This window comes from Stegodyphus dumicola, chromosome X2, assembly GCF_044657685.1.
Source record: "Stegodyphus dumicola isolate Sdum_Otavi_A_Nest chromosome X2, ASM4465768v1".
Taxonomy (NCBI): domain Eukaryota; kingdom Metazoa; phylum Arthropoda; class Arachnida; order Araneae; family Eresidae; genus Stegodyphus; species Stegodyphus dumicola.
In genome coordinates this window covers 8926774-9215131 of record NC_140781.1, presented here as the reverse complement: position 1 = coordinate 9215131, position 288358 = coordinate 8926774, and the positions used below count along the sequence as shown (strand labels likewise).

General features: G+C 33.7%; 2 protein-coding genes and 1 non-coding gene across 7 annotated transcripts; 2 read left to right on the top strand and 1 right to left on the bottom strand.

Annotated features, from left to right (window-relative positions):
• The first annotated feature begins 694 nt into the window (after nucleotides 1-694).
• On the top strand, nucleotides 695-767 carry TRNAK-CUU (transfer RNA lysine (anticodon CUU)). Its single transcript has one exon. It is a non-coding gene; the product is annotated as a tRNA-Lys (tRNA).
• Nucleotides 768-48708: 47941 nt separating this feature from the next.
• Nucleotides 48709-108447, top strand: LOC118193196 (uncharacterized). 5 transcript variants are annotated; one of them, XM_085809481.1, is made up of 10 exons: nucleotides 48716-51132; nucleotides 51210-51398; nucleotides 55412-55495; nucleotides 61596-61766; nucleotides 72807-72928; nucleotides 76566-76700; nucleotides 85962-86073; nucleotides 92848-93019; nucleotides 99372-99580; nucleotides 108220-108447. In XM_085809481.1, the coding sequence occupies exons 1-10, from the start codon at nucleotides 49779-49781 to the stop codon at nucleotides 108324-108326; spliced, it is 2655 nt and encodes an 884-aa protein (XP_085665607.1). In that variant the 5' UTR covers nucleotides 48716-49778; the 3' UTR covers nucleotides 108327-108447. The 5 variants fall into 5 exon arrangements, 4 of the variants coding, with proteins under 4 accessions (XP_085665608.1, XP_035220137.1, XP_085665607.1 ...); XM_035364245.2 differs by having other exon boundaries at nucleotides 48717-51132; nucleotides 51210-51443; XR_004758891.2 differs by lacking the exon at nucleotides 108220-108447 and having other exon boundaries at nucleotides 48710-51132; nucleotides 51210-51443; nucleotides 92862-93019; nucleotides 99372-99509.
• A 13187-nt stretch (nucleotides 108448-121634) lies between these two features.
• Nucleotides 121635-285213, bottom strand: LOC118193197 (A-type potassium channel modulatory protein KCNIP1-like). Its single transcript, XM_035364248.2, has 9 exons — nucleotides 284314-285213; nucleotides 262161-262516; nucleotides 200558-200635; nucleotides 197609-197686; nucleotides 180399-180523; nucleotides 170825-170968; nucleotides 165400-165612; nucleotides 144153-144215; nucleotides 121635-126048 (listed from the first exon to the last, which is right to left on the bottom strand). The coding sequence occupies exons 2-9, from the start codon at nucleotides 262267-262269 to the stop codon at nucleotides 126001-126003; spliced, it is 858 nt and encodes a 285-aa protein (XP_035220139.1). The 5' UTR covers nucleotides 262270-262516; nucleotides 284314-285213; the 3' UTR covers nucleotides 121635-126000.
• Between the last annotated feature and the right edge of the window lie 3145 nt (nucleotides 285214-288358).

Below are 288358 nucleotides of genomic sequence, written 5' to 3'. Positions count from 1 at the left end.
ATATTCATATAAAAGAAAATATTCACATTTGTAGTTCTCTCGAGGTTATTTCCTTTATAAATTTAACGTCATTCAGTCTGAAAATAAGCAAATTAATGACAATCCTGAATCAACCAGGATTCCTTTTTCAGAAACAAAATTGCACTATTGTGACAATTTGCGTATTTGCTATCACTTCTGACGTATCCACGTAGCTCATTCCCTCCAGGTAGGTATGCAGATTTTTCAGACGAGTGTAGAGGCATAAGTATTTGGTTGTACGAAAAGTCATGAGACATTTTTTCTATGTGCTTCAAAGGTCCTTTATTTACGTAAAAATCAATGATCAGTCAATAATAGTATGTTCCCTATTTTGTTTGGTAATATTTTTCTTCTTCAAATGAGCATCGGAATTACTCAGTCACAAAAGAACCTAGCTTTGTCGGCGAAAAGCTGAACAAGAATTTGAGTTACGGCCTCGTTTAAATTGAATTTTACACTACGAAAGACATTTTGAAGATAACGAGACAGGTGGCACAAGATCAGGAGAGCATGATACGCGTGGCTGTACTTTTCATTCAAACTCCAATAACTTTTGCCAGCGATCAAATTTGTGTGGGGTCTTGTTTCCAAGCTTCTACCAAAGAGCCAGTAAATCAGTTCAAATGTAAGCTTTTATCAACTGTATAAGGTATTTCTCCCGCCTTCTTAGCATGCCTTCGTAGTGTAGTGGTCAACACGCTCGGCGCTTATTCGAGAGGCCCGTGGTTCGAATCCCGGCGAAGGCGTTTCTCATTTTTCATCTTTCCTGCTTCGAAATATCCTAATGACTCTACATCTGGAGAGTTTCAAATAATCCATCTTCAGGAAACTTCCGGCGTTCATTAATCGTATAAAGACTGCATTCTATCCCAATATCGTGAGACCACACACAAGTATGATCGCCTGACAAAAATTATTGGAGTTTGGTTAAAAATTGTTGCCATGCTTATCATACTCGCCTGATCTTGTACTCTCACGCTTTCTCTTGTTCTGCTCTCTTCAAAATTTCTTAGTATAACATTCAATTCAGATGAAACTGTAAGTCAACACTCTATTCAGCTTTTCGTTGATACAGCTAAGTTCTTTTGTGAATGAGGAATTACGAATCTCATTAAAATAATGTGAAATTTTATCAAACAAAACGGGCAATATACTATTGACTGATCATTGTTCCTTATTTAAATTAAAGTCTGTTAAGAACAAAGAAAAACTGTATCATGACTTTTCAGACAACCTCAACTGGAAGCTAGAAGTTGTCAGCTGCATGAAATATGATATCATGCTATCTGATGTCATGCTATATCTGATGTCATGCATGATCTGAAGAACGTCAGCCGAGTCTGAACGTAAGGTATATGACGGAGCAAGCTGATGAATGGAGCCTCTACAAAGCAATAGCTGCTGATTATTAATGTTTAATCATAGCCGGAGTAGATGATCTTGGAGAAATGCTATCGAATTCGGTAAACTAAAGGTTAAAAGTTTAGCGCGGTAAAAATGTGCTAAAATTAGATTACAGTTCCTCTTATAGTAATACTGAAGGTGAACCTTAGCATAATCAAATGGGCTGTTATCTGTATTACTAATTCTCAACTGGAAATTCATTATAAATGTAACTTTAATATTATTGAGTTTTTGTCTATATAGAAGCATCACTTTCATCTAGATAACTCTATAAAGGAAACTGGTGGCACCCGATAATTAAAATCCATAGAGCTAGTTGCAGTGATTAGTATAACCAAACACTCTCAAAACTAACAACCAAAATCCCATACTATAAAAATTTCAAAAATATTGAAGAATCTTCCTTTTTCAATAAAAGAACTAACAAATTTATGTTTAAATTAATGGCATTCAAATTTTAATTTGTACTAAGGTAATATGACAAATAAGGAAGACCTATTTATCAGATAGGTGAGTAATTACATTCATGAGATAAATGCCAATGAATAATGTCATGAAAATTTACTTTAACTTGATTTGCTGTAGATAATAATATGTGTAATGATAACAATTACTAAGAACACAAGAATTTCAGGCTACATAGCGTTTGCTCTAGCAAAGCTACCTATAGTCGGGGATTTGTTAGCTATTTAAAATTCGTGTTTCCAGTTTAAAAGGGGAATCAAACTAGACAGTCCTCGAGACTACCACAATATTTATCATATGATATATTTTAGGAAAACTGTACTTCTCTGTAAATTTTGTACGAGTCCCATATAAAAATGTATTAAGATAATAAGTTTTTTCATGATAATTTGTTAAGCAAAATTATCATCGTACAATTATACTGACCTAATATATCATTTGCTCTATGACATTAATTCAAATTTTCGAAAACTATCTAAAGATATTGCTAAACAGATTAAGTTTGAGATTGCATATTTCCAAACGATGACTTCTAGATTAAAAAATATCGATTTAAGAACATTATTCCCAAATTTCATCAAAGAAATAATAAAAACTGAAATTGTTAATCTAAATGAAATTACGTTTTGATACGATCCCTAAATTTTGCCTTTCTTCAGTGGATGGAAAAGAAAGTAAATTTAATTATGTAGTTTGCACAACTTTTCACCACAAATTCGGCATATTATGGACATCTTCCCCATAAACACACATTTCTTCTTCCCTCTGTCTCTCTGTCTCTCTCTATATATATATTTCTAAAAGGTATTTATTAGGTTAAAGAGCGTCTTATTAGTGGCGCGTTTCTTCGTTGATAAACCACAGGAAAACTCAAACTTCATTTACTTCATAAAAGGTATTGAAGACTAAAGTTATGCTGTCTAATAAATCTAAAAGCTTTCATTATTTGATACATTTCTTAAACTGGAACCGTAGACCTTCATTGATAGAGATATTCAGTAGATCAATCTAGATTAAATTCACATTCGACATTCTTGACTTCTCTAACTGAAATTTTAGTTGGAATCTGTCTGGAAATGTAGCTGAAATTTTATGCTGTTTATTTTTAATTCGAACTGAAAATTTAGCAAACTTTCTTTCAGTTAGTTTTAAAACTATTTTCTTTGTGTAGCTTTGGTTCTTTTAGATAGCTAGTTAAAATTTCATTTTAATTTAAAGATGATGCATCCTAGTTACAGGAACACATTGCTGCAGCTTCGGTACTACGGTTACGTTAAACATAAGAAATTTTACCATTATTACCTTTCACCAATCTATATACATTTAGTTGTATATGTAATTAGTAAGAGAAGTAATGTTTTCGGTTCAAAAATTCAGTAGTGAGTTTTCAGTGAATAAACATGAATTACGGTCCCCGCAACACGTTTTCACTATTTTTACAACTATATTTGTCTTTCTCTGTGTCTCTGTGTCTGTACGTGTGTGAGGATTATTTCGTCCACGATAACTCTTATACGAAATTTCCAAAAATTTCTGTTTTTCGTATGTAAGTTTTCTACTTTCATACAAAGAGTTGATTACATTTTGAGAAAACTGGGAAACCAAAAGTGGTATTTTACACGAAGCCCATAATTGGCTTTAGTGAACAAGCGGAAACGATACCTTACCTGAAGCTCACAGAGGTTTTTTTTTTATTAAAAATTATATTAAAATATAATCCAAAGCTTTTCAGTTCAATTTTAGTATACAGACCTTTACATCAACAGCCACAACATATTAGATTTTAGCTGAAAATGATAAACCTGAAGTTATATTTTACTCGAAGCTCAAAATAGATTTTCGTAAAAAAATATGAAACGAGATAATCCAAAACTTCTCACATTTGATATTTAAAACAGATACGCAATTGAGAAAAACATATTACATTTATCAGCATTAAATGAATTCTTGTAATTATGCTAAATACAAATAGAATAAGCTCTTATGAAGACTAGCTCTCGTTATGAAACAAATGTATTAGTCTCAATCCTCAGTTTAGAGTTCGTTTCCTTTTTTTGCCGACTTACTTTTCAAATAAGAGGATGCCACCACCAAATGTTATCGCTGTGTATTATTTTTAAAGAAATTATGTAACAAATATAAATAATGTAGCGAATATAAGAAGAATACCTGGCAACAGTCAACACTCTATCTAGAAGAGAAACACGCTAATGTGACAATCAAAATCGAAAAACCAACCTTGTATTTAGCGTAAGTATAATGAAACACTCAATCGATTTCGAGGGCAGCTAAAGGTCCCTCCTCATCAGGAGAAAGAAATACCTAGAAAGAAGAAAATAACCACGATTGACCGTGGATTTTCTCCCGTGATTATTGATAAAGCTGTTAAAAAATTTTCAGATTCCCAAAGAAGACATTCCACTGTTAGAAATAATATTAATGACCTTGTCGTGCTTCCATTTTATCCTTCTGTTAGCTATAAAATTGCACGGATTCTCCAGAAATTCAACTTTCAAGTCGGTTTCTCCCCTATTAATAAAATTCACCCTTCGATTCTAAAAGATTGCGTTTCTGTCTTGAAGTCTTGGGGAATTTATAGTATATCCTGTCAGTGTGGTTTAAGATATATTGGCCAAACAAAAAGAGCGTTGAAGTTTCGTATCAAGGAACATAATCTTATGTTAGAAAAGGTGAAATTAACAAGTCTTCAATAGCGTATCATAGTTGGACATTTAACCATAATTTTGACTTTGGGTCTGCAAAAATTATCCAAAAGGCTTCTTCCATAGGTGAATTGGATTTTCTTGAGGCTTTTCACATTCACAAAGATTTAGCAGGTTTAGTTAATGATTTGAAGTCCAATCCAGTCCTTCCTAATGCCTTTAAAATTCTACTATCTTAATTCAGTTATTTGCACCGATAGATGGCGTTACCTCCTCGCGTTTGGTACTACCAGAGGGTATAAAAATCCGTTCAGTGGTTGCTTTCCATTATTTGAAGTTCAGATTTTGAGCGTGGAGGTGCATTTGCCCCTCGCTCCCTATTTTAACTTCTCTAATTTTTCTTGTCCTTTATGCTTGATCAGATAGCCTGGCTCAGCAAAAGTAGGCGGTCAGTGCAACTCTGATTAAAAATCCAGTTATAACCACGTGCAGTGCTGATAAGGACCACGTGTTTCTGAGACTCCTTCTCTTTATTTTCTTCTTTCTAGGTATTTCTTTCTCCTGATGAGGAGGGACCTTTAGCTGCCCTCGAAATCGATTGAATGTTTCATTATACTTACGCTAAATACAAGTTTGTTTTTACGATGTTGACTCTATTGGGAATTCTACAGCCATATTGATTTTAAAGATTTTGCGATTTTTATTGCTGAATTTTATGTGTCGTAAGTGGGAAAAGATGATATTTAATAACAAAGCTGAAATGGCAAATAAAAATTTAGTCATTTTATTAAGAAAACCGAACACTTGATACCATAAACGTACTTATGCCATAAGACAGTTGTGTCAGGAGGGCGGTGCTCTTCCAAGTTCTTACCATAAACGTACAAAAGACTGAAAAAGAAATGTAATGTAACACTTAGCATTCTATCGAGAATTCTAAATTTCTGTACCTTTTAAAAATGTTTGATTGTTAATCTGATTGACTTGGGAACCCGAAACACTATACGACCAGAGGATACGCTACGATCAATGCGATATTTTTCAAATCAAAGCATGAGAATGGATGTGTACATGAGCACGTATAATTATCATCAGCCATTATACGGGAGAATAGAGTAATAAAAAATAGGCAGTGTTTATAATTAAAAATGAATCATTAAGCTTATAGTGAATTATATTTTGTTTACAAATAATCAACCGGAAGTGATTTTTTTAGTTAACTTAAACCCCGTTGCAACTCCGCCAATTCCATCTCTTAACAAGGAATTGGAGGGAAGTCAGGTGCTGACCACATCAGACTTTTGTTTTATTTTTATTCTTTATTTATTGACTTTTATTATTGTTTAGCTTTACGTCTTAAACTAAGCACCAATAAAAATTGTATTTTAATTAAACTTATAAATAAAACTTTATTATTTAACAAACCTGGTGTTTCATTCGAAATCATCAAAAACTGACCATCGATGATCTCCGTGAAACAAGTGCATCAAATTTATAAAAGTAAAATATAAAATTTAATTTTTTCCGAGTGACTCTGAATGACACTGGGTTTTAGTCTGGATTTGGTATTTCCCCACTAAAACAATCAAAAATATAGCTTTTATTTCAATAACATGCCCATAAAACATGAGCCTATGTTTAACAGTTCAAAAAAATCTATTATTTTCACTGCAAAATTTAGTTACCGCTTCACTTTTGTGAAATATTTTTTACCGTCTTCCCGTACGTAAGCAATCTAGTGAAGAAATTGCCTAGATATTTCCTAAATATGTACGTCTTTTCTGTATTAAATATCTGCAAAAGTTTCCAGGTGTCATTAATTTATAATGGTATAAATGAAAACGTAGACAATTTCTGCGAAATCTACATATGGTTAAAAGCTAAATTTATTAAGGTGTATAATTTGAGGAATATCTTACAAGTTGAAATCATTATGAAATCTGTCTTAATTCGGTAACTGCCAGTTCTATGACACAAAAAAATAAACGAGACTAAGTGTGTAGCTTGGAAAAAAAGTGAAGTTGGCAACAACTGTTTTGGTGACGTCATCCCACACACCTCCTCTATGCATCATTGACTGAACATGTGCAACTGCATTCTGCCGGAAAAATTACGCCTAATTTAAAAACCGAAAAGCGAATCAACATCAAGTTTCTTGTGAAACTTTAGAAATCAGCCACGAAAACATTTCAAACGTTAACTGAGGCTTATGGAGATGAAACTTTGTCTCGTGCACATGTGTTTGAATGGAATAAGCGATTTTCAGGGGGAAGGGACAAAGCACGCATGTCAAAATCAAAATTCAAGGAAATGTTAATTGTCTTCTTCGACAGTGGATTCCCAGTCGTCAGACTGTTAATCATTACTACACTGAAGTACTAAAAAGACTTCGTGAAAATGTTAGGGAAAAAAGGTCACAGTTGTGGAGTGATGGATGGTTGTTGCACCAGGACAATGCACCAACTTACATGGCCCCTATCTGTCAAGCAGTTTCTCACCAACAAAAACATTACTGTGATGAGGTATCCTCCTTATTCACTTGATTTGGTTCCATGCGACGTTTTTTTATTTCCTAAAGTTAAATCTTGCTTAAAGGGAAGCCATTTTGCCTCAACTGAAGAGGTTCAGGCAAAATCGGAGAATCTCCTGAAGAGCCTTCCAAAAACCTCGTTCCAGAGCTGTTACCAGCAATTGTGTGTGTGTGTCACATCTTGTATACGCTATAAGAAAACAATAAAGTCTACATGGGTAAAGAAGAAAAAAGAGAAGAAAACCCATTCGCTTTTAATGGAAAAGATTGAAGCCACCTAAAAATAAAATATAATGGGGATTAGCAGGAAAAATATTTCAATCTGAGAGCTTCAGTTTGCAGTCTAATATCTCGAACAGAAATTTTTCCGTACAAATTTCAAAACTATTAATCGCTGTTTAACCCATTAAAAATATTAAAATATTCATACAAGTTAAATTAAGTTCATACAGCATAAAAATATTTTTGAAACAGGGAGAAAACAAAGAATTTTGCAGATGAGGAAAATCATATTTATACAGGTGAAACAAGAGTAATTTTACAAGAAACTCACCTTATGTCCTAAAAAAGCATTACTGCCCATAGCTTTCGAAGAAGAAAAAATAAGAAGTGATGTATTTCGTCAATTGTCTAGTAAGACCTACAGGCACCTCAAACGTACAAGGCTGTTTTAAACCTGTGAGACACTAAATTAGTAAGGTGTTCAATGATGTTTTAGGAAATACTTTCAGACTCTTTAATCAAAACATTTTGCAGCTGAAGGCGCGGCAACGGAGACTGTGATCAAGCTACAACGATTCTGGTCTTGTGTACCTCCCACATGTTACATCAGACTCAAACCAGACTAGCCTCCTAGTCACTCATATACTCTGTTGTTTTGCCTTCGAGCATCTGATTCATAAGACGCGCTGCTTGAGATCAAGCACCACCATAAACAAAAAACGCTGACTAATAGGCATGACAAGCGGTCTAGTAATATCGTCTCTGCACTTCGAGGAGTCATGGATTGTTCCAAATGACGTGCAGGTCGATTCGCCAATCTAACCTTATTCCTGTCTAAACAAGCTCTCCGCCTCAAACAAAGATAAAATGTAATTTTTCCTTGACATGCGCTGAATGCATTAGATAGTACATTCTATCCGCATTAGAAGACGTGGATTATGCAACTCTAGGTTGAAACTGGGTCCGTCAGAAACGTAAAATTTTTTTGACTTCGTAGATACTCAGTCATGTAATTTATAAGCACAGTTTCTTCCAGCTCCTCATTGTTGGAAAGCCATTGAAACCTAAATAACTGGGCTAAATGTATATAACTCTCGTGCTTGAAGCGAATTGTTTGTGTTGATGTTCTTCCTTCGGTTGCTTCAGTTTTTGAGAAACAAAGAGCATCATCTGAGGTTATAGCAGGTGAGCTACCTTGGCTCGGACGTTCTGGAATATTTTCTGTCCCTTGGAATCAAATTCAGAAGCATACAATTATCTTAATCTCATTCCAGTGGTGGATATAGCGACATGTTAACTTTGACCTACTTTCAACTTTCCGAAAGCTCGTCCCTCAGTAGTTTATGGCAAATTGTATTAGTATAACATACTATCACTTGTGCTGCGAGAAGCAATACAAGAGTAGTTCTGAAAAATCCAGTTTAATATGATTTTAGCATCGACCTAAATTTTGAACGTCATTTGCTAATTTGAACGCTAATTTGTATTTTGAATTGCTTTCTACAACTGTCTCCGCATAATTCTCATTGCTCTTGTGTGTAAGTCAGTTAATAAACTCAATCTGATAGACAAAATCTTGCCAAGTAGCATTAATATTCAATACATTCATAATAAAGTTGCACCTCTAAGCAATAAGAATAGCAAAGCAATAAGAATCTGTAATATTCATAAATTTGCAGAAAAACTAAGAACCCCTCCAATAATCGTTATTCAGCGTATTATTTTAACTCGAATTCGAATATCCTTGTTCTTAAACGCAGAGTTTAAAGAAATAACTTTGGTTTTAAACTACTATGCTGCTCAAATTTTAACTGCATTCTTTTACTTTAGTTCAAACTTAATCCTTCGCTGATGGTGAAAAGTTGCAATTGAAATGAAATTTAACTTCTGGGAATAAGATTATAAAATCGTTCAAAGACGTTTTCAGTTATTCCAGGGTTTTTATGTTTACAATCGAGCCACATAAATATCCTGTTGGTCTTTTTCGTATCAGCGCAACAGTGCAGAATGAATGGAAGAAATAGCCGCGAGCTTCAATTACATTGCAACGGCTCTGAAAAGGCAATTCTCTTTATAGAATACGGCTTTTATATGTACCCTTAGTTATCATTTATGTTTGTTCTTCTTATATTGCTAAGATAACAAAAAAGAAAAGTACTGTAGAAATTGTCTCTCTTCTGCTTCTCTATCTTGTCTCGAGATGGCTCATACCTAGAAAATGCTATTGCCTCCTCCCACTTCAAAATTACTGTATGGAGATCAATAACCCCTTCAAGAAAATCCTTTGCCATTAGGAATTAATTTCGCGATAGTTATCGAAGACTGTTTGAGTAGTAATATTGGATTTTGTTAACCTTCCTAGCATTATTACTCTTCATTAGTTATTATTATGTTGATTGAGTTTCTCCGAAGCTTTTGTCTCTCTGACTTTTCATACATTACTTTAAACTTGTTGGTAAAGGATTACTTTCTTGCAATTAAAGAATCATCAAAGCAGTTTTCGATAAAACTACGATACTCCCCATTTAAGAACATGACCGTGAATTTATGCTTTAAAATGAAATCAAATACATTTTAATGTGAATTTTAGTTTGAAACACAGTGCTGATGTGATCTCTTTCAATGTTCTTGGCATTTTAAAACTTATGCCTAAAATTACATGCACCGTAAATTTACCTTAGAAAAGAAAGCTTAAGAAAGTATATTAATTTTGCAAAGACTTAGTTCCTTCCTCTGTGCGTGTAAGGGGCAACCCATCCAGCTAGCAAATTTGAAAATTCAGGGCCCGAATCCTAACTTTCTCATGATTATCACACCAAAAAAATTTTAAAATCATCTCTCTATTCTATAACTATCGCTATCTGTATCGAGTTGTCGAAACTAAAATATGGTGGACGATAATTCTTGCCCGCACAGATTTGATCGACTTCTTTTACCTCTCCTCAATCGCTCATTAAGTGGGGGAGAATATAAAGAGTTATCGTATTCACCCATGCCTGATCTCATGGTAAAAATGCTAACATGTCCAGCTCGCAAGTTAGAAGATCCATGTTTTGAATTTCGATAAGGTCAAAATTACCGTCTGAGGCTTTTTGCTTCAAATATTCTAAAAGACTCTAAAACTTTACAACTTAATGGATTTCTGAGACTTTTTCAGTATTGATTTTTGCGCTTTTCGGACATATTTAAATGTAGGAAGTTTATAAAGATATAATACAATAATGCGATTACAAATATACATTTCTGCGATTTGTCCAATGTTGACCTAGTATAGTTGTGAGTTTACGCTATTAAATAATAACCATTAATATAGCCTAATTTCAAGCTGTTATTTCCATTATAGTATTATGATTGAAACACATAAGAAAATAATTATTATTTCAACCAAAACTGCTTACTGCAATTTACTGATAAAAAAGTAAACTACTGTATGGAATAACAGTTGTAACATAACAAATTAACTACATTTTGAAATTAATGATCCTCTCGAAGATAAGCGGTTAAGGACTTACTTTCTAACATAAAATAACTATTTTAAAAAAATTAGAATTCACAAAAATTCAGATTCCTTTCATGAATGTAAACTGGTGTATGCATCCACTGCCCTTATATATTCTAGGAAATGGTATCGCCTAGAAGTAATTTTTTCTATGCACCCCAGCCTCGTGTACTGGACTCCAGAGATAAAGTCGGCCACTGAAAACTTTGACTGCAAATTGGAACTAATGCCTTCACTTACGAAATCAACCCAGTCAGATCTAGATCAACCAATAAGCAAGCTACATCACTGATAAAATTAACTAAACGCTGAAATCTCTCCTGAAAAGCTTTGATGGGACTCTAAATTGTCATCTTTATATGTAGAAATGCGACGGTACTCAATGGAAATAGGCAAAGAATTGTTTCATTGAGTTTTCGATACACGTTTTGTCATAATACCGAGGCTTCAGAATCAAAGAAAAGCATTAGACAGAGTTACTTGGCTAATATCTCCTACTGCAGAAAGCACTTAAAGTCAAATAAAAGTGTTCTCAAACTGTTGAGCATCCCTTTCCTGGCTTTCTGATTATTGTTGCGCTAAAATATGCAAAACAGGAAGAGGAGACTTAATAACATCCAAATATATCCACCAAATTGTGAAAGGCGGATTGCCTTAATATAACGCCTTACCCATGATGTTAATCGCAGAAACAAATGTTCATAAGGTGTATTCATTCTATACATGAATGTTTTGGTCTACATGATTCTGTAGACAAATGTCAATATTTCTTCAGTTGTTCCAGATCCCTGAAGCTATTTTCAGAAAATAGAAATAAATTGCCTAGAAGTATTCAGATATTTGGCTTTTTAGTTTAAGGATATTTTGTTATTAATCTTGCAATTTCTGTTTACTTTAAATTCTTAGAAACAATGCTTTAGGGATCATTATTCCACAGACAGTCAAAGATAAGCTTCGGTTGTCTTATCATAATGAGTTCATGTTATCGTGATAACACATGATGACATGACATCAGTGTATATATATTACGTCATATTTTAATTTGCATATTTAGATAAGATATAGGATAATCTTAAATCAATATTCGAAATGAGCATCACCTATTTCCCTGTTTCTTATAAATGTCTGGATTTAATTCTGCACATTTTAAGAAAGTCTTGATATTGTTACGTATTTGGTATTTAAATAGCTAATGTTAGTTGAATTATAAATTAAATTGTTTTATTCCCCCGTGCAGTGCAGCAAGTGACGAATATTAAAGGAAAGCTAAGCCGGAACAATAAAAATACAAGAGCACGTGCATTTAACATTTAATAAATAAATATCTCTTTTTGATTTCGAGAAAATTCCAGAAAATTCTCGCTCGCGATTTAAAATCTTATAAAAGGAGGAAAACCTCTCAATTCTTGGTTGTTAGTTAGTTTGTTGTTTTTGTAAAAGTTTGTTTAGAAAACTGCTCTTGTTGACTGTAGCGAATTCGCGGATTAGCTTTCTCTAGCTGTTTTGAATGAAGTTCTTTTAAACGTTTGAGTAGTTAAAAGATAACTACTGTGACATATTGTAATACTGCACGAATATCTGAGGAAATTTAAGCATTTTGTTGTGATAATAATAAATTTTATTCATTTTTCATCGGGCTTGTGCATTCAATTCCAAACGAAACCGTACGCACGCAACAATATTGTTTTCATCAATTTCATTTTGAAAACCTGAGTGATTATTTTCAGCTATTCAAATATTTCTTACTTTTAGTGAAACTCAAAGTAATATAACGCAAGTCCAATTTATTAATTTTTTTAATTCTATAACTGTCTGCCATGAAAAAGGCAGGCTCATCTCACTGAAATTAGATTTTATCAGCATTCAAATACTAACGTTCAATTTTATGTACGAATTCGGTGATCTAAACTAAATATTCAAAATTAAGAATGTGGAATTAATTACCTCATAAGCAAAGCCTATAGCATCATAAAGTACTTTGATTTTGTAAATGGCAAATAACAACACGGGCAATACACAAAATGTTTTCTGAACCAACAGCAATATGAATCAAAAATCCTTCTGTTTCGCTCAGATGATGGTAGCGCAAATATGGATAAACTCGCGAATAAAAAATAAGAATTACAAGAAAAGATACAGCATTTAATATGCACATGGTGAGAGAATTTTTTATAGCTGTTTTTTAAATAACTTCCGATTGTAATGGCACACAGAAAAGCTTCTTCAAGTTTCATTTATTATTGTGGACAGTAATGGAACTTTTATCTAAATACAGCAGCGTTTATTACTGGGAAAATATATCATTCATATACTTTTCAATGATATTGATTAGTAAAAATAAAAGCAGCTGTAAGAAAATTCCGTGCGTCGGATGAGCGAAACCAGCTTGAAAGGTGAAATCCGTAATGTTATAAAAGTTACAGAGCCCTAAGAAAAGTCATCATGAAAGGTGTACAAAAATAAATAGATAAAATAAATAACATATATAAAATTAATAAATTAAAGATAAATTCTTAATTAATATATTAAAAAACCCTAGCTCTTCTTGTTTGGACATCGGTCGGAACTACATTTTCAGCTAAAAACTGAAAAGTAAGAACCGAGTTTTAGCTGAATTTCAGCCCTGATTACTTGACAGTAAATAATAATAATAAAAGGATACATTTTGCAGAAAAACCTTTTTATTGTAATTTCGTTTCATGGAAAACAAGTACGTAATGCTTTCGCACTGCGGCTACTAATTTGCTCATACTTTAGCTAATGCTAGACCAAGTCTTTCAAGCTAGTGGTCTCAAACTTTAATTGCACGCCGAAAGCACAATCTAAAAGCAGGTGTGTGTGTATGTATATAGAGAGATAGATAGCTATAAATATATATAGATATAGATATATGAAAATATTTTAAAGTAGTTATATAAAAGCAATTAGAAAACGAAAATAAAACTGAGATACAAATTTGCGCAAAGTGCTGCAAAATTTTGAAAATAACAATTCAAAATCTCAAATATCAAAACGAAAAAGAAAATGCCGCATTAAATATTTGAAGGCCAAACTTATTATCACCGGGAAACAAGTTAAATTAGTAAAACGCAAATTAAAGAAAAGTACCAAACTGAAAATAAAAATTATATTTCAAAAAGAAAAACTGTACAAAATGGGAATTTAGTACAGATTAAAATCCAAAACAATAAATACTTTCATTTTCTACGCAAGTTACCAAACAAACTTACCAACAACTACGTTTCTTGAATGGAAAGACATTAGTTTAGCCTTTTTTAGGTTTCTAGGTCTTCTGCAGCAGGTTTTCTTATTTTTTTATTTTTTTTTTCAGATTTTTCTAAAAATTTTTATGCTTTTGATTTTTGGGTTACTTAGCTTTAGGAAATGTCATTCTACGCAGCGGCAATCAATGGTCCGTCGGTGTCAGGCATGTTTTAGCAAAATTAACTTTTTATCTAAATTTAAAATTTTGCATACTAAAAATTTTTAAGCAGAAATAACAATGACGCCAAGGAAAACTATTCCAAGTTATATTTATTTTCTATCTGAAATATAAAAGTTGGTATAGTTAAGAAATTTCTGTTGAATACCCTTAGTAAGTCGAATGTATTGATAGAAAAATATTAAATTTTCAAATACATATTTATTTCAAATAATTTTAGTGTGTTGAATAAACCTCTAAATAATTTATTTGAACTGAACATAAACAAATTACGAAAACGTTTTTAAGTGGAACGATATTTCAGAATAAATAATGAAAACTTATTCTTTTATTTATAAAATTGTTCTTTCACGCATACAGAAAAAGTGCATATAGCTATATGTAAATAATTATAAACTTCTTTATTTCTCACTAGAACTTTCACTACAGCATCTCATGGCATTTCGAGTTTGATGAAATTTGTAATCTTGGAAAAAAATTACTAGAAACTCTTTTTATCACCTTTGTGGATGTTCCTCGATCAGTCAGGTTCTATTTTTTATGCTTCTTAATTTCCAATTGAGGAAAAAGCTCTTAATGTATAAACGAATCCCTTTCCGAAAAAAGAACATTCTTTATTACAAAACTTTGTAGCAGAGGGTATTTACATTTTGACAAGTGCGAAAAAAGGTTAGTTAAATCTGTATCTTCATATTTTTGAATAAGATTTGTATCACAGTGTAAACTATTTAATTCCATTTGTAGATTTTCTAAGGTGTTATTCACGTTCCTTTTTGATGGCAATGAAAATAATGTAAAATTGGACAAAAACTCATAAAATCTTTAAGCATTTCTTCAGATCATAATAATAATAACAATTAATTTATTGAAAATGTACTCGCGAGTCGCTTAAAATTGCTTCGGTTTCAGAATGCGGTGTGCGGACTGCCAGTATATGACCTGCTACAAGCCATCTGTCTTTAGCACAGTCTTCATTTTTTCAATTATTTTCTTCCCTTTGTCATAAAAATTTTAACTCATACACTTTATTTCTTTTTTTCCATTTGGAAAATGTCATCATATGCCTTTTAGAAGTGATCCTTATTGCTTATAATTTACGAATTAAAAAATTCCCAGCGAGTACAAAAACATAATCTCTAACATGTAATTATATATGGCGATGTTATTTGATCTATCTAAGTTGAGGATACACAAAATATACGTTTTCGAATCATTAACACTTAACGTACAATATGCATCTTTCAGTTTCTTATTTACCCAAATGATTTCACTCGTGGTGCCATCTAGTGATTGCATTGTTAAATGTTCATGACACCGACAATTTTTCAAAAGGCGCTTTCAAAAGGCTTACAAACATTCTAGTTTAATCCTAGTATACGGTACACACGGAATTTGGCTACTCTTGATGACATTACGAGCAGTGACATTATGACATTATTATGCTCAGTAAATTTATGATGAGCAGTAAACAGGTCATTTTGGTGTCGGTGACAATTTTCAAAGTCACGCCAAGGCCGTACCGTATGGTAGGATTTTACTGCGATTCTATATCGTCATACAGGCTTTAATATTTTTATAGAAATTGTTTATAACAATTTTATTACACTGAAATGTCTCTGGTGTTTCATCAGGACCGATCTGGATCACTGGGGTACATAGCTTTCCTTGCTGGGCATCGTAATACGAGAGGTGAAAGGTGTAGTTAAAAAATTCAGTACAAGGTTATAATGTAATAAGAATAAAGATCAAGATTAGTTTATTTTGATTCTGTATTGTAAAGGAAGTGCAATTCACACAGAGCAGTCTCATGCTCCTTTCTAGCATAGTTTCTCTATTTTCCCCTCCAAACATATTGATTACTACCATAAAATCAAAACAAGAACTAACAGTTTTTGAGTGACTGATTTAAATTTCGTTGATTAATGACACATTTTATATATGTGTGTGTGTGTGTGTGTGTGTATTCAAAGAACAGTTAAAAGGTGATTTTAAAATACTAAAGAGCCTAATACCTGTGCTGAAGCTGCAAAGTAAGAAATAAAATTTATTTATGAAAACAAATGAAATTATCTACTAGAAATAGTATGACAAATCGTAAACATTAATGCTATTAAAGTATTTAAATTACGTACTATAGCATACTAATAGACATTAATTAAGGTAAATTAAAGAACTTCGTAAGAACATATAAAATCAAATTAACTGTGAAAGACAAAATTTTTAAAAGAATAAGCAAAATTAATTATAAAAGACTAAATGGTTAAAAGAAACAAAATAATTATTGTCATTGAAAAGAGATTAATTGACTTATCAAGAGGAACAAATCAATCTCCGTTCAGTATTCAATAACCAAATGAAGCGATTATGTAAGTACACAAGCAATTTTATTTGGGGGGGGACGTAACAGATGGGATGAAAAAAACGCAGAAATCTTCAGTACAAATTCATGCTACTCTGGATATTACTATTAAAAATCAGTGTTCTACAACGTTCTCGCAGTGTTCTAGGGTAATTCTTGCATATGTCAGTGGTTGGAATGCACATTGCATATTTCTAGTCTGATTAGTATATAATTTATACATATATATATATATATGTGTGTGTGTGTGTGTGTGTATTCAAAGAACAGTTAAAAGGTGATTTTAAAATACTAAAGAGCCTAATACCTGTGCTGAAGCTGCAAAGTAAGAAATAAAATTTATTTATGAAAACAAATGAAATTATCTACTAGAAATAGCATGACAAATCGTAAACATTAATGCTATTAAAGTATTTAAATTACGTACTATAGCATACTAATAGACATTAATTAAGGTAAATTAAAGAACTTCGTAAGAACATATAAAATCAAATTAACTGTGAAAGACAAAATTTTTAAAAGAATAAGCAAAATTAATTATAAAAGACTAAATGGTTAAAAGAAACAAAATAATTATTGTCACTGAAAAGAGATTAATTGACTTATCAAGAGGAACAAATCAATCTCCGTTCAGTATTCAATAACCAAATGAAGCGATTATGTTTCGTCACTTATTTTTGCAAGGACAAATTGTAAAATTTAACCAGAAAGAGCTTGAGCCGAAACTGATTCAAATTGCAATTGAAGAAAAACAACTATCAAGCACATGGGGATTAGATTCAAGGCATAATCCAAATAAATTCTTAACAAATTATTTAGGTTATGGTGATATAATCCTTGAATAGGTCATTCCCCGACATAACCGCTTAATAAGCCAAAATGTACTCAAACATACACATTGAAGACGTCATAAATGAATTAAATTAAACTTACATGTTTGAGAATTGGAAACAAATGAAATGGCTAGGCTACACTCCGCCAGTTATATTGGAATGCGTCTCGGGTTATCATGATTAGGAGAAGTGAGATGAGTCAAATGCCAGTGTTCTAAGGCGGGAAAAAGTTAAGGCTGGGCTACCAAAGGTTGGTAAGAGAAAATTCTTGCTTAGTAAAATTGGCGAGATATTAATATAGTTATAAAAAATTAGTTTCAAACTTAAAAGAAATAGAAATTAGTTTATTTCTGGCTAAAGATTTGAAATGTATCGAGTACTGGCTAAAACTCGAATGTACAGAAGATCTTCACATGTAACGGGAGGTAGACAAGACTTTAGAAATTCGACCATGTGTGTGTGTGTGTGTGTGTGTGTGTGTGTGTGTCTGTGTGTGCATGTCGCTGCGAGATCCGGTTCACATTGTTCGATCGAGAGGGTGTTTCTCCCCCTCGCCCGTGCCTCTTGCTTCGTAGTAGTAGTGAAGGTGAAAGTTGTACTTCAGACGAAATGAAAGATGAGTTAATTAGTGATGTATATAACGTGATAAAGGCAGCACAAATAATAAAATTCAAAACATGTGCTCCCATGCCTATGTTCCAAGTCCAGCTCGTAAATGAACCGGGAGGATCTACGATATGGAAAATCTATCTTTCTTCAAGGTCTCTGTCGAGCCATATAAATTTAAAGGTGGAACGGCCCAATGCAACAACTACTAGTATATCTATCATTCCTTGGAGGTACTGCTAAGTAGTTCATTAAGAACGTTCAGGATCCTAGGGTTTATAAGAATCAGCTGCCATCTTAATGCCTTTCCCTCATTCGATTGGAATTTATGCTATAAGACTGCGTTTTGAATCAAAATTTCTCAGTGAGTTGCAAAGAGTCTAATTTTGTTTTGTGGAAGGATTATAGATTGAAATGTCCTGAGAGGTAGGTTTCTAATCAATGACTCCATTATTCGGGTTTCGTGTTGCCAACTTCCAACTGGACTTTCCTGACTTCTACGGCACTCTGTAGGTTTGGGTCAGCCGATGTTGTATTTGTAACCTGACAAAAGACTGGAGTAACCAACTGGTATTTCTATTACCAGATGGTTATTCCAGTCTATACCTAGAATCTACATCGGCTGTTTACGCCTTTCTGGGCATGGTCTTCAAGACAGTGCATTTATGTTTCCGTGTTAAGAACCTTTCCGATGGGTGATACTGTTGTCATATTCCTGCAGTCTCTGTATCCATCTGGCTGTTTGGCCTTGAAGATTCTTGAAATTTAAGAGCCAAGTCAAGAAATCATGAAGATTCTTGAAATTTAAGAGCCAAGTCAAGAAATCATGATCTGTGCGAATCAAGAAATTTCTGCTGTAGAAGTGATGGTACACATGTTCTACGGCTTTAATTATGGTTAGCAGCTCTTTTCCTGGTGACACAATAACGACTTCACCGTTTGCTTCGAAAAAGACTCATCCACTTGAAATGCGTCTTCTTCCGTTAGTAAGGGCAGACTCTGGGTGAAATGTGGGCCAAGCCGCCAGGATGAGTCGAAAATGAGAAAAAAGGTGATTGATGGCTTAGATGGTCTTGCTGTCTCCGCAGTGAGGTTGCACTAAAATCACAGCAGGGCTGTACGAGGAAGCAAAGAATGAGAAACGCCTTTCTCCGAGTTGATACCCATTAACAGGCATCTCGTGAGATCCACAGCTTTCTCCGTTCCATTAACGAACAAACATGTTTAAAGGTTTTAAATGATATTCATTCAATTTCTGACGACTTCTTGAGAATATACTCTATATATTTTTCTCTAAACCATGAATTGCATTGAAATGTTATACCTAATATATGTATTTTATTTCGTCTCCTTAACTGCATAGATGTAAATATTATCGATTTAAATTTCATTATTACTATGTTGCAAAACTTGTGATTGACATTGTTGAAATGAAATTTTCTAAGTTACGTTTCATTTCTCAAAACTTGAATTATTAATTAATATTTTACTTTATAATCGACGCTTTTCTGATTTTTTAAAGCTGACTAATTGAGAAAGATAAAACGTTAAAAGTCTAGGAATTTTAAAAGAACAACATTAATATATCAAATTTTGATTACTTCATTCTTTCTTTTATTTTCTTCCTAAATGGCTAATTATATTTTCAGTAAAACATTTTTGACAATATGTTGAATATAAATGAAAATTGATTGTTGTAGTAGTTGACTATATGAATATATATATTTTTTATTGCCACGAGTAACGTAAGTACGAGCCAGTTTCCTTTAGAAAATACTCTACGAAATCGCCCTTCCTCACAGGCAAACTGTCGTATACCTTGCCATATCCAATAGCCAAACCTACACCCCCTTTGATAAATGTAATATAAATAAAGAATTTTCTATATTAATTTTGATTTCTTCAGAAATTTCTTCGTTTCACTGATTGAATGAGAAGTTACGATTTTACTCTGAGTACTCGCTTTCTTTACAGGTTATTTTACTATTTTTACTTCCTTTTTGTAATCGAGAAAAATTTTGGGTATAATATTTCAACGAAAATATCCATTTTAACCACTCCCAAACCCGATTTTTTTGCTTGTCTTGTCGTCTGTACGAACAGAGAGGAAAAAGGACTCTATTTCCAAAACGGGTTGTAAAATAGTTTTAAAATGAATTCAGAAGGTGTATTTTGTGAGGTCTGTACGTATGCTCACATGTATCTCAAGTAACTCAAAAAGGATTAGCCGTAGAACTTTGAAATTGCAATTTTAAATAAATACCTAAGCTAAAGATTGTTTTAACATAAATAAAATAAATATGTAGTTAAATATATATATATAAATATATGAGAAATAATGAGAACATTATTTTTATTACAGTGCATCAAAGAAATAGAAGAAATATTCAAGGCTATTTCAAATAGGCAGTACCAGCATTTTTAGCTAATAAACTTATTTTTATTTTAATGAGCAAAGCTTTTACTCGACAATTAAAAACTGCATTTACATTGTAATAGACTGCAGCAGATTTTACTCTTTTTGTTATGAGATGTAACTCAAAAAATCCTAAAATCCGAAAGATCAGATGAAAGGGATTCGAGATTTGAACACTACATTTTATCATGAAATTATTCTCCCAAATAAACATTGTATATATATATATATTAATTTAGGCATTTTTCTCGCGGGTACAGTTTTTATCATTTATGAAAGGAACTATGACATATTGCACTTAAGGTTATTTATATTTTTTAAAAAAAATGTGTTTCTTTGTTTAAAACTCCCTAAAACTACATTCATATCTATGCTTGCTGATAAGAATAGACTCCGACTGAAAACACTTATGTTGCGGTAAGGTCCAAGAAAAGTCGAATATCTTCTCTCACTGATACATCAGCATCATTGCTTTATGGATGTCGGTTGGGTGTAGTTATTCAGCGATCTTGAATGTAAGAAGTACACGGTTCAAGTTGATTTGAACAGAACTTCTAAATAGGTCTTCACAGATGATGAAAGAGAGAAAAAATGTTCCGAGACGTTTCTGATACAAAATGTTTATCTTAGGAGGAGATGAATAGTAGGAAATATTAGCGTTTTTCAGGATGGTGAAATGGATTATTCCTCTCCGGTTTAGAAAGACACTTGTTCTAGTTTGCTACGACTGGTTCGTCTATTTCCTGGCATCGTCTATTTCCTGGCACAAAATAGCACAGACACTCTTGCTCGCATCCGTATCAAGAATAAAAGGTTTGTTGAGCTAAAGATACGTCAGGATTGTCGCAGATATTAAAGCTTCCTTCACTCTGTAGAATGCATCCTCGCATTCCACACTCCACAGTAACTCCACAAGAATCACGATTCACCTCCACAATTAACACACCACAAGAACTTTTGTTTGCTCTCTGTCAGTTTGTGAAGGGGGGTAGATAGAAGGATATTCATTCGCTAACTCCTTAATGAGCCAAAGCCCCACGAAACATCTCAGCTGATGAACATTTTCGGGTTGTTCCCAATCTTTCACTGCCGACACATTTTTTGTATTAGTATTTTCGGCAGAGATAACGTGTCCAAGGTCTGCACTTTCATGTCTGAACAACTGACATTTGCCATGACTTAACTTTAGGTTGGATTCGTTCAATATCTGAAGCATAAGATCTCTCAGCACGGTCTCCGTGAAGCCGGAGTATTGAATATAATCCAAACGGCATTACCTTGAACTGCTAAAGTCCTTTTGAGGTATTATATGCCGTCTTTTCTCAGTCATCAGGGTGTATCTCTAAGTGCGATTACGCGCTGTTCAAATCAATCTCGAAAACGACTTGTTTCCAAAAAGATTGTTCAGAATGTCGTCAGTTCTAGGAAGAGGGTAGTTTGCTTTCTTCGTTAAGTTGTTCAACCGGAGATAGTGAATGCAGAATCTAGTTAAATCATCTTTATTTCTGACAAGGACGATGGGAGATGACGAAGAGTTTCTGAAGAACACCACTTTCTTGCTTGTTCTTTAGAAGTTTCTTTACCTCTTTCTGTTTAACAGTCGATAGATGTCTTGAATGTTGCTTGACTGGTGAATGGTATCACCGCATAGTTTCAATTTTATACTGTGCCAAACTGTTTCCACCTACATCAAAAGAAGTGCTGGATAAAACACCTTGAATTTCTTGAATGAGGGGTTCTTCAGCATTCCTTTCTTCATTGCCCAGTTGTGCATTTTGGAGAACGTCCAAACTTTAGCTCTCCCCTAGGCACAGCTACTGGAGGATTGTTGGTTCGTTTAACGCAGGTTACTGAAGTACATGTTGAAACCACTTACGTTTTAGTAATGACTTTCGACATATCATTTGGGCACTTGGGTTGGCAACTCATACCGGGAAGAGGATCCTTAACATGTCGATGAGGGCCGAGGGTACTAGTACTCCTTTCTGGCTTCTATAGCGCCTTACTGGAATTATTATGCCTTACCGAAAATTTCTGCTTTCGACTATGGGTCCAGGTAATAAAGATTCTATTGTTGTTGGTAATGTGATGTCATCTTGAGATATTACTTGGTGGACGGATTTAAACCCTTTATCTTTGATTCCGAACAAGGTAATGTCCTCATAGACAGAATGCAGTTCATTATTATTAAAGTCCAAATAAAAGTTTTACTTCCATCGAAAGTCAAATCCTAGTATGCAGTGGTCTGTAGTATTTGTAGCATATGCAGTGTTATTGTAGGCGGCCATTCCGAAATGTGCCCTTAACGTTTAACTTTCATCAATGTCGACTTTATCACCGGCCACAATTTGGATGCTATTGACGAAGTACTGCACGGACAGAATTTTCCTCTTTTCTAATGGATAATTCTAAAAGGCGAGATGGGACAGCCTTTTGATGTCCGTGGAAAGCTCCTAGAATGTTTCCACGGACCTCTCTTCGCGAGATTTAAACTGAAGGCTACTACCCATATGGCACATTTAGTTGCTGTGACATTATAGTGACATCCGAGGATTATATTTGTGAACATGGTACCATATCACAGAAATGTCACATTATGATGTGGATGGGAATGTCACAAGGATGTCACATGGACGTTATTAGGACTACTATTTCTTCTAATTGCTTTTGCTTTGGAGTGCTGAGTAAGAACAGGGAGTTTACCAAAAACTAGGTTCCTAAAAGTGTAGAAGCTACAACACAAGTGAGAAGGGTTTAACTACTCTTTATTCTTTACAGCTGCTCCCGCACTTCGGGATACAAAAACCAGTACTCATAGTCTGAAACGTAAAAAAAATAAGAACTACAAAATAACTAAATTTAAATAAGAGTTAACTCAAATACTTTGCAAAAGAGTAGTAACGCTAAGATTGGCTTTTTAATCTTTACGTATGTAGCACGTAGAATGCGAGAAAACTACAATACGTCTTCAGTATCAAGAAAACTAAATTTCTGGCCTTAAAGGCGGACAGCAACTGACTGAAAAACGTGCGTGCGAAGTCTCTCTCTCTAACTCCTTCTTGGCTAAAAGCCACAACTTAAATACTTAACAGTTTGCAAGCTCAATTTGAATACTAAAACTAACAGCGTTTATTCTGGCCGGAAGTGAAAAACAAGAGGGGACTGTAAATTTTTAAAATAAAATAATCGTTAGTTGAACTTAAAATCCTTACAACGTCACAACAAATATTTAATGTGACCACAAGAAATTACTCAGTCTTCACCCTGACCTTTCTTGTCCTTGCTAGCGTAATTCTTTAATGGAAGGTATTCTTGCGCCCTGACCTTGTCCACCCGATTCTTTGTTAAATCTTTCAATAAACTTTTCTAAATAAATTGTTTTTTACGCTAATAGATTGCAATTTTAGTTATTTCTTTTTTATTAAAAATATTGATAGTTTATAGCGTATTTTTATTGAAGTGATACTTAGAAATCGTAGAACTTTATTCTGCAGTGAATGAATTCACACTCTAAAGCATCTAGTATTATCAAGAGAGGCTGACCAAAGAGATTATGCACACCGTTTGTTTGTCTTAAGGATTTTGGCGACCACTTTTTTAGTTCTGTTTCTTCTGTTAGAGTATATCATCACTGCTAAATTTTCAGGTAAGCTTTGTTTATTCTATATTGATGTGAATGATATCAAAATAATAAAAGCGTAATTTAAATGCTATGAACAAAAAGTCATAATGAACTGACTATCAATTAACTTTTTCTATTGCAAAGAGTGCAGAAGCAAGGACAACATCAAACGTTTATTCTCATTTATATCTCACTACTTAGAAATTTTAATTTAAGGAGCAATGATTTATTTGGTAGATATAATTCACTTTTAGTTGTTTTTAATCTTAAAAGATGATGTGAAAAAGAAATTTTTTATGCATTTATTGTAGAACTTTCGTGCTCTGCTATTTTTCAAAATTAATTTTATAAAATAAAGACTTACTTCCATGCGGAGTACTTAGCGTCGCATTACAAGTGATGCCATACTTCCGTTACCAGGTTCTAGTTGTATACAATAATTTTTTTAATTATTATGATTTCACAAATGGCATATTACTTTACAACGCTGAACTTTACTACGTGTTTCCTTTATGTAAATTTCTGAGAATATTTTTTTCTTCCCATAAATTACGTCACGTTTTTTACATATTATATATTTAAATTGTGTTGTTAAAGTACCCCAACCCACTTTCCTTATTTTGAGATTTGGTTAGAGAAAATATTTCTCAGTTTAGCTTGGATTATTTGAATATGCAAAAAACACAAGGGCTGCCTAGCTAAGAGAAGGGATGCCTTTGTGAAGGGCTTTCTAAGGGAAACTGGCTCGTATTCCCTTTACATATTAAGAAAAACATAAAAACCAATTATGCAAAAGTATTTCTTACTTGAGAGATAAAGAGAATATAATTATCGTATTAATTTTTAAATAAATACATAAATTATTTAAACGATAGCAATATAAAAATAAGGAAATTACATTTCATCGTTACTTGTATATGAAGGAAGTTAAAAATCTCACTTGTGACAGAAGAGTGTAAATTAATATTAAGTCTCCAAAAGTATAAGTTACTTCCTTTTACAAAGAAACTAAATTTCAAACTGTATTTATGAGAATTTAGCCTATTGCAAAAAATTTTATAAATGTGATGAAAATTATCGTAAATCGAAATGTATATTTAAGCCACACCAATAAACTTTATTCGAAATAATTATTTTATTTTAAATTAATGTATTTACCTTCTGCAAACAAGATACTTTATATTGTCATAACAAATTAAAAATATTACATCTAACCGTCTAATTACGTCTAATTTAATTTTCAAACCTAATCAGATCTAGTTTTGCTTTAAATCTGTCACTTGCAGAAATAAATAATGAAAAGATATTAATTTCTGCAATCGTATTTAAAAATCATAGAAAAATTAAGTAAGGAATCTTTCACAAAGGAATTTAAAAATTTCATTGTTATAACTTGGAAATTTGCATATTATAAAACATTGATTCATTGAAGTGAAGTCTTTGCCACCATCCAGGGAAAGAAAAACTGACTTTAAAGGAAAAATATAACTTTATGGAATTCTTTTTATTCTTATTGCTGGGACAGACCTCAGTTCTTTGCCGCATTTAAACAAACAGATAAACTTCTGCAGAAATTTGGTAATAGCAGAAAGCAATTCCTGGACAGTCAATCGAAGAATCTGAAAACTCCGTATAATTGCGCTGCCTTTTACTGTAGGACAAACAAATATTTTTTTAATGTAATAGGAGAAGTTTCATATTTTTTATTTTTTTATTTTAACAAAAGGTGTAAATTTATTACTATAAAATCAAGCAGTGGAATTACTTTTATTTTTATAAATACAGCCAATTTCGATTTGAACTAAAGTAAATAACTGTAATTCAATTTTAATTGCTTAGATTCTAAATTGAAAGGCATAAACGTGTTTCATACTTACTGTGCTAAAAGTAAATTTTAGAAAAAATCATTTTTTTATATTAAAGAAATCTATAGTCAATTTCTTTTCAATTAAAAGTATACTAAAGAAAATGTGTTTTTAATTCCGTCTATTAATAAAATAATAAAATCAGTACTAAAATATGTATTGGTGCCTTATTGACTCTTTACAGTTTGAAATCATTTCTAATTTTAATAAAGAAAAAGAAATGAGAACTTCAAAGAAAGTCAAGTTTAAAGAAAAAGGTACAGCATCAGAGCCCTGCAATCAGATTTTGATATCTGAAACTAATCTAATAACTGTTTCTTCCAAATATTTTTATTGCTTTCCAAATTCTTATTTATGCAGTATTTGTGCCCCATTATTGGCAAGCGCCTGATTTGCCCAAAAACCGCACGGCTCTGTTGTACAGATTCATTTAGATTAAATTAACAACCTTTCTAAAATTACGCATTGTAAAATATAATATCTTCGTATTATTTAAATTAAGTCAAAAACTGAATCATATTTGTGTTAAACGAGAAGAATAGCAAGAATGCATGTATTCCATGTTGCCTCATCTTTACCTCAAAACATATTTTCCGAATCCTCATCTTTGTTCTTGTAAAATCATAATAAAATAATACCAAATGCCCAAGTTGAAAAATGGTTCTGATTTCATTCTATGTTTGCATGGATAGCAAAGAATCTTCATAGACTTTTCTCACGCTTCTATAACGTTCATGCATCTCTAATAGTTTTCTAGATGCTAATCGCTTCATTCTTAATAATAATTTTTAAGTTTATCTCTAATTATTATATATTAATTATTACTGCTATCATTCAAGTCAGTATACAATAAATGTTTACTCGCCGTATGTGTTGATTAAATAAAGGAACTTACGAAGTTTACCACACAAACAGCTGAGTTTAATTCATTTTACAGTATGAACTACTAAAAGTATTTATGCATGAGTATGAAGGTTATACTATAGTGTATATTATCAGAAGCAAGTAATACAGATTTTCCGTAATTCAGCTTTGGTCACAATAATTGTTTTATGAACTGGAATTATTAATTCATGCAAATTTTTTATGCCTATGCATAATAAATTGTGTAAAACTGGATTAAATTTAAACTCTAATTGTTTAGAGAACAGAAAGTGCATTTAGAAAATGCAGAAATATCTAAAATAACTGATTCAAAATAGTCATCTAATGAAACAAATTATACGACATTTTTACTTAATTATTTAAATATATTGAAGATGTGTAGTGAAAGAGTGTTATTTTAAATTTATAGCTTAAAAATCTCATAAAATTGTAATTTTTCAATGGAGAAATAATGGTTAAAGAGAATGCACGGTTTGTGTAGCTAATATAACTAAATATAAATATATATATTTTGTAGTTTAGTTTTCAAACCTACGTTTTCGTTCTACTGATTTTTGCACCCATCACTATTCGTTCAGTATTATAGATTAAGCAACAAATCTCTAATTTGAAAACAAAATATTCAAATAGGTAAATGTCCTATAAATATAGTAGTAAAACGGTTTTCCTTTCATCTAATTATCAAAATAATTTAGCTATTTTTCTGGAAGAAAAGCAAATAAGGAAAAGAAAAACGGATAAGAGAAAAAAGTATTGAAAGCTAAACAATTAAAAAATATTCCAAGCCAAATAGAATTTTTTTAAATATTTCTTTTTAAAAAGAAGGGGAAAGGTATTAAATTAAGAAATGTGGTTATAAATATTGCAAGCCAAAGCGTTTTTTAAATAAACATTTCTATTTTAAAAGACCGGGGGAAAAGATGTTAAATTAAGAAGTAGAGTTAAGATTTTAATGAGCTATAATGACATAATACAGTGATTTTTAATACAGTTTAGAAATTTTGAAAAAGCATGAAGCGTGTTTAAATATTAAATGCTAAAGAATGAAAGCAAAATTATGTAGCTTCTGGAGAGGTAAATACTCAAAAGTAATTGCAATGTAATAAGCCTAGAAAACGACCATAGGATCACGTTTGCATCACATACAAAACGTTCTGCATTTTCTGTACACTATGATATAGATATGTAATAAACATAAATGGATTACAGTTATATAACCTTAACAGGATGAGATACAACCTTAGTACGATGAGAAAATTTCAAATGATTATACTGAATATTTTCAATAATTTCAAAATTTCGAATATTAGGGAAATACTTTTACCTTCAAGAGTATAATTCGTTACTGGATCCCTAAAACATCGTTGTACTTACCTGTTAGAGTACATCTCACTAATCATTCAGAAATTAATGCTATATTGTGAGACATTCTTTTGCATCTTTAATGACATTAAATTCATGCCACTTTATTATGTTACATTCATACATATTTATGGCGTTATACACTGGTGTGCAAACCTTAAGCAACAGGTGTTCTTTTTGGCATAACTCCACGAGAAAACATCTGAAAGAAATGAAATTCAGAGTTAAGAGACAGCATTTTGTATTTAAACGATGACGAAATCATAATTGCTCTAAAAATTAATACAATGCATACAGTATGGAATCAAAGAAAAACAGGCTTTGTTGAACTCATAGTATCGTTACACATGATTGTCTGTACAAGAGGAAGAACATCAAGCTGATGTTCCTTAGTATGGGGTATGCCCTCCCCTTATTGCAATGGTTGCTTCGAACGGTCTCTCCATACTCAGCACCAGATTGTCCAGCAGATCTTGAGGTAAGATTGCCCATTCCTCAATCAGCATCTGTTTCTGTTGCTGAATGTTCCCCGGAGGATATAATCGTGTCACAAGCGTCTCCCCAAAGCATCGCACACATGTTCTATGGGGTTTAAATCAGGGTAGCACGCTGACCAATCCATTCGAGTGATATCTTTAGATTTCAGTAGCTTCTGAACAGCAAGAGTCCGGTGTGGCCGTGCATTGTCATCCATAAAAACGAGTCTGCTCCAATGGCACCTCGGAACAGACGCACATGGGGAAGGATCACCTCCTGACGATAGCGATCTCTGGTTACAGAACTTCTGTCGAAAACGGGGAGCTCTTTCCACCCGTTCAGCATAATGCCTCTCCAGACGAGATCTTCAGAACACCGTAACGGTCTCTTTCCCTAATATTACTGAGATTAAACGTGTCCCGACCTCTCTCCAAATCAATTTGTGTTGAGAATCGCTTGTGGCACTAAAACGATTCCCATCCGTAAGGAGGATACGATTCCATTGATGACATGCCCAGTTTTAGCGCTACTTGCACCACTATAAACGGGGACGCTGATGGTCCACTTTCAAAGGGATGCAGTGTTCAGGGCAGCAGGCGCATAGGCCACCTTTGTAAATGTGTTTGGACACAGTAAACCACGACATTTGTCGCCCGTTGCTGTTCACAGTTGTTGAGCTGTGGCGCTTGCTTACTGGTTTCGGGCTCTTTTCGTCTGCAGGACTATATATCGGTTATTTACTGCAGTTGTTTTCCTGGGATGGCCACCACCAACCTTTCTAAAAGCTGTACCTATGGTTTGGAAGGCTTTCTAAAAGCACGAAACGCCACTTTTGTTGATTCCCTTCAGCTATACTGGTCACACTTCGCTCCTACTCCAGATATAGTAGTAGATCGAAAAGTAGCTCGGAATATTGAGTAGGTATCCTCAATATTCCGAGTTACTTTTCGATCATTCTTCCAAGTGTGAGGTCATCCAGATCATTTCTTCTAGCCATATTTCACGAAAGAACTCCCTGTACTTGCAGCGAATGTCTTTAATTGCATCTCCATCCTTCCTTTTATGGTAATCTCGAATTGAGCGCGCCGACCGTACGCGTTTTGCGTACGCTCATGTAGCCTGTGACGTTTTTTTTCTTGACATTTGCATACGCATGGCCTTTCTACTGAATTTCGTGTTCATTTTACTGAACGCAAGAACCCCTTTTCTACAATTTTATGGCAATCTGATTAAAACTTACATTGTTGCTTAAGTTTTGCACACCAGTGTATTATAGTCGGAGTATGCCGTTACATGAATGTCGCAGTGTGACTTCACAACATCACAGTGTACCTTCACAACAACGTCGCAGCATGACCTCGCATCAACGCTACAATGTGAATTGACAATAATGTCACAACGTGACCTGACCTCAACGTCGCAATGTGAGGTCACATAAACGTCGCAATGTTAGGTCACATAAACGTCGCAATGTGAGGTCACATAAACATCGCAGTGTGACGTCACAAAAGGGGACATTAAGCCATACCTACAACTTCACTGCCACGTTGAGATCGTCACAGTGTGACCCGTTTGCAATGTCAGTGACGTCGCCGTGCTGTTGGGGTATAGTCCTTTAAAACACTTCTAAGCAAGCGCATCTCCAAAGCGCCTGACAGGGCTTTGAAGTCTAACCTCTGGGTTTCGGGCAGAATGCGAAGGATATCCGCTACGTCTACTATTAGAGAAGTGGCGAAATGTCAGGCATTGGTTTCGGAATCCCATCCATTTGTGTTTGCCACTGTAGAGAAATGCGTCTTGTACACGTGACAGGAGGTCTTTCTGTCATACTTATATAGCTTTACAGAGGGTCGAAAAGGCATAGGAAGGGTTTAAAAGACTTCATAATGTTTTCCAGCTGTAGCTACGAATTTAAGGTGTCACGTTACCTGGCAATATCAGAAACTTTGTCTTTGACTTAGTTAATTTATTTTACTTACTTGACTTTTACTTAGTTGTCTTTGACTTAGTCATCCAAGTTAAGGGTGATTATTAACCAAAGTATTGGCGCCCCCGACTGAGTTTATCTGTCTTTGACTTGTTGTTTAGTACCATAAGCACTTTTTTTTTTTTTTAGATTTGGTGTTGGACAGCGGAATGTCTTTCTTTACTTTCTCCTTTTTTATTTTTTCAGCCGTATCTGTTCTGCCTTTCACACCATCGAATTTGTTTTCTATTATGGCAGTAATTTCTGTTTTCATTTCCTTTGACCTTCCTCAATCTTTTCTTGAACTAACTTGACAGCTCCTTCTATCTTTCTTTGCCCGTTTCATCTCTTCTGAAACGTTTACTTGTCCCGCTTTCATATCTTCATTAAATACAGCGAACTGTTTCTCTTAGTTGCTTCTCCATTGCTCTTGTCACCGGTTTTCAATCCCATTTTTGACATCAAAAGTTGTTCCCTGCGTACTGGTTCGTAACGGATTTAATCCGAATAAAACGATGATAAGTTGATGAGATTTATTTTTACAAGAAACGCTTTATAGTTCAAGACAAAGAAAAAAAAAACCTCAAATGCGTAAGCTCGCACAGTGATCTTTCAATAGTCTGAACTCTCAATATTCCGAGCTAAACTCTGAATGAAAGTGATGCTCTATCCGGTCTTACATCGTTTTCCCCCATCCGCCGAGAAATTTCCCGTAGCTTTGGTTTCTTGAAATTACTGGAAAACATACACAATTACAGTTACATAGGGCCGAGTACATTTGGAGTTACATACTGATCGGAACAGTTACAGTTACACAGAAATAGAATCAAAATTGTCGCGAAGTTTGGTGACTTTGGCAATTTCTCACTAAATTTCGCAACAGAAATTCGTCTTCAAAACCTTTGTTAGCCTATTATTAGTAGTAGTAGTAGTTTCTTATTTTCAACTGCTTTCAAAATGTTGTAAGTGTCATGCTTCCCTTCGTCTAGTGTTTTATTTGCAGCGATGTAAACACGCCTGACATAACAGGTTTGAGCTTTTTTTATTTATGATTCCTTGATCCGTTTATTGGATTAGGAATCATAAAAATTTATTTGGATTTAAGGATTAAGGAACTGGTATTCGGTTAAAAGGAATAAAACCTCTACATTTGGATGCAATGCTGTGAGGGTTTCGGTTCTGCGTTCTGAAGCATTATCGAAAATGAGTAGATCTTTACAGCTCAATCTTTGCTGTTCAAACTAATGACTGACTTCTTTAATTAATTAGTAAGAAATGATAAAATTATAAACTTATATATGTATATTTCCAAATGTCTGTGTGTCCTCAACATCCTCAGGTTTAATTTTGTATCCAGTCTGACCCTACGTTCAATCTATTTATGGTAGTTCTCATTTCAGCTGTCAAACTCTCAAACTAAGATTTTAAACAAAGCGTATATGCTTCTTTTGGGTATAGCAATATACATAGAATAAACAGAATACAGACAAACGAAATAAGAATATAGAAATCCATAACGAAATAAGTTCCACAAACTCGTTATAAAGGCATAAAGACAGTCCCTTTTTGTATTCTGCGAATTCCCTATGTGGCGTTCCGACAGATACTTCAACTTCTATTCATGAGATGGCGCCACGTGTAAAATCCAGTTCTTAATCGGAGCAGCAAAGCGACATCTTTACTCACTCAGACTTCTCGTCGGACAAGTGTACGCGACGCTAGCACGAACTGTGTTCCGAGCTCTGTGTTGATCTCTGCAATGTAATTTAAATTGTAATTTAGTATTTAATATATTCTTTTGTTATAGGAGATTGTCTATTCTTATTTTCTTTAATTATATCATGCATTAAGCACACACGACTACCAAAAGTGGTGACCTTTTGACTGAGCACGCTACTGACAATGGATTTTCAGCGACCCTAAGCCACGTGCATCCAAGGCATTCTGAAGAACTGACTAAAAATAACAACGAATATGGACATTAGACGTATGCTACAACGTATCCCTTCAATTATTTCTAGAAGTATTGATATATATTGCTTGTGTTTTTTCAAAGTCGTGCATATCATCGCAAGGAGCTTCAGCAAATCATCAATGTGATCTGTTCCGTTCCGCTGACTTCGCCAGTCGTGCAATAATTCTTCGATCATTCAACTTTTGTGACAAATGTGATACAATAGTGATTTTCGCTAAATGTGCTACATCAGTAATTTTTCTGCAACGTGCTACGGCAAAGTTCTTCCCTCAGTGTTCGAAAGTAGCGAATTTTTTTCCCATGTGCTACAGGAGTGATTTCATTTTTCTTTCGAAAGTGCCTTTCATTGTGAAGTGGTGATATTGTGCGCGCGCAATACAAAATGAACGCATCATTTTTTTTCTCAAATAAGGGTTTCTTTTCAAATGCATTTCGGTAAAATATTATTTGTGTGTGTAATTGCTGACCCTGTCTTATTTGTGTGTGTATCGTTACGTAAATTTTTTCTGCATGGTTAAAATATTTATTGTTATCATGGTAAAATATCAATAGTGTATCTTCATGCTACAATATTTGTACTGTTAAGTGTTTATTATTTAAAGTGAAAATTATCTATCAGTATGCCCGACGATATTCCACCAGAGCCACAAATCACACGCGTTGCGGTGAAGCCACCGCCTTTCTGGAAAAATAATCCTTCATTGTGGTTCGCTCAGATCGAAGCACAATTTTCTATCGCTCGCATTAGTGAGGATTCTACAAAATTCAACCACGTAGTTGCAGCAATTGAGTCTGATATTCTGAATTCAGTGCATGACTTAATTCTCAAACCACCTGATTGTGATAAATACTCCAAACTGAAACAGCGGCTCATTGAAATCTATTCAGAAAGTGAATCTTCAAAAATACGTACTTTACTACAAGGACTTGAACTTGGAGATCAGCGACCTTCATACTTGCTGTCACGAATGCGTGATCTGGCAGGAAGCCATTTTAGTGACGACTTGTTGAAGTCACTATGGCTTTCGCGCCTCCCTAATAACATACAAATAATTCTTGCTGCTTCCAATGAAGATCTAACCCGTTTAGCAGCAATAGCTGACAAAATTAATGAACTTGTTACTCCAGCTTATGTCAGTGCTGCTAATGCTGCACCTTCCAGTTCATCCCTCGAACAAAAAGTGGCTGAATTGACCAAAAAAGTATCTGAACTCTCTACAAGTCTTCATGCTTCACGGAGATACAATCGATCAAATCAGGGCCCACGTAATAAATTTCGTGCCCGAAGCAGGAGTCCATCTCGTCTTAATACTCGAACGCAGTACAAAGAACCCACAAGTGGCATATGTTTTTATCATATGAATTTTGGCGCGCAAGCTCGCAAGTGTGCCCCTCCATGCACTTTTGAACAAGCGGGAAACTAAATGGGCGGTCTTCTGCTGGCCAACAGAATGTCCGCCACATCGACAGAATAGTACTGGCTGATCGTTCAACTCAGTTATGTTTTCTAGTAGATACTGGAGCTGACATATCAGTGCTCCCGAGAACTAAAACAAATGCTCACCAACTTAATAAACTTGTACTGTATGCAGCCAATGGTACCCAAATTGCAACCTACGGCACCAAACTATTGACACTTGATTTAAACTTGCGCCGGACTTTCAACTGGCCTTTTATTATTGCGGGTGTAACTCAAGCAATTATTGGTGTCGACTTCTTGACACATTTCCACCTTCTAGTGGATGTCAAGAATAATAGCTTAATTGATGCTACAACTCAGCTGACATCACAGGGCCAAGCTTCTCACATATCAAACGTACCTACCAACATAAGTGTTTTATCGGGCAGCACACGGTTTCATCGGTTATTAGCAGAATTCCCTGACATTTTAAACCCATCCAAATCAGGGCAGCATACTCATCAGCCAGAAGTGTATCATCACATTGAAACACATGGCCCACCTATATTTTCCAAGCCTCGTCATCTTTCTCCAGAGATGCTAAAAGCTGCTCGCAAAGAATTTGAATTCATGCTAGCACAGGGAACCATTCGCCCATCTAAAAGTCCATGGGCCAGTCCACTTCACATGGTTAAAAAGTCTAATGGTGACTGGCGGCCGTGTGGAGATTATCGTCGACTTAATGCCGTCACAGTCCCTGACAGATATCCAGTCCCACATATCCAAGACTGTACCCATCTTTTTCATGGAACAAACATATTTTCTACCCTCGATCTTGCCAGAGCATATCATCAGATCCCAGTGCATGCTGAAGATGTGCCTAAGACCGCAGTGACTACACCATTTGGTCTCTTTGAGTACTTATATATGCCATTTGGCCTTCGCAATGCTGGCCAAACATTTCAGCGTTTCATACACCAAGTACTGTCTGGTCTCGATTTCTGCATCCCATATTTTGATGATATCCTGGTTGCATCTACAGATGCGGAAGAACATTTTAAACATCTGCGTCAGATTTTCACTCGCCTTAAAGATCATAGATTAAAACTAAATCCATCCAAATGTGTACTTGGTCAACCCTCAGTTTCCTTTCTTGGATGTCTTATCACCCAGAACGGAGTTAAACCTTTACCGGAAAGAGTCAAAGCAATTAACGACCTACCTCAGCCCAAAACCATCTCTGAACTGAAGCGTTTTCCAGCAATGTTAAATTTCTACCGACGCTTTCTGCCAAATGCCGCAAAAACACAAGCCTGCCTACATGAGTTTCTGAAGAATAGCAAAAAAAAAAACGATCAACGAGCTGTCCCTTGGACTGAATCTGCATCTGCAGCATTCGTGCAATGCAAACACGATCTGGCAAATGCAGCCACACTTTCTTATCACTCACCTGGTGATCAGCTCTCTATAATGGTAGATGCATCTGACACGGCCATAGGAGCAGTGCTTCAAGCCCATACCACTAAAGGACTTTCCCCAATGGCATTCTTTTCCAGAAAACTTACTACTGCACAAAGGAAATACAGCACATATGACAGAGAGCTACTTGCTGTGTACTGTGCTGTTAAATACTTCCGGCACAACTTGGAAGGACACGACTTCATCATTTTCACCGATCATCGACCATTAACCTTCGCTTTTAGAAAAAACTCTGACTCATGTTCTCCTCGTCAGCTTCGACATCTGGATTTCATCGCCCAGTTTAGTACAGATATCAGATATGTCTCTGGTACTGATAATTGTGTCGCTGATGCCTTGTCTCGGGTAAACAATATCAACCTCACTACCCCAGATTTCTCTGAAATTGCAAAAGCTCAATTGCATGATGAGGAACTCAAGAACCTAATCTCAAATCCACAAACCTCCCTTCAGTTACAACCGCTGCACATTGATCCAACGCTTAAAATTTACTGTGACATAGAGAACAATAGAATACGTCCCTATATTCCTGTCAATTTTAGACGTGAAGTGTTTAATGCCTTGCACAATTTGGCACATCCTGGAATCCGTGCCACCAAAAAGCTGATCGCAGACAGATTTGTCTGGCCAGCGATGAATCAAGACATCACAGAATGGACTCGTTCATGTATTAGATGTCAACGGTGTAAAGTATCCCGTCACACTCACAGCCCCATTCAACAATTTAACCTTCCAGCAAGACGCTTTGATCATGTGCACTTAGACTTGGTTGGCCCATTGCCTCCTTCAAATGGTTACTCTTACCTCCTCACTTGTATTGATCGGTACACAAGATGGCCTGAAGCCATTCCTATTGAAAATATATCCGCTGAAACTGTAGCTCGAGCATTCATCTCCCAGTGGCTTTCAAGATTTGGCATGCTTACCACCATCACTACTGACCAAGGCCGACAATTTCAATGTCACTTGTTCGCATCCCTCACCTCCCTTCTTGGCATTCGCCACATTCGCACAACACCATACCATCCATCTGGAAATGGGATGGTGGAACGCTTTCACCGATCTCTCAAACAAGGTCTGAAGTGCCACAGTAGCACACACTGGACAGAAGCCTTACCCCTAGTCTTGCTTGGTCTACGCACAGCATTCAAAGAAGACATTGGTAGCACTTGTGCTGAAATGTTATATGGTGCAACCCTCCGTCTGCCAGGTGAATTCTTTCACCCAGAATCTACTCCAGTTATCGACCCTCCAACATTCCTTCAACGTTTACGTGAGACCATGAGCAATATCTCGCCAACCCCAGCATCTTCGCATAACCAGCCAAGCTATTTTGTACATCCTGCGCTTGAGACATCTTCGCACGTATTCGTGCGCAACGATGCAATTAAGCCAACTTTAACACCTTCATATGATGGTCCATTCAAAGTTGTCAAACGAACACCGAAACATTTCACCATCATCTGCAATGGCAAACAATCAGTGATTGGAATCGATCGTCTCAAACCAGCATTTCTAATGCAAGATCCAACAACTTCCCCATCAACATCACTCCCGGAAGAAAGCTTACATCCCGTTAAAGAGCAACCTAAAACTACCAGATCTGGAAGAAAGGTTAAATTTAACCCAAAGTACTTATAACGTACCGATGGTACTTGGGGGGGGGAGTACTGTGGCGTTCTGACAGATACTTCAACTTCTATTCATGAGATGGCGCCACGTGTAAAATCCAGTTCTTAATCGGAGCAGCAAAGCGACATCTTTACTCACTCAGACTTCTCGTCGGACAAGTGTACGCGACGCTAGCACGAACTGTGTTCCGAGCTCTGTGTTGATCTCTGCAATGTAATTTAAATTGTAATTTAGTATTTAATATATTCTTTTGTTATAGGAGATTGTCTATTCTTATTTTCTTTAATTATATCATGCATTAAGCACACACGACCACCAAACCTACTCTTGCGGTCAAAGCCTGTTTGTTTGAGAACACCTGCTTTAGAAGCCATCCGAACATTTGTTATTTTAAATTTAAATTAAATTAGCAGGTTTACAGTGGTAATATTTTCGAGTACTTTTTGTTCATGCTGTTTACAATTCTGAAACTGAATTTGGCTAGCTAAAATGAGCATTTTGGAGGAGTATTAGTCTTAAGAAATGACTGATTACTCAATCTAATTTTGAGGCAAACAGTAAAGACCTTGACAAACCTATTAAAGTCGTAATTAGAGGTTTGCATATAGACTGTCCTATCGATGATATTAAAAGTGAATTAGGCACCTTAGGTTTTTCTTAATGTAAAAAAAAAAGTATCTCAAATGCACCGAGTGAAGTCAAAGGTGCCAATGCCTTTATTTCAAATTCAGCTCGCAAATGTTCCTGGAGTTGAAAAAATCTATGATATTAGTTATTTTCTATTATTTTATGTTGAAATTGTAGAATATAAGGTGAATTAGGGTGTTGTGCAGTGTCACAACTGCCAATACTTTCATCACAATTCTGAAATATGTAAATTGAAGCCGCGCCGTGTTAAATGCGCTGGCCCGCATAAATCCTCCGATTGTATTACTAAAAGAATTTCTAAAGTCACGTGTAATGAAGAAGGCCACACAGCCAATTACAGGGGATGTTCTAAGTTCCCCAAATTGATTAATCAGAATGTAAATATTACTGAAAAATCTGAACTTAAAAATATACGTGTAAAATCTAAAGACTCTGACAAATCGGTTAAATCCTCTCATGCTATTCCTGGAAATTCATATGTAAGTGTTACTAAGACTAGTACTGTTACCAAAAATGTTCCTAATTCTGCACTAGTTGATAAAAATGTTAATAACGGTAATGATTCAGGTTTTGTATCAGTTGTTGAAATCTTTAAATTAATTAGAGAATGCTATAATATCTTCAAAGGTTATTCCCTGTCTAATATAATTAAGAAAACAGCGGCTAAAATGCCGGAAATACAAGCTACTGAACATGCAATAGATAAACTGTTCCTACTTTTCAATCTGTTCGAGGAAATATTTGCCAGCAACAATTAAGTTCTTTATGTGACTGTAACAGTTCCTAATGAGAAGATACTCATATATGCATATGCAAATTAAAATAATAATAATAATAATAATATATACCATAGGATACCATTATTATGTTACCAACCATGCTCCACGAATATTTAAAAGTAATATTCAAATACTCGGCTTTGATGCTCCTCTGTGCCTTTGCCAATATTTATATGCATCTCACCACTTATTTAAATATTTTCTATTGTATATTGTAAATTATTGCTTGCTCATATCACAGTCTTATTTGTATTTGCTTAAATGCATTTCCAACATTCTCTAATTTATATCCTCTCACCTACAGATTTTCGTACTTCCAGTATCTATGTTATATGTTTATGCATTTCCTTTGGAGCACTTTCTGTCGTTAGCTTGAACGGTTTACCAGGTGCTTGATTTAACTGTTTATCGAACTTGGACCGAGCACATTTTGTTCATACTTACCCAGTTTAGTACAAATTCTTACGACTCTATACCTTTTGGATTAAGTTTAGGCCAACTTATTGAACTCAATTCGTGCGTTAAAATTCATTATGATTCACATTATTTGTCTGCTTACTTTTGACATGATTAAGAAAAGCACAATTTCTTGTTTGATCAGGGGTAGGGCCTTCGGCCCGGGCACCCTGGTGTTCTATCACCACTCCCACAGCGGTCCGCGTATTTTTACTTCCTCCCTAGGAAACGCAACCCGCGACTAAATTTGGCGATTTACGAGGTCTTGGCGAAATTATGTGGCTAGCGCATGCGCAGAGATGGATGAACTATCGTGATGCTATCAAAGAATTTGTTCCTTACAAATTCTTTGATGATATGTCGTATTTTGTAGCGTGATACTTGATCGCCGATATTTCGCAATGGCAGGTTGAATGTAATTGTGCAAGTGTCAAACATAATTACTGAAGCAGCAAACATAATTACTGAAGCAGCAAGCATAATTACTGAAGCAGCAAACTTCGTATGAAAAATGGTGGTTCATTTTTCAACAGAGTGTACTTATGGTGCTTTTTTTATGGCTTGACTACGTGTTGAGCTATTGGCAGTTACTAGCACAGCATATTGTTAGCGTGGCTGCATTAAAGATAAATATTAGGTATACACGGGGGGGGAGGTAACGCCTTCAGCTGAGCATGAGCATATATGATATGATAGCAACGTAAGCAGAAGTGCTTTTTCTCGGCTTATGGAACGCTGGAGTTGTACGTTGCCATGTCTCAGCACCTATGTTATTACATCTTTCAGGTAAATTTGTGCAATTTAGTAAACCATGATATTTAATAATGATTATATTTGGTTGAAAGTGAACAACAAAATAATAATATTTATTTCTAATTTAATAATGACTATTCTTAGTTTAGCCTATATAGTTCAGTATTAATAACTCTGTAACTATAACATGTATATAATTACCTATTAAATAATTCTGTTAAGATATGTATTGTTTCGGAACTACTCTGATATGCGCCCTCAAGTGGCCAAATTTTTTTTGGCGAGAAACTTCACGCCGCCATATTACTATCTAAATTCTTTGTCTACATTTTGAACTTTTAGCCTAAAATGTCTCCAAAAACGCAGTTTTCGCACATGCAAAAACTACGTTTTGAACACACAATTTAGCTAAGAATCCGAAACAAAAACAAAAAATTTAGATAGCAAAAACGTAAAGTTTCTAACCAAAAATATTTGACAAGAATCCATGTACACAGCAACATGTTTTAACTTAAAAAAACATCTACGAATTGCACAATGTAGGCAACGAACGAATCTACAAACTACGCACACCTCGCTTTAATAAATTAACATAACAACAATAAATTTCAAAGAATACCATGTACACAGCATCCTGTTTAAACTTAAAAAAAAATTCTACGAATTGCACAATTTAGGCAAGGAAGGAATCTACGATCTACGCACTCCTCGCTTTAATAAAATAACATAACAACAATAAATTTCAAATAATACCAATTATAATTTCAAATAATGTACACAGCGTTCTGTTTCAACTTTAAAAAACATCTACGAATTGTACAGTCTAGACACTAAACAACAAAATAAACTAAAATAAATTTCAAACAATTTAAAAAAACAGCAATAACGATAGAAATTCATACTAAAGAACCAATGAACATAACATTCTACAAAATAAGAACAAGGATAAAATAAAATGCACTTACCATGAATTAATGCGTTTTCGAATAGCAGAAATATAAATTTCATACCGCCTTTAACATGCCGCCACGTAATCACTATCGTATTTACATAACAGCCAGACACACTATCCAGAAAATTTATACTATAGTTCACAAATAAATAAAATCACAAATCCCTACTTCTATCATGCACTGCCATTAAAAATAATCTCCCAGACCCTCTTTCCACACTTCCAAATACCCACTACCCCTCAACAGGATAGCCACAATCATATTTCCTTTTGCCGAACTTCAATTCAACAACTACCATTTTATCTTTCCCTCCCATCTTCTCAGACACAGAGGCGAACCAACGAGCTCCAGCGAAAGATTTTTCAGCGTCAACAGGGTTGCCGCAGAACACGCAATCGCGCCAAAAACCAGCGCAGAACACATATCGCCACATTTGGTGAAATTAGGGCGTATATTAGAGTTGTACCATTGTTTCTTATAAAATATCAAGTGGATGTATAAAAGTTAACAATTTATTCATTTTTAACAGTTTTTATTTAACTCATTTCATCTTCCTTTGCTTCCGTTGTCTAGTTTGTAACATATACAAACACTTACCAAGCGTGATATATTTTCCTTTATATATATGGGGACATATCATGAGTGGCATTATATTCAAAATATGCATTTAAGTTTTAAAGGAAAATTCAATCTGAGAAATATTTTATCATGTAAGAAATGTTAATCAGAAGTAGCATAGTTAGGTAATATATTTTGAAAGATCATTTTAAGTAATTATTACATTTATAAGTGTTAGGTTTATTTTAGATTTTAACATATACTACTTAAGTAATTGATTATTACTATCCCTTTAATAACAGATTTAACTAAATTATAAATATATCTTTTCTTACTTAGACATAAGTAATTATCATTTCTGTAATTTTTTCTTCATTAAGAGACTGTTAGTTTTCACACTTTAAAAATTCTATAATTTATAATTTAATAACTTGCCCTAATAAGACATAAAAAGTACATTTTATAACTCATAATGATAGTGTTCCATTTAAAAACTGTTATTAGAAACATAGGTACTTTTTCTGTTATTTGGGCACTGTAAAAAAGTGTTAAAATATGTGTGTATGTGCGTGATTATGGCAAAGCCTCGAGGGCTATCTCGCCTCTAAGGGGAGGAATGCCTTCGTGGAGGACGTTCTAAGAGAGACTGGCTCGTATAGACGTTACACATGGTGAAAAGCACGAAAACGCCCCTGCAGCCAGCCCGTTCGCGGGATTCGAATCTCGGACCGAGCTACCAGTGTTCAGCGACTTTACCGCACTGCCGCTGGTGAGCCCCTTAAAATATATGATAACTTGCTGAAGATAGCAACAATGTGATGAGCTAAGTCATCTTGGTTTTATGAGTGAACTGAGCCAAATATTCGTGTGTTAATATTTGTTTATTACACTTTCTTATTCTCATTAAATAAATATAATTTACATGCCGTACAGCATGGGTTGTGCATTTTTCCAATACTAACCGTAGTCTTTGTGCATTGGATTGCGATATATAAAGCATTTGGGTACTATTCGGGTTTGAGGGCCGTAAAAAATCGCCAAACTATTGTTGATGACAGTGTGCCCAAAAATAATTTCGGCAACCCTAATCCAAGAAAGGAAGTATAATAGTAAATAACTATCTAAGATTGATGTTTTAATTTAGATGAAAGGTTAATTTCATATAATACTTTTTATTATTATAATTTATATAAAAAAAAGGCTAAACATGACTGAATGGAAGCATAAGATAAAATAACTATCTCAGATCATTATTACAATTTATGTAAAAATTGCTAAACATAAATGAATGAATGCCTGCATTGCTGTTTTGCTACCGAGTTATCGCTAAAGCCTAATTTCATCTCGTTGGTTGTTCAAACATAATTTTCTATAATGAATGATGCCTTTTCTTTGAAAAAATTCTCGGTAAAGTGCAGAATCAGCCACTTATTTGTTTGCCGCTAAAAACAACTGGAATTTTGTCAATTTTCTTTTACTTTTTAAGTGAAAATAGGTCGATGTGTACGTAGATAACGTCAAGGGTGTGCGCAGTACCACTTTTGTGCAATTCTGGGATTTTATTTTGAAGTGAAAATAGGTCAATGTGTATATGGATATCGAGTATATGATATTCTTAGAAACGCGTCAAGCAGTGGGTGATTCTACCACTTTACCCAAAATTCTATTGCAGACTTTTCGTCATGGGCAATTCCCAAACTGCTAAATCTATAGGATATCAAAAAAGGATTTAAAAATTAAACTAGTATCTCAATGTCGTCTTAAGAAATATAGAACTATATAAACTAACACAATCTGAAATCAGCGCTTACGCTAGATTTGGAGCGCTGTTTTAAATGGGCGCGTTTGCTAGATTTGGTGCTTTTGAGCATACATTTTCGCTCCAACTTTTTTACGGTCCTCTAAACGGAATAGAACCAGCATTTGTAATGAAATCTAGAAAATGTTCCTTTTGATGTAATTTCAAAACAGAAGATGTATTTTATTTCCCAGTCCTCTATGAAAGCATGCAGAACCTATTTATCGGGCCCTGTTTGACATTCTCATTCTGAGCATATGCCACAGAAATTTTTAAAAATATGCACAGTATTCCATCGATTTAATTTAATGTCTGCTGGACTTGTTTTTGGCTGTGCTAAGCAGCATTTACTAAACAACAAAATGTTGTTCAGACCATGAACATCCTTGAAAAACGAAACTGTCACTGCAATTTTTTATATCCTGTATAGCATGGCTTTATACTGACTGCTGTTAGAGATATAGTACAAAGTCAAAGATCTAGAATATTCGTAACATCGGCAATTTCAGATTTGGGATTTTGCTGCATATTAAATCTTAAGTTTAAATCCAGTAAGATGTTAATTATAAAATTAAAAGTATAAAATGGTGATTTATGAAATAACAAAGTATGTATGACCTAAAAGGAATTAAAATGTACAAAAAAAAAAAAAAAAAAAAGCTCAATATTTATTTGTTTGCTTTATTAAGCATTTATTTCAATGTAACTTGTTTAATTTTTTATGCAAACACTTTCTCTTTAATTCTGTAGACAGAAATTCTTGTTCAATAGCAAAGTTGCTTGGGATTTATGAAAAAAAAAAAAAAAATGAGGAGGAAGCAGTGAAATTACTACAGAAAAAACGGATTTCTCTTTGCTGAAAATTTTGTAAAAATAATCCTGAAAGGATGTGTTTTACCAATTACGATACATCAAAATAACGTTTCGATCTTAGATCTTGCCCAGAAAAAAGTCTCAGATCTTGCATTTGGTTTGAAGGATCGCATCTAAATTTCCTTAGAGCTGTAAAATTTATGTACCTTTGGTACCATGGACTGACCTCAATTGAGTTTTGTAATATGCAATACAGTTGTTGATTGGAACAATTATATGTGGAAATTTTTTTAACCATTTTATATCTAGGTATGCCTCATGCTTGTTTCTGAAGGTCTGTTAATAAATGTTATTTTATCAAATCGTAGTTGATTTCTCATTTAAACTACAACAGTGCACAATCCTAAATGTTGAGAATTATTTCTTACAAATTTTAATTTTTATGAAAATTGTTACCATGGACTGACTTCAATTGAGTTTTGTAATATGCAATACAGTTGTTGATTGGAACAATTATATGCGGAAATTTTTTTAACCATTTTATATCTAGGTATGCCTCATGCTTGTTTCTGAAGGTCTGTTAATAAATGTTATTTTATCAAATCCTAGTTGATTTCTCATTTAAACTACAACAGTGCACAATCCTAAATGTTGGAAATTATTTCTTACAAATTTTAATTTTTATGAAAATTATTAAAAAATATATAGAAACATTTATCATGCCAGCAAATTGGTTTGGTTTATTGAGATTATGGCAAAGCACACTAGGGCTATCTGCCTAAGGGAAGGGATGCCTTCGTTGAGGACTTTCTAAGGGAAACTGGCTCGTATACACGTTACACATGGGAAAAACCACGAAAACACCCATGCAGCCAGCCCGTTCGCGGGACTCGAACCTCGGAACAAACTACCAGCGTTCAGCGACTTTACCGCTCGGCCGCTGGTGGTCACCAGCAAATTGGAGTTAATGGCAATCGTATGGACATTGAACAGGTATTCTTGATGGACATAAGATTTACAATATAGAAGCATTTACTGCAAGAGAAAAATTATTTCTAATGTGTTAGCTAAGTAATTTGACAATTGTAGCGTTTAAATATTAATTACATTAGCAAAATGACAATTTTATGTGCTACCTCTCTTGCAAGAAATATATCTCATTTTAAAAGCATGAAAATATTTTAAGAATTGTTTTTAATATTTTTTCCCCTCTTATTATACAGCAAGTATTATATACACCATAAGTTTGGCATATTGTTGCTATTTTAGGTTATGTGCTATTAATATGCACTATGCTCTTGCAAGAAATAACTACCTTAAAATTTAAAGTTTGAAAATTATGGCAATTATTTTAATTAATAGTGTCAATCTGATATAATTACAGAACAATTTTCAAATTTTAATTAAAATCAGATTTTTAATGCATAATGAAAGCAATCTTTCAATGAACATTTTTATAAACAAAATGGTATAAATCAAAGAACTATTTACGATTAATTTAAATGGAAAACGATTCTCGGATTAGGGAAAAAAACTGAGTTATCAAAGATCTGATAGTAAGAGATGCAATTTTTTTATGCTGAAAGAAGAACGAGGATCATTTAGTAGTATCTTAACCATTGCTTGAGTGTGTACTGTTCCTATGATTTCTATGCCTGTTTGCTCACAGCACTGGCAATTCAGGTTTATATTGTGTTATGGTTAGCATAAAATATTAAAATTTATACATTCAATAAACAAAAATGTGTCTTCATACATGATCAAAGCATTTTGGAAAAACTATGTTAGATCAGTATACTTTCTTAAAATTAAGGCGTACATTTTTACAGTCATTACATTAAATAAAAATATTAAATAATAATTTCACTTTTTCATTCTAGAAAAATGAAAATCCATGCTTTCTTTTATAACCCTTAGTTCTTTCTGAGAGTAAATTTAAGACCTTTGTAAAAGAGAAGTGGCATAAAGGATTTAGTTATTATAGTCATATAATTCGGGAATAATAAATTTCCAAATATTAAAAATATTTATTAATCCTAAATATTTATTTTTAATGTTTAGGGATTGAGTGGGCTTTCTACTAAAAATACAGAACTTGCCATTGTTCAGATATAATATAATTTTTTCTTTCAAATTATTGAGGTCACATAAGAGATTTTTCAAGAATGAACCAAAAAAAATTTTGAGTACAACATATATTTTTGTTTTGATGCACTGTATTCATATGATAAATCTGTATTTATTTTGAAAAGCTTAGAATAAGAATTAAAGGGGTGCAGGTTGGTGGCATTTAAATTTCTCTTCACTGTGTAGCATTTGCGTATATATCAGAGCTTAAATTCCGCCGGAGCCCGGCTCCGGTATTTCTAAGTTTTCGAAATAAATTATAATTTCAGCCGGAGCCCTAAATAAAAGAGCTCAGGCACTTTTTTTATGCAAGTGAACCACAATTTTAACACAGAAATTTTGTTTTAATAGTAAACATGTCTTAAAAATCTGATTCTAACTTCTGAATGCTTCCTGTCTTTCCATCGTACTCAAGCTTTGCGCAGAGGTTAAGACTTTTGAGGAAAGAAAAGCCCCCAATTATATGTCAAAGGCTTATTCTCCAGGATATGCAATGAATTTATGAGAGCGGGTAAATTTTGTATTCCTCACAGAACTAAAAGTGACAGCCTGATCGTGCACGTTCCATGCTAGTGACTTCCTTCTGCAGAGCTGTAGACTTTCTAAATGATGTAACCAAACGGGGGGACCACTGCTGCCACTTGTACCGAGAAGTCTTATGTTTATTCTCACGTTGTATTCAGGAAAAGTAATCAGGAAAAATTTCTGCTTGACGGTTAGAATTATATCGACAGGGCATCATGATCAGATAGTCTTGAACTCTTCCCTCTTTATCTTCAAAGCTACACTTTTCAGTTAATTTTTTTCCATACTCTCATACTCTTTCTAGAATTCTCACTATTCTCCTTAGTGGAGCTTTAATCGTTTTATCTTTTTTCCTTGGTATGTTGCAAAAAAAAAAAAAAAAAAAAAAAAAAAAGACTGATACTTGTCATCCTTTGGAATATACATTTTATGTATAATCAGGGCTTAAACTCAGACGGAGATTGGCTGAGCTGCTTCTTAGCATCTATTCCGGACAGTGCCTCAAATAAGACGAGGTCCGATACTTTTTTTTCTATTTAACTATTCAAAATTAATTTAATAATTTATTAAATTTCTCTTTATCTTTACATTTTTTTAAATTTAATTAATTAAATTAATTTGATAAAATTAATTAATATTAATTTAAATTTATTAATTATTAGCAATTTTAATTATTTATATATTTTTTCTTTCCTTCCTCACACTCTTCCATAGGGCTCCGGCACTTCTTATTTTAGAAATTAAGCCCTGGTATATAGCATGGAACAATAAGTCCTCAAGAGTTAATGGGAACGGAAGAGGGGTAGATGATCTTTGGATCTATCTCCTGGTCATTGTTTAAAAATGAGATAGAGCTGGGCAAATTCATATCGTCACCTATAATGTGTCCAAGGTTTAAACTAATGACTGACATAACCAAGTGCACTCTTGGTCAATGATTTCGTAGACGTTTCTGATGTTACTATCAGAGGAGTCTGTGATTATGTTTAGAATTTAACTAAATCAAAAGTTACTATGTGTTATTAATTGCCTCAACATTCAATTAATTTATTATTAAATAAGGAATTAGTTAAGTGATTTTTCCTATAATCGTGTCTGAATAATTTTTATATTCTGAAGCTGTCATTTCTATATACATATAGAATCTATAAATTTATTCATTATTCCATAATGTAATGGATGAATTAATATGCTTAACAATTGCAATCTAATGTGCTTTCAGCTGTTGCAAAAATGCCTTCAAAGCTTCTTAACTAGGGTAATTAAAATAATGCCGATATCTTAAGTAATATTCATTGTACGAAATATGAGGTACTGAATATCACGAAAAGTAATAAAACATATTGCCCACTAGGTAGAACAATTCTATGTTCAGATACATGTTTATGAGACTGCCTTTATCGTCACCATTTTGACGGTATTTACTAACAGTGAACTCTATGGATGTATAGCAGAATAAAAATATTATTAATTGTTATTTTATCGGCATGAAAGTAGTTGATGAACACTTCTTTCACCGTATCAGTTGGGCGTAAGCAATTCCACGCTTCAGCAACATCACATCGATATGTTTGCCGAAATGAAACTTTAATCAAAGTGCACAGATTCTTTTTTACATACTCATCATGACATCTTGTATATTTATTATATTTTTTAATTCTGATATGCAAAGCAGCTAAACATTCTTTATTTCTGAAACAATCCTCTTTCTTATTTAGTCTTGCATGTTGACACACATAATCTTTCTTTAATATAAACTTTGTCCTTTCCGATTTGTATTGTTTTGTTTTGGAAGATACAATCCAATGCACGTGGGAAACAGCTTCAAAATTCCAATTCTCCCATCTATCTTCACTATTAAGATCACATCTGATCTCAAAGTCGAAATTCTCTTTTCCTCCGAACTTGGAAGATACTATTTCGTAGGAATGTCTATCAAGTAAAATTTTATAAAATTCATTTTCCACTTCGTTTGACATATTCGCAGCCAAATTTGAAACATAAACCGACAGCGTGATTTCCTTTTGCGCATGCGCACAATTTCGCCAAGACCTGATAAATCGCCAAATTTAGTCGCGGGCTGCGTTTCCTAGGGAGGAAGTAAAAATACGTCAGTAAGGCTCCTGTAGATCTCGTATCCAAGTAAAATTTAACAGAGCATTTTTGGCAACAGACTCGCATGTGTTTGTTTTCGTAATGTAATTCAAAGTGCGTGTGTGGATGTTTATCGCTTTTGAGTTTGACATGTTAAAGATTCAATATTTTAGGAGTATCATCAGTTAAATACCATAAGTCTAGCCATAATCCGTACGAATTAATATGTTTACTTAAAATATGGGTTTTAATTTTTTCAATATATCGTAGCGGCCTAATACTTTTTTAAAATTTCTGACATCGTCAATTGTGCGTTTTTGACTTTTTTATTTACAACTTAAGCAGTTATAATTTTTGTAAGAATAATAATTATTAAGTAGTGCTGTGGATCGTTGACTGGTGATTATATTGCAAGTATCGGATATTAGGCTGCAGATTTCTTCCTGATAAATATTACGTTGTGACATTAGGTTAATATATTATAAAATGCCACAGAGAGTATGAAAGCTTATTTAGTTACTAATTGAATAATTCGTAAACTAAGTAAAGTGTGAATTTAAAAATTGAATGTGCCCGGACGGATTGGGGGGGGGGAAATTATTTTTATAGCTTCTTATTTTCCATTATAGTTATCATATAAATTTATATATGAATTTCCTCTCTGTAGCAAAGAGTTCCATATGTATTAGCTTTGAAGAGAGGTTAAAATATTAAAGTGGATTCATCCGATAAAAATTTTGATTTGATTTACATGCTAAATTTTACTTCATATTTATTATTTTGCTTTCAGATTTTCATTAAAAATGAAGTATCTAGAACTTATATTTTCCCAGTATATGGACAGAGTTTACATATATTTAATTAATTAAAGTTTCATTTAATTGAAATGTAGCTGATGCATAATTTGCATGGACCATGAAGAATCATAAGCAGGTCACTTTTTTAAGGCATTGACTAAGTTTCCTCAATTTATGAAATTATTTCGTGGATAGTTCAAAATATCTTATATTTAAATCTTTCCTGCCATATGATTCTGTCTTAGAAGAATAGTTTTGTTTTAATTAACAAATTCAGAATGAAATTTTAAAATATATTGCTTTTGTTTATTATATATAATACTTAGTAATTGTACGAGTCCCAAACTATATTGCAATGAAATCATCTAATGAAACTGGGAATATAAGAACTTTCCTGGGGAAAAAACAGAAATCATTTGAATTTCATTCAGTTCATGAATTTGAAAGCAAAGATTTAAAAAAAGTAATAAAGCCTTGTGCATCAGCTTCATTATTATCTGGGAGAGGAAAGCTGATGCTGCAGCAGCAAAATTATGAAACTTTCTCATCAGAATTTTCTCGACAATCTTTTAAAATTTATGGAATGGAAGACCAAAAGTTATTTCTTTCTTCATATCAAATATTAGAAAAAATGAATAAACTCATATCTAAAGTTACTAATATTAAAAGTTACAGCTGTTCTCATGAGAATCATCTTGAATGTGCATGTGCTCAGATAAGCTTTAGAAAATTAATTTTATACCGTGATAATCTGAAGCAGCTTCTAGAGGAAAGATGTACATTAATATTAAAAGAAGAATGTGACTTTTGTGTCAAGGAGAGTTTGAATATGATTTGTGATTTTAAGCATATTTATATAAATGAAAAAATGAAAATGACATCTCTTCCTATTCAGTCATTTAACAGATTCATTGACAGTTCAGACTTGAGTATTTCAGTATTAGAATTATTTTTGAAAAAGCTGCAAATGATCTGTGATTTACATTTATCTCTCAGCAGCAGTTATCAAAAGATCATTAATTTTTTCCATGTTAGTTTCAGTATGGATTTGTATCAAATAGTTTTAAAAACCAACAAAATGTTGCAGAAATTGAAATCTGAGATATTTTATTGGGCTCATAAAATACTGGCCATTTATATGCAAAAGCTTTGTTTAGCAGATCCTAATTCAGTTTCACCAAATTTTTTGCAGGACGTTTTAGAAATTTATAAAGTTTTCAATGTAATCATATCAGATAATGAAAAGGTTATGAGACAAAAATATTTGAAGGCAGCCAGTGATCTTTTTTATGATAGTGTAGTGCATTATGAATGTAAAAAGTTGCCATTTAGTATTATGCTACAGTACCTATCTCTATTTGAAGCTAAGGTAGCAGCAGAAAGAATTGTTCAATTTTTAATTGGTATGTGTAAACATTTTAAGCTAGTAAATTTCCAAAAGAAAGACAGTTTTAATCATGAATGGGTCAAAGTAGTGAGTGCTACATCTGATTATTGTAGCGGCTCGGCCAGTGATGTTATTTCAGAAAATGTGCTTGCTGAATCACCAAAACCTGTATCTAATTTTCTAAATGTCCTGTTTTCCTTAATGCAGCGAAACCAGTCTTTCGTTTTAAAATATTTGTATGCTATTATGAATGTAAAGAATATATCATCGCATAAGAGTAGAACGAAACATTTGCATGAAAAAACTTCAAAACTTAGTTCAGGTTTGCAGTTTTTATAATTTCCTAACAAATTATCACTTTGTCGAATTAAATAAGTTACAATATTTTCTGTTTTGCAGTTCGTCAGACTTGGAGCTTGCCACTACAAGTACACGAAGGGGACAGTTACATTCATCTAGAGGAAATATATTGGTCACATTTTTGGAATAATACTGAAAAATTCATCCTGAAACTCCTTTTACAAGTTCCATACCATCAATATGGGGCAGCTGCTGCTGGAGCAATTATTTTATGGCCAGAATCATATCGTAATTACATCATACACATTTTACAAATGAGTATAAAAAATGAAGGTATTATTAAGTTTTTATTACTGAATATCTTTACAATATACAAAAAGCATTCAAGAAAAAATTAACTGAAGGATACTAGGAAAAACCAGAATTTCAGGCAATACGTCCAAAGTGTCTAAAACGGCCTGCCATTTTCTTTTTTTTTTTTTTTTAATTTTTATTTTTTTTTAGAATTTCTGAACTTTCTATCAACCTTTTCTGCTTTGATTAAATAATTATGATATGATAGGATGGAAAAAAGGCTTATATGATGTTTAGACTGTTTATTATTTTTTGAGTTACATATATCTCATCATATTTTGTAAATTCTGTGTTAATTCAACATTTTAGGAAAATCTAAATGATTATAAATATTGTTAGATCAGAAAGATATTAAATAAACTGTATTTAAGTTTCCAGAACAGAAATGAAAAGTTGAACAGTTCCCAGAAATGAAAATCATAAATTTCAGCCCATGGGAACAACGCTTACTTTACTACTAATCCTCCATTTTGTATCACAATGTTTCATTCTTCATCTTCCTTCCCCTCCCTAAAGTGCATAATTATATTAGGAACTACTGTCATATATGGATCAGATCGGTGAAAAATTTCTCGCCAAACATTCTTGGCAAGAAACCCCATGATTTTACTTATATAATTTTTTTTTAGATTTTAAACTTAAAGCAGACTTGCCAACTCTCCCGATTTTCGACCGCTCTCCCGCCAACCCGATTTACAATATATTTCTCCCGACTTTTTCTTATTCTTAAAATTTCTCACGATTTTTATGGAACTTGGCTTAATACTTTGTTATATGAACAAAAAAAGTGATTTTGGACGTCCAAAGCAAATGAATTTTCTCTAGATTATATCTAAAACAAAACCTTGCTAATTAGATAACTTCTGCTTTGTGAGTGAGAGCATATACGTATCCAGAAACGTCCTTCTCCAGTTCTCCAATGGGCATCGCGCTCCACTGCGTGTCATCTGGCATATATTAGCCAATGAGGACAAAACAAGCTGTTATTTGGATGTTCTTTAGTTATTTCGGTTATTTTGTCCTGAGTTGTGTGAGTACACGTGCCTTTGGGAAATAGTTTTAGAAATTATCATCTTTTGTTATGTCTGCGAGAAAGGTGAAATACTCTTTTACGTTTCAAAAATCATACACAGTTAACTTTCCTTCCATTATTTCCTCAAGGAAATGTAATAAATTTGCGATATGTACCGCCTGTCATTGCGATTTTTCGATTTTGCATGGTGGAAGGGCGGATGGTCTCAAACATGTGCGTACACAAAAACACAAGGGCAACATGAGCTGTTTTGGAAAAAAAAAGAAAAATTAAATTTTTCTTTGGAAACAAAAAACCAAAATGTTATTAATGCAGAATGTCTCTTCTCTGCCTTTTTACTGGAGCACAACCTGCCACTGAATGCATTGGATAACGCTGCAGCTTTATTTAGAAAAATGTTTCCTGATAGTGAAATCGCTAAGAAATACTTAAGTGCAAGAACCAAAAGAGGTGCAATTGTTAAAGAAATGGATTTGAAAAATAAATCTTCAGTTATTGATCGCATTAAAACAGCTCTGTTCTGCCTCTCTACGGATGGAAGCAATAATACCGATTCAAAACTGTATCCAATTGTTGTTTCTTTTTTTAATCCAGAGTCTTCAGAAATTGAATGCAGTTTACTTTCTGTCCCCACTTTGGAAGGACATTTGACAGGCTTTAATATAGCACAGCTAATTATTAAAACTTTAAAAGAAAATGCAGTCCCTCTGGATAATTGCTTAGCACTAGGTGCCGATAATGCACCAGTATTGGTAGGCTTGAAGACTGGTGTTGCAGGCATCTTCAGAAAGAAAAATTCAGATTTGCAGATTATGAGGTGCACCTGTCACCTCTTAAATTTAGCAGCTGAAAAAGGAGTAGCTTCTATACCAATAAATGTGGATGAACACATTGTTGATATTTATTATAATCTTGAAAGGAGTTCTAAAAAAGAGGAAAAATTGAAACAGGTCCAACAGCTGCATAATAGCAGTTTACAATTAGAAAACTTAGATGAAGTTATAAAATCAGCTAGGATTGACACCCAGTGGAGTTTAATTGGAAAACTGAAAGATGCTGATGGAATTTTAAAATATAGAGAACTGTCTAGAATTATGTTGGCCATCTTGACAGTTCCCCATAGTAAGGCAGAGTATGAGAGGATTTTCAGTGTTGTGAAAACGAGGACTAAATTTAGATCTAATATTAGTGATGACACATTAGAAAAACTTTTATTAGTGAAAGCAGGCCTATGTGGCAATTGCTATGAATAAAATTATGAAGTTTCTTTCTTAAAGAAAGCAAAATCTGCCACTGTTTATACCATTTGTACAAAAACTGATTAAAGGTTTTTTTTTTTGTTTGTTTGTTTTGTTTTGTTTTCTTAAACGATGCAAGTAATAAAAATGTTTTTTATGTGCAAGGTATTTTTGTGTTGCTTGCATTTAAGAATTAGTTACTATTTAAAGTTAATTCATTATTAAAAACTATATTTTCCTCATTTAAAAAGTCTTTTTAACATTGTGAAAAATCTGATTTTTGAGTGTCATAGGTTGGCAAGTATGTTAAAGCCTAAAATGTCTGAAAAAAATGCACTTTTTGCACATGATTTATGCTAAAAGTCCAAAATAAAAAACAAAAAATTAAGATAAGTTTCTCACCAAAAATGTTTGACGACAAATTTAAACTAAAATAACAACAATAAATTAAAAAATTAAAAAAAATAATAACACAAAATTAAAGCAATGCAACAATTAAAATAAATCTCTACAAAATTAAAACAATAAAAAGGTAAATTCACTTACATTTCAAAGTAGTTCCCAAAAAAACCAAAATATTAACTTCAAACAAGAACTTGTAAGGGCAGACATATCACATATATAATCCAATATACTTTCATTAATAAAACTATGTCAATTGCATAAAGCATGCAAACCAAAATGCCATGACTTAGCTATGTAAGACATCTTTCTACGATTCAATATTGCAAATGTTACATTAAAAATTTTCTCTAAAGTCAACTTACTGCAGGTAAACCAATTTCAAACCTCAAACTTTGTTGAGAACCACGTTCTTTACCCTCAACAATTTTTCTGCAAATCCATCAGAAACACCAATTTTTCTTCTGAATCTTCACATGTCAAGTTCGCCTTCAAGAAGCCTGTATCCCATAAAAATTGCAAAAATACACTTCTGTCAGCATGGAGACAACCATGAACAAATGCTTCATTAAACAACATATCTTCTAGAACTAAATCTAGCTCGAATACACTCTAAAACATGTGGCTGATATATCTCCGAAACTTCCTTCATACACCATTATTCAACATGTAACCAAACAACCACCACCACAAAATACAGCTACATTCCTCACAAAACGTTCCCCATAAAAAAGGTTGCCATAGAAACAAAATCTCAACTAAACCATCCAACACAAATTATATCGCCATATTCAGCGACCACACGTATTCCGGGCCGTATATGACATTTTTACCTTATAAAATTTATTTGACTAATGTAGCCATGATGTGAATAGAAGTATTTATAGATTTTAAGTTACTTCTCTTCAGAGATATATCTGTATTTGCTACTACATAGTCCATGTAACATAGTATTTACTGGAGTATAAATAATAAATTCATTGTTAAATAAAAAGAAATGGCAGTTAAGCACTATACTTCTGTAAAATATAAGCAATGAACTTCAAGAACTACAAATCAATCAACGTACAATAAAAAAAAGTGCTCTTCATTTTGTTCTGTTTGTTGTTTCATGAGGTATTGGAACACAAAAAGGCTCTATTGTAATGTTTATATGTCTCCTTACATAACATATTTTGCAGATCAAACTTGCTGTTGTTAATTTCTTGCTAAAGATTTTTGAAGCTTTACTTTTCTTTCATTTCATTTTATCATATGTTTATTATCTTTTATAGATATCTCTCCTGAAAGCAGAGTTGTTATGAATCAAATATCAAATTACATTTTTGCTTATTCTTTGCAAATTTCCTGGGATAGAGGTATATTTCAGATTTAAGTATTTATTTTAGTTTTTTTATATTAAGAGATTTAAGAAAAAGATTTTTTCCCCCCTCAATATGTATTTTTCAGTTTTTGCTGTTAACATTAATTCATTATTGTGACAGTTTTTTTAACAACTTTTTGGCAATTAATGAATAATAAACACAATTTTAATTTATGTTAATACAGTACAAAGTCCGTAATCCGAACTCGTCAGGACTTTGGCGATTCCAGATTTAGGATTTTCCCGGATTATGGATCATCAATTTAAATCTGGTAAGATGGCATGCAGAAATTATACAATTAAAAATATGAAACCATAATTTATGAAATAAAGAGCAATTATGATGTAAACAGTGTCAAAATTTACAAAAAAAAAAGCTTAATATTTATTTGTTTACTTTATTAAACATTTCTTTCAATGTAAGTTGTTAAAGTTGCTTCATTTTTTTACTAAACATGCATGCATAAACATTAAACGCGCATGCGTAAAGCATACCAAAAAAGTTTGTGGCTTTGAGGTCAGGATAATGGATGTCAGGATTACAGACTTTGTACTGTATATATGTAGTGGTGGGAAAAAATGATATCAAATTATTTATTTTTTTTCTTTCAAACCAAAATGAGTACAAATATTTTCAGATCAGAAAAATATTAAACATATTTTAGTAGCATAAGCAAATTGTTCAGAAGCTGTTGGCAAAAAAAGAAAAATACATTGGAGCACCGTTTATCCGTTTCTAACGTATACGTCTTTAACATTCATATTGGTCCTGATTCAGTACTATTTATTTTAAGAGTAAAATTTTTCTTTCATACAATGTATAACTTATGCAATAACAATGTTATATGCTGTTTTTGCTTGACTTACTGCATTGATTATACATTTCGCAGTCCGACACTTAACGCGTTTTCCCCCAAAATGGAAATAGCAGAAAGAAATAAAACCATGAGATATTACAAACAGGTATAAGAAATAAAAATCACAAGAAGGCATTTCATGAATAGAGGTAATGCTTAGAAGATTTTTTTTTTTTTTTTTTAAAAAAAACAGACTGTTGTGTTAAGTAAACTAGGTGGAGCAGAAGTACCTGATACAAAATGTCACAAAAGCGAAAGGTGCTCTTGTTAAAAGATAAACTTCAAAATTTCAAAGCATTTGATGAGAATATTGGTTATCAAATGCTTTGAAATTGGTTTAACCAATATTTAGAATTATTGGTTTAACCAATATTTAGAATAAAGTTGAATTAGAAAAGAAACTGGATATTCCTGCGGCAGCACTAAAAACAAACGATTTTTTATGACAGAAGAAAAGTTGAAGAAAAAGCAGAAAATTGTGGACATTTAGCTTCAAAGAAATTCCATGTTCAAGATGGAAATTTTTCTCAGGTCGAAGCCATATTGCTAAAATTTTTTATTCAGAGTTGGGCATTCAATATTCCAGTGAATGGCTACATGTTAATTGGGAAGTAAAAAAAAAATAGCACTTTAATTGAATGTGAAGGAAGCGTGCTTCTCAACTAGATGACTGCATTAATTTAAATTGCGGCATGGCATCTCATGTCACATAATAAATGAAGAATCAGAAAGAGTTCCTACTGAGTTGGTTGAGTTCAAGACAATTTTAATGTTGTTGAAACTGCTTTTTTCTTTAAAATTATGCCTGGAAGAGCTCTAGCTTTCAAAGGTGACCAGCATTATGGAGATAAGCAGAATAAAGAATGTCTCAAGGTTTAACTTTCTGCAAATGTTGACGGTATGCGAAAAATGACTCCTTTAGCTATAAGAAAGTCACAAAATCTAATATTCTTAAAAAGGAATTTGCCATTAGAATATAAAACAAATAAGAAAGCATGGATGACTAAGGGCATATTTTCAGAATGGGCCACCCAGACAGTATAGTGGTTAGAGTAGCCTGACTGGAATGCCAAAGGGCCCAGGTTCGAATTTCGGAAAAGGGATGGATGTAAAATTGTCTGTCCCTTCGTAGAAAGGTAATAGTGGCTGCCTTTTAGGTGCCTCCACATTAAAATGGCTACCACTTCTGTCCTTAGTAGTGACCATATGCTAAGTATTGTATTAGTATATTTACAGATTTTCTTAAAAGAATAAATAAAATTTTGAGGAGACAAAACACTGATTGAAAACGTTTTATTGGATGAACATTTACATAGCTGGGATGAATAAGAAAATGAAGAAATAATCCCACCTTCTTTTCAAAATCTAGCTACACCCTCAGAAAGCTCTTTGTGTGTAATAATGTAAGCGAGAAAATATTTCAAGAACTAAATTCAATTCATAGCAGTTAACTTAAGATTCAGTCAGTTGAAAATTAGACTTCTTTATTTAAAAAAAGTTGAGAAAGTTTGCATTAAAATGTTCTTGGAAAAACATTTTTACTTATTCAAGATGATACTTGAAATAAAGGTATGGCTAAAGTGCAGGATCGCCCCCTTATTTGATTGGTGTTTGTTTGGCGCTTTTTACAAGTGTAAGAAGAATTAAATTTTTGTCAATTTTCTTTGACTTTTTAAGTGAAAATAGGTCAATGTGTACATGGATAAAGTCAAAGGAGTGTGCAATGCCGTTTTCGTGCAGTTCTGGGATGTTTTTTAAGTGAAAATAGGTCGATGTATACATGGATACCGAATATGTGCAATTCTTAAAAACGTGCCAAGCAATAGGCGATTCTACACTTTTCCCCAAAGGTATGCCCCCTTTTTTTTAAAATTTTATTTAACTACATATAGAAATTTGCATTGCTATAATTTTAAAAATATTAAATATGTATTAATATCATTTAAAAATATTAATTATAAAAAGTGTTTAAATTATTTAATTGTTTAAATATTATTAAGTATTTATTTAAAATATTAAATATGTTGGAGCATAGTTAAAAAATATTTAAAACACATTGAAAGTACGATACAAAATACAAATATCCGTAGTAGGTTAATAGTATCAAAATTGTTTCAGGTTATATACATATGTTTCACATCATAAATTAAAATTTTGTTTATCCGTCTTTATCATTTATATGTTTGTGAATGGTCCCTTAAAAGATGTATAAACAGTGCTCCACTGTAATAATAATCAAAAGCAGTTTTACCTTCCAACAGTATAATACTAATAAATAAGCTACTGAAAAAATATATGCATGTACTTATTTTATGTGAATGAGATGAGACATTGGTTTTCACCTCACATAGTGAAAAAGGCTGCCTTATGTGTTTGATCCTTATTATAAGCATTGTAATCAATTTTGAACCAATACTTAAATTTAAGGAAAAAAATTGTAATCATTGTAAAATTGCTTAGGAATCTCACAGAGCTGAAGAGAACTTTAATAATAATTGAAAAATTAAACATTAAATAGTTTACGACTTCCCTATTTCTGATAAACCATAATGTTAGATACAACAGTAAATGTACACCATTTTGTCCATTCATCAACTCATTTCTACCTAAATAATCTCTCGAAAATTTAAACACAACCAAACAAGTTTATTCTACCAAAATAATAATGTTTTACAGCTGTTGCCACTCAAGCAAAACTAAAAAGGAAATTAATGTTACACTGGTTGAATGTAGATGAACAATGCTATACTTTACATACTCCCACCTTTTGATAAAAGGATTTTTATCAATACAAATATTGAATTAAACTAAAATTTAACCTAAAAGTCCATTTTGAAGTTCACTTAAAAGTCGATTTTAATGTTCAAAGTCCTTGAACCTAGAAGGTACCTTTATAGCTTGATCACTTCATCATCTAATCTATAGCACTCATTCAAATAGTCATTAAACGTTTTACCATCTGGATCAAAAACTGGTTTAGCTTTAGAAATTACTTTATCAAACAAAGATTTTCTTTCTAACCTTTATCCTTCCTGTGTGAGTTGACTCAGTCATTTCTTTCTTAACCTGTGATTTAGAATAAATTTTGGAATTTGTAATCTCAACACCTGATGTTTCAGAAGCACTTTCTTCGAGTTGTTCTTCACCCATCATTTTTACTTGATCCAATCCAATGGTTCCAATCTTCATTATCGATTTCCTCATCATATGAAAATTTTGGACATTTTTGTTCTTGAATAGCATAATAATCATCATTAAAGAGCTCTTTCGTTTTCTTGTCAAGTTTTTCAGGTTCAAAATCACTTTCAATATCTTCATTAAGTTTCAATTCATTTTGACCAGGCACTTCTTTCAACTTTAAAAATTTGTCTTCAAGTTCTTTTCTCGTTAAATCTTTCAAACGTTTTAGATCTTTTATTTTCTGCTCTTTCTTCCTTTTAATTCTTTCAACGTATTCTTCACGCTTCTTCTATCTTTTATTATCCACATGTCTGAGAGAATCTTCAATCATCCTTGGATATCGTGTCATAAATTTTGAATCCGGCTCTTCAAATCGGAAATTATACTTACGTTCAAGCAATTCTTGCTTCTTCATATCTTTTTCATCATCACTTAGCACTGCAATATCTGTTTCTTCATAAGTCGGAGTCTCATCGTTTTTATATTTACCTTTACATTTACTTATCACTATTTACTATATACTATTTCTTTTTCTTGACCTTTCTAACATTTTAAATAGTCAGCCTCTGCATCGTCTCTTAAACTTGCTATAAAATGATTGTTTACGACCTTATCAATTTCGTTTCTAGATTTCAATTCAAAGGGATCTGTAATGCCAATGGCTTCTAATTCCCAAAGATTTCTGATATCTGGATTGTGAATTAAGAGGGAGGCAACAACAGCAGCAATAGAATTTTCACCTCCAGTTGTTGGTGATTTACCCATCAAAACCCACTTGAGCAGTGTTTCCATGGCAAAAATGTCTGTACTTGATTTCTGTATTTTTCTTGTATAAATATTTCCTCCAAAGTCTGAGCCTATCAAAAGATCAATCTGTGGGTTTATACAATCAACATCTGTGATATGAATTCCCTTTCCAGCTAATTCTGATATCCAAGGTCCTTTCTGTAGACTAGGTATAGATCCACAAATTATAGGCTGATCTAACACAGGAATCTCGCAGCTATAACCAGTATGCAGATTCTCAACATTTATTTTATAACATTTATGATTCATATCAGATGTTCTTCCTCCAAACACAGCATGTGTTAATTTTTTATGAGCTTCTGATCTTATTCTTAAGGATTCTACTGTTGATTTTAAAATATAGGAGTAGTCAGATCCAGTATCGATCAATGCTCAAAGATGAAGTTTCTTTCCTTTATGTTGAATGGCAGCCACTAAAGTTTGAAGCAAAACTCTTCCTGAAGTCCCTGTTGAAGAAAGAGTGCTAATTTCACAATTTTCTTGATTGCACTTGACAGGAACTTTTGATTCCTGCTTAAATTCTGTAGTAATATTGTAAAATAAGTAAAATAAGTAATATTGTATTCTGGAATTTCTTATTATGATAATTTATTTTATTAATTTATTTATTTTTAATCTTGTTTTTCTAAATTCTCAGTGTGTCTATAGCAATGAATATCGCTTAACATTGGTCGGTGTTTAGTTTATTAATCTGTTTGCCAGTTTTGCTGTTTTGTTCCTTATGCATTGCTATTTATTTCTTCCTACATTTAAGCTTACTAATAAACACAGATGTAAAAAAAAATTAGAATATTTTAGTTGTCAAAAATATTCCAGTGTACTCAGGAGTTTTTTCATTCATGGCAGCCCACAAGTTTGGCATTTATTTTAAAATTGAGTTAGCTTAAAATCATATAACTGTAGTGAATAGAATTTATGTATCTATCAAGTCGAAACTAATTATTTTATTAATATGTGTGTGCAAATAGTAGATTATATTATTTTGTTTATGAAAAATTTATTTTACAATATAAGTTAGTGATGTATTTTTTCTGCAGTTTGGGAGAATTTTAAGGAAATTAAATACTTTTGCTGTGAAAGTTAAAAATAGTTTTATTAAATTAAAAAAAAAAAAAACTGTAATTGTTCAGTTACTTTTTGAACCATGTAGTAAATTAAGAACTTAAAAATTACTTTTTGAATTTAGAAATCTGAAGAGTTTTAAGTCCGAAATATTAAGTAAACTAGTAAAAGCAATATTTTTATTTTTAGATTTTTGTTTATCACTTTCTGCTGTGCAGGTTGATAACTGTGTGCCTGTGCCAACAGTGCAGAATGAGATCAGAACTCACACTGGAAATTTGTTTTCTGATTGTTTAACACAAGTTACTAGAATTTTGAATAATGATGTTCATGATATGGAACTACTTATTTATTTGAAATGTAAGTGAAACTATATTATTTTTATATAAATTTTGCTTTAGATTTTCGGAAATTCAAGTTTGGAACATTGAAATTTATATTAAATAAATGTAAAGTTAAAAATTATATATATATTATGCTAATATTATATATAATAGTAATTATATCTATCTATCTATATAGTATATGAAATTATTTATACACATTTATTTATGTATTATTTATTCGTAAAATTATTTTAAAAATTAACTGAAAATTCTATGTTAAAGAAGTGGAGTAAATTTGAAATTGAAGTTTTTTAAAAGTCAGTGCAATTTAATAGTAGAATGTGATTAAAGAAGAGCAGGTTATGATTAGAAGTAAATTATAAAAATAGATGATACCTGGTAATTTCTGATTTTTTCAAACATTGTATTTTATATGATAGACAACAGAAATGTTTTTAACTTATTTAATAGTAATTAGACTGAAATTCTTGGAGATAACTGCAAGATATAAGCGTTATTGAAAAGAGTGTCCAAATGCATATGGCATTAAATTTATGAAGCACTCATAATGGATTTGTCCTTAAATATTTTTATGATAAGAAAGATATGTGCATAAAATGGTGATAATTGAGGTACTGATTTATTTATTAAATAAGGTCTTATGAACATTGCACATTGAGTACTCAGAAAATACAGTTAAAAAACTCTTCTTGTTTTATTGAATCACCAAGATAGCATGAAATAAAAATAAATAAAAAGTTAATAGAATGGTAGAATTAGACATAGTATGTGTTATTAAAACTTTAGGGAGGAAATGAAGTATGTGACTATGCAATTCAATTCGCTTATACATATAAGATTAAAATGAAGATGTGAGCATTGTTGACTTGAAAATCAAAAGAAATTTTTAAGCAGTTTAGTAAATTGATGTATTACTATTGATGTATTTACTTTGCTATTATTTGTAGTTATTCGATACTGAATTGTGAGCAAAAATAAAGTTCTGTTACATTTTTAAATCATGTAGCCCCATAAGGGCAACAGAAAATTAATAAAAAAATTGTAATTTATTAGCCAGACATAATATAGTATTGTTGGTAAGAATTAACACTGCAGTCCTATGAAAGTAGTTAAAATCTTTTCTGACTGCAATGTGCCAAACTGTTTTCCCTAAAATGATTAAGTACCAACTTGATACTTCTAGTAAAGAAAACATACTTTTGTCATTAGCTCATTTCAGGTACAGAAAAACTGTTCTAAATGTAAGATAAACAGCTCTTAGGTTAGTTATTTCAGTAAACATCGAATAATATAGAAATCGCTCACTTTTCTAACACCTTATAGTTGTACTTGAATTGTGTTTGAAAACAAAAGTACGGTACAACTCTAATATACGCCCTAATTTCACCAAATGTGGCGATATGTGTTCTGCGCTGGTTTTTGGTGCGATTGCGTGTTCTATGGCAACCCTGTTGACGTTGAAAAATCTTTCGCTAGAGCTCGTTGCTTTGCCTCTGTGTCTGAGAAGATGGGAGGGAAAGATAAAATGGTAGTTGTTGAATTGAAGTTCGGCAAAAGGAAATATGATTGTGGCTATCCTGTTGAGGGGTAGTGGGTATTTGGAAGTGTGGAAACAGGGTCTGGGAGATTATTTTTAATGGCAGTGCATGATAGAAGTAGGGATTTGTGATTTTATTTATTTGTGAACCATAGTATAAATTTTCTGGATAGTGTATCTGGCTGTCATGTAAATACGATAGTGATTACGTGGTGGCATGTTAAAGGCGGTATGAAATTTATATTTCTGCTATTCGAAAACGCATTAATTCATGGTAAGTGCATTTTATTTTATCCTTGTTCTTATTTTGTAGAATGTTATGTTCATTGGTTCTTTAGTATGAATTTCTGTCGTTATTGTTGTTTTTTTAAATTGTTTGAAATTTAGTTTAGTTTATTTTGTTGTTTAGTGTCTAGACTGTACAATTCGTAGATGTTTTTTAAAGTTGAAACAGAAAGCTGTGTACATGGTATTATTTGAAATTTATTGTTGTTATGTTATTTTATTAAAGCGAGGAGTGCGTAGATCGTAGATTCCTTCCTTGCCTAAATTGTGCAATTCGTAGAATTTTTTTTAAAGTTTAAACGGGATGCTGTGTACATGGCATTCTTTGAAATATATTGTTGTTATGTTAATTTATTAAAGCGAGGTGTGCATAGTTTGTAGATTTGTTCGTTGCCTACATTGTGCAATTCGTAGATGTTTTTTTAAGTTAAAACATGTCGCCGTGTACATGGATTCTTGTCAAATATTTTTGGTTAGAAACTTTACATTTTTGCTATCTAAATTTTTTGTTTTTAACTAAATTCTGTGTTCAAAACGTAGTTTTTGCATGTGCGAAAACCGCATTTTTGGAGACATTTTAGTCTAAAAGTTCAAAATGTAGACAAAAAATTTAGATAGTAATATGGCAGCGTGAAGTTTCTCGCCAAAAATATTTGGCGAGAAATTTGGCGACTTGAGGGCGCATATCAGAGTAGTTCCAAAAGTACTTTTATAAGAGATAAGAAAAATGTTTTTAATTTAATAGTGGCCAATGTTAGCACATATGTCTTTCTGTAGAAAATTTCTTTGGCATGTGTTGTCATGCAACAGAAAAGATCGTATGTTTCCTTACATTATAAATGTGCAGTTATCTTTTTAACACAAGTTTCAGTTATTTTATCAGTGCATATTTTTTATGTTGTCCTACAAAATCTAAATTTTGAAACATGTTTGACAAAAGTATATCAAATTGTTAACGTGAAAGTTTGGGACCTGAAGTTAACAATGAATGCAGTTTACAAGTTCATCTGTTTTGATGAACTGTAAAATAGCAAAATAACAAGCATCAACAAGCACATTTCATGGCATTGTATCCTGTCTTTCAGAATTTGTATGAAGGACGCAAAAAGATGATCATTTTAAAAATGCTCTGGAGGACATTAAAAATGTTCTTTTGTTTGCTTAAATTGCATTGTGAACATTAGTCATGAAAGTTAGAGTAAAATAGAAGTAATCTCAAAAAGAGACCTTATAAATCATGTTTGGAAGTAGTTTGTGCCTATAACAAAAAATTAGGTACTTACATATTAACACCTTGGTGCTGTTTGGCGACTTTTTACAGATGAAAAGTTACTTACTGAATGCGAGTTGGTGATTTTCGTGCCCTTTTTTGAGGAAGACACATATGAAAAAAGATACAGAATTGAACATATGGAAAGAAAACATATTTTAGCAGTTTAAAACACAAATTTAAATTTTTAAATAAGGATTATGTGATACATTAAAAAATAAAACAAATTTTTCTTAAAATCTTTCTGTAATTTTGTTTGCACTGCACTTCTCCCAAAGTACACAGCGATCTGTTTTTGCTTTAAAAAAATCACAGAATTGCGGTGACTCCACTTTGTGCAATCCTCGGCAGCAGCAGCTATCGAGGAAATGCATGTCCTTATTGTTCTCTTCACAAGATTTTCAATAAAATTCTGTGTCCCTGTGAAAATTTTATAGCACCTTCCATTGCTGGCAGATTCCACAAACTCTTATTTTATAGCGAAGGCAAAAAATATATTTTGTTTATAAAAACTCTTGGACAATGGAACACAACACAAGAGAATGTACATGTAAATGGCAGCATTGCTCGATTGGAAAATGGTTGCTGGAAGAATGGTAATGCATATTGTTGCCAGATTGTGGCACATTCTCAAAATTTGGCACCTTCTACTAAGGTGGTTGCATTAATACTTAAATACTAATAATTATTCTCATTTGGCAAAATATCATTCGTACTTAGCTTACAGAAACTTTCTAAAGAAGTTTATACCACTCTTAAAAGTAATTGGCTGAAAGAAGTGGATTTCAATTTTAGCTAAATTTATAGCAGAAGGATATTTTGCATTCATGTAGAGGAAACTGAGACTTCCATGTAAAGCTTACATGACACCTGCAATGTATATGTTTCTGACTGTAATGTGTATTAAATGCTTTTTTATTTTGTAAGTATAGTAGATTTTTTTGGGGGATGGAGTGTATTTCATATAAATACATTCTTTCTTAGTTAAGATTTTGTAAAAGTGATTTAAGAATTAATATATCATACACATATCTAAAATTTATTAGATCCTTGTGTCTAAATTCCAAAAGCCTTTCATAGTCTTCCTGTTTTAACTGTTTCAAAAAGCTTCCCATTGTAAACACCAAACTAATTCAGAAGTTAACCTTCCAGCGGGCGCGCCTTCTGCACCAACAAGAAAGGTCGCGCGTATTTCTTAGATACGCTATTATAAAAAATAAATTTTCCAGAGCAAAAATATTAAAATTAGCTTGTAAATAGTTAAATGTTAATAAGTACAATTGAGTTAAACAATATTAAATTAAGGAAAATAAAATAAGTATAAAGAAAAAAAAACAATATAAAATGGACTAAAGACTTAAAAAACTAACTTGAAAGTAAAACAAAATTAAACTGCCAATATTTCAATTGAACTTTTATATTTTTAATCAGTAAGTGAAAAAACACATTAAATATTACATAACAAATCAATTTCATAGTCACTTCATTGCATCGGTGCAGTCTGAACAAATATGTTTACAGTGCTCTAGACAAATGAATTTTAAACAAATCTCACAGATGAACCTCGTAATTCCAGGATGCTTGTCATTTTGGCAGGGTTTACATCTTTTTTTCCCTGAAGTCATTTCTTCAACAACAGCTAATTTTGCTTTTCGTTTCAACAATTTAAATTTCAGCTCACTTTGAAGAGAGTTAGGGATTCTTCTTTCAACGTTTTCCTTCACAAGAGCATTTGCTAGCTTTCGCAGATATTATCTTCTAAGTAATTTTTCACTATTATTCGTTGAATGAATTATGTAGCTGTTGATTGCTGCTATATTCAGCATAGAGAAGAAAACTACAAGAGTCCACACCTCCTTTGGTACGATTGTAAAATGTGATAATCTCAGGCTTTATTTGGTCTTGGGTATTTTCATCTATTGCTACATCATCATGAAGATTTGAAATCAATATGACGCTTCTATAACATTTGGGTACATAGGAGAGAAGTGTCATATTTTTTTCTAAATCCAAAAAGACTCGTATTGAGTTCCCGAGTTTTCGCCAGCTTGAACTGATCCGGAATTTGAGGTTTATTGTTTTTCAAAGTACCTACAAATGACAATTTTTTTCATCTATTTCTCGTACTAACTCAAAACTTGAAAACCAGTTGTCTGTGGTTACATTTCTTCCAGTTGTTATCAATAGGTTCTGTCAACCTTTTTACAATATCTTGTGGTTTGTTGCTTATGTAAAAAGACAATCTGGCTGCGCTCCAGCATAAATGTCCATATTGTATGTGTAAAACATACAAGCGTCTACCATGGCATAAATTTTTATGCCATATTTGTTTGGTTTTTTTGGGAATGTATTGAATGACACCACATCTTCCTCAAAATCCTTCTAATTTCTCATCGGTTGTGACATTCTCTCCAAGTAGTTAGAATAACACTTCTGGCAATTAGAGACAAACTTTTCAAAAACGTTTCTTATTGGAGCCAAGCGGTCGACTTCTCTTCGTTCTGCTCTTGTGTTTATGTCATCAAACCGTAAAGCTCTTAGTAAAAACAAAACTCTCTTCAAGTTCATTACTACTTTAAATTCCTCCATTCTCCACAGTTCCTCAAGATTCCAGAACTCTGTTACCATGATAAATACCAGCTAAGAAAAGTAAGCCCAAAAAAGCTTATTTCTGCCCATTTGTTTCTCTGCTGTCCCTTGTATGAGAATAATTAGACTTCACAGAAGAAATAAACTTATTCGTATCTTCAGTGATGATTTCTATCAGACTATCAGTAAAGAGGCATTTCCATATATCCAAAATATCTGTTAGATATTTAGCTTCACCGATGACTCCAGAAACATGAACACATATGTTACGAGGTGCTCGTTTAGTTTTCTTTTTATGCCATGTCCAAGAATCGATGACTTTTCTGTTTTATGAACTATATACGTTTCGGAAGAATTACCATCATTATTTCCCTCTTCAGAATTGCCCTCTGCACTTATCTCCGATTCTGAATCACCTTTTTCTGAAATTTGCTCTTCTTCATCTGTAATGCTTTCATCTAAAATAATGTCCTCATCGTCATCACTGTCACATAAAAGCATATTTCTTATAATCTCAAGATCCTTCAGATCATTCATGTCGAGTATTTTACTTTTATTCGCCATAACTGAAAAGAAAAGAACAAAAATATCATACATGGTTGCGCATATGTGACGCATACAGTGCTTCTATTTTATCATTAAAAGTAATTATGCACACAAATTATACAAAATTATAAGATTTAGATGCAAAAGAATAAAGATTTTCTATAATAAAAAAGGAAATTAGATATAGCAAAAACTTACTTCAACAGTCGCACGTATTTCTGGAATACAAATAGTAAATCTGCAGACTCGCATTAACCCCTCGAAATCCAGCAGACGACTGAAAGAAGGGCGAACGAAGAGGAGAGAATAGGCAAGAACACGCGGTCATAGCGCCTTCTGGTCTACGAAAAAAATGCGAAATTAAAATCTAGTGTATGTCACACATACTTGCGCCCGTGGAAGGTTAAACAACAAAAATCAGCGTTATATTTTCAAAATTTTCACAGGTCTAGTTTCGATGGTTTTACCAAACCACCATCCTCAGCTGCAAAACTGCAAATGAACGAGATAGGATATAATGATTAGATAAAATAAGAAAGCCTGGACAAGAATAAGCAAGTGGCACCATCCGTTGAGGAAACCAGAACTAAAATGTAATTTCTTTAAAGGCCGAAGGCAAAGTTGGGTTGGAATTAGGATTGTTAACTAGAAAAGAAAGATGTTTTTGAATGTAAAATGCCTCTAATCTAGTTCTCCAATGGAAGATGTTTTTTGAATAATTTTGGCAGCAGAGAAATAGTGATTTTTGGACCAACAATGTTGGGCAACAGAAGATTTCTGTGTTTCCTTTTTTTCTAACATATGCCTCACGTTTCTTGACGCGAAATTTTAAGGCTCTCTTAGTTTGGCCAAGGTAAATTAAACCACACTGGCAAGGAATTCTATAAATATCCCAGGAATTCATATCCGGAATGGGGTCCTTGAGTATGGAACTCGGAATTTTATTGATGGGAGAATAAACGACCCGAAAGTTAAATTTCTGCAAAATATGTGCAACTGTATAGCTAATTGATGGAAAGAAGGGAATGACAACAGAAGTTTTATAATCTCCTAAAACAAGAGTATGCCTTTTAGTGTGTTGAGATGAGAATTTTTTAACTGCTTCGTTAATAATGTTGGATGAAATGCTGCTGTCAGTAGCTATTGCTTTTAAATAATTTAGTTCATCAAGGGATAGTTTGGAGGAGCAAACGTGAAGAGCATGGAAAACATAGGAATAAAATGAAGCTAACTTTTGTTTAATCGGATGACATGATTTAAAGTGTGGTGGAAGGCAAACCGATGAAGGTTTACGGTAAACCGTAATACAGAAGTTGGATGTGTTATGTGTAACCATAATGTCGAGAAATGGAAAAGAATTGCAAGTCTCAAGTTTAAAAGTGAACTGAATAGCAGGAATGCTGCTATAGAAAAAAGGAAACACAGAAGTCTTCTGTTGCTCAACCTTGTTGGTCCGAAAATCACACTTTATTTTATTATAATTTTTCTGCTGCCAAAATTATTCAAAAAACATCTTCCATTGGAGAACTGGATTTTCTAAAGGCATTTCACATTCAAAAATATCTTTTTGTTCTAGTTAACGATCCTAATTCCAATCCAACTTTGCTTTCGGCCTTTAGAGAAATTATGTTTTAGTTCTGGTTTCCTCAACAGATGGCGCCACTTGCTTATTCATGTCCAGGCTTTCTTATCTTATCTAGTCATTATATTCTATCTCGTTCATTTGCGGTTTTGCAGCTGAGGATGGTGGTTCGTTAAAATCATCGAAACTAGTTCTATGAAAATTTTGAAAATATAATGCTGATTTTTGTTGTTTTACTTCTGAATTAGTATTAGTTTGGCATGTTATTGTGTCTTAACCAAACTAATAGTTAATATTTCTATTGTTAGTTTGCCAGAACAACAAAAGAGAATTCTGGAATATAAATTTAACCTCTGGAAACCTCAAAACTTTCCATCTGAATGTAGCTCCTTTTGAAAAAGCTTTCAAATTCCATAAAGTTTCAGATGCACAGAACAAAATGATTAGGTATCTTATTGCTCATAATGTGAAATTTAACAGTTAACCTTTGAACCCTAATCTAAACGAGAGAGAAAAAGCTGAGTTGTGTGAAATTCATTCTAACTCAGGTGTCATTTCAAAGGCCAACAGTGGTGGGTCAGGGAGAAAAATATTTACACTGATCTTGTTGCTAAACTCTTAAACTAAGGCCCATATAATTTGAACCCTAAAGATTCTCCAGACATCTCAAAAATGAAAACTGCAATTAAATCTTCATTAATTCATCTGACTTGCTTGGGAAAAAAAATTACTTATCCTAGCTGTTGAGAATTGTGTCAGATTATATGCTCAAACAAAAATTCAGAAAGGTGGTATATCATTCTGTTCTATTCTATCAAATTTAGGCTCTGTATCCTACCCTTTAGCTAAATATCTAATTTCTAGATTTTTGGCATTATTAGTTCGTAACACTTACACCATAAAAATTTCAATAGAGTTTATAAATAAATTAAGAAATATTTCTCCTAGAAATTTCTTTAAAATGTCTAGAAACCAGGCTTTGAGAATTTCATTACTTATGTATCAAAATTAATGCGTTAATTTCCCTTATTCAGTTCGGTCTGAAATAAATTCATTTTGTTTTTCAAGACAAGTATTACAATCAGACTGAGGGACTAGCCATGGGAGACCCTCTTAGTCCTATGCTTGCTGTTATCTATGTTCATTATTATGAATCCAAATTATTTGAAATTATAAACTTCCATATGTGGCTCTGCTACATTCGCAAAATCTTTACTTTGTTTGATGATAATAAAGATGATTTAAATAAAGTTCTTCCAATAATGAATTCCATTTATCCTACTATTTAGTTTACCTTTGAACTTCACGCATCGAATTTCCTTCCATTCTGCATCATCTTGGTTACATGCAACATATTCAACTTCAGTACTACTGTATACTGTAAACCTGCATATGTTGCCTTCCACCACACTTCACGTAATTTGACTAAATAGAAGTGACCTTCATTGTATTCCTTTGTTTTCTAAGCATTTTTGAGTATAATCTTCCAAATCAGCACTTGATAAAGAACTAAACTACTTAAAAGCAGATGCTATGGATAAAGGCTTTTCACCTAGCATTATTATCCAAGCAGTTAAACAATTCCCATATCAACACATCGAAAAGCACACTCTCATTTTAAGAGATTATAAGAACTCTGTTATCGTGCCTTTTATTCTATCTATTAGCTAGAAAATTGCATATATTTTATAAAAATTCAACTTTCACGCCATTTTCTTTTGTATCATTAAAATTCCCATTCTCATACTTAAAGCTCCCATTATGGATATGAACTCCTAGTATGTATGCAGGATTCCTTGCCAATGTGGTTTGGTTTTCATTTATCAAACTAAGAGAGCCTTAAAATCTCATGCTAATGAACATAAGGGATGTGTTAAGAAGAAAGAAATGTATAAATGCTATGTTGCCCAGCACTTTGGTCAGAAAATGACATTTTCCATTTTTCAGCTGCTAAAATTATTCATAAAATACCTTCTGTTGGCAAATTAGATTTTCTAGCAAAATTTCACATTTGCAGAAATCTTTCAGTTCTAATTAACGATCCCAATTCTATTGATGCCCTCAGCTTTTAGAAATATTATTTCATAATTACTTCTCATTTTTTACCAATAGATGGTGCCAGTAGTTTTAACTTCCTGCTTCTCATTGTTACCACCTGCACACAGGTATCCCTAATCATTTACTCTTCTACAGCTGAAGAAAACAGTTTATTATTTAAACCTTTGAAACTCGTTCTGCAGATTTATGAATATTACACTGATTCTTTTTGCATTAACACCTCCATTAATGAAGAAGTATATTCATTCTGGAACTCTTCAGATGCTTGCCATTACCCATCATGAAATCAAATATCACCAGGATGCATTAAAAGCAATAAAAGAATCTCACGTCAAATATTATTAGCTTTTGTAATTAAATTTTTAGTGAGTAAGAAATTTTATATCTTTCTTAATTTTTTGTAACTTAAGTTTGAAATGTATACAAAAATCCACAGAGATCCGGTGTATTATTTATTTTCACTCAAATACTCATTTGGATATAATATTGTAATATTCTGTAATAAAGAGAATGCTCCTAGTTATGAAGAAAATCAAGGTGTTGAAAAATGCCTCTGTTCATTACTTCACGTTTCTGGCTTTTCTTGTGAGGAATAGAAGAGTTAAAACTGTTCTGAATAGTAAATGTAAAATTTCCTGTTTTGTGTAATGCAACCTATTTTGCATAGTAAGATGCTTTAAGTTTTATCAAGTAAGTTTTTAACACAAAGTGCTCATTGTATGTTTAACAAGGCTATTTCTATTATTATAAAGAAACAGAAAAGATTCTGATATATATATATATAATAAGATAAAGGCAGAAGTGTTTGATTCTAAATAGCATTTTTGTTTAATATTCTTGAATTGATTGAAATGCTTTAGGACCAATTTTGAGCCTGGTGTAAAAATAATGTATGTATTCTTTTATTCCCAAAGAAATATTATTTGTGTACTACATTGCTTTACTGTTTTCGTCTGAAAAATAATTGCTAATGGCATTGAAATCTTATTCCTCTGTGAGACATCATCATGAATTGAGATTCAAGAAAAAGATAGTAAAAGCACTAATTGATTTCTTATTCTTGCTTAAAATGTGTTCTTTTACCAGTGCTAAATCACACTGAAGTCTGAGCTAGAAGTTTCTAACTAACTCTATGAGTTTTTATTTTTTCCCTGATATTTTCCTTTTCTCTAAATATTGATTTCAGGTATTCTTCAAATTCAAGCAACTTTAGATTGTTTTAATTTATGGCTGACTGTGAGAACCAGAGCTTTAGTGTCATCATGGAATTTGTCAATGTATATGCTCATCAGTTTTTCTGATTGTCGAGTAAGATATTCATTTGTTTCCTGTTGATTGTAAAATTTAAGTGGCAGATGCATATGTATCCCTTTCTGTTTAAATGTCCTTAAGTACATTATATTGTTTTGATTAATAGCATTAGATTGTTATGTATTCTCTAAGAAATGCAATCTAAACATGGTCCATGCTTTAATATTTATTTCATATAAATAAAATTTCACTGGAATTTATTTTATGTAGTTTGATGGAGTCTTGGTGAGAAAAAAAGTGCAGTCGCTGAATTTCAGCCTTGTTGAGAAATGGGTAACATTAGACACAGGAATTCATTCAGTGTCTCTACAATATATATTTTATTTAATATATATATATGTGTGTGTGATGTATAAGCTTTTGTCCAGAATAAATAAATTGGTGAAGAATCATAGATGTAGTCGTAGCTCAAATTATCAGACAATAAGTTTAAAAAAACAGAATCCATTTATTATTATTCAGGAGAAATAGTAGTTACAAAAATCATATCTCCGGAGTAAATAAAAAGTACTAATAACTTTTTGTATGGAGTTTACTGCATCATTACATTAAAGAAAAAGACCCCGATATTCTTTTGCGAGCCCTTTTGTAGCCTCTGGAAAGGCGGAGCTTCAAAGAAATGACGTCAGCCATTCCAATTCGCTTTAAATATCTCCAGAACATTCTATAACTGTACGTGTAGAAAAGGCTGGAAAAACAACTTGACTATGGGGCTGTGGATTTAATTCCACGTACTTTCAAATAAGAGACTGTCGCCATTAAAAATAAAAAGAACATGCAGTTAGACTTTTAAGTGTATTTTTGACTATGGAATTTAATTATTACATATATATATATATATGGAGGTAGTTGAATATAAATTTGTATTCTTTATTTCATACTGTTTTGTTAGAAGTTTATTTAAATTAAGCAACATATGGGAACATGGCTGAAATTTATTTTAAGCAGACACTTTTGATGGCCACAATTCAGCAATAATTACCAATAATGCATCAAACACATTATCAATGCCAATATGATGCCTGGACAGGAACCCTGATAGTAGAACTCCAGGTTATGGTGATTCCATGCTCCTGTGCTTTTTGTGTTGCTGTTTCACTGATTCCTGCAACTGTCTCACTTTTTATGTATGAATGCTTGCCACAGGACCCAGAAAATTGTAGTTATCATTCATAACTATGTAGAAGAAATGAGCTTCCTCAGAGTCTTCTGTTTTATAACTGTTACAGCAGGCTGTGTGAATCTTAAATCCCCGATCAGATGTTGTTGAATGTTGTCCAAGAGGGTTTCTGTGTTTCTGTTTGCAACTTGAACCAAGAAGCGCTCATTGTTGTCATGGCAAATGCTGCTTAAAATTTGCTTTTGTGCCAGCACTTTTCCTGCATTATTCTTTAATCTTACGAAGAGAGATTCACCACTCTCGATGATTTTATCAGGTCTTTTTATATTATTGACTGAATGTCTTATTAGAAATTTGTAGACAATTTCATGTGCTTAGCTGAAACTCTATTGAAGTTGCTATAATGCAAAGTACAAAAAATCATATAAAATACTTATGTTTATCTGTTTGATATGTTTGTCTTGTTTTCTTTAAAATTGTTATATAAGATTTTGAAATGTAAAATGAGATGGTATACAAACTTACATTTATGGAAGTCTTTAATTTACTGAGAGGCAGACCTGTTGGTTTGTAGTTTTTGTCATTTTAGGATTAAAGTCTAATACGGATGCTTTTCACCTTATGAACAAGTTATATTTCAAACAACTTTTCATACCATGAATTTGTTCATATATGGATACTAAATTCTCTACACATGTCTCCTAATGGTGTTTGTGAGATTATAGTTTGATAGACTATCAAATAAACAATTAGAAATGCTAAAACAAATAAATAAACACATTTTAAAATTTAAGTACAATACATTATAAATAAGAAATTATAAAGAAATATGCTACTCTGTGTTTACCCTAAACCCTCTGAAAAGCATTCACAGGTCAATGTGCTATGTTGTCAAAATAAGCAGCCCATGACATCAGCTGTCCTGGTATGCATGCATTCAGCAAATAAACTGATTTCTGCTCTCAGATTTAATGGCTACTTTTCTGATTAGTGTTTTTTTTGTCGCATTTGAGAACATGTTCTTTTCATGTAAAGAATGGTAATGGGGTGTGGAGATTGGTGGCTGATGAAAAAGAAAGCATTGCGTTTCATCAGAAATGTGGTGTTTTGCCTAACAGTAGAGAATGTAAAATTTTCCAGAAGTTGTATTTCATAAGCAATGGCCTCTGTGTACCAATGTTACAATTTGTGCAATTTGATGTTTTTAAAGCAAACATGGAAAAACTACAACATGTGCAATGAGAAAACAGTCCAATTGCCTGATTTTTATCAGGAAAAAGAGATTGCTGCATAAGCAGGGAAATGATAGTTTATGCATTGCCAAGTTGTGCACGTTGCCAAATTTTTGGAATTCTCTGATATATTTTTAAGATAAAATTTGAGATGTTTTTACATTTTTAATTCTGTTAATTATTTGCTGTTGTATGTAGTTCGTAGTATTTCATGATTTTTGAAAATGGCTGTTGTCTTTCACAACTTAGTTTGGTGAAAATTAGTCACCAAGAGTTGGCAACTTTTCAGGAGAGGAAGTGGGTAATCAGAAAGTGCCAGGATTACTTTTATATGCACCTTGGGTTGTCATCCTTGAGGCATATTATGTATGGGGGGAGGATGTGGCTAGTAGATCTTTACATGGATGTGGGTAAGTCAATGTCAGACTTGTCCCCTAAATGACTAAAAGTTTAGTCATTTAGACTAAACAAGTAAAAGAAAGACTCAATAAGTAAAGGAAACAAGACCTAAAGACTCAACAAGTAAAGGAAACGTTAATTCTGAAGAGGCCATATGAAAGATGGAAGGAGTTGGTATGTTAGGTGGGGCAGCAACACCAATTTCTAAGTGTCTTTCTGAAGAAAAATAACAAGTGGCTAAACTTGTCTGAACAGGTTTTCTTTTTCTGTTATTGTAATTACGACAACAACACTGTATGCCAATATGCACAGCAAACTTTACTGTAGCAAACCTCTCAGGTTGTGGGTCTTCATTTTCGAAAACAAAGTGAGACCCCAAACTTTTTTGACTCAGAACAAATTTGGACATTGATTGAGGATAGAAAGTTATTTTACTTTTATTAAGGCATAATTGTACTTTTATGTTAAATTTCATTCATTTATGTATTCTTTTTATGCAAAACTGGTGCTTCAAGCCTTCAATTTTGCTCTCCATTCTCTATGGTCTAATGCAAACTTTTCTACTCAAGCTCTCCAGTTTTGTACCTCCCATCAAACATAATTTTTTTCCATCCCATTTGATGTATGTGTCAGTGTGACTGTTGAATAAATTAAAATTCTTGTTGTGTTTTATTTTTGCATTCATGTGTGTAGAATTATATTTTATTTTAATCACAGTACTTGTTTTTCAAATTTAGTTAATTTGCATATGTGTGGGATTTTATAGTATCTGTATGAACTGTAAACTGTAATGATGTAACTATATTTCTAATTTACTGCATTAATTGTCAGAATTTCATACTCTGTTTATCCAAGTTTTTAAATGAACTTTCTGTAATTGTAGCATGCGGCTAAATTATTGAAAAGTAGGGAGATACCAGGTGCTTCAACAGATAAGCATTCAGTGACGTCAAAAATTATCCCTTCTACCAAACACAAGTTAGAAAGCTCTGTTTTAAAGCAAGTTAAAGATCTAGAGGTAAGATTTTTTTAAATATTCTGAATTTCAGAGTTTGCTCTTTGCCTTTTATATATATTTAGAAATACAATAATGGAACATAATATTACTAATTTAATAGACATTTATTCAACTAAAGATCCTGCTTAGGTCTTGCTAGCAAGGTCCTCTCAAATTGGTTAGGAAGCAATTAGAATTGATTCTATGCAAAGTCAGTTAAAATGAGTTGTTATAACCTTGCAGTCCAGGCAGAAATTACATGTAAAGTTTAGATCGCCAAAGGCAGACTACCTGACTACTGATCCTAACTGGTTAGCCATTCGGCTAGACCAGATCCATGAGTCCAAGAGCCAACAATATTTCCCATGCAAAGGTAGCTGTTTTCATTAGATCCTCTTTTACAAGTCCCAAACAGGTGAGATGTCCAGGAGTGAAATGATCAGTATTACATTTCTTACAGACAGGTTAGATCATATTTCTCCAATCAGATTTAAAGTGTTTCAGATGTCCACTTAGTAGCCTTATCAAAGCAATAGCGCCTCCTGGCTGCCTGCCAAAGTACCAATCATGAACCGGAGGAGAAATGCCAGGAAGAGGCAACTGTAGATCTAACTCACGAGCAGATCTCCAAAAAGGTCAGGCTGCCAGTGATCAGTCATTGATGTACCTTCCTTAGCCAGGGCATCAGTCATTTCATTACCACTGTTAACCAATATGTGAAGGGAATCCATTTCAGATACATGTCATGACGAGAAGAGAGTTTTTGCAATAAGACCAAAATAAAGAGTGAAGACTTATAACCAATATGAGGCCAGTTTTGTATATGCTGGATAGAAATGTGACTGTCAGTCAAAATCCAGATATCTTTAGGGTTTCTAGTCTTAAAGCTATTAACCCGTTCGGAATGGCAGCCCGCGGAAGATAGCGCTCCCTCAGGATTGGAGCTGTTACACATGTGCTGTGCTTACAGACTGGGACATTTTCTCCTGCTAAGACCAGTACGCAATTTCGGAAAGTACGCATTACATAATAATCGATAAAATGTACGCTTTACATGGAAACATAATTTCAATCATAATAAAAAATTTAATTAAAGTAATTGATAATTAACAAACTGTTTTTTTTCAATCTTTGATTAGAAACCCGATTATTAAGATGTATAAACTTCTGACTACCATAACAATATAGTTTATTAAGGTATTTTAACAGTTTAGCTTTGTGTCTCAAATTCAACATTTGTATATCACATTCAGTGAGGGCTATTTTAGCCGGGCAGCTGTTGCATAAGGTAGCAAATTAGATGGGTTGCACTCAAGTGAACATGCTCACGTTTAGCCAAATTTGTTGGAAAAGCACAAGAGTAAATCTCCGAACTGCATTCCAAAATGGGTCTTATCAGTGACATATATGTAGATTTGAGATTAGATAAATCTGCCTCCCACTCAGTACTAGACATATACTTAAGAATGCTATTGATCAAAGGGCCTTTTCCTGCCCTTCAGAACCAGGTTTTCCGTGTGTTTTATCACAACAACTCTGGATCAAGCTTGTAGCCCAAATATTTAGGATGTTTAATATATGGTAAAGACTGATCCATCATAACAATATGCAGATAATTATAGAGTTTTTATAGTGGTTGGAAAAAAATTCCACTTTAGTAAAGGTGGAATTGATATTATTTTCAGCCACTTTAGTATCTAGCCCAGAGTTCCATAATATTAGATCATCACAAATAGTCCACTTTAGCATCTCTGGGTAATAACTGCCTCAGTCTCTGCCAAATATAATGAGAATAATAGAGGATTCATCATTGAGCCTTGAGGTAGACCCTGGCTTAGTCTGTAATCTCTAGAATAGGACTCATTAAAGTTGACTAAAAAAGATCTACCCCTAAGAAAATCTTCAAACCATGCAAGTGCCTTCCCATCAAATTGTAAAGTATCAAGTTGCTTTACGATCAGCTTATGCATCCAGACCCGATCAAAAGCTTCTGTCAGGTCTAAAAACATTGCCACCATGTTGTTAGTGGGCTTCAATTATGTAAGCCTCTTGACTCTGTCTAAAGTATAGTATTTGATCAATAGCAGTGTCCCCTCCTAAAACCACATTGTTCTCTCAGCAATAAATTATAAGAATCCAGGTAAAATGTCAGTCTGTGTAAAATCATTTTTTCCATTAGCTTATAAGGAAAGCTAGTCAATGCAATAGGTCTAAAACTATTTGACAATCTGGTGCGGTTATTAGGTTTTATAATTGATACAACAAGAGCGCATTTCCAATCTTTAGGAAATGTACCTAGCTTTCAGGATTTATTAAAAATTTCCAAGAGAGACTCTTTACCTCTAGGGCTAAGTGAAAATGCTCTCTTATGTATGTTACTTCGGCAACCATGAACAATGTGCCTGATCCTATTCTTCAACATTTTTTATCTTCTCTCATAAAAGTTAAGATTACTTATTTTTTGGTAGTGGTGACCCAAAAGGCAGTTACAAACCTCATACTAGAGTTGTTTATTACTGATTTTCTTTACAAGCTTCCATAATTTTGTATTAGAAGTTCAATCATTAGTATTAGTGCACAGATTGCTGCAGCTTGTTTTGTTAAACAGTGCATAGGTTCATTTTATTTCTGCATTAATTTTTGAGAGTTCGATTTAAATCAAAAGGTTACTTGTATCCCTTAGATTATAAATTAGATGTATCCTTTTCTCCAAGGGAGATTTCGTGAGTGGAGAGGCTTGCATGAAAAATGGAGCCAATCTTGAAAATTACCTCTTGAGATAGCTTGTTTTGCAGCCTGAATCACAGTTTCCTTTTTTAACAGCCATCTTGTATCAAGATCTTTATGAGATTACTTTGTAATACATTTTGATCAATAACGTTTCAAAAGAGCTCCCAGTTGCCCTTCTTAAAATTCCATAAATTCTTATTATTATTCATTATCATAAAATTCATATAATTCCTTCATAAAGTTTTGCATTTATTAATTTGCATTTTTGTCTGGAAGTGATTATCTGTAATCTGAGGACATAAAATGGGAATTTGAAATTTTGGAAAACTCCAAAATAAAACTTTATTGTTTAATGTCATTCATTTTAACTTTTTTAAGTGCCTTTTAACAAAGTTTTATGCTGTAATTTTTTTATCATTATGTATCTTTAGATGAGCAGATTCACATATGTTTCTTCAAAAGTATTTAGTGCTCAAAGTTAAAAGACTTTCTGTGATTGTAACATTAGTCATTTGCCGTATGGACAAATTTACATGCGTTGATTCTGTAAATTAAATAACTGAACGCTTGGAATTCTACATGTATATAGGAAGATAAACGCGTCTTTAACAATGCCATACTGCAAATTGTATCCATTATGTGGACATGCTATGTAATTGGAATAAACAGAACTTTTGATGAAGTTGTGACTTATTTTAAACCTGCAGTCTCATAGTTTAAAGCAAACATACTGGCTTTTCAGATGTAAAGAGGTAAGATATTTAAATTTTATACTTTTATAAGACTTTCCAAGGGAAATCATGTTATACATTACAGAAATCACCAGAAAGCCAAAGCTGCATTTTAGTAGCTGCTAGTTGTTATGATTGTAGCATTAAGCCATGTTGCATTTTTTTTATTAGAAAATGCTTCATTAAGGTGTATAGTTGAAGGCAAGTAGCCCATGCTTTCTCTAAAGCATTCTGTCTGCTATTATTTCTGTAGTTGCATTGTTTCTAAAGTAAATACTTATTTCTTTTTAGCCATTGCTTGTTTCTGATCCTGGTGTTTAAAAATCCTTTACGAATTTGTTAATGATTAAATTCTTTTTCACGTTATTTTAATCATGTTTGAAACAGAAGTTTTAACAGTTCGTATTTGTCTTCATATTCATTTTTTAGGCTTTTGTAATAATACTTACTAAAATTTTGTTAGAAAAAAAAACCATCCAAAATCTACAAAAAGTTTTCTTTGCCTTTTAAGTATTTTGTTTTGGTCTACCAAATCTGCTATCTTCCTAAATTCATAAAATATGATTTTATTAATAATGTGCAACATCAAAAGATATTCACACTTTACTAATCATATGCAGATAATACCAACAATTTTAATATTTATTTAATTTACATTATTTTACGAGCAGCAATAACTCAAAACTTATCAGAAATGTTGATGTTCTTTCTCTTTTTGTTTTCTGCAGTGTTGCATTTCTAAAAATTCAAAATTTCTTCATTTGCATCTCCCAAAATTATAGCGTACTTAACTAAAACAAATTAAAAAAATCTATAACTGTTTTTGTTATGTATTATGCTTTGCTTTGAAGTTATAATAGAATATATTTTAGTTACATCAATGTAGAATGTTGCTTCATAGCTTGTACATTTTCCCAGATGTTTGTGTAATATTTGATTTGATAGTCCCATTTTGAATAAAAACAACACATTGTTTAAAACCTCTGATTAATAAAAAGGTAATTTATCCCATAGTTTTTATGCTACAGTTTTAATTATTGAATTGTATGTCTAGCATGATATATGAATTTCTCTAGACACATTCCTTTTCAACCATGTGCAGTAATCTTTATAGGGCGTAACTATTTGCTGTACTGTCAGTTCCTGTATATTTGAAATTTTCAGTGTCCACTCTTTATTGTATGCAATGGGGAAATGGACAGATTTTTATGTATGAGGATGAACTTTTATTTTGAGCAATTTAGTTATGGAAAAAAAAGTTCCTTTTGGTACTTTTTATGTAGCAACTATATGAAATTATGATATTTTTACTGAAGTATATTGTGATCAAAATTTGACTGGGTATTTTTCCATTTTTTGGTTGCACAAATCAAAGTATGTGAATTTGATGATATTTATGTTGAAGTAAGTAGTTGAAATTTTCCGTAAGTCTATTTATTACATATAATTAAATCTACTTAAGTATACTTAAATATATAATTACATCAAGAAAGGATATTATCTGAAAGTTGAGCATATGTGACTTTTTGCTGTGTATTCTCTTATGAGTATCAACCATTAGATTCTGTTACTTCTGAACGTCAGAAATTTCTTGCTGGAAGTGCTCAGCATATTTGTTGCTACCTTGAGACAAGAAAAAAGGAATACCAATCAAAAGTGCAAAAGTTGAAATTTACTTGCCTGTTTGAATCTTAGCTCACTTGCATCTCTTTCCTTAGCAAACTTCTTCATGAAGCCTAACCTTGCATGTCGCAGAGAAAAATGCATTTTTTAGAATTTGTGATTTAGAAGATAAGGATTGAGCTTCTTATGTACAATAATGTTTTTTTTTATCATAATATAATAAAAGATTTTCATGATCTATATGCCTTTTGATACATTACAAAGCTTATAGCACTAATAATTTCTTACTTTTGGCAGTAGCTGAATGGAAATGACAAAATGTGGTATTTCACAGTGGCATAGTATAGAAACTTTCAAGCATTTACTGTTCAGCAAATGAAATTGTTTATCTGTGGTGGTTTTTTTTTTAATTTGTTTTTTGTTTTGTTTTTGTTTTTGTTTTTTCATTCTGAGTCATTGAAACGGGGAATTTTATACCTTTCTTTAGCAAATGAACAACAATGAAGCCTGCAACAAATGAAGTACTATGCCATCAATAGCTAAATCATTCTCACCAGAAAGTTGTAGATGGCATGTTATTTAAGGCTGCTGTATATACTGAGGCATCATTCTATTGAAATGCAATACAATGCAATTGGAAAGGCTTCTGATTTAAGCAGTTTTAGTAAAGGTCAGATTGTGATGGCCTGAAAACTAGCTGGTGTTGTTTGTGTCTGAAAAGTAGAAGAATGATCAAATCAGCAGTAGTCACTGAGGCATTAGCCATTCTCACTTGATGGATAAATACAGAATTTTAAGATTTTCTCTTTTAATGAAAGCAAATAGGCAACTGATAATAGTTCAGCTGGCAGATGAATACAGTGGAGAATGATAGCTGAATGCATTTTGTGTAAGATGTACCCAATTACACATTTCAGCAGATTCTGTTAAATAATAAACTCAAAAACATGTCATATGTCATGTCTCTAAGTTAACGTATCTTCCTAATTCCACTAGCCAAGCAGCGTATACGATTGCGCCAGGCCTATAAACATCAGGATTAAACTGAGCAGCAATAGAAAAGAATTGCCTGGTCATATGAATAACAATTTGTTGTATATCACATTGATCGCCATGCCAGGGTATGCAGTCTTCCAAGTGAACTTTTGAATGATTCATGTACTGTATGATGTAAATGAGCGGTTTATGAGAGGTATGTTTTGGGGAACATTCTGATGAATGCCCTTGCAGCAGGTGGTTGGTTTAGAACATACCATGATAGGTGTGAATTATGTGAGCATTGTTGCTGACTCTCTCCACCTTTTCATGGCTTCTGTCTTCCCCACCATAGGGTAGACTTTTCCTGTGGGACAACATTTTTTATTGCGAGGCCAGATTTGCTACTGTGGTTTAAGAGATATACTATTGTGTTTCACATAACTTACTGAATATTAATCCCATCGAGCATGTCAGGAATGCCATCAAGTGCTAGTTCAGAGCTCATCATCCACCCCCTTATATAATCTGCAGAAGTTATATGGTCTTTGCAGATCTGGTACAGTCATCCTCTGCACACTAAGAATTTGTATAATCCATACCATGATGAGTATCAGCTGTTTTCCTCTCACAAGTGGAGCAGTGTGGTATTAGAGCAGTGAATATATAATGCTTTGATTGATTAATGTACATAATGAGAGGTCTGAGGTTTTTATTATATTGGAATATCTTGAGTAGATAACTTGGATTATCCTACACTCCATCTAGTCATCATTGTTCAATATCTGTCACTCAAGCTATCACCTCTGCAATATAAAATGTGAATCAATTTCTTTTTTATTGTGTTCTTAGTAACATTTTGAAAATTTAATTGATTTTTTATAGCCAGATCCCAATAGTTTATTTGTTTTTTTTGTGTGGGTGTAAATGAATAATCTTCATGAATGTTTCATCTGTGTACTTATTTTTTCATGTTTTTTGGAATGCCTGTTTCTGATGATGAAACAGTCAAGTTCCTCAACATTCTTAATGCATTTTGATCTAGACTGACATCAGAAAAACTGCAAATACCATTTTTAGAAATTTTCTTGAACATTGTCATTCCTCAATACAATAGATAATTGTATTTTATTTGTTACATGGGATTTCATCAAGCAAAACCTCAAAAAAGATGTCTTCTGCTTTTTATGTGATTTGTATTAGCAAGCACACTAATGTCAGTAAGACCAACATGTATTGCAGGTGACTGACCTATAATTAGATCATAAGTAATTAAAATTACACTACCTCTGTGTACATGAATTTTTTTGATGGAAAGTACTGAAACCGTCTCATTGTATGATATTTTTAAAAAAAAGCAAAGTTATTTTAAGAAAATATGTCTCCCGCTCAACAGGTTTTAATAATATTGGCCATTCAAATAAGGTATGAAACTGAATATTGTACAAGGCAGCATTGTGATAGTAATATTAAGCACACATCACTAGCCCTCCAAAAAAACTTGAATAGATATGGACATGAAAGCAGAAACCTGGTTTTTCTCATTGAAGTCTATTATTAAGCATATTTTCATCAAACCTTAAGTATTTGAATCTTCGCTTGGCATAGTGAAGAAGGCTGCTTGTGCTCTGATCAGTTGTTTGTTAAAAAATAAACTGTTCATCCTCTGAAACTGTCCCCCCTTTTTTAAGCTGAAATATTAGCCAAGAAATTTGTTTATTACTGAGTTAAAGATTACAGGACTTTGCATTTATCTGTTCTTTGCAGATGACTTAGCCATCCAGGACTATATGCAGATCATAAATTGCACCGGAGGCCACTGAAGCCCAGCTTTGATATTTCTAAATTCTTTAGATAAATCCTAATTCTAGCTGGGCCTAAATGAATAGACTCTGTCAAATCATTTGAAATTGAACTGAGTATCAACTGAAAATTCTTTTGATCTCATAAAATTTTGCTTCAGTTAGGAGTAAATTTTAAAAATCAATTCTAACTTCTGAATGCATGTCTGTTTTTTTTTTTATTTTTAGGAAATAAACCTTTGTATAGAGGTTAGAATTTGTATGTGGGGCAGGAAAAGCTTATTTTCCAGGAACTATAATAAATTTAAGAGAGTTGGTTTGAGGACAGTTAATTTTGTTTTATTCCTGAAACTGCTTGGTCATGATGTCATATTTTTTTTAATTTGGTATCAGCAATTTGTTTCTTGTGATTTACAATGGAACAAGGAAGGGGAGTGTTGTTTATTTCTAGAAGCTGTAAATGGGCTTCAATTTGTGATAGTATTAACACAGTGAAATATTAAGATAAATGGCTCAAACATGTTTAATACTAGTGACTTCCTATGGTAAAGAGCACCTCCGGACTTTTCAAACTAATGTGATTAAATAAAGGGTCTCTTTTCTAGAACATTGTGTTTGTTCTCAGCTTACAAGTTAACACTTGGATTTGTGAGAATTTCTTTTCTCTTGTCACATTCTGCTTCAGTTAAAATTGTGTCAGGAGGAAATCATGGCCAAATGTATTGGATTCTTCTCTGTTTGTTTTCATGCCCACATTTCTCAAAATTTCCTTTCATACTCTCATACTGTTTTTACTATTTTATTCTCATTTGAGATGCTTTAACTTTTGTGCATTGTTTCACTGGTATGTTAGAAAAAATAAAAATCTTTGTTGCTGTTATCCCTTGAAATAGTACATTAGGCTGTATATTGAAGGCTGAAATTCAGCTAGAGCCTGGCTTCTCTATTTTTTAGTTCTTGTCTGAAATTTTAATTCCAACTAAGTCCCCAGTAAAATAGGCCCTGTTATTTTATTACTCGTATTTAACTAGTCATCATTAATTTAGCCTGTAAAAATTTTATTTATCTCATTATCTTTTATTGAAGTTAAATTTCTGTTATTTCATTTACCGTTTTCTTTGTTTTCATCTTTCCTGACATCCTTCCATAGAGCTAATTTTAGAAATTAAGTCCTGATTATACACTTTGCAACCAAAACAAAACTCATTCACTTAAGAGAGAGAGATGAAAATCTGACATCTAATTTGCTGCAAATTTAGCAAAAGGAACTCACGACGTTAATATGGTTTCTAGCCGTTGTGTCTTATTGCAATGGTTAATGATAATGGGTAACTGAAAATTTATATTAATTTTATTGAAGTGTTTTTAACCACTATATATTCATGTTAAACTACTTTTCTCTCTCTCTCTATATATATAAGGGATGTGTATCTGAAGCTCCAAATTTGCTTTACAAGATTTATTACAGAACGACATCAAGAATTCTGCTGTCTGTCTTGAAAACAGCCTGTGGCTGTCAAATAAAAAGAAAAAGTGAGTTAGATAAGTGGGTAACTTTTATGTATATTTCGTTGCATTACTTCTGGAAGTAAAGATTAAACTATACTTTATTAATTTTATCCTATTAAGACTCCTTTAGTCTTCAACTTGTAAGCACTTTTTATGCTTTTAAGTAATTTTTATTTCATTAAAGTAATTTTTATTTTATTTTATTTAGTAAAATATAATACAGTAATAGATCAGTAGATGAATATTGTGATTGGAAGAATAGTTTAAATAAACCGAGATCTGGGTTTTTGAACTTCAGATTTTAGTCACCCACTGGATGACATTCGACGATTCCTTGCCAACTTGGTAACAGTTTGGAAATTTCTTGAAAACACATTTTCGAGACTGGGATGTATTTGTCAGAACGTTTTAAGTTTTGCCATTGATCTGCTTTGGCTGTGGTATAAATAGGTCGTTACAAGGAGATAGGAATTAGGGTAAATGTATTATTAGTTTTCTACCTTGTGCATTTACCCTAATACCTTAGGGCATCCAGTCAGTTATTAATGAGACTTTAAAGAATTACTATATAAAAGTCCTTTTTATCAGCGTTTGAATTTTTATTATGTTACCTTACATAATCTCACAACAAAATGCTGAGATTTATAAATATATTTTATGTTCCTATAGCACGGATGTTAAATTTCTTATGCACTTACAGTTTTCCTGAAGTATATCCTATGTGTAATGTCTATATGTGAGCCAGTTTCCCTTAGAAAATCCTCCACAAAGGCATCCCTTCCCATAGGTAGATAGCCCTTGTGTGCTTTGCCATAATCATCTAAAACCCTGACTCAGCTATATGATTTGGAAATGAAAATTGTATTTTGCAACCCATATTGTCATTCACCTTTTGTGGATGAGAAATGAGTTTTGCTTGTGTAACTGTGAGGAGAGTGCAGCAAGTTAATATAATTGATAAAATTTATGCAGAAATAATAAAAACATGTATTAGTTACATAGCATAATACTTTGCAAAAAATGTACAGAATGAATTTACTTTTAATCCTATTATAATTTTTCTTTGACCAATATTTTTTAACTGAAAGTTTAGATTAGTTAGCAGTCTCCTATTCTGAATGGTGGTTTCAATATTACAGGAGGAATATATGAAAAAGCTGTGTGAAAAATATTGGTTTACTTGATAATTAGGTTAGCATAAGCCCTTGAATTCGTATTACATTGCTGTTTATTTCTTTAATTCTCTCACCGTATTTTTGTGCAGTTTATTTTCCTTCCAAAAGTGATGAAGAACAAATTGTTTCTCTCATACTTCAGTGTGTTCAACCTCTTCGTCGTCCGTAACGCGTTTAGCGCGTTCAAGTAAAACTTCTGCAGGGTGGCCGTAACGCGCTTCAAGCGTTCTTCTACATTTTAAAACTTTTAAATGTTTAAAATGCTTTCTAAATGTTTACTTGTTTGAGTTTTTTGTTTGTTTGTTTGTTCTAATACTTCGTAGAGGGCAGTGCTAATCAGCCATTCTATTTCTAATTGAATTCCTCCCTCCCAAGTTTTATGAATATTCGCACCATTTTACATAATATCATTATATAATTTACATAATAACATCGAGAAATATTCAATGTCTACTCAGCAGAAAAAGTGAAAAAATGAGGTTGTGAATTGGAAAGAAAAGAAGGATATACATTTGATGAGTACAGTCCATAATAACTCTGTGATTGATGTTGAAACACAGAAAAGAACTGCAAAAAAACCAATCATTGTAAAGATTATGACAACAAAATGGGAGAAGTGGACTGCCTGGATCAGATATTATCAAATTAATCCTGCTGTTAGAAATAACCAAAGATATTATTACTTTTCCATTATGCTTTATTTTCTTATAATTTTACTTAATATTCATTTACGTTCATCCAATACGAAAGTTATATGGAAGTTATATATGTACAAAGAAAACAACATTACATGCTGCGAAAAACAAAGGGCCGCTGGGGATAAATTTTCGCGGACAGGAGAGGACAGCGAAAGAGTTAAGGGGTACTTTGGTATTATAACGGCCACCTTGGTATAAGTCGCCAAACTGTGGTAACCATGTGCATAACATTTACTTAGGTAACCATATCAATAACTAAGTTTGAATAAGCACCATTGCCATTTTCGTTTTGCTATTGCTGTTTTTTGGCTGTATTATAAGTTCTAAAGATAAATTGTATTTTAAAAAATTGTGATATTTTTCATGTTCATCTGAATTCTGAAATATGCGGTTGGGGTATTTTCCTTCAAATGGAGAAATTCTGTGAAATATTTTGCCATAAACGTGGGAATGTTCGGACTCGTATTTGACGTATTTTGGCAAACAACCTTTTTGGAAATGCAATGTGCAGAAGCTATTCGAAGTGGTGATTGGTTCGTGAATAGTCATCTGCCATTTACTACAGTAGTCAAATTTATATACTGCTGGAGTAAAAAAATGAGTGTTAAATTTTGCTTGAAAGAGCTGGAAATAGCCAGTAAGAGTGTTGCAGCCTGAAATAATTATTTTCAGGAGATACCATTTGCAAGTATTTTTATAATTTTTTTTCTGGACTAAATATTAAGCTAAAATTAAAATATGTACCTAGTAACATGTATGATAAGAAATAAATAACTCTTTCGATATGAAATTACCATTCTTTTTCTTCTTCAAAAAATCACCAAATTGCGCCAGGGTGGTTGTGATAATGCCAAATTACCATGCTGTATTACCACTTCACTGCCAAATGAAACAACTCACGTCGATCCTCACAGGTAGAAACTATGATTGATAGAGAAGAGGAAGAATTAAATTGAACTTTTCTAGTTCTCTCCTACTTATATTTTCTTTTTTCTTTTCCATTTTTCTCCTTTTCTTTTAGATTTCAGTTCTCCTTTTCTTTTAGGTTTCAGTTTTTTAATATTTCATTGTGTCTTTTAATATTGAATCATTTTGAACAGAAGTCAGATGTATGCCTTTGTTGCTTGCTTTGTTTCTATATCTTTTCACCTTACATTTCTGATTTTAAAGAGATTTCTTCAGAGAAAACAGTGCATATTAGATTGTCTTACTAGGCTAAATATTCCTATTATTGGAATAGAAAAGGAATTAAATTTGAAGTAGGAAAAATTTAATAGAGGAAGCTAAAATTAGTAATGTTTATGATATACTATGATGACATCAGCGAGTAGGTCACCTCAACTATCAAAGATTGATAAAATGAAGAACTCATCAGTGATTTGATTAGAAAATTAAGATTTTCTCCGAAAACAATTGTGAATCATGCACAATAGGAAAAATACCATGAACTTCTTATAAAAGTGTTAAATTTAAGCAATCAAGGTAGTTTAGAATTCTGGTATTTAGATTTAGTTGTACCAATTGAGAAGTCAATAGACTGAAGCTGTTATTTTCTAACAATGGTAGATGATTACAATAGCTTCATGTTTGTATTTACAATTTAGAAAAAGAGTGAAATTAAAGAATCTTTAATAAAGCTTATTACTCAAGAAGAAAAACAATTAAAAAGAATTAAAAAGAAAGAAATTAAAAAGAATTTGTGATGATAATGGCAATGAATTGTTAGCTAAAAGTATGAAAGAATTTTTGGAAAAAATGTGAATTTATCATCAACTTACAACATGACATGCTCCAGAGAGTAATGGAAAAGCTGAATGTTTTAATAATTTTATAATCGAAATTGCTAGAACTGTGTTCATTGATATAGAAATACTGATGCAGTTTTGGAGTGAATGTGTTAAGTGTAGCTGTACATGTGAACAATGGGAGGTGTATGCAAGACTAACATTATTTACGGTAAAGATCTGGATTTGAAGTATATGTTCATAAGACAAGAAAAACGTAGAAAGTTGGATTTAAAAGCTCAAACAGCAATTATGGTAGATTATAACATGAGGAGAAAAGCATACAAAATTTATATTTCTGAACTGAATAAAATTCAGGGAATGGGAGACATAAAATTTAATAAACAGAAATTCAAGTCAGCTGTACTGAAAAGAAAAGATTTAAAATTCAATAAAAAATCAAATAGAAGAATTTATCCAGAAACAAAGTAATGACAATGAAAACACTTCAGGAATAACTGACAAAGATCATAGAAAAGATGATATAACAGTTCAAGACTCTGAGGAAATTTTACTGTCAAACCCATATCATGAACAAATTTACTAGAAATGCCAATGAAATGTAACTGAAGGACCTGGAAATGATAATCATTAATATCCTGTGCAGAAGAGACAACTGTGTGTGTGATTTGCTGATAAGAAAGTTGTTAAAAGCCATTGGAAATTGACTGAAAAGGAGGAAAAGTGTAATTGAGAAACAATTAATAAAACAAGGTCAGATTTAACCAAAGAAAAGGAATTGACTATGAAGATAGTTTAGCCCAGTAATGAGACTTGCAACCTTTAGATCACTGTTTTTGATTGCAGTTACAAAAACTACAGAATAAGATTTTTTGATGTAGAAACTGCATGTTTAAATGGACACTTAGATAAGCTAATTTACATGTAACAACTATCTAGATTTATCCCAGCAAAGTACATCTTGTGAACAAAAGTATAAATGTATAACTACATCTGAGAAGATGCTGGTATGAAGTATGTAAAGTTCTTAAGAAACAGAATTTAACAAGATTAAAATCAGAATCATGCATTTATATATATAAAGATAAGCTCAACTATCTTGTCTTAGCAGTATATGTGGATGACTTAATTCTTATTGAAAATTCAAATTCTAAAATAGATAACTTCATCTCTCAATGTTTTAAGTCATCTGCCTTACAGATCACTAAAACAGGCAAATATATTCAGGACTTGACATCAGACAAGAATCTGGAAAATTTATTGTCCGTCCAGAAAACTGTCTGATTAAAATGTTAAAAAACTTTAAAATGAAAAACTGTAAACCTGTCACAATTCCAGAAATATTAAGTAAAAATCTTGATGTGGCATCTTCTCCACCAGTATGAAAATCAAAATATCAAGAAGCATTAGATTCATTGATGCTCTTAGCAACAGGCACAGGGCCAGACATATCTTTTGCTATTAGAAATTTGTCAAGATATAAAAAAAGATCCCGGAGAAAAGCATAGTAAAGCAGTGAAGAGACTATTTAAATGCATTAAAGGAACACATAATGTATGTTTAATATATATTTCAGACAATGATAAATTAAATGCTACTTCAAGGTGTACCACTAAAGATGGAAAATCATTTGGAGGTTATTGGAAATGTAACAAAAAATAGTTTCTCTGCCTGGCAATGGAAGCTGAACTTTTGGCATTCTATAAATGTGCATGTGAAAATAAATAGTGCATCTGTTTACTTGAAGAATTGGGAGAAGATGATCTAATTAACACATCAACAGAAAATAAAACTAACTGTCAAGCATTAATAGGTTAATAAAAAACCGAAAACAAAGTTGTAGCTACAAAATGTTGTAGTTTTGTTAACCAAAAATATTTCTTTGTAAAAGATGCATGTGAAGTGTGTCAAATCATTCTTCAGTGTGAGTGTTCTGTAAATCAAGAAGCAAACTTCTTAACAAAATATCTATCATGTGTGAAACTGAAATATGAACTTTTAAAGTATAACATAACTGAGCAATTAAAATTAAGTCTTTTAACACAAATAAGGGGGAATCGATAGTATTTGTTTATAAAAATATAATTTTAAATCTTAATATTTTTGCAGCATTAATGGTTTTCTTGATTGTAAAAGACTGAGTTAATATATCTGGCATCAGTAGAGAATGTTAGGGTATGGAGAATGTGGTAGTTCTTTCTGTGGTAAATCTTTAATATTTTTTTAACGCATTAGTTTTTAATGTTTCTTTTTGAAGTATATGTTACTGAGAAAATATAACATTTAGAAATCATCAACATGAAGTAAGCAGTTTGTCACTGTAAAGGCAGTTTTCCTGAAGACATGATGTATGGTTGTAATAGTTGTAAAAACAGAACCTGACAGATTTTAAGGAGATTGCTTTGTCAAGAAATTTGTGAAAGGAATAAATAAATTAGGCTGACAAATTTAAAAGAATATTTTTACTTTAGAGGCATGAATAAAAAATAATTCAGTGTAAATTATAATAGTGAAAATTTAAAAAAAAGGGAAATTATTTTATGTCCCAGGAGTAAAAATTTTTTGTATATTCAAAATTGAAGGATGTGCAGGACAAAAAACTGCAATATTTTTAACTTAGAAAAAGCATCATGGTGAATAATCACATAGGAGGGGCACTAGTCATTCTGTATAATTATAACAGTAGTAAAAATGAAAGCAAGATAATTGATTTTTGTGTGTCAAAAGGAATATCTTTGTGTAATATAAAATTATCATGCTGTGAGCTGTAAAACTATGGCTTGAGATATCTTTGTTCTTGTTATTGCATTTATGATTTGCCTGTTGATTATTGCATCTTCTTGATGAAGTACTTAATTTCATTTGCAATAAAAATGTGTTTTGCACTTATTCATAGTTCATATCAATAATTTTTGCATAATACATATCACTGTAATTGTAGACTTTTCTTCATGATATATAAACTGTTCATAATCTTTTCATTTCATGTATTACTTTTGTCATATTTTAAATTGTTAACGTATGTATTACTTAAAAAGAATAACTGAAAGTCATTTGAAAAATTGCCAGTTTTCCTCTTTTTCTAAGCATCTTATATTCCTTTTGCATTTTTAATCTTCACTTATTATATATTTAAAAATATTATCTACAATAAGTTATATTAACTTCAATATTATTTAGTTTCTCCCTTCCAGTCAAAGATGTATGGGCCTGTTTCAGTAGAAGAAATGTTGTTTCCATTGACTGAAAGTTTAAACCACATTGCTGATGTATCTCCAATAATCATAGCATCAACATCTGCTATCGCAGAAGCATTTCTGCATTTTCTTTATAAATGTAAAAGAAGTTTAAGGTATTAACATGTTTGCTAGCTGATCTTTATAATGTAAACATTTGATTACAGACATACAAGGTGTCCAGCAAAAAAGTCCCTGATTTCAAAATTAAAATTTTGAAAACAAAGTTTGATAGAGGAATGCAATAAGCAATATAGTTATTGTAAAAGCTGTAAAATTCAAAATAATAGTTACGAAAGGTGCCAATGGATGGCACTGTATGTCTTGTATCAACATTCATAAATACACTTATCCTATGCAAGTACTCTTCACAATTGCATTGCAATCTTTTTGAAATGTCCACTGCTTGCAGTGCAGAGGAAGTCCACTGAAGTTTCGAAAGTCTACTGCTTGCAGTAAAAACTATGAAATTTGCTATCACCTCCCGTAATGTCTCAACAGAAATAGATTCAGATGCCTTACAGGTTGACGATTCAAGCTCGTACATTGTGGTGGAGTGATTCCGGTAAACAGTGTTTTCTAGTGTGCCCCACAAAAAGTAGTCACAAGAAGAATATGTAGGCCAATCATGCCTGCACCAGTAAATTTGAAATAATCTAAGCAATGACTGTTCTTAAAGCATTCATCAAGAAAGTGAAATACCTGTTTGGATTCGATGTGATCGAGCTCCATCTGGCATAAACCGATCGGGGCCGAGTCAGTCCTCCAGTGTGCTGTGATGAGAAATTGTTCCAGAATTGCAATATAATGTTCACTAGTGATTGTTTCTCGCATAAAAAAAGGGTCGATAATGCCTCTGCTGCTTACTGCAGCCCAAACAATAACTTTGGAAGATTACAGTGGTTTTGCTTCACATAGATGGGAATTTTTGGAACCTCAAATTCGCCAGTTTTGTTCATTTATATGAATGTCTTCAGGTGGAAATTTACTTCATATGTGAACCAGATGCAGCCAACATCAAAATCCTTCATTAAGCATCATTGTGAGAATTTGGTTCTCAAATTCAACTGTTTGTCGCACAGCTTGTGTGGGCATGGCTTGGTGACTTTAGATTTTGAATGAAAACGTGTCTAGCCTGTTTCTCAGTATTTTCTGCATGCTGGAATGCCTCAAATCACTTTGCTGCAATTCTTTGGATGGATTTCCATGGAGTTTGCTGAATAATTCCAGGAATATTGGTGACATTTTCAGGAGTAACTGCAGTGTGCCTCTGACCAACATTCATAACAAAACTTCAGTCATTCTACCTGTGCATTGGAATTTAGCGAAGATCTTGCAAATGGTTGTCATTCAGCTCCTTTGGGAATGTTAAATCATGTTTGAAAACTATGACTTGTTGCCATAGGACTGTGTTCTAACCTGTGGTACTCCAGTACTTGAAACATGCATTGTTCAATGGAATGCATGGGCTCAACCTCTTCCTTTGATATGCTAACCTCCTTTCACATTTCAGTGGTGGAACTGATTGCTCTAATGTCTTTCAGAGTGCTGTTTATATGCACTATGTATTGCAACTACAGTGCTATGTGCTGGCAGCTTTTGTAACTAATATTTCAATATCTCTATATAACATTCTTACAGCTTTCACAGTTAACATACCACATGTTATATTCTTCTATCGATCTTTGTTTCCAAGTTTTTTAATTTTGGAATCGGGAACTCCATTGCTGAACACCATGCATATACTCTGCTTTTAATTTATATGAAACTGGTTAATGTACCAAAGAACCATAGTGTCTATTGTGACTGCTTACCTAACATGACATTCAATTTGCATGTGCGACCAGTGACCTGTTATTTGGTACAGTATGTCCACTTTCTGATTTTTCATGAATGATATATGTTACTAGTAAATCTTTTTAATTCAATTAAGTTGCATAGTTGAGCTGTTATAGATTAAATTTATGATTCGAGCGTACTATGTATATTTATATTGGAGAGTTACTGCGATGATTTGGAGCCCAACATAAAAACCGCTGTTTCTGTTTTACCAACCATTCTAAAAAAATCTAAACAATGCATCATTATATACCATCAGTATGTATTTTATCTAGCTAACAGAGGGCATTTCTGAAAACTAACAGCATTGATTTGAGATGATAACCGTAGTGATGTTTAGGTTGGTAGACTTTTTTTTTTTTTTAAAACTAGATCAAGGTTTTCCAGCAAAATGAATGGTGAGATGTTACATTTCCTTCCTTTTATTTTTCTGTAGTGCTACTGCCTGATAACACTTCTTCAGGTAAAGAACATACGTGCCTGTGAGTCCGCATGATGTGATACAAAATGCTTTCATTACACCAAGTTAGCTTCTTCCATGTGTTTAGTTTCCAGTTTCTTTTTGTGTACTGTTTGGTGTTTCTAGTTGTATGTGAACTTGAAGTGAGTATGGAGTGACATATTATTTTAGAACCCATTTTCTCAGCAGGTTTGGATGTGCTGTATACTGTGGTATGGATTCTGTTAGTGAATAATGGAGCTAAATATTCCTTTTATTGTAATAATGAAGCTAAATATTTCTTTTATTGTAATAATGGAGCTAAATATTTCTTTTATTGTAATAATGGAGCTAAATATTTCTTTTATTGGATTGCTAAATATTCCTATTATTGGACCGCATTGCTAAATATTCCTTTTATTTGATAGATACTTGCTTATTCTAGATTCTGTTGGCTTCTAGACCTTGTAAGAAGTTTAGTGAATTGTTTTTCATCATTGCTAAATATCTAATGATAGCTTATGAATTTTCAAGGTTTATTTCCTCATCAAGATTTTAAGCTCTTCGTTGGCCTTCATGATTCGATATTTGTGAAAAATCATTAAGAGCTTTATGATCTGAAGAATGAGAATTGCACAAATTAACTGATACCATTTGCAAGTTTATTTATGCCTTTTCATAAATTTGCCTGGGGTTATCACCATTTGGTTATGCCTACTTGTGTCGGCATGAGAAAGAGTGTAATATTCTGGTTCTTTAATGTAAATATGTGGTAAATATTTCTTATGACTTTATTAAAAGATTTTAATATCATTAGAAAGCGTTAGTTTGCACTAATATGAAAACTCTATAAAGTGGAAATGGGATGCCTTTGAAGAAGAATCTATTTCATCTAGTCATATAGAATAGTTTTGTTGATATATTCATAAATAATATATATATTTTAAATAGCAAGTACTTATAGAGATGTTTGAACAAAAGGTTTATTGAGAATGGTAATGTGACCAAAATGTTTGCTTTCACTTAATTTAAGTTCAAGATTTTATATTACAGTTTTCTCAATAGTTCTACAAAGTATTTTGTTATAAAATAAGAAAAAATCTGTAAAATTTATTCACAGTGTCACATCAAAACCATACAAACTCTGCAGGAAAAGGCACTTAAGTGCATAGAAAGAGTGCATAGAAAAAATGACACAAGAACTATACTCCATGAAGCATACTTTTTGTAAAAAAAAAATTAAAAATGGCATCATGTATTAGGAACTTATTAGAAGACTAGCTTATTAGGAACATAACTGCTAACAGATGAAAATAAAATAAACATATATTTTTTTACTCATTCATTATGCTTGAAAAAATGGTAAATTTTCATAATTAAACAATGAATATTGTGTTTTTGTTGCACAACAGCCATTTTTCTGCTGATAAAAATGCTGCTTCTGGTAGGTACCAAATAACATAATTTCTGTGTACATTTGTGTAATAATATTTTCCTGAGTGTTGGAACTTTTGCTTTATCTGTGAGCAGTTTGACAGTAATGCATTTAGAACTACAAGAAAATGTGCTGCGGAAAGAGATTTAGTTGCCTATCTTCACATTGCATTCATTTTCAAGCCACCATGCTGCTAGATTGTGTTCAGTCTGTATGCACACAAGCATGATTTGTTGTTACTTATTCTCACTTGTCTGACTGTAACATCAGCCCAAGCCTACAAAATACCTTGTGGCAAGAAGTGCTAGTTTACACCTGTTTTTGGCAGCAGTGTTGAGCACTTTACAGGTGACTGCGATTTTGCTCAGTTCTGTCACAAATTTTGACGGAAAGCACCCCAGGGGGACGGATCTAAGGGACTCCCACCACTCTCCCCTTCTCAAGCCATGGAATAGGACTTTCAGCTCGGAGCATATTTAGAGTGCTGCCATGTCGCACCAACATTATATATTTATACACATCTATGGTTTCTCCGGGATTCGAACCTGGGCCCTATGATACAGCAATCAGCAGTACTAACCACCATGCCAGTTGAGTGGCAAGCATGATTCAATATGTGCTGTGGTTGAGCATCTTTTAGTGTAAGCCTTAAATACCAGTGTTCCTGTTTCCAATAAAGCTTATTTTCTGCATGCCAGAAGTGAAAATCATACATCATGTTGATGCAAGTATAGTTTGGCTACATGTCTTGCAATCCACAGAACAGATCTCCACTTTAAAATAAAAATGTATAATTCCTCATAACAAATTTTATTTTTGTTAGAATTGAGTTTTAAATGATATAAATTGAAGAATCTGGGAGAGAGGATTGTAAAATTGTAAGGCTGTATCAGAATATTTATTTAATGGGTTAGCTCTAGTTGAATTAGCATATGATATTTAGGGGTATCCAGGAATAAAGCATCAAAAGATAATCAAAAATTCGTCTTTTTTTCTGAAGTTATTTAATTATGTTGAATTTCTCTGTTTGCCTATCTGCAACATGAGAAAAAAAACAGTGTTTGTTTAATGGCATTACAGTTTTTAAGAAGACAGTTTTATTTTTGTTGTTAGGATATTTAAAATGTGGAATTTAGCATGAAAAATCATATTAAGTATGTGATGGAACAGTTCAAAAAAAAAATAAGAAGGGTGATGTTAACAATTGCATGTAAATCTTGAGGTAAGGTCCCCCAAGTTAAATATGTGGCTGCAGTCTACATGTGTTATTAATTAGTTCTTTGTAATATGTATGTTCATAAACATAAAAATTATTAAGAATATGCATATACATTTATGCAATATCATTGTTTATTATTTTATTTATTATTGTTTATTATTTTATTTATATTGTTTATTATTATATTCATTTATGTAATATGATTGTTTATTATATATTTTATTACATTGCAATATGATTATTTATTTCATTTTCTTAAACTGTGGGTCGGGACGCCCGATAGGGGTGGCGGGACCTGCAGCAGGGTGTCACCAAAAATTTTAGCAGTTTTGATATTTCTTTAAAGTATTGTAATAATTTTACAATTACCAAATATTTTTACACAATGTATCTGAAAATAGATAAAGATAAAACAATACCAGACAAAGAGAAAACGAAAATGTTTTGATGCATTCTTTGTATAATATAAACGTTCATTTTACGTGCTTTGCATGTGATGCTGTCATTTCATCTGTTACTTATTTAAAATTTTCACATTGTTCTATGCCTTAAAATTGCCTTAAAATTAGAAATTAGTGTCCTAAAACTGCAATAGTAAATTACAGTGCAAGTGAAAAAATTGAGTGTTTCACTCATGCGGGTGTCAGATTTGTGCAATGTTTATGGAATCCCACAAAATTTTCATAAATATTATGGGTTCCAGGGGTCATGAAAAAAATTCGAGTGTTAAAAAGGGGTTGCAGCTGAAAAAAGTTTTAAGAAACCCTGATTTATTTTATGCAATATGATTGTTTATTTTATATGTTTATTATTTTCTCCAAATTTACATTTCACAGAAAGGAGGCAAAGTAATTTGCCTCACTTTCTGTGAAATGTAAATTTGGAGCTTTTTGGTAGTGATACTTGGTAGGTTATTAACTAAAAAAACTGTTTTTAAAAATATGAAATATTATATTAGACCAAATACATTTTTCCAAAATGATTCAAAGAATTTTTAAGAGTTTTAAACACTATTTCAGTTTTTTAGTTAATAACCTACCAAGTATCACTACCAAAAAGCTCCAAATTTACATTTCACAGAAAGTTCTCCTTTTAAGTTTAAATTTATGGTGTAGCTAAAAAATAGTTTGGAATTTGGAATATGCTTTTGTTAAAAGATTGTTATAAACCACAGCTAATATGTACCTCACAGTTAACATTTATGAGGTATTTCTATGTGAAATAAATTACAGAAGCTCTGACTACTTTGACTGTAATATTAAACATTTTCTTTAAATTTACTTTTTTTGAAATGTTACATGTATATTTTAAGCAGAAAAGAAAATAATGCATATTAACATTCTAAGCCGTTAAACTTCAGTTTTAATTCAGTTAAAAATAGTAAGGAGCTTTCTCATTTAGTCACATCAATTTTTTTAAAAGAGCAGAAGATTCATCTCTGTTAATTTTGGGCATTATTTTTATTCTTTGGATATATTATTTTAAAAGTATGTTATAATATGTGATATTTCAAATCAAGATAATCTTTTGTTATAGTGCTGCAAGGAATGTTAGCTTTATAAGTGCAGAAGCATTGAAATTTCTATTGTGGGTGAAGAATCTTCCTGAACCTGAGAAAGGAAACATTGCAAAATTGGAGTCAGTGCAGAAATTATGTTCTGTGGTGGAACTAATACAGTCACTTGCATCTGCTTCAAGGAGCTGTTTAAAACGGAATAATCAGGTGCTCCCATCACCATCCTTGGGTATATTTCATTTAGTATTATAATTTGCTTTCATAGAAAATTTATAAATCAGCAGGTTATATGTAAAAGTCTTTGCAAATATCAGAAATTGTTCTCTGCAGTGATATGTTGATTTATTGATCCTGTCTTATTTTAAATCTCTAGGTATTCAAAGAAAAAAAAATCATTCTTTGTATTTTCAGTATTAAATCACCCCCACCATCCCAAAGCATTTTCTTTGAAACCATTGCTATTTCAGACTTCTGATTCCTTTGTTAAAGTAATAAATAAGTAATTTGAACTGTGTCTCTTTTTCTACTGGAAGCACTGAGTTATCATCTGTTACTTGGGCTCTTTACCATTCATAATTTCCAGACTGTTCTGTGGTGAAGATGATTCTATGATTGCTTCACATCCTAAAAGCTAACACATCCAAAGTCCATGCTCCATGTGGAGAATTTTCCGTGACTTTAACTTCCAATGCTTTAAACAGTCAAGGATTTCTCATCTGTTTTCTGGAAATTAAGCTCTTAGATTTTTAAAATGCCATTTCTTAGAAGTAGACACCTCACTTGCAACATGCATGACTTTAACAGGGGTCAGATAGTATGTGGCTGATAAGAAAACTTCGTCAGGTAACAGTGATAAAGCAGAATTACAGGAAGATTATAAGAAAGTGGTGGCAAAAAAACTCAGAAGTTGTTACTATATTGTGAACCTTATTAGAATGCTGTATAAGCAATGATCCTGAATTATTGTTTTATAGAAAATTGTTCAGTCCTCAAAAGTTGTAAACAGGCACCACATTTTATTGGCAAGTTATTTTTACTAAGCTATGTAAGAATTACATATTTGATTATGTATTTGATCAAACAACTTTGTTCAAACCATCATATAGTTTGTATTTTAGTTTAAAAACGTAAAATTAAATACTGATAATATCCCATATGTTTATTAATGTGTGTTCCACATAGTTAATTTTGCATCCATTTTTACTCTAAAATTCATCAAAAATTAAAACCTTGTCATCTCAGATATTTTCCTTATCCCATAAGAGTTTTAAATATTTAAGTTGGTCAGTATATTTATATTTTCATATAAGTATTTGGTTGTAACAAAAGATTTCCACCAAAAAGCGTTCTAAATAAAGTTAGAAAAAAAAAGCATATCAGCAGTGCTATTAGTGCACTTGGTAATCACCGCCCAAACCGATTTTCTGCCAACATTCTTTTGTTTTTCAAAGCCTTTGGACCAGGAACTTAGTGGCCGTGAGTCCAAAACATATCAAATCCATTTCGGACGTCCTGTGCAGAATTGAAGATAGCATGAGTGTGATCTAGCTGCAGGTGTGAAAAAAAGGCAGATGTCGAAGGAGCGATGTTGGGGCTATATGGTGGGTGTGGCAAAAAATCCCATTCGAGTCTATGCAGAATCCAGCTGGTGAATGCAGACACATGTGGTCTTGCATTACCTTGATGGAACATTACCTTTTTGTGCTGGAACTCAGCTCGACATTTTTCCTGGATAGCAGTGTCAGCACGGACTAGCATCTCAGCATATAATTTACTGTTGAAGCTTTTACCTTTTCCCAAATATATTTGAAGATAATAACACATTAATCCCACCAGATACAAAGCATGATCTTTTTGTTAGTCAAATTGCATTTTGTAGTGCTGTTGATGGGCTCATTGGGAGCAGACCAACCCCCTTTTCAGCCTGTGTTGTTGAAGTAAATCCAATTTTTAGCACAAGTGGTGATCCAGTACAGAATTTTGTCCTTGTATTGATATTCAAGCAGATTAGTGCAGGCCCAAACATGTCTGTCCTTATTTGCTTGAGTTCGCTCTTGCGACACCCAGTGATCAAAGTTGTACATCAAGTTTATGCGATGCACAGTGTGACTAATGGGCGTAGCATTAACGTTCTATTTCCTTAGCAGGCTCTCGAGTGGTTACATAGTGATCTTCTTCCACAAGTTCTTACAGGAGGACCTCATTAACATCAATAGACCACCCAGAGCACTGCTTCTTCAATATCTTGAAACAGTCCTTGTTTTTGAACTTTTAGTACCAAACTTTCACAGTGTTACATGATACAACATTAGTACCTAAAGCTGTAGACATGATTTGGTGACATCCTGTAGCTGACTTTTTGTGACAGAACTGGAAGTAAAGGATTTTTTAACCTGGTAGTGTGACAGCTCCTTTTCAGACACTTTGTACTTGATGGTAAATGATATTGTTTTACAAATCTCGTAACACAGTGTTCTTAAACAAGTCTCTTGCTTTCAAATGTCAAAATTTGTTTAACAAAATATAATTAAACATGCCAACATGAACTGTTTGTGCAGACGATATTTGCAGTGGTGGGAAACCTTGATTAAAGCCCAATATGACGGGCTACATATTTATTCTCTTGATCATTAATAACAGTTTGCCTTGATTAAAGCCCAGTATGACGGGCTACATATTTATTCTCATGATCATTAATAACAGTTTGCACTTTGCACACAGTTTTATCCATAGGTATTTATCAGAAGTCTACTCAGGCTGATATGCATACATATTTTTCTTCTTGTAATCTTATTTACTGTAAGCCATCTGTGGTTTGTATATGTCAAGAAAAATATGTGCATGTTGCTTTTATGTCTTAAGGTTACATTAAACTGATTATCAATTTTCTGTATTTCTTTTCTTACCTCAGTTTCTGAGACATATTTCATTCAAATTTGTTTGTTTTGCTCACTTCTGTCATCATACCTCCTGACGGTCACAATAATAATTATTAAGTCATTGTTCCCATTCACGAGTGTTAAACTGCTGACCTTTTACTTAGTAGCTGAGTACTTTAGCAAGTATATGAAAAACCAATCTCTTCTGGCAAGTGAGACTGATTCAAGATTTTAATTTTCTTACATGATGAAGCAGCTGTTTTAATGAAAATCTTATCATTTCACTTAATAAAATTTAAAAGTTGCTTATCTATAAAAAGAAAGAAACTGTCAAAAAATTATGTCACAAAGCAGATTAAAAGGCCTAAAATTTTGATGTATTTAAAAAGTGAATCTTTCTTTACATTTTTGTACTGCTGGAGGAATATGCTGAAATTTAAAACTCCAATCATTTTATGCAGTAATTGGAACAATAAAATATTGGTAAAAGGCAATTTATTATTAAAGGTAAAATTTTAAAAAATTCAGTAATAACTGCAGTGTGTCTCCATATTGTGTAATTTTGTGACATAAAATATGTTATTAAAATGCCATATTGTACATGATATATATTTTAGATCCATATGTGTATATATGTATATATTTGGAGTACAAAGTCCAAGAACAGACTTGTAGAGACTTCAGCGAAAAAATAATAGTATTAAATAGTTTTTAATGAAACAATAAAGCATTTTATGACATTAAGGGAATCAAAATTTACAAAAATAAAACTCAGTTTTTATTTATTTGCTTTATTAAAAGTTTCTATCAATGTTTAAGTTGCTTCATTTTTTGTGCCAATACTTTCTTTTTAATTCCATCGGTAAACATAATTTCTTATTCAGTTACAAAGTTACATTCCTCAAGTCTTCACCATGTCAAAAATGTCCACTAAAATGTTGTTAAACTTTTTTTTCTTCTCAATAACCTTTCTTTATCATTGGCTACATGTTTGGGGCATTGTAATCGCTATAAAAGACTTCTTTTATATCATGTTCATTTACTACCACTTCTCCACATTTCTTCAGGCATTCCATTAGCTAGAAAATGTCACTGTTTGTGATAATGACATGTTCCATTCACTTTCATCTTGCATCTATCGTGAGCTGAGTTATTAGTTTAGTTATTTATTGTACTTATTCCTGTTTCTCACATATGCTGAATGCTTATCTGATTCCATAATAAGTAAAGTCTTTTTCAGAGCTGATGCTAGACATTTTGTGGCCTGTCTCTGCTTGCCTTAAATTCTGCTGCCAAGTGCCTCCTTATGTTCTAAAAATTTTGCCAGCCCAAAATTTTGCATTCCATTGCTTTCCCTTAGTTCTAAAGATTTTTGCATTTGTTGCTTGGTGCTTCTAAAAATTTTGCCTTCCTTAAACCCTGCTGCCTGGTGCCATCTCACCAGCTCTAGCTTCATTCCTGGGCTTATTTGAATAAAACATCAATCATTCTCGATTCAAACATCACTAAATTTAATCTTTCACCCTATGAGTATCGTTTATAAGACATATGTTTTGCATATGAAAAGTAATTACTTTTAAATTTTCCCAACATAAAAAGTTACAAGGTTCTTTGCTATTTAGTTAGTACTCTTTAATATAAAAACAGTGCTTGGACATAGCTGCATGTTATTTCTCAAGCTGCCGTATTTATAGTCATAAGTTAGGAAAGGAAAAATTAATAAATAATGATTTGGCATCAGGAATACAAATTATTCTGTAGGTGTAAAATCAAGAATGTTTCTATGTGGAATCTTTCAGTTTGAGATGTATGCCAAGCAAAAAGGTGGCTACATAGCCAAATTATTAATCAAACAGATTTATGCTATTGAATGAGTTTTTCTTCGGTGAGGAGGTATTTTATTTAATGGCGAAGTGAAATTAAAATCCGGGACCCTTTTTTTCTATTATTATGAGAAATTGTCAAATGTGCATGCATAGAGGACACAAAAAAATTCTAAAAAGAAAGGCTTCTGGTGGTCTGTCTGGAGGTTCAGATTTTAAATCATTTGGGATGCTAGGCGAACTTTGTACTGTATAAAAGTAGTAGTTTATTATTCTAATGCATATGGTATCTTGACAGGTACTTGGTAGAAGAATTATTGATGTAAGCTAGTCTTAGACATCCTATTAATGGCGCAATTCAGAAAATATCACATCAAATGCCTGAAATTTGCTTGGAAATTAACACTTTTACCTTTTTTTAGAGAACTGGGTTGCCATTTGGATACCAGTCAATAAACAGCATAGTTCTTTGTGGCTCTTATTTTGAAATAAATATATTGTCTCCTGTTTTAAACTAATTTTTATTAACCCCTTAACTGCCACGGGCATATATATATGCCTTGCTCAGCTGATGCATTAACTGCCATGGGCGTATATATACGCCCTTCCAAAATACTATCGTTTGCTTTGTGCTGCCACCCGTAAAATTATTCGCAAAGCAAAGGAATGCAACACCACAATGACCTTGACAAAGTATGCGAAGGAGGATACTATTTCAAAGAGGGGGGAATTGGAGTGGGGGTTGTTTCCCGTGAAAGTAATGATTGCACGGTATTGGCTTGGGTTGTTTGAGTAAAACGTAATTTTTTTCCCCTTTTCTTTCTTTTTTCTTTTTTTTTCTGTGTCCTCCATTATCGTTTATTTTTTGTAATAGGTTCCAGGGTAAAGAAAGATATAACGGATGTTTCAAACCCATTTTATCTTTTTTGAATTATTTTTTGATGAACTGCTCGGGCTTCATATTGTTACTGAAACTAACCGTTTTGTAGACGAGTATATGAACTAACACCTTGCAAACGAAAAATCAAGAACAAAGTCGTGGCATTCAACCAGTTCAGAAGAAATATGTGGTTTTTTAGGCATACTGATTTCACAAGATATAACACTGAAACCTGATATTACACTTTATGGTCTAAAATTAATTGATTGAAACTCCATTTTAGGAATCTTTTTTTATTATAAAAACGTAATTTTTATTATACTTACATCTTTTTATTATACTTTTACTCAAAACATTAAATTTTGTGCATTCATTTTTTTTTCATTTATTCTTTATTTTGTGAAAGTAAACAGATTTTAGAAAGTAAAGCTTACACTTATTTTCCTCCTAATACATCGCATAACTACATGTGTCTGTGTGAAAAACCGTGGCACTGGGAAATGAATCTTGTACGTTTTCCGCGGCAGTTTAGGGCTAAATTATTCTTCTTCTAAACAGGTGATGACTTCAAAAACATTTTTATTATTAAAAAAGTGCTTTTTTTAAATGATAGTAATAATAGTTATGCATGCACGTTTAATGTTTATGTTATGCATGCACGTTTAATGTTTAATGTTATGCATGCACGTTTAATGTTTACGTATGCATGTTTAACACAAAAAACAAAGCAAATTAAACAACTTACATTGAAAGAAATGTTTAATAAAGTAAACAAATAACTATTAAGCTTTTTTTTGTAAATTTTGATACCCTTTAGATCATACTTGCTCCTTATTTCATAAATTACAGTTTCATATTTTTAATTGTATAATTTCTGCATGCCATCTTACCAGATTTAAATTGATGATCTATAATCCGGAAAACCCTTAATCCGGAATTGCCGAAGTCCCGACGAGTCCGGATTAGGGCATTATGCTTTTGTATACTATCGATTACTTTTCCTTATTATCACTTTTAAATGCTGTGTATATATATATACATAGAGAGAGAGAGAGAGTGATGGGTATGAAAAACAAATTAGAATATAAGTCATTGACTAATGTAGAGAGGTTATTCTAGTCATAAAAAGCATCAAGAAAATAAAATTCGTGAACTAAATAAATTGTTTGGATGATTTTGATAGATGCAAAATTGAATTTGTGGTTAACAGCTCAACAATCGTTGACTGTGATGGGCTAATCAGGCATATAACAGTTGCAATTATAACCTTTAGGTGGTGATGCTCTTGCCCATTGATGATTAAATATGAAACAAGTGCAGAATGCTTTCAATAACCGGAGCAGAGGATCATAGCTGTTAATGGAAATTGGCAGCCAGAAATGAGCACTAAATTCTGCATTGGTGCATAAGTGACAATAAGCAGCATTAAATGATAGAACTGAGCGGTAGAAGATATATCCTTTTTAAAGGCTGAATGTAAGATTCATGCTGCAAAGATTGAATTTCTATAAAACATGCACAGTTTTGTAAATGACACTGAGAAAGAAAGGAATAATAACTAAGTGATTTCTTAGAGCAGAAGCATATTTTTCCCTTCTTAAAAACTGAAAAATTTATTTAACTGTTTCATCAATAATCTGAAACACCATTTTCCTTCTAAAAATCATCCAAAAAAATTACTTAGTTTGTGAATTAAGATTCCCATCATGCTTTCCATGTCCATAATAATTTCTCTGCATAAAAGTTATGACTGAAATTCTAACTTGTTTTCCTCACTCATCGATAAGCAAATTATTTCTTCTTTTCATTTATATCATGCCCTTTTTGTCTTCATTAAATAGGGTTCTGAGGTTAACTACCAATAATTTCTAAAAATTTCTTCAGTGAGATTGTGTAGTTTCAGCTGAAGAAGACAATTGTTTCGAACTGCTGGAAGTGCTTCTGATAAAATCAAATCTATGTCAGTCAGTGTTGTTCTTACATTCAGTATTTATTCCTATCTCTGATTCTACCAAAGGCAAGTAAAAAAAAACATAAAAATTTAAGAACCTGCTAAGAAAATTTTTAAAAATGTAACCAATATTTATTAGAAACAGGACTTAACACATTTTTCAATTTAAAATAGTAAAATAACAGCAATTAACTGATTAATAAAATTTTACCAAAAATTTTTGCATACCTTATTAATGAATTAAATAATTTAGAAAAAATAATATTTAATTTTGCTTGGATGATTAACTTCTTGAATTTGACTTTTGTGGAAACATATCTTCCCTTTGATTATGGCCTACACTTCATGCTGAATGCTATAAATTTAGAGTACTTATATAATTTCCAGTATGTAAGTTTGGTGAAACAAATTTTACAAATTAGTAATATTCGCGCATGCAGTGAGTAAAGCTGCTGAATGAAATCTAGCAGACTTACAGAAAAGAAATTCAGAAAAGCATACTGATCTGATCTCTAAATACATAACAGCTTGATCATTTATTATTTGTATCCTATTTTGGGGGGAATGGGGACAGAGAGCATAATCTTGTATCTTTGTAGCTTTTTCAAGAGATTTGAATTTTTGAGAAATATATTTCTCAAAATATATATTTTATTGTCATTTCTTTCCAGTCCCAAAGTGTTTGAATTAATGTTTTAAAAAAGTCTTTTTTTTTTTTTAATCCTGAACACTTTCTTTATTTTTAAATGTTTTTGGAGGAAACTTATATCACTGACTGCCATAGTGAGAAATATTGATATTAAAATAATCAGAAAACTGAATCTTTCTGTTCTCTTTTAACGGGCGATAAAAATGTTTCCTTTCATTCTTTAAGTCGACAATGATAGCCTCTCAGATTTGTCACTTTTCTGGATGTTTTCTAAAATTTTGATGATGTACTTTGTGTTATGACCCCACCTTTCTTGGTAATGTTGGTTATTAAGCAATGACTAAATAATTGAACTGCTTCCAAAATAAGGAGAAAGGTACCAGATACTTTATTCAGGTTTAATTATGATAAAAACTGTGATTGTCTTCTTTACTGGCTGAAATCAAATTTGTATTTATTGAGTAATATGCTACATTTTTTTATGCAACATATTTGACGTAATTTATGTTGCAAAAATTATTATAGCATATATGATACTCATTGTCATTTGTTCACGCTGTTAGGAAACTGTAAGTACTTTAAATTAGAAGCTTCTGCTTGCTTTTTCTTTTTCAGAGAATATATGTATGTTTCTTAGAGAGGGGAAAACTCTTTCTTTCTTTCTTTATTTTATTTATTTATTTTAGGAATATACCCTGAAAGAAATACAGAGTTCACTGAGCAAGAGAAACGTGACTGGCATTCGTTAAGAATGAAATATTCATTTTTATCATGTTTTAAAATTTCTTTGTGATATATTTATTAATGTATTCTATAGCATATTATTAATATATATTTATAATATATTTACAAATTCCCTGTAAGTTCTGCTATGTAAATTGATAAAGTTTTAAAATAAAAATTGCATTTCTGAACTTGTTTTTATATTTCTTCTTTAACTGATGAATTTTCTATTTATTAGAAATGTATGTATGAAATCTTTGTCTGCATTAATAAGAACTGTTTTTTGGCATTATGCTTTTGTATACTATCGATTACTTTTCCTTATTATCACTTTTAAATGCTGCTGTTTATTTGCTTGCTTAGGTTTTCAGTGAAATAATTCCTTATTTTCTAATCCTGTGTAACCACATCATATGCAGTTCAGATGCCACAATCACAAAATCCACTTTTTAAAATTGGCTTTGTTATTTATTTTCTGTGCATGCACACATGCATTGTTCTTTCTGAAGTGGTCATAGAGGAATCAAAACTGGATTCTTTTCTGTCACCATTTCCATGTGATTTTATGATTCATGATACGAGATCATATTAGCTGAAAAAAATGAAGACAATTAAAAAACTGTTATGGTAAGTAATGTGATTTATTATCTTGGGAGGTAAAACATTATATTTTAATCATGGAGGTAGGAAGTTAGATGAAGTGGCCCTAAACCAGTTTCCCCATACCCTGCTTTGAAGCACTGGTGATCCCTTCTTTGGTGACCAAAACATTGGGTAATTTACCATTGAGTTCAATGGGTTTTGACACGATCGAATGTAAATATTTTGTAATTATGTTGTAAATATGCATATAAATGTATATATTTTCTTTTTCTACAATACTTCAGAGTCTTAAGTATATGAAAAGAAAACAGTTTTAAACAACATTTCATACTGAATGGAATTAAATGCTATACTTTTCACAGAATATTTTGCTCAGAATTGTTTAATTTGAAATATTTTCACAAGTTTTCGTTTGTTACATTAGAAAAAAAATTAAGGTAATTCAATTTGATTCGGTTAAGGATTACAAAAATTAAGATCAAAGTTTATTGTATTATTAAAATGATGCATTATTTTTTTCCTATTTATAGAGCTTTTTCCTAAAATACTTTCTCATATATGACATGATTTTTTTAGCTTCTGAGGCATCTTTTAAATCGAAAACTCTAAGTCGATTTATAATTAATGCTCTACTCGGTCCATTTCAAATTAGAGCACCTTTTCATTTAATAGCGAAATACTTTAAGTAGTACTTAACTTTCTTTGAATATTTCTGAAAGAGAATGAAATAAGGATTATTTTTTAAATATTATTTAAAACTTGTAACTGAATTATTATAAAATGTAAGGAGAATAATTCTTTTAATTATGCTTATCAGATTTTTTTACCCTTAATTTCAACAATACATATTCTAAAACTCTTCTTTATTACTTTTTTAAGTACACATCTCATAGAAATAACTTTACAATACCTCTTAGCAGATTGCTTTCCAGTACGAACAATTCTTGCTTAACTAGTTTTATGAAGTATTTGTCAACAGGATGTTAATTTATGTTTACAGTTCAATGTTAAGATTATTATATATTTAGATAATATTTATAATCATTATAAATTTAGATACATTTATTAATTAGATTTTTTTCACAGTAACTTTCACAGTTGTTTATGAATGAATAAATCCTTCATTTCAAATACATTTATAAATAATTTAATAAATATTTATGTATTTTGTTAAATGCTTATTTATGCATGTGTTTTTTGCAAGAAGCACATGCATAAATACCATTTTTCAGTTCCGGCATGTGGAAATCTTTAATTTCTGTGCATTCACTATGTTTTTCGAGTAAAGTAATTTACACTAATTTAAAAAAAGTACATGTTACAATGATATGTGGATGTAAAAAAAAAATATTTTATTTAAAACATTTTGACGTTTGAAACATAAAATAAAAGTAGCGAATACTCTATCAAGGGTATCGAAAGATATATACAATTTTAAAGGTATGGTGAGGTATTTTTCATTCTTTAAGCATAACGTTTTTGCTAAAATCTATATTTTTGTAGTTCAACAGCTTAGAATTTTATAAAACTAATTCATAATCAAAATTGCTGTTGTTAGTTATCAAAAAATAACCAAGATGTGATTTAGGCATAAATGTCACTAAACTATACAAATTGCTATTATCCATCACACAGGAATTTTTCTTTTATGCAGAAGTGTCCCATTTTTGGATTTGTATGGAACTGTCGTGGGTCGAAATACTATCAGAGCGCTGTCAAGCGAGCTTCTGAATGTAAACAAAAAACACCCCATCTGGTGACCGAAACTTCGGAGCAATGCTTTACTTCTAATGCCAGATTGGCCACTCCTTCCTTTCTTACCACCATGATTTTAATGTAGGGGAATTAGGAAAATGGTGAAAAACTTACATCTGAAAGTAACTTTTCTTTAATCTTGTCATTATTTAATATTTTAATCACTTAAACTAACAGTGCATCAATAGGCATATGATAGAATGAAGAATAAGGTTATAGGAGTTTTTTAAGTGTGCTATGTTGTGTGGCATTTTTAAGACCGATATATAAAATATACCATCACCCATACTGAGAGTACCACGCCAATAGATGGCATCACCAGGCTTATCTTCTAGTCTCTGAGATGGCAGAATTTATTTATATTATAATTATTTATGATTTACTAATTTGTTTATGATTCAGTATCATATTCATGGAAGATGGGGAGTTTACTGACCCTGTGGTCTCATTCGTCTCAGTCTAGCTAAAATTTTAATTTCACCACTTCACTCTTTGCCCAGATAGACTCTTCAGTTTCAAAATTGTTGTCTAGCTTCTAAATGCCACACAATTGTAATGTGGCATGTTAGCCCCAAAAGACACCCATCACTTCATGTTTTCCAAAATCCTAGAATGTAGTGAAAATGATAAGAGGTGATTGACAATTAATTTGTCATGTGGGGGTCACAGGATCTCCAAAAAGATACTGTCATAAGATCACCTAAAAGGAAAGCTCGCTTACAAACACGGGAAACAGAAATGCACTTAAGTCCGTCTCTATGACATAGGGTTATCGTCTTTGTTAATTTCCTATGAGAAAGTGGGGAACAGAAGAGAAATTTTTCCCGTGGTTTAGGATACAAGTACATGGTTTTTGAAATAAGTCTTCACAGCTGGTGAAAGGAGGCAAAATATTTCTAAGGCAAATATTAGATGAAAATGTTTATATTTAGAAGGAAACAAAAAGGCAGGCAAATATTTTAGTTTTTATCGATATAAGGGATTTGAGGTGTATCAAATAATAAAAGCATTTAACAGGTTTTCTTCCTCAACAAAATGATATATTACAACCTATATTTACAAAAAAATTTAAAAAGGAACCCTTACGGGGCACGATAATCAAAAGTGTGTGGGGGTGATTTTTGCTATCATAGCATGAAGCATGCTCTTTTTATACATTATCTAAAGCATGAAATATAATAGCCTTAAAAATGCAACATAATTTTTCAGCTTAGTTATAGTGTTTCAATTTTTATTTTTTACCAGAGTTACATCTTTTTGTAACCTTATACTAGCTGAGTTACAGCATGATACAGTGTACATATGCAGTATTATATTTGCTAAATTTTTTCATAAAATAATAATATAGAATTCAAATCACTTTCAAAAGCTTTTTACCCATATTTTACATAAGTTTTTTCATCTGGGTGGCATCATCAAAATGAAAAAATAATCAATTTTATTTTTAAAATTTTAAAAGTTTTTTTACTCCAGACTTATATAAGTATATTCAAGCACCCATCTCTATAGATGCACATCAAAAGTATGCAAAAATAGATGAACAATCAAAAGTATGCAAAAATAGATGAACAATCAAAAGTATGCAAAAATAGATGAACAATCAAAAGTTAGCAATTGGCAGCTACTTGGGAAAAAATATCTAAGAGGGACACTGGTATAAAACATATACTGGCACTCAAAATTCAGGATTTCACTTTAGATTTTTTTAAAGTCTCAAATTTATTATTTTGTGTGGTGAAACATTATATTTTAATGTGAGGGGGGGAATTAGGAATATGGTGAAAACTAACATCTTAAAATAATTTTTCTTTTATCTTGACATCATTTAATATTTTAATCACTTAATCTAACAGTGCATCAGTAGGCATATGATAGAATGAAGAGTAAGATTATGGAAGACTATCACTGTGCTATGTTATGTGGCATTTCTATATTATAAGAAGTTAAAGTGCATGCCCCTTGATTGGTTACTATTTTTCAAACAAGCCATAACTTGTGAGCATGAAAGAAAGCCCAATTAGTTCCTCAGTTGTTGGAACAAAAATCCAGAATCATTTGATTTTCTAAACTTATCCTTCTCAAAGAATACAATACCAGCATACTATATTTAAAAGGGTTCTGTCTTCTTAGGAAGATGGAATGAGAGTGGCAGAGCAATTGTGTGATGTGAGGAATGGATTCTTCCAAATATTAGCTATGGCACATGACATTCTTTTCTCTAAATGTTCTTTATGGAGAAAAAAAAAAAAAAAAAACTTGGTTATATTTGGGAAAAGTTCTGCGTGTCTGAACTTTAATCTGAATTTGTATGGCTTTGGCAATTGCTGATATATACTATGGCACTGGCAACTAAGTTCTTTGAGCTTTCCTGTGAAATCTGAGTGTCTAAGTCCATCAGTGAATTAAAAAACCTGTGTTTGATGTTGATTCATATTTGAGTAAATTGTGAAATTGTAGATATTGGGCAGTCGCTTAAACAAATAATTATTATCCTCAAAAGAGCTATGACTGTCATTTTTAATATGTTAAACACAGTCTGTGCAAGCTTTATTGACCAAAAACAATAATATATAAATGCCACAATCTCATTCATATGCTTGCAATTCTGGATTAGTTTATTTCAAGATTAGTTTTTATATTTCAAAATTTGTCACATTTAATTTTGCCTGTATATACAGGATGTCACGAAATGTCATATCCAAACGGTTGTCATATCCATATGAAGTTTGTGATTGCCAGTGGTTAACTTTTTGATAAATTTACGTGCCAGTTGCAAACTTTATGACAGAATTTTAAAATTTCATGAAATCTCCAAAAACAGCAATGCACCGCACAAAATAGGATTGAATGTTTTTTAGACATTTCCTCAGTTTTTCAGTAAAACTGCAATCTGCTGGTATCTAAAGATTTCATGTATCTCAGATTTAAAAAAAGGGCTTTGCAACATTAAAAAAAAGTTATCAAATTAAACTGTTAACTTTTGATGGGGGGATTTAAATTGTGAAAGGCAATTTTTCTGCCGGGATGAGCCATGCTGTAAGAATTCTTTTGTTTTGGTATGTTATATTTTAGGTCAAGAAGATATACCCACAAAGCTTTACCTTCCAAAACATTGCAATTTTTTCATTGAAGTTTATTGCAGTCAAACTCTTTATGCTTTATTTATGTTACATTATATATGTTTATTTAAATGCAAACTTCTGCCAGTATTCTAAATATATCTCTTTTTGCATGCTGTAAGTATCTTTGTTTTAACTTCTAACTAAACCGACAGTTAAATTTCAACAATTAACAAGATACTGGTGTGCACTTTTAATTGTACTATCTTTATTTAGAGGTCTGGATCTTGTTTTATGATTTACATGTATTTATTTAAAATTAACAGATTTTGCATGAGAGGATATTAAAATGAATAATTTGATTTTGGAGATTTTAAAAGACTATAAAAATCCAAGGAAAATAATGTTTGACAAAGTAATAAAGGAGATTCTTGCTGCATCAACTGAGCATTTTCTGTTTTGCTTTGAAAATGAGTCTGATAACATGGTTAAAAGTGAATTCCCAGATGTTTCTTCAAACAGTGAACCTAGAATAAACCAACACCTCTCTTGTATGTTGCAGGATCGTAAGTGATAAAATTTTGTTGTCGTGTAAGGTTAAAAAGAAAGAAAGCTTGCAATAGGTCTAAAACAAATTAAGTAAGAAATTTGTAGCATTTTTACTAATGGAAAAGTATATCCAAAAGTCTGGTATTAGTAGGAAGTCTAAAAGAATCAGAGTTCTCTTTTTCTCTGGAAAACTAGCTCATATGCATCTTACCCATGGGGAAAACTATAAAATTTCATAATACCGCCAATCTGTTGACCATGATTTGAACCTACATTGAATGACTTATTTGTCCGAAAACGCTTTTTGATCGCAGAACAATATTCCGATTTTTTTACTTTACAATAAAAATATTTTTTCTTGTGACACTGCTGTGCTATTTAATTACTAGTGAACCTAACATACTCTGTGTATCAGTGACTAGAAAAACTTCTAAATGAGTTGCTTGGGTTAGTTTTGTGAAGTTGTTTGTTACACTTTGTTATTTTTGTTACCTTTCTTTTATTTTAACTGCAAGCAGCAGTTTTTATGTTGTTAGTGAGATCGGTAGTAAATTTAGTCTACAGACTACTCTAATTAATTATTGTTTTTTATTAATGTTTCATGACCCACTCTTGCAGCTATACAAGAGGGCATGTAAAGTATCTGTAAGATAGATCCATTTCTTGTTGTGTTTGTGTATAATAAAAAATCCTCTACTTATGAGAGAGTGAATTACCTGAATGACGTATATTTATACTGATTTGTCGATTTCAAAATTTGCAAAATCAAAATAAAAGATATACAGTCAAAAGTCTTTAATCCGGACTCGTCGGGACTTCGGCGATTCCGTATTACCGATTTTTCCGAATTATAGGTCATCAGTTTAAATCTGGTAAGATGGCATGCAGAAATTATAAAATTAAAAATATGAAACATAATTTATGAAATAAAGAACGATTATGATCTAATGGGTATCAAAATTTACAAAAAATAAAGCTTAATATTTATTTGTTTATTTTATTAAATATTTCTTTAAACGCGCATGCGTAAAGCATACATTACGCATAGTCGAAATTAGAAAATTGCAACCAGAAAACTGTTTGATGTGTATTCATGATATTTATAATGAATTTGATTTAAATCATATCAAAGACGGAGTACATCGAGATGAAATACTACATTTAGTAATGAATTATAAGCGGAGTAAAATAAAAACATCTGCCCTGAAGATAAGGATAGTGACAGATCAACTTCCAGTTCATTGCCCGCCGCGTCATTCCCCTTCCCCGCAGAACAGCGTGAAATTGATAAACAGATTTCGGAATGGTTAGAGAAACAAAGGATATGCCTTTATCCATTTTTTGCAGCAATTCCACTTTTTGTTGATGGACATCGAAACATGTTTTCGCTTTGTAGATCCTTTGGCAGCTCCAGCATCGGAAATTCTATTTGACATAATCAAAAGTTCAAGCTTACTTTTATAAAATTGCTCTAACAGTCTGCAAAAAATAATATGCCGGATCCAATTCGAAGATAAAGGAACAACGCAATCTGCAACATTAACTGAAATAAATCATTTTAGCTTAGCTTATACCGTCCGTTATACATTAAACGCACATGCGTAAACGTATTATGCGCATGCGTGTATACGTTTTGCATGGCGTATGCCCATAATCCTAAATGATCTATAATCCGGACCTCATGCGTTTGATATCCGGATTATTTAACGACTTTTGACTGTATTTGCAAAAATATAAAAGTAAAAATTAGTAAACTATGAGATAAGGTATATTTAAAGTAAAATTATTAAAAGCTTGTTATTTCTTAAATATCTAAACGCACCAGCGGCAACCTACTGTAACATATTTATGTTTATTACAAGAGTTAGAATCATGTTGTATAGCTAAAATTTAGTATTAAAGTATAGCAACCATGTTAATTCATACGCATTGTATTATTTGACAGCCAGGGGCGTAGCTAGTGTTTCCAGTGCCCGGGGACAACTGAAGAATTTCCGCCCCTTTCTGTGTGCCATGAATGGAAAGCATTTCATTAAAAATTTCGTAGCATCAATTTGGCGCCCCTTGGATGCTGCGCCCGGGGACAGATGTCCCCCCTTGTCCCACCTTAGCTATGCCACTGCTGACAGCTGAAGCTTATAAATCTGAATCTAATAGACCAGACTTTTGTGAACAAAATAATACATATTCAGCCTGTAATTTTTCGTAATTAGGTGAAATTTTCATACATCAAGATTTTGAGGCTCTAGGAAGTTTAAAATGCTTTCTCTCTCTTTCCAATGTTGTCATTCAAAAAATATTTCTCAAAATTCACAGTTTATATAAATGCGAACCCTAGTTTTCATGCATTAGCGTTATCACTGGAATGAAACTTAACAATCTGATTTGTACATATTTTAAACATCTGTTCTGCAGTTGAAAATAAGTACATTTAAGATGTAATTATGAATTTTTTTATCTATTGGCTAAGACGTAAACACAGGCTGTTTTGTCCTAGTTTGATTACTAACGGCAGAGCAGTGAATGTATGGATGTTTTCCTTCTTTGTAATGTAAGTATGATACAGACTGTGAAAGGTGATCATACACAAAGGCACATAGCTGTCTAAGCATATAATCATGCACTGTTTTGCTGTAATTAATGGAATTGACCAAGTTCACATAATTAGAATGCTTGTATTTTGTCTGTTAATCTGTTTTAAAAAAGAAATTAAGACTATATATAATTTCAAACAGCTAGATATGATAGAGGCTTCTTAATCATGGCAATCATTAAAAAGTGATAGTGTAAATTATGAATATTTCATATAGTAATTAATCTGAAATGGAGATACTGAATTTCTTTAGTAGTGCAAATGAATGCCTTAATTGTATGATCATGATCGCTAAAGATTATGTTTAATTTAAAAAAAAGAAAAATTTATAGTTTAAGCAATCTTATTTATAATTTCTATTCTTTTACATATTTGATTTCATTGAACAATATTTTTGAGGAATGTTTTACATACATTCACAAGAAAAAGATTATTTTACTACTATACAATACACATTTATGCAAAATTTAAAGAAAGTGTTTATTGAAAACTATTCATTTTATTAACTGTGATTTTATAGTAGTAAGGTATTCTAATCATAGCTTCTTATTTTTGTTTAGTTTGCCATTTTTATTATTAGTACCATTTCTGTAATTAATACTGTGCACTAACTTTTATATAGATTCTGCTTCTGCACACATCGCTACTTAAAATTCAGTTAAATATGTATGAAAGTATGCATTATTATAGAAACAGTTTAGTTTTTCTTTTAAATGTGCATTTGAGTACAGAATTGCAAACAGTGATTCATTAATTTTTGACTTGCTCAACAATTTTTTGAAACATTTCGCTGATATGTTTACGAATCTAGTCACTTTGTTCTCAAAGACAATACTTTGGCAGCATACTGAAAATGGTATCCAAAAAATTATACTTTTAAAAGCACTCGCCCATTGTAATGCATATTTATATTTTGTGCAGTGTACAGTATAATTTTTTTAATATTAAACTTTAGAACTTTAAGGCTTATTTATAAAATCAATATGATCAAATAAACTAGACGAATTTTAATGGCGAATTATCTTTATTATACAGCAATAACCTTACATTACATAAACTGTGAAGATAAATTTGTAACATCTTCATTACAGATTGAAACTATTAAGTATTTGTGGTCCCAAAAAAGACAACATTTTGTATTTCTGTAAATTTTAGGAATAAAGTAGTATATTGTATACATCATTAACTAAATTAAGCATTTTACTTAGAAAGCGTATCCTCGGGATTTCAATGAAAGTGTAACTTATTACAGTTAAAAAAGTGTTTTGTAACATAATTTCTTAACATTTGTTTTAACACAGTATTTCTTTTTAATGAATAAAGCAGCAGCTAATAATAATTTATAGATTCAATAGAATATAATATATATAAGTAAATCATTGTTGAAATAAATATTCAATCATTAAAATCTGCACAGTAAATATTCTTCCATATTTAGTTAAAAAAAAATCATCCCTTCTCTTGTTTAAACGTTTCTGCATGGTCTGTTATATGAGTACACATAATAAATCCTTATTATAAACTGATGTAGATAAATGATGAATGATAATGAAAAAGAGATATTGAAGTAAACAATTTATATATTGATTTATAAAGTATGTGTAGCATTGACTAGAAGGGACAAGACAAGGCTTTGTCTGAGAAATTTTATTAATTCTTGCAAGCAGATAAATGGATATTTTACAATACTTTTAAAAATTTATGGTAGTGTTTTTAACATTTTAAGTCAATTAATATTAACAATTAAAATTCAAATAAATCAACAGTAAATATATTTGAGCATGTAATTGAAACTTTCGAAGCCGAAAATGATATAAATTTTAAGTGAAACATACATTCTTATTTGCAAAATTTGCAAACAAAAGAAACATGTGTATACTTTCCTAGAAAGCAAGTTTTCCCATGCATTATCTGATACAACCTCTCAGAGTATTAAATAACCAAAAATTCATATTATGTTCCAGCATTAGTTAAAATGCAAATATAGCACAACAGTTCTTAAATTTTCATTTATAGGAGTAATTATGATGATACGAATAATACACAATTAATGAATTTTTTACATAAAACAATTTATTCTTTTTGTAATGTAAAGCGACTGTTTCAGTAAGACGAAGCAATAAACATTTAGTTTTCTAAATCAGTAATTTTCTACCTCATCTACTTTCCTATTTTTTTACTTTTTTTCCGGTTCTTAACAAAAAATATATTTAAAAAAAAAAAAAAAAGAAAAGAAATTATAGTAATTTCATGAAAAAAACAATTGCCTGGGAAATGAAGGTGTTCAAACTATTTTAGATAGATAATTTGACATTAAATTTTTTAAAAAATTAAGTATCTTAAGACTTCAGACCATCCAACTAGTTACATTATATAAAAAGATAGATTAATAAATTAAATGAAGTATAAATCAACAGTAAATATAAGCTGTCAGGTTAGCTGTTAGAAATTCTAAAGCTCTGATGAGATCTTTTATTCATTCCCTAATTAAAAGGCTAGATATTTAATTTAACACTTCAGTTCCCTTTTTTATGAATTATATGTTCTTAGAGAATTTAGACGTCTCAATAGTTTATTTAAGTTATGTGTATAATTAACAAATTGTTATGCTTTTGAATGCTTCAGTATTAACACTGTGAGGAAGTTGTCATACTTTTAAACTCATGGGTGCTAGAAAGAGTTTCTTGTGTGCATCATGAGTTTATTCACATTTTAAATAACGAATAATCCCTTAAAACTATAGTTAAAAGTTTGGGCTGTTAGTGGAAAATATATTGGTAATGATTAATTGAAAATTTCAAATTCAGTTTTAGACTTGAGATTAGTTTCTGGTATACATATAGAATCTAAATGATTTAGACAAGAAGTGAGCACTTAGATATAATAGAGCATACATGTGAAGTCTGCTTGGAAAAGGTTTATAAAAAACAAAGCATTACAGGTTCGTAACCAGTAACACAGAAACTATTACACTGTTTCGAACAGTACTTAGTAGTATTTGTTGCTTAAAATTTGCATAGTACAAGGTATAAAACTTTAAAAAGTATGAAATCTTGTGCAGTTTTAACGCAGTTTTATAAAATAAATCTGTCATGAAAGAAAATAAATTGGCCTGATAAAATTATTTACTATTATTCAATCAACAGCCATTTTAATTTTCAAATTATATAGATCCCGGTCGAAATGTTTTCATAATCTCCGAAATATTACCTAGTTTTCTTTTTTGATTACTGTAATCCTTTTTTCCTAAAGCAACATTATATAAAAATGCGCCGCAGCTGCCTTTCAAAAGTTGCGGTAAATAGGCTAACTCCGTTTCTAGGCACCCATGAAGAAAATAACAGCGTGTAAAAAACGTCACCAAATCAAAATATGAAAAAAATGAGAGTTTCTAATGTATTTGCTGTAAAATGAATTGTTTTAGAGAGTAAAGAAAATAAAATTCGTGAAAGAAATCGGGGTTTGTAAATTGCAGTAATGAATGCTTTTGAGTTACATGTTATTTCTGTTATCTAAGATATTATTTTGCGATAGTTGACAAATGAAACAGGCATTTTTCTTATGAAATTATTCATACCACTGAATAAGAAAAGAGATGTTAAAAGCGGGCAAAAAAATAGTTGTTGAAAACTAAAGCTTAGTTTCAGGTTAGCTGTTAGACTACTTTGTAGCGGTTTTCTTTATCTACTCTACAAAGTGTACGAATTTCTCTGAATTAATTAAATGATGTTCTAAGCGATGTGAAAAACCACGCAGATTAATGTTTAATTTTTCAGCTAGTTTTAAATATGCAATTTGACTTCATTATCATAGCACTATGGGTGAAGGCAAGTTTACTGGCGCCTCCTACATCACATAAGAGTAATGTAAGTAAATTAATTTCTAAACGCGAAACGTGATCGAAAGCTTTACGATTTACAACTGTTGTGCATTCTGTTAGCAAAGACTTTCAGAGCTTCTGATGACTTTGGTAAACATTTCTAATTTTAAACTTTGCAATGCCGTTTTTAAAGCTAATGTGGAAACTAAGCTTTTTAATTACAACCCTTCTATTTCGATGGCTTCAGCTTTAGTATAGGTCATAAAAAGAGGGTTTTAAGGCTAACATGCATGTCAGAGATTATTATTTTCGTACAAAACGCTGCTGTTGCGCTTTTTCTATACTGTGTTTCTACGACTGACAGACTTACGCTCGGTTAGAAATAGCGAGTTAGAGCGAGAAAATGTCTAATAAAATTGCACTATTCCAATGAGAAGAGAAAGCTGTTGAAAACCGTAAAGCTGGAATGGAAGAATTGAACAATTTGCTACATTTTCTAGAGCAGGGTTGAAATATCTCAACAGTATCTAAGTCTTAGTATGCAATAACAACAACAATAATAATGCGTAATAACATAGGGTGATCAGATACGCGCTAGTGGCTCTAGACTTTAAATCCATTTTCCTTATCTCAGTAAACAAATTTTTTTATTAGATACATAGAAAGCTATTGATAGACTTCTTTATAACTTTAGCATCACAATATTTAGTTTAATTGAAACATCATATTTTTAATTTATTCACAGTAACTTTACAACAGTTGAAACTGCATCTAGTCAGGTATATTTAACATTGCCTTATAAATTTCAAAGATATGTAATGAAAGTGAAGTTTGCTAAGAAGAATTTTTTTTTCAGTTATTTAATCTTGCATTTGATTGCATTTTCTTGTTTTAGGTATGTAGGTTTTTCTAAATGAAGTTCTATAACTTCACTTTTATCTGAAATTAACTATGAAAAAAAAATTAAATGGTACTTTAGATAACATAAAATGAACCGGATTTTATAAATTCTTTTTTTTTTTTTTTTTTTTGTCACATATCACATCATTTTCTGTTTCCTAATTCACGTAATGTTTAGTTTAAATTCATATGCAAAAGCAGTAAGTAATATTTTGAATGTCCTCTGCTAAACTTTTGTTTTAAATACTTTGTGGTCTAAATAAAGCACCGTTTTAAATGTATCAACTTTCCTCTTCCCACCCCCCAATAAGTAAGAGAAGTGCAACGAAATGTACGTCGTTTAGGAAAACAAAAAGGACGGGAAATAATTTGTCATATACATTAGCAGGTGGGTCGAAACATAACCTTTGTAGGTTTGTTTCGTTTCGTATTTTGAAAAAAAAAAAAAAAAAAAAAACTACATGGAAAAGGAAAATTTTATTTATATTTAAAATGTAAAATTCTATATAGTTTACTCTGTTTACAGCATTTTTCAATAAACTAGCATTTCGTTTCTTCATTACAAATAATGGATAATTAGATAACTATTCTTGATTTCCTTTACAGTTTTAAAAACATTTGAGATGTATGGTGCATTACGGTTCAACCACAAAAGGAAGTCCTGTCTTTTAGAAAGAGTGATTTTTGTGTGTGTATGAAATGTCATTGCTAAAGGGCCTAAAAAGATCATAATAAACTCTTCCATAATTTCGTTCAAATATTTGGAATGTCAAAATGTGTTTGTTGGTATTCTTTACTTTCTCAAAACAGAATGACAAACATTAATTAAAGGAATTTTTTTAATTGCTCTCTTTCTCTGATTCGCAATTTTTATTGGAGATAGAGTAGAATGCTGAATTCTAGTAAAGAATTCCATTTTTAGACTAACGATTCGTTATTTTTGTAACTGGGCAATGATGGAAAGTTTAGGAATAAATTTAAAATTCATGAAATAGCTATTAAGAAAGTAGTCATTTGCTTAAACATATAAATGCAGTCTGTCCCCCATAAGAAAAAATACTCCTGAAGATTTTTTTTTTCCTATTTTGTTTCAAGCTTATGAGCATCTTTTATATTAAAGCGTTTTTTACACACTTATTCATTTAAAATTAATAATAAATAATTCCTTCCTTCACAGCCTTTCTGTCAGTAAAAGTTTAGAGCCATAAATCTGGTCACCCTACAATAACAAACATTTTGTTATACGCTTTTAATAACAATAGAAGATCTATGAAGGTGAGTTAACCCTTCAAAAACTGGTGAGAAAGTTTTTCTCTGATCACTAATTTGTGCAGCAAGGAAAGTTACCTAAATCTGAGCCATGTCTCTTCAAACTAACTAAAACTCCTAAAATAAAATCAATGTCCTATAAAGTACAGTTTTGTGAATAATTGCAGGTATGTGCGATGTATAAGTTATGTTAAAGAAAACATATTTCTTGTCCGCTCGCTGGACTCCTCGAGTCTTGCCATTCTTTTGTTTTTTGTTGTTTTTTATTTTTGAATAAATCAAATCCTTGACGTTGCATTACATCATATTGCGAAACATTGACTAGATGGTTCTCTAGATGCCAACTGTCTGTGATCGAACTTGATTTTCTGGTTCAATTCTTGAATGCCTAGCTGCATAGCCTTTACCTCTGAAGTCAGGATGCAAGTACATGAAATAAGGGTTCAGAGATGTTGAAATTTACAAGCTTCTTGTTTATAATAGAAGGTTTATGCTTGAAAAGCAAAAGGAAAGGTTTACTGAAACAGCATTCTTGCCTTACATTAAAATACAATCATTATTATAAAACATCAATTCAGTAGTAAAATAACACTTGGGGAAATAGATAAAAATCTTATGGAAAGAGGCTTTAATGGAAGACAAATGATATTGGAGATAAAGGAAGGAATAAGGGCAAATATTGATCCAATGGAAGCAATTTAAAGTTGTGTTTTCACTTTTATGAATAGATTATTCCATCGTTCCCATTATAATTTTTCTTTTAAAATTATTTGTGCGTTTTCGTGCTTTTATATAATAATAATAAAGTGAGCAAGGTTAATCATTCCAAGGAATAACATTTGAAATGAGAATTATTTTTTCTAATTTCTGGTTTTAACGACTTCCTGAATAATATTGATTGATGCCAACAATTAAACGTATTTTTTAACATATTTAAAGGTCGATGTTCCTTCTTGACGTGTTAACGCCAAAGTTAAATGTACAACCATTGAAACTTTTCTAACACCTTATATTCATTTGAAACAAATAAAAATATTCTTGCAATTTCTTATATGTAACGAAAGGCATTAGGAAGACAAGCAAAGCATATAACAGAAACTGTAAACTAACGCACATCAAGCTAACTGTGTAAATACAATATTTTTTGAGAATGTCAATCAATAATTTTTAAATTTTTTTCTTTATTAATATACCTATCAAAGACATTTAAAGTACACTGAAGATATTAAACACGAAACTTCTGATTGATTTTTCATTCAGCAAATAAATTAGGTATAGTGCCAAACTAAAGTAATATTCCGATCCGCGAAACAGCATCTGTTTCACGATGTGGAAATCGATGTCCAGGTTGCCTTGATTTTGTGGGCTAAATTAATTATTCTTATATGCCATTTTGTATTGGTACGAAAGTTTTTAGAGGGTTAGAATTTAACATAAATTATCCCCAAGATATTGTTTTAAAAGTTAAATCCTTATTAATTGCTCTGTTTTAATATTTTGAATTTTTTTCTATCAAAAGTTTTTTTTTTCCCCTTAGATATAAAATTTGCTCAGAAGAATAAAATGTGATTTCGATTATTATATATACAATTCGCTGATCTCGAAAGTGCTCAATTTCTGCATAGAATTGCAAATTAGTGCATATTGTTTTATGACCATTCCTATCTAAAACACGTTCAATTAAAAATCACTTAATGAAAACCAGATGATTTTTTTTCCGAATGACTTAGTTTAATGTTATTTATTTATATTTTGAACTATGCTATAAATTCATGGATTAGCATACAAAATAACGCAAAATTAATAAGCGCATATACCATACTAAAATGGGTAATTATATTTTAATTGGTAACAACATTAATTTAGTTTGAATTTGCAAACTTAATTCAGTGTTACTGTTCCGTGCTGCTGACTTGAGAGATCGATAATATAAAAAATAAGCTCTCATTAATTGAAATTATGCCAGTGTACTGTAAAGTGTAGTCATTTCTGATAACTTGAAAACTAACAATTCTTAATTATATAAAAAAATAAGCAGGACTTACACAAATTCTGTAGTTTTACTACTTTGCATTTCTGCTACTTTGCTCAAATTGTTTATTAAGACCGTGTTAGTAATACCTCTTACAGTGATTATACGCATTTTATGGTTTCTTCTGTAAGACATCTGCATAGCAATTTCGTTAGAGAGAAAATATTCTTCTTCTTCCACAAAATTACCTGCCTTAATCCTTTCTCATTTTCCCTCCGGCTCTGTTATCAAGGCATCAAGGACTGATTTCAAGCATAAAACGCTTCGGTACCCATGTATAAATGAATATTAATATTCAATGCTTGAAGACGAAATTGTATTGAACTGTAATTTCTTAAAATGCAAAACGAAACGTCCAGAATAAAATAAATCTCCTTATATCTCTTGTGTGCTTAATTGTAAGGCACCTAAAGTGTAAAGCGAAATCTGCTTAACAATTTGTTTTCCTCGAACGAAAGCATATCGCTTGTAACTTTTATAGACAATGCAGTTTATCATTTGTTGCAAAGGTGAAAAGCAAAATCACATGATGTTATTAATGGAATATCAAAAGGCAATGAAAATAATAATGCAATGCACCAATACACATAATTAGGCACATGCGTTCATATATTCCTCTTTGACTCATATTTTTTCCGTCAAAACACCTTGCGGTTTCGTATGAGGATTTGAGGATGTGAATTGTCAAAATAATTTAAATCTTAATGTGTGTAGTTTGAGGAGAATTTGAGGAGCAAAATATTAATTTATTTTACTCAATCTCGAGTATTTATAGCCATTCTGCCCCTTTTTTAAATCAACCAACCATTTCAGAGCAATGTTTTGAAGTGTGTACCAGAGTTTTTTTCTTTTGGCACTTCTTGAATGTTCAGGACATTCAGCTTCTGATATCGAAAAATCTTCAAATATATTAACATCTTTCTGTAGGGCCTGGCTAGTCTGAAACAGGGCAAGTCTTCCCTGAGGTTTAAATAAATTAGCTTCTCAGCAACTAATGCTGTGGAATTTTCAGAAAAATATGCTCGTGGAGAAAGAACGCAGTTTGATGTCACATTTTGATCCCAATGATTCACATCTGTTAGCTGAGAGAGAGCTGTGGAACACCCCGTTCTTCTCAGGTAATGGCAGTACACTGTAAATGGCAACATCTCGAGCTTAATAGGATCACAATATTGTGTTAAACACCTGCATGTTTCTTGTGATGTTCTCATCCTGCAAAAAAAGAAGAAACATATTATTATTATTCTAGCATTATTTTCATGTTATTTACATTTGATGGCCACCCATATTTAATATTTTGTCATGCACACAATATGCTTTCTTTTCTAGACTTCCTGTATATTTATCCATGTGCATGGATTTGACAACACTAAGGTCCACAAATATGTTTCAAGAATCTCCTAAATTGTAGAAATGCTTTACATTTTTGTATGTAGATCGACAAATGAGACTTATCTGTGGACGGTTTATATATCAATATGTATATTTCTGGCTATTGTTCTAGTTCGGAGACAACATATGCTTAGTGAATGTAAAGCAATTTTTTCAATATTAAACGAAGAAAATATCTGTTTTTTCTCCCTTATTTGCTATGCCAAGTATAACAGGTGTCATCAAGTTATTTCGTGTCACTGCAACGTATTTAAAGCAAACGGTAGTTTCCGCTTTGATGCATTGCAGAAAAGCTAAAGATTACACTATCTTTCACGAAGGCAATCTGCCTAAGGGGAGGAATGCCATCGTGGGGGACTTTCTAAAGGAAACTGGCTGATCTTTACGTTACGCACGGGGAAAACCACGAAAACAATAATGCAGCCAACGCGTTCATCTGGGTTCGAACCCAGGACGAAATACGAGCATTCAGCAATCTCAATCACTTGACCTTCAGTGGGGTATCAGGGGTTTAACCATCTGCTGCAATAGTACAAAGTGATAGAAATAATTTAAAACTCAAATTTTAGAAAATTCTGAGATATTTTCAATTTTTAATGGTTATTTGAAGAAAATACTGCATTCTGTAACTATGAATATAATTTTAACTAGTGGGTTGTGAATGTGCATGACAAAAGTGTTATAAGAGATAAGAGTTATGTTTCCACATGGATACTCGTAACCCTATCAGTTATTTGAAATATGTCTACAATAAACATTTTGTGCTTATTTTTGATATTTTATCACGAATTTTTATTTTTAAATAATAATAAATAAATAAAAATGTCTAAAATGGCGATGAAAAAAATGGATCTTACTTTTAATCTATGATATTTTGATTATTAGCTCAGAGATAAAGATCATATGTGACTTTTAAATGAAGGTTGTTGGAAATGGTCAATACGTGCAAAAACAATTAAAAAAGTTTGATGCTATTCATGACCTTTAAAAGAAGCATTATTTCTGTAATCGTACATCAAAGTAAAACCAAGAAGAATACTACTTTCTTTTAATTTTCTAGAACACAGTTAATTAGTTTAAAAGAAGAATTAGCGGTGGCCAAGTGGCTTAAACCATATGAACAAGAGTAGCTTATACTGGATTTTTTAATCCTAATTTCAACGACTGAATGAGCAGTTGCTACGAGGTTCGTGTACTTTCTCATGTGTATCATAAGTATGAGCCAATTTCTTTAAAAAGGTCCTCTACAAAGGCTCACTACTAGGGAGTAGATAGCCTTCGAGCGTCTTATCATAGTTAAATATTTCCTAAAAGACATTTTTCTTAAATTTAATGTTGAGACTTTTTAATGATGTCATTCGGACATGAACCATGGAATACTAAGCGCTATTTCTTGACATTTTATTATTATGTGACCAGATAATTCTTTTAATTCGCGTATTTTAATTATGCGTATTTTAAGTCCAAACAACATTTCATATGGTCTCTAAGACTTGATTTTTATACTTGCATACATCTTTTTATATATGCATGTTACCATTAATGTATGAAAATAAAAAGCATTCTATAGAATGCCTAGTCAATATATAGAATGCATGGCATTTGAGAGCAAAGTAGGTAATATCCGATTTATTTTAATATTAAGTATACTTTTTCTTAGTTCTGTATATCAAACCTAGGAATTATAGAGAATGGCTATTTAGGCAAAATGGTATTAAAATAAAGTCATGAAACGGCTTTTATTGAAAATATCTAATGTAGAACATGATAACACTAAAGCCTTCTTTAAAACGATAAATCAACTTACTTTTGTTTTCTGCTAACATAACATCATAGTGATTCAGGAGCGGATAATACCGTGTTTTTTTTTTTTACTTGGTAGTCATCTTGATCTTCTCCTCACTAACATCTAATAAGTAGTTTAGGTTAAGTTAGGCTTTGCTTGGCTTATTTGACTGTGGCAAAGCACACGCGGACTATCTGCGTAACGGAAAGTAGTCTTCGTGGAGAACTTTCTAAAGGAAACCTCGTATACACATTACACATGAGGAAATCCACGCAAAAGTCCATGCAGCTAGCCCGTTCTCCTGTGATTGAGCCCAGTTCCAACTACTAGTATTCAGTGACTTTACCGCTCGGCCTCTAGTGGGCCCCGTTTTAAGTTCGGAAAACACTTGTATTGGAAGCATCGGCTGGAACTTTATCGTAGAATCGTCACTGCATGTCAGCTTGCCATAATTATTTCTGGGAGACTACACCTTGCTTTTCCATTTTCATACAATATGGGTTAAAGGTTTTCCTAAGCAAATCGAAAATAGTGTATTTGATAGTTCCGAGAAAAGACTGAAATTCAAAAGACGAATTCTCAGTCAAGGCGAGTGTTGAAAGTCACGTGCCTCCCTACGAGAAACATCATTAGAGGGATTATTTTATGCTTTGCTGGTTTGTCTTTCGGCGTTACATACTATGTCTAGGAAATGTGGGAAATATTAACCATTACGTACTTTGACGTCCAATTTTCGGCATTCTATGTAGTGTTTAGTCACTCTATATAACATTTGCTTTCATACACTGCAGGTAAAATATACATACACGTATAAACTACACTGGGCTATAGTAATCCCACAGTGAGAATTATTTTATGTTTAATAAGATGCTGGATACGGTGCATAAATATACTGTATAGACGTAAATGCACTCAATCAGCTAATATTTAATTATGCAATACTTTTCATATTATCATTTCCTGAGCTCCTCTTAGGATAGACTCAGCAGTGAGCTGAAAAGAAGCAGAAAAATGTATAGCTGCGCCTTACAAGGCAGTCCGTAAAAAAAGGCCAAAGGTTGGTATAAAGTGCAGTGGTCAGACCTAACGTACCACAGCACTCGATCAGTTTAAGATCAAAAGAATTTGAAAATTGCTGTGTTCTTACAACCATTTTTAATACGGCATGTCAACAATGGAATGTTTTTTGTAATGAAATGTAATGCTGTGGCTCACATGGTCTCCAAGAGCATCGCGATATACAACTCTAATCACACATTGATCTAGATATACTTATATTTAAGAAGAGAGTATATTCACAACATTAAAAAAATGCATTGCTTAATTTTTCATTCATTACCCTTATTTCTGTTGAAAGCTCTTCTCACTTGAATTTAATCATAATTTTAGGAAAAAAATTCTTTATGCGTATTTATTTGTTTTGAAGACACACCTCTGTATTCGGCCAAAAGTAGATTCTTTGTTAAAATTTCATTCTTTTTCATGGAAAGAATTCGATAGAATATATTTGGATTTATCACTCACGGAAACTCTGTCTTGGATAAAGCCTCCTTACTTATTTCACGATGGGTGTAGCCCACCAGTGGCCAAGCGGTGTTGGTGTGTTGAGTTATGGCAAAGCACACGAGGGCTATCTGCCTAAGGGGAGAGATGCCTTCGTGGAGGACTTTCTAAGGGAAACTGGCTCGTATACACGTTACACATGGGAAAAACCACGAAAACACCCATGCAGCCAGCCCGTTCGCGGGATTCGAACCTCGGACCGAACTGCCAGTGTTCAGCGACTTTACCGCTCGGCCGCTGGTGGGCTTGTGGCCAAGCGGTAAAGCGGAACCCACATATCTAGAACTCCAACTATCCGAATTATTTAATGTACATTTTAGGGAAAGTAATGATTAATTTATTCGTTGCTTATTTATGTGTTTTAACTTTTTGTTGATTTGAGTATTTTGAAAAAAATAATATAGTGGAGTACATGCTTTCTAAAAAGCCTTTAATTTACTTGTAGATAAGCGCACAGAACCAGTAGATTTGTTTTGCGGTGTTTGAAAATTTTGTAGCTTATGAATGCTGGTTGAAAACAATTACTATATAATAGGCACCAGAGCAGTCCGTTGTATTTTTAATAGTTGAAACAATTTTCAGTATTGTGCCATCCAAACATTCTTTTTTTCAGGTTCGTTTTAATATTAAATTTGTTATACGTTAACAGTATTTTACCACAGGCAACTCATTGACCGCATCTTTGGCATGGCTTGATAAAAATTCCATTAATCATTGCTTAGCCATAACAAATGTCCTTTGTTTAGTTTATAACGGCAAAGCACACGGGGGGCTATCTGCTTAAAAGATGTCGAGGGATTTTTAAGAATTGGATAGCATCCATGTTGCGCACATATGAAAAAACCAAAACTTTCATGAAGACAGCTCATTTGCAGAGATTCAGAATCGCCGGTGATCCACTTGGACAACCATCCACTTGGACACATAAAAAGTGCTAATTTTCTAAAAGCAAATACAGTGACATTATTTTTTAGCGTTATTAAAATCAAATACCACTGTATTTGATTCCCCCGTGCAGGGAATTCTTTTGATATCTTAGAATATGCAATGTAACTGTATGAGGAATTTTCTTCCTCTTTACTGCATGCCTCCATAGCATAATTGAAAAGCGCAAACGGAAGGACCTGGAGTTCGAATCTCGGCGAGGGTATCGCTGACGTTTCGTGTATTATCGGCGAAGGCATCGCCGACTTTTGCTATCTTACTTCGAAATAAACCTAATGATTCTATAATCTGACTTTATATTTGCTTTTTTGGTTAAGTAAATAAAAAATAATTTCATAGTTCAATTTTATCGAAAGAAGCAAGTTTTTTATTTTGTTTTATGAAAATAACAATATTTAATTTTTAAAGAACTTTGTTGTATTAAAATACAGTAAAATTAAAAATAAAATTTCCTTGCTTGCATAAATGTAACTAGTAAATTATATTTGAGTCCGAGAAGAAGAAAAATTCGATTATCTGAAACTTTTAATGACTGGATGAACTGTTTTATCAGTCAATTCTGATATCTATTTTGCTGTAACCGTATTTAGCGAAAGCTTTTTAATTGGTAAGACCAAGCTATGTCTGTCTGTTGCTGGTTCTAGGTCTATAGCGAAATTTATTAATCGGAGCAATTGAATAAAATAAAGATAAAATTATATTACTGATTTTGCTAACAAATAATTTGAGGTATGATCTGAAAGGTTTATGAAGAGCTATAAATTGTTATTTTTCTTTCTTTTCAGTCTTTCTAAGGAAAGTTCTTTTTCTTGATACACTTACATACTATAAATGTGCTGTCACAGGTTTCGGCAGCTTGGCAAATTATAACATGCATACTCACAGTGAATGAAATTAACGCGTCAAGCAAGGAGGCACTGGACACAAGTGAAATTTAATAAATATAAAGCTACACATAAGTGATACTCATCGTGTCAAAAACAGAGCAAGGCAATAAGTGAAGAATGGGTATCAGTGATTCCTCTTCAATAAGGCGTAGCACCACCGCATGCTGCGATGGAAGTTGCAACATTGTTCCACCCCAGTTGCCCTGTGGCAGTTGGACCCCGCATGTTGTATGATGTTTTCTAAATCTTGAACATTATGGCAAAGCAGCAGCTCACGTTTCATCTGTTTTCAGACTTGGTCGGTAGGAGAAGGTTTATTGAGCAAAGATGCCACGGAAGTGTCAGCATATTACGTAAGCAGTCCTGGAAAACCTCTGCGAATTCTACCGAATGTTAACCTGCTGGAATAAAACTCCAGGACTCCTGGCAAAGAGTAGGAGCACCATGTAGCTGTATTATTTCACGCCATACTACTAGGTTGTCAAAGTGCCATGAAACCATTTCTAAAAAGGCAGGCTATTGTAGAAGATATCTATTCAAATTACTGCGCCTGCTGCTGGTGACCTGTGCCAGTGGACCGCCCTAACCAAGGGATTTCCATACCCGTATACAGTGGCGAAACGAAGCATGACGCATCGCTGAACGGATGGCCATTTCATGACCCTCAACTTTGCTCTGGTTTGATACCACTAGAAACAGAGTCTCCGTTCTTTCGATGTTAAAGGCAATAGAGTCTTAGTTGTTTATTTAGGACGCTCCTTCGTGTCATAAGACGCTCCTTCGTGTCGTGCGCAGCTCCTTCGTGTCATAAAACGAGCGAAGACTCGTCTTATAACACGAAGGAGCTGCGCCAGAGTCCTAGTTGTGTAAAAATAAATCAAAGTCCTTCAGACCCCTATTAAACTGAGAAGTGAGTTATCGCTCCGTCTGAAATTTTATGACAAAAGTCCGGCGAAGGGTTAAATAACTTTTTATTAATTATTTAACTGAACAGAAAGAATGTACACGCGCCTTTATCAACCGATGCTTTTCGCGCTTACATAAAGTGAATGAGATATTGCTATTTTAATCTTCATGCTCGTGATTGCAGCATTAATACAGGGTGTGCGATCATCAAATTTAAATAATTTCGTACCAGAACGCATTCTTGCCATTCCAAAGTTTGGCAGTGGTGGCACGGTTTATTCAATGTGCTTTAGTTTTATTGACTATGTCTGTAAGTGTCTAAGAAATTTAGACTCCTATTTTCTCGCTTATTTTTTGAAAGGTGTGCTATAAGCTATTTCAGACACATTGCACATTGTTTATAATTTGAACGCATTGTTGTTTGCTGTTGTTTAATCGCTTATATGTCAGGCAAAACACGTCAAGGTTATTTGAAGAAAATAATGTTTTCATCAAAGTTTGTCTAAGAAAAACTATGTTATGCAGGAGAAACACCACGAAAACTCATTGTCCCTCTCGCCTACAAGGGAATGTAACGTTCACGAAGTACTAATACCGAGTTGCCTCATCAATTTATCCATATGAAGAGCACTAATTTCCCTTAAAACTGAATTGAATTTCGGAGAAAAGGCGAGCCTCAAGTGATGAATACCAATTATAGATAAGTTTATGCAAAAACTCATTAATGGTAAATTAATCATTAGTTATAACAATAAATAAGGCGGCAGATTATTATTTTGGGGAAAGATGTATTTCCCTCTAGAAATGTCACTCCAGCGTTTCCGTATTTTTTGCTTTTTTTAGGGAGGTCTTTTCTAGAAACAAGATGGAAAACAATAACATAATCAGTTAGGCTCATTTCCAATCCGAATTTTGTACTTATATGTTCCACTCTGAGAAACTAGGATTCGAGTTCATCGCCGATCCCTCTATAACATTATCTGTATGTGTATGTTTTCAGGCATACCGGATTAGATGACTGTGCATGACTAATCGTATCTTAATGTTAAGGAATAAAGTTACCCAGAATTTAAAAATGCATGATGTGGCCCATACAGCTTTACCGTTTGTGGTATGTGTTCTTGAATTAACGAACATGAAGTGTAAGTACTGGGAAATGTCTACAGACGTATCCACATAAGTATCTCTAACAATCTAGATCAGTGGTCTTCAAACTTTGACGACTCACTGAAGCCTTGGAATTATAAGGTTATTTCGGGGAACCCATTCTTATACTTAGAAAAATGTATTAAAAATAATATTTAAAGTAGATAAATATGTTATAGGTACGTTATGTAAAGACAATTAAAGAAAATTATTATATTTTTTTATTAAAAAATTTTAACACAAAATTAGTGTAACTTATTCATTTATAGAATAAATTCATTAATAGAATAAATTCATAATTCCAGGTATCACCTACCCTTGCATTATATTTAGTGACAGGTGCGTGCTTGCATTTTTAAACAAATTGTGGGAGTGTAGCTCTATTTATGTTATCTGCAGTCTCATTTCATAATCTGCAATTTAATTGTTTCTATATTTTGTTTTTGTTGTCACAAACATTGAAAACCATTTTTTACTAAAATATGCTGTTCCGAATGGCATTAAAATGTTTATAGCTGTGTGAGAATTTTCTGGATGAACCTGCAACCAAAAATGTATTAGCTGCTCTTGCTTAAATTTAGATACTAATGTCAAATCTGTTGACATATCGATAAATCCTTCCCTTTCGTTCAATGGCAAGCCCTTTGATTTATCGCTGTACTCAAACGATTATTTATTCAATCGCACTTAGTTTTTTCCACCTAGGTTTTTCCATATAGTTTTCTTCAATAGATACTGGTGCTTCAGTATATAATTTTTAACATTGTCATCTAAACTAAATTCATTTTCAAGGAGAAAACTATTCAGTTTTGCAAAGCAATGTTCGTCATCTTGTTTGATGTATGATGACCACATATTAAGTTTTAAAATCAATGCATTATATGTTTCTTTAATTCTTACACTGGTTATCATAAATTAAGGAAAAATCAAAATAATAGCGATAACTAACTCAAAAATAAGCCAAACCGTGTAAAATTTGAATATGTTGCCAAGTAAGAGTAGCTGAGTAAAACTGCAATATACAAATTAGTGGCGCTGCACTCGGAATACGTCATATGCGAGGGTAATAAAAGTCCATGTTTGAGAGCAAGCCCACATATTTCACTGTCATAGTGGCATCAGAAGTCTGAGATAGCCAATTCGTAACAATGACTTCCAGGCATCATTTGCCTGCAGAACTACGATCGAGAGCCATTGGGAGACTAGAGGCAAGTCAAACAGAAGTGACCAGATTTCCAAATGTGAGTCCTTCTGTGGTTCATAGACTTTGGAGGCGATTTCAAACCACAGATTTGGCCTCTAGGAGGTTCAGCCAAGGACGGCCAACTACTACGACGAGCGCTGATGACCGATATTTGACATTATGTGCACGCAGGAATAAAACCGCTACTCCGACTTTTCTTAGATCCTTCCTTGCTGCAGCCACCGGAAGGTTGGTGTCAACGTCAACTGTGCGTAGAAGGCTTCACGAAGGTGGTCTGTATGCGAGACGACCAGCCATTTACGTGCCGCTCACGTCACGCCATAGGAGGAACAGTTTGCAGTCGGCGCGACAACATGTCCACTGGATGCTTAACTAGTGGAGGGCTGTTATCTTTACGGATGAGTGCAGGTTTAGTCTAGAAAGCGATAGTAGGCGTTATTTGATATGGAGAGAACCTGGAACCCGTTATCATTCGTTAAACATCCGTTAAAGAGATGCATACGGAAGAGGTAGTGCCTGTGTTTGGGGTGGCATCTCTTTGGGTGGACGCACAGACCTCCATGTCTTTCCAACGGAAACCGTGAATGCTCCGGTTTATAGAGAGGACATCTTTGATGCTTATGTGCGCCCATGTGCCGGAGCAATAGGTGATGCTTTCCTGCCACAGAATGATAACTCAAGACCACACAGGGCTTGCATCGTAGATGATTAGCTTCAACAGGAAACAATTATGCACATGGAGTGGCCAGCTCGATCCCCGGACTTGAATCCTATCGAGCACGTTTGGGATGCTTTAAAGAGACGTCTAGTTGCTCTCAATCCACCCCCTCAGACCCTTGCCGCGCTTGCAACTGCTTTGCAAGAACAATGGCTCTCGCTTCCTATGGAATTGATAGACCGCATAATTGAAAGCATCACGCAACACTGTATGTGCTGTATTGCTTCTAGAGGCGACCATATTCCCTATTGAAGGTACTTTTCCTATAGCAAACTGACACCTTCGATTTGTTCATTTTATACATGTGCTAATTTCTATACTACCATAATTGTCTGGTAATTTATTTTTATGCTATTTTATACCTTACTATGTGTTGTATATTGTGAGTACGTTTCATAAAATTCTACATGTAACTTTTTCAGTAATTGTGATTTTTCCTTAATTTATGATAATCAGTGTATAATATCTGCATTCAGTTCATGGGATAGATCGTCGGCAGCCTACTCAGGAAGCTTCTGATTAATTTTCAGAGATAATTAAGAGCATGTGATAATTAGTGTGAGAGCTTTATAATTTTCATTTCGAGTTTTTATTTTGCCTCTTGGAACCCCGGGGTTTGACACGCGGAACCCCAGGGTTCTGCAGAAGACAGTTGGAAGACCACTGGTATAGATGAACAGAATAAATTAGAAAATTTGTCAAACTTTTCGCCTTAACTAACAGAATGGATCTTGATATTGTTTGAGTAACCTAAATAAACTTAATATTTTTATCTGTTGGAAAGGCTTTATCTATTTGTCACTTAACTACTCGTTTAGATTGCAACATTTTATTCAATATTTGTTTTTAATTTTCTTCCCTAATTTGTACTATGCTTATTTATTTAATTTATGTTCACTATTTTTTCCTTATTCATTTCCATTTCTGGTTGATATAGTGAGGTGAGTATGGGTTCGTAATGCATCGAAAGCACACAGAATCGATGAAAGCTTGGGGAAATTTATTTTTCCAAAAAGACTTGACAGTTCTGGAATTTTTCACACAAAAGTACTCGTATTGCTCTTCTCAGTATGACACAGCAAAATCAGTACTTACCACTTCAAGCTACTAAGAACGTTGAACACAAGACAGTACAAACAGCCTGAAATGCGTAAGCTCGTATAGTGATCTCTCAACACTCTCAGCTAAACTGAAAATTTGGCATTCCTTGATGCGTTGTTATTTATTCTGATGTCCAGCAGGACTTTATCCCGCTCTTACCAGAGCCTCACGGAATCCATGAAAGGCCTCATACTTGAAAGTCCATTATTTGTGCGTTATCTTTGAGGGTGGAAACTAAAAGGAAAACTTAAAATTCATGCTGTCTTCGGTCTTACAGAGTTTTCTACTGTCAGCCAAACGATTTCCAGTACTTTCGATTTCTCAAATTGCTGGAAGGTATATACAGTTATAGTTACATAAAGCCGGACACAGTTAGATGCATAGAGATCGGAATAGTTACAATTACTCACGGATATGACGAATATGTCGCCAAATGGTCGCCAAATATAACGGCTTTTGGTGATTCTCTATCCAAATCTGGCAGCAGAAATTAGTCACCAAAACCATCGCTGACTTTGCATTTAGCGAGATAGTCATTTACTATAATGTTAAATAGACTGACTCCTGTAAACCTGTTTTTCCGGTGATCCTTCGTTTCTTAATGCCTTTCATGTTATATTACACAAAAGGTACTAAAATTTAAATATAATTTCACTAAATATATTTACATGTATACACAATTCGGAACACTGCCCATCCGAAGGACTGCACGTCACGGGCATCACAGTTCCTGGATAGGAAATCATACTTAAACAAAGTAAAATAAATAACTGGATAATAAATGCAATACTAAAATAACAATTTCAATAAGTAATATATAATTAATTAAAATATTAAAGGAATAAATAAATAATTTACAAATTTTTATACCCATACTACCATGGTCTTAGTACATTATTCACATATACACTATGGGACTCTGTACTATGGCTATAGAAAGGGGATAGCCTATCATAATGAACGACGTTAGTCTTAGAATTTGTGACTTATGGATCCGAACTACATCATCGTTCAGCCTGTGTAGACTGTGTAATAACAGTCCCAGGGTGACGGTAGTTGAGGAGAAAATCCTTTCCGTCGATTCGAATTCGATGACCACACCTTGCCACTTACGTTGAATCGATATCCAGTGGCTCTTGTAATATATCGGGTCTTTATCTCCTCCGTCGCCAAGTTGACACGCCTTCTTGCTGAACTGTGTATCACTTTAAACCGTGCCTGGAGATCCTGAATCTACAGACGAAGGTCACGACCTAAGAGCATCTGGGGTGGGACATAGCCGGTAGTCTTGTGGACAGCAGTGGAATAGACCAGCAAGAACACAGGTAATTTTAGGTGTCGTCCTGTTGGTTTCTGGAAACCAACACTGAGAGGTTATTATGTATGGTTTGATTAAACCTTTCTGCCATACCGTCTGACTGGTGATGTAAGGCTGTCATTTGGGTTTTACCTATGCAGAGCAGTTTACAGAGTTCTTTAATTACACCCGAGATAAAATTCCCTCTTTAATCGCAATGTAGTTAAAGAAGCACTTTTAAAGTACCTCTTCAAAAAAGTGCCTCTTCAAACTTTAAAGGCCATTCAGGCCACTTTTAAAGTAATCAGTGAGAACAAGGATGTATTTGTTGCCATCAGCAGATCGTGATACAGGTTCCAGGATGTTCAAGATGATGCGTTCAAAAGACTGTCCTACACTGTAACATTGCAGCTTCCTCCGACTGTGTTTCTTCGGTCCTTCTCGGTTTGCGCAGGCTTCACAAGTTTGGCATTACATTTGCACGTCAGCTCTTGTTTGCTAATCTCGAACTCTGTGCAAAATATTATTCTGAAGTAGCCTCTTGTCGGGCTGCTATGTAATCCTTTAAGGACGTCCAGGATCCGGTATCGTGGATGTATCAGGTCTCATCCTAATGCCTTTCCTTCATCCGACTAGAACTTCGGGTGCAGAACAAGACGCGGTTTCGAATATGGAGTGAGGCTCAGAAAGCTCAATTTTGTTTTGTCTATGATTATAGATCGAAATTTTCTGCCTGGTAGTATTCCTATTTGAAGACTCCATTAAGTCAGTTTGGGGTTTAATGAGCGGTCTTTCAAGTTCTCTTTTCTGACTTCTTTACTCAATGGGTGTAAGTAAGACGATTTTGAAGGTGTAACTTGACATGCGACCAGATAAATCAGCTCGTATTTAGCTTCAACCCTGAAACAACATCGGAAGCATTCTGGCGACAGTCATCTAAACAGGGCACCGAAGTTTCCTTGCGATGATCTTTTCCAATGACAGATAGTGATGTCATATTCCTACAATTTCAGTACCCATCTGGCTATATGGCTTTCGAGATGCTTGAAATTTAAGAGGCAGGTTAATGGTGCATAATTTGCGCGCAGGAACGTTTTGCAGTAGAGATAATGTGGGAAATGTTTTACGGTTTTAACAATAACGGCCATATCTTCGCTGGTGACACAGTCATTCCTCTTCGGCTTAGACAGACACTTGCTTCAGGTGCTACTACACTTTCTTGATCGTTTATTTCCTGGGATATACCAAAACTCTCATTGTTCGCATTCCGTGTCAAGAATATATCGTTTGCTGGGCTGAGAATACGTAAGGATTAACGCCCATGTTAAAGCTGCCTTTAATTTTTAAATGTATCTTCGCATTAGTTTGTCCACCAGAAATTTTGCTTGCTTTGTGTCAATTTGTGAAGGGGTCTTGCGATTGAAGAATATACACTAACAACTCTCCTGCAGTAGGTGCAAAGTTCCAAGAAGCATCTCAGCTCTTGGACATTTTCTGGGCGTCTCGAATCTTCCACTGTCGATACGTTTTAGGCATCCGTACACACGCTTTCGCCAGAGATGACATGTCCAAGGTAAATCACTTAATTTCTGAACAATTTATTTTATATATATATATTGGGAGGACTTAACTTTAGATTGGCTTCCTTCAACTTCTGTAAGCATTTCCTAATATTTTCTAAATTTTTCTTCAAAACTTTTGCGCTAATAATGATTCGTGGGAAAGACCTCTCAGTACGGTCTCCATGAGGCGTTCTAGTTGCTCCATGATGCTGGAATGATGGCGCATTATATAATCCGAAGAGCATCACCTTGAAATTCGTAACTCCTTACGCTGTAGTAAATACCGTCTTTTCTCGGTCTCTTCCTGTCACGTCAAAAACCACTTACTTCTAGAAAATGTTTCGAGAATGTCGTCGAATCTGGGAAAGAGATAGTTGTGCTTCTTCGTGATGTCGTTAAAATGGCGATAATCAGCGCAAATTTTTATCATCTTTCTTTCTGAATAAGATGTTTGGGAACGATTCAAGGACTTACTAAAGGTTCGATAACGTCGCTTTTTTGCATATACTTTAGAAGTTTTCGTACCTCTTCCTCTTTAGCAATCGGTAGTCGTCTTGAATATTGCTTGAATAGTGAATGCAATCAATTGCATGCTGTGCGAAACTACACTGCTCGACATTGAAAATGCAATATCAAGAAGGAGTGGTCAGAAATTTATGCAAATTTTAGAGTAGACGCACGTCACTGAGTTATGCGAATGATGTGAAATGCGTAGCTCTCTGACGCACGTGAAGTAAGATATAAGGGAAGGAACGTGCAGAATGGGCAATATTCGTGTTGTTATTTCTGCCAGACGAATTATCGAAGAAAGTTGGTTTTTGTCCCGGTGGATACGTGTAATAGAAGGGAATGCCAGGCCGCCGTCAACGAAGGCTTTTAAAGCAGATAGACACTTTTACGAGGGGTATGGTGATCGGACTGAGAAGGGCGGGTTGGTCCTTACGTCAAATCGCAGCTGATACCCACATGGATGCGAGCACGGTACATCGGCTATGGCGAACATGGTTGGAACAAGGAAATGTGGGAAGAAGGATGGGTGCAGATGCAGCCAGAGTGACATCAGCACGCGTGGATCGACGCATCCGCCGACAAGCTGTGGCGGTCCCGCAAGTCATTTGTACCGCGGTTCTGCAGCATGTGCAAGATAGCCTAGATGTTCCCGTGTCGACCAGAACCATTTCCCGTCAATTGGTTGAACGTGGCTTGCACTCACAGCGTCCGTTAAAAAGACTGCCATTGACTCCACAGCATAGACGCCAACGTTTAGAATGGTGCCGGACTGGAGCGATGTGGATGACAGAATGGCGGATGAGTTTAATTTTCAGTCGTTGATCCGGATCTTTTTGGATGATGTTAACATTGGCTCCTATATCGATGGTCATATTGCAAGGAACTCCATTAATATATACCATGATAAAAAGTCCATTAGTGGTGCCTCCTTATTGCAGAAATCTGAAGTGCATTAAAATGGGGCTTTTCAATATCTGGCAAATCCGCTTGGCGAGATTGTCACTAATTTGTTTCATGAATCTTTGCTGGGAAGCGGTCTCAGCTTTCATAACTTAAGGTATTCTGCAACCCCTTCGTAAGTGTCCTTCAGCACTGCAATTCCAAAACTTTATAGTCGGTTTCTTGTTACTTTTATTCCGCATTAAAGCACTGACTTACCTGGTTAAATGATCTAGACGAGCAGTCCTTTGATACACTTTTTCTTGGATTTGAGCAGCTCTGATTGAGTGTCGGTCTCTGCGAGTTGCTTGCTGGACTGCCTCGAATTTTATGGCATACACTAAAGCGTTTTTTAAAACCATGACATCCGCCCTTCTCAGGGCTTTTTGCATCTCAGTATCCCAGATGTCGCCGATGACGTACTGCAGGGACAGTATGTCCTTTGCTGAACGATATTTGCTGTGTCTGCTCTCACAGAAGCAGCGGGAAGACAACTCTTAGCCTCAGAATCCCACCCATTTCAGTCCGTCATTATACAAAATTGAGTCTTGTACACTTCCCAGGAGGCCTTTCTACCATATGTGGATAACTTCAGAGAGGGTCATGAAGACATACGTAGGAATTTAAAGCCATCACAATTGTTCCTAGGTTTCACTATGGACATCTTCAAGTTGTCAGCTTTCTTGGCGAAATCGTCATCGATTTGTCGTCCGACAGCAGAAACTCTTTCGGCAACAGAAACTCTTTCTTCGGTTTTGCTTTCAACCACGACTATTCTGCCTCCCATAGCCTCAAATTTATTTTCTATTATTAGCAGTAACTTTGTTTTTATTTCCTCTTGATCTTTTCACTTTTTTCTTTATTGAAACTGACCGTCTTGATTGGCCCTTTCCATTTCTTCTTGCACCGCTTCCATCGCTTTTAAACGAATTTTACTGCCATTTTTTTCTTGGAATGCAGCAAAAGTTGTCTCCAGCTACCTCAGTTGCTTCCTCATCACTTTTGTCACCAGCATTTATTCCCGCTTCTGAGACAAAAATTGTTCTGGTCGTAACGGATTTAATTAAATCAGAACCGATGTTTCTGAAGTAATCTTGAATAATTAGAAATAAATTTTTAGGGCACTTAAAGGAACGCAGCGCTTGTAAAACTGCTGGCCACCATAAAGAATCAAAAGCTGATTTTAAGTCGAGACATATTATTGCAGAATGAAGTTGGTTGATTTTATTGTTTCTGACTTGTTCAAGAGCTGAATTAATTGCATGGCTTGTTGAAAGTAGGCTTCGAAATCCAAACTGGTTATTGCTTATTAAGTTTTTGCTGTAAACATGAAATTTTAGACCACCAATAAGACATCTTTCCAAAACGTTTCCCAGGGCTGGGAGAAGATTTATCGGACGATAAGATTTAGGTTCATCGGAGCTTTTATTCTTCTTATTGAAGAGTATTATATTACCAATTTTCAGGCAATCAGGAAAGGTAGAGAGTTCTATACATCGATTGCAAAAACTACAGATTATGTCAGGATGGGCTTGATTGATTAATTTTATAATGTGGTTATCGATGCCATCTGGGCCTGGTGCCTTTTTTAAAGCTAGGTTTTTAATTATTTGCTTTATTTCTTGTTTTGAGAACGGAATATCGTTTTCTGTGGAATGTCATCGCAGTTACGGATTCTGGTTTGAGTAGGCGAATCTTCAGCTGGATCATCTTTTAGAAAGACAGAGTCAAGAATCTCATTTAGGGTTGAGAGAGTGGCATCCTGAATTTCAGCAGAACTTGAAAGCAAATTTGAGGGAAGTTGGATTTGTGACGGTTTAAATATTTTACTACTGGCGATCTTGTATAAGGTGCCATAAATTTCTTTATTGTTTGAACAATATTTGTGCCAACTTTTATTATTCAAACAATAAAGAAATTTATGGCACCTTATACAAGATCGCCAGTAGTAAAGTATTTATGAAAGCTTGATCAAACTCGTTTTCCCAAAGCACTTTCTGGATTTTTTCACTCAAAATTAATTGTACAGCTCTTGTTAGTATGCAATGCAAGGAGCTTCAAATGCGTCAACTCCCATGATGATCTCTCGGTACTCTGAGCTAAACTGAAAACTGATGCCATCTCCGGTCTTATGTGGTTTTCCTCCGTTCGTCGAGAAATTTCCAGTACCTTCGATTTATCGAAACTGAGGGAAGGCATATACAGTAACAGGTACGCAGAGACGGATACAGTTAGGGTTACGTAAGGTTCGGACCAAAATGTTGCCAAATAGTCTCCAAGTTTCGTCAAATTTACGACAGAAATTAGTCGCCAAAACCGTCGCCAGCTAGGTTTTTACTTCAATTTTAAATGAACCTTATTTATAACCCTGTAACCTTATTTTCGGAGATGCCTCGTATTATGAATCCTTCTATGTTACATTATAAAAGAAATATTACAACTTACTGAATATGTTTACACGTATACAAAATTCGTAACACCATTTATTTATATCTTTAAAGCTATAAGGTATTTCTCCCACCTTCTTGGCATGCCTTCGTGGTGTGGTGGTCTGCACGCTCAGCGCGTAACTGAGAAGTCCACGGTTGGATTCCCGGCGAAGGCGTTGCTAATATTTCGTCTCTCAGGCCTCCCAAAAAATTCCTAATAGCTCTACCGTGGCGCCTGAACTAAAAGGGTGTTAAATCGTGATTCTCCTCACCCACGATTTGGTGATTGGGTCCCCTAAAAACCCCAATCGCTCTTTAAAAGGGGTAGTATATAAGGTATTTCTCTCGCCTTCTTGGCATGCTTTCGAGGTGTGGTGGTCTGCACGCTCAGCGTGTAATTGAGAGGTCCGTGGTTCGATTCTTGGTGAAGGCGTTGCATATTTTTCATCTTTCCTGCCTCCAGAATACCTAATAGCTCTACAAAGTATTATTTTTAGCTTATTTAAATATTATATGCATCAATTTCTGTGCAATGTAAATGTAGTATATGTAATACTTCAGTCTTATAAATGCATTCTATTGCGTAGAAAATCTTGCAAATAATTTTTTTATGCTTCCGTCATTAGTTTGTTTTACGCTGGAAGCAAAATAATGTTTAGGTTTGCATTAAAAGATGTCGAAAGGTTTTGTTACTAAAGTACGAAGAAAGTTTATATGTAGTATTGTTTACAAAAATTCTTGTAAGTTCTTGTTGCAAACCAAGTGATAGGTATGTGGTTGAGCTACAAGGTGCTCTTAAAGATGTTGAATGTAAGCAGTGGATTATATATTTTACTTAAAAAATTTGCGAAGTTTTCAGTCAAACTATTAAAATAACATTTATTCCTTACTAGCTACATTTAGCTCAAAACTCGTAATTATAAATACTTACTCTTTGACATGAATCTAGAAACTCTTCAATAGTAACAACCCCATCTTTGTTAAGGTCTAGTTTCTACAAAATAAAGAACATGACTGATAAATCACAGGTAAAAGTATTAAACATTATATGCACGTAAATTAAGATTCGTAACATCGTTTTTAGGTCCTGTCGGATTTAGGGTGATTCTTTTGGTACTAGACTCAAGAAAATGCTCATATTCATCAAGTTATGAAACGTACATGTATGAAATTTGTGTCAATGAGCGCGAGACAATGGGAGAGGAGAGAGAAAGTACGGCTGTCATCAGGACGACTCGCCACTGTCGCTATCTCACGCGCATGTGTCCACACCGAGTGGCGTGAAAAGAGACCGCATGAAGTGTCGGGTTCGGTTGTTTCTTTACTGTGGCGGTAATTTCAGCAACTCTTGCAGTATCGGCATGCTTCTCACAGTGCAAGGTACGTAGTCTTATATGCTGTTCAAAATTTAATAAATAGTTTCTTGAGTATAGTACTAAAAAATCACATGATATATCTATAACAATAATCGAGAGATAATAATTAAATAAAAAAAATAAGCCATGAAAGGGTTTAGCAGTCTGACAGGAAACACACGCATAAAAATTGAAACAAAAACAAGATATTATAAGAAGGCAAACATTATAAGAAAATTTCTGCAGTAGGAAAACAGAAAAATTATTGGGTAATAAAAAGTAACGTGCTAAATAAATTTCGAACCGAAGAGTGTTGCTAAAAAGACTTTCTATATCGTAAATAATCCCCCCGGGGGTCGACGTAGAGAACTCTGCGAAGCTACTGGCTAGGATCTGTACCTAGGCAGTCTCGGCCACGGGGGTATAAAATTTATGAACTTGGTGGTTCTGAAGGCTCTGGGAAAGGTCACTTATTGGCCGGCCCCGGAGTCTGGCACGTCCTAGCGCGGCGTGGTACTAGTAGCCCGGAGGTCTCCCCCGGGTTCGCTGGGTAATGCCCCGCTGCGACGGGCTCGCCCAAGCGACTGGTAGGAGCATTAGACGACCGGTGCTGCCTGGTGTCATATCCAGGTGGTGCGCTGCTTCCTTGGAGGGTAATAGTGGAGGTTGAACCTACACGACGTGCCCAAAGGAGAAGTAGACCTGTAGTGGGATTTAGTTCCCGGAGCAGGGAAGCCCAAACTTACTTACTTACTTATCTATATCGAGAATAAAAAAAAGCTGCAAACCTCTTTATAATATTTAAAATGTTTATTTTTCTTTTTGCTTCAATTTCTGTTTTAGGGCCGCATCGGAGTAGATTATGTCTTGATGATTAATTAAATGAAGACAGTTAGAAAAAATGTTACTTTGTTGCAATTTTAAAGAACTTTAATTGATAATGTTGAATAAATTTATCTTAATTGGCACTTTAGTTTAATTATTTATTTTGGCTTAGTTCAAGAATTCCTTATCTAGATATACACACATGTCCATAAAATAAGGATAATTCGGAGTCACACGGAAATCGAACTCTAAAATAAATATATCACCTGTAAAATCACTACACACATCTTCAAGAATCATATGCAAATTTCAGGAAGTAACCAGATGACACCAATGGTACGTCACAATGACGAGAGTGTAAGAGAGTGATATATAAGGAATCGGAGTAGATTATGTCTTGATGATTAATTAAATGAAGACAGTTAAAAAAATGTTACTTTGTTGCAATTTTAAAGGAATACAGGCAAAGAAGTAAAATTGTTCGCAAGCGCTTTATAAGCATTTCAGTGTAATAACCGAATAATTATGACACAAAGGACGCATTTGGATGATTTTTTACGTGGTAGAATTATCGGCCGTCTGGAATGTGGGCGTACCCAACTGGAAGTATCAGACGAACTTCGAATTGCCTAGAGTGTCATCTCCAGGCTTTGGCACGATTCCAAGATGATGGTAATGTGAGTAGACGTTACAGCACAGGTCGTCCCAGAGTTACAACGCCGAATGAGGACCGGTATTTGACAGTTACTGCCAAAAGAAACAGGCGGAGCACAGCCTCAGACCTGTCTCGTCAGCTCTCTTCAGCCACTGGTACGACAATTTCAAGGCAGACCGTGTACAGACGCTTAGGGCAGATTGATCTATATGCTCGTAGACCTGTCAGATGCGTTCCACTTACTGCAACTCACTGTCGCCTGCGGTTAGCCTGGAGTAGAGAGCATGCATTGTGGACACCGCAACAGTGGGCTTGTGTGATGTTTTCCGACGAGTCCAGGTTTAGCTTGCAGTCTGATTCTCGTCGGACTTTCATATGGAGAGCTCCAGGTACCCGTTACCACCAAGAAAACATCATTGAACGACACCGTTACGGTGGTGCAGGAGTGCTCGTTTGGGGTGGGATTATTTTGGGTTCTAGAACTGACCTGCATGTTCAAATTGGAACCATGACAAGCCAAATCTATCGGGACGTCATTCTGGAACAACATGTACGTTTGTTTCGGGGCGCCATGGGTGCACAATTTGTGTTTATGGATGACAACGCCCGTCCTCACCGTGCAAACATCGTAAGCGAATGCCTTCAATCGGAGGATATCACCCGTATGGACTGGTCAGCATTCTCACCGGACTTGAATCCAGAGAGGACGTGTGGGACATGCTTGGCCGACGAGTTGCAGCCCGCCAACCTCCTCCTACATGTCTACCGGAACTTCGGAGAGCATTGCTTTTTGAGTGGTGTAATATCCCCCAAGATCAGATCGATAATTTGATACTCAGCATGCCTAGGCGTTGTACGGACTGTATTGCATCGTCTGGGAGACACACAATGTATTAACAATCGTACCAACCATGTAATATTGGTTTTTTGTAAATAGTTTTTTTTTTTTGTAATTTGCTCCAGGGAGAAAAAGTCGCTAATTTTTTTAATAATATCAAATATATAGCATCTTTTTTTGCTCTTTACCTTTTGTTTAATAAATAAGCTTTACAAATGTGATCAATTTACAAGTCAAATTTGTTTTGCTTCTAACTCTTCCTTTGCCTGATTTTGCATTATCCTTAATTTATGGACATTAGTGTAATTCAGAAGCGTAGCTATGGTGAAAAGTCTTCGGCTGCTCCTAGAAAAAGACCGAGAAATTTTCACCAATTTTATATGATTTTTATTCCTGTTAGACTGTTAATCCATTTTTTTCATGATCTATTTTTGATTTAATTATTATGTCTTTCGCAGCATACTGCGCAAGATTAATAATTTATTACCTTAATTTAAAATTTCTAAACTTATATATGTATATATAATTGAAGAAAGGAGATATATATATATACAGCATCAAAAATTCTTACAGTCACCACGCTTTGCTGATTACATTCTTGTATTATTTTTTAAATTAAGAAAGTTATTAGGTATTCTTTTAAACTGAAAATTTAGATAAAATCTTCTTTATTATATGTTAAACTAACAAGCACTGACCTAAATAAAGCGGAAATAACAATATAGATGTTAATTTAAGAGTAACAATAGCACGGGAGATCGTTAGTTTTGCAAGAAGCAGAAACGGTGGAGTGTAAGATACGAGTATATGGCTAACAGTAGAAGATATTAATGTAAACAAAATTGTAAAGTAAATGAAAATTAAAGAATGGAGTTACAAAACTTAATACAATGTTTCTTTTCTTAGGTAATTTAACACTAGTTACCAAATAACTAAAAAATGGTTAGCAGTTGCGTTATTAATAATAAGCAACGTGAGGTTCGAAATCAAAACAGGAATCAAAAGAAGCCTTGAAAATAAAATTTCATTCAAAATATTCTTTTTTAAACTATCACAAAAATACTTTCTTCACATGCACCTTTTATCGTGAGATTCAAAGGAGGTTCTTCATTCATTAAATCGCAGTAAACGACGTTAGTAAAGGCGAAATGTACTCTTATCAAATGCATAAATCTGAAATGAACGAAAAGACTTATAAAAAATAAATACGTAGAGTTGAAATGAAAACATACAAAAGATGAATACACAGAACTATCTTTCGCATTCCACATAATCAGACTGTAAGTTAATTATGAAAAAAGCGAAGGTAATCTGTTAAAGGAGTGGAGGGAGAATGTCATCTTAGAGAGCTTGCTTTCTAGGAAAGGTTGGATCGCTTCCTTAAATAATTGCATTTCTATTAAAAAAAAATAATAAATGATGCACTTACTCTTCTTTGTTACTGCGCGCAGTTCCAAGTATTGCTCAATCAAAGTGCACGAAAGAGCAAATAACGGATACTGTATACTATATGTAGGCACTTACAAAAGTGTGCAATATGAACATGCAGTGAATGCAGAAGCTATAGTTGGGAAAATTATGTCTATCTACAATAAAATGACTGAGATCTATCATATGAGATTGACTGCAGTGCCTCTAGAAACAAATTTGGGAAAGAGTTGTAAGGTATTTCTCCTGCCTTCTTAGCATGTCTTCGTATTCAAGAGGTCCGAAGTTCGAGTCCCAGCGAGGGCATTGCTAATTTTTCATGTCTCCTGCTTCGAAATAGCTAATGTCTCTACAGAGTATGTCATAGAAGCATCAGAGATAATGAAAAAAAGCCAGCAGTAAACTTGTACAGCATCGCCGATTTAGTAAGAAGTAATTCCCTGTACATGCACCAGCAACTTGTATATAATCCCTGAAGATCAGATCCTCCGCTATCCTCTCGCCAGTGAAAAATATGGCATTAATCCTGTATGACTTTACAAGGAGTATACAAATTTATTAATAAAACTAATGCATGACAGAAAGGTAAATTTCATTGTAGTAAGAAATTCATATTCCGCTGGTTCCGTCCTCTCCAGACACGAACACAGTAGTCATCTGCTTCAAGAATGAAGCTGGATTCAACGTTGAGCTCTATACGATATCAGTCTGATGGCAGTCATGATGATCGGCTGCGACCCCACTCCAGACGACTCCGCCGATGTTAAAGGGTCAAAGGCAAACGTCTTAAAAGCCTCTGTGAGCGTAACCTGGCCTCAGACAAGCGCCGTGAGATGGTGGACCGTATAAAGGTATAGACGTTGCTGTAGTGCGTTGACTAGTCGACAATGATACTGTTGGGGCGGTTCGGACCTGGCGAACACTCATCCTATCTTGCCTCGCATTTGTGCTCCTTGGCCTTCCAGAGAGTTCATTTCGTCGGCAATTTCCTTGTAGCAACCACTGTTGCCACCATCTTTGCACAGCAGTGTCTGTATGCTGTAGGTGGCGGCCTATTGCTCGGTATGACCACCCAGCTTCACGCAATCCTACAATGCGACCACGTTCGAAGTCGATTAGTTGTCTGTAAGGTCTTCGATATCGTCGTAATGGCATCTTTAGTAGCTCCTTTACTTAATTACAATGGCAGCAACCAAGAAAGATAAATTTTCCGCCTCTTTTACTCATTTTCTACTTTGCGAATTGCGCGCTATGATCGCAATTCCTGTTTGTTTGCCTTGAAACTTTGATTATTTGCATGTTCGATAAAGATGTTTTTGCATACCAAATTTCGTCACGATCGCAAAAGTCCTTCTTGGTGCTTCGATTTTTTTGCAAAAGAGTGTACATCGATCGTGTGCTTGATGTTAACGAGATTTTGGTGAAAAGCACGACCATTCCATGATATGAGATTGGCCATTATGAGTGGTGTTTGTTCTTCCTAGTCTGCGTTTTGGTGTGCGTGAAGTCAGATCTTTGGGAATTTCAAACCCTTGCCCTACTTCCCTGTTATATGAATCAACAGAGTCTGAAATCATGTCATCAAATGAACTATTACTAACACTTCTGTTTCTGTTAGCTGTTATTTTAGCGAGATTTTATCATTTGTTTTGGACTATTCTTTCTATTTTCTGTATTAACTGAGTAGGTTTGTCATTCTTGGGATTACTTATATTCTGCTGGCTTTTAGATGGTAGTATTTGTGGGCTAACTGGTGTTTGAGTTTTCAATAAACCGAGTTGATTTAGTGGCACTATAGAAAAACATGCCTGTTCGTGGATGAGTTGTAAGGATCTTAAGTTTTACTAACGTTTATTTTATTTTAAATCTTTACTATCACTTCTTATTTTCTACTTCCGGCCAGAATTATAAGCGTTAAGGATTTTATGCAAAGTTTGTCTGGCGAACGCCAAGTATTTAAGTGTGGCCTTTTTGCCAAGCAAAAGAGAGGAAGCAGTGAGTTCGAAGCAGGCCGCTTATCTTAGAAGTTACGCAGTTGCTATTTGCCTTCCAGGCCAGAGGTTTTAATCCTCTTGATAAATTAAACGTATTGTAGTGTTCACAGTCGCTGTGCTACATACGCTTCCTGTTATTATAAGGCCAATCTTCCACGTGTATTATTCTAAAGTTAAATTAGAGTTTAGTTTTATTTTGATATCTTTTACGTTAGACCCCGAGTGGAGGGTCATTGTATTCCGAAGTACGGAAGTCATTGTATATAAAGAAAAATAAAGGGTTTTGTATACCCTTCGTCTGTATACTGTCTACTTACTACAATTAGTGAACATAGCTTTAGTAAGCTCTCTGTTCCTAGTCAGGTCCTTGTATGTTCCCGAAAAAGGTTAGAAGAAACATTGAACCTGATAGTGGCGCCCAACGTAGAAGAATAACCATGGCCGAGTTTCAAGAAGAACCTGTGCTGCCTGCAGAAACGGCTCAGAATCCAGAAATGCCAGCTGCCGCCCTGGAAGGATTTGGGTACATCGTCCAGACCATGCGCGCTTCGATGAAACCAGAAGCAACATTTAATGGAAACTCACCGGTAACCAGTTTTTTCGAAAAATTGGATGACCACTTCATGTTCTACCCCGTGCACGAATTTCAAAAAGTTACCTTAGCTACCAGCGCTTTGAGGGGTCAAGCGCTTAACTGGTTCAAAAGTATCGGCAGAAGTCTCTTGGGTCAAGCAGGAAGTCCCACCTATACTTACGAAAATTTCAAGACTGCCCTACTAAAAGCCTTCCCTGTTGTAAGGGATCGTGCGAAATTAGAAACGGAACTTTTTAGCATATATTAACAAAGAATCGAAAACCTCTCGGGTTTTATTTTAAGAAAAATTCACGTTTTCAACTCTTGTATGGAAACCGTCCGGATCCTGAAATAATTCAAGTGATTTTGCCGAGGTTACTACCCCAAGTGCAAGACTTTATTGAATTAAGAAATCCGACTATACTGGAAAAGTTATTTGAGCTAGCAATCCAGTTTGAAAGTAGAAGAACGGCGGACGTCGAAAGAAGACGCCAATATCAACAGCGAAACCAATTTGGTACGCCAAGACTACAGCAAACTCAAGCATACGGCTACGGAGAAAAAGCGAATCAGTGGGCAAGGAAACACGAGCATTCAAAAACAGCCGGCGAACGTCGACAGTTCAATAGCAACCCAGGAAAAAAGTCTCAAGGCCAGGGGAAAAAGAAGGAAAGCACGGAAAGGAAAAATAATTTAAACTAAAACGGATTTCTGCTGACGAGAGGGTGCGGAAATCCGAAGGCCGCGAAAACCCCTCTTCCTACAAGTTAAATACAGTAATGGTGAAAAATTTGACTCTTCCGAAGATTGAAGTCTTGGTAAATAATATCCCGGCCACCGCACTCCTGGATACCGGCGCGCAGTGTTCCTGTGTGGCAGAAGTCTTTTTTAGAAAGTATTTTCGCAAATACCGCATATATAATGCGGATAATACGACAGTATTAGCGGCCCAAGGAAAAGAATGTAAGTGCGTAGGTAAAGTACCTTTATATATCCGTATCAAGGACGAACAAGTAAAGGTGATGTTTTTTATAGTAAAGAATTTGCAAGCACATTTAATCCTAGGAATAGACTTTCTTTCAGACGCACAAGCTACACTGGATTTTAATGAAGCGTCCCTTAGGCTGACAGAGAAACCAGTGCGTGTAGAAAAGGTTGAACCGCCAAGGTTAAATCTTGACCACCTGCCTAATGACGAGCAAGATAGAATCCGACAAGTGGTAAGTGAATTTGCTTCCTTATTTAGTGATATTCCAGGATTTACTCAGGTTACTAACCATAGTATTGACACCAGAGATGCATTGCCGGTTCGTAAAAAACCATACCGGTATGATAAGAATAAGGAAAAAATTATAGAATGTCATATTACCGATATGCTACGTAAAAAGATCATAACGCCCATCTCAAGTAGTTATGCTAGCCCGGTGGTTTTATGTAAGAAAAATAATGATTATCCTTTGGAGCATCCAAAAAGGTGGAGATTCGCTATTGATTACCGTAAATTAAATTCCATAACGAAATAACCGGTATATCCGTTACCGATCATAGAAGAAATTTTAAGGAACATAAAATCAACCAAATTTATGACGACTTTAGACTTAACGAATGGTTATTTTCAAATAGGGGTCAGGCCTGAGGACGTGCCTAAGACTGCTTTTATAACCAAGTCTGGCACTTATGCATTTTTGCGTATGCCGTTTGGCCTTTCTGGGGCCCCAGCAACATTTCAGCGATGCATGGACATTGTGTTAAGACCTGTTCTTGGAAAGTCCACATTTATCTATTTAGATGATATCATTATTACTAGTGATAATCTCGACCAACATATACAGGATTTAAGACAGGTGTTTTCTTTATTAAATGAGGCCGGTCTAAAAGTTAATGTCGAAAAGTGCAAATCTGCAGCCCCTGAATTAAAATATTTAGGTTACAAAATATCGCAAAAAGGGATCGAGACAGATGAATCAAAAATAATCGCTGTACAAAAGTATCCGACTCCAAACACGGCAAAGAAGCTCTCTTCTTTTCTAGGACTTTGTTCATATTATAGGTCCTTTATAAAAGATTTTGCGCTTATCGCTGAGCCATTGTTAAAATTAAAAAGGAAAAAGGCAAGATTCTCGTGGACGGCCGAAGCCAATAGTGCTTTCGAAAAATTAAAACAAGCATTAACGCAAGCCCCTGTGTTGAAATTTCCTGAAAAGGATGAAAATTTAGAAATTTCAGCGGATGCTTCGGATTATGCGGTAGGCGCGGTACTTTCGCAAAATCAGCAGCCCGTAGCATTTTTTAGCCGAACTTTAAATCAAACACAAAGAAACTATTCCGCGACCGAGAGAGAGGCACTTGCAGTTCTCTTAGCAGTGCAAAAGTTCCGAGTCTATTTTGGAAAGGCGCCGATAACAGTATATTCTGATCATGCGGCGGTAACTAGATTGTACTCAGGGAAAAATTTATCCCCAAGGTTAATAAGATGGGCACTCAAGCTGCAAGAATATAATCTGGTAATCAAGCATACCCCCGGAAAGGAAAATATCGTAGCAGATGCCCTATCACGAATTAAATTAGACGAACAGGGTAATACCGTAAAAGTTGCAATGCTTACAGCGTGTACAATAAATTCCCGAGAAACTGTAATAACCGAACTGGGTAAGGATCCTGAGTTTGCAAGTATTTATGAGTATTTGAAGGATCCTGAAAATTTTAGCCACCAAGATATTGTGGCGATAAGAAATAGGGCGGCCCATTACGAACTAATAGATGGTCTATTATTTTATACAAAAACTACGAATTCCAACAACGAATTTCGACCTGTTTTCCCAGCTAGTCTTAGATTAAATATCCTGCAAGAGCTCCATGACAGCCCTTTAGCTTCTCATGCTGGTATTCGAAAAACTATCCAACGCGTACGCGAGGCAGTCTACTTTCCTGAACTGCAAAAGTTAACAAGGGCGTATGTCCAGTCCTGCCCAACATGTCAAGCCGTTAATTATATTAATTTCCGCCCGGCCGGGTTTCTAAATAGTATTAAATCCGAATTTCCAAATGAAATAATTGCCATCGATTTATTGGGCCCTTTCCCAAAAAGTCAGTTAAATAAAAGTCGCTATCTCCTTGTTATGGTTGATCATTTTAGTAAATGGACCGAAATTGTTCCCTTAAAACGAGCCTCCGCGAAATTAGTTACCGATTCTATTTTAAATAAATATATTTTAAAATACGGGGCGCCCCTAAAAGTTATATCGGATAATGGTCCTCAATTTGTAAGTAATATATTTGAAGACATGTGCCAAAAACTGGGCATACGTCATTTAAAAATGGTCCCGTATCGGCCGCAATCAAATATAGCGGAACGGGTCAACAGAAATATAGTGAAAATTATCCGTAGTTATGTTAAAAATTTTCATAAAAGCTGGGATAACTATGTCAATGAATTTGCTTTCGCCCTTAGGACCGCAAAACATGATACAACGGGAAAAACTCCTGCTGAGTTATTTCTAGGAAGAAAGATTATAACACCGTTAGATAAACTATTTTATGTGCAACAAAGAACCCCAGAATTTAAAATGGGTGATATAGAAAAACTAATAAAAGAAGCAAAAAAGAATGCGGAAGTAGCACAAAGAAAACAGAAATTATATTATGACTTGAAACGACGGGGAGTAACTTATAAAGTAGGGGATGAAGTTTTAAAAATTAAGCATTCACTTTCTTCAGCACCAGAAGATAAAACTGCCAAATTTTTTCCACGATTTGAAGGACCATATGTTATAGAAAAAATAACTCACGCTGTTGTAGTGTTAAAGGCCAGAAATGGTGAAACCTGTTCCGCAAATATTGATCAAATTAAGCCCTACTTCGATCGTAATAAAATGCAAATCTTTTCAGATCTTTTGCAGGATCCGGCACGGCAGACACCGCAGGTACAAGTTCCAGAGGTGGGAAAACGACAAGTACAAGGGCAAGCCAATGAGAGACAGAAGCAAGTGAAAAGAAAATTGCCCCGCGGGAAAATTGAAGGTAAAAAGAAAAAGAAGTCGTTCCACCGTCCAGAACACAGAGTTCACGAACACCCCCAGAATGAAGAAGGGAGAAGGACGACGTATGTGAAGAGGACCAGGAGAAAGGACGGCAACTATAAAAGTCGCCGAACTGCGGAAGGGCCATCAGCGGCGGAGGAAAAAGTACAAGAAAAATTTGAACGGCCAACAACGAGGTCCAAGCAGGATCACGACAGAAGTTTCCCGGTTCCGCCAAGACCAGCTGCCTTTAAACGGCCAAGACCACAAGCAGAGGAGAAAAGGAAGGTGTTCAAGGGTGGCCGTACTGGTGAAAAACGGAAGCTTCCAGAGGAAAGCACTGAAGGGCGAGCCCGTACAAGAAGGAGGATAAACCAGGCTAATATCTGCAGTATCTTTAAAGACTGGGCCCAGAAAAGGATGTCCGAATATTACAAAGATAAGTAAAATTTTATGTTACTTTGCAAACTTAAGTTAATCTTTCATTCTTACTGCAAGTGGCAGATTTCAAGAAGTTTTACCTCATGCGAGGTCTACCTTTATCGCCAAAAGGGCGAGAAATGAGTTGTGACCGATTTTCGTATTATGTTTTTAAATTACTCGTACGTAAAACTAAGGTTGATGCATAATAGCGTTGTGTAAAGACTTAAATATTGTAAAAAGTTATTGTATAAATTTTATTTAAAACATTCTAGCAAGAAAGAAGTTTTAGTCTGAAAGACTTTTTGAAATGTAGTATTATTTCAATGTAGAAAGAATTGGCACTTGCTTTGAAAAGAATAGAAGTTAACAATGTACTACTAATGTATGTTTTCAAATGTGTAAAATTAACGGCATGTTGATATGTTCTTATATACATGTGAACTGTTATTTTAAATGTTAAGAAATACCGTGATATGGTAAAAGTGAAAGTAATGTTAAAAATTTTTTATTCGTGTGACTGTAAAGATTAAATCATGGCGAATATGTGGTAAAGGTTGAATGATGTAGTTAGGCTCTCTGACGCTACACTTTAGAGTTAGCCACTTTTAGAATAGTACCTCAGGGTTTAGAGTTGAAAGTAGGGTGTGTTAAGAGGTCTCGTTATGTTGAATTTTAACACGTTAGTGTTTTGATTGTAGGAGGAAGTGTGGCACACGTAGACAGAAACACATTCGTGTTTGGTGTTCTTTTACAACACATGTCAGAGAGCACGGGGAGAGATAATTAAAATAGTCATGAATGAAATAAGAAGGTTAAGAGAAGTATATTCTATATGTTATTTGCAATGTCATTGTGTAACATTTCATTAAACTAGTTTTCCTTCCAGATCTCTGGAAGGAACCAGAATTGAATAAAGCTCCTGTTTAGATGCAGTACAGATGAAAAAAAAAAGATTGTTGTAGATCCTGGGAGCTGCTATTGTAACAAATTTCTTTCTTTTAAATTTTCTAGTTTCTAACGAAGTTATGATTGTAAAAGGTTGGCCTCGCGTTATATTCTAGAGCTAAAAGTTTTCAACAAGGTCATTTTAGACCTCAGTTTCAAACTAATTAACTCTGGCGGGAAGTATGTAAGGATCTTAAGTTTTACTAACGTTTATTTTATTTTAAATCTTTACTATCACTTCTTATTTTCTACTTCCGGCCAGAATTATAAGCGTTAAGGATTTTATGCAAAGTTTGTCTGGCGAACGCCAAGTATTTAAGTGTGGCCTTTTTGCCAAGCAAAAGAGAGGAAGCAGTGAGTTCGAAGCAGGCCGCTTACCTTAGAAGTTACGCAGTTGCTATTTGCCTTCCAGGCCAGAGGTTTTAATCCTCTTGATAAATTAAACGTATTGTAGTGTTCACAGTCGCTGTGCTACATACGCTTCCTGTTATTATAAGGCCAATCTTCCACGTGTATTATTCTAAAGTTAAATTAGAGTTTAGTTTTATTTTGATATCTTTTACGTTAGACCCCGAGTGGAGGGTCATTGTATTCCGAAGTACGGAAGTTATTGTATATAAAGAAAAATAAAGGGTTTTGTATACCCTTCGTCTGTATCCTGTCTACTTACTACAATTAGTGAACATAGCTTTAGTAAGCTCTCTGTTCCTAGTCAGGTCCTTGTATGATCCCGAAAAAGGTTAGAAGAAACATTGAACCTGATAGAGTGCCTTCAATTATTCTTCTGGATTCTGCATAAGATGTATTTCTCGTAATTTTCACAGCGTGAACTTCCCTTTCTGATTTCCATTTGAGACCTAAGAGTGAGAAAGCTGCATGTTCACCCTTGAAATTTATTCATAGTGGAGCAGCGGTTCAAGTGTCACTATTGTGGGCGAGCAGCGTGCACATGCAAGTTTGCTACAGCAAGAGATCTTAGAATGATCAAAACGCTGACACTGGAAACATCTCTTCGGTTTGGAATATATGGTATTATGGGACAACTGGGGTATCCAGCCTTGACATTCATAGGCAGCTCAGGCAACTTGAAGGTCAGTATCAGGTGTTTCATGTTAATCAACTTATCTTCCTTACACATCTTGAATCCGCTTAGTAGCACAGACATTTTAATCGGTTAGCTCGGAAACGAACTCTTCTTCAGAAACAAACACAATGTCAACTTCCGAGATTTAGTCTGTAAGAAAGTTTAATGTTTTATGCGCAGACACAGTTACATCAGTTTGCCCGAGCTTTGTTAACCGAAGGAAGGAAGCAGACTGGATTGCCGAAGTTGTATCGATAAGCAAGTCTAGAGAATGGAGACGCTTTATGTTTCTTGGCTCACCAAAGGAAGAATGAATATACTTATTAATTATGAATGGAGATGCCTTTTGCATTTCAGTAGAAGGGCTTGAAACTACAAGGAAACGTAGGCAGATATTGGATTTATTAGAATTTGCATGGGTACGTATTTTTTTGATAGTAAATTCTTTAGGAGGTTTTTGGGAGTGTTCGGTATGACATGACTAGCTTCTTGTCTTTTAATAATGTAAATATTGGAAGTCGCTATATTTATATGAAAAAAGGATTCATGTCGGATAGCCCAACACCACCAAGGAGCCCAACAAGGGAACACAGGTTCCTGTGTTAGGGTCATGGACTTTATAAGAGATAGACTAACCCAGTGGACGGGGCGCGCGTCACCGACATGTCGGCAAGAGAGAGTAGGGACGATCTGGTTTACTTTCACACTGAAACCTATGGCGTTTGTACCACATAACTCTTTTTAATTATTAAACGTGATATGTTGTATAGTGATGAGATTATGAAAGCCGCAGTTTTTTCCAAATGGGATTTCATATATCTCTTTAAAGCACTTTTTACTGCATTTCGCGCATTTTTTTCACGCGTGATTCTTGTACAAACATCTTTACTTTGGTAAAACGGTAAAAACTCTAAGCACAAATTTATGAACTTAATTTTGCGTACAAATAACGTAAAATTAAATAAGATTGATAGTACGTGATGCTTTGAAATAAATAAGGTAAAATTAAATAAAATCTGATATATATATATATATATATATATATTAATTTAATGAACAGTTTCAGGCAGTGATTTTCAAAACTATAATAGCATTACAAAACAATCATTTATTTGATTATATCATCATTAACTTATTAACATTAAAGTGGAATATTTATTTTAGTAATTTATAAAATTCGGAGCATAAAATTTTCTTAGTGTAATGAAGGGGAAAAACAAAAGTAAAATAAAATCTAGAAGCACTCAGATTTTATACTACACCCAAAAGGAACCTTTTTTTTTAATGTTTTGTGTGTTACCTATATTTATTGAATATCATGTTCTTCGCCCTTAAACCACATACATTTGAAAACAGCATATCTTTAGAATTTCCGCACTGGATATAAAACTGCTATTTTCCGTACAGTGCTCGCTGTGAACTCGTTGAGTTTGTTAATCAAAAATTCGTTAAAGTTTTGCAAAATATGAAATAGATTAAAACAAATTCGAAATTCGGCCGTCCAGATGCCCATGTTCGGGTGGAGAATTATATTATTCAAACTTTGATGGCTCTAGATACTGTCGTTTTTGTCACAATGCGAGAAACATACATGTATTCATGCAGATTCTTCATTATTTAATTTCTTTAAATATAATACAGGGCGATAGTATTTGGTAACAACAATTTGCAAGGAGACACGGACATTTATAGTAAAACAGCGCAAAATGCCGCTTCGAAACTAACAGCCTTTCTAGGCTACCGCCCCTTTGGGCTAATAAATTAAATGAACAGTTAGTAAAAAAAATCTTATGCAGAATTAAAAATAAATTAAAAAAATAATCACTATAAAATTCAAGCAAAATTAATTATTACGGTTAAATACAATTTTAATATTGGAATTCAATGTATAAAAGTTTTTAAGGAGTCAAAAGTGTATCACTATGATGTATTATAAAATATAATTGAAATAAAATTCCTTTATAGAAATTGTGTTATATTACTCATCTATAATTTTAAAAAAGCAGCACAATTTAGAATTTTAAACAAAACTTTCAAAAATTCGTTTTAAAATATTTTAATATTTTTTACTTATTTACACCAATAAAAAGCATAAAAATTGCAAGAGAAAATTGCTCGTTTGAAATTTTCTATTAGTTCAGATTTAAAATATTATTTTCTAAAAGAAGTAGTTACAAATTTCCTTACAGAATAGGAAAAGCTAAAAAAATATCCAGCCCTGAAAGCATGCAATAGTTTTATAATTATTTGGAACGTTAATTATGCTTGATAAATATGCTCAATTTTTAAAAATCAATCTCAATTTCAAAAATATAAATATGTAGAAATTCTAATTTGTGAAATGAGGCGCTAAAACTAGCTTTTTCATGACAATTATACACGCTGCAGAAGGCAACCACTGTTAAATTTCTGCAAGTCGTCCCAACTCCTTCGGATGTGATCAAGGTGACAGCCGGGAACGCCTCAGACGAGGGAGAAAACCCATTTGGGTTAGTCTATTTCTTATAAGGTCCATGGTTAGGGCTAGCCGAACCTATACGCAAACTGATGCCCCACAGTTGGCTTTCCTGAAAGCGGGTACTCCCAAGACCTTGTCTCCAAGCCGCCGATACTGAAGTCGGGAGACTAGCCGATTGACACCCGTCAGGACAAGAATGTGTCCCCCGTTTAGTTGAAGCAAAGGCCACAGTAGCGTGTTGGGGACAGTACCTCGCCCCTAAAGTACCAGAACTCTCCTTTCCAACGAAACGGGTCTGTACGCATAGCAAACACATCAGCAGTTTTCTTGCATTTCGAAAACTAAGAACAAGAGATGTATCAGCTTCTCATGACAAGTCCCAACCTCCGAAGAGGAAAACGAAAAGAAAGAAAAGGAAAACTTATAGCTAAGAAGAGGCGAAACAGAAAAGAGGATGATCACTGAGGCTCCAGGATCGTGATACCCATCTCACCAAGATGATGATCCCCTGAAGAGCTAGGATACCTCGGGATTGCCTTACCGCACTCACAAATAGGGAGACCCTGGGGGTAATTTTTATACCATAAAATTTTAATCATTTTCATAAAATACTAATTTTTTAAAATCTAATATAATAATAAAAACAGGATAACAAGAAAAGCATCAAGCAGCGTCTGAGCGAGAATAGAGGTAGAATCAAACTGCGCAGTTATCCAATATGGGAGCTTATTAAGAAAATACTTCGGTTTAAGTTCCGAATCAGTTACGTCATTAGTGTCATTAAGTCATATGTATGGACTAATCTAGAAAAGACGCAGTCCCGAAAGATTTATTTCTATTTTTATAATATAGAGGGGAATTACCCAAATTAAAAAGAGGAGTTAAGGACTATTGCTAATTTTAAATATAATTTATAGTTACATTGTATAATAAAGCATTTTTAAGTACATGAAAGAGAAAAAACAAAATTTATAGCTTTATAAATAACGTAAAAATCTAATAATTATATTTACTTAATATAAAGTTATTATGTAACTAATTTATGCAAAATTTTATGTATGATAGGTAATAAAATAACGCAAAATTAAGATATGTTACAAGTAAAAATTTTAATAATTTGTATGTTAACAGAAGTCCATTAATTACATAATCAATAAAATACTTTTTTTAATTAGAAAAATCAGAAATTAGCTAAGCTGCATTCGAACTCACAGTCCGCAGTGTCCACGGAAAATTTAGATACTTTGGTAAACGAGCCAAGCCCTCGAGCTAGCTGGACTTAGTCCAAGCATTGAAAACTCCTTAGCAATAGAAAATCGGAAATATAATCAAGTACAAACTGACGATAAATTAAACTTTTCTTGCTTGCCAGACTTCTCGGAACATAAGAATGCAATGATTCCCATAAATAAGAAGAATATTGTAGCAGATTTAGTTAATGCTAACAAATGAGGTAAAAAATACATCACTCTAATAACTTACAATAGCAATTCACTTGTATCGAGGTGAAAATATTTTCTATTTATAAAGAAATCAATCCGAAGTTATCTTCTTGATGAAATATCACATCACAAATTAAGTTTGTTAGAATAATAACAAAAACTCCAAGTGGTTCGCGCCTATTTTCAGTTAAACGCTGAGAATACCGCTATTGCTTTTCGAGCACGTGATCTCTACACGCAATTTTGGCTGTCTCCAAATATTTCTCCGCCGATAATGTATCCCGCCATGATTAATGTTCACGATTCCGAATCTGAAGCGCCAGAGATATGTTTCCTTGCGTAGATGGACTGGCGTAGGCGCCCCAGGAAGTGCAGAGATACTGTTGTTGCTGTGACTTATCTCACTTGTCTAACAGTAGCATCAGAAGAAGTCCACTAAATTCATCTTGGCAAGAGCCTTGAGCACCATACAGGTGGCAGTAAGACTTTGCTCAGTTCCGCCCCCAGTTTTGATGAAGAGCACCTCGGTAGGATGGATCCGAGGGTGTCCCCACCCCTCTTATCCTACCGCAGCCTCTCGAGAGGACCTTATGCTTGCTGCGTATTAAAAGTGTCTCCATGCCACAGAGATAGCATACATTTACAAACATCCATGCTTTCTCTGGGATTCGAATGCGTTCCCTCCGATACGGCAGTCAGCGTCGTTAACCACACTCCCGGTTGGACGGCTGCAGAGAAACTGTTTGGAAATACATCTCCTCGTGTAGACGGGACTTAAGAAATACCTCTTCAAAATTTCTAACGTATTTTTTTTAACCCTGCTGAATGCCTTCTTTTTGTTTAAACATCGGAATATACTCTAGTAGCCTTACTTTAAACTTTGAAGGAAATTTATTTAGATTTCATACAAATCAGATTTTTCATTACGCGAAAATCGTAAATCTGGACCCACAGCATGGTCTCATATCACCGTTGCTTGTGCTTAAATAGTGATGAATGGTCTCCAGAAACAAAAACGCTTGTGGCGCTGATTTTTTGTTTCTGGAGCAATCTGAAAACTTTGGCATATGGAGTCAGAATTCACTACAACTTCCAACTTAAAAATACACACTAGAGACAGTTATTAACACACTTCCATGAGTATATCCATAAATTGCCACAGAAGTGAAGAATTATTCTTCAACTGCACATTCAGCTTAACGGTAACTATTTTTAATTATAGCTTAACGGTAGCTAACGGTAGCTACCGTTCAGCTTAACGGTAGCTATTTTTAACTATATTCCGTATTTGTAAGATTTTCGTTTTAACTGATATAGACTTAAGGGACACTCTGCATAATTACACACACATATATATATATATACACACACGCTTGCACAGAACGGCACATAACGCTGCATGATAATTTTGTGAGGCGACACTTAAAATTGAAGCCTGCGTGTGATATGTGCACAAATAAAATACAGTCAATCACATGGTGCCTTCAGGGCTGTAGCAGATATGTACCTTTTGATGGTCATCAACGAACTAAGTTCGCATTCCAGTTACGCACAACAGTGGCCGAAAATGAACACAGCTCGCAATACGAATTTACGACTCACAGATATCGAGCGTATTTGAGAAGAAGAATTGCTTAAATTGCTTAATCTCGCACCCGCCGAAAGTTTAAGCATCTTAAACGCATTCCTCCTGAATGCGTACTTTTAAGTAATATATATATTCCGAGACTTTTGCCCATTCATTCCTAATGATATCGAAAAAGGAAAGGAATTAGGGCAGGTCGTTAAGGGATGAAATCACTTAAAGAAATTTGTTTATGAATCACAATCTTGAAGAAAATGATACCCAATTCCTAAAACACTGAAGTCTTAATATAGTAGCAACTCGGTTTGGGGGTTTCCTAAACGCAGATTTCAATGATGAAAAAGGGTATTGATGTAACAAGCGATCTGCCACTTTTGCCATAATATCTACTGTAGTGCAGACAGCACTAATACTCAAACAACTAAATCATACTAGGCTAGAGATCCTACGCAACATGCGGAGTACCACACCGCAAATGCTTGCATGTTGTCTAGCAGATGCATGGTGGAGGCCTGTCTAATAAAAGTGATAATTATCTTTTGGCCAAGCTGCGCACAATTAATAGTGTACATGACTCATGAAAACGGCCATAGCTTTTGTTTTGGAACACTCGAAACAATTTAAATTAAATGGAATTAAAAATTCAATAGGTTAGTAAATTAACTCAATGGAATCATTTTTATTTATGTGTTGTTAATTATTACCCCAAAGGGGCAATTTTCCCAGAAGGGCAATTAATTTCGTTTTGGCATTTTGCGTTGATTCAGTATAAACGGCGAATCACTTTTTAAATTGTTGCCACCAAATATTAGAACACTGTATTAGATTTAAAGAAATTAAATAATGAAGAATCTGCGTAAATGTATATACAGGGTGGTTTATAATTAAAGTTACACTTTGAAATGGTCATAAAAAGAAAACTACTGGACCAAATGCTATCAAACTTGGTAATCGTATAAAGGAGGTCATAGGAATTTATTTTCCGAGGGAAAAAAGTAAAAAAACTTTCCACCAGGGCAAAAATGGCGCTGTATGCAATAGTGTTAAACGAAATAAGACATGAAGACATCTGTTTAAAATGTGTTTAATCGCTTCTGGAGTGTTACAAAGCCTGTGTTATGTGTTACAGGAAGACAATATTTGAAACAATCTGAAAAGTGAAACGGACATTTAAAGTTTTCGACGCAAAATACAAAATCGAAATTAATATCCCTTCTGGGCTAACGTCCTTCGGGCTAAAAAAAATATGGAGGAATCTTTGGAATACCTTTAAAATGTGTGAAGTTTGATATGAATTTATTTAGTATTTATGATAAATAATACAGTTTCTAAACTACACGTATACGAAAATTATATGTTTACAAGAATTTTAACCGACAAAGTCAAAAATTAGAAACATTTCCATTTATTCTTTGTAAGACTATTATTTCGCTTTTTCTGCTTACTTTTCCTGAAACTTGTTCTGCTGTAAGTCTTTCCTATCTACTTTTATTAGTTATCTAAGCTCCATATTAACTCCCGAAAAGTTTTATGATGTTTACGTGACTAAGGCCAATCCAAGCCAAATGCCTGCGCATTTATGGCTTATATCATCATCATTTATGGCATCGAATACGCAACATTGGGTAAGATTATGTAATACCAAGATTCTGACTTTGCTCGCTGTAATTACGAGCAGTAATTCATATATATTTATACATATGTACACAAAAATAAAAAAAAAGCGCGAATGCAGTCTAGGATTGGATTTCATGCCTTTTGTTTTTCATTTTGATCTGAAAGTATCTTTGCAGCACATAAGCTGTCTACTATGTCTGTTGCTGAAGTATATATGTAATACTCGTTACCATAAAAAATGAACTTCGTTGGTTTGAACGCAACCTTGCAGCACAATTAAAATTACTGCAAAACAGAGATTAAATTGTTGACTGAAGATTTTCATGAGTAATGTGCATTCATATCTGACGATGCTCGCGCCTACAACCAACTCATCAAGTTTTAGCCATTTAGCCAACTAATATAATCAAAATATTGACCTATGCTAGATATCCCAATGGCTTTGTTCTAGTCTCTAGACATATGTGCAGTTCTCTCATGCTTATTTAAAGTACATACTGTAACACTTATGGGCTCCAGTAAAATGTAACACTTATCATAAAAAGCAAAGATGCAATAATAAATATGGTACTGTAAAATGCCTCCAGTTATCATAAACATAACTACTCTATGCTTTTCCTTTGGAGGCTCCTCCATTGTAATGCAGGCCTCCATTTAAACCAATGTAATTCTGATTCTTCTGCATCTTTAAATACAGACCTGACAGATCATCCTGTCTTAATAAAAACTCGAACTCCATTGAACCAAACGTTTTGGTCGCACACAAAGCTGGCTCACTTTCAGTTGACCTTACAAATTTACACAATGCATATTTTTTGGCTTTGAAAAAATGGGAAGTTTTCACTTCATGCTTGAAGGCGTTCAAATATATTAAATACTACTACAATATAGGAATTTAAATACTACTACAATACAGAAGTTTTCAGAAAATCTCACCTGAAAGACCCTATCAACATGATCTCTTGTTGTGTGGTCTTCAATCATAGGTTCCACTGCTTTACCCATAAGTTCATAAATTGATTGTACGATTCTAGACATTTCATCTTTCGTGATGTAGCCGTCACCGTTTATATCATATAAGCTGAACGCCCAACGGAGTTTCTCTTGTAAAGATCCTCTTGCTAGAACAGAAAGGCCAATTACAAAATCCTAGAATAAAAAATAAAGAAAAGTAAAATTAGGTGAGAAATAATAAGCACTTAACAATATAAAAGTTTTTCTGTTGTGTTAACAGAATGATTCTACAGTATTCTAATATTTGCCGTTATATGAGTAACAACAACCTTTGGGCATTCCCTTCTCCGTGAAACTGATCACAATGCAGATCCCCCCACTCCATAGAACCAGGTGCGGAGGTTCAACCTCCGCTCTGACCCTCAGAGAGAGAGGCGCACCGCTCAGGAGAAATCTCCCAGACGGCACTGGTCGTTAATTTGCTACCTACCAGTCGCTAGGGCTGCCCGTCGCAGTGGGACATTACCCAGCAAATCCGAGGATGTTACCCCCCGGGCTACTAGTGCCACGCCGCGCTGGGACGTGCCAGACCCCGAGGCCGGCCTATAAGTGACCTATCCCAGGGCCATCAGAACTACCAAGTTCATAAATTTTATACCCCCGTGGCCGAGACTGCCTAGGTACAGATCCTAGCCAAATAGCTTCCCAGAGTTCTCTACGTCGACCCCCGGGGGGATTATATGAGTAAGAAGAAGAAGAAGATTAAGGCATTTCCCGTATCGAGAACTCAATCTCATTCCGGGTCCACTCCCCCTTTGGGCACGTCGTAGTGGTTCAACCTCCACTATTACCCTCCAGGAGAGCAGCGCACCACCTGGGGACGCACCCCAGGCAGCACCGGTCGTCTAATGCTCCTACCAGTCGCTTGGGCGAGCCCGTCGCAGCGGGACATTACCCAGCGACCCCGGGGGAGAACCCCAGGTTACTAGTACCACGCCGCGCTAGGACGTGCCAGACTCCGGGGCCGGCCAATAAGTGACCTTTCCCAGAGCCTTCAGAACCACCAAGTTCATAAATTTTGTACCCCCGTGGCCGAGACTGCCTAGGTACAGATCCTAGCCAAATAGCTTCCCAGAGTTCTCTACGTCGACCCCCTGGGGGATTATATGAGTAAGAGGGGCAAAACTGTTAATACGCGAAATATGCATCTAACAATTTCAGATTTCATAGGTGTAGCGATAGTAAAATTTCGCACATGTCAAATTCATAAAAGATGAGAATAATCGAAAATTCTAGGGATTAGTTAATATGACCTTCAGATAATATTATGTTTTCCTGTGGGCTAGTTATTATTGACTAGTAAAGAAATAAAATTGTTTTAAGTACATACTTGTCATGAAACTGGTGACATATTTTATGATAAGAACAAGGAATACATATTATTTCAGATCTGCTTCATTTCAGTACAACTCCCGCCAGATGCTTTCTTCTACAAATATATATGCGCCAACAAATTAATACTTCCAGCGAGAAAACATATTTTCGTTTTCACCTCATTTCGAATGTTGTATAAAAGGTTTCTAAATAAAGAATAAGAAATATATGTCTGCCTTTAGTTAGTTATAGTTTCAATAAACAGAGAAATAAATAGAAGGATACACTTTGAAAACTTTCTGTTGATAATGCTTTAAAAACAAGAACATTATTATAAAAGATAAGATTTAGTTTGGTTTATTTAGTTATGCAAATCATTCGAGGGCTATCTGCCTAAGGGGAGGGATATCTTGGTGAAGTACTTTCTAATACAAGCTGGCTCGTATCTACGTTACACATGAGGAAAACCACGAAGACGCCTATGCAGCTAGCTCGTTTGCTGGAATTCGAACCCCAGACAGAACTACCACTGCTCAGCGACTTTATCGCTCTGCCACTGGTGGGCCTTATAACAGATTAAAAACATCACATATAATTTAACGATAGCCAATAAGCAGTTTTGGTGCATAAATCTTTCTGCAGAAAACTGTTTACCACGTGTTGTCTTAAAACGGAAAAGTTTCAAATGTTCATTACATTCTAATAAACAAAGTAAAAGAAGTTTCATGTATTCAAGCTTTAAATCAGCGGGGATATTCGAAAACAAATTTATTGACTTAGATTACTTTTAAGTACCTTCCACAGGAACTAATGATTTTTTTTCCCATATTGAAAGACTGAAAAGGAATTGCTCGGTTTTGGCAATCATTGATTTCGGTTGGTTTGGCTGGTATATTTGACTATGTCAAAGTACTTGAGGGTTATCTCTAAGGAAAGCTGGCTCATATCGATGTTACACATGGAAGAAAACCACGAAAACGCCCATGCAGCCAGCTCGTTCACCGGGATTCAAACACCATAGCGAACCACCAGTGTTCAGTGCCTGATTCCGTGCTGAGCAAAGCAACACTCGCTATTAAATCCGCAGTTGGCTATATGAAAATATTATTTATGCATTGCTCTGCGGATGAGTATGTCACTAAGTGAAATTTCGGATCTTTTGTGTTACAGGAGAACAAGCGCCAAACAATTTTCTCCAGAAAGTTACATGCGTGAAAGTTTATTATCGGCTACTATTAAATTAAATGTGCTGTCTTAAAATAACGATGTTTTCAAAGCAGGCAGTCAACAGAAAGCTTAAAGTGCGTTATTCTCTTTCACTTTGTGTTTATTAAAATACTTATTTTAAAAGATAGATATTATAAGCAGGAATATTTACAACGTTCCAAATAGGAAGTAGATTACTAGTTCTCCCATACTGCTTTTATATAAGCAAAGTACAGTGCGTAACCTTAAAATTCATAGAACGCATTTAGTGTTTGATATCGATAATATACATTACACATTTAGAATTTTGTATCCTTAAAGATACCAACATTTTCCTCTGTGGGTGACAAAGTGCGTTCCATACGGTTGGAGCCATGTCATTAAAATAATGATTTTATGACTCATGTAATTGGTTCTCACCAGATAGCTCGTGAAGGGTCTTAGCTATGACGTAAGGAGTTTGCTGTGTTATTGATCTTCAACGCGTTAAGACATCGTAATCCAAATTTTCGCTTTTCTTCACGTACATCTATCACTATCTGAAACAGTTCTTATAGAAATGTATGTCGGAAAAGGGCCATGACCCATTTAGTTATATATTAGTTTAGTTTTAAGTTGATGCTTTCTCTTTCTTTGTCTACAGAGCACAAAATTCATAGTCTTTCTTAGAAGATTGTATCTCACTTCATTTGCGGCCCACCAGCCATCCAGCTGTAAAGTCCCTGAACGTTGGTAGTTCGGTCCAAGGTTAGAAAACGGCGAACAGTCTGGTTGCATGGACGTTTTCGTGATTTTCCAACCTGTAACATGGATACTTGCCAACTTTCCTTAGAAAGTCCTCCACGAAGATGTCCCTGCCCTTAGGCAGATAGCCCTCGGGTGCTTGCTGTAATTACCAAACCACAACACTTTTCATTTGCTAAACATCTTTTGAAAGCATGTTTATTTTATAGGAAATTTGAGACTTGGATGAGGGTTGTTGCCTTGATACTTTAGGCTGATTATTAACTAGTTATTCGGTTTGATGCTGATTATTTAGACAGTAGATTCATTTCATTGTATTGCCTGCATGAGCTTCGGCACTTTTAATGCAGATATTTAATTGATGGTTATTTCAGAAGGTAGTGAACAGTTCTTTCACTATTGGGCATTTATATTTCTTGTTCAGACGAAGGTGAAGAGCCGAGACGCAGTCTGAAAATTTTTTAAGTGTTAAAAACTGATTGTTGATTGCTTGCGTTATAGCACTTTTAGCGACTATTATGGATTGTAATACACTATTCTATGGAAACTGGGATATTTCCCATGTGATTTTATTAAGTTGATAGAGCACATATATCACCGACGCTGAATCCACTTTGCCATCTATTTTTGAGCCATCGTGAATGCACCTGTATGCTTACAGATTGCCCTGGTGCTTTCAAACTGATCGTTAAATTTATACCGGTAGCGGGATGCCTCATGATAAGAAAATCCGGAATTTTTTTACATGATAAGAAGATAAAATGTAATAATATTATATATTTGCCGAAATCTTCCACCCACAGTGTTGGTACTACTTTCATAAAATTCTCAACCTTATTTTAAATAAATCTGGAAATGCAGAGTGATCATGAAAACCTTCCCCGATTATACGACACCCTAGCGGCCTGTCAACTCAACCAGTCGAAATGAAATTTCAGATATCGTTATTTGAAGGTATGAGCTCGAGATTGTGATAATTTAAAACAATAGAACGCCCACGGTTAGGGTTAGAGTGAAAACGTTTCGAGAGCCAACACCGACTTTTTTTCCGGCGCAAATTGATCAGCGCATTAAAAAGCTATACACGTGTGACAAAAATTGCCGGCAAAAAACATTTGCAAAAACGAGATCATCATTTCTCACCAGATAGCGGATATTATGGATGGATGAGACGCATTTTCACATAATTGGGAGCATAAAGTCAAAGAACTACATTCATTGTGCTGACAAAAATTCTGACGATGTGGCACTAGCCCCTCTACACGAAGCTGGATGGAAGCCATAATGGTGCTTTTCCTCTCATAGCTATATATGTGTTTTGTAAGAGCCTGAACAGCAGTTTGGAGATACAGTCATCTCCCATAACTTTGCAGTTTCGCAACCACCACGACCCGCTGATCTCGCTCAGATGGATTTCTGGTTCTGGAGCTATTTAGAAATCTAAGGTGTACACATCAAATCCACGAGATTCATCAGAATTGAAAGATGCCATAAAACTTGAAGTTATGCAGATTCCTCCTGCAATGTTACATTCGTCATTGTTATCAACAATATCCCACATGCAATGCCTTATCTTCTGCAGATGTGGGCACATTGAAAATTTGTAATTCCAATAAAAGTTTTTTCCCTTCCTTCTCTTGTGTCGTCAGTTGTCCTTTACAGTTCTCTTCTTTGGAAATATTTTACGCTGACAATTTTCATCACACATTGCGCCATTTGTAGTTTTACAGTGTTCTGATCAATATACGCAGGAAAAAAAGTGGATATTGCCTTTGACCGTGAGAGCTCTAGAGGTTTAAATCATTACAATCTCGAGGATACCTTCAAATAATCAAACAATTCAAATAATAACATCTGAAATTTCATTTCGATTGGTTGAGCGGATAGGCCTCAAGGGTTTCATATATCGGAGAAGTTTTTTATGACCTTTCTGTATATGGAAAATTAGAAGTATACGTGTAACGTCAATATTTAAGCAAATAAAGCCTTTAGCCCTCCCTTTTTAACATTCTGTAGATTGAAACTTGTTTTACTTAATTAAATTCTCAAACTCATTAGAGCCCGAAAAGTGAAACGTACTTACAGTGAAAGTTATCGCTCCTGTGTTGTCATGGTCGAAAGAGTTGAACACATAGTGGGCATATTGTGCAGTTTCAGCTCCTTTCGGAAAGTATTGAGCATATATGCCTTTAAAGGTCTCCTCCCTGACCATGCCATTAGGACACTCCTAATGAGACAAAAAGGAAAACACAAGCAGATAAAAGGATTATTTTTAGATCAAACATTTTGGAATCTACTTATTTTAATATATAAATTTTTCTCTCAATTATAGTTAATATTAGTTTGTAATAAATTCATAATAAAATTAGGAGTCTTAATTATTTTCAGTGCAGTCATTTCCTTCTAGAGCAAAAATGTTTTATTTTAAAATTCTTAATTAAACATGTCAAAGTTATTTGGAGAAAAGATGCTTTCCTAAAACTGCAACTCGATAAGCGACTTGCATTCATTTCTTAAAGAATTTGCATAGATCTAGCGTAGTAGTTCATTCTTACACGTGCTTTTTGTTCATCGCTATGGAATTTTTATAAGGCTAGAGACGTTGTTATTTTTGTCTTACTCTTTTATGGTTTTGGTTTTTTTAGTTTATTAGATTACGGCAAAGCACTCGAGGGCTATCTGCCTTAAGGGAGGGATGCCTTCGTGGAGGACTTTTTAAGGGAAACTGGCTCGTATACATGTTACACATGGGGAAAACCACGAAAACACCCATACAGCCAGCCCGTTCGCGGGATTCGAACCTCGGATTACCAGTGTTCAGCGACGTTACCGCTCGGCCGCTGGTGGGCTGTCTTCTTTAATACATACTTTTAATTATGCCAATCATCTTTACAAAGCACTATTTTATGCTAAAGAGAATAATTTGCTTTTTAAAATAAGGCTATAATCATTAATATTTCAGAATAATTAAGACTAACTTCATAAAGAGAAAACTATCTAAGATTCGAGTAACTGGAAACAACATCACCTCTATTTAATTACAGATGAAGACATAAAAAAGGTAGTCTAATATCTTTTCACAGTACTTTCAGCTCGAAGGTCTCTAGAGGTCAAAGGATGCTCTAACTCATGACTGTAATCTTGAGAAGGCTTAAAGTGGTGTTTAAAGGTTATATTTCATTTTCTAAAAGTTAACAACTTTTAGTTTATGTGCTGGTAGAGATTCGTATCACTCACCAGCTGGGGTGCTAACATTCTCCACGACTGCACGCTTAAAGAATGCGGCAATTCTTCAAATTATCAATTTATTACATTATAAGGTATTTCTCCCACCTTCTTGGCATGCCTTCGTGGTGTGGTGGTCTGCACGCTGGGCGCGTATTCCAGAGATCCGTGGTTCAATTCTCGGCGAAGGCATTGCATATTTTTCATGACTCCTGTTTCTAAAAAAATACCTAATGTCTCTACAGCATTAGAGATGTTCGTCTGCGTCAAAACGATGAAAATGTATTGCTGATTCCATACAGATTATACAGGCTATGGAACAATTAAAATGGAACAACTAAAAACACTTAAAGAAAACATAAAACATTAGACTTTAACATTAGACTAACATAAACTTTATGCTTGTATGTTAAGGATACTGTTATCAGTGCAACTCAAAACTTCCATAAGCTCAAAAGTTACATTGTTAAGTGTGTTGGCTACAATAACAAATGACAGCAATTTAGAACAATGTAATGGCTAGTGGAGGTGGAGTAACAATCGGTATGCTCTAACAAACAACGGCAAAAATTCGTTTATTCTGTTACTATTGCTAAGGTAGCTAAAAGGTCACAAAGAATACATTAAAGTAATAACTTGTTTAAGTTTTCCTTCATTTCACGTATTAGGTTTTGCTACTAGCGATTTTAAGATTGAAGACATTGGAAGTCCCGTCAGCTATTTTAAATAGCCCTACACTATTCACAGGAAAAAACGTTTAACTCTATCATATAGTTCTGAGAAAATATAATTATTTACTTTTACAACATAAATTCAATAATGATGAAATTTTCTGCATACGGTAAGAATGTTTTAGAGGAAAAAATAAATGTATTCTTTTATTTAACATATTATGCAGTTTCGTTTCTGATTACTAATATGTCATCAGGTGAAGGCTTTTGATCACGCGTTATATGCCGGTCGTCGGGCAAGAAACGATAATGCTGAAATGAGATGTTATGAATATTCATTTTCAAACTGTGGAATAGCAGAAGTTGAATTTCAAGACTTATTTATTGAAAAATTTTAAATATCTGCTAATGGATTAAGATTATAAGAAAATGGTTTTCGTGCTATTTGGCAATGACAGAAAATTAGTTTGGGTTTTTAATAACAACAAAGCACTCGAGGGCTATCTGCCTAAGGGAAGGCATGTCTTCGTGGAGGGCTCTGTAGGGAAAACTGGCAGGTATGCATGTTACACATGGGAAAAACCGCAAGTGCAACCAGACCGTTCGCCGGGACTCGAACCCTGGAGTAAATTAGTAGTATTCAGGGACAACTACTCGGCTGCTGTTTGACTTACTCTTTGGAGAGGATTTTCAAAATTAATGTTATGCATGTTTTTAAATTATATGCTATGTACGTCTAGTCTTAAATCAAGCAGGGAACTTCAGTATAGATCATTTATGTTGACTTTATTAAGAAACTGAGGATTTCCAATTCTTTCTTTTTTTGTGTAAAATAATTTATTCTCTTTTTAAAACAAATATTAATGTTTCAGGCTCACTTGTAATGCTATTACTGAAACTAGTACTCTAGAAGATATTTTATCTGTTTTAAAAAAATTATTTCGTTCCGTTCTTTAAAAAAAAAAAAAAAATGGGATTGCATTTTAAAAACAGTAAACAGATATATACGCCGTATATATATGCACCTTTCTTTTTTCTTCTGAATATACGTTTACGTTTCACTATTTACATAAAAATAATAATTACCATATTTAATGTCTCCGACAAATGACCTCTTATGGAGCGGTGGCCCACATTAGAGAACATATGGTTTAAGAAGTACAGAAACAAACGAAGTGAATATCATGGTATGTGATATAACATGCAAAGAGTGTTCCTGTCACCTTGATTTATTTATGCGTACATTATTCAATCCATTACCACTCTTTCGCTGAGTTATCCTTTCACGAAAATGAACTCAACTTTAGCAAATGAATAACTTATTGTAAATCCATCTAAAGTTTACGAATTTAAATAAAGCAGTAAATAACTAAATAAAGCAATAAATAAGCAGTCGCAGGATAACAGACCAAAATTAAAGAAAGACCAAAATTAGTGGGTATACAAAAAGGAACTCCAAAATTCAAATCTATGTGAACAAAGCAACGCTATTAACTTTCACTTAACAATCTCTCCCTGCAATTAAGCTTTAGTCAAACATTAACTTCTTTAAGATTAATCTAACTTAACTTCCGGGCATATAATACAGAATTTATTTAATTCTTCTCAAGTAGTACGTCGAGTACAAGATAAAAGGAACGGGACAAAAGATTAAATAAAAACTCTTTATTAAAATAAACAAACTTGCCAACATTTCCTATAAGAGTAGTGTGATTAAAATAATCTATTTTTTTAAGTAACAAAAAGAAGCAATTCATTCCACAATGGAAAAAAAAGGAACTTGATATTCCATTAATTATACAGTTTTTTGGTTCAAATCGAAAGCTTTATATGTTCTTAAAATCATGAAAGTTATTCATCAGAGTATATATTTTCTGCCCATCAGAACTACAAGACTGAAATAAGAGAGCTGGTTTCTGAGTGGGATTCCATTTTTCATGTAGATAACTTGAAACCTTAAATCTGTGATTCATGTTGAAAAAAAAATGGAGTTGTAGAGATATTAGGTATTTTTAGAAGCAAGCAAGATGAAAAATGAGCAAACGCCTTCGCCGAGAATCGAACAACGGACCTCTGGAATACCGGCCCAGCATGCTGACCACCACGCTCCGAAGGCATGCTAGGAAGGCGGGAGAAATACGTTATAGAGTGTAGAAACTCAGTTAAAAGCGACGGAACTACTCTTAGGTCGCCATATGCGGCGATAAATTTCTCGCCAAACAGTTTTGGGGAGAAACTTCACGCCGCCATATTACTTCCTAAATTTTTTGTCTACATTTCGAACTTTTAGCCTAAAATGTCTGCAAAAACCACGTTTTGAACACACAATTTAAGCTAAAAATCCGAAACAGAAAAAAAATTTAAAAAAAAAAAAAAAAATTAGATAGCAAAAACGTGAAGTTTCTAACCAAAAATATTCGATATAAGAATCCATGTACATTGTGATATGTTTTAACTTGAAAAAAAATCATAGAATTACGCAATCTATGCAGCGAAGGAATCTACGAACTACGCATACCTAGCTTAAATAAATTAACAAAAAACAATAAATTTCAAAGAATACCATACACACAGCTTTCTGTTTAAACTTTAAAAAAAATCTACGAATTGCACAATCTAGGCAGCGAAGGAATCTACGAACTACGCACACCTCGCTTTAATAAATGAACTACACAACAATAAATTTCAAGAATATCGTGTATACAGCATTCTGTTGAAACTTTAAAAAACATCTACGAATTGCACAATCTAGGCATTGCGCACTAATCAACAAAATAAACTAAAATAACTAAAATAAATTTCAAACAATTAAAAAAACAACAATAACGACAGAAATTCATACTATAAAAACAATGAACGTAACATTCTACTAAATAAGAACAAGAATAAAACAAAATGCACTTACCATAAATAAATGCTCCTTCGAACAACAGAAATACCAATTTCAAACATCACCAAAACAATTTCACCCCAAATTTGTTAAAAGCATCTTCTCCCTTTTCAGAACAACGATGAAAAAGTATATAAACCACCAAATAAAACTCCAAATCGCATTTCCGATTATAAGTCGGCAACGTCGCTTTAACACGCCGCCACGTAATCTCTATCGTATTTATATGACAGCCAGACTCACTATCCACAAAATCGATACTATATTTCACCAATAAATGTTCAAAAACCTTCTTCTAAATACTTGTAAAATTTCCAGCCACCCGAAAAAAATAGTTGTACCAGGCACGCGACTAAAATTTTGCCAACACGTTATAAATCACTTAATTACTACACGAACCAATTAGCATATCCAAGTTTCCACGTAAAAAGGGTTGCCACAGAAACCAACATCACCCGCAGAACAGAACGCGCAATCTTGCCAAAAACCAGCGCACAACACATATCGCCGCATTTGGCAACCTTAGGGCGCATATAAGAGTAGAGCCTATTTTACCTCACCTGTAGCGGATCCTGGCTTTTTTTCAAACTGACTTCCGATACTGACTAGAAGATGTCTTAAATAAAAATAATGAATTATATAAAAAGCTTTTTTTCAATATATATAGGTTAACTGACAGGAATTTGAGCTCTTTTAATATGCACATTATTGTGATACAGTTACCACTCAAAACACGAATAATGTAACAGTGCATTTTATTATTTAAATACTCATAAATGCTTCCAAACTCAGGATCCTTACCCAGTTCGGTTATTACAGTTTCTCGGGAATTTATTGTACATGCTGTGAGCATTGCCACCTTTACAGTATTACTTCTTCATCTATTTTAATTCTGGATAGGGCATCTGCTACGATATTTTCCTTTCCGGGGGTATGCTTAATTACCAGATTATATTCTTGTAGCTTGAGTGCCCATCTTATTAACCTTGGGAATAAGTTTTTCCCTGAGTACAATCTAGTTACCGCCGCATGATCAGAGTACACTGTTATTGGCGCCTTTCCAAAATAGACTCGGAACTTTTGCACTGCTAACAGAACTGCAAGTACCTCTCTCTCGGTCGCGGAATAGTTTCTTTGTGTTTGATTTAAAGTTCGGCTAAAAAATGCCACGGGCTGCTGATTTTGTGAAAGTACCGCTCCTACCGCATAATCCGAAGCATCCGCTGAAATTTCTAAATTCTCATCCTTTTCAGGAAATTTCAACACAGGGGCTTGCGTTAATGCTTGCTTTAATTTTTCGAACGCACTATTGGCTTCGGCCGTCCACGAGAATCTTGCCTTTTTCCTTTTTAATTTTAACAATGGTTCAGCAATAGCTGCAAAATCTTTTATAAAGGACCTATAATATGAACAAAGTCCTAGAAAAGAAGAGAGCTTCTTCGCCGTGTTTGGAGTCGGATACTTTTGTACAGCAATTATTTTTGATTCGTCTGTCTCGATTCCTTTCTGAGATATTTTGTAACCTAAATATTTTAATTCAGGGGCAGCAAATTTGCACTTTTCGACATTAACTTTTAGACCGGCCTCATTTAATAAAGAAAACACCTGTCTTAAATCCTGTACATGTTGGTCGAGATTATCACTAGTAATAATGATATCGTCTAAATAGATAAATGTGGACTTTCTAAGAACAGGCCTTAACACAATGTCCATACATCGCTGAAATGTTGCCGGTGCCCCTGAAAGGCCAAACGGCATACGCAGAAATGCATAAGTGCCAGACTTGGTTATAAAAGCAGTCTTAGGCACGTCCTCAGGCCTAACCCCTATTTGAAAATAACCAGTCGTTAAGTCTAAAGTCGTCATATATTTGGTGGATGTTACGTTCCTTAGAATTTCTTCAATAATAGGTAACGGATATACCGGATATTTAGTTATGGAGTTTAATTTACGGTAGTCAATTGCGAATCTCCACCTTTTTGATGTGTCAAAGGATAGTCATTATTTTTCTTACATAAAACCACCGGGCTAGCATAACTACTTGAGATGGGCGTTATGATCTTTTTACGTAGCATATCGGTGATATGCCATTCTATAATTTTTTCCTTATTCTTATCATACCGGTATGCTTTGTGGCGAACTGGCATTGAATCTCCGGTGTCAATACTATGGTTAGTAACCTGAGTAAATCCTGGAATATCACTAAATAACGAAGCAAATTCACTTACCACTTGTCGGATTCTTCGTTGCTCTTCATTAGGCAGGTGGTCAAAGTTTAACATCGGCGGTTCAGCCTTTTCTTCTCGAACTGGTTTCATTGTCAGCTTAAGGGACGCTTCATTAAAATCCAGCGTTGCTTGTGCCTCTGAAAGAAAATCTATTCCTAAGATAATATGTGCTTGCAGATTCTTTACTATGAAAAACATAACCTTTACTTGTTCGTCCTTGATACGGATGTATAGTGGTAATTTACCTATGCACTTACATCTTTCTCCTTGCGCCGCTAACACTGTCGTATTATCCGAATTATATATGCGGTATTTCCGAAAATACTTCCTAAAAAAATCTTCTGCCACACAGGAACACTGCGCGCCTGTATCCAGGAGTGCGGTGGCTGGGATATTATTCACCAACACTTCAATCTTCGGAAGAGTCAAATTTTTCACCATTACTGTATTTAACTTGAAGGAAGAGGGGTTTTCTTGGCCTTCGGATTTCCGCACCCTCCCGTCAGCAGAAATCCGTTTTAGTTTAAATCCATGCTTTCCTTCTTTTTCCACTGGCCTTGAGACTTTTTTTCTGGATTGCCATTGAACTGTCGACGTTCGCCGGCTGTTTTTGAATGCTCGGGTTTCCTTGCCCACTGATTCGCTTTGCTTCCGTGTGCTTGACTTTGCTGTGGTCTTGGCGCACCAAATTGGTTTCGTTGTTGATATTGGCGTCTTCTTTCAATGTCCGCCGTTCTTCTACTTTCAAACTGGATTGCTAGCTCAAATAACTTTTCCAGTGTAGTCGGATTTCTTAATTCAATAAAGTCTTGCATTAAATGTTGCTTCTGGTTTCATCGAAGCGCGCATGGTCTGGACGATGTACCCAAATCCTTCCAGGGCGGCAGCTGGCATTTCTGGATTCTGAGCCGCTTCTGCAGGCAGCATAGGTTCTTCTTGAAACTCGGCCATGGTTATTCTTCTTCGTTGGGCGCCACTATCAGATTCAATGTTCCGTCTTACTTTCTTTGGGAACATGCAAGGACCTGACTCGGAACAGGGAGCTTACTAAAGCTATGTTCAATAAATGTGGGAAGTAGACAGGATACACAGGAAGGGTATACAAAACCCTTTATTTTTCACTCTTTACAATTATTTCCGTACTTCGGAATACAGAGACCAACTACTTGTGGTCTGAACGTAAGAATATAAAAATATAACTAAACTCTAACTTAAATTTGGAATAATAAACGTGGAAGATTGGCCTTATATTAACAGGAAGCCGTATGTAGTACAGAGAACTGTTAACACTACAATACGTTTAAAATTATCACGAAGATTAAACCTCTGGCCTGGAAGGCAACCAGCAACCGAGTAAAACTTCTAAGGTAAGCGGCCTGCTTCGACTAACTGCTTCCTCTCTCTCGCTTGGCAAAAAGCCACAACTTAAGTACTTGGCGTTCGCCAGACAAATTTTGCATAAATAAGTTAACGCTTTTAATTCTGGCCGGAAGTAGAAAATAAGAAGTGATAGTAAAGATTTAAAATAAAATAAACGTTAGTAAAACTTAAGATCCTTACAACATTATGAGCGATAAGATGCCTAATCATTTCTTTCTGTGAATCTGAAACTTTACTGAACTTGAAAGCTTTTTCGATAGGAGCCAAAATCTTTGGAATCGAGGGTTTACATGTTTGTGAGAAGTTAAAATTATGTTTTAGAATTCTCTCTAGTTCTTCTGAAAGACTAACATTAGACTAACATTAGACTTCTTAGTATTCCTAAGTTCAAGCCCAAATGGAGGCTTTATTGTAAACTCCAAGAAGGAATCGTCTGTTAATTTTATTTTGAATAATAAAGAATTTGAGTCTTGAGTTCTGCTCTTTCTGCTCTCTCTCTTCACTGAACTAAGCGATTATTCGCTTATCAGTTCTTAAGGTTCCTCATTTTCAGCTTTAACGTAAAGGCAGGAATCTTACAAGATATATGGGAAACTTCCCTTCGCCATCATATTTTCGGAAAGAAATTAAAAGGATTATACTATTCTTCTTCTTCAAACCAACTTTAATTAAATATATCCTAACTCAGTATGGACGTTTTTAGATACATGCGAAGAAATTAACAATTAAAAAAACGCCCCGGATATCTTCTTTTCACCTAGTACACTATAGAATGGCATAGTTTAACAATTTAATTGTATTTTGGAACCGTGAACCTTATAGCATTTTATAAGCACGGATTATTAAAGCGTAAACTATAAACCAAAATAAAGCGTACAGAAATATGGAAAAATAAAATGCTTTTAAGAAATCTGCATTAATTTGAGAATCAGCTGTAAAGTTTCTGACTGTTAGATTCTGCAAAGGTATATTTAATAATTTAAAGCTGTAAAAGTCATAAGTTTCCACAAAAATTACTAAAAAGGGTACTATTTGGAAGAAAATTAGCTGTTAAGTAGAAATAGCTCAATTAAGCAGACTCTCATGAAGAGACGACTAATAGTGTGCTGTGTATTCCTATATGACATTTCAAACACTTTTCGCGTACAAAATTCAGTTACATGAAAAAAAAAAAAAAAAAGAGGAATTGTTTCGATTTCTTTCAGCAGTTACCGCAGTTATATAAATTAAACATGCATTAAGTAAACACTTGAAAATATTTACCTGTTTAAAACCTCTGTACATGAGCTGTAGTTCCCTTTTATTGAATTTTGTCAGCTGGCATAAAGTATCAATGGCTTCCGGTTTGTAATGGGAATGATCGGCGTCCAGATCATCTAGTTGACTATCTACAGTAAAACAAACAAATGTATAAATTTTATGTAAAAAATACTTAGCTTAAAAAGGTTATTTTGAATTATTTTAGCATCCCGTAAAGAGTTATATATTTTATATATTAAATTTTCAGTATTTTCGATGAATGGTGTTACCAAAATAATCAGTAAGCGTATGTTGAGGTTCTGAACAGTTTTCTAAAGCCTTTATTTCACGCTGTAATTTTGAACAGTCAATTATTTTGAAGAATTGATGTATTACTGCATTTAAAATCCTGGTGTGCCTTTAAGATACTATTCTGTATTCAAGGGAATTGAAAAACGTAATCGCGCTGACTGAACGAGACAGATTCCATTATTTCCTTAAAAGTTATATGCTGGTGTCTCAGTTTCTTCAGACAAAGCGTGTTCTGTTGTCGGCCATGTTGTTTCTCTGATATCTAAAGCTTGCTATTTTACGGGAGTGCCTATGAATTGTCAGTTTCTCAATGTCGGTGGTTATGCTAGGAGCCAGATTGCGTAATCATTTCTGTGCAGCTGCGGCTGATTATTAATTTTTAATTTTATATTTCTGTTTTGATTTACATTCAAAAGTATTGACTTAGTTTATAAGGTATTTCTTCCGACTTCTTGGGATGCTTTCGTGGTGGGGTGGTCTGCACGCTGGGCGCGTATTCCAGAGATTCGTGGTTCGATTCCCGGCAAAGGCGATTGCTCACTTTTCATCCAAAAGTACCTAATGTCTCTACAAGTTTTGTAAGCACCAGGAGCGCCGACGGTAAATTCTTTCTTAAGTTGAATAAAAGGGTCTCTTCAAACTTTGTACGTATTGCTTTTGATACAGTATGAACTTAGCGAATAGTCGCTTCAATTCAACTAAAAATCTAGCCAACAAAGTAACTTAAATTTAGCTATAATTTTATAAGTTTATTCGAACTAAATTCAGTCGAGGCATTTGTATAAGCGAATCCACATTTAAGAACTGCACATCCACTTTTATCCATTTTGAACTCACCTGCAATTTTGATTCTAAATCATTTTATCTAGTTGAAATTTTATATTGCAATTACAGGATTTAGTTCCACTACCAGTTCAATTCATTTTACTTTCTGCTTTTAGGTATTTAACCGTTTCTTGAAAATGCGAATACTGTTTCCTGGTATGCTTATATACATTTGATTTATGTAGATTATTTTTAAGGCTTATTCTTAACAATAGTATTATTGCTTCTGTTATCATGTGAGACTGGAAATATAGCAGCGTTAATATGATAGCCTTTCTAGTCATATTAAGGAGAGGGTTTTTGCCATTGAAGTTGGGCTCAATCAAGATATAAATCCAGATACTGCGGGAAAGAAAATATGTGCAAAATGGTTCTCTTCTTATCCATATGGAATTATCATTGAAGATGGAAAAAAGAAAACGATGCGCAGTAAGTAGTCTTAAAAAGAATTTGACTCTTCCAATGCAAATAAAAATAATTTTGATTAGAACAAATAAGTGGCTTCTCAATATCCTGGAAAAAAGACTTATTTAGCTTTTTGTGAAGTTTCCATTCCCATCCGCCAAGAAAGTAAAAGTAGTACAAATCAGTAGAAAAAGCGAGTACTAAATTAAAAGAATAGATTGACAAACATTTGTTTCCAAGCGCAAAACATGAAGTTTGAAAACACTAATTGACTCTTATATATGTTGCTTATAATTCAAGAATTCAAATGTAGAATGTAATTTAATTTTTCAGCATTTATTATTTGAAATAACACATAATAATCATGTGGCAACTTAAAGGCATTTTCGCAATTTCCGCACTTCTGCCAAAAAGCAAAGAAGCAAGCTAACCACCGAAAATGGAAATGTGACCTACGAAAATAAATATAGTCATTTTTAATCTTAATGACACATAGAAGCTATATACAGTACAATTCAAATTATCCGAACTCTGACTATCCGAATCGCTGATTACCCGAATCGCTTTCAGAACTTTTCATAATCAGAAGAAGGAGAAGGAATAGGTGTGTATGGTGTATTTATTTATGGCAAAGCACACTAGGGCTATCTGCCTAAGGGGAGGGATGCCTTCGTGGAGGACTTTCTAAGGGAAACTGGCTCGTATACACGTTACACATGGGGAAAACCCCGAAAACGCCCATGCAGCCAGCCCGTTCGCGAATTCGAACCTCGGACCGAACTACCAGTGTTCAGCTGCTTTACCGCTCGGCCGCTGGTGAGCCCGAGAAGGAATAGGAAAAAGAAGCTCAAGGAAAGGAAAGGAAATAAACAGGAAAAGATGAGGATGATATGTCACTTAAGAAATTAAGAAACATTCTTTTGAAAATTCCTGGATGTTCATAAGTTAATGGAGAGTATACAGCAGAATGGATGATGTGTGATTCGTCAGACCCTGGGTTTCAAATTCTAAATGATGATGGGCTAATTAAAAATGTGAGAGAAGAATGTGCAGAGGAAGAAGATGACCTTAATTTCAAAGTTGAAGCAGATACGGAACCGTCTGCTAGTGAAAAGTTTGCCGGCCTTGAAACTGCGTTGAAGCGGATGGAGCGTCAGCCCGAGTGTAACCGCATGCAACTTCTCATTGTCAAATGGATGCGCGACTTGGCTACCCGAAAACGGTCAAACAGCTTACTTTGACCAAGCTGTTCAGCAAGCAATGACTTTCAGTACTTGTAAATACTGTACAGTACGTTATATAACATGTAAGTAAAAGTGTTGCTTTTTCGTTTTAATTAGTTAAAATCTTTCTTTAAAAATAGTTTTTTTCTCCCATTGTCAACATACAGTACATACAGTAATTAATTAAAGTGTACGTAGATCCTTTCTTCGGAAAAAATCCAATTATTCGAATTTTTGCTTATCCGAATGGAGTCAGGGCCCACCAGCGGCCGAGCGGTAAAATCGCTGAACACTGGTAGTTCGGTCCGAGGTTCGAATCCCGCGAACGGGCTGGCTGCATGGGCGTTTTCGTGGTTTTCCCCATGTGTAACGTGTATACGAGCCAGTTTCCCTTAAAAATGTCCTCCACGGAGGCATCCCTCGTCTTAGGCAGATAGACCTAGTGTACTTTGCCGTATTCTCAATACACCACACACACCGAATTGAGTCAATGTACTGTACAAACCATAATTTCTCATTCTATCAGGTATAGAATTTATATTAAAAAACTATAAATGCAAGTCCTATGCATGGGTTTTGGAATAAATCATAGAACGATATATCGCTCATTCGCATACTTTAGAAAATATGGAAAAAGGGAAAAAAATCAGAAAATTTTGAAAACTATATTAAAAGAAGACGAGAGGGAAAGAGTAAAATTTTATACATATATTTATAGTGATATTCCAGGATTTACTCAGGTTACTAACCATAGTATTGACACCGGAGATTCAATGCCAGTTCGCCTACAAAGCATACCGGTATGATAAGAATAAGGAAAAAATTATAGAATGGCATATCACCGATATGCTACGTAAAAAGATCATAACGCCCATCTCAAGTAGTTATGCTAGCCCGGTGGTTTTATGTAAGAAAAATAATGACTATCCTTTGACACATCCAAAAAGGTGGAGATTCGCAGTTGACTACCGTAAATTAAACTCCATAACTAAATATCCTGTATATCCGTTACCTATTATTGAAGAAATTCTAAGGAACATAACATCCACCAAATATATGACGACTTTAGACTTAACGACTGGTTATTTTCAAATAGGGGTTAGGCCTGAGGACGTGCCTAAGACTGCTTTTATAACCAAGTCTGGCACTTATGCATTTCTGCGTATGCCGTTTGGCCTTTCAGGGGCACCGGCAACATTTCAGCGATGTATGGACATTGTGTTAAGGCCTGTTCTTAGAAAGTCCACATTTATCTATTTAGACGATATCATTATTACTAGTGATAATCTCGACCAACATGTACAGGATTTAAGACAGGTGTTTTCTTTATTAAATGAGGCCGGTCTAAAAGTTAATGTCGAAAAGTGCAAATCTGCAGCCCCTGAATTAAAATATTTAGGTTACAAAATATCTCAGAAAGGAATTGAGACAGACGAATCAAAAATAATCGCTGTACAAAAGTATCCGACTCCAAACACGGCGAAGAAGCTCTCTTCTTTTCTAGGACTTTGTTCATATTATAGGTCCTTTATAAAACATTTTGCAGCTATTACTGAACCATTGTTAAAATTGAAAAGGAAAAAGGCAAGATTCTCGTGGACGGCCGAAGCTAATAGTGCTTTCGAAAAATTAAAACAAGCATTAACGCAAGCCCCTGTGTTGAAATTTCCTGAAAAGGATGAGAATTTAGAAATTTCAGCGGATGCTTCGGATTATGCGGTAGGAGCGGTATTTTCGCAAAATCAGCAGCCTGTTGCATTTCTTAGCCGAACTTTAAATCAAACACAAAGAAACTATTCCGCGACCGAGAGAGAGGTACTTGCAGTTCTCTTAGCAGTGCAAAAGTTCCGAGTCTATTTTGGAAAGGCGCCAATAACAGTGTACTCTGATCATGCGGCGGTAACTACATTGTACTCAGGGAAAAACCTATCCCCAAGGTTAATAAGATGGGTACTCAAGCTACAAGAATATAATCTGGTAATCAAGCATACCCCCGGAAAGGAAAATATCGTAGCAGATGCCCTATCCAGAAGTAAAATAGATGAAGAAGGTAATACCGTAAAGGTGGCAATGCTCACAGCATGTACAATAACTTCCCGAGAAACTGTAATAACCGAACTGGGTAAGGATCCTGAGTTTGGAAGCATTTATGAGTATTTCAAGGATCCTGAAAATTTTAGCCTCCAAGATATTGTGGCGATAAGAAATAGGGCGGCCCATTACGAACTAATAGATGGTCTATTATTCTATACAAAAACCACGAATTCCAACAAGGCATTTCGACCTGTTATCCCAGCTAGTCTTAGATTAAATATCCTGCAGGAGCTCCATGACAGCCCTTTAGCTTCTCATGCTGGTATTCGAAAAACTATCCAACGCGTACGCGAGGCAGTCTATTTTCCTGAACTGCAAAAGTTAACAAGGGCGTATGTCCAGTCCTGCCCAACATGTCAAGCAGTTAATTATATTAATTTCCGCCCGGCCGGGTTTCTAAATAGTATTAAATCCGAATTTCCAAATGAAAAAATTGGCATCGATTTATTGGGCCCAACCCAAAAAGTCGGTTAAATAAAAGTCGCTATCTCCTTGTTATGGTTGATCATTTTAGTAAGTGGACCGAAATTGTTCCCTTAAAACGAGCCTCCGCGAAATTAGTTACTGATTCTATTTTAAATAAATATATATTAAAATACGGGGCGCCCCTAAAAGTTATATCGGATAATGGTCCTCAATTTGTAAGTAATGTATTTGAAGACATGTGCCAAAAACTGGGCATACGTCATTTAAAAATGGTCCCGTATCGGCCGCAATCAAATATAGCGGAACGGGTCAATAGAAATATAGTGAAAATTATCCGTAGTTATGTTAAAAATTTTCATAAAAGCTGGGATAACTATGTCAATGAATTTGCTTTCGCCCTTAGGACCGCAAAACATGATACAACGGGCAAAACTCCTGCTGAGTTATTTTTAGGCAGAAAGATTATAACGCCGTTAGATAAATTATTTTATGTGCAACAAAGAGCCCCAGAATTTAAAATGGGTGATATAGAAAAACTAATTAAAGAAGCAAAAAAGAATACGGAAGTAGCACAGAGAAAACAAAACCTGTATTACGACTTGAAACGACGGGGAGTAACTTATAAAGTAGGGGATAAAGTATTAAAAATTAAGCATTCACTTTCTTCAGCACCAGAAGATAAAACTGCCAAATTTTTTCCACGATTTGAAGGACCATATGTCATAGAAAAAATAACTCACGCTGTAGTAGTGTTAAAAGCCAGGAATGGGAAAACCTGCTCCGCAAACATTGATCAAATCAAACCCTACTATGATCGTAATAAAATGCCAATTTTCAAAGATCTTTTGCAGGATCCGGCACGGCAGACACGGCAGGCACAAGCTCCAGAGGTGGAACAACGACAAGTACAAGGGCAAGCCATTAAGAGGCAGGAGCAAGTGAAAAGAAAGTTTCCCCGCAGGAAAATTGAAGGTAACAAGAAAAAGAAGCCGTTCCACCGTCCAGAAAAGAGAGCTCACGAACACCCCCACAATGAAGAAGGGAGAAGGACGACGTATGCAAAGAGAGCCAGGAGAAATGACGGCAACTATAACTCGGCTCTAAAACGGAAGATCTACTCATCCGACAGGACTCTCCGCAGCAAATGTCGCCGAACTGCGGAAGGGCCACCAGCGGCGGAGGAAAAGTTACAAGGAAAATTTGAACGGCCAGCAACGAGGTCCAAGCAGGAACACGAGAGAAGTTTCCCGGTTCCGCCAAGACCAGCTGTCATCAAACGGCCAAGACCACAGGCAGAGGCGAAAAAGAAGGTATTCAAGGGTGACCGAACTGGAAAAAAAAGAAAGCTTCTAGAGGAAGGCACTGAAGGGCGAGCCCGCACACGAAGGAGGATAAATCAAACAACAATCTTCGCTACTTTCCAGGACTGGGCTCAGAAAAGTATGTCCGAATATCACAAAGATAAGTAAAATTTTATGTTACTTTGCAAACTTAAGTTAATCTTTCATTCTTACTGCAAGTGGCAGATTTCAAGAAGTTTTACCTCATGCGAGGTCTACCTTTATCGCCAAAAGGGCGAGAATTGAGTTGTTACCGATTTTGGTATTATGTTTTTCAATTACTCGCGCGTAAAACTAAAGTTGATGTATAATAGCGATGTGTAAAGACTTAAATATTGTAAAAGTTATTGTATAAATTTTATTTAAAACTTTCTGGCAAGAAGGAAGTTTTAGTCTGAAAGACTTTTTGAAATGTAGTGTTTCAATGTAGAAAGAATTGGCACTTGCTTTGAAAAGAATAGAAGTTAGCAATGTACTACTAATGTATGTTTTCAAATGCATAAAATTAACGGCATGTTAATATGTTCTTATATACAATGTGAACTGTTATTTTAAATGTTAAGAAATACCGTGATATGGTAAAACTGAAAGTAATGTTAAATTTTTTTTTTATTCGTGTGACTGTAAAAAGACTAAATTATGATGAATATGTGTTAAAGGTTGAATGAATGTAGTTAGGCTCTCTGACGCTACACTTCAGACTTAGCCACTTTCAGAATAGTACTTCAGGGTTTAGAGTTGAAGTTAGGGTGTGTTACGAGGTCTTGGTGTGTTGAATTTTTAACACGTTAGTGCTTTGATTGTAGGAGGAAGTGTTGAACACATAGACATAAACACATTCGTGTTTGGTGTTCTTTTACAACACATGTCAGAGAGCACGGGGAGAGATAATTAAAATAGTCATGAATGAAATAAGAATGTTAAGAGAAATATAATTATACATGTTACTTGCCATTTCATTGTGTAACATTTCATTAAACTAGTTTTCCTTCCAGATCTCTGGAAGGAACCAGATTTGAATAAAAGCTCCTGTTTAGATGCAGTACAGATGAAAAAATTGCGTGTCCTGGGAGCTGCTATTGTAAAAACAAATTTCTTTCTTTTAAATTTCTAGTTTCTAGGGAAAAATGTTTGTAAAAGATTGGCCTCGCGTTAGATTCTAGAGCTAAAAGTTTTCAACATGGTCGTTTTAGACCTCAGTTTCAAACTAATTAACTCTGGCGGGAAGTATGCAAGGATCTTAAGTTTTAATAACGTTTATTTTATTTTAAATCTTTACTATCACTTCTTATTTTCTACTTCCGGCCAGAATTATAAGCGTTAACGTATTTATGCAAAGTTTGTCTGGCGAACGCCAAGTACTTAAGTTGTGGCTTTTTGCCAAGCGAGAGAGAGGAAGCAGTTAGTCGAAGCAGGCCGCTTACCTTAGAAGTTTTACTCAGTTGCTGGTTGCCTTCCAGGCTAGAGGTTTAACCCTCTTGATAACTTTAAACGTATTGTAGTGTTCACAGTTCTCTGTACTACATTCGGTTTCCTGTTAATATAAGGCCAATTTTCCACGTTTATTATTTTAAAGTTAAATTAGAGTTTAGTTTTATTTTTATATTTTTATGTTTAGACCACAAGTAGTGGGTCTTTGTATTCCGAAGTGCGGAAGTTATTGTAAATAGAGAAAAATAAAGGGTTTTGTATACTCTTCTTGTGTATCCTGTCTACTTCCCACAGTTATTGAACATAGCTTTAGTAAGCTCTCTGTTCCGAGTCAGGTCCTTGCATGTTCCCGAAGAAAGTAAGACGGAACATTGAACCTGATAACACATTCGGTATTTTATCAACCGCCTTCGGCGGGAATCGAACCACGGACCTCTGGAATACCGGCCCAGCGTGTAGAACCACTGCACCACGAAGGCACGCTAGAAAGACGGGAGAAATACCTTACAAAATAGTTGAGTAAAGCTAGGAATATCGGAGAGATGAATACTTGTACATATTTAATAGCGTTACCAATGTCGGTTTAAGCAGTCGTCGGGTTTGTAGAATTACTTTGTTTTCAGACCATCTACTCTGCATATGGACCTCATATGAATATAAAAACGCAGTTGTTTTTTTACAAAATCACCTTTTCCTTTTTTCTAACTCAAACAATGAAAATTTATTGCCAGCGGAAAGAAAACAATACATTGAAAAAGAAACAATGTGCACTCTGAATGCACATACTTATTATAACTAATTCAGTAGTCAAGAAGACAAACACAAGAGAGCCTCACTTTAGTGGATATACTTTTTGGCCTGCTTCATAATACTAAGATGAGAAATTCTTTCATCTCCATTTCTATCTGCAAAAACCAAACGCTAACAGAGTGTACATGGTGATACCGTTTTTATCTCTCATCTCTTTTCACGACAGAGAGCTTTTTTTAAATCAGCATCTAAATTTTATTTTAAAATGATTTTCTTTAAAAATAGTTATGTTCTATATTGAACATGAAAACGCAAAAGCCCGATGTCCAACAATTACTGCCCTTAGTACGTGTTATATGTACTATAAAGATAAACCGTCACTGAGAGTAGCTAGACTTTTGCATTAGGTATATGACAGTATTTAAAACGAAATCTTTAGTAGAACACGTTTATCAATATACATTCCGTTGTTCTTTGCAAACACCATGAATTAACATATGTTGCTTATCTGCAGTGGTAAAAACGTTTCCTGTTTCTCTGTCTTGTATATTACAGCAGTATGCTTTTAAGAGCTAGATATAATAGATTTGGAAAGATCTTGCTGTAAATTAGTAGTACTGTGCTCAAAATACCTCGCAAAAATACAAAACGGTGAAGAAATATAGCACTAATTAAAAATTCTGAAACTTAGATTTAGATTAACAAGCCACAGGAAATTAAATTCCTTTGATACTGTGAGGTTTATTAGTACTTCTAACTATGCATTTTTTAATCTCACAATTTTCTTAGTGAATATATAAGTTCTTAAGCAATCTTTGTATTTTCACTCCAATCACCTCTTGTGCACAATATTTCATAACACTGATGGGAGACCAAATAAAAGCAAACTTATTCGCTGCGGCGCACCTTTTATTGCCTGGAATATCAATCTCAGGCCTCTTGCGGCATAGCCAGAAACACATTCCTAGAAAAATACCAAATGTGCATTATATGTATAGTATCTCAATTACGAAATCTCAGACTATTTTTTATTTCTTAAAAGAAGCTCTTTGACTCTTGGAGAAGTCATTTGGTTATTTTGAAGCATGAGATGTAAAAAATGTGCAATCCTCTCGCCGGAACTCGAACATAGACTTCTCGAATAATCGTTGAGTGTGCTATCATTACACCATGAAGGCATGCTGAAAGGAGCAAGAAAATGCATTATAGCTCTATTCCCTTATCGTCTTGATAAGGTACTTGATAAGGATTATTCTTGATAAGGATTAGTTTTCTTTATGAGCGAATTAAATGAAACATTTTTCTTTAGGATTCAAATCCGCAGTATTCTTCTAATATTAAACTACATTTTTACATACAGTTAAGCATTGCAAGTGAAGTGTAGTGGGGATATATTTCATCCACTCAACTAATTTTAACTAACACTAAACCAGAAGACTCAGTCAAGAATGAAATAACATTAATTGAATTACCAGATTTTTGACTTTATAGATTTGCATGTGGGTGTATGAGGAAGAAATTATATTTATGAAGTTTTCGTATACTACCACCTTCTTAAAAATTAGGAAACTTTATTGGTATGAATTGCTTTTCGATTGATTGCTATGAAATTTGGAAAACTTTATTGATGGGATTTTTTTCAAAAAACTAGCTTTAAGAATTTCATTTGAAAAATTCTAAAAAAATGTTCCGGCTAAAAAGATATAACTTATTAAAAACTTCAATAAAATAATAGTTGTTATAGAAAAAACTAAAGTACACATCTGCAAATTTGTGCATATATGTCTTAGATATGTCCCATTTTATATTGGTAATTAGACTCGGGTTCGGAACAATGTGTGACGTGAAAACGAACCAGTTTTCCTTAGAAAGTCTTCCACGAAGTCATTCCGCTTTACAGATAAATAGCTCTCAAGAGCTTCTTCATATCTAATAATCTAATCTTTTATTTAAAGACTGATTACAGTAGCTCTCTCTATTTATATCACGGATAAAATACTAACACTCAGAAAACTTACCAATTGAGTTGATATGTAAGAAACTGAACAAGTATTGTCAAAATTTTTAAATTGCATGCCAACTGGCATTTTATTTTAAATTCTGCGAAAGTTCCCAACATAACGTTTTCTTACAATTGTTATTATATTTGCGTATGCTCAAGCCCATTTATATCCATTAATCTGTAAACTAGCCACATAGTGCCTTTTTCTCCACCTAATGCTTAAAGACGAAGCATGTCACATGTTACTCGCTGAAGAGAAAAGTTTGTTTAAAAGGAGCTTAGATTCATTGCTTTTCTTTCCTCTTCAACCAAGCTATCTTGACAGCTCAACTGAATTCTGATGAATGATATTTTAAAAACGTACATTTCAAACTACTTTCAGGAAACAGCTCAGTTTATTTTGTCTTTACATCTAAAAGAGAAATGTCTTTACAGATTTGTTGCAGTTTTAAACTGAAACTTTACTCGGAGACTGCGTAAAACAGATAATGGTATCAAAGAAAAAGCATTTTTTGCATTACACAAATGCTTCAAATAGAAAAATATGCTTTCAAAGAATTATTGTTTTCACTTATGAAATTCATGTATTGTTTTATACTCAAGCAAAATTCTTAAAAGTTGACAAATTAATTATTTTCCTCCGATTCCTCTAATAAGAGTACATTTCTAATCAGTGATCATCAAAAGCATAATTTTGGCTAAATGCATTTCGTACATTTTGTCTGCACGACACCCATTCAGTAGAATTTTATTCTTAATTAACTTGTTGGTTGTGCCTTTTATTAGAACATGAGGTTTTACGCTACCTAGCCAGTTTTGTTTATTTCTTTCCTTTGATTCTCTCGCTTCCAGTTCACTCTTTTAGAAGTTATAAATCAGGCTTAATGTGCTTAAAAAAAATGGAAAAAGTTCAAACTTGGGAAAGTTAGCTTTCACACCCACTTACTCTCTCGGCAAAAGTTTGAATTTTATGTATTTGATATTGTATTCAATTTGTTTAATGCTGAATATTTCGAAAATTGTATCTAATTTCATATCAGTAAGGATGTGATCTGTTAGTTATACAAAACTCTGTTTAGCTTAGTGAAACTAAATAGCGTGTTGTTGATATTTACTTTCAGAAAGAGTGCGGAGTTTGATTTGCAATTTATATTGGGTTAAGTAATCTCCGAATGAGTAAAAATTAAATTAAAATTTTAACTTTATTTTAATCTCGTCTTGTTATTTCTGTTACCACCTTTGGACAAAGATAAAAACTGCAGAAATACAGCATGTTCCAGCCATTTGACCGTAGGCGTTGTGTTAAGTGCCGTTGCATTAGCTTGAGTTCTACCAGTAATTTTCAGCTGGCTGAAAACATCAGATATAATGCCTTTATGCGCTTCGCCCGGCTGGGGTAATATTAAAACAAATAACTGAGGTTTTGTGCATATTTAATGCGTTATTTCATTAGAGCTTCCTTTGGCTTTCTGATCATATAAAAGTATCGTATTAACATATATTTTTTATTTGCTTGCTCTCATTTCAATATTTCCTCATTTATTATGCAGTAGAAAGACAAGATACTTATTAGAATAATGTATTCTGCTAAATAGAGCGTACCTGTAACCCTTTCCGGCACGCTACCTTTTAAAGTCGGAGTTTTGATTTAAAAAAAAGGTAGGCAGTCTAATTAGGCCTAGAGGAGTACACAAGAAAAATTTTGTCAAGATAGCACTTATCGTTTTAATTCTGTGGGTGTGCCCAAAGTGGCACACTGGTTGAATAGAGCTTCGAAAAGAGTGCTGAAACGAGCATTGTTGTCAATGAACTGACCGATGAGATGCGGAGAAACAAAGAATACAGACTCTCAGTTGTCCTAGATTATCGGTGAGCCCGGTCTGGCACACCTAGGGTTCGCCGTTTGATTTTAGGCAAGATTTCAAGGTAAAAATTTAAAACTAATATAGAATAAAGAAATTAGTATGCAGCCAAAAAAATAACATATAAATTTCTTTTCAAACAATTCCTTTTATACCCTAAAAAAATCTGGAAGATTTCTTTGAAAAATGAGGGTCTTAAAAAACTAAACATGCTAATTCAGAAGTCAAACAACAAAAATCAGCGTTATACTTACAAAATTTTCACAGGACTAGTTTCGATGGTTTTACCGAACCACCAGCCTCAGCTGCAAAACCGCAAATGAACAAGGTAGGAAATAATGATTAGATAAGATAAGAAAGTCTGGACAAGAATTATTTTTGTCCTAATCTAGGCCTGGATCATTTAACTGTGAAAAGCTCACTAATGACATCTGCCTCTTGCACTATTTTTAAGGAAACTGTCTCTGAGTCACATGGAGTAAAACTCCAACCCCCCCCCCTCCCAAGCAGCCAGTCTCTTCTCTGGGGTTCGAACTACCAATGCTCAGCTGTTGTAACCACTTATTCCTTGATTTACCTAAATAAAAATAAATATTTTACTTGCGAATCATTCTGAGAAAAACATGAGTGGAGGTTGCTTTGCCATGTAACTGCTGCATGAGTATTATGATTGTCATAGAAATGCATAGTATGCATGATAATGACTGTCCTAGAAAATACTTAATACGAACTCAAAAAATTGTAGATAATATGTAACCCAAATGGGCTTATGCATTTTCTTTATCAGACACTCATTCTGAAAATATGTAATAATTCCCTTGAAAATAAAAACTGTAGTCAAATAAAAGTGTATCTTGCTATCTGTAGATTTACGTTGAAAACATCGCTAACGGAAATGTGAAAATTGTTTGATGGCCAAATACATTTTTATGGTGGAAAAGGATGTAACAACTAAAACCTGAGATGTAAAAACGCCATTGTCCAAATTATCGGTGTGAAAATAAAGTAGGCGTCCTACGGCATGCCTGCTTTAAAGTAAAGAAATAATTTCATCACTTCTGTGAAAATAATGGCAAAATATCCCCATGAGATCTACTTCACACTTTCATGCACACTTTAGTATCACATAATTTATCTATACGTGCTAGCTGACTTCACTATTCTGCCCTCCAATTTCAATATCGTTAGGACCATCGAAGTCGGTAATCCGCAAAGATGCGTTAGTAGTTGGATACGAGAAAGCTTCGGCTACCATATTCGAAGAAAAACGCTCGACGAATACAGTTATCTCAAAGACGTTTTGTTATATTTAGCTTGCAGTGAAATATGAAAGAACGGTACAGGTAGCAATATGGGAAAGAGCTTGAAATTTACCACTGGTAAGCAGATACCGTCCTCCCCGCATACTAACCTTCAGAAAAATCAAACTATGTGACGCCCACGAGCGACAGCACCAAAAAACGATAGACAGTAGCGCCGAAAAAATATATCCGGGATACAAACGCAACTCTGTTTTATTATATTTAGTCAACTCTTGAAAGCAATTTTCCTAAACGTTTTGTTATAGTACTAATTTACATATATAATTATTTTAAATAATTAACTGGCAAATTTAAATTAATCCGTAATTACAGGAAGACAATGCAATGAGTATATAATAAGAAAATGTATACTTTAAAAGTTTTGGCAATGCACATTTTGGTAATATTTTAAAGCTTTACGTATGCGATTTTATGCGATGTACCTCTCCTGTTGGCCATTACATTCATGATAGCCAGCGAAAGTTCGGTGAATCACCATTACATGTCTGGACCGTTTGCAGATTTCCATGAATGGAAATGCCATAAGTATACTACTCATTCTTAACACTTTAGCTCTTGGAAAAGAGAATTTCAGCACTACAACCGATACTGTATGATCCGCCATTTTGGCATTCTTTAACTATGAAATGGCATAAGGCCACTTCAGAGTAAAAAAGAATCTCACTACGTGCAAAATTCTGAATACATAAATTCTTCTTACGATTTGAATGGTGCGTTTTTAGGCTAACTAAAATTTGCTTTGCGACTTGTATGTAGTGCATCGGTTACATTTATGGCGTGCTAGTTTTAATTTAATTGATATTCCACGGAGCTGTTAGGATACATCAATCTTCTTTAATGCGTTAATTAGCATGCTTTCAGAATTTAGTCTTTTGATACCAATGCAATGTTATGTGAAAGTTTGATTTTGTCTTATAGGTACATTCAAAATATTCCCGTTATTTTCCCAAATTATTCCTTAATTTCCCTTCTAGCTCAATAACGTTTTACATCTTTGCTAATGTTAAAGCCATGTTTTCTCTTAACATATATATGATAAAATTTATTTCATTCATGCTCTGGCATATCATATCTATTGAAAAACATCCGAAGACTTAATGTTCTGGAACATAACCGAAAAATTATCAAAATCTTGTCGTCAGAAAATTTATAAAATTGAATGCATTTACACCTGTTACAAATACATTGGCGAATGCTGCATTATGGAAACAACAAAGTTAATAATCTGAGTTGATGTAATAATTTATCCTAAGATAAATTTTAAGTACCTAGATGAACGTACTATCTGCATTTCATGTAAGCCTGTACATGTAATTTTTTCACATTTTAAAATACTTAAATTTATATGAATATTCAAGTATTAAACATTATAACATTCTAAGTACAATATTCTGTCATTTTAATTGCAAATTAAGAGGAATGTCTAAAACGTTAGGTGAACAAAATCATTAAATAATCGAAACAAAATATCACTCAGGGGCGTAAAGTAGATGATGAACAGGCATTTCGCGTTGAGCTAAGAATTGGAGCACACAGATCGGACATACGCAGATGCGTTATCATATAGCAAAACCTATTATTCTGACCAGGGCAACACTGGTCGAAAACAACAAATGCGACACAGCAACTGTGTCAAAACTTCCTCGTAAAATGCGGCTTTCAGGATTTGTCCCGCAAGAACGAATTTCTCAGGAAAATTGTCATTGTTATCGAAGAAGGCAATCAAAATATCATAAGTTTTGATTTTAGCAGGCAACTTCTTTGGATAGAGAGAAAGATGGAGAACTAACTATATTCAATCGATAGCTCCATGGATTTTGGATTGAACGGATAGTACCAGGTCTCATCCCTTGATGGTAGACAGATGGGTAGTAGAAAAGAGGAATTTGGGTCACACATAGTAATATAATCTCCAGAAGTTTCCATTCGTTTTGCTTCATGATCAGCCCGTTCTTCAACTTGTAAAGCGAATACCAGGAATAGATCTCCCGCTTACCTAAATGATTGTGGATGATGGTGCTTTATGTGTGCTTACTAGCGTACACGTTCTCTTGCGTCAACTGTAGAATCAATTGCCAGCATCTGGTTCCAGCATCCGTCGCACTGTCTCTACCATACTTAAGATTCTGCTTCTTGACAACCAACTCAAGCACATCTCTCCTAAGTCCTTTCATTCTCGCCACGAAATCTTTCGTACCAGTCATAAACACATTCTCTACTGCCGTTCCACCCTAATTTTTAAAATGCTTGGTATTTACTCTTTGCTCCTGCGCATTATCCCTTTATTTCTCACACTGACTACGTTCGACTGCCCTCAGCGGGTATACCCTCACAGCCACGTGGCGCTCCTCGACAAGTCTCTGCATAATGTGCGGGTACCTGACCTATGTTTCTATTAAGGTTGTGAAGTTTATCCTAAGTTGCCAACAGTTATTTTTAGTTAAAGCCACTATCCTATCTCTCCTAATTTCAGCTTACAATTTCCTGCTAGAACGTGGTTTCAGAATCGCGGTTAAATGCAAATGGGAGAAAGTATCGCGGTTAAATGCAAAAGGAGAAAATATTTAACTTTGAAGTTCTACTGACTTCGTTAGAGAGCCAGAGATTCTGACCAGCGCGCGTTCCCCTTTTGGCTATACTCTCTCTAAAGGTATTTCTACGCTCTTCCGTACTTTAGGCCCTTAATAGCTTCGCCGTTTATTTAGCGTTAAGGGGCCAACACTTGTAGAATATTGATTGCTTCGACTATATCCTTTTAGTTAAGTTTTATTTCTTAGTATTCCTGAGTTCAAGCCCAAGAGGAGGCTTTGCTATAAACTCCAAGAAGAAGTCAACTGTTAAATTTATTTTGAATAATAAAGGGTAATTAACCCTTCGTACGTTTAGGTTTCTATCTTTCTGAACTAAGCTATTATTCGCTTACCAGTTTTTATAAGGTTCCACACATTTAGCTGTAAATTCTTAGGTTGGAACATTATAAGGTATAAGATCATTCACCAAACTTTCTAGACACTATACATACATTGTACTGCAAAAATATAATTACTCTTTTTTATATACCAAAGTATGAAGACTTCAATAATTTGCTTTTATTTTTCTCTAATATATAGCTTAATGTACTGGAACTTTTCTTTTCCATTTAGACCAAGATGTATAACTGAAAATTACATTTAGAAATAAACATCATAAAAATTTGCACTTATGCATTTGCATTTTTTCAGTACTTCAGTGAAGATACTTACCAATGGAAGAAAAGAGGGAACCGAAGCTGCTCCTTCTTCTCTTCTTTGGATGTCGAACTTTTTTAAAAACGTGACTGACTGGGGGAAAAAAAGGAAATCATGTAAAATGTTTTACGTTACTTTCAAAATCACTAAAAGTTAAAATTCAAAATAATAATAATAGTAATAATCTAAAGAGAAGTAATTTAAAATATAACTTGAGATTAAAACCATCCAGCCATTTACATTAAAAGAAACTGTTACGTATAATCTTCCTTTATTTAGTCAGAGTAAAAGTGAAACTTAGGCTGTACACTTTGATCAATTGCAATTACGATAACGATTGATAATATTAGTGACACAACAATGAGAATCATATGGTTACGAGGAAAGCAATCGTCAGCGTGACACTAGGTGAGAGAAAAACATAGAACGAACGTACGGCAAAATTTTTAATCAGCGGGTGGAGAAGGCTCGTAGCAATGCACGGCAGTCTATAGTAGTAAATTATTTCAAATAATTTGGAGCTAATACTTATTTTATTATCAATGCTTACCCGTTATAACTCTCTTTTTATTCGTACACTTCTTTGTTAATTTTCTAATGAATTGATTACAGCAATTACAAAGTAGGTCTAAGTTATATTCAAAACCTACCTACTAATTTCGTTCAAATACTTTTTTGTAATTCTTAAAATCAGGTTATTATCCGTAGCATAATGATTTAAACTGTAATAATTTAAAACCAATTGCTTTAAACATATATGCCTATATGAATTTTCATTTGTGTCATGAAGTTGAATGAAATGTGAATTTTAAGCTATGTTAGCTCATTAAACCTTAAACTATAGCACTCATTACAAGGTCTTTACATTAAATTCTAATTACTTTAAATTCTAAGAATTAAGTTCATATAAAATTGAAGACTGTTTAATAATTCTCTAATTATCAGTGTGAGATAAAATGCACCGCTGACGGCCAGGCCAGTAATTATTCAAAACACAGAAAGCGTTATTAATACCTCTAAAATATTTTAATAAGTATCGTCCATTTACTAGCGTAGATATCATTTATTGTTAAAGTATATCTCGAAGTCAAATTAATAGAATGTTAGAAGCTTCCATTTAACTTTTGAATTTACTAAAATCGTATCTGATAAATAGCAAATTAAAAAATTTATAAAATTATGACTTTACCACTATAACCCTCCAGAACAGATTTAAATTATTTTCAAACAAGTAATCTGATTGAGTGATGTTTCGAATATCTCTTAAATTCCGCGGAGGTTTATAAAATATTTATTCTTTTATACGGAGATTTATATCAGAAGAAATTTTTCTAGCTGTACATAATCAAACCAACTACTGAACTGAGTATTGATGAATTTACTTACGATTCACTTGTCTCTAAAGAATATAAATTTTTTATACAAACTTATGGAAAACTTTATACACTTTTGTATAAAATATTCTTAACATGTTTAGAAAAAAATATTTCTATATGTCTAAAGTTTCATATTTTCATGGTAACAAAAGCATTCATTTTAGCAACATAATTTTTTTTAGTTCAGATTCGGCTTATCTAAAAACAAGAAATTACCTAACTTATGATTTTGATCGGATTTGGTCTCACTGAAACATGATCTGAAATTTCGTAAACATCGTGGAATTTCGTGACCACGAAATTAAAATTTTTCTCTCTTTGCATTTCTATTTTATCAGGTAACAAAACCCGGATTCTACTATTTCGTAGCGACTATATTGAAAACCTTAAACAGTAAGTTTTCTTTTTAAAAGATTTAACGTCAAAGAATTTCTGTTAATAATAGTCAACCATATTCAATATCATTTACACATTAAACGTTAGGCTAAAATGTTGCACTATTAACTAGCTTCATTTCAGCATACGCTTTACTTTGAAGCCTCTTACAAATTATATATATAAAAAATTGATAACGTTACGGGTTTTTCTTACAGTTTATTTAACATCAAAGAGATTTTTTTATTACTTAAATTGTATTTAGCAATTAGAAAAAAGAACAGCATCAAATTATTGCAGCTTTATTTGATAAGAAGCGGATCACATATACAAGACGTTTAAACTTCCACGTTTTAAGATGCTTAAACTAATATGTCAGGTAAAACAGCGGGTTTTTATTGATTAATACAAAACCACATGGAAGAGAAAAAGACTTTTAAAACCTTAGAAATAAGCCGTTGAGAAATGAATTCAGGAAGTAACAATTCGTCATAACATATAAAGTTTAAAAAATTTTAAAAAAATAATAAATTAAAGAAAAATTTCAAAGCTTTCAGATTTTACATTACGCCCAAAGAGGCCTTTTTTTTTTTAACGTTTTGCGTGTTACCTTTATTTATTAAATATCATGTTCTTCGCACTTAAACCATAAAATTCAACTCAACAGAAATATCACAAAATATTTAAAACATCATATCTTTAGAATTTCCGATACACAGTCTCGCGCGCTGAAGATAAAAATGTTTTTTTTTCCGTACAGTGTTGCCATTTCGCGCTTTGAAATCATTGAGGTTATTAGTCAAAAACTCATAAATGCTTTACAAAATATGATATTTTTCAAATTTGGAAATAAATCACATTCCAAATTTCGGCTTGCAGACGCCCATATTCGGGTGGAGGCGTATATTATTCAACATTTGATGGCTCTAAAATTTTGATGGCTCTCACGAGAGCTTGTCTTATCACAATGCGAGAAACATACATACATTTATACAGATTCTTCATTATTTAATTTTTTTAAACATAATACAGTGCTCTAACATTTGGTGGCAACAATTTAAAAAGTGATTCGCCGTTTATAGTGAACCAACGCAAAATGCCAAACCGAAATTAATAGACCTTCTGTGCCAACTCCCATTTGGCTTAAAAAAAGTGCATTCTTAATAATGTGCATAGCATTTTGATAATATAAATTAAAAAAAAAAAAACTCACTTTTATTTGCCCAGTAGCGTATGTTTTTTACCTCCGGCACTTCTTGTTCTTCCGGTTTAGTACCATTCAAGGCCGTATCTGTATGGAGAGAAAACAAATTTAGCCTTTAATTTCCAACAAAAAGACTATAAACATTTACAAGTGCAAGGAATTACACTTCAAAATACATATATGAAATACTAGCACATAGTCAAGGTACTGCATGCAAGAATTAAAGGTCACGTTATAAGGTATTTCTCCCGTCTTCTTAGCATGCCTTCGTAGTGTAGTGGTCAGCACGCTCGACGCGAATTCGGTTCGAGTCCCGGCGAGGGCATTGTTCTTTTTTCATCTCTCCTGCTAAAAAAAAATCCTAATGTCTCTACAACGTTTCTTTGTAAGATTTATTTCTATCGTGGAAAGGAATGTTAAAGAATCCATATCTGTATGTAGAAAACTATTTCGAAAAATACATTAGAATAATTTATGGCGATACTTATTTATTTAGATTTTATATAGAAATTTTGCTTTGCTAACTACATTCCTACATGCAATTAAATACTTGTTCTATCTGTTATAACTAATAGTGCCACTCTATCCTCGGGGAATATGCCCGAACATCGCGATTACATGAAACTGCAGTTAACACTTAATAAATGCGATGTTCGTGGGTGCCTGAATAGGCATAATGTTTAATTGGAATTGAATGAATAAATATGCTGTAAGGTATATATTAGTATTTTCGGTATTCTTTTTCTTTTGTCGGTATAAAAGGAGCGATTCTGGTGTTTCAGTCTTATCCTCAAGAGACGATAAAGCAATGAAAGATCTTCTGTGCACGCTTTCTACAACATGTTCAAGGTATCATTACATTATATTGTTATATTAAAACGCTAAAGTAAAGTACATTTAAAAGCACTACAGTAAGTGATGAAACATAGATTTGAATCGCTTTGGGCTTATTGCATAGGATGCTGTTGAAACCAAAAATGGGTATGTGTAAGCTGCTATGTTACTTATAATACGGGTCTGATCACATTTGAGCCATTCCTTCAGTAGTTTTCAAAACATTTTAAGCTGCAGTAAACTGAGGAAACTGAAATTGCAGCAGATATGAGGAGAAAGATGTACGCTGTTGAACATCTAGTTTTAGATGAGCGAACAAACCCAATTAAAACCAGAGATTAAACTACAAAACTTAGAGACAGTAAATTTGCCTTTTTACTGCCTTAAATAGATGAGTTAAGCTACATATTAAATTTACATAAAGAGTTAACTCATTTTTTTAAACATAATCCAACTTTTCCTGAAATTACATGCTTATATCCCCCTGTCGTATATCGAGGATAAGTATCAAATTGTATCAAAATATTAACTTCTGCAAAAATTATACTAGCAGGTTTGCAGTTAGTTATGCTTAAAGTTTAGCCCTAGTTTTAAAATTTGCGTTGAAAATAATTTCATTCGAATGAAATTGTGCTTTATGCTACTCTTGTAGTTTTTTAACACTTCGTCAATGGTGAGTGCTGTGGAATTTTAATCTAGTAATTAATATTCCTCATTTTAATTGAAATCCTTCTGATATTTTAAGAGAAAGGTATTCTTTTACTTTAATACAAACATTTTTAAAAAAAAAGACGACGTGAAATAATTATTTAGAGTTTTTCCAAAGAAGAAATACATTTAAAATTTCGGCCGTTTACGAATAAAATTAGATTTATACTATCATTTGAAATATAAAAGACAGATATTTTGAGTTTAATTCTGGATGAGTATGAACAGAAAGAATTACCATGAAACACACTGTGCTAAATATGAACAGGCATAAAAATTAAATGAAACATTTTTCGTTTGTCTATTAGGAAGTTTCCGCAGATATTAATTATCAGCAGAAATTTTATTCATGTCTATATTGTGAATTAAGAAAATTTTCAATTAAATTTATATTAGCGTTTTTGTAAAGATTATTTGTAAAGTGTATTTCCTCTATTTTAATTATCGCAATAATTAATAAAAATTTATGAAAATTGGAATATTCATATGTGGAGAACTGAATTCCGTATTTTGAATAATAAAAGGAAAAGTTCATGTCCGATTTTGTTTTCCCTTTGCAGTAAGGGGTTATTACAGAAGAAATATGGAGCTTTAATAATTTGTTTATAAAAAAAGAAAGAAAAATACAGTGAAATGTATTGAAAGAGTATATACAGGGCTTAATTTTTAAAATTTGCAGTGCCGAAGCCTGTGGAAGGCTGTCAAGAAAGATGAATAAATAAATAAAATAAAAAAATAATAGTTGAAACTGAACCAAATTTAAAGGGACAAATAAAAAACTACTTAATAATTCGAGTGTGTGTGTGATTATGGCAAAGCCCCGAGGGCTATCTGCCTAAGAGGAGGGATGCCTTCGTGGAGGACGTTCTAAGGGAAACTGGCTCGTATACACGTTACACATAGGGAAAACCACGAAAACGCCCATGCAGCCAGCCCGTTCACAGGATTAGAACCTCCGACCGAACTACCAGTGTTCAGCGATTTTACCGCTCGGCCGCTGGTGGGCACTTAACAATTCGAATTAGTGGCAAATAGTTATATAATTAAATAGTATACCAGTACTCATTTTATTTGTGACTTCGGCTGGGAATTCAGTTTCATTTAAAAGCCAAGAAGTAGCGGAGGTAGGGTCCAGCTGAATTTGAGCACTAAATTATAATTTTTCTTCCCCCCCCCCTGTAGTCGCATTCGCGTTACATATGGGTAAAACCCCGAAAACAAGCACGCAGACAGCCGTTACCCTGAATTTGAATCGAGTTATCAGTGTTTAGAGACTTTAGTGTTAAGCCGCCGGTGAACTTTATTAAGCTAAGATTTATCTAATTTTTCGTCAGCCAGTTTCAATTGTATCCCAGCCTAATGCCCTCTCCCTTAAATTTACACTTTATTTTGGCGTATTTCTCTTATAAATTTCTAAAAATATTCTCATATCTCTGAACAACCAAAAGATCATTAATTGCCAATGCACTCAGCATATTTCATAGTAATTTAAAAGTTACATAGTTGAAGTCTTTTAACTGAATTTGCCTTAAAAAAACTCTTGAAAAGGAAAGTAGTATGATTGTTTACAAATGGCATAAAATTAAATTTTCATGTTTCTTATTTAATAGAATAAAGGAGGGCACTGAATAAATATTTGGAGAAATAGTTCTAAATTATGTGTAAAGTATATTTGAATGGAATAATATAGTAACCGAAGTTAATTACATAATAGTCCAAAATAAGTCAACTTCTTCTCAAAATCACGTAATTTACAAGTGACAGTACTGATTAAGCAATCATTGCCCTAGATAATTTCGAAATCATTCAGAAAAGCTGCACTGAAAAATTATTTTATTTTAGTATGAAAGTATAATTAATTTTGAATGAAAAACTTGCCAAAATCTGAGACTAAAATTTTCCATTTGGTTGTTAACCTTCAAGATGATATATTAAGTATATTAAATTCTTAAATTGTTTCTAAAATTTAAGAAGATAAAAGTTAATCATACATAAAAGGCAATTTTATAAATATACATATTCTTCATTTTGTTATTTTTAATCAAAGTCTTAAAAACCAATGCTTCTTGAATATTTATTTTTGTGCTAATTTTGAAAATATGTATGCAGGAGTACTTTTCGTTATATATATACAGGGGTTGGACAAAAATATGGAAACACCTTTAAAAAAACATGTTTCTTTGCTTAATATGGTGTAGGAAACCCGTTGGCATCCTAAAACAGCTTGCAGTCTTCTCGGAATGGATAAATACAGTTCCTGTATGTTTGCCAAGGGAATATTATACCATTCTTCCTGCAAAACGGTAGCAACTTCAGATAACGATGTTGGCGGTGGATAAAGAGAACGCACTTTCCGTTCCAATGTAGACCACAAAGGTTCGATAATATTCAGGTCTGGTGACTGTGGTGGCCAGGGGAGATGGGACAACTCATCCTCTTGCTCCGAAAACCACTCCTGGACAATGTGAGCTGTGTGAACAGGGGCTTTGTCGTCTTGGAAGACACCATTATCATCGGGGAACAAAGTTTGTACCATGGGATGAACTTGATCGGCCAAAATGTTCACATGAGTCTTGGCAGTCATGTGCCCTGACACAGTTATCATGGGGCTAGCAGAGAACTACGATATGGCTGCCCAAACCATAACAGAACCCCCGCCATGTTTCACTCTTGGCAACAACAGTCTGTATTATAGGCTTGAGATGGCGTTCTCCAGACGTAAAATCGGCCAGAAGTGCGAAACAATGTGAAAGAAGACTCGTCAGACCATATTACTCGCTTCCACTGCTCTATAGTCCAGGCTTTTATGACTTAAACACAACCTTTTCCTGTTACGGGCATTAGCATCCCTGATGAGTGGCTTCTCAGTTGCAGCACGGCCAGCAATTCCCTGTTTATGAAGCTCCCTTCTAATTGTTTTGGTACTCACAGGGTTCGGTAACACAACATTCATTTCAGCAGTAACTTTTGCAACTGTGGTCTTCTTATTTTTCGTCACAATTGCCCTTAATGATCGTCTGTAACGATCACTCAGGACACACTTTCGTCCGTGCTGTGATTTAGCAGATGATGTTTTTCCGCTTTTCAAATATGCGGAATAAATCTTCGATACAGTACCTCTTGAAACACTAAACACCTCGTCTACCTTGCTTACGGAAGCACCTAACATACGTGCTCCAACAGTTTGCCCACGTTCGAAGTCTGTTAACTCTGACGTAATGCAATGAAAACCTCACATAACAGTACTCCGACAACAACTGAACTGTTTAGCACATTTACGAAGTTGTACAGGTGGCGTCAGTAGTCAAAAACGCCAGCGCCACCTACATATTTCATTAAAATCAATCTTTCTTTTCAAACATGCATTTCACAAGGTGTTTCCATATTTTTGTCCATCCACTGTATTTCACTAATGCGCTTTTCTAAAAATCGAAGTTTTATGGCAATCCTATATCAAACCAGTTGACAGGTACCGATTTTCCCACTTCATTTGCTCATTTTGCTCATTGTATCGCATTCATATGCTTTTGCCTCTGTCCCAAGTAATGTTTTTATGTTACATTATTTAAAATTTGTTATTATTGCATCGTAATTAGACCAAATAATATTCATATAGTGTACTTTCGCTGTTCTGTGATAACGCTGAATTAATTATTTAAGTCTTGAAAAACCTATTTCTTAAGTTTTGCCTTTTCTTGGCCATCTGATGAATTCCGGTTTTTCAAAATCTTTACAGTATTCCATTCATTTAATATATACACTACTGATTCTCCCAATATTTCAAATATTTTGGTAATATAAACATATTACTAAATTAATTAGGGCTGAATAACCTTTCAGTTATTTTTAAATGGTCAAATGAGAGGACTCGCATTTCTTGTAATTTAAAACGACATATGATTAACCTTAAAGATAAAAACCTGTCGAACTCTGAGAAGGGCTGGAAGCCAAGCCTTATGCTTCAAACTCTAAGCCAAGCTGTGGGAGAAAAATCATAAAAGGAAAATTAGAAATGCTACTAACATACAGAGGATAAAAAAAGGTATTGTTTTGTAGAATGTAGCGTGTTTAATACACTAATACAAACATAATGCAGACGAAGCAAAATTTACGTGATTTGTTTCGCAATATTCATCCCATTACTGTAGTCACGAACTGAGCCTGGAATAACTCGAAACATACTCAAGTGTACTTTTCCGCTAATATACATTAAATTAAACCTGATATGATTTTACACCCGGCATTCTATTTAAATGACAAAATAATAATAAAAAAGGATATGTCACGGAGAAATAAGAATTTAAGTTTACAAATCAAAATGGAAAATATGTAAAGCTCTTATTTATATCCACAGCCATCAACAGGAAGCAGTTAAGGCTAAAAATGTCTCCCGGATGAAGCAGGCACTTAAAATTTAAGATAAACAGAGTTGACTTAATGTTTATAATTCTGCGGAGCAGCTGGAAGTTTGCAAGATTGCCTTCAGAAGCAAAGAGAAGATTTTGGTCTGACCAATTAACTTTTCCAGCTTATCTCTAGTATCCTCGTCATAGATGCAGCAAGCAATGTTTGCTTTTCTGTGGCTTGCCAGGGAATATTGCAATTGTTCTCAGCACTGCTCTATGCTCAGAACAATTCATCTACTTCTAATTTCTAACCGTCTCTTTTCATTAACTTCAAAATAACATCCCTGTTTTGCCGGTATTCCAGAGGTCCGTGGTTCGATTCCCGGGGAAGGCGATTGCTAATTTTTCAATCTCTCTTGCTTCCAATTAACCTAATGTCTCTACAGTGGTGCCCGAACAAAAGGGTGTTGGATGAGGATTCTCCTCACCCAGGATTTGACGATTGGGTCCCCTAAAAAACCCAGTCGCCCTTTAAGAGGGGAAATATATAAGGTATTTCTCCCGCCTTCTTAAAGTGCCTTCGTGTTGTAGTGGTTCTGCACGCTGTGTCGGTATTCCAGAGGTCCGTAGTTCGATTCCCGGCGAAGGCGATTGCTAATTTTTCAATCTCTGTTGCTTCCAATTAACCTAATGTCTCTACAGGTTAATTTTTGCATCATGCTATAAAATGAAAGTACAAGAACCATTTCTAAGACGACCATCCATGGTTCCAGATAATTTTGGTCTTCATATAAATAGTCATCTTAGAGAGATGACGTCCAGTCTCGATATTATTTAATTTTGGTTGTCGAAAAACAAAATACTGGAATTATGATAAAAGTTTTTGAAAACTATGAAGAAAGTTTTCTTTCTTTTTGGCTGATATTTTATTAAGACCTTATGTTTTCAGCAATAAAACAGTTCTCAAGTCTTGCCTTGGGTGTATACAGAGAAAAAATGCAATCGAAATTTTTTCTGCCCCCTTAAGTAAACGTTTCGTCTTCTGCCGAACTTTTCCCCGTCCGTTACTGTTTATCTTCCAAGCATTTCTCTACTGTAAGCAAATACAGATAGATTAAGTTTTTCGTTCCAACGTAGTTTTTTAACTAAGAAGAATAATAGGACAACAGCATAACGCTTAATACATTGTAGCGATTCATCACGCCCCGCTTTGACCACGAATGGGAAAATTCTTCAAAAATATTCCAGTGCAAGATTACAGCCCTCTTCTCAGAAACAGAACTATTTACATGTGCGCAATCGTATGAACGGGCTACATCAGTGGCAGAGTGCACAAGACCTTTTTATGTTGGTAATTCATCCTGGGTTCGATACCAGGCGAACATGCTGAATGCGTGGCTGGTTTTCGTGGTTTCCCCATGTAGGTATAACGTGAATGGGATCCAGTTTCCCTTAGAACATCTTTCACGAAGGCATCCCTTCCCTTTGGCAGATAGTCCTTGGGAGCTTTGACTTATTCGAATGAGCAAGCAATCATGTAAACCCATTGTCAATCACAGCACAACACTTTTTGTAATCAGTTGGTAATATTTATTATTTTGCTTTTCATAGTAGTATCAAAAGCAGAAAAAAGGTAAAACTCGTCAAGCCAGACGTAATAATAATTCATGACATTTGTTTCCGCCTTCGATTTACACTAACCATTACACGAAATTTATATTAAAGAAGTTCAGAAATAATAATGAAAAATGTGAAATTCGTAGGCTTATACAACACGAAAAGTTTCAATCTCTAGCAATCATCCCTGCATAGTATACATTTACAAGTACTTAAATCCTTCATTATAGCTTCCGTAATGATTTAGAAACATTGCTGAATTCGCTATTTGAAAATTAGTGCAGCAATACGATTCAGAATTTTATATCAAAAGCACCCTGAAAGGCGAATGATAAAAGTTTGCAGAATGCAAGAGACGGAAAACAATTTTCAAATATGTTCCGAATTTTAATCATTTTGGTGTTGATAAAATACTAATGGAAAAAAAATTAAGCATCGATTGGATGCAAGGGAGGGAATTTGTCCCTTGTTAAATTGTCATTTCGTGTTAAAACATTAGTTTACTAAAGCCTATTTGCATTCCTATTGGTAATGTCACAGCCGCTAAAATAACAGTAATTTTATTGATAATTTTCGATATATATCTATATAAAATTCACATATCGGATAAAAGCTTTGTATGTATATATATATATACATATATTTATATGTATATATATATTTATATACAAAGTCAAAAAGTAAGGTTAAATATATGCATAAAGTAAGCATAATACTATATATACAAAGTACACATAAGTACACAAAGTAAAAATCAAATTAAAACCTTATTCATTTGTGCTCTGATACTACCAACTGAAAAACTAAAATTCAGTGGCGTAACAGCCGTAACAGGCCAATGCCTGCAGCGCCCCGAAATCTGCTTTCCTGACCGTGGGCCCCGGGGTGCATAAGCATATGCCCTGAACAAGTGGTCAGCTTGGTTCCCAGGACCACCCAGTGTTTAGTCCCCAATCGAACTTGGTACTGATTTTATGGACCCAAAGGATGGAAGTCAAGGGATGAAAGGCTAAGTCGACCTTGCCCAGCCCGGGGATCGAATTCCGGACCTGTGGTGCTGCTGCGCGATGCGCTAGCCACTGCACCACCGGGCCTTTATGATGCTACCAACAGTGGTGGTAATAATGCAAAATAAATTAAAACATTTAAAATCCACTCACTATTCAGTTCAGAACAAACCGTCTGCAAATATGCAATAATAAATTTGTAATACCGGTTTTTTATTGTTGCATACGGTTTCTTTCGAACTGAACATGGGATGGATTTTAAATGTTTAATTTAATTTAAATTGCATTATATATATAGGGTGGTTCAAAACTATATGTCAAAAATGTAAAGGCAAGTAGACAGGAACTAAATAAGCAGATTTCGTATAAGAATGTACATGCGATAATGCCGCGTTGAGCCGGTAGACAGCGCTGATGAGTGCGGCGTATAAAAACGCTGCGCTAGTTGAATTCTTCTTTTCCCGCAGGGATTTCGAGCAGCATGCATCGTTACACCAATAAGGAGTTGCTAACATGCATTTCATGTATGGGGCTGCACGAGGAAATGGATTAGCTGCTCAAAGGATATGCAGCGAGCGATTCCCGGATAGAAATCAGCCAGATCGTAGAACATTCGGGAGTTAAGCACGAGTGGATCGTTTTATACGTCCAGGAGTGATACAGGCATTGGAAGATATCGAAGAATTCCTGCAGTAGAAGAAAGAATACTAAACACAGTACGGGATAATCCTTCGTCAAGCTCAAGAGCTGTAGGGCCTACAGGGGTGATTCATGCATCTGTTTTGAGGATTTTACATGACAATGAAACGTATTGGTATCATTTACAGAGAGTGCAAGCAATGACCCCTGACGATTATCTTCCACGTCTCACCTTTGCCCCTTGTTACTTACAGCACACAAGGCAATTAAACGTTCTCTGCAGATGCTTTATTCACTGCTGAACCTACATTTACGCGGTGGGGTATATTTAGCATCCATAATCCTCATCTATGGCCTAATAATAACACACATGGCACAGTAACACACGCCTACCTAGAAAGGTTTTCCATGAATGTTTGAGAAGGCACAATAGCTTAGTTGGAACGTACATTATACCTAGTTGTTTAATTGGGAAGACGTACAGCATCTTCCTACAGGAGATCTTACCTGAAATTTTGGTCAATGTTCCTCCAGCTGTTCGCAGACGAATGTGTTTCCAGCACGATGAAGCCCCAGCTCACTTCAGCCGGAACGTCAAGAATCACCTGGATGTTGTCTACTCTTCGGCCTGCATTGGATAGGATGGTGTGGACCAGTTTCCTGGCCACCGCGTTTTCCTCATTTTAAACCTGCTTGAATATCTTCTTTTAGGGTCATATTAAAAGCCTCGTGTACAAGAGTCCCGTCACCTCTGTAAAAATTGTGTTGACTTCTTGTCTGTTGCTGCTGGGCATGTGCTCGACATGCCTGACGTCCTTTTTAATCTACGCTGATCCTTGCTCCGCCGCTGTGAATCTCGTATCGCTATTGGTGGCCGCTCTTTCGAGCACCTATTATAAACTGTTAATATTTCTTTTTCTTTTCTCTTTACTTGTCTTTTCAGTTTCCTGTGATCGATACTGCTTTACATGATAGTGCTTTAATGCGGCAATACCGCACACACATTCCTATAAGAAATGTGCTTATCCAGATCCCCTCTACATGCACTTATATTTTTGACATATAGTTTTGAACCACCCTATATATATATATATATTAGATTAATAGGTATACATTGCCGTCATATTATATATATATATATATATATATATATATATATATAATATGACGGCAATGTATACCTACTTCCCAGCAGTGTACCCTGGTAAAGTAAAAATGCGGCTAAGCGGTCTACAAAGACTATAATTTTCTTGGACAAATTAAAAATGAAAATTCTAGACTGTTTAAAAAACGCTTCTTAGTGAATGAAATGTCTGTTTCTTCAAGTAAAAGAATAGCTAATGCATTTGTGAAGCATTACTCTAACAGACACTACAAATCTGATTTCTGTAGAAAGCAGACAAACTAGTTAATGCAAATATTAGATTTTTCAATAATTGTTCTTCACAATTGCGAAATTCCCTTCCCTTATTTAATACTGCAATCACCATGGATGAACTCTCCGTGGCATTAAGCCATTTAAAATCGAATAAATCTCTAAGTGAAGATTCAATTGATGTTGAATTTCTTATGAATTTAGACATTAAAGCAACTCCTATTATTCTGAAATTTTTCAATACTGTGTGGGATACTGCCTGTATCACCTCACCATGGTATAAATCGATTATAATCCCGATACCCAAAAAATAGGAAAGATTGTACACTGACATAAAGAGATATAGATTAATAGTACACTGACATAAAGAGATATAGATTAATTTCATTCTCAAGTATTATATGCAAAACTACGGAGAGGGTGATTCAAAAAAGTCTAAATTGGTAAGTCGAGAATTTTCAATTTTTAATTAATGAACAGGCTGGTTTCAGGCAATACAGATCAACTGGCTAACACGTTACACTACTTAGCCAAACAGCAAAGAATACACTAGATAAGAAAACAAACTTTTCTGCAGTTTTCGTTAACCTGAAATCTGCTTATGGCCTAGCTTTGTAGGAATACTTTACTCTTAAAGCTTTCCAACACTGGAGTTCACCCAAACATATTTCGTTGGTTCAAGATTTTTCTTAGCTAGCGAATTTATAGAGTTCGTTATGAAGATTGTTTTTCGCGATATAAAAGTTTTAAAGTTTGGCTTCTCACCGGAAACTGTTGCCAGTTGTCTTCTGTGTGCATACACATAAATATTTTCGTAACTGAAATTGAGAAAACTGGTGTTAAACGCTTACTGTAAGCTGGACGATTTGGTCTTCTGGACTGAGAATCCCAAACGTCACACAAAGAAACAATCAGAGTTAATTCTAAATCAGGCCCTAAATATTTTAGAAGACTAGTGCTGTACTCAAAACATGGAAGTTAATTTAGGGAAGACTTGTATAAAAGTTTTTCCACTTACTCACCAGTTTTCGAAATTAGACCTTTTATATCAGAGTTCACCGGTAGAGAGAACCAATAGCTTTCAGTATTTGGGTGCCGTTTTCGACCAAAAATTAACTTGGAAGGAGCATGTTGAAATGATTTTTGAACGCGCTACCTCTGAAGAATCTCTAAAGAGGATAAACTTTGAAGAGAATTGCTGGATCTAATTGGGGTTGTTCTAGAACCACTCTCGATTTAAAATACAGTTCATATATTCCACCTCTTATTACTTACTGTTGCGAGCCCCTCGTGACAGCGTCTAATCGAGTGATCGATTTACTCGAAAGATTTCACAAGTAAGTTCCAAGCTCTCACACTTATCAATGGTGCAATCAAAACAACCCCAGTTGATGCACTTTTACTAGCTATGCACCGTATCTGCATCAAATCCATTGTGGAAGAGAGATCGCTAATCCTATGGGAAACAACTTTAAGGTGACCAGATTGCTTTTTCCTGTGGACATGACGGAGAGAAAACTTCAAACTCAGAATGTGTTTCTTCAGGCAGTCTTTTCCATCAGAGACCACCTAAGATCAGCTAGGTCTTAGGTGGAAAGCTAAAATTATTGTAAAACTACAATGTACTGACAGTATTAATTCAGGCGCTGGCGTCTTTTGCAAGCTTTTTTCATTTTATAATCCTGTTGGAAGGAGTAGGACGGCTTTTAGTGCTGAGATCATGGCCATACGCTTAACCTTTTCCGAACTCCAATGTCAACTTGAACATTTCTCAAAGGTTGCCATAATCTCTGATTCCAAAGCTGCTCTTCTAGCCATTTCTTCTTTTGAATCACCAATGTCTGATGATATTTTAAAATGTCAGCAGTTTCTAAACAACTTAGCTCAGGAGAACAAAGAAGTTGCCATACAATGGATACCATCACATTGTGACCTTCATGGAAATGATAAGGCAGAATATTTGGCAAAGAAAGGGGCCAGTATTCTCCAAATAACTGACAATCACATCTATGTTTACACTGCCAAAAGAGTAATAAAAAATTACTTCAGAGAAGCCTTTTGGAAAAATGCTATCGAAAGGGACAGTCAAAAAGTATGGTTTAACAGATCTGTTGAATCTCCTTTATGGCTTAGAAAGAAATCTGTTGCTTTCTTTTTGTCTTGTTACTGACCATGATTGCCTTTTAAAATATCTGCATCGAATGACCATTATTTTAAACCTGCTTTGTAAATTGTGCCACTTTTATGAGGAAATGGATGCCTCACATTCGAGTCGTTGACCTGCACTTAATGCTGGATCACTGTGGGAGAGATATGACACTGAGGTGAGACACAAAATAGATTTAAAGATTATTCTTTGGACTCTTTTTTTTTTAGCTTTCTTTCATCTTTGCTTGTTCTGCCTACAGTTGTCTTTGTAATCTGCCATTAGAAAGAAACAATATCATATATATATATATGTATATATATCTAGATTAGATATAGATATCAAAAACTAGCAAACTAGCAACTCTGTCGTATGTATCAAGGTGCTACTCGAATCCGCTATTCTTTTTCATGGCGTCAGTCACAAACTATAGAAATAGAAGAAAAGTAAAACTACGTTATTTAAAGCCAATCTATGAAATGTCTCTTATTTTAGAAGTTATATGGCAGCTTAAATTCAGACATCAAGACTTAGCCATGATGAAGCTATTATTTACGGTCATAAATATTAAAATTTCGTTTTTATGGTCTTGCATAACTAGTTGTAATAATAGTTTTATAAATATCCCTGACTGTGATTTTTTAAAGAATGTTTAGAAGCAGTATGTATTATGTCGTGTTTTATAGACTAATTATACCTAGTCACTGGATGTCAAGGCTTTAACTGGCAGATTATAAAGAGCAGAAATCTTATTATTTGAAAGCAGCAGGAATAAAGATTATCATTAAATTAACCTAATTGCATTATTCTAATTGATAAAATTAACGTGCGCAGAAATGTTAAATTATTTCCCCCCTTCATTATTAATACAATAATGTAATAGAAATGCTTCGAATGCAAACAGAGAATCAAAACTACCAACGCATTTTGTTTACTTTATTGGATAAATCTGGATGATGTCACGCGAAAAGATAATTACGCAGTGTCATGAATAACAATGCAGTGAGTTTGAACAGAAATGTCAAATATTTTATCTAAACGCCAAGTTGCACCTAAAAGCATTCTCACGTCTCGGAAAATGAATGAGCTATTTTAATTGAGATAATTGAAATGCATTTGTGCTATTTTAATTGAGAACCATTACGCCATTAAATTAAAAATCCAATTTGATTGCATTTCATTTTCCCAATCGGTTACACATTAATAAACAGCTAAGTTAAATTCATCTGATGGCGGCAATACAGGTGACAGGGGAGAGTGGATCTGGATACCCGAGCCGCTTACTAAGTAATTTATCAATTTTACTGCATAAATTGATTTTCACTCAAAATTGAATTAGTGAAAATGCTTAATCAGAATGAGTTCTTTGGTGCTCTGCATTGGTTCTTGATCCCTTCAATTCACGGAAATATTTGGCCTAACTTAAATTGCCATTTTGGAATCGCCTTATTACTTGAGTAAAGGACGAAACACCTTCATATTTATTTCTTAATTATTGTTCATTGAACGGGAGTTGGTTTGTTCCCCTTGAAAAGTCAACTAATTTCCGATCAATGACAATGATTACTTGCTTTTAATTTAATTTCTTTTACAACTGAAATTTTGTTATTCATGATTTAATTCAAGTCCCCGTTAAACATTTTTAACAATTTACATTCAAGATACTTTAACACAATTTTTCGGAATTAAACTTACTAACTATGGATTCACTCTTTTTAGATAATTCTACTAAAATTAATCTTAGGAGATAATATAATCAATATTTCTTTAGTAAATAAATTATTATATATATATATATATTCAAAATAAAGTAATTAAAAGTAAATTAAAAAGCCTATGACTTGTGCTAAAGCTGCAAAGTAATAAACTAATAATTCATAATAATTTATAATAAGAAAACTTTCCGTATACCATCTCCAAGGAACAAAAATTTAATTAAAACCATGAATGAAAAAAAAGTTTTTTTAGCAGAATTTAAATTTTTATTTTAAGTAGTAATTTCAACTTCTTGTTTAAAAATCTGTTAAGAAAGATTTTAAATCGCTAAGATACGAAAAACAAAAGTAAATTCTAAATATAGAAAAAGTAGTTATTGCAATTGAGCCCAGATTAATCGAGTTATCAAGGGGATAAACCAATCTACCATCAATTAACAACAACTAAATTAAGAGAGTGTTTCATCTTACTTCCAAGTAAGCATCAAATTATTTGCTAGATTCAAACCATAAGCTAAAATTAATACTCAATCCAAATAAAAACTTTAGTCAATTTAAGCCAAGAATCTTGTTGAATAAAATAGCAAATAATCTTAAAATTTCTATTAATATGCAAAGAAACTAGGATTTTTGGAAGTCGGAGAGAGGAAAAATTAGCAATCGCCTTCGCCGAGAATCGAACCACGGACCTCTGAAATACCGTCTCAGTGCTGACCACTACACCACTAAAGGACGATAGGAAAATGGGAGAAATACCTTATAATTATAAACAAGATGCTTACTTTAGAAGACATATCCCTTACACTCTCATTTCAATTACAGAAATAGAAGTAAACATATTATAACATAAAAAGTTAATTCAAAATCACAGGAAGATAAAAAATGATACAACCTCAAAATTGAAATTTAAAACATGTAGTTAATTACAAATTTTAAAGATCAAACTAGCAAGTTAAAATTAACAAACTTGCCTTCAAAATTTTTACGTCCAAGTAAAAGCGTTGTAATTTGCAGTTTTCTATTTAAGAAAGTTTGGCCTAAATTGGCGAGAAAATTGGAATTCCTTTTCACTTGGAGATAATACATACAGAGTAGACTGTTACTAAAATACTAAAATAGCACTAAAGGCTACTATTAGTTAGAATATAAATTCAAAATAAAGTAAATATGTTTACTTCTATTTTTGAAATTGAAATTAGTGTTTAGGCGATATGTTTTCTAAACTAAGCATCTCGTTCAGATTAATTGTGTTCTTAATAGAAACTTTAATTTTAAGATTATTTACTATTTTATTCAACAAGATTCTTGGCTTAAACTGACTAAAATTTTTATTTGGATTGAATATTAATTTTGGCTTATGGTTTGAATCTAGCAAATAATTTGATGCTTACTTGGAAGTAAAATGAAACACTCTCTTAATTTAGTTGTTGTTAATTGATGGTAGATTGGTTTATCCGTTTGATAAGTCGATTAATCTGCGGTCAATGACAATAACTACTTTTTCTATATTTAGAATTTACTTTTGTTTTTGGTATTTTTGCGATTTAAGATTTTCTTATCAGATTTTTAAACAAGAAGTTGAAATTACTATTTAAAATACTAATTTAAATTCTGACTAACAAAAATTTGTCTTTCATTCATGGTTTTAATTGTTCTTTGGAGATGGTATACGGAAAGTTTTCATTATAAACTATTATGAGTTATATATATATATATATATATATGCACCAAACTAATATTTTACTAATATATATATATATATTATATATATATACATATATACATATATATATATGTATACAGAGGAGATTAATAAAACATTAGTTTGTTTTTTATTTTGTTAAGTATCATGTTCTGTATTTTTAAAAAAAAATTTTCTTTTCCCATTTTAATTTTCATTTAACAATTCCGTTTTTAAAAGTTTCATTAATTTGCGTTTTTTCTGTTTGGTAACTTTTACCCGGAGAGGAAAGGTTAGACCTTCATATCTCAGGAACAGAATTTGATTCATTTTTCATTCCGACCTTTACTTTTTGATATATATATATATATACATTGCTCATTTTTCATCTCTCCTGCTTTAAAAAATACTTAATGTCTCTATAGTTGCGCTCGAACTAAAAAGGTGGTAAATGATGATTCTTCACCACCAGGATTTGGCGACTGGGTCTTCTAAACCCCAATCGCCCTTTAAAAGGGGGAGTACATAAGGTATTTTTCCCGTCTTCTTGGCATGCCTTCGTGGTGTAGTGGTCAGCACGTTCGGCACGTATTCGAGAGGTCCGTGGCTCGAGTCCCGGCGAGGGCATTGCTCATTTTGCATCTCTCTTGCTTTCAAAACGTACCTAATGTCTCTACAAGCTGAGATAATTTTCATGCATTCCCCGCGTTTAAATGAACAGAAAAACTATAAATGAGAGTCTTCTGAAGTTTACTATGATTTTATTAACATATTATGAATTCTTCCGTACTGTGCCCTATTTTACGCAGTCTGAGGGAATACAACAATTTGTAAGAATGCACTTAGTACACAAAAATTCAAATAGGTACTGAGAATAAGCATCGGCTTTGGTAAGACAGTGCTAGTATGCGTCTGCATCTGTAGAGGGGAAGAGTTTGGTCCCCAGTCAAAGCGAAGCTCTAAATTTTTTTTGTTAATGATGTATAATTTTCGTAAACTTCTGAAATTTGACAAATATATACTTCTAAGCTTTAGATTACTACCCAAGTTGTTACGCAAATGAAAACCTTGAATCGCGAATCAGTGCTACATTTCCTAATAATTGCTACTCAGATTTTTTCAAAAGCATGTAAAGCGAACTCGATGATATCTGACCTGCAGGTCGTAATATTTAAAAACTAAAACTAATTTTTAAAAATGTATTTTCATTTAGCAGATCATTTCCAAAATAATTTATTAATAAGAATATATTTAAAAAAAGTGTTAATTTTGTTATCAGTTTGATTCATAAATTTCAGTTTTCTTGTTATTTGCATTACTCATACGGCATAGTGTATTTTGCAAAATTTCGCAGTTCTTGAGATCTGAATGTGCATAACACTGAAATAAGGAGATTATTTCATTGATCAGCTTTTCATGTAATGTTTTTCCGTCGTACAAATATCAGAATTTGAAAATTACCGTACGTTCTATATTTTGACAAGCCCACAAGCAGCCGAGCGGTCAAGTCGTTGAACACTAGTAGTTCGGTTCGGGGTTTGAATCCCGGCGAACGGGCTGGCTGCATGGGCGCTTTCGTGGTTTTTCCCATGAGTAACGTATATACGAGCCAGTTTCTCTTAGAGAGTCCTCCACGAAGGCAGATGGCCCTCGAGTGCTTTGCCATAGTCAAATAAAACCAAACCAATATTTTGACGCTTGACTTCATTCAGATGCTTTTTGATACTAAATATTTTAACTAATTACATATTTGAAATAATAATTGTTATAATTACAGGAATCTAGCCTTAATTTCCAGCAAATTACACTAATCTTGCTATTGTTGCTTGATGTGAAAGTTTCTACTGAAAGAATCACCTATTCCTCTGGGAATATTTTACCTTAAAACCGATTACGCGTACTGCATGTGATTAATACTATTACATTTTCAAATGTTTTCTAAAGATTCTTCTTGTATTACTAAAAATTCTAATGTTTGGAAGCAACTTTTATCCATTATTCTTCAACGTTTTAATTAAGTCTAATATTACTCTAAATGTTTACATTTTTTAATTACATTATACTCACAGATAAAATGTGCGCCATTTTATTTACGGTATTATTTTACGGTATACAAATAAGTCGTTCATAATTTTGTAAAACTTGTTACGTAGAAAAAAAATTAAATTTATCTTTTACATTTAACAACAGGAGCCAAAGTGGCTAATTTCATACCTTTGTTGATGTGTATGAAGTCAGGAGAAAAATTTGCAACCTAAATGAAAAATTCATTACTATTATGTTTACTATTGACTGAACGTGCTACACAAAATTTAGAGTGCTGATGGTGAGTGAGAGGTTCAATAAGAACAGAAGACTGCGAAAAGAGTAAAAAATAGTTAAATGTAAAAGATAAATTTAATTTTTTTTCTACGTAACAAATGGTGCCGTGACCTCGCGACTGGTAGACCACTATATGTAAATGTGTATTTTGAATTATGTATTGAATTTTTATTTTGCGTATGCTTATATTGTGTTTTGAGTAGAGCTGAATTTTTATGTTTGTGTTCACCTAGCTCTCTGACACACTTTAGAGTTAATTTAAAGTACTGTGCAGTAATGGAATTTTTCTGAATTGCTTGTGTTAACTGCAATTTTTTTAATTATTTGATTTGGTTAGTTCCATTTTTAGTGAATTATTTTTAATGTCAGAACAATTGTTTGTTTTAATTTAACAGTGAAGTTTTTTTAAGTTCGTAAATGGTGTTAATGGATTAGGGAATTAGTACAACAGAAACATAATTTTTTTCTATTTAACAAACTTAATGAAGCAGATATTTAAAAACAACGAAAATCTTCCGGGTATTTTTTTTTTAACTTTGCAATCACAAAAATAATCTCTCTCGGGTTTTCCTAGATCCAGACTTTTCTTCAAGAGTACAACATTTGTGTAAAAACCTTGTGAAACAATAGCACACACAATGAAAATTTCATTAAAACGGTTCGTTTATTTATTTCGGCAAAAAAGGGTATCTCTCCCAAAGAGAAATGCATTCATTGAAAGCATTCTTTGGCTTGAAGTAGGCTTGAGTTTTCCGTACACATCGGAAAAACCATGAAAAATTAACCAGCCCATTCCTAGGAAAACGAACCCGTGACGAACTATCAAAATCTCTGAACTCTTGATGGCCTATTCGAAAGTGATGTTTTTACCACACTCCAGAACGTATTCTCACAGTGCTTATTTTATATATAACATTTAACTTTATTATTTGTATAAAATACAAATAGCGACTGAAATCATAGTTTTATTTTAAGGGGACATATGACATAAAAATTTTCAATTTTGGGCAAAAAAATAAAGTAGCCTGCGTCAATTCCAAAAATATATAATTTATCCATATTTAGAAATTTTAAGATCGAAATATTTCATTAAAAATGTAAACAAGCACTAGCAAGCCCACCAGTTGAGAAGGGACAGATGTCTGACGTGGCAACAATAAAGCCGTATCAGCTGGTAAAATGTATGTTCATAAACATTCTTTGTTAGAACCTGTTATTAGCTGAGAAGAAGTCTTTAGAAGTCTCCCCGACAAAAAACTGCTATCAAATTGCATTCTAAGAAGAAGTCAAAATCCACCGCTCAACCAGTATAGTGATTTACGACGCTGACTGCCATGCCGCAGGGCCCGGGTTCGAATCTCGGAGAAGGCATTGATTGTAAATGTATAGCGGCATGGAAGCACCCGAAATATGCGGCTAGCCGAAAGTCCTCTCGAGAAGTCGGTGGTAGGGGTAGAAGGGTGAGATACCCTCTGACCCTCCCTCCGGAGTGCTCTCCATCAAAACTGGGGGCGGAACTGATCTAAATCGCACTGTGATCTGTAAAGTGCTCAAAGCTGTTGCAAACGGCAGGTGTTCCTTGCGCTGTTATACGTCAGACAAGGGAACAACAACAACTGAACACCCGAATGAAAGTTTTAATAATTTAATCTAGACACGCATACCAAAAACTGCTTTTGTGAGTGTCATCACATTAAAATTAGGTTTATTAGATGCGGTAATATGTTTTAATGATGGTGTACGAAGCCGCAATAAATAATGGACTTATTGGGAATACAACCAGGGTTTTGTACGGTAAAGGTTTTTTGAAAATAGACTGCGATAGAATTCGTGAGGCCCATCTCGCTTACCAAAAGCTTTCTAAAATGGCTAGAAAGAAACATAAGTTAATAAAACAACTAGACGTAGAAATGCCAGTTCAAGATGATTATGCTGCAGGAAAATGTTAAAATGATTTTTTTTTATAAATTATTAGCATTTAAATTGTTTTTCAGTTTTTTTCTCAAAACGTGTTTTTTTTTTAACTTTCGGCACACTTTTCTTGAAAACTATTCAGCCTAGAAGGTTTAAGTTTTTCACAGGTGTGTGTATCTTAACTATTTCTTTGAAATTACGCAGTATATAAATTTTATGATCATTAGTTTTGGATATATTAAAAATTTAATACCATTTTTTCCTATGATTTTAAAAACATTTTACTAATTTATTTTTAATATTTTTTATTTTTAAGTAAAATGTAAAATACTGCTTATTATTCTTAAATGATATGTTTTTAACCTTAATGCAAAATTTGAAGGATTTTGATGCAGTATTTTTTAAGAAAAGTGTACGAAACTAGCACACTGTCACAAAAGATTCGTCAATGGTAAGAGAAATTAAACAACTGGTTTTTAAAACCATTAAGCTTTAAATTTATATTTTATGTGTTTTATATAATCTACAAGCTGTCTATTTTAAATGAAAAAAAGAATTTGAAGATACGTTTATTTTGAGAAAAGTTATACCGTAATAATCTTTATCTCGAAATAGTTGCATTTCGCCAGTCGATATGTCATATGTCCCCTTAAAATATAGAAAACATACATATCTATTAATTGGTTAGTATGCAATTACAGAAAAATTTTAATTGGATGGTTATGTTACAGAGACCAGTAGAGTTTAGAAGCGAGAAGTCTGAAAAACCTGCTGCAAAATTAATTAGTCAATCGAAATTAGTCAAGTTCGTACACATGATTTCCGAGAATTGACAAATGTTAACTACTGCATCACAACAGCGCATAAACAGACTGCCCTTAATTCCGTATATTCCCCCCTTTTTAAGAAGACTTAAAAGAGTTTCTTTTAAGTATTTAAAATATTTGGCTTAGAGATTTTTAAAACCCAGAAGAAATATAAGAATTTTATGAAATGTTGAAACTTTTTAATATCATAAACTTTGTACATTTTTCAAATTACCAAATCTTAATACATTTTCACTAGATAAAACCATAGATATGTTTTCGAAATACAAGTTTTATTGTCTTTAATCTCGCATCGTTTTTTGAAGCAAAGTAAAAATTATCTTTGACATGATAGGTTGAAATATAATATAAGAAAAATACACAAAAGCTAAGCTTTGAAAAAACATCATTTTTTTATACATAAAGTAAAATTCGTTAAAAAAAACATTTTATTTATAATTTTAAATGCTAAGCGATTATAGAAGAAAAACATTAAACCAATAAATATAAGAAGCTGCTTCAAAACGATTAAATTTTTTTTAAAATAAAAAAATAAAATTCAAGTCAAAAATAAATGAAGAAATGGCTTTTGCAAAATAAAAGATGTTATTTTCTCTGTCATTTATTTGAAAAAACGTTTGATATAAGTTTTTAATTGCATATTCGGGTTTTCAAAATTGATACAATGGATATAAGGAGTAAAACGTCGTAATTAAATATTAATAGAAAAAAGGTTTTCGTTCAAAATTTAATACAATAAGCAGTGAAAGGCTGAGAAGATATAGAATTTAGTCAATATTAACTGCTTATCCTTTTAATTAATAATTAACCAAAAATTAAAAGAGAATTTTTTTCCTTGATCAGCTTATTAGCGATTTAATTTGATAAACAACGACAAAAGAAAGGTTACAGGAAAATTAATTTTTATAGGATGAATGAACAGTGCATTATTTTAACTATGATAAAAAGACTTTCATAAACTTTCAAAATCAACTTATTTAAGGAGACATATATTTATCATACAACTAAACCAATCTCAATCTAATTAAAATTTGTAATAGTATGTTATGAATTCAGTTGTTAAATTCCTGTATGATAGACTTCCTCCAAGTAGTTCAATAGTACATAATTTATAAAGGATAACATAAAAATTTCTCCTTTTTTTTACTAAATTTTCAAACGCTCTTGTCAGATTTCTAAAGGGAAAAAAAGTATATGCCTCAAACTCCTTCCTATGCAAAGTGGGGTCTTTCATTAATTACGTTAATAAAATAATTAATTATAAAACTTACCAATTTGATCTATGAAGAACATTTAGAAACCAATTATTACTGGTATTTATAAATACCTAAATTACTTGATGGAAACAATAACCAAAACAGCAAATATCCTATTGAAAACATAATTCTCAGAATAGTCAAAACGTTACTAAAAGATATATAATTTTTAAATGATTTATTCTGTTATGCTGAGAAGCAATCACTAGCAGATTGAAAGTTAAACTAATTATCTTATTCCCCAAAGCTTTTTAATAACAGATCTGCCGATAAACTGCGTTCTAGAACAAGTCTGAGAGAAACTAGAATAATTTGAACTAAAATCTAAACTGAGATTTGCAGATAAATACAAATAAATGTAGTAATAAGAAGAACTTTGTATAAATAATGTTTACTACGAGTAAAATGAAGACAAAATAGCCACTATGCTTAATTTGTTTCCAGATGCATTATCTGCAAACGTGAAAGCATGGTAACTAGAATAATTATTCTAAATTAGTCATATAATCATTCATTCTAGCGATTTCACCAGCCTAAAGAGATTTTCTTTTGCTCACGCAAACCTTAATTTCTTGCAGCAAACAACAAATGTTAAAGAGGAAACGCATCTGCCACGACTGTAATATATGGCTTCGATATTACTAAAAGCATTAACATGCATTTATCTGCTACTAATTATATAACTGTTCTAAATTACGGTGTATAAAAAAGAAATATAAAAAAACCTTCTGAGACTAGTACGTTACTTTGTCTATCGCTATATATACAGTAAACGTTAATAACAATGTATCATATTTAACAAGTGAAACGCAGCTATGAATATTATTTTAGATGATAGTTATTGTTTGATTGAACTTCAATAAGCTAAGTACACTGTCATTTTTCTGTCACTGTAATAATTTTTATGAAGCTACAAAAAATTCACTTTACAAGGGTCTTAATGTGAAATCATCCTACATTACTTTATATGAAATATTTCAGACAAAGTGTTTATAAAAGATAACCATCCATTTTGATTAAAATTGTTATGTACAAAATTTCTGAATTTGAAAAGCACTATTTTTACTCTTTTACGCACAGAATGTATTATACATTCAAATATACAGGATCAATGTTTAGTCTAAGAGTGTTTAATTTTAACAGTTCTAGATCAGATAGTTTAATACTTCTAGATATGAATCACATTCCTGACGTATTTTGAATATATTATCCAGTAAATGATACAAAAAAAGTCGTTATTAAAAAATTCTGAAATTTTATTAGTAGATTTCTCGAACACAAGTTTAGATGCGAGTGACATTTCAGCTCATATAAACTACTAATACGAAATATTAACTGTCTTAAATACAGGGTGCCCGGAAAAGGAATCCCTGATTTCAGAATAAAAAGTCTCGAAAACAAAGATCGGTAGACGAATACAATAAGCGGAATATTTATTGTGAAAGCTGCAAGATTGTTGCACACAAGTTTCCAAATAATAATTACAAAAAGCAGCAAACAGATGGCGCTGTAATCGCAATACGTGGTGCGTATAAATAGCCCTCTAAAGCGCTCATACGATTAGGGCATAGTCCCCTCTCTCTGTGCTAAGTGTTGCTGATATATCCACTATTTTATCATTCCTTGTATCTCACTCTGAAAAGGTTGGATTCTCGTTGAACCTTCCGTCCTGAGATCTGTAAAAAGGCATTGTGTGGGATATAAGCGTACACAACTTGTGTTTTCCTTTGCAATCAGAGTTTGTTTTGCACCTAGAAGGTTTTCACACCGATCCTCATGGACCAAAGTGTTGTAAAAAAAACTTGTGCAATTTTGCTGATCCCTTACTTCTGACTCGAATTTTGGATTGGACAATTATGTCTACAGTCAAGCAAATTCTTGAGCCATTCAAAGATAGAAACTTCAGCCCAGCATTCTGAACGTACTGGAGACGACCTGCTGGACTACAACTTCCTAAGGGTAGGCTATATACGGCCCTGCTTAGTGCAGAAACTGATAAACGACCTCATCAACAAGAGATGAACCTAAGAGGATTCCTGATATGAGCAATAAATGGAATGGATTACCCCAACTACTAGCGTTAAGCGGCCTGTTAGCCCTGACATTGCTATGACCGAGGTTGAAAATTGTTTCAAATGACTTGCAGGCATCTCGGAAGACGACATGCATAACTGTACACACAGTACTAAACATGTCGGTAATGTGAAATTACAACGAAAACTAAAAGCAAGGTGCGCAAAAAAGTTTGTTAGCTGTACCCGATACAGGTAAACTTACACTCAAACGTACCTGAGGTCGCTGCCAGTAGCCACACTAATGTGACGCCATCTGTTGAGGACGCCAAAAAGCCAGCTACCGTGAGTACGTCTTCGATGGAAAACGAGGCTCGGCCAATCGGATGTATAGATGAGATCATGTGCCCTGTTGGACGGTGACGCTCATGATTCGCAGGCTGGAGCAAACCGGGGCTTAGAAGAAAATGACTAGTTCATAGCGCTATTATCCTTGAAACAGGAAATGAGTCGTGATGACATAGTCATGTTGACACTGACTGCAAAGATGTAATTCGCAGCAAAGAAATAAACATTTTAATTAAGACACAATAACACGCCGAATAAATACTAATTCAGAAGTTAAACAACAAAAATCAGCCTTATATTTTCAAAATTTTCACAGGACCAGTTTCGATGGTTTTACCGAACCACCACCCTCAGCTGCAAAACCGCAAATGAACAAGCTAGGAAATAATGATTAGATAAGATAAGAAAGCCTGGACAAGAATAAGCAAGTAACGTCATCTGTTGATGAAACCAGAACTAAAACATAATTTCTTTAAAGGCCGAAGGCAAAGGATTGGAATTAGGATCGCTAACTAGAACAGAAAGATTTTTTTGAATGTGAAATGCCTTTAGAAAATCCAGTTCTCCAATGGAAGATGTTTTTTGAATAATTTTGGCAGCAGAAAAATTGAAAGTGTGATTTTCGGACCAACAATGTTGAGCAACAGAAGACTTCTGTGTTTCCTTTTTTCTAACATATCGCTCATATTCCTTGACGAGAAATTTTAAGGCTCTCTTAGTTTGGCCAATGTAAATTAAACCACACTGGCAAGGAATCCTATAAATACCCCAGGAATTCATATCCGGAATGGGGTCCTTGAGTATGGAACTCGGAATTTTATTGATGTGAGAATATACAACTGCGCAGTCATCTGTAGGAATTGGCATACTCTTTAAATATGAAATTTACGTCATGTTATGAAGCAGTTCTTGCAAGTAATTTGGTAACACTAATTTCTCCCTCCTTCCAGCATACCTTCGTGGTGTAAGGGTTAGCACACTCGGAGCGTATCGAGAGGTCCATATTCGAGTCCTGAAGAGGGCATTGCTCATTTTTCACATATTTCCTACTTCAAAATTCCTAATGACTCTACACACTGAAACGAACTTAGTTGCAAAGATAGGGTATAAATTAAATTTTAAGCTGTGTAGCCTACGAACATTGAAAAACAGAATATAAGTTTAGCATTAAAGATACAACTAGTGCAGCTTTAGAATTGTACAACCAGCATAATTCATCTTTTGTAAATGGTGAGATGACAGCGACTTTTATAAAAGTTATCGAAAAGTGGTGGGACATAATGAATGTTAAGCATCCCTCCCCCAAAAAAAAAGAATATTTTTAGCTAACTCAAACTACTGTGTGTTGAAATCAGTATCAGATGAACATTTTAATTTTTTGGAGAACATTATATTGTGACTGGAAAATACATGATATCTGTAAGTAAGCCTCTTCTATCAATTGGAACACAATATGTGTTGATAGATAAATTTCGGTATGACTGTTTGGAATCTCAATTTGGTTTGTATTGTCAGGTGTCAGGTAGTACATTTCGTGTGACTACGCAGGATATTTTAGACAGCGAACGAAAGCTTCGAGTGAAAAGTATACTGATACTACATTCAGACATATTGGGAAATGTCCCAATTAAAATGCTTTCTTGATGAAATATCTCGTGCAGCAAATTTAGTGACAAAATTAGTGATCTCTCTGTGTATAACAACAGATTTAAATGTATCAATGAATGAATAGCAAATTTCCATATATATAGCTGATTACTGTGTACATTCTTTAAAACTTCAGTTTATTATCGGAAAAGGAAATTTATTATGTTTCGATAACTTATTGACTGAAAGCGCAGATTATAACAATCTTCTATTGTCCCAAGCGGCAGAAACTAAAGGTAAGTGCAAATATTTAGATATAGTTAAATAGAAGTTGTTTAAAATACCATCCACATTACTTTTGTTGTCATTTTACATTATATTTGTTACTACAATCCATAGTCATTGCATTTTGAGAGTACTTATATAAAAAAAATATGAAACATATTTTCAAAAAACGTCAAGAGTCAGAATTAGTCATTATTTCACTTTTTAAAATATACACTGCTGGCCACCGTAAATGCAAGACGCTGAAGGAAGCCTGCAAATAACATGAAATTTACAACATGCATTAGCGGAGGTGAGATATGCAAATGATTAGAATTTCAGCGCAGGCGCACATCACGCGCGCATGTGGCGCCACTTCAAAGCGCTACTTAAGGCTTGCAGTTTTCGATGATTTCAAGTTCGACAATTGTTCTTTCCTTGTGGTTTTTTCAAAAAAAAAAAAAAACGATCATTTACGCATCGTAGTAAACAGCGATCATCGTTTGATCAAGTATCCGAGTTCGACAGAAGAAGGATGGTGTGAATTATCTTTCAGGGAAATCGGTAGTCGTGTTGTACGAAACCAAACAACTGTAATGCAGATGTGACGGTTGAATGCAGGAGGGTACGACGGACCGACGTGTTCGATCGCATCCACCTCAGTGCATCACTTCACGTGATCACAGGAACATTGTGCGAATGGCAGTGACGGATCACTCAGTCACATCCCGAACCATAGCACAGCACATTCAGTCTGACACGCATCATCCAGTGTCTGCGCGTACCATTCGACGCCGTTTACAGCAGAGTGGTCTGTCAGCAAGACGTCCATTGCTTCGTCTACCCTTGACGCAGAACCACAGATGTCACCGCCACCAATGGTGCGATGAAAGAAGGATGTGGACGGCAGAATGGAATGAAATTGTCTTTACTGACGAGTCACGCTTCTGTCTGCAACACCACAATGGTCGGATTCGAGTCTGGAGACACCGTGGTGAGAAGATGCTGAACAGCTGCGTTATGCACCGCCACACTGGTCCTTCACCGGGTATTATGGTATGGGGCGGTATTGGATATCACTCTCGCACTCCTCTAATACACATTGCCGGTACTTTAAACAGCCAGCGCTACATCTCCGAGGTGTTGGAACCAGTTGTCCTTCCTTACCTTCAGGGCTTGCCCACAGCCATATTTCAACAGGATAATGCGCGATCACACGTGACACGCATTGTCCAAGGGTTCATCGTCGATCGCCAAATTGAATTGCTTCCCTGGCTGGCTCGCTCTCCGGATCTTTCTCCGATAGAAAACATGTGGTCCATGGTTGCTGAACGATTGACCCAGATTACATCCCAAGCTGCCACACCAGATCAACTTTGGCAACGTGTGGAAGCTGCTTGGTCTGCTGTACCCCAAGAACACATCCAAAGTCTCTTTGAATCAATACCGAGGCGTGTGGCAGAGGTGGTCTCCAACAATGGCGGCTACTCTGGCTACTGATTCTGGAAGGAACCACACTTCACAGAAGTCTATAAATTTAATCATTTGATACTTGGGCAACATGTTATCTACTAAATAAATTTTGTTGTGATATTGCTTGTCTTTCTTGGTGTTGCAATTTGGATGGCCAGCAGTGTACATACTTAATAATACCTACCTGGAAATGAAATCTGCCAGTCTTGCGTTCTTAAATATTGTCATCAAAATGCTAAATACATTTGCAAATATTTGTTTAAACAACTATACGAAAGTTTTAGCAGGTAGTACGTTTTCTGCTTCAAGTGAACGAAAATTGAATAATTAAAAAAAGCACTAAGTATTTTTATTATGTTTGTAAAATGCATTTTTATTATTTTCTTATAGTATTTGTAACTCTAAACGCTGCATAGTTTGTGGCATTTGAAAGCCAGTGTGGTTTGTGTTCATAAGTATTGGTTTGTGATCATAAGATAAATATGAGTGCTTGAATTTAGGCTTTTAAGTATTAAAATATATTCTGTTTTCATGGCTTAATTTTTTTGTCTATTTGCGATAACAGGGAATTTATGACAAATGTAAAAAAAGAGTGTTTCATTGTATGTTTGTTATCGAAGAGTAGTTGTTAAATCCACTATTGTGTATATTATTCAAAGATTTTCTGTGCAGTATGGAAAAAAAGGTTACTTATTTTAGAAAATGTGTTGTTTGAATGAAATGCTCATGATTATTTCAGAGAGTAGAATATGTTAAGATATGATAGAAAGAAGAGATGTTAAGGAACCACTATAAATATGAATTGTTTGGATATATGTTTTTTTTTTTTTTTTTTTTTTTTTTTTTTTTTTTTTTTTTTACATTGGTTTCCAAAAGTTAAGAAAAATAAAAAATAGCAATAACTCGTTCAAAAATAAGCCAATTCGTGTACAATTTAAATATGTTGTCAAGTAAGAGTTGCTGAATAAAACTACATTATGCAGGCTAGTGGTGCTGCAGTCGGAATACGTCATCTGCGAGGAGTATATAATTGCAGGTTTGAGAGCAAGGCTGAAATTTCGCTACAGTATGATAAGAAATCTGGTACAGACAATTCGTAACAATGTCCTCTAGGCATCATTTGTCCGAAGAACTTCAATGAAGAGCTAATGGGATATTACAGACAAGACTGAATCAGGCAGAAAGGGCCAGATGGCTAAATGAGAGTCTTTCAGTGGTTCACAGACTTGTCAACAATTTCTAACCACGAATTCGGCACCAGATGGTTCAGCCAAGTACGCCAACCGCGATGATAAGCACCTATGACCAATATTTGCTGTTATGCGCACTAAGGAGTGGAACTACAACTTCGACTTCACTCAGATCCTTCCTTGCCGCAGCCACAGAAGGTTAGTGTCATCGTGAACCATGCGTAGGAGGCTTCGCGAAGTAGGTCTGTGCGTGAGAGTGACAAACCATTTGCATGCCTTTCACGTTACGTCATAGAAGATAACGTTTAATGTGGGTATATCAACATGTTCATTGGATGGCTGATGAATGGAGGACTGTTCTCTTTATGAATGATTCCAGGTTTACTCTCCAAAGCGACGGCAGACCATTATTTGATTTGGAATGAACCTGGAACTCATTACCATCCATCATTCATCCGTGAAAGAGATATATACGGAGGAGGCACCGTCTGTGTTTGGGGTGGTATCCCTTTGGATGGACGCTGAGACTTCTTTGTCTTTCCACCTGGAACCATGAATGTTCAGGCGTAAAGAGAGGACATCCTTAATGCTTATGTGCCACCTTCTGCCAGGGCAATAGGTGATGACTTCCTGCTACAGGACGGCAACGCTAGACCACACAGGGTTCGCATCTTGGATGATTATCTTCAACAGCAAACAATTCTGCGCGTGAAGCAACCAGCTGGATCAGTGGACTTGAAAGCTAACGAGCATGTTTGGGTTGCTCTCAATCCTCTTGTTCAGACCCTTGCTACGCTTGCAACTGCTTTGTAAGAGAAATAGCTCTCACCTCTTGCGAAACTGCTAGAATACATAATTGACAGCATCACGCATCGCTGTACGTGCTGCATTGCTTTAAACCAAGCTAACGCATCCGATTTATTCATTTTATATGTATGCTAATTTCTATAACGAAATAATTGTTTTGTGATTTCTTTTTATGTTATTTTGTAACCTTACTATGTGTTGTATATTGTGGGTCAGGTTCATGAAATTCTACATGCAACTTTTTGAGTAATCTTTATTTTTGTGGTTTTTCCTGAAGTCATGATAAGCAGTATATTTAAGCATAGTTTTATTTACACAATATATTAAGAAAATGATTTTATGACATGCTGTTTAACGAAGAACAGGTATTAATTTATATAAAAAGTTACTGCGTACACTGTAGAGACATTAAGTTAATTGAAAAAGCCGGATAGATGAAAAATGAGCAACCGCCTTCTCCGAAAATCGAACCACGGACCTCTGGAATACCGGCCCAGCGTGCAGACCACTACACCACGAAGGCACACTAGGAAAGCAGGAGAAATACGTTATAACATTATTCAAAGCTCCTCCGTGTAATATGCAAAGAAAGGTTACTGATTTTAAAAAATGTATGAAATGAGCACGGTAATCTGTCATTGTCCTAAAATGTAGAAACTAAACTTACTTATATACATTTACGCATGATCGAAAGAAATGGTGTTAAGGAAATATATTAGCATTACTATTAAATTTTGTGATCTATAATTATATCATTTTTATCGGTTCTTTCAATTACATTTATGTAAAAAGTTAATTAAAATATCTATACAAAGCCTAAAAAGGGAAAATAATGATTATAAAGCCTCTTTTCTGTCTGCTATTTTAATTAACTATGCATTATGGTAGGGTTATATTTCCAATGAAAATTTTAAAATATCCAAATTCTAGATGACTCTCTGAGCATCGGATGGAAAGCGCCTCCATGTTTTTAAGTATCATGGTTCTCTTACGGATGAGTTCAGGGAATCTAGAACCAACTGGAACCTGTTCGGAATACAAGACACGGCATCCTATAGGGCAGTATCATGCTGGCTCATCCAAAAATGCGCTATTTTCTTTGAAAGGAACTCTTTTCCAACAAGAAATGGAAGGTGACAATATAAAGAAAAAGAAAAAGTAGTAAAAACGTCCTACAGTTGTGACTTCTCTTCAAATTTCTGATATTATTAAGGAAGATATAAAAATACTAAAGCTATTGAGAAATAAAATCGAAAAATTGAAAGGAAAAAAGAAAAAGAAGAAAAAATAGCAGATCAGAAGACAGCCAAAAAAGTTTCGTTTTAAGTTTTTTATCTCTCTTTCATTCGAAGCTTCTATTTCTGAAGAATAAAACGATTTTTTTTTCCATTTGGTGATGGAATTAATGAGATATAGAAATCTATTCTGAAAGGGTCTGAAGCTCAGGAAAGACTATTTGTACTTAAATGATTCCTAAGATGGAAGAGAAATGTACAAAAATATAGCATATAATGAAAGAAGGAAAAAAAGTTTGAAGTGTGTTAAAAGACTGAATTCAGAAAAAATTTAATCATTTTAGTACAATGAAAAACGATTCTTTTACCATAGCTATTTCAGATATCAATTCAGTGGTGCTGCATTTACAAGTCAGAATAAAAGACTATCTAAAGTACACTTTTTGCAAAAAATATGCCTTAAAAGAAAAATTATGAATAAAACAAGATTAAAAAAATCACTGCATGAAAACGTTTACATGATCTATTTTGTTATATAACCAGTTAATTTTATAATACGTTTCATATTTCAACACTTATAATAAAGACAACATGTACGGCAAAATACAACTTTTACCTTTTTAGATCTTATATACTTGAATGATCCTTTTCTAGTGAAACCACTATAGATATGTCTCAAATTTAATATACGCACTACTGCAATATAAATACATTAAAAATTTAAATTTTTATATGAATTTGAGCATTTTTGTTTCCAAGCTGATTTGATGGTGTTTGATAAATGAGATTTTAAACGTTCATGAAAATATTTTTAATTTAGAATTCTTTAAAATGGTGATGATAATTTATTGAAGGTCTAATTATTTTGAGAAAATAATTAGACTGCCCAGTACTGGTACGCGTTTCTTAAATCTGAAGTTTTTTTCATATTGTAATTTTTTTAAAGAAATATATGGTTCATTTTTTAACTGTTGATGAAATACATATTCACTTTGCCCCTACTGATAGCTCCACGACTAGGCAAGTAGTTAAGATTCCTGAATACTGGTAGTTCGACACGGGTTCGGGTGGACTGCATGGGTCCCTTTCCATGTTTAAAGTGAATGGAAGCCAGTTTTCCTTAGAATGTTCTCCACTAATGATACCTCTCTTTAGATAAATATCTTTCGTGTGCTTTGCCATATTCAAACAACCTAACTTTGCCCCTATAAATACAGTCATCCAATAATATAATTAATTTTCTGAAACCAACTTCCTTATTATCAAGAAACGCTTTCACTCGCAGTGAGAATTTAAAACTTTTAAAAACGTGTCATATTATTTTACTGCTTTCTAAGTTTACATATATGTATATTCTAGATGTATATTCATAAAAAAAGTGTTATTCATTTTGTCTCATACATTTCATCCACTATTTTCTTCCTGGAAGTACTTTTTCTAGACATTCTCATATATACTGCAAAATATAAGTTCCGAAATATTAAGTCAAGCCTATTTTTGAAATATTATGATGTAAATAGACTTAAATATTTGTAACTTTTATACTATGAAAATTCGAGCTCATTTTACTACCGTACCTACTATTCTGAATTTAAATTTTTTCTGGCAATTCAGCATCAGCAAATCAGTGAATTGAGAGATGCATACGATCTGTTGTAAATTAACTGCATTTGCTACTTCTTAGATAGCTAAATTACGAAAATATAATATCAAGAAGCAACGATAAACGCTAGCACTTGTTGCTTTTGCATTAGCATTTATTTTGCAATTATACTAGTACACATGATAAAATGTACTAGTGCATGCGACAATTACTAATAGATGTATTCTTACTACCGCATTATACTCGTACAGGGGAAAAAAAAAAAGAAAACCTGCATTTTGTGTGGAGTATCATTGCAACATTTTGCATTCCTTCTGAAGAACGACGGAAAAACACTTTTAACAAATGCTATTTGCTTATTTTTATTATTTATCATTTATTTATTTTTTGGCCCCATTTAAATATGTATGCGCCTTTGTGCTTAGTTTCTTTCAAATAAGGACAACAGTGTAAAATTGCATACATCAAATTTATTCCAATGTCAGAAAAAAAGTTTTAAGCAAGAATCTGTTAATCGGTATCAATGAGATAATAATCGAACATACGATTTATGGATTGTCGAGTGATTAAGACTATTGAATACTACTATTTCGACGCGGTACAAACCAAGGCGATCTTGATGGGAGAAGGCCGAAGCTAACATTTGGTGACATAACAGCCAAGGGCGGTCAGCGAAAATGATCTTGAGTCAGCGCGCTTTCTTCTTCCCGTGTAGTATATGAGAAACAAATATATTCTTCTCTTCCTATAAGCAATAGCTAAAAAAATTCCTAAAGAATTTATTACTAATCTTTTATATTTAGACGACGGGATTGCATCTTAAGGTAGTTTCTCAAATAATATTAATTTTTGCTTGCTAATCAATAGCATGCTTTACAATACTATATTTTTGGTTACACACCATTATATGCAGTTTAATAGCATTAAACACTGCAAACATAAATAGTTTTAAGCTAATTAAAATAAATATTATATCAAAATTTTAACCACAGTGTGACTAGCATTCAAAACTAAATATTTTCACTTATTTCCAAGCAATACAAGAAACTATGTTTTTGCTGTCTCATATAAAAAAATCGTACTCAGAAATTCGAGAGCTGCAAATATTGATATTTCACGTTAAGTTAAACGACTGACATTGAAGAGAGAGTTATGCATCTCTTAGATGCAAGATTTATCAATATTTACATTTAACACTTTGCGGCACAGTGTGTCCGGTATGGACACACCTAAAAATTTCCTTCTGTACGCACAGAAAAATTGAATGAAAAAGGATTTATAGGTTACTATAGGTTACTCTGAATCTTCTTGATTTATAGTAGATGGCAGCTCAACACAAACCAATCCATATATTTTAGCCATGTTTAGTTTTTTAAGACCCTCATTTTTCAAAGAAATTTTCCAGATTCTTTTTTAGGGTATAAAAGGAATTGTTTGAAAAGAAATTTATGTATTATTTTTTTGGCTGTATGCTAATCTCCTTATTCTATATTATTTTTAAAGTTTTACCTTGAAATCTTGCCTAAAATCAAACGGCGAACCCTAGGTGTGCCCAGACCGGGCTCACCGATAATCTAGAACAACTGAGAGTCTGTATTCTTTGTTTCTCCGCATCTCATCGGTCAGTTTATTGACAACAATTCTCGTTTCAGCACTCTTTTCGAAGCTCTATTCAATCAGTGTCTAATCTATTCAATCAGTATCTAATCAACCACTTTGGGCACACCCACAGAATTAAAACGATAAGTGCTATCTTCACAAAATTTTACTTGTGTACTCCTCTAGGCCTAATTAGACTGCCTACCCTTTTTTTCCTTTTTTTTTTTTTTTTTTTTTTGTCAAAACTCTAACTTTAAAAGGTAGCGTGCCGGAAAGGGTTAATTGTTAATATCATAATTTTAAGATAAAAATATGTTACTTTTAAATTAATCTGGGAACATAATGATGTAAATGCATTCCGTTTCTTCATTATTTGATTTACACATAGATTTTGACATATTGATTCTTTTTGCATTTTTTAAGCATAGACACATATAGAAAGATGTTCAATGTAAAAATTTACGTAGTTAAGAAATACTCATTTTCCTAACCAAACATTTGTTTCATAAATTTAAATACTCACCGAAATTTCTTCAACACGCTATTCCAGATTACTAATATTAAATTAATGTATTAATAAGGATTGATTTTTCAATTTCTGGGGTTTTGCTTGTTTTTTAAAACGATCATTATCATCAAAAATTTTAATAATTGGTTAATTGAACTAAGGGAAACCCTGCTGTACTACAACAGTCTTTTCATCAAAATGTTTAACTTCTGTAAAAACATTTTGCCTTTCTAAAGAGGTTGAATATAATACTTTTTTTAAAGTGCTTCAGCTATTTGTATAGAATGGTGCTGCTCTATGGTACATAATTTTTTTCAAATGGGATAGACTTGCATAATACGGCTTATTATCTGTATCATTAAAAGATGGTTTGATTGGCTTCAGTTTGGTTCAACCTATTATTCCTTATACATTTCAGTAAATAAACTCAATCAAATAGTAAAAAAAAATTTCCCAAATAAAATTCATTTTCAGTTGTAAAACCATATGACTATATGATAACATTCACCATATGACCATTGCATAGCATTTATGGTTAACATAGTTGTCGGAAATTATGGAAACAACCTCGAAGCCAAAATCATGAAAAAATTTGAACACCTCTAAAGTCTGAATTTTTAAATCGTTTGGCTTGAGATTATGGACAGGAAACAGTGCAACAACTTCTTTATTTGAAGATAAGATTGAAGAAATCATAATGGTTTGAATTGTAGAAGCTTTTTGAGGGACATCTGTGCAAGACAAACCTGCAATTTTACCGTTTAGTAAGTTTAATACAAATCTCATCAAGTAAAAGTTTCCCAACCTTTTCATGATTTTGTAGTTATGAAGATTTATGAGATAAATACTTTGCATTTAACCTTGTTGTCGGGGATTAATTGCAAAGTATTTTATCTCTTAAGTACTCAGCATTTAATGTTACTTTTTTTAAGCACGAAGGATGCCGTAAAATCAAGGACGAGGTTTCTCGTATTCGAGAATAACACTTAGAACTGTTATAAAATAATGTGCAAGTTCATGTCATCATTTCAGCTGTGTAGGTTGGGCGTTTAGCTTTCAATAATGAAATCTTTTCCTTAAAAAATTTAATCGCTATATCATAGTTCTGATGTATTTTCAGAACACTTCTGAAGAGTTTCCGTTACCAAATCAAGCAGTGGTTTTCCCCATGTGTAACATGTATACGAGCCAGTTTCCCTTAGAAAGTCATCCACGAAGGCATCCCTCCTCTTAGGCAGATAGCCCTAGTGTGCTTTGCCATAATTAAATACACCACACACCACCAAATCAAGCATATCTTCGACTATTTATGAGGTTTTTCTTTTAACTGTACAATTGATTTGAAAGATTTTTCAGATTTTAACCATTTATTACATAGTATATCTTTTCCCAAAAGCCATTAAAACATATTTGTTATATTTAAACCTTCACGAAGAACTGAAACAGTTGAATCATGCTCGACTTTAAATTACACAGTTACTGCTGGGCAGTATTCCATCTCAATACGCAAAAAAAGTATGTAATCAGATGCTTTCATTATTGCATTTGTATTTAACAATTTATTGCTGTAAAGTTTCAATACTTCTGAAAGGGGGAAATGTTGTCTGCAGCACACAGTTTTTTTTTAATTAATTTCATACCGTTCCTTTATTTCATTAGTCCTGTCCTCTGGTGTCTTTCGCTTTTGTGGTAAAGGACAAGATAAATATTTAGGTTGACCTTAAAATATAGTCGGATATGCATCTTTTGATAAAACTGGCCCTTTTCTTTGAAGTGTTAATACTGTCTCATTAGGTTGTGTTGCTTTATTGTCTATTATGATGAAACGTTCATCAAAATGCACACACAAGCACATGATCCTGGTACAAAGTCTTTCCTATTAATTTTACTAATCCATGTTTTACACAGATGTTCATCTTTGGGGGCATTTAAAAGCTGTAATACACTGTTCATTTGGCTAAGTATTTTGACTGGCATCCCGGAACGCTACATTTTCGCGGCATCTGTAAAAGTTCAATTAACACTATATTATACACCTTAATTAAATAATAACTAAAAGAAAAGGAATTATAGTGAATTATTTAATGTTATATAACTAATACGCTGTAGACTATAATTATTATTACACCCCTTTTTAAGCTTAGTGAATGTACAAAATATATGTACAAGCTCAAGCTCAATATTTTTTAACTTTCAATAACTTTATTATTATTATTATTATTATTATTGCCCAGTTTAGAAGAAGAAATTATTCTAATAAAAAATTACGGGATTCGTGTTTGATACATAGTTTGAAAATGGAAAAAATACGAGAAAAATTTACTGTATTGTTATAATATTTAACATGAGTGTTATGATATATGTAATAAATATGATTAGAATATGAATAAAAATGGAGGGGGGAATCTCTTCATCATAAAAATGTTTGTTTTGTATCACGGACTAACTTTTAAGAAGTACAGATCAAACAGAATTAATTCAAGGAAAACATTAAAGTGAGCTAGTAAATAAACTTAACTTTCGATACAACTTATTTGTTTTTTGCTAAAAATTAAATTTACTATAGGTAAGGAATAGTGAATGTTACATAACTTCTAGCTTAATCGTACGCTCTGTTTACGCTCATAGCGTTTAAAGATGGCTTTAGTACGATTGCCCTCGCTCGTGACGTTACATCAGGGGAGAACTCCTTTGGATTCGGCCTTCTCGCATCAAGATGGCCTTGGGCGAACGGACTGCCAACATGATTAGTTTCCATGGGTTTTTTCTCCGCTTGTGTAAAGTGATTACAAGCCTATTTTTCGTAGAGAATCTTCCATGAAGGCACGGCAGATACCCTTTGTGTACATTGCCATATTCAACTAACCCAACCTAACTTATCCTCCTTACACGACTGATTCAAAAGTTTAAGATAAACGTCTTATCCATTTCTCATATTTCTAGAATTACATTATAAACATGTACTTGATTGGAAACAAAAAACTTTTAAGTTTCCATTGAATTAAAATAGTTTGATGTCACTTAATGAAAAGTTCGCTTTATCGTTTTTATTTTCATCATATAATTTACTTTTATGTATATCGTTTGACAGACATTTATATAATTATTAAAAATTCCTTGTGTAATTCTAAAAGCCGGGATCGCTGTACTTTGAAAATGACCTTTCATAAATTCATTTTAAGGTGCTTCAGTTAAAAAAGAGATCATGAAATCAATAAAAATTCATAAGCGTTTTACGAGGTTGAGTTAATTAAGGGAAAGCAACTCGAGGATTATCTCTTTGATGTGGAGGATGCCTAGGTGGAAGACTTTTCAAAGGCAACATATTCATATCTGTGTTACTCGTTGAGAATGCCACGAAAGCATCCATGCAACTAGCTCATTCGTCGGGTTTCGAGCTCGGGTCGAACTACTAATTTTCAACAACTTTATACCGCTTCGCCGTTAATGGGCAAAATGTTTGGCTAATTTAATCAGAAAATGCAACAGAATGCAAAGTGCATATCATAATTAAAAGACCATAACTCAACAGAAAATGCTTTCTAAGCTCAAAATTAATAAATCTTCTAAACCAGCGATTCTCAACCAGTGGTACGCAAGAGAAAATAGGTGGTACGCAAAGAAACAAAGTATTTTAACTATTAAATTCAAAAATTAAATACCCCAACATTCTGTTTAAGTTTGTTCTATAACACTCGTAAATTTATGCGATCTGAGCTTTGCTTAATGCCAATAGCTGCTCGTAGATTTTAGCAAAATAATCTATTTTTATTTTCATAAATATTCTTTTAGCCATAGACATAACGAAATTTGTCATAAATGAGTTTAGAAAGAGTAATATAAATTAATGTTGTATTTAATAGGAAATAAAAATAAGTTCCTGGAAGAAGATAATAGTATCATTTAGTAGTTTTAATAGTATCAATAGTAGTTTTGAAAGAAGCTATGAAGCTTGTTAATTTTATTAAAAGCCGAGGCAACTAACTCATATCTGTGTTACTCGTGGAGAATACAACGAAAGCATCCATGCAACTAGCCCATTCGTCGCGTTTCATTCGTAAATAGGCGGTAGATAAGTGGATCAAAGTATAAAATCGAGCCTACGACATAGTTTAAAGAATAATTTTGAGCAAACTATAGGTACACTTTTTTAACCCGCCTTGTACTTTTCCTCCCCCCGCCAAAAAAAAAGGCGCTTGGTTGTAGTTGAACTTTAATTTTAAGTAAGGTCACTCCAGTGACCTTACTTAGAATACTCCCGTTTATTGTTTTATTGAACAGCCTTTCAATCAGTTATTTAAGTTAAAAATAAAATTTGGCTCGATCAGCAGACACGTCGAATAGGCGCCATTACTTTGGCTCGCTTTCAAGCTATCCAGTCATCAAAATAAAATGGACGTCCGACCTTCACTGGAGCGGTGATTGATCCTTATAAGTAATGAACGAAAAATGTTATTATTATGAAGTCGATGAAATTCGTCATCAAATTTCTAACAAAACCAAAAACCTTTTATGATAAAAAATTTTATGATAAAATTTTAAAAGCTGATAGAACGACTCAGAAAATTTTAAAGATTAATGGCAGAATCATTTCTTTAATTTTTTTTCTGCGTTAAAATTATTACAAGACCTGCTGGATGGGGCTACACATTATTGAGCGATTCCAAAATACTTTTTTTTTCGAATGTCTTGTCATCTTTATAAATCATTTCAAAGGAATTTATACAATTTCCTAAAAAGGAAAGAATAACTTAATGAATGATTTATTTCATATTGAATTAATGAAATGGATCAAAATAAATTCTAATTTACTTTAAATAATATTAGCCAAATGAAATGAAATATATAAAAAATATAGGGAAAAGCAGTATTTTACATTTCAATTAAAGCACTGCATTGGATAGTTGCACTGGCTTTGATTGATTCTTAAAACATGATTTAAAATAACTTTATTGGAGTATAACCAGTAGCATCTGAATTACGTAATGTTTACATTGTATATTATAAGCTGCCTTTAAACTGTGCTCTACCTTTAAACCATGCTAAACTTTTAAATCGTGATAAACTCATTACATAAATTCTTCTATGTCTTTTGTCTGATGTTAAATCACTCTAACTAAACATGCAGATAAACATAAAGCCATAAATTACCCTTGTCTGATCATAAGGTAAAAATATTACTCCTTTTAATTTTATTAGCTTTCTTCTACGTGAAATTTACTATTTTTATCGATAACTTACATTACACTAAGGTTATTTATTACATACTTGAATTAGATTATTTGGATTATGGCAAAGCATGCGAGGGCTATCTGCTTAAGAGCAGAAATGTCTTCGTGGAAACCTTTTTAAAGTAATTATGCATACTGAGGTATCCACATTGAGGAGTCACGTAAATTCCACATGCAGCTAGCCATTTTGCTCGGTTTCGAACCCGGAAAGAATTCTCAGTGTTCAGCAGCTTTATCACTCAGCCGTTGGTTGGAGTTGAATTGGAATGTTTGTTTTCAGCAATATGCACTTTTTAGATGCAAAAGATACGCATAACGCCAAGTATTCGTGACACGAATTTGTGAAGCTAAAGTATTATGAACTTCCTTTGAGAAACGCGCGTTTGAACTGCAATGAACTGAAACGCGGATTTTTCATTGCAAGGCAACCCTAAAGCAGATAGATTAAATATACTTATTGATACAAAGAGTTATTATGTATAAAATATTTATACTGAAGTATGTTAAAAGTATTTAACATATAATAAAATTAATTTACGTATTTAAATAATTTTAAACATTTAAACATTTTTTCCCTCTTTGAGTGTCTGTATTTAAAAAAAAAAAAAAGAAAGAAAGAAAGAAAGAAAGAAAGAAAGAAAAAACGCTGAATGATTACCACCACTACGTTACGAGAAATTAAAAGAATTTCTCCCGTTTGCTGTTGTGGTGTAATGATCAACATAACTAACCGAGATTCGATACTCTGCTGCAATTTGTGAAAACATAATTTTTTTTAAGATTTCATGCTTCTAAATTTCTTTTGCCTTTTCAGAGGTGCTAAACTCACTTTTAGAACGAATCTTGGAAGTACAATTAACATTTCAAATAAAAGTGACATTTTTAAAATTCCTGTTTTTCTGAAATGTTCTGAAAGCATTTTCTTTGAACCATGCATTGCATTGAATAGTTTTCAAAATATAAGAGCATTTCATTCTTTTAACAATACTTTTTCCACTGTTTTCTACGGTATACCCAGCATTTCAGGTTGCGTTTCTAGAAACCACACTTTTTATCACTTGAAACGCGCAACAATCTACTAATGAAACGAAATGCGATTTCATACATCGGTCATAGCGCTCCACCTGAAAAAAGGAAGGTCAGATCGATGTTCCCCACTGTAAACACCCAAACAGCACATGACGTATCAAAGACACTGCAGACTGGTCCGAGAAGTTGCAATGGGGTCGTGGTAACTTTTACGACGTCTTTACAATACGGGCAAGACGCAAAATATTTGCCGTCGCATCTTAGCAATTTATCGATGGCGATGAACGTCGCGATATGACCGCTTTTAGGCGTGATCGTTCAAAACCTTTCTTCATAGTTTATCAGCATTATTTTAAGAATGAGCAGACACTAAATCTCCTCTTTCAAGAATTTGAAGTCTTTGAATAAGATTCATTTTGTATTTTTCATTACTTTACTTTGTCTAAATATATTAGTCTAAGGTAAATGCATATAATAAAGTATGAATTTCATATAAATACTTTTGAAATATTAAATTTAATTAATGCTGAGTAAATTATTGTTTAAAATTTGTTAAAAATACTGGTACAGTTCTGTTATCAGGAACGGATTCAGAAACTTCGATATGCATGTGTTCATGTATGCATATATATACACTGTCTGACACTAAAAATGCAGCACCAAGAAGGAATGGCCAGAAAGTGATGAAACTCGGCAAACAGAGAGAGACAACAACGACCAATCAGTGATCTTTATTTCGAAATTATATGCATAATACAGATCGAGAACAGCGTCAGCTCAGTAGGTTGGGGGACCACCTTGGACGGAGGTACACGAAGCAACCAACACATCTAGGTACAGAGTCAATGAGACTACGGATGGTGTCCTGAGGAATGGATTTCCATTTCCTGTCAAGCACTTGCCACGGTTCATCTTCTAAACTCGGCAACAGCACGGTCTGCAAAAGGCGTCCAATCACATCCCATATGTGCTCGATTGGTGAGATATCAGGAGACAACGATGGCCAGGGAAGCATCTGTACACCTTGCAGAGCACGTTGGCTGATGCGAACTGTGTGTGGTCGGGCGTTATTTTGCTTATAAAGCGCACTGGACACTCAGTGAAGGTAGGGGAGTGTCACCGGCCACAGCGCATCATCCACGGGTCGTTGGACCGTCATAGTGCCCTGAATACGAACTACAGGTGACCTGGAATCGTACGTAATTGCGCCCCAAACCGTGATGCCGCATTATGTTCTACAATTGCGGTGGGGCGTTCCACAATTGCTGCGGGATTGTACTTTTCTCCACATTGACGCCACACTCGTACGCGGCGACTATCACTGAAGAAGCAGAAACGTGGCTCATCTGAGAACACGACCCTGTGTCATTCCGTCGTCCACATCACTCGAGCCCGGCACCACTGCAGACGTTGTCGTCTATAAATGTGGGGTCAATGGCAGTCTTCTTAACGGACGCCACGAGTGCAGGCTACTAGCCACTAATCGACGGCAAATGATTATGGTCGATATGGGAACATCCAGGGTGTCTTGAACATGGTGCAGAATAGAGGTAGAAGTGGCTTGCGGGTACGCCACTGTTTGTCGGCGAATGCGTCGATCCACGCGTGCTGAAGTCGCTCTGGCTGCACCGGCACACCTCAAACTTGCTACATTCCCTTGTTACAACCATCGTTACCACAGCCGGTGCATTGTGGACTCGTCCAGGTATGTGTCAGCTGAGATTTGCCATATGGACCAACCTGCTCTTCTCACTTCGATCACCATGCCCCTCGTAAAATCGTCTGCCTGCTGAAACTGCCACCGTTGATGACGGCTTGGCATTATTTACAATTGCAAGCGTCCTCTGACACAAGAACAAGTTCCCTATGATGATTTCCCTAGCAGAAATAACGGCACGAAACTTGAACATTCTGCAGGTTCCTTCACTTATATCTTCTTCAACCTGCGCTGGAGAGCTGCGCATTTCACACTATTCACATAACTCGGTGATGTGCGTCCACCCTGAAATTTGCATAATTTTCCAACCACTCGTTCTTGGTGTTGCATTTTCAATGTCGGGCAGTGTATGTACTTACGAATGTATGTGTGTGCATACAGATGTGCATACATACATACACTTCTGAATATAGTTCCGGTAACAGAACAGTACAAAAATAATTAATAATTAAAATTTAATTTCTATAAATATTAGAGGAAAATATTTAAAAATCAAAATAATCTATAAAGTAAGTTATTAATTTACTCATTTTAGATATTTTAGCAGTATATGTCTCATACTATAGGACACACGACAAATACTTCATAATGCTGATTATAAAAAACCAAATTATGTCGAAATTATCGTGCTTCCTATAATATGGGACATATGCTTGTCATTATAAACATTTTAAGATACTCTCGAGATTTGATACTAAATTTCAGTTCATTTCTATATAAAAACAATAAAAAATTACCAAAAGAAATAATTATAAAACTATTATAATTTTAAGCTTTTTTACACCCCAAATATCAAAAAATACCAAGTTATACTAAAAAGTACAAAAAAAATTAAAATATTTATAAAAACAGAACAATTTTTAAACATGTTTTATACCTAAAGTATATTACACTAAAAGTTAATAAATATAGTATGACACTAAAAATTAATAAATATAATATGATTTCAATTGTGACTCTAAAATTAATAAATATAGTATGATTTCTATCATGATCCCGTGTTTCATAGGGTCAAAAATTTTAATATAAAAAATTCCAAAAATAATATATATTTTGTAAAGAATGTTTAGATCGTTTTTTCAAGCTAATTTTTCCTATAAACTTTGATATTCTATTTTTTGGGGTAATATCTTCGTGAATGAATAAAGAGATTTTATGATAATTATATTATATGCACTGAACTGAAAGTGCTTTTATTTAAATTTATCACTTAAGATGATTATGTGCATGTACTGTGAGACCACATAAATAAGTCCAAATAAATGATTATGTTAATCGTTACGGTTGCTAAATTTGGGCCTCTGAAAAGACTTGAGTGAGAAGCGAACATATTCGAGATTTTGCTAAGGTCAGTATATTGTATGATTTAATGAGTAACAGAATTTTCGACTCTTTTTTCTTTGTTAACGTATTATCTTCAAATATGCTCTTAAACATACAGCATATTTTTTTTTATTCCTTAAATTGAGCAAATGGAAGTGGAAGATATTGATGTTAAAATGTATCATCTTTTAACAAGACCGTGCATAGTCTCACTTTGTAATGCATGTGCAGGATGAATAAATTCGTTGATTTCTAAGATGGTGAGCTTGTAAAAATGGGCTTGTTCCCTTGGCCTCAACAATCCCTGCACTTACCCCACTATATTTCGTCTCATAAGGCGTAGTTGAAAATCAGATTTACAGTGAAAGAATTGACAATCGTGACCAACTCAAGTACAAGCTACACAAAGATATGGGCAATAAAAGGACAGTATTTATTCATACATTTCATAAAAATTAGTTAAAGTTTATCATAAACAAAAGGTAATGAAAAGTTGCAGTTTGTTTTGTATAAAATTTCATAATATAAATAAAGTTGTTATCTTGATTCTTATTAATAGCATATGGCATACAATTAATACTGCATAAATGTATTTTTACATACATGTGCACATTAAATTACATACACGTGCACATTAAGTACATGCATATATATATTAAAATTACACAACATGTATACATTAAAATGGTATTTTATGCATCTTTCATTGCATGAAAAGAATATATAAAGAAATGTTTTTGTTTGGTTTTACTGAAATAAATTAAATATATTTACTATCTGATTGAAACTATGCTGCTTTTAAAAATAGAAGTATTTTTTGTCATTAATTTTTTTTTCACATTGATATCTGTAAGACGAATTTTGATTATTGGATATAAACTCAGTTTTTTGACTTGTATATTGTTAAGCTTCAAAGAAAATTTAATAGATATCAATGTGTTAAAATCGTATTATTATGTGTTTGTCCGAAAGCTAGATTTTTGTATTTTGAAATATTGTCCTAAATAAAAGAGAGTTCGTTGCAGTGAAATTGATAGCTGTCTTAAGAAATGCAAAAATTATATCAAGGTCTGATTTTAAATATTTTTAAGTGATTCAATTAAAACTTTGTGCTTCAAATACTTTCTTCGATATGTGTTTTGTGAAATTACACATACAGTATAACTCATGCTGTTTTATAAGTTTAGAAAATGTCATAATATTTAAAATACAATAAGAAAAATCTATTAAAGTCCTGTAAATATTCAAGCTATTGTAAATTACTAACATCCTCAAAAATAAACTGCATCTATTGTAAACACTGAAAAATCTCATACTTCTCATTTTGAGTTGCTATATATTAACTCATGCACTTTGCATCTTACTTTATCATCTGATATTTTAGTTTTTGTTGCATGCTTAATTCTTTCAAAGTAGTTTCAAGTTGCCAACTGATAACGGAATCAGGCACAATTTATATTGTCAACTAGTCGTTCTAAATTTTAAATTCTTGAAAACAGTGCATATTAATGCCAGTTTTTAACTATATATGATAAATATGAATTCCAGTTTCGCTGCTTATAAATAAAATCTAAAAGATTTATTGGAAAACATATTCAAAGCATGTTGCTGAAGATTTTGCAAATCAGTTTATAAGAAAAAACTACATCAATAAAGCATATTAATTATTTTCCTGAATTCTAAAAATTGCAGACTTAATTTTACACGCTTTTTATATTAACTGATACGATTTATCATAATTAAAGATAATTTCTATTTGTAAACTATGAAGGGAAGACTTCTGATTTAGAAATTTTCTTGTGGAGTTGGGATTTAGTAAATGGTTTACAGAAAATTTGAAATATTGGACTACTCTGAAGTTTTAACAATTTTTAATGTCGCATAGCAGCGACATTAAATGCTATGTCTTCGCACTGAAATTCAATAGAGATTATTATTAGTATAGTATCTGAACATAAGTTACAAAAATTATTAAAACTAATTGTGGAATTCAATTATTTTTGCTTATCAAAGGAATATTTTTGTGCTATTAATCGTACATCTTGAAAATGATAAAAATTGACAATTTATGTAAAGTTTCCATAGAAGCAGATAATTCAAATAATGAAAACTGTAGAAAATTCATATTGCGAGAAAGCATATGAGAAAAGGACAGTAAATATGAATAATAGTTAAAATGTAGTGTAAAATGAAATGAAAAATATTTAACACAACATGTACAAGAAAAGCAATGTATCTTCAGCAGAAATTTTGATTTATCAAGTAAATATTTTTATATAAATCTGTAGAAAAACTTTAAAGTATACTAATTAACTTACTTCAAAGTAAAGTTAACATATATATTAATTTACAGAATTTTTATTTCATAACACATTGTTAAAAAAAAGGGAACCCGTGCGAAATCAATTTTCTGTACTTAAGTTTTTTGTATACAGAAATAATTAAAATCAAGCAATAAACAGCTATTCATAATGATGTTTTATATTATTACGTCAATTATATTGTATACTGAAAGATCTGAGCATGTTTGAATCTTTTATTTAAGTTTATTATTTTACAAACCATTTATCTAAATAAAAGTTTTTGAAAATATATAGTTTTATATTAAACATGCACTTTATTAAGATGTTCCGAAAAACAGGTAATTAGTTACATGTCATAATTTAGAAAAACAGCGAATAAAAAATAATATATTAATAAATACCAGTGGTCCAATAAAACGGATTGTATTTACAAAAAGGCGCTATAACGAGCATTTGCAACAATCCCAAAAACGTAAACTACAGAACTAATAAAGTATTAGTTTTGTAATTACAAGTAATTTTGTCCCTCATTTCCGCTTGTCTTCGTGGTGTAACTGGGAGCACGCTTGATGTATATTCCAGAGGTCGGGGGTTCGAATCCCGGAGTAAGCGTTACTTATTTCTTCAGTTTCCGACATCGAAAAATTATAAAACACACTCTACAACAGATCCAAAGAATTTTGAAATTAATTTCGTAGAAGATTATAGCGATAATTTTTAGAATACAAGAGCAAGCTAATTTTTAAAACAGAAGAATTATCAGAAAGTACTAGAGATAATAATTCTAATGAAGGAGTAACTGTGTCAGGTTCTAATTATGTTCCAAATCGAAGTACAGAAACTTTATCTATAAAATTGCCTAAATTAATTGTAAACAAATTTTACGGTAATCCTTCGAATTGGTTAGAATTTATAGGTCAGTTCGAAATCACGATCGATAAAAATCGGAACTTATCAAAAATAGAAATATTAATTTACATAAGAGCTTTCTTAGTGGCTTGTCCGCCACAGCTGTTTTCGCTCTTACTGAAAATAATTATGAACCTGCTGCTGAACTGCTGCTTTGAAGATTTAAAAAACGAACATCTTAATTAATTCGCCTTTAGGACTACTCTTAAATATTTCTCCTGTTAGAAATCCTAATGATGTAACTGGACTAAGGAGAGATAAGAAATCTTGAGGCATTAAAAATAGACATTGATCCCTAAGAAATATTTTAAAGGCTTTAATTTTGGAACTGCTTTTAAATGAATTCGTTCTTGGTTATAGCCGAAAACTTAAAGAGGATATGGGGATTTAAAAGATTTATAGACTTCTGAGAAACAAAATACTCAGTAGGGAACTCACGGCTTCTATCAGTTATAATTCAAAAGATAAGTTCTCGCTATTAGAAAAGTCTCGTCTAAATGCTTTTCAAACAAGTCTACATGCCTTTCAAACCGAAACTTTCCCCTCTCGGAAACAAGATGTCGACAAATGTTTTGGTTTATTGATTATACCAAAGCATTCGAGGGCTATGTGCTCAGTGGAAGATTTTCTCTCCTAAAAGACTTTCTAAGGGAAACTGGCTCGGATACATGTTATAGGTAGGGAAAATCATGAAAGCGCCCATGGAGCCAGCCTGTTCGCCAAGATTCAAGCCCCGAACTGAACTACCAATGTTTAACGACTTTATCACTCGGCCGCTCATGGGCCGTTGACAGTTGAATTATTAGGAGGTCAGTGGATTCTCCATAACTCTTCTGAGGCGAGGAAAGTCATAAATAGGCGGATTGTGAAATTTTTAATTTGGAAAAGAAGAAAAAGCTTTAGAAAAATGAAGGCAGATGTCTTTTTGTGTTTGGACAGAAAGCATAGAATTAAAGACTGTAAACAAAATGTAAGGTGCAGTTTTTGTAATAATACACATTCGGAAGAGATTTGTCATTCATTTTATCAGAAAAAAAAAGATAATGATATAATTGTAAGGAAAATCTCGGTTTCGAATGTTATTTCCGCAGTTCGTCACATTATGAAATAAAATTGATCTAATAAAATTTTATTACAAAGTGCTTCTGCTTCTTTTTGGAATAATGGAGAATGTGAGAATTCGTTTTGACAATGGCTCATTGAGAACGTTCATAACTAAAGATGTATTTAGTAAAATGAATCTTCCGATTATTAGAAAAAAATCCCTTTCTGCTTATTCATTTGGAGATACAACTGTCCTAGAAAATACATTTAATGTCGTTAAAATAAAAATAGAAAGTATCCGAAATTCCAATCTTATTATAGGTGTTGAACTACTAGAAACAGAAAGTATCTCTAATACTATTTTCTCCTCTCCAGATTTAAATTTTACTAATGAAACACAGTTTTGAAAAATTTACAGTTAGATGACTGTTATAAACAAAATGGTAAAATTGATATTCACATAGATTTCTACTATTCGATGATTACCGGTAAAATTAAAAGAATTTCAAAAAATAATAGAATTATTACTTGGGTGGTGTTTGGAGGACAGAATAAACAATGATTTTAGTGAATTATTAACTGCGAAAGTAATAGTAAATGGAAATTGGCATCCGACCAATTACAAAATTTCTGGAAATTAAAAATCGTAGGTTCAGAAAGTAATACTCAAAGTGACAGAACTGTTGATTTAGAAGAAATTATGAAATGTTTCGAATATGATATCAAGTAGTATAAGAAGGGTAGACACCAAGTAAGATTGCCTTGAAAACCAGTCAAAGGATTTAATGAAAGAAAATAGGTATATTGCACATGATAGATTTAAAGATTTAAGAAGGTAGCAAATGAAAACTGACAACTCTTGTTTGTTCAATATAAAGAAGTTTTAAAAGATTACGTGTTAAAACATATTATTGAACCAGTTCAAGAAGACAATCAAAATGATAAGACCCTATTTACCTCATTCGGGCAGCCATCAGAAATGATACAGCAACAAATAGATTGAAAATAGTTTATGATACTTCAACTCATAATTCAAATACTTTCTTTAAACGATTATTTATATAGTTGTCTGAACTTATATCCTGATATTTTTAATTTACTGATAAAATTTAGGAAAAATTTGCTAGCCTTTACGGTTGACATTGCACAAGCCTTATTGCAGATAGGTTTGGTTTATTTGATTTAATTTTCTGGAATACAGATAATTAAAATTTCGTATTTTGGAACTCAGTATTTAACAAATTTCATAGCTTTGTCCAATTAACTCAAAATGCTTTCTGTTACAAATCGTAGGTCGCATTTCTTATCCTGTCGGATTCTACGGTCCTTTCAATATTTGATTAAGAAAATATGGTCTGCTAAAATCGATTGGGATGATGAACTATCATCTGATCTTAGTTGTAAATTCAAAGCCTGAAGATTTGAAGTGCTGAATTACCTCAGGATTCCGCGTTACTATTTAGAGGAAATATTAGATTCAGATGTGAAACAAATAGAACTTTTTATCCGCGAGGGGTGAGAGACTGATAAGAGAAGTTACGTAGTGACCCCGGTAAATTGGTTGAGGGAGACTGGTGGAGGCAAAAACGAGGACTTAAGGACTTGCAAGCGAGAAGCATTGCCAAAATTTTCTACGCGAAGTCAAATGGGTTAGTGGAAATGTGGATTGAAACGAGGAAGTCAATGTTGCATCACGCGATAAATACGGAAGGACGAAACTGGGATAAGCAGTTACCATATTTATTATGGTTTATAGGTAGGTACCGAATTCAGTTACCAGAGTCTCACCATTTTTGTTAATGTATTTTGTAATGTTGTTAATGTATGGCCGTGTACCAGTTGGACTGCTGGCGATAATTAAATCAAGTTGGGTAGATGAGACGGTGTTGTCAAAAAAGACTTGGGGAATCCGTTATGAAATATTTAATTTCACTTAGAAATAGGTACAGGAAGCGGGGAAATTCGTTAAAGAAAATTCGAAACTAAGCATCTGAAATATATACATCACCATAATTTGAGGTCTAGGGAAAAGGAATTTGAGATAGGAAATGAGGTAGTAGTATAAATACCGACATCAAGAAATAAACTTTGCTCGAAATGGATAGAGCAGGAAGAAATAGTTGAGAAAAACAAATATTCGTATTTGGGGAAAACGCCACATGAATCGGTTAGACATTTTCGTCAAAATAAGTTGAGAAAATACATACAACCCATAAATGCAGTAGGAATAATTTATGAAGCTGACGTAATTCGGAGAGGTGAAGCATGCGCCTATCCAACGAAATCCGAAAGTAGAAAATTTGTCACATAGGATCGATATTTCAGATGAATGGAAACATTTAGATAGGGCACAGAAAGATCAGTTGAGCATATTGATTAAATCCTTCCATGTAGTATTTGACGGGAAAATTAAATGTGCGAAAGTACGATTCACAGCCTCAGGATAAAACCAGGAGTTAAAAGAAAGCAACCTCATGTTTATAAGGTACCTGAGGCGTTAAACCACAGGTGGGAAAACAAATTGTTGATTTGTTAGAAAGGGGTTTAATTGAACCTTCAACAGCGGAGATAGCTTACCCTATTATGTGCGTAGCGAAAACGAATGGAAGCGTACGTTTATATTGTGATTATAGAGTTTCGCTGAAAGTCAAATAATCCTATTTCCTATGCCAAATGCAAAAGATCTTCGGTATAAGGCAGCGACAGCACGTTATTTGTCTACGCTAGATATTCTTAAGGAGTATTAGGAAATTAGACATTTTACGAGTTCTGTTTCTCCGAAGGATCAAGATCAAGGGAAAGTGATGTCGTTCGGTTTGTGAGGTGCTGCCGCAACCTTCCAAAGAGCTATGAACCAGGTTCTTAGACCACATAGTGATTATGCTGAAAGTTCCGTTGATGACATAATTGTTTATTCGTCAACGTGGGAATAGCATCTTAAACATTTAAAACGTGCACTGAGTACTTTGCAGATATTAAACTTTACGGCTAATTTGGACAAATGCTCTTTTGCCAAGTCGGAAGTAAAGTATTTAGGTCATATAGTAGGCTCGGTCAGACACGGCCTGGATCCGAAGAAATTACAGGTCATTAAAAATTTGAAGTCATCTAGAACCAAAAAGGTGTTAGGATCAGTGTTAGGAATGTACAGTTACTGTAGGGAATATGTTCTAGATTATGCAAAAATAGCTAGGCCGTTAACTGACCTTACGAGAAAGTCTACACATAATGATATACCTTGAAGGGGGACTGCAGCCGAGAAGGCATTCCAAGAATTAAAGGATGTGCGGCATCATCCTTATATACGCCGGATATACGGAGACCTTTTGAAATTAATACAAACGCCTCACTAATAGTTAATGGAGAGTACTGAAAGGAGATGAGTATAGGAAAGCCAGACCTATAACGTTCGCTAGCCAAAAATTAACTAGTGCTCAGTCCAAATGGAGTACTATAGAAAGAGAAGTGCATGCTATTATTTGGGCTTCAAACAAATTCGAAACATGAACCTATGGCAACAAAATTTTGTTGCATATCGACCACAACCCTTTAAAGTACTTGACCGAAGGGCTACACCGTAATGCTAGATTACAAAGATGGGCATTAGCACTACCTAGATTTGAAGTGACTGTAATGCATAAACCGGGAGCTAAAAACTTGGATGCAGAAGCCTTGTCTAGGATCCCTCACGAATGTATAAGTGACCTATAAAAAGAAATAAATAAAAAAAAGGAGAAACAAATGTTTGGTATCGTAATGTATTTTTTTATTTGCTATCGTAACACTAGAAAAGATAATGTTCAAGGCTAATATGTCAAAGAGTTATATCGATATTATAACGTTTTATTTTTTTATTATTATGGTGATTACTCTAGAAAAGGGAAACACCCATTACTGATATGTTATTATATTGTTTTATTGTGTTATTATTGTAGCTCTAAGATGGCTTCAAATTTTTCGACTAAGTTGAAAACATTTACAAACCAGAGGGGATGTGTGAAGTTCCCTCAGTTTGCGAAACACTTTTCGAGAACTTTTATCAGCGAGGCGTGACAGACTGATTAGGGAAGTGACGTAGCGACCTCGAAAAACCGGTCGAGGGAGATTGGCGGAGGGCAAAACTAGAACATGGGACTTGCGAGCGGATCGGCAAGTATGCTATGTGTGAGATATAACTTGTAGAGACAGAAGGCGGGAGAAATACCTTATATACTCCCCCTTTTAAAGGGCAATTGGGGTTTTTCAGGGAACCCAATCACCAAATCCTGGGTGAGGAGACTCATCATCCAACACTCTTTTAGTTCGGGCGCCACTGAAGAGACATTGGGTATTTTTTGGAAGCAGGCAAGATGAAAAATATGTTCTCTGGGAATCGAACCGAAGACCTCTTAATTACGCGCTCAACGTGCAGACCACGAAGGCTCGCTAAGAGGGTGGGAGAAATACCTTATAAACTAAACATGTTTTTTTGCTCGCATTACATATATATATATATATATATATTGATGTATAATAGTGGTATTGTCTTCTTTTTATGTGTGTGTTTTGTGTTCTGAGGTGTAATAAATGTATGGATATAATTACGACGGTGTGAAGAATATTTTCCTACTATGGTGAGTTTTCTATAAAAAAACGAACCAGCCTCGTGCCCAGAATGGCGCGAGGTCACAGCTCTATAGCTTTTCTGATACTAATCTGTAAGCTTACGGATGCGTAGGATTTCCGACAACAGTTTTGAAGAATGGAACTTTTCAAATAGTTTTTGTTGCCTCCAAGAGTAGAGTTGCTTCTCTGAAATTACTTACTTTTTCTAGATTGAAGCTCGTGGACGCAATTTTGTCCGCCAGGTTGAGCGATAAAATCACAAAATGTTTAAAATACCAAAGTAATCCCTTTTATTGGGCTGATTCGCAAGTAATTTATTTCTGGATCAGATTTAAAGCTTTTGTCAAAAATAGAGTTTATGAAATTCAGAAACTTACTGAAAGCAGTAATTGGCATCAGACAATCCCCCAGACCTCATATTATGAGAAGAAATTGAAACTTTTGGTGGCATGAATCACCCTGGCTTTTACGGTCTTCAAAATTTGGCCTTCTGGTAAAGTAGACACTACTGAAGCAGGAAATTTCGGAAATATAGAAAGAAGTTCTCTAGTACCCAACAATATAAATGTATCGTACAAAAAAGGACGAATTATTTGGTATTTCCATGTAAGGAAATATTAAAAATAATAGCTTGTAATAAACACCTTTGAAAATTAGGAAACTTACAAATTTAACAGATATCTCCTCAGCTGAAAAACTTAAAGAAGCAGAAGAATTTTGGATCCAAAGAATTCAAAACATAGTCTATAGCTCAGAGATTTCTGCATTTGAGAGTGATAAAAACGTACCTAAGAAACCATCCATGTTTTCCTTTTCCACTTTTCTAAATGATAAAGGAATCTTACCGGGTGAAGGAAGATTACAATTTTCTGATTTCACCAACAAAGAGAAACATCCTATGCTGTTACCACGAAATTCGAAATTTACAGAACTGATTGTTAAAAGATAACATGATAAGCTGATGCATTGTGGAGTTACAGCCACTTTAGCCAGACTTGGAAAGGAATACTGGATATGATATCAAAGGACTGACAGGTTGTGAAAAAAATTCTTATAAATTATTGCATTTGTAGAAAATGTACAGCTAAACGTGTTCAAAAGATTACCGCATAGACTCCACAGAATAGTTGAAACTCCACCATTTCTTGTGTCTGAAATCGACTTTGTTGGTCCAATTTTGGTTAGATCAACAACCGGAAATGATAAATCGTATATAGCTCTTTTCACCGGTGATGTAACCAGAGCCACTCATTAGAGCTGGTCTCCAATATGTCAACAGAGAATTTTGTAAAGGCTTTTGGATGATTCGTGTGGACATTGTTACACAATTTATTTAGACAATGACAAAATTCTTTCACCCAGTAAACAGACAATTTGAGTATTTTTCAAAAATAGTGAAGGCTTCCAAATTCCAAGATTTTATTGACTGCAAATAATAATAATAATAATAATAATAATAATAATAATAAGCTGGAAATTTATCGCAAAACATGTCGCATGGTGGGGAAACTTTTACGAACTTTCAGAGAAGTTTGTGAAAGTCTGTTTGAGAAAGATACTTGCAAAGGCCATACTAAATTTTGAAGAGTTTTCTGTTTTGATAGAAGTTGATTACGTAGTAAATCAAAGACCCTTAACTTGAAAGTCCTGAAAGAACCACAGACTCTCACACCGGCACACTTTCTCAACTTTGGACGAAAAAAACATAATTATCCACTTTATTTTATCGAGATGATTGACAAGAATTCGATTATAAGTAATTTGATGAAAAGACAAGTGTGCAAAAGCAGACAATCTGGAACATCTCTGAAAAAAATGGAAGAAAAGGATATCTACTCGACTTAACGAATCAGCATTCGGACACTCCCAAGCCCTAGTAAAGAATTAAAAGTTGAAGATGTCATTTTTTGGAAGGGTCTACAAAGTCCAAACTCTTATAGGAGCTTCGTACAGAAGTAGAGTTTTATACAGCAAGAGATCAAGATGTTCGTCCGTGTTTAATTAAAACGTGTAAAGGGCAATTCAAGAAATCATTAAAACTCTTATATTCATTAGAAGTTGTGAACTTGGAACTGTCAAACTAAATTTTGAACCATGGACTTTGTTACAGCATTTATTAATTTACATTATTGATTATTTACAGCATTGATTATTTAGTAATTTCTTTGCTTAATTGATTAATTTGTCTTATTTTTTATTTTAGTAGATATTCACGAAGAATATTTGTTTTAAATTTGTAACAGTAAGTAATTGTAAGTATTTTCATTTATTTACGTTTAATTGTTATTCTCCTTTATTATGTAAACTCTATTAGTTCAGGTGAAGAGTGGAGAGAAATGGGATTTCATATATCGATCGTAGTGCCCCCCCCCAGAAAAAAAGGAAGATCAGATAGATGCTAGACATTAGCCGGGACATTATCCGTATTAAGTCATATCCATTGATTTATACATATCGTATATGCTGATGTATTTTCTTATTAATTATATGCAGTACATAAATAAATATTTTAGCTTAACCAAATTTTGAATTAAGTATTGAGTAGGAACACTGTTTACATGTAGAATTTGGAACAATAATTTTGCGACGTGGAATAGAACAATATTGCTTTGTGCTTGAACCATCCTTTGTTTCAACTAATGAAAGAATGAAAAAACGCTAACAAATGAAGTAGGTTTTACAATTTATCAATTTCTCCAGTTTTTAAGAAATATAAAAGCAGATCTGGATGTATGATTGGTAGCTTTATCATGATGTAGTTGTTTCGAAGAGCTCTGTGGATTAGTAGGCGAATTTCTTCTTTAAATATTTCAGGTAATGTAAAGCTTGGTAATAAAAAGACTCAATTTTAAACTTTTCCCCCAGCTAATGACAAACAACTACGGTCACAAATCTTTTACTAAAGCTTCCTTTGACTTCAAAAAAAGGATCTATAGCTCTTTAGTTTTATGGCAACCAATCAATCTTTATTTCTTGGAGATATTTTTAATAAATTTGGGTATCATCCTACAAAAAGACATTTAAATAAATTAAGGCTCTATCAACAATTACAATATATATATATATGTTTCTGGCTAAGTGAATAAAATATTCAATAAAATATTCTACAGCTCTTTTTATTCAGCTAAGTGCATAAGCAAAAGGCGATGAGCATTATGCTGTTAGCATTTTTGCAAGCTCGCATTCGTTTTATTTTTTATTGTTGACACAGACGTCTAAAATGGTTACGATTATTCTTTGATTCTTTGAACAGGTTACTGTTCTTTGGGAGCCAGAGATTTCATACTGAAGATAGTTGTAAAAGTATAGACCTTCTTCAGATCCTTTTTGTCATTAGCATTACAAATGTCGAAGTTTTTATTCATTGCTTGAAACTTAACCGAATAAATATAAATAAATTTCGGAGTCTCTTTTTATTCATAAATTAAATTTTTTGGTATGTAAATATTATATAAAATAATCGAACATCAATATTCATTACTTGCAAGTTTTTTTACCATTTTTATATAATCATGGAAGAGGTTTTTATTCAAGCAAATGAAAGAACATATCCAGTGGCAGAATATAGTAACATACTGATGTTAGATTATTCAAATACCAACTTTCAATAGAATTTCCCATGATTTCCTGAGAATAACACAGCTAAATTTCATTTCGAGACATGAGTAGATTAGATTAGATTAGAATAGATTATCGCAATATGGCAAGGCACACGAGAACTGCCTGTATAAAGGAAGGGAGGTTCTTAGAAGGGAACTTTTTAAGCTAATCAGGCTCGTATTCATGTTACACGGGGGAAAATCCACGAAAACCAATCAAGCAGCCAGCCCGTTTACCTGGGATCGAGCCGACGTCAACTGCCAGGACTGTGATCTCAAACTCTCAGCCATTGTCCCCGATCCCACTAGGTCAGCGGTCGGCAAACTGCGGCTCTTTTGACGTAAAGTTGCGGCTCTCCAGTTCTATACAGAAAAGTTAATAATTCATTATCAAAACCCTTAAAAAATAAGAAAATATACTTTTAAGTACCTAATTTTTCAATAGCTTCTATTTTTCATAATCGTTAATTACGCTTAACATGACCGTGATGAGATAAATTTGAACCATTGTTACTGTACTGTTAATTTGAACTATTATTCATTTTTCCAGCTCTGCCGTCAGCATGGCAGCTGGTAAAATAAGAGAACTGAAGAAGAAAACCGAGAAATCAATCAGGATTGGGCGGAGTCGTTTGCATTCATATGCAATACAGATGGCCTTCCGAGTTGTCTCATTTACCACCAAAACCTCGCACAAAATAAGTCGAATTTGGGGAGACACTTCACTACAAAATATACCCAGTTTGCTGGTAAATATCCAACCGGGAACGCACGAAAAAAGCTCTTGAAGAGCTCCAAAAAATAAAAAAAGCAGTCATTTTTCATTCTAAGTAACTGGGCACAATCTTTCAATAATGTAAATCTGCCAAGCTCTGCAGCATCATTAGAAATTGCAAAAAGAGTAAAACCATTCACGTCAAATACGTCAAAGATTGTTTTATACGTGCATCTAAATAACTGTTTCGTGATATTAAAATCAAAGCAAAAATCATAAAAAATCAAAGATTTGCGGTTATCTGCAAAAACAGTACAAGATAGAACTGCTAAGATGCTTTCAAATGTACCACATATGCAAGTGAAAGGCATTCAGCTGGCTTCTGCCTTATCACTTTCTATAGATGAGTCTTGTGACATAAAAGACACGACACAGGTTACCCTTTTGGTAGGGTATATGTCCTCCCAAGGTCCAAAAGAAAAACTGTAGGATTGCTAACGATAGCCAGAAGTATGACAGGAATACATAGAGCCAGAAGTATGACAGGAATACATAGAGGGGTCATGTCAATTCTTCATAAAAAATTAAACCATGAAATTCTAACGTTTCACTGTGTAATTCACCAAGAAGCGCTTTGTACGCAAACATTTTCGGCCGAAATAGTTGAGGTCATGAACTTAATAAATAAGATTATTAATAGCATTTTGCAAAAGCACTCTACCATCACCAGTTTAAAGATTTCCTCGATAGATAGGCCCACCAGCGGCCGAGCGGTAAAGTCGCTGAACACTGGTAGTTCGGTCCGAGGTTCGAATCCCGCGAACGGGCTGGCTGCATGGACGTTTTCGTGGTTTTCCCCGTGTGTAACGTGTATACGAGCCAGTTTCCCTTAAAAAGTCCTCCACGAAAGGCATCCCTCCCCTTAGGTAGATAGCCCTCGTGTGCTTTGCCATAATTAAATACACCAACACACCTCGATAGATAACCAATTTTCTGACCTGATTTTGCACAATAAAGTGTGATGGCTTTCCAGAAGTAACGTTTTACTTTGTGTTTGAGTGAAATAAAAATATTCCTCAATGAAAAAAAGCATTTACCGTCCCAAATTCGAAGAAGACAAACGGCTGCAAAAATTCTACTTAATGTAGATACCACAATGAAATTAAATGAACTAAATCTAAAACTGCAAGGAAAGGGCAATCCAGCCTACGCCTTGCTTGAAGTAGTAGTTTGTTTTGAAAACAAATTACTTATTTTTGTTGAAGACATGGAGAGCGGTAAATTTTAAAAATCTGAGGTATATCGCAATGAGGCTAATGTAATTATTGACACGAATTACTTCTACATAGCTTTGAAAAATATGAAGGATGGATTCGCTGAGAGGTTCGAGCAATTCAAAACAAACACAAGTACTCTTGCGTTCTTAGTAAATCCTCTCAACGCAAATACAAATGATATCAACAATGAGACATTTGGAATTGATGCTGGATCGCTTCAAATGCAACTGCTGTATTAGAAAACCAAAGACTTGTGGAGTAGCAAGTTCACAGAGCTCAAGAGTAAATTGGAAGAGTTTGAGGTCCAGAAAAGCATGCACATCGAGCAGCACAAGTGGACAGCTCTAAAAGAAATTCCGCGAATTGAAGCCCTCATATTCAGAGCATGGAATAGTCTTTCAAACATAACGGGTCGACATATTCGTGCGAGCAAGCGTTCTCTTGTATGAATATAATAAAAAGTAACTTTGAAGTCAACTAACAAATAAAAATCTAGAATCGTGCTTGAAACTTAAAACAACAAGTTATAAGCCAGATTTAATCAAACATCCAAAAGGCATACAAAACCAATGCTCCCATTGATGCAACTGTCTATATTTGTATATAATATATATATATACAAAAATGCGGAATATATATACATATATGTATAAATACGGAATAATATATATATATATATATATATATATATGCTATTCCATATTCAAAGCTGTTAAGTCAAAAATCAAATATATATAAGCTAAACTATAATACTGAAACGAAACGTTTTAGTGGCTCTTTAAAAACTGGGAAATTTTGGAAATTGTAACTTTTGGCTCTTCCGTTTCAAAAGGTTGCCGACCCCTGCACTAAGTAATGAGAAAATGGCCAGAATCTCAACTACTAAACGAGACGTATTCGCTCTGTCTGCAAGGTGGTGAACGAACAATTACTTTGCCGAAGGCTTGAATCTTTTTGGATATCCATTCGTTGATCATATGTGCTTTGAAATCATTAAATACTAAAAGTTTACTTCAACTACGAATAAAACTCAGAACTCTTCATCTATAGAAAAGTATGCTGTACTGCACCATTTGTAACAGTTTAAGCAACTGTCTGACGTTACATTGACCGGTTGAGCACTGAAAATGCAGCGTTCCGTTACGAAATCTTAGAACAAAACAATTTTTCATTGATTACAAATATTCACTTCTTTACATATGTTTTCTAAAAAGATTCAGTGGACAAATAGATATACAGGCTGTTTCAAAACTTATCGCTCATATTTCGTGCGGAGGTAGGGAAGACGTTAGGAAATCAATTTCACATAGGAAAGTATGTCCGCAAATGTATGTCGTACCATGCGTACATGAACAAATGGACCAGTGAAGTTAACACAAGGAAACAGTACCGTTAAGTGGTAACGATGTGACCTTCATTCCAACAAGGTTAAGTAAAGAGTCGCAGTAGGTGTTCAAATTTGCGACCATTTACACGAACACAGGATTGACAGCCCCGTTGCATTGACCTCAGAGCATTTTCAAAAACGCCTGGCATATCACGGACAGTTAGTTCCTGCGGCGGCCACTATTCGTTCAACAACGTCCATTTCATTTTCGACGGGAGTCTCGTACACATGTTCTTTCATGCTTCCCCCCACAGAAAGAAATCCATGGCCGATAAATCAGGTGACCTGGGTGGCCAAGCGGTCGGTCCACCTCTGCCGAACCATGGAGCTTCGAATGTTCGGTTCGTTATTCTGCGCATTATTTTAACCTAACTTATTAGATACATATATGACCCTTCAAACATTAAGTAACAAACGTTCTTTCTCTGTAAAATTAAGTAAAGAGTTTAAATATGGTTTGAAAGAATATTAATGTTCTTCAAAATTTCTTCAATCAAAGTTAGTATTTATTTTACATGTACACTTAAATCAGCAGTTGAACTATGAGTGGATTAAGAGTAACAACATTTTGTGAAGTCGACGGTTAGTTAGATAACTGCAAAGCCCACAGCAGCTATCTCTCTAAGAACAGGGCCGTGGAGGCATCCTTACTCTAATTCCCACTCGTATTCTACTACTCTTATCCCTACTCGCATTCATATTACACGTGGGGAAAATCACAAAAACGGCGACTGCAGTCACCCCATTCGCTGGATTTGAACCCTGAATGAACTACCAGTGATGTTACCCCTCGACTTCTAGTGGCCCCGCGCAGTCGAAAAGTCACATACCCTTTTTTAGATTTTGAAGAATAAATTGCAAATATGTAAGAAAATTAGATTCCCTAGAAAGTAATAAATAACACTGCATGATTTTACTATGCTTCTTTCAGGTTCTAGTTAAAAAAGAATTTACAAGAAAAGCATCAAGAACAAATACCTTGAAAATTAATAAATAACACTGAGACCTTTTATGTTGTATTAATCGCAGAAGCACAAAGGAAATTCAAATATTTAAACTATCTCAATTATTTTTCAAGCGATTCATAATTTGATCTAGACAGTTTTAGGTCTCCTGAATTGTGTAGAGCATAGTGTTGCTGGCTTAGGATGTTTACAACTGTATAGAGTCTTCGCGGCATGGGGGGGGCATTTAAATTACATAACAAGCCGAAAGTCTTCTAGCGTGGTTTGGTGGTAGGGGAAGTGGAATGGGAAACCTTTGACCTGCCCCGGCCGAAGGATTCTCCTAAATTGGGAGGACACTGGGCAAAGTCGTACTGCCATTTATTCGAGCTATCTGCCTGCTCTTCTCGCCATGACAAAATGCGTGTACTTGCTCTGATGTTACTATCAGAGAAGTGAGATAAATCACAACAGATTGCTTTAGAAATACGTGAGAGTAATATTCTGAAAACTTACCTTCTTGGTCACTTAGCTTATCGACTGACATCTTAGCTGCCGAATAATGCTGCTTGACCGCTTTTGGTTCGCTACTTGTAGTGGCGTTGCTGTCCCTTCTACTCGTCATCGCCTATTATAGGCGTAGTCTTAAGTTAATTCTTTCAAATATTCCGCATATTTCAGAGGACTTTTGATTGTCAGAGCCAGTAGATTTTACGACAGACGCAGCGGTTACGCCAGTCTTTTTTGCGAATGTATTTTTCAGCTTGGGCTTGTCCGCAGAGAAGTGTTCAAGTATTTCTTCTTGAAATTATTGCACTTAACTTGGAAGTTTCGATTGTCGATGAGCAATAAATTGAGCAGAGGAAGGCCATCTGAAATTAAAAAAAAAAAAAATTTTAAACAGAAGACTAAACATTTTAACATTTTTCATGGGAAATAATAAACCTTAATGCAGTTAAAAAGGTACGATGTGAATAGTACATCTTTGAATCATATATATATGCTGAATGATCTAAAATTCACTTTGTTGGAAAACAAGTTTTTCTAATACTTGTGCAATAGCTGCAAAGTAAGATAATAATAATTTATCTGTTTATTTTTATAAAAATAGTCTTGAATTAACATGCATAAAAGCGAAAGTGTTGCGGTACGTTTACTCAAGTATTTCGTAAATTTTATTACATAAATTGCTTTTCCCTCAAAATTTATAATCTTGTATTAGCGAAAATGCTTCATGCAGAATGAGTTCTTTGGTACTCTACTTTGGTTATGAGTCCCATCACTTCACGGAACTACAGTTTTGGCCTAACTTAATTTGCCAGTTTGGCATCATCATTCTTACTTGAGTAAAAGACGAAACAACTTCGCATTTAATAATTATTGCTCATTGAACGGGAGTTGGTTGGTTCCCCTTGAAAAGTCAACTAATTTCCGATCAATAGCGATAATTACTTGTTTTTAATTTTTAATTCCTTTTTCAAAGATTGAAATTTTGTTATTCTTGATTTAAATTCAAGTCCCCGTAAAACGTTTTTTTCATAATTTACATTCAAGTTACTTTAAAACACAATTTCGGAATTAAACTTCCTACATATGGGTTCCCTCTTTTTTGATACTTCCACTAAATTTATATTAGGAGATAATACGAGTATAATCAATATTTTAGTATATATATATATATATGTAAAATATTAAAAAAATACGATGGCTTTGCTCTTTGAGAACCAGTAACCTTTAATTAATTTTCTGCAATTCAGGATCTTCCCCTAGACCAGTACCTTCTAGAACGTTCGCGCCTATTACATAACCTCCTCATATAAATGCTGCGTCATAAGTTTTTCTACATTTTTTTAGAAGCTACTCTGTTACATAACATTTCATATAAATGCTGCGTCATAAGTTCTCCTACACAGATGCCTTCTCGCCTTCGTTCTGCTAACGCCTCCGCTATGCTCCTCTTTCTTTGTTAGAACGTTATAACGTATTAAAGTCAGTCGTATCTAATAATTCAATTACTGAAGAAGTTATTTGAGTAACTTCATCTGGAAAAAATCATCTGCTCTAAAATAAAATAAAGATATGCTGTTAAAAGTGAAAAGTCCTGAGTCGTCATTTTTCTCCGTGGTGCAATCATCCCAGCTTCGTCAACCATCTGCCAAAACGTGAAATGGAATAGCCTCACCATTCACCCACGATGTGTTGGAATAACCGAAAACATTACATATATATATATATATATATATATATATATATATATACTCATGTCCATAAATTAAGGATAATTCGGAGTCACGCGGAAACCGAACTCTAAAATAAATATATCACCTGTAAAATCACTACACACATCTTCAAGAATAATATGCAACTTTCAGGAAGTAACCAGATGACACCGATGGTACGTCACAATGACGAGAGTGTAAGAGAGTGATATATAAGGAATAGAGGCAAAGAAGTAAAATTGTTCGCAGGCGCTTTATAAGCATTTCAGTGCAATAACCGAATAGTTATGACACAAAGGACGCATTTGGATGATTTTTTACGTGGTAGAATTATCGGCCGTCTGGAATGTGGGCGTACCCAACTGGAAGTATCAGACGAACTTCGAATTGCCTAGAGTGTCATCTCCAGGCTTTGGCACGATTCCAAGATGATGGTAATGTGAGTAGACGTTACAGCACAGGTCGTCCCAGAGTTACAACGCCGAATGAGGACCGGTATTTGACAGTTACTGCCAAAAGAAACAGGCGGAGCACAGCCTCAGACCTGTCTCGTCAGCTCTCTTCAGCCACTGGTACGACAATTTCAAGGCAGACCGTGTACAGACGCTTAGGGCAGATTGGTCTATATGCTCGTAGACCTGTCAGATGCGTTCCACTTACTGCAACTCACTGTCGCCTGCGGTTAGCCTGGAGTAGAGAGCATGCATTGTGGACACCGCAACAGTGGGCTTGTGTGATGTTTTCCGACGAGTCCAGGTTTAGCTTGCAGTCTGATTCTCGCCGGACTTTCATATCGAGAGCTCCAGGTACTCGTTACCACCAAGAAAACGTCATTGAACGACACCGTTACGGTGGTGCAGGAGTGCTCGTTTGGGGTGGAATTATTCTGGGTTCCAGAACTGACCTGCATGTTCAAATTGAAACCATGACAAGCCAAATATTTCGGGACTTCATTCTGGAACAACATGTACGTTTGTTTCGGGGCGCCATGGGCGCACAATTTGTGTTTATGGATGACAACGCCCGTCCTCCCCGTGCAAACATCGTAAGCGAATGCCTTCAATCGGAGGATATCAGACGTATGGACTGGCCAGCATTCTCACCGGACTTGAATCCAGTAGAGCACGTGTGGGATATGCTTTGCCGACGATTTGCAGCCCGTCATCCTCCTCCTACATGTCTACCGGAACTTCGGAGAGCATTGATTTTTGAGTGGTGTAATATCCCCCAAGATCAGATCGATAATTTGATACTCAGCATGCCTAGGCGTTGTACGGACTGTATTGCATCGTCTGGGAGACATATTAACAATCATACCAACCGTGTAATATTGGTTTTTTGTAAATAGGTTTTTTTTAATTTGCTCCAGGGAGAAAAAATCGCTAATTTTTTAAATAATATCAAACATATAGCATCTTTTTTTGCTCTTTACCTTTTGTTTAATAAATAAGCTTTACAAATAAGTCAAATTTGTTTTGCTTCTAACTCTTCCTTTGCCTGATTTTGCATTATCCTTAATTTATGGACATGAGTGTATATATATATATATATAATCTGCTCAAGTGTAGACAATTATTCTCTAAGTGTTAATAGAATCATTTTCATTCTAGGTAAATAACGGGAAACTTAACAATCTCTTAAGTGCAACTCTAATAGCTTTTATATTCATCAGGGTTCTGCATATTTTTAACATTCATATATTATTGGTTTGCAACATTCTAACTGACAAAGGAAACAAATTATTAAACCTATATACGTATTAATTAATAATGCAGTCTCTTTTATCTTACCTGTTACATTATTTACGTTTATAAAATTTACCGTGAGAATTACCAAATTTTAAAATTAACATAACAGTGGAATATTTCGGGTAGGTATAATGCTTGGAGGGAAATGGAATATGTTTATAGGCAGTTTTAAAGCTACCTGAGACATCTTATTCAAAGATGCATGCTTTTAATGTTTGAAAGAAACTGCTTTAGAAATAGAGGCATTAAAACAATATAATGTTAAGTAGCATGCATTGTTCCAAACTTAAGTTGATACAGCACTTAAAATCATAGGTAAGACACTATTAAATTTATTTATTGAGCTATGTTAAATCATGACAAGATTTATTGATAGTTACTAACTATAATCGTCCATGAAATAACGGAATTTTATAGACAATATATTTTACACTCTCACAGTTTATGAGAATCAAGAAATACATTTTACACAATGAAGAAATATTACACTGCTAATACGCATCACCGAAATCGAAGATAAGCTTGAAATAACACATTTTATTACTTTCATTTAATGATTTAGTCTTTCAGTAACCGACTGACTACATAAGTAGAGAAGTGGCTAGGTCTTGCTTATTTAAATTATCTAAATAATAAAGCTTCAAAGTGAACAGGTTGCGTGTCTGGGTGTGTTTTTAGTTTTTCTCAAGTGCCACGTAAGTATAAGTCAGTTTTTCTTAAAAACTTCTCCATAATTATATCCTTCCCATTAGATAAACAGATTTCGTGTGCTTTGTCATATTCAAATTTAAAAAACAACAACAATGATACTTTCAAATAAATGAATAAGACTTTGTCCCATCTATGCCCTAAGCTTATTTAAGCTATTATTATTATATGCTTATTTAAGCTGTTATTTGGCTTGGCACTTACTCGTAGAGTTGGTGGATGACCTTTTGTGATACTTTTTCCAATCACGTTCCATCTGTCAACTTAGATCGGCGACATCTTGGGACGGTCAGAAGCAACTGCTCATAGGACAAACGTTATCTATTGGGAAGAGATATGGCGATTCGGTTGGCCATCAAAGTGTTCGATAAGCACGAATATAATCAGTATAAATAAATTATCGTCGTATGCAGTTGGGCATTGTCCTGTTGAAATACAAGTCTTATTTCGGGGTATCCTGTAATAAAGGGTAACACAACGGAGCATAGATTATTGTTGGGGTTCCGCCGTGGTCTGAGGGCTCACGGAGGACGACCAAAAAGAGTCCGACTATCAAATGAATTGTTATCGCGAAGTATGACTGCTTGCTATAGGTATGTGTGACTGTCGACAGTATAGTCAGTATCTTACCACTGCGCCATACAGCTTCAGGCACATCTTCGCTAGTCATCGTGACTTAGGTCGGACTCATTGCTGAATCTAACTTTAGTTCAGTCAAGGAAGTTCTCCAATGTGTCCGGTACCATTGTAAACGCATTTGTCGGTGTACATGGGTGAGAGCTAGTTGCTGAATCGGGGGTTCTGAATGCAGATACTGTTAGCTGGGTCGCCTGTCATTAATTCTTGAAGCTGTGGTGTTCCGCTTACATGTCGGATCATTGATGAAAACGAATCAGATGCTGAGAGTTCACTTTGATGAACTGTCTGTTCTGACCTTCTGGATAGAGAGCTATCTTCTTTACGTTGTGATTTATCATGTTTCAATTGTTCCTACTAGCATCATTTGCAGCGCCCAAATGTCGAATGATCCTTCGATTTGACCACACTTGCGTCTTTTAAACTCATCGTACATCCTGTCTCGTATGGTATGCTCATACCGTGTGCGTATACTTTGACTGTACCAATGTTTGGTGAAAACGATTAGCCGGAAGCAAACTCGAATGGAAATTAGGCCGTAGAATTGTAATTTGTCCTTTTTTGTACACCATCCAGATGTTCATTATATATCATCCAGATGTTCATTTGCGATGCTGCGTTTCTCTGACTATTCATCGATTGCCAAAATTTAATTTGTTTGTTGGATCGGAACATATTTGCATACGAAATTTGTTTAGAGTCAGATAAATGCTTCTTGATACATTTTTTTTTCTGTCAGCGTGCATTCGAAGAAAATGTTTTTACATCTTGTGTCTAAAAAAGAAGTCTTTCTTGATGGTAATTTCACATACTCTTTAGTCACCTGTCATTCTTGAGGAATCATTGCTCAAGAATTCTATCCTTGTTATCCTTTCCTCAAACAGGATTTTTTTAAATTTTGTGTAGGAAAACTAATTGCCTTAACCCCATACTTCCAGCACGAAAATGTACTTTCGTCATCAGCTCATTTTTATTCTACCAAAGGTTTCGTAATCACAATTATTCTGTCTTTTAGATTAGTTTTTATCAAAAAATAAAGAACGACATAAAAAGGCACACTTAAAAACATTTTACTGCAATACTTACTTTAATCCACTCTTATAAGAAGTAAGAATGAGACATTTAATTTAACGGTGACCAATTAGGAGGGTTGGCCCACATATCTTTCTGAAAATTATTTGGCGCATGTTGTCCTATAACGGAAAAGATCCAAATATACTTACAGAATTATAAAATACTTTGGAATTGTGACAGAATTGACTGCAAACATTACGTCGTATACCAAATTGGCGACCACGATAAGCTATGCGCGCTGTGCTTCTGCAGTGAACGTTGTTCGATTGGACTTCTAGAGCGGATTAACAGAATTAAGTCCTTTGCCATATAGTTGATTTTGACGGAATCAAGAGTTCACTTTGCTAATTATGGTAAATTCCAACAGTAAACGGAATTAATTTTAGGAAGCAAAAATATGTCCATTATTCCAGCATGGATTACGCAGACCTGTCTCTCACAACTGTAACATAGCGACCTGAGATCAATATTTTAGAGGAAAATCAATACATTTAATCAAAATGTCACGATTATAGTCACGAAAAGATTATAGTCTACAATACATTCTGAGAAATTGTTCAATGACCTTGTTCGTTATTTCGAATTAAAACAATAAGTCCGAACTTCTTGAATCAGCGTTTGCAGAGTGCAATTGATGGCATAAAGATATATATCTTCCTGTATATAGTGATCGAAGAAAATATTTTTTTGTTCTTTTAATGAAAGCTATGATTAAATATGCTTTTGAAAAGACTTTCCTCGCATGATGTCACTCCTAAGTCTTTATATCAAAGGAATAGTCTCTTTACAAAAGCTTCAAAAATGAGTTTAAAAGGATTACTGCTATACTTTGGAAACAAATGCAACTCTATTCCTGCCCAATGCGTTTCATGGAAGAAAGTTTACTCTCAACAAGTTGTTACCTGTGCTAAAGTACAGAGAGTTTGACTCAAAAATATATGCTGACTTGAAGGTAACTTCTGCTTTAGCATGAATGAGATTGGGATGCTCTAAATATTCAAGTTTCTACTGCGAAAGGAACAATCGTGATAGATAGAAACAAGGCCATGTAATTAAGTGGCATTTTGAGCGGTTTCTGAAGTTTACTGTTAAGAATGTGGTAAATGAACGTCTTGCAACAGCATTAAACGTCTTACTTTCTCACTTTACATTAAATTAAGTTTAACGAAATTTTTTAATACTGTGTACGAGAGAGTAAGACATTGAGATTTATTCAATTCCCCCCCCCCTCCACATCGAATGCTAAAATAAGGGGAGTATCTGTCAATTCAAGCATTCGAAAGCTCATGCAAAATTACAGATTTAAAAGCGTTCTTCAGAAATTAAAAAATCAAACCTGGCTGTCATTCAACTACAATGCGCAATAATTCCTCAAGAATATTTCAAGTTATGTTGAGGAATTTTTAAAGTTGGGCGGTCACGTGTCTTTTATACTGCGTTTCCTTTTTTATCACTTTGATCATTTTCCGATAATATTACCGCGTATGACAAATGCGTCGAACGATTTCATAACCTAGCACCACGAAGTGACATTACCCGTCTGCATTGGAATCAAAGGTGCTTCCTGACTATTGCTAATCTTTCAAGAGAAGTGTAAATAGTAAAACAATCTGCACAAATGTAATGTGTTCTGCCATTGTAAAATATAAATTTCTAGTAATCTAACTTGCAAATGTATTCTTGCAACAAATAAATCAGCATTATATCATGCTAAATAAGTCGTTCCTTTATATAAAATAGAGAACATTTTATAAATTTGAAAATATACACAAAATCATCATTCTTGTATACTTTAAACACTATCTAATTGTCGGAAATTTTGTTGAAAATTATATTGCAATTCCTATCTTGAGGTGCTCAAAGAATGATGCTCTGGATATCAGAATAAGCTTAAAATTCGGAAGTAATATTGCAGCTCGCAAGAGATTTCGGTAATTTTATCGTATGCGTCAAGGAGAACAGGAACCCATTACTCAGCATCGGGTAAACTATGCTCAGTGAATAATTCACAGCATTAAGTACTTCAACAAAATAAATATATGCGCAGTGGTTTTCATAGTTTAAAAAATATATATGTTATTTCATTAACAGCATATATTTAAAGTTTGAGCACTCTCAAGGTTATTTCACTCTATAATTTTAAACTGGTAATATAATTTGTAATTATAATAATTTATAATTTTATACTAGAAAGATAAGAAGTATAACTCTCTCGAGGTGAAAACAGCGGTCTTTGTCAAGCGTGAAAGTTTGTTAAAAAATTTCACAAAATTCTAAATTAATATCACTAAAATTGGATAAGAACTAGATAGAACCTATAAATTTAAAATTATGCAAAACGGCAACCTTATGTTTGGCGTACATTTTAATCAGAACTATTAATTTTGAGGACAATAAGGCATAGATCTCTCTTACAGTAGAAAATTTCTTCAAAGAAGGGAAAAGCAACGACCTTAATTATACCAAAAACAAAGGGCGGAGTAAAGCAAATACGGCTGTCTCAACATAAAAAAGTTAAGATATTAGAACTTTAAAAAAGGTAAGGAAGGACTGGACAGGACTTAGTATCATTAACTAAGCACGATACATTTTGGAGAATATGAAAGTATTTAAGTAAATCTAATCCACTAACTGAAGAAGCTTTACGGAAATTTTGCGCAGACCCAAATTCAAAATTAAGATTAAATTTCCAACTATGATTAGCTATGGAGGATTTATTTACTTCTCCTTTACGAACATAATATTAATAACTAATACGAGATTTTACAGCCCTTTTAGTTTGAACGGTATATCGCAAACCACACTAACAAGCTATGTTATAAATTCCTCGAGAATTAATGTCAGAGATGTAATCATTACGAAACGATCAATGAATTTTACTGAAAGGTGAGAAAATGTCCTGAAAGCTGAACTTCTGGAGAATCTTTGTATTTTTGTCATTGTTAGAAGGATGAAAAGTAACGACTACAAGGTTATTAATGTTAGTTCTATCAGCGGAATGTTTTATTTGATGGCACGACGGGCTTTGTCAATGATTATGAGAGAAAATTCTCTATCAATGGTAAATTATTTTAAATTATTTACTTCATTATAAAACAAAGATTCCGAGGAACAAACATTTCGAGCACGATAATACGTAAGAATAAAAACATACAATTTTTGACTTATAAGCATGACATGATTTAGCTTGGCGAGGCGAAATAAGCAGGAAAAGATTTACAGTAAACATTAACGCTGAAATTCGTTGCGGATTATTAGAATATCAAAGAAACGAAGAAATATCAGATTAAATTTCAAAAGCTGTAGAGACATTAGGTTATTTCGAAACAGGAGACATGAAAAATGAGCAGTGCCCCCGCCGGGCTCGAACCTCGGACCTTTCAAATACGCGCCGAGTGTGCTGACTATTAAACCACGATGGCATGCTAAGAAAGCGGGAGAAATAGTTTATATATTTCCCCTTTTAAAGGGCGACTGGAGATTAGGGGACCCAGTCGCCAAATCCAGGTGGTGGCGAATCATCATTCATCACATTTTTTAGTTTGGGTGCCACTGTAGAGACATTAGTTTATTTAGAAGCAGAAGACGTGAAAAATGAGCAATGCCCTCTTCGGGGCTCGAACCATTAGATAACGTGCCGAGTGTGCTGACCACTACACCACAAAGGCACGTTAAGAAGGCGGCAGAAGTACCTCCTATACTCCCCCTTTTAATGGGCGACTGGGGAATAGGAGACCCAATCTCCAAATCCTGGTGATGGAGAGTCATCATCGAGCATCCTTTTAGTTCGGGCGGCACTGTAGAGACATTAGGTTATTTCTAAAGAAGGAAACTGAAAAATGAGCAATGCCCTCGAACCTCGGACCTCTCGACTGCGCACCGAGTGTGCTGACCATTACACCTCGAAGGTATGCTAAGAAGGCGGGAGAAGTACCTTGAAAACTGGTGAACTGGTTTAAATAAACCGGTTGGCTGGATCAGTCAAATTTATAACGGATAAAATCTGGGATAAATCCTCTTTATTATATGAAGAAGCTCGAAACTGGCATGAGTAGGCGAATTCAGAGCGGAAAATATTGTTTGTCAAATAATTTACCTCAAAATAGTGCATGTAAATGTCAGCAAGTACAGAAATGACAAGCTTACTCATAGCTAATCTTTCAATTTGACGATGATAAACTATTTCGGAGATCGATTTGGGTTTAACTCAAAGAAACTTCAGTAAGAGATATTAACTCCTCTATTTCAGGATGTGGGAAATGAAATTCTGCAAGTCTGTTTTTAAACAGATTGGTGCCCCCTCAATTGGAATGTTAGCAAACAACTATTTAACACTAAAAGAACCACAACTGAGCTATTGGAAGAAATAACTTTATGTTTACAGGCGATATCAAAAGAATGTTTCACAGAATAAATTTTGTTGGAAAATAAAGAGGAAAATCTAGAAAATAAAGGCTTCCTAAAGGATACGATTGCGTTACTAAATTAGAAACTTTATGGTGAAAGGAATTCCAATTTTGTGAAAAGCATAGAAACTTAGCACAATTAGCAATATGTCGAATGAGTAATTTTTAAGCCAAGTTGAGGGTGCCTGAGAAGATTCAGTAGCTGTTTAAACTTTCGTGAATTCAGAAGTTATAAATCCTTAAAGAACAAGCAGTATGGGTCTTAATTTATCAGTTTCGAGAATCCATCAATGTATGCGTGTTTGTTCATAACAACGGTCTTTCCCCCCTTCAGCTTCGAGAACAGTAATATTTGGATTAAATGGAATTTCACTTAAGGCTTTCCTTTCTTTTTAGTTAAGTTTGAAATGAAATATTTTTTATCAAAATTAGCATTACGTAAAATTAAGTGGGGGACTATATCTTGCTCTGCGTCTGAAATTTTGCTGAATTTAAAAGCTTTTTCAATAGGAGAAATGAGGTAAGGAGCTGACGCTTTAGGTGTATTTGAAAATTGAAATTATATTTTAATACATTCATACATTCATCTGTTCCTTCAAAAGATTAACATTAAATATATTTACAATTCGATTAGAGTTTATATAGCTATAAGATTAACTTACAGATGGGACTAAAGGACCTCAATGCGAGCTTTTGTAATTTAAATGCAACGACTCTTTTATACTGTTGACAATCGGTTTCGGTTCTATAAGATTGATCATCAAATGCGAAAAAATTTTGAAGTACAATCGACAATTCTGAAAGGCAGTTGATATTACTCCTACTCAGTTTTAGATAGACGGTTACGTATGTTTCTGATATTGTGATGAAGAAGTGATAATTTCAATTAATGCATTTCGAAACGCGAAGAGAAGATTTAAGATTCCATTCGATTTGAAGAAATTTGGAAATGATACTGTGATGATTGCATTTAAGCAAAAACGAAGATGGTTAAAAAATTCCTTACGTTTAAGGTGTGACTTAGAATATGCGTTCTTGTCTGATAGCATATTAAATTAAAAGTTAGAAAACACAGAAAAGCGGTTACAACTATGTGTATAAAATATCCTACAAAATTGCAAAATCCTTAAATGCGTAAGTTCGCATAGGATAATAAGGAAAACGTTAAAAAGGAAAGAAACTATGGGGCGCAGTACAATACAAAACGAGAAAACAGTTTTCACGATGACAAAATTTTCAGAAAATCAACAAAAAATATGTTTAAGAAAATGTCAAATAAGGATAAAATCATCAAATGGTAAAGATAAATACAAGTAAGTAACTGAAACGAAAAACTATCCAACTTCTGAAAATGAAAGAATCCAGCATTAATGTGAAAAGACGATCCATGAAACGGTGTGGCACCAAATAGGCTCTGAATGTTCTCAGATCGATGCTCAGTCAATATATAATCACTAGTTCCTTTTACGGGTTAAAACAAACACATTTTTCTTAAATCATTCGACAAAATAATGCAGCTTGAAATAAAATGAAACTTAATACTCATAAAAGCCCAAAATTAAATTTCATACACGAAATATCTATCTTCAAATCCCTGAATTACGGCTTCACAATTTTTTTTATTTGACAAAATTAATTTCATGTCTGTAAAATGTTAAACTTCAGACCAAAGGAGAAAATAATTGGTATTCCGTCATTTGGGAAAGGAAAGTTGATTTCATGAAATTTTTGTTACGAAATTTCTCTAATTATAAAAATTAATTGATATGTCATATAGGAACCACGAAACTTCATACAACATTTTTTCAATTTGCAGTTTTTATGAAACTCACATAATAAAAAAAATTAGTAAATATCCCAAAAGGAGAGCATCCCAATTCCGCCCCAGTTTTGATGAAGAGCAATTCAGGAGTACCGGTTTTGTACATATGCAGTATATATGTAATATATACTGCATATGTACATATGTACTGTACTGCATATGTACATATGTATTTGTACATATGCAGTATATATGTAATATATGTAATATATACTGCATATGTATGCAGTATATATTGCAGTACATACATATGCAGTATATATGTAATATATACTGCATATGTAATATATGCAGTATATATGTAATATATACTGCATATGTAATATATGCAGTTTTGCATTTTTGCAACATGTATGCTGCTAAGTAAAGAGTGTCAAAGTAAATAATGGATGCTAGTTTTATTCTTCTCTTCAGATTTAACAGATGTCAGTTTACGCTAACATATTTATTTTAAATGTCTTCTTACATTTATAGTTTATATAAAGGAAATATTAACATTTTTATTTCACTTACATTTTTTTCTTTATTTTCTTTTTGACGCTGATGCGCAGTCTATAATTTATTTAAGCAGACATTTTAATATATAAACTCATGTTGAAAGTTGCAATTTATATAATATAAATTAAGTTGATTATAAGCCAAGTCTCATTTCATCTATGGAAAATTTGTTAATACATTTGTTTCTGACTATTAAGAGATTCAGTTCTAAAACTTATACGAATATTGCATGCTTTCAGTAAAATTATACTCTAAAAAAGGGACTAATAAATGACGATATTATATAGAAAGGTACTATCACCTCATATTGTAAGCTCTTCCTAAGAATTTCAATAATTTTATAAATTTATTTATTTATTAAAAAATTAGAACAGACAGAAAGAACAGAAAAACCAAAAAACTGATAACTGATTAAATAAATTGGAAAAATTTCTATTAGCTTCTGATTACTTTTAATGTTAAGTAATGTGGAATCATATAGGCCCATTAACATACAGGAAATAATAATGCAAAATATATCATATAGGTCCATTTACAGGTATTAATAATGTGAAATCATATAGATCATACAGGTCCAAGCAAATAGTTTCTGAAATTGGTATCAGATAAAACTGATAACTAAGGTGTAAAATTCACAGCGTAAACACTGAAGATCGCTTAACAATACGTCTTTTCAAAGTAAAAGTAAACTAGCGAAATACAATTTAGAAAATCACAGTATTATTTTCAGCTTTAAGTCGCATGTCAAAATAACCTTCTTGTCTGTAAAATATACAGAATAAAAAATCTCAAAGAGTATGCAGCTTTATCGAAGAAGCAAAGAACAAAATAATGTTATTTTTTTAATTATAATTGCTGCTTTGAAAGTAATGTTGAGTAATTCCGAAAATGAGCCCATCCGTGTATAAGACGAACAAAATCGACCTATAAATCCAGCTATGTATCTGAGTTCAAGAAAAACAATAGTAAGTGAAGTAGATTTTATTTAAGCAGAAACGCTTTCACAGATTGAACACTATGTTATTTGCAGCTGGAGCTGAAAAACTAAATCTGCTAATTATGGATAAATTTCGAATAATTGGTCGTTTAATTCAGCTAGACTTATCAAACGAGCTGAAGGTGAATACCAAATTTTCATCCATTTGATAAGTAAATCAGAAAGGATTGAAGAAATATTTCAACAGTAAATTCTATGAAAGGAAATGAAGATTATATTATCTACGAAGCTGGTGGCAACGATGTTAATGCTGAAATGGAGGACGATGTCATTCATTCGAACTTGCCGGTAAGTAGTCAGAGACTTTCGACCATTCGCTAGAAACTTTGGAGTAGGATACTGATATTTAGAAGCTTGATTAATTTAAGATTAAGTAAAATAAAGTTTATTTTTTATTAATTATTAGTTAAATAATATTAATATTATTATAGTTATTAATGATTTTCAAGTATTAGCTTTTTTGTTATAGAATTATTTTAGTAATTTGGAGTTCGTATTTACTTTGGTCTCCTGACAAAAGAAGTAAAAATTTTGCTAAACTTTCTCTGCTAATACACGGAAATATGCAGGGGATAATATGCATTTATTAGAAGTTCAGTGATAATAATTTATTAATTACGTTTTATTATAATATTGTTATAAAAATTTTATATAATTACTTACTGTTAGTAATTAATTAATTTATACAATGTGTTAAATAACTGAATGCATATTGAAAATAATTCTTGATAATGATATGGAACATTTAAATTAATTAATGTGAAATATATCGATTTAAGTAAAACTTATTACTTTTAAGGCAATCCTTTTGAATGCAACTTGAATTTTCTATGTTTTAATATGAATTTCTGCTCGTAATATAATTTTTATTAAAAAATGAGCTAAAAAATTAATTATTACATATATATATATATGTCTCTTTCACTGTTGAATAAACTTTTCTTGATGATACAAATGCAAAAGGAACACCCTTAAAAAAATCTTTGGTTTAGTTGATTGCGGCAAAGCACACTTATACACGTTGCACACGGGGAAAACGCGCATACAGCCACCCCGTTCGCCCGGACTCCAGCCCTTGTCGTAACTATCAGTGTTCAGCGATTTTACCGCTCGGCCGCTGGTGGGCCCAAAAATTCTTTGAAAAGTGGATCCGTATAATTAACGAGATCAAGTAGTTTATTTGGGTGGTCTGAAGCCCCTTGCCTCCATTTCCTTGCTGTGAATTAGTTTGACTTAAATATTAAAGTTAATATCACAGATAAGAAACGATAAATTAAAAAATTTTTACTATGAGTTAAGTAATCACGTATTAAATTAAATGAGTTTAGTTTTCACAGCGTAAAGAAGATGCTGTTTCTGTATCCAATTATGTTGTATATAATGTAAATTAATCTAAAAGAACGTGTTGAAATTGTTTTACTTTTATAATTCTGAATAACTTAATTAATTTCTAAGTTCTAAAATTCAGAACATTTTCAAAAATAAGAACTGGTAGTTTCTTCTGAAAAAATATTAAGTTACTACAGATATTAGTGCATATACTTTGTTACAAATATTGTCACCTTTTTTTACTGCTGAAATTATTTACTTCATCCTAATATCTTACTTCATCTTATTCATCCAGTACAGATGTCCTCAATCAGGGAAGAATTACTTCCTAAGGAGAAATTTCATAGTTTCATGCGGTCAGGCTTTTATTTGACTCAAAGCATTTTGTTTTAATTTATGAATGTAAAAAAAAATATTTTTATTCACGTTTTAGCACTTAACAACATTTTCCGTATATTTTGTTGTTTAATTTATATAACAAGTTAAAAAATAATTTAATAATCTAACTCTAAAAAAATGTACATATGCATTTTTTAAAGTTTTACAAGGGAGGGATGGAAGAATGATCTGTCAATGGTGAAAGTATGCATGGGGCAAGAAATGTTGAGAACAACTGATCGAGTACCTATTTCATTTAGTGCTTTACTCCATCCTAATATATTTATATCATTTACTTACTCATCTAGTATTTTAGTTCATCCTATTATATTAAATATAAAACAGCCAAAAGTTGTATAGAAAATCATCTTTCAAATACGATTCAGATGCTTGTTCCCTGTCTATAAAAATAATGCGCTTATTTCAAGTTTTACAAATAAAATATTTTTTTGCTTCGGTAGACGCTTCTGAACTAACCTTGTTATCCTTCAGTTGAAACAAAAATAAATATTAGGATTGTCAAAAGGGTTACAAAAATCACCCAAAAGTTATCATATTATATTAATCATTTCTCTTTTAAGGTTCCTACCTGGTCAATACACAATACATGAATTATACAAACTGGGATATTAGCTTTCCTTAAAAGAGCAGGTAATTCATTCTCAGAACAATCACTAAAAATTCTCCGTGTTAAAAATAGTATCTAATAATTTATTAATTTTTTAAACATTTCAAATTAATTGAAGTTCTCTTACCTGAGAAAACTGACGTAGGGCATTGTCACATTTCTCCATGAAATTCGTTATATTACATTTTAATTATAATGATTCAAAGTTTACGACATGAAACTCATGACAATAAAGCAAGCGCTAACTTTTTTACAAGCTTCAAAAGAAAGGGTTATTTATTTATATATTTTAGTTTTATATGACGCACAAATATTATTCTTAATTCAACATCATGTGTTGTAATTTTGAGAAAAATATATGATCTTGAATTTATCTATTTTCTGCGGACTATTAATTGAAACTAAGTGAGCTGACTATTTGAAATGCATTCCTGACTGAATAAAGCGTAAGTCTGTAATAATATTTGCAGACGCTGCTGCTGTAAAGGTATTTTTCGGCATTGTCTTTTTTATTATTTTTGGAATCGTTATAATCATTGTGGAAGCACAGAAGCGGTGTTTGGGGCAGATGAGTCAGTTATAGAGAACTGTTTCAGAATTCGTTTCGTGTGTTGACTTGCGTTGCCTTGGTTACGAAAAGAAGATGAGCGAAGTGTCGATTTAGCTGCCATAGTTTGATATACATTGCAACCCTGGCCACTTATATTCTAATATTTAAAAACGGATAAAGTGTTTCATATTTCCCAAATTTTGTGAAAATAAACTTGCTTATTGGACAAGACTGCGGTATACTTGTAAAAATATCTTGGAGCTTAGCAGACTATACTGTTTGATTTCCAAGACTGAATAATGCGATATTCTTATGAAAAAAATATTAGTTCGCCCATTACTTAGAACTGCGATAAATTACAAAAATATATCTTTGATATAAATGTTATAATATTATTATGAGTTTAATATTTTCAACAAAACTTCAACATCTGTTTTTTTTTATTATTATTATTATTATTTTCGTTTTGTTTTGTTTTTTATGTGAGAGAAAATAGTTGACTTAAAATTTTTTCATTAGAAATATGAAGCAAAGTGATGGACCTCTTTGAAGATTTTTGTTTCTGAGAGCAGTTCTATTTACATACTTGTTTTGTGTATGAATTTATTTAAATTAAAACTACAAAGAGAAACAAATATTATTCATTTTACATTTTATGTTTAGATTCTGTCGTAAATATAACAAAATAAAACAAAAACTATAAAACTTATTGCCGTCCTTTAACTTCTCAGATTTAATTCAAATTTCTTTCATATAATAAACAAGGTAAATCGATTGAGAAGATGTGTAAACCAAAATTTGAGGAATCTGAACTTCTGGAATTAATAAAAAAATCAATTACCTTCAAAGCAATGGGAGTAACTATTAATATTATTAACGAATGTGAAGGTAGTATTGCCGATGAATGTACTACTAATTTAACATAAAGATTAGTTAAATAGACTTCAAATTTTATTACCTTCTGTGTTACGCCCACCCGTGTTAGAACTGCGAGATTTCATAGCAATCTAAACATACTGTTTTAGTTCTGTCATGATCCTTATTTAAGTAAGATAAATGATATTTAATTACATTATTAATTGTATCAGGAATTCAATAATACCTTATTGAAAATTTTAATGTAACTCAGAATATTAAAGTAAAGATTTTTTTTCCATAGCTCCCGTAGGAAATGAAGTTAATCCTCTCTAAGATGTTTTGTTCATCTAAAGTTGGTCATCTTAGAGAAGATGAATAGCAGTGAAGCTGATTATTGATTTGCCATATCTGACGTAATGGTTCTTTATGCTTTGTCAAGACTTAAAAATCTTCCTTAAGCTGGCATGTAGCATACTGGTTTACGAATGTAAAATTACAAATTAGCAAAGATAAGTAGTGAATAATTGAAGGGAAAAAATCAGTCGCATGCCTAATTTCCTAAAATATTGAAAAGGACCATTATTTTAAAATACATAAAAACGGATATCATCTGTAAAGGAAAAAATAAAAGAAATTTGCAAAAGCCTTGAACTATTATTAATTTTATTTGTTAACTTCAAAACCACTTACTAATATATTTTCTCAATGAATTTTGACTATTTGATTCACCTATTCTATAATCATTTCGCTTTCTAAAACAGCACTTACGTATTACAGTAACCACTCAGTTGAAGCAGCCGAAGTTTCAGAATACGAGAAACTCTTTTAACCATGCGCATAACAATTACTCAGGCAACCACGCACATGAGACAAATATCCATTTTCAAACGTCGCCACCTCCGTATGCGTTCCCTAGCTGTATTGCAAGTTCCAACAGCTTTTTTATAGAAAAATTATGATTATTTTCTGTCTTAAGGGGACTCATACACCTTAAAACCCATAAGATCTTCGAATAGGTGACTGTTGCAAGAATTGGAATAACTTATTTATTTTAAAAGCAATTACTTCCAACCTTTTACTACTGACTACATAATATAGCTGCTTTCTGAAATAGTAATCAGAAAGTTTGTGTTGCCACAAATATTTTTATAATTTAATCCGCTTTGTGACAACATTTTTCGTCATGTTTCAACTTTACGCGCACAGTTTAAAAACTTCTGTTACATAATTTAATTCCATATTTAATATATAGCTTTTATAACATTTGGAGACTACTGTGAACCTAAAATTCTAAAATTTTCATGTTAAATTTTTATTTTATTTTGAGTTGAGTTTATAAAATGTATTTTATTAAAAAAAATTGTAAGGTTTTCGTCCATAAAATTTTTCAATATTAAAATATTCATCAGATTTTTGTTCAGTTAGAAAATAGTGCCCATATAAAGAATTCCATCAAATTTCAAGCATGTACCATTAGCCATTTTTAAATATCATGCGCGCAAGGTGGAAACATGGCGAAATATTTTGTCACAAAGAGGATTAAATTACAAAACTATTTGTGGTAACAGAAACTTTCTTGTTACTAGTTTACAAAGCAGCTATATTATGTAGTCAGCTGTAAAAGTTTGGAAGTAATGGCATTTAAAATAAATAAGTTATACCAATTCTTGCAACAGTCACATATTCGAAGATCATAAGGGGTTTAAGGTGTTTGAGCCCCCTTAAACACAATTTTAAAATTTGTGCTTGTGGGATTTTCCTGTAATAGAAGAAACAGAGATAGAATTTCTGTGGGAATACAGTATTTTGCCGCAAAATCACTAAAGGAATAATGGTTCAAAGTTTTTCTAAAAGCGATCACTATGAAATTTCCACAGCCTCAAAAACAAAAACCCGTTTGTAATGAAATTTACTGACTGGTTTTGGGGATAATATGTAGTTGAAACGTAAAATATGTTTGTAAATAATATATAACATTTTTTACAATAAAAGTAATTGTTCTTTTTTTTACTTAAAGTTCGACAGACTTCTCCATGGTGGACTTGAAAATACATATATATACCTCTAAAACAATTTTATCTCAATAAAGTAAATCAGCCAACTTATTATTCTTCAGATTATGACTTAATTGCTTTTCTAAAGTTTAAGAACTTGAAACTCCCTTCAAGGTAACAGCCGGGATTTCTTCCCCGTTTTCCTGCAATAAAATTCTTTCCGTCTCTTAAAATCAGACAAGCACATCAGAAATGCCTTTCCCAAAAGGTGTTCAACATACTTAAGTACTCTAAACTGTCAACTTAAAAATATGAGCACGATTCGATTGAAATAATGTCAAAAATAGAAATGAACTATCTTTTGCGCCACGTGAATGTTCATTTGTTGGACTTCAAGCAGTTACGCAAATAATAAATGGAAAATATTAGTATAAATCATACAGGAATGTGATGAGTCATTTAAATGGCATTCTATCATAACCGCCGCACACAGCCTGTATGATATATTTCGGTTGGCTTCGCTTCGGAGTGATAGCTATTCGAAGGTTAGATGCCAGCTCGTCGGAAGGTGTTAAAGGCTATGACAGTGATTTGAGGTCGGTTTAATTGACGGCATATAGCATGGAAACAGGTTAATGATGACAGCATACAAAGATTTACAGAAGACTTAAGTACTGAAGAAGGCTAATATTAATGATTCACAAACAATTAACTACTATTTTAATAAAAGTAATTTTGCTATTTTAAAGAGTTGCAAACACTAATTATTGACTTGTGCAGAAAATAAAGTACGTATATTAAACATCTGATAGTGAGATTAGATCCTTCGGCAATTGTCTAAAGTTATATTTGATGATCTCAGTCTAATTAGGGAGTGGTCGTCATAGAGAATAATATTATAATTATCAGTTCCAATATAAGACTCAGAGAATGATAGTCAGTCAATGAAAAACCCAGAAATACTGGAGGTCAGAGGAGCTCGTCTTAGAAAGGTAGTAGCCCTGAGACGATTCGTACGTTTCTAAACTGAAACATGTGTACTCAAGGCAAAGCTATTTAATTCATTTCTTCGTGACTCAAAGTTAATAAAAATAAAGTTGAAAAGCACTACAATTGCATATAATTTCCTATTTTAAGACTATTACTCTTTAGCATTAAATTACTGTCATTCTTGTTAATTAATCTTTAAGTGGATATTATTTATAAAATGTGTTAGCATTAGCTTAAATGAATTTATAACACTCTGAAACAACAAAAATTTAACTTGTAAACTAAAAATTGTGCAAAAAAATTGCAAATATTTTTAAAATGCAATTCAACAAAATTGTATCGCAAAGCATTTAATATATTCAATGCAACAAAGCTTTTGAAAATACATCTTGTATATGGTCACTGAAATATTCATTGCAGTACATACTTTTACTTACATAATAAATTACGCATTTCTGACTGTTTTAAAAAAGCTTTGTTTACATAATATGCCTTATTTTATTACAAACTTTTAATTTCATATAATAGAAAACAGTTTTCGGATTTTATGTGACACTTATTTCTCCGCACAGAATCTTAAATATTGAATTTTAAAGGTATGGAAACTTCAGGCATATTAAGCGATAATCTAAACTTCAGATATAAAAGAAACAAAATCATTTTAATTACCTCGCCGAAGATCCCACTATATGTTGATTTCCTTAATTCACATTTAAACCTAATTATTAATATTTTTACATTTCTAAAAGTATCTTACAGAACGAGGCCATTGATTATAGCATCAGACAAATACAACGAAATCATTTTTAATTTATGTTTCGGGGAAAATTCAGTAAAGCAATTTAAAATATTTATTTGCTTTAGAACAGAATAAAATGATTTTGCATTACACTTAAATGTTAAGATAGTTAAATAAAGTAATTTTAAAAAGGAATCCTCTAGTATTTATCAGGTAAAATATTTTACCTCAATAAAATGTTGAAATACTAAAGAAATAGTTAAAGAAACCAGTGTCTTATAAAACTATAAAGTTGTTTTCAATTACATCAAATTTAAAATGTTTAATCTTGAATTTTTAATTACACAAATTATTGGCATTTATTGATTCAGCTTCTGTGATTTCTATATGTTTAGATGATTCAGTTGAATTCCAAGGACAAAAAATACTTCGACAAGCAACGTATTCTGAATAAGATTTTTGGTTCACTTATGAACATATACCTTTGTGAGTACACCCATATATCATAAGTACATACGTAAATACTACTCATTCATAAATGAACTTTTTGGCGTGTTTTTTTAAATTAATAAAAATAATTACTATTTTACATTTCACCTAAAAATTAATATGAAGAATTAATTTGAAATGTATTTATTTTTATCGCAATCCTAATCTTTATAAATAATGTTTAACTTAAACAAAAATTCTGTATAGCTAACATTCCAGTCGGAGGTCAACTCGAGCGGCGATCAGTCAAGAAAGAGAACAACAGCATATGCTTATTTTGCCTACTATTGATTTTAATTATTAGTTATTAACAGTGAGTTCTAGACGGACATTTTTCAGTTATGAAAACACATGCAAAATTAAAATATACAATGAAAAATCCTTAACTTTTCATAAACTATAATTTCGGATATTTATTATTCTTAATTTTTCTTTTGCAGTTTAAAAAGATGTTAAACTCCTTAACCAATATTTGAGTTTTGAGTTTTCTGTTCATATTTAAATGTGTGAAGGAATCAAAACATTTATCATATACTACATCATTTCATGTTTTTCATAGAAATATGCACAGTAATATGTAGATCAAATTTATTTAATAATGCTTACCTCACTTTCATAGATCTGTTATTTAACAGGAAAGCTTGAACTGTCCAGCATGCTTCAGAAGTTCTCTAGTTGGTTAACTCACAACTAAAGGACACTTGAATATTTACAGTTATGATTCGGTTAGCGTAAATTTCTTGCTGGTGGTTTGCGTATTAAGATCTTCAGAAAACATCGACATAGATCAAAAAATTAAATTCTTTGGAGAGTTATCTTTAAACTTTGAAGACTGAAATGAATTAAGTTTATTTACAGAAGTTAGAAGAGAGAGTTAAAGCACAAAATTAAGTTTTGTACATCGAAACTATTTTTTGTATATATAGGCATCTTCGTTTAACTAATTGTCTTGCAATAAACACTGTTTCATGCAATGTCGTTTAAAGTTTGAGAAGCATGTACGATACTTTATTACAATATGAGAAATTGAACTAGTAAAACCTCAAAGATAGAGGTACTTGAAGTCAATAATAAAACTACAGAAGAAAATTCATGACTAACGAATTAGCACCTGTGCATGACTTCAGTGAGAATGGAGTCAAAAGATTCACCATGTTGCGACGGACAAGCAAAAAGGGGGATGGTAGGAGAAATATCTTTGAGATTTCCCTTCGTAATCCAGGAACGGACACTGGCGGTGCTGCTTCGGTGATATATCTACAGCTTTGACTACCATACTCAACACCGACGTCGTAGAAGCAGCCGGAAAAATGCAGTTTTTCACAGTTCGGTTTTCAATCAGTACGAAAGCTAGGTTTCAGGCATTTTTTGTTACTTAAGTCCAGTCCCGACTTCAGTGGTAATGAGGGATTTTCATTTTCGGAGGATCTTACGAATAAATACCCCTCTGTATCTCGGATTGTCAGGGCACCTTCCCCGGTGTGCGCATGTGCACTGGAATGTTATCGACAGGAGCAATAATGTGGTGGGTGCGCGCTGCATCTTCTCTGCTCTCACCCGCATCATTTTGCCCTCTCCTTCCCAACCCCAGATTTGGATAGACCGAGCTACTCTGATTCCGTGACGTCACTACAACAGCGAAACCCGCGCTCCAGATCGTTCATTTTAATTCATTCTTAATTCATGAGCGTTGTCTGACATTTCTATGAGACGAAATCTGAGGAAATCGAACTTCGATTATTACATTTCAATAAAGGCAAAATATCGGCTACCAAGTATTTCATGAAATCACACCAGATACAATTTAAAACCTCATTTATCCTAAAGGTGTCTTTATTATATTTCTGTCTCGTGGTTGTCTTTATTTACAGACATGATAAATCTATTTCACTTCAATTTGTAACTATTTTCACTGCAACTTAATCATTGTCCTTAGTCTATTCCAATAACTATCTCAAAACTGATTAAGTACCGATTAAAACGCGTCATAATTTTTATATTATTTATTTCAAAATTCGAACTAAGCAGTTTCAAATATGAGTACTTGAAATACAAGAGGTCAAATGTATAAAACTTCTTAACATTGGAAATTTTGCCTAAGATCGAATTCAGCGTACGATTTGGCTGCGCTGTACGAAAGTTTTCATGGTTTTCTTTATGTTTAGTGTAAATACGATCCGCTTTCCCTTAGAAACCCTTTCATGAAGCACCCCTTTTCTTAGGAAGGAAGGGGCCCACCAGTGGCCGAGCTGTAAAATCGCTGAATACTGGTTATTCGGTCTGCGGTTCGAGTCTCGCAAACGGGCTGGCTGCATGGACGTTTTCGTGGTTTTCCCCATGTGTAACGTGTATGCGAGATAGTTTCCTTTAGAAAGTCCTCCAGTTATACAGATAGCCCTCGAGTCTTTGCCATAATAATATAACCCCCCCCCAGAAAAAAACTTACGAAGGTAGCACTTTTACGTTTTGCCATAATCAAACAAATAAATCTAAATAGAAACCTGATGGAATGTTTAGCAAGCAAGGCTAAAACATTTTGAACATCTCAGCGTTGCGTAAGAATACAGAACTACATCATGTGACAATTTTAATAAGAAAGAACTGTTTTTTATTTTCGGATATCTTAGAGCGTTTGACATGAATTTTGATACAAAAACTAAACATTTTTCACTCTAAATATGATTAAATATTTAAATTTGGACTTGAAAAAATTCTTTCTTAGAGTTTCCATCCAATAAAGCTGTTCTCGCATATTACTTTTTCTTAACAAAAACGCATATTTATTAAAATCTTTCATTATTTTCTATTATCTATTTTTAAAAGGGATGCTCAAATGTAATTCTGACCAAAAACTGTTCAGACTGCGAAATAATAAAGCACATGAATAAACTAATGTTTAACTTGTCAAAATATTCATTTACGAAGTAGCATTAGTAACGCAAATGTTATAGTACGAAATGTGTTTATTTTTTATCAAAGGTCCAGAGAAATAAAGATTAAAAAATTTGTATTTCCTTCATTCGTTTTCTAAACCAAGAATATTATTGCAAGTATTATATCTTTGTTAGAATCAAACTGTGTGTACATTTACTTAAACGTATAAGTTACTTTGACAGATACTAAAATATTAATCGTTTTGAAAACTATGCGAACTGTAGTAAAGAAAGACGAAAATGTGTTTTCACAAAACTGTTTTAAGATTTAATTCAAGAACATCTTTCCACCAAGCAAAGGAAATACACTGCTGGCCATAAAAATTGCTATGTAATGAAGTAAGAACGCAATAAATCTGAAATTTGCACGAAAGCTAGAACATGCTAAAACAAATAATCATTTACTATTTAATGCCTTAGGAAAGTTAAAGGTAAGATTAATAACAACTCGAAGCAGTATAAAAAGGCAGCGACATTCGTAAATCGTATTTACTTGATGTTTTTAATGTTGTAGGCAGTGTGATGTCTCGTATAAGAAAAAGGAACTCATGCTGACACATCTCAGATGTTGATCGGGAGAGAATCGTAGCCTACTAGGTCTTTCGATTACTTCACCGCTCAGCTACTGCTCGCAATCAACGAGATTCAATGACTATTAAGAGAATTTGCAGTCGACGGACCTAAATGTACCACATAAAACTATCCTGGTCTCTAGTATTCACCAGTGCCAGAGACGACAGATATCTTGCCCGCATCGTTGTTAGAGGTTGTACAGTCACATCATGCACCATGGTGAGACGTCTGTAATGAACTGTCTGCAAGGCAATCATTGCTTCGACTTCCCTTGACGCAACAGTAAGAATCATCGCCTACAATATTGCGTTCAGTGGCACACATGAACGCAATAGCATGACATCGTCTTTCGTAACGAATTCCTTTTTATTTACTGCATTAGGATGGCCGTTTATGATAAACGAACCTTGGATTCTGGCATTCTTCATCGTCATACCAACCCAGCCCATACCTCATTTGAGATATATGGTGTTATGGGGTTGGCATTCCATTCACCTCTAGTCTGAATATCCAACCATCTTTCCCGGGTTTTTAATGCATATGCCTATGCAGTATCTTGGAGAGCTTCATCACTCCATCTTTCAACAGGACAGCGCGACGTCTCCTTATGTTGCCCACACTATATTACGTTTCCTCAATTCAAAGAGTATTCCTTTTTCCTGCCTTGACCGGAGCGTTCTTTAGACCTCTCACCAACGGAAATGTCTAGTCAATAGTTACAGGAAGTCTGGTACGACATCATCACCAAACAGTATGACACATGAACTCAAGCATGCCAATCAAGACGCGTAGATTACAATATTCAAAACCACCATCCACGATTCCATTGCCCCGACGTATAACAGCGGTTATTACTCTCAGAGACGGACACTCAGAGTGCTGGTTTCTGTATATTCTGTATCTTAAAATTACCGGTGATTTTGATCATTTCATTCTTCATTGTAATGCATTTGTAAAATAAGTAAGAATCTGTTAACTGCTTTCACTCTCGGCATAGCAGTTTTGATGACCATAACTGCGTTTATTTCTGCTGTCCTGTGGAAAGATCATATTAAAAATCAAAAGACACGGATCCGATTTCTACAGGAAGATATACACTCCAAATTACTTATTAGCTAAAGTTAAATTTAATATATTATTCTTAT

Excerpts from the sequence above, each read along its gene's own strand:
- LOC118193196 (XM_035364245.2), top strand. The coding sequence starts at position 49,779 with ATGAAATCATCTAATGAAACTGGGAATATAAGAACTTTCCTGGGGAAA. Across the intron at positions 72,929-76,565 it reads TCAGTTTTTCTGATTGTCGA|CATGCGGCTAAATTATTGAA; the intron begins GTAAGATATTCA and ends CTGTAATTGTAG. Across the intron at positions 86,074-92,847 it reads CTGTCAAATAAAAAGAAAAA|TTTCTCCCTTCCAGTCAAAG; the intron begins GTGAGTTAGATA and ends AATATTATTTAG.
- LOC118193197 (XM_035364248.2), bottom strand. The coding sequence starts at position 262,269 with ATGACGAGTAGAAGGGACAGCAACGCCACTACAAGTAGCGAACCAAAA. Across the intron at positions 144,216-165,399 it reads ATGTTGATAGGGTCTTTCAG|AAACTAGACCTTAACAAAGA; the intron begins GTGAGATTTTCT and ends TTTATTTTGTAG. Across the intron at positions 126,049-144,152 it reads TTCTAGATTCATGTCAAAGA|GATGAGAACATCACAAGAAA; the intron begins GTAAGTATTTAT and ends CTTTTTTTGCAG.